Here is a 218880-nt window from a genome sequence, read left to right on the forward strand (position 1 = left end):
GGATCAGGGATAGAAAGAGCTGAACTTCCAGAAAAGGAATCAGACCAGGTGAAGACAAACCTCAAGAGCACTCTCACTTCCTGTTTCTCCTTCCTGAAATTAACCTTACACAAAGAAATGATAAATATTTGAGGTGATAGATACAATGATTTGATCTTTACACATTGTATTCATGTCCTAAAATATCACATCTACCCCATAAATATGTGCAAATATTATGTATCCTTTTTTTTTTTTTTTTTTTTTGAGACAGAGTCTTGCTCTGTCGCCCAGGCTGGAGTGCAGTGGCGCGATCTTGGCTCACTGCAGCCTCCGCCTCCCGGGTCCACGCCATTCTCCTGCCTCAGCCTCCCGAGTAGCTGGGACTACAGGCACCCGCCACTGCGCCCGGCTACTTTTTTTAATTTTTAGTAGAGACGGGGTTTCACCGTGTTTGCCAGGATGGTCTCGATCTCCTGACTTTGTGATCCACCCGCCTCGGCCTCCCAAAGTGCTGGGATTACAGGCGTGAGCCACCGTGCCCAGCCTATATATCCATTTTTAAATTGAAAAAAATAATTTTTAATGACAAAGTAATATATGATATAATATATGACATTAGTTTGGTTGAAAATTGACATTCTGGGCCGGGCGCGGTGGCTCAAGCCTGTAATCCCAGCACTTTGGGAGGCCGAGATGGGCGGATCACGAGGTCAGGAGATTGAGACCATCCTGGCTAACACGGTGAAACCCCGTCTCTACTAAAAAAACACAAAAAATTAGCCGGGCGAGATGGCGGGCGCCTGTAGTCCCAGCTACTCGGGAGGCTGAGGTGAGAGAATGGCGTATACCCGGGAGGCGGAGCTTGCAGTGAGCTGAGATCCGGCCACTGCACTCCAGCCCGGGCAACAGAGCGAGACTCCGTCTCAAAAAAAAAAAAAAAAAAAGAAAATTGACATTCTGATAACATTAATATCTTTTCCTTTTTCCAAAGGAAATGGCTATTAGAAATTGGGGCTAAGGGCCGGGCGCGGTGGCTCAAGTCTGTAATCCCAGCACTTTGGGAGGGCGAGACGGGCGGATCACAAGGTCAGGAGATCGAGACCATCCTGGCTAACACGATGAAACCCCGTCTCTACTAAAAAACATACAAAAAACTAGCCGGGTGAGGTGGTGGGCGCCTGTAGTCCCAGCTACTCAGGAGGCTGAGGCAGGAGAATGGCGTAAACCCAGGAGGCGGAGTTTGCAGTGAGCTGGGATCCGGCCACTGCACTCCAGCCTGGGCGACAGTGCAAGACTCCGTCTCAAAAAAAAAAAAAAGAAATTGGGGCTAAGCATAGTGGCTCATGCCTATAATCCAAGTACTTTGGGAGGCAGAGGCAGGTGAATTGCTTGAGCCCAGGAGTTTGAGACCAGCCTGGGCAATATGACAAAACACCGTATCTACAAAAAATACGAACATTAGCCAGGTGTGATAGTGCACACCTGCAGACCAAGGTGGGAGGGTCACCTGAGCCTGGGAGGTCGAGACTGAAGTGGGCCATGATTAAGCCACTGCACTCGAGCCTGGGTGACAGAGCAAGACCCTGTCTCAAAAAAAAGAAAGAAAAAGAAAGAAATCAGTGCATAACCTTTCAGACCTGTTACACACCTTTACATACATACAAATTCCCATATGAAATATACAAAATTATTTAGTGTGTGTTTTTGATATAAAATATATCCTACTTTACATATTATTCTCTAACTTGCTTTTTTCATGTAACGGTACTTCCGGAAACTCTAACAATGTCAGCATATTAAATTCTGTTGATATCTTTAACTGCTGTATAATAGTTCAATGTACAAATGAAATGCATTATATATTTGACTATTGATGGGCAGTTATCAGTTCCAGTTCTTCTCCATTGCAGTCAAAGATTCAATGACCATTATTCTACATGTTTCATTGTTCACAGTATAATTGCTTTCTTTTTCTTTTCTTTTCTTTTTTTTCTTTTTTTTTTTTGAGACGGAGTCTCACTCTGTCACCCAGGCTGGAGTGCAGTGATGTGATCTCTGCTCATTTCAACCTCTGGCTCCCAGGTTCAAGTGATTCTCCTGTCTCAGCCTCCCGAGTAGCTGGGACTACAGGCGCCTGCCACCATGCCCAGCTAATTTTTTATATTTTTAGTAGAGACAGGGTTTCACTATATTGGCCAGGCTGGTCTCAAACTCCTGACCTCATGATCCATCCGCCTCAGCCTCCCAAAGTGCTGGGATGACAGGCATGAGCCACCAAACCCAGCCCCCAGACTGCACATTTAACCGTTGCTTTGTTCTCTCACTGTAGCTGACATTAGAAAGCTTTTCATCATTTGATGATCTGATGAGTAAAACAGACTTCACTGTAGTTTTAATTTGCTTTTACTAGATTAAAAATGAGATTGAGCATTTTCCCATATGTTTAATAGCCATTTGTATTCACTCTCCTGTAAATTTCTTTTCATATCTTTTGGCCATTCTTCTATTGGATAGTTTTTTTTTTCTTACTAATTTATGGAAGTTCATTGAATATTCAGCATATTATGGCTTTATCTGTTGCATATATTTTTCCTCGGGCTGCCAATTGCCTTTTAACTCTGTTTACAGTATATTCATTATGATACCATAGTTTTAATTTTTATCTAACCAAGTTTATCCATCCTTTCCTTTATAATTTGTGCTTTAAGGCCTCTTCTACTTGGGGAAAACGGATCATGGCTTCTGCAGATGTGTCTGTGTCCTAGTCTGGATCTTACAAACATTACCTTATCTAGAGAAAGGGTCTTTGCAGATGGCATTAAGTGAGTGGTCTTGAGATAAGGAGATGACCCTGGATTATCCAGGTGGCCCTAAATACCATCACAAGTGTCCTTATAAGGGAGGCAGAGGGAAGTCGGACTGACACAGAGGAAAAGGTCATGTGAAGACAGAGGCAGAGACTGGAGTGCTGTGACCTCAAGCCCAGAGACTCCTGAAGCCCTGGGCATTCCAGAAGCTGAAAGAGGCCAGGAACGACTCTCCCTAGAGCCTCCAGAGGGCGCATGGCCTTGCGGACATCAGGATTACACACTTCCTGCCTTCAGACTGAGACAATAAATGGATGTTGCTGCTTTTAAGCCACCAAGTAGCTCTAGTTTATTGTACAATTTGTTGCAGTGGGTGATATAGGACACTAAAGTACTACCCAAGGTTTGGGGCGGAGGGGGGATGCCTGTATTTTCTTCAAGTGGTTTTAAAGTTTTACTGCTGCATTTAAGTCTTTAATCCCCATGAAATTTATTTCTTTGGGAAATTAAATTCAAGTTCTTTTTTTGTTTTTGCTTTTTTTTTTTCCTGCAGATAACCAATGGTTCCCACAGCACTTATTGAATATCTGTGTTAGTCTAGGTCCTCCGAGAAGCAGGAGCCAGGATGGGACAAAATGAGTAGGGGTGGCTGGGCGCGGTGGCTGACACCTGTAATCCCAGCACTTTGGAAGGCCGAGACAGGCGGATCACCTGAGGTCAGGAGTTCGAGACCAGGTGACCATCATGGCAAAACCCCGTCTCTACTAAAAAATACAAAAAAATTAGCCAGGTATGGTGGCACATGCCTATAATCCCAGCTACTCGGGAGGCTGAGACAGGAGAATCACTTGAACCCAGGAGGCAGAGGTTGGGGTGAGTCAAGATCACGCCATTGCACTCCAGCCTAGGTAACAAGAGCAAAACTCCATCTTAAAAAAAAATTAAAAAGAAAAAAAGAAATGAGCAGGGGGACTACTGGGTATTACTGGGTATCTACCCGGAGGAAAAGAAGGCATTATTCAAAAAAGATACTTGCCCACGGATGTTTATAGCAGCACAATTCATAACTGCAAAATCGTAGAACCAACCCAAATGCCCACCAATCAACAAATGGATAAAGAAACTGTGGTATGTATACACATACATATATATCCGATGGAATACTACACAGCCATAAGAAGGAATGAATTAACAGCATTTGCGATGACCTGGATGAGAGTGGAGACTATCATTCTAAGTGAAGTAACTCAGAAATGGAAAACCAAACATCATATGTTCTCACTGATATGTGGGAGCTAAGCTATGGGGGCACAAAAGCATAAGAATGATACAATGGACTTTGGGGACTTGAGGAGAAGAGTGGGAGGGGACCAAGGGATAAAAGACAATAATAGGGTGCAGTGTGTACTGCTTAGGAGATGGGTGCACCAAAATCTCACAAATCACCTCTAAAGAACTTACTCATGTAACCAAATACAACCTGTACCCCAATAACTTATGGAAACATAAAATTTAAAAATAAAATTTTTTTTAAAATGAGCAGGGGTTTATTAGGGGAATCACCATTGAGAGATCGGGGGTAGGAACTGAGAAGGCTGGTGGAGGATGTGGAGGAAGCATTCTAGATGCCCCACAGTCTAAGGGGGAGCCTCTAGTCAAAGGCACCCATCAGAAGAGGCCTGTGTCTCCCAGGAAGAGCTGGTCCTAGCTCCCCTGCTCGCAGGCAGGAGCTGGTGCAATGGACTTCCCAGAGCGGGGCCTTGCTCATTACCCTGTGTGGCTGAAGCTCTGCAAGGTGCACTCCCATGGCCACCAGCCCACTTTTTCCCACTGACTTGAGAGCCACCTCTGTCACCAAATCCGCTCATGCACAGTCAATCACTTCCTCACCCTCACCAGTGTCCCACTGCTTTTGCAGCTGCGGCTTTAGAGTCTGTCCAGGTCCTTGGGAAGAAAAGCACCCTGCCCTTCTCCTTCTCCTGGGACCTGGTAGCCCTGGCTTTTCTTCCGTGTGTACTCTTTCGTATGAAATATAGAATGAATTTGTCAACTTCCTGGAAAAATCTTGTCGAGATTTTGATTGGCAACTCATTGAATTTATAAGCTCGTTTGAGAAAACATGACCTCCTTACCACATGAAGCCTTCCCATTTTTTAACATAATTCATCTCTTCTTTTATTTAGGATTTCCCTATTTACGTCTTACATTTTTTAAAAAAGACTTTTTTTTTTTTTAAGAGCAGTTTTAGGTTCAAATCAAAATTGGGAGGAAGGTACACAGACTTCCCATATCCCCTCTGTCCCCACACTGCACAGCCCCTCCGACACAGCTGGACAGCTGGCATCTCACACCAGAGTGTATGTTTCTTACACTGCATCCACCCACACTGATATGTCAGTATCACCCAAAATCTATGGTTTACATTACGGTTCCTCCTTGGTGCTCTTCATTCTATGTGTTTGAACACGTGTATAATGACATGTATCCACCATTATAATATCACTCAGAGAATTTTCACTGCCCTGAAAATGTTCTGTGTTCCACCCATCCATCCATCCCCCCAACCCTAGGCAACCACTGGTCTTTCTACTGTCCCCATAATGTTGCCTTTTCCAGAACATCATATATTTGGAAGCAGATGTATGTAGCATTTTCAGGTTGGTTTATTTCACTCAGCAATATGCATGTCAGGTTCTTCCATGTCTTTTTACGACTTGGTAGCTCATTTTTTTTTTTTTTTTGAGGCGGAGTCTCGCTCTGTCGCCCAGGCTGGAGTGCAGTGACCGGATCTCAGCTCACTGCAAGCTCCGCCTCCCGGATTTAGGCCATTCTCCTGCCTCAGCCTCCCGAGTAACTGGGACTACAGGTGCCCGCCACGTTGCCCGGCTAGTTTTTGTATTTTTAGTAGAGACGGGGTTTCACCGTGTTAGCCAGGATGGTCTCGATCTCCTGACCTCGTGATCTGCCCGTCTCGGCCTCCCAAAGTGCTGGGCTTACAGGCTTGAGCCACCACGCCCGGCCTGGTAGCTCATTTTTTAACAATGAATAGTATTCCATTGTCTGGATGTACCACAATTTGTTTATCCATTCACCTCCTGCAGGACCTCTTGGTTGCTTCCAGGGTTGAGTAATTATGAATAAAAGCTGCTATAAACATCCATATGCAGGTTTTGTGTGGACAGAAGTTTTCAACTCATTCGAGTGAATACCAAGGAAAGCGATTGCGGGATCCTATGGTAAGAGTATGTTTTCTTTTCTAGGAAACTGCCAAACTGTCCTCCAAATTGGCCACACCATTCTGCATTGCTACCAGCAATGAATGGGAGTTCCTGTTGCTCTACATTCTCACCAGCATTCAGTGTTGTCAGCTTCCCGGATGTGGGCCACTCTAATAGCTATGTAGTGACATCTCATTGTCATTTGGTTTTAACACTTTTTTGTTAGATTTTGCATCTGGGCTGTGTTCACTTGTGAGTTAGGGGAAATCTAAACACCAGTGGCTGTAACCAGTAAGGTCCTCTACCTCTTTGTCTCTCCCTCCCAACCTCACCCTTCACCAAGAAGACCAAGGTAAGGCAGCCCAGGCCAGTGATTTGCTCCAAGAGATCATCAAGTAACTGAGCATCTTCTATCTTTTCCTCCACCATCTTCAGCAGAAAGTGGTCACAATGTGATCCCAAGAAGGCTGCTGTACCTTCTGGTATCTTGTCTGTATTCCAGGCAGGAAGAAGGTGGAAGAACCAACAGCAGCTTCTTACCAAGTGCTGTCTTCTTACCAAGTGCTGTCTTCTTGGAGTCAGATGCGTGACCATTGCGCCACGAGGTCACTTCAAGTGCTGTCTTCTTAACCCCCTCCCACAGGAATTCTGCTTACATATCATTGAGCAGACCTTCATCACACGGCTAATGCCACCTGCAAAGGATGCTGAGAGATCATATATCTCTGGTGAATATATCACCAAGCCAAGAAAAGCTTAAGGGTATTTTTAGAAAAAAAAAAAAAAAAGCTCAAAAAAAAAAAATGGAGAATGGGTAGGCCTTTGGCATGGTTGCCAAAGGTGTAGTCTCCAATACCTAAAAGATTTTGTTAATAGTATGTATTGTCAGTGTTATGTATTTGTTAGTATTAATGGGGTCATTTTTCCTATTGCAATTTCTAATTGGCTTTTGCTGAAGGAAGAAAAATTGCTGATCTTTGTATGTGCAACTCACATTCAGCACACCCACTAAACTAATTAATTGATTTTAATCATTTGTCGGGTTATTCTTTGGATTTTCCAAATTAAGCAATTACGGCTTCTGAAAATCACAATACTTTTGTTTCTTCCTTTCCAATTTTTATTTCTTTTCTTGAATTTTGGCTAAGCTGTGATATACGAGAAGTGATTGGACTTTAATTTTGTGGTACCACTCAGTATGGTGGTTTCTACAGTTTTCTGGTTTACATCTTTTAATAGTTCAGGGGGTTCTCCTTTATTCAGTTTTCTAGGTGTTTATGTCATCAATGAATGTTTATGGGGGCAGGACAGAGGGCAGGATCTACTGTGAAAATTATGGGGATTTTTTCCCCCACTAATTTATTAAAGCATTGACAAATTGACAATTTGTCCATTTTCTGTTGTTGTTGAACCAATCCTAGTGGCTCCAGATATATTATATTATTAATAAATTATAGGATTCAATTTACTAATATTTTCTTTGTGGTTTTTACATGTACAAGTATAATAATCCTTTGTGGTTTTTTCTTCTTATGCTTTCCTTATCTGGTTTTGATAACAGTGTTTCTACTAACTTCACAAAAGGAGTTGGTCAACTGTCCACCTTTTTCTAAACTCTAGAATAGTTTCAGGGAACTTAGGTTATTTGTTCCTTAAATATTTTATAAAAATCATCTTTTAAACTCTATGGATTTGTTGCCTCTTTGGTTATTGATCTTTGTCTATCATTTCCATTTATCTAATAATCATGTCTCTATCTAGGTTTTCTACTTGCCGTTGGGTTAATTTGTTTATATATATCATCTTAGAAAGTTTTCAACATCAGTCATTTTCTTAGTGTATTGGTATAAAAATATTCAATTATTTTATAATTTTTGAAGGTTGATGATATCCACAGTTATAAATCCTTTTTTGTTTACTCATGATATTTATGTCTTCTCCCCTTTTTATTGATTATACCTGTCAAAAATTTGTCTATTGTATTAATTGTGCCAAAGAACTTGCTTTTGGTTATGTTGATGACTGGAATTTCTGGCCTTCTGTTTCATTAATTCCTGCTTGCATATTAGTTTTTTTCTTCATTCTACTTTCTTTAGATTTTTCTTATTCCTTTTTTTATAGTTTCTTAAGTTGAAAGCTTAGCTCATTTATTTTTAATCTTTCTTGTTTTCTAATAAATGCACTTCTGGATCTAAATTCCCCTCTGAGTACCACTCTGGCTTTATCCCATAACTTTTTATGTGTAGAACTTTTACTGTCATTTGGTTTTAAGTACCGTACTCCATTATGATTTCCTCTTTAAAACATGAATTATTTAGAAGGTTTTTTTTTAACCTCCAGATGTTATGTGGGGATATCCTGTATATCTTTATGTTGTTGGTTACTATTTTTACTCCCTTGCCCCCACTGGAATAAGGACTTGATGACTTTAGCCTTTGAAAATTGTGGATTTTTCTTTGTTGCTTAGTACATGGTTAATATTTTATACATTTCCCCATGTACTTAAAAATAATGAGTATATATTTACTTGGATGCATAGTTAATTAAATTCTTCAAATCCTTTATTTTCTTATGAATTATTCTTCTACTTGCTATGGTAGTTTTTGAGAACCCATTTCTTGCGGCTGCTATAACAAATTGTCACAGACTTGGTGGTTTCATACAGCACAAGTTTGTTCTGTCCAAGTTCTGGAGGCCAGAAATCCAAAATCAAGGTGCCATCAGGATGGTGGCCCTTCTAAGGGCTCTGGGGGAGTCTGTCCCTGGTCACCTTGGCTTCTGGTGGCTGCCCACCTTTCTGGACACTCCGTGACTTGTGCCAACTTACTCTAATGTCTGCCTTCCCCTTCCTATGGCCTCCCCATCTGTGTCAACACTCTGCCTCTCTCTTAAAAAGATACTTGCAATGACATTTAGGAACCACCTGGATACTCTAGGGTGATCTCATCTCAAGGTTCTTAAATTCATTACATCTGCAAAGACCCTTTTTACAAGTAAGGTGATATTTACAGATTCCAAGGATTAGGATGGGGACATGTCTTTGGAGCCACCATTCAGCCCACTACAGGAAAGACGTGTCAAAATCTCTCCAGGACTGTCAATTTCTCCTTGTAATTCAAGGGAACAGCTGTATTTCAAATGTATGGTATTAGGTGCATACAATGTCACAACTATTGTATCTCCTTCGTGCATTTTCACTTGTATTAATACGAAATGGCTGTCTCTGTCCTTCTTAATACTTTTCATCTTGAGGTTAATTTATCTGTGTGAATATTGCTACATTCTTTTATTAATTTTAAAAATTTCTGAGTCATTTTGTTTCAGCCTGATTTTTATTTCATTTTTTGTGCTGTCACAACTGATAAGTTTGGGCTTATTTCGCCATTACAACATATTTTTTTCTCTTCCCCCTGATTTCTCTAGGTTTCCTTTCCTCATGCCTTCCCTAAATCTGACTTCTAGTTACTCTACTGCACAGCTGAAGCCACGGCCTGGGGTATTTTCTGGTTCAGTCACAATTTCCAGGGTAGGACTGTATTATAAGAAGAATGCAGTCACTCTCCCCAAGCACACATTATCGCACTTCTTTTAAGCACGAGATCTCAGGACTGTGTGAGTGGCCGGTCACATTTCCATTTTGCCAGAATGACCATTATTCCCACAGCCTCTGGAACAAGCCTCTTGCTTGAGAAGGTGCTTCAAATGAACTCACTATTTGAAAATGCATCTGGTTATGCGCTTTTATTTTTTGTTTGTTTTGGTTTTGGCTATAAATAACTAAGTTTTGAGGGATTACGTAGATGCGCCAAAGAACACATGTCTGGGGTGAAAGCTATGGAAGGTGCCCAGTTCTAACGAGAGTGAAGGAAAGCCAAGTGGACCCTGTCATCTGAAATTGTTTTGTCATCCACTGACTTTTAAAAATAGGCCGGGCGCGGTGGCTCAAGCCTGTAATCCCAGCACTTTGGGAGGCCGAGACGGGTGGATCAACAGGTCAGGAGATCCAGACCATCCTGGCAAACACGGTGAAACCCCGTCTCTACTAAAAAAAATACAAAAAACTAGCCGGGCGAGGTGGCGGGCGCCTGTAGTCCCAGCTACTCGGGAGGCTGAGGCAGGAGAATGGCGTGAACCCGGGAGGCGGAGCTTGCAGTGAGCTGAGATCCGGCCACTGCACTCCAGCCTGGGCCACAGAGCGAGACTCCGTCTCAAAAATAAATAAATAAAAATAAAAATAAAAATAAAACAAGCTGTGGCAGAGTAGGTTCTGAAAGGGACAGAGGGGACAGTGTGCTCTGAGAAAGTTGGGCCCACGAAGGTAAACAGACGGCGCTCCCAGCCTGCGGTGTTGCTTTGCCACCCAGAGCAAGCACTCTTGGCTCATTTCAGCTGCAGCTGCTGAGCTAGTAAAATCTGAGAAAAGAAGGAACACAGTGAATAAAGAAGACAGAAGTGAAAGAAGAGAGTGCAGCCAAGAGAGGCTCCAGATAAGGCCGCGACGCTGGGGAGAAAAGGAATTTATAACGTGGAGAATACACGACGCTGGGGCTTTCTCACATTTCTGCTATCGCCGTTCAAATTATCCGGGTTCAAATAAAGAAATGCTCTGTCCTAGTCATTATTCATGTTTCTTTCCAAGGCACAAATTCCAGCATAGGCAATTTCGGCAGGAACTGAACTATTTATTTACTGGATTCTTGCTTACGACCAGGCAAGCAGAAAGCCCTCCAGCACACACAGAACCGGGGCTGGCTTCCTCTCTCCGATGGCTCCGAGGGGGCACTGCCTGACCCAAATGAGTGCGGGCTATAAAATCTCAGCAAGGCCAAGGGCAGAGGCAGCGCCACTCAGCGAGGGAAGCCATAAACTAGACAGAAAGACCTCCTCTCCACACTCTCCTGGATCACATCCTCAGTTGGAGTTTAAATCACTCTGTGTCCCAGTTTCCACGTCTTGTGGGCAGGTGATCCGGCACCCACCAATTCAGAGCTGCTGGAAGAAAACCCTGTAAGGTGACTAGACACACTGGCCACAGGAGTGTTTGCTACAAACACCGCGTTCCCCGCCCAGGACTCGTCCAACCTCATACTCCGTTTTGCTCTGAACGTGCCACCGCGATCCATCTTCCAGGTCCAATGGGGCCTCTCTCCAGCCCCCGCCCCTGACCTGAACCCTCCTCCTGGTTTTATTTGAAACTGCAAACTCATGACTGTCCCCACTCCCCGCAGGTCCTAGGCTGTGCCCTTCATGATTCAGCACAAGTCCCTGGGCTGCTAGTGAGGAGGGCACCTTGCTTCCCGGCCCTCAGAGATGCCTCTCTCCCAGGATTCAGGCTTTATGACACCTGGTTCTGACCTTTTCTCCAGAGGACCTGCAGATCTTGGCCTGCAACGGGGAGGAGCCCCTTAGGGAGGTGCGGAGGGAACTTCGGTGGAGAGCAGAGGGAGGAAGGAAGGGTCCCTGGGGAGCCAGATCAGCTGATTCTATGCAGGGAATTCCCAGGGGAGTGAGCAGTCACTCAGCTGTCCTAAAAGCCAGCACAGCTCATCTTCTTCCCTCTAGAATTTATAACTCTTCAAAATTCTAGCCTTGGGCCAGAAGGGGTGGGCTCCCACCTGTAATCCCAACATTTTGGGAGGCCAAGGTGGGAGGATGGCTTAAGGTCAGTAGTTGCAGACCAGCCTGGGCAACATCGCGAGACCCCCATCTCTACAATAGACAGATAGATAGATAGATAGATAGATAGATAGATAGATAGATGATAGATAATAGTCTAGCCTTATTTAGGCCCTTCTCTCTCAGAACATTTGCTTTGTTGAAGTGTCAGCACTCCCCAGTAAATGATGAAAGTTGGTTGGCTAAGCTAATTCCTCGAGACAGCTGCTATGGATGGAATGCTTGTGTCCCCTCAAGACTCACGTGTTGAAATTCTTGCCCCCAAGGTGCTGGTATTTGGGGGTGGGCTGTGGGGAGGTGATTAGGTCATGCAGGTGGACTCCTCATGATTGAGATTAGTGTCCTTATAGAAGGGATCCCGGAAAGCTCTCTCAGTCCTTCCACCATGTGAGGACACAGTCAGAAGGCAGCGATCCGCAGCCAGGAAGAGGGCCCCACCCAGACCCCAGCCCTGCTGGCACCCTGATTGCGAACTTTCAGCCTGCAGAGCTGTGAGATAGATGTTTACTGTCTAGGCCCCTCAGTCAGAGACAGCAGCTCAAGCAGACGAAGGCAGTGACCCTGGCACACAGCCTCGCCTGACCCCTGGCCCCACGGGAAGGTTACTCCATCCCTGCACTCTCTGTCCAGTGAGCCCTGAGTCCCTGTCTTCTCTCTGAGGGGCACTTCCAGCCCTAAGCCAATGCAAGACAAAGACAATGGGTGTGTGGTACCCCCAGGGCCTGGCGGCCTCCCCGGTGCACAGCAGCAGGTCTGCCCTGTGTGCCCCGGCCCTGGGGCCCAGTGTTCAGGGCATCTCAGAGGCCCCACCTTCCTGCCCGCCAGACTCCGTGCCCTACACACCAGCAGAGGGAACATGATCTGAAAGGAAAAGATCCATGTGTCCAGTTGTTCCTCAGTAAACATGTATTGAGCACCTGCTCTGAGCCAGGCACAGGCCCAGCCCCCAGGATGATCAGGCATGCGGTGTCCCTGAGCTGGGGAGCCGCTGACTATGAAGGAGACTAGAACAAACAGCCGAAGCACAGGGCAGCACAGATTCCACAGAGCCTCCTGCAGCCTCCTCCTGTGTGTGCAGGGAAGACCTGGAAGGGGGCCAATAGCAGCTGGGCAAGGAGACCCAAGCCTCCCAAATACACCGCCAAGCCCCACCCTTCAGGTTCAAGGAGCCCTAGGCTGGTCAACAGCCAACCATCTGCCCTGCTTTGCGTGGTGGATTCAGGTCAACAACACACTCCCTTGGCGTGCATGACCAGCCTCAGCCAGGCTCCTTGTACAGCGCCTCCACGTCCAGTCCAAACCAGGCCACCTCAAGCCCCCCGGCCAGAAGCACTGCTGAGAACATCCTTCTCACCTCCCGGGCTGCCCAGGGGGCTGGGTCCTGCCAGGCTCCCTGGTTTCTCGTGGCTCCCTGTGGGTAAGCAACACCTTCCTGCAAAGACAGAGAGTGTCCTGTACAGACCAAAGCTGCTCAAACTGCCTGTGGGCAAAGACCAGGTTTTGTTTTCTAATCTACCACAGACTGACACTTGTATAAAATTTAAAATAATTTTTAGAATAGTGAAAGGCAAAAAGACATACAAAATATATGCCTAAATGGAGTAAAGAGACAACTTATTGAATGGAAGAAAATATTCACAAACTATCCAACAAGACACTAATATCCAGAATACACAAGCAATTCAAACAACTCAACAGCAAAACAAAACCCAATAATCCCATTAATAGGTGGGCAAAGGATCTGAATAGATGTTTCTCAGAAAAAAGATAAAAATGGCAACTGTTATATGAAAAAATGCCAAATATTGCTAATCACTAGGAAAATACAAATCAAAACCACAATGAGATATCATCTTACCCCAGTTAGAATGGCTGTTATCAAAAAGAAAAAATATGCAGAGAAAAGGAAACTCTGAAATATGGTTGGTGGGAGTGTCAATTAGTACCACCATTGTGGAAAACAGCATGGAGGTTTCTCGAGAAACTAAGATATCCTGTGATGGATGCAGTGAAGCTCCCTGACTTGCCACAACACAATATATTAATGTAGCAAAACTGCACTTGTACCCCATGAAAATACACACTTTTTAAAAAGAAAATATTTTAAGAACTGAAAATAGAACTACTATACCATTCAGTAATCCCACTACTGGGGATTTATCTAAAGGAAAGGCAATCAGTATATCTAAAGGATAAGATACCTGACTCCCATGTTTATTGCAGCACTATTCACAATAACCAAGATGTTAAATCAACCTACGTGTCCACCAGCAAATGAATGGATAAAGAAAATGTGATGTATACACAATGAAATACTATTCAGCCATTTAAAAAAATGAAATCCTGTCGTTTGTAGCAACATGGATGGAACTGGGGATCATTACATTAAGTGAAATAAGCCAGGCACAGAAAGACAAATATCACATGTTCTCATTTATATGTATGATATGTGCGTGTCCCCAACCAAATATGGTCTTGAATTGTAATTCCCCTAGATGTGAAGGGAGGAACCTTATGGGAAGTGATTGAATTAGGGGACAGTTTCCCCCATGCTCTTCTTATGATAGTGAGTGAATTCTCACAAGATCTGATGGTTTTACAAATAGTAGTTTCTTCTGCATTCTCACACACGTCTCTCCTGCCATCATGTGAAGAAGGTCCTTGCTTCCCCTTCACCTTCCACCATGATTGTAAGTTTCCTGAGGCCTCCCTGGCCATGTGGAACTGTGAGTCAACGAACCTCTTTTTTTTATAAATTACCCACTCTCAGGAAGTTCTTCATAATAGTGTGCGAATGGACTAACACAACGTGGAAGCTTTAAAAAGTGGATCTTAGGGAGGCAGAGAGTTGAATGATAGTTACCAGAGGGTGGGGAAACACAGGGAGGAAGAGAGGTTGGTTAATGGGTACAAACATACAGTGATGGTTAATACTGAGTGTCAGCTTGATTGGATTGATCCTGGATATATCTGTGAGGGTGTTGCCAAAAGAGATTAACATTTGAGTCAGTGGGCTGGGGAAGGGAGATCTATCCTTAATCTGGTGGGCACAATCTAATCAGCAGCCATCAAATATAAAGCAGGCAGAAAAACGTGGAAAGGAGAGACCACCCTAGCCTCCCAGCCTACATTTTTTTCCTGTGCTGGATGCTTCCTGCCCTCAAACATCGAACTCCAAGTTCAGTTTTGAGACTCAGACTGGCTCTCCTATCTCCTTAAGCTTGCAGACAGCCTATTGTGGGACCTCGTGATCATGTAAGTTATTAGATATTAATGAACTCATATATATCTATACATATATCTCCTATTAGATCTGTCCCTCTAGAGAACCCTAATTAATACACATGCAGTTCTAGTGTTTGATAGCACAGTAGGTTGACTATACTCAACAATAATCTATTATATATTTCAAAATAGCTAGAAGATTTGAAATGTTCCCAACACAGAGAAATAATACATGTTCAAGGTGATGTATATTCTAAACACCCCGATTTGATCATTACACATTGTGTGCACGTATCAAAAATATCACATGGGCACCATAATTATGTACAAATATCATAAAGTGTACATATGCACGTAAATGTTTTGTCCTTAGCTCCAACGGATATAAAATTACTCTATCAAGTGTTATTAAAGTTGCTAAACACTCTCCATTTCAGCACTGATCTCACCACAGAAAGTAACAAAGAGTTCTTGGACTGGCACAGCCCGTGAACTACCTGGAATTGTACTGGCCCGGACTGAGGGTCAGCAAACTACTGCCCAAGGGCAGGCCAAATCCATCATCTTGTCATTTAAGTATTGTCTGAGGCTGCCTTTGTGCTTTCATGCTACAAAAGCAGACTCGAGAGAACCACTTACTAAGTGGCCTTTTATTGAAAAATATTTGCCAACTCCTGCCCTAGTCTACTTCAAAAGACACTGCCCACCCATCTCAGTACCTTCAGTCTCCCCAAAGCCACAGCTGCTTACCTCCTCCAGTAACCATGAGAGACTTTCTTCAATAATGACAAGAAGATAGTATTTACCAAGTGGATCAGCTTCGTAGGGCTGCTGTAACAATTACAGCAAAGGGTGGCTTAAAAACAGAAATTTAGTTTCCCACAGTTCTCAAGGCCAGAAGTCCAAAATCAAGGTGTAGGGATGGCTGTACTTCCTCCAAAAGCTCTAAGGGAAACTCCTTCTTTCCCTCTTCCAGTTTCTGGTAGCTCCTGGCATTTCTTGGCTTCTCCCTGCATCAATCACCCCAATCTCTGCCTCCATCTCCACATGGCCATCTTGTCTTTGTCTGTGTCTTCTCTTTTAAGTCCACCTGCCACTGGACTTAGGGCCTATCTGAATAATCCAGGATGATCTCATCTCGAGATCTTTAAATTGATTACATCTATGAAGACCTTTGTCCAAATTAAGTCACATTCGCAGGTTCCAAAAGTTGCAACATTGATACTATGGTTTGAATGTTTGCCCCCTCCAAAACTCGTGTTGAAACTTAATCCCCAATGTAATACTGTTAAAATGAGAGGCTTTAAGAAATAATTGGGTCAGGAGGGCTCTGCTCCAATTCATTAACGGGTTAATGAATTAATGGGTTATCACTGGAGTGGATCTGTTAAAAAGCCAGTTTGGCTCTCAGTGAACCTCTCTTGCCCTGTGATGTCTTCACCGTGTTATGACACAGCCCAAGGCCCTCAACAGAAGCCAACCAGATGCAGCCACCTGATTTGGACTTCCCAGGCTCCACAACTGCAAGAAATAAATTTATTTTCTTTATAAACTACCCAGTCTCCATTACTCAGTTACAGTAACAGAAAATGGACTATGACGGTGGACATACCTTTTGAGGGGGGGCACTGCTCAAGCCATGACACTGTTTACTCTGCACCAGATGGTGTTCTCATTCTCTAATCTCAACCTCACAGCACCTTTATGGGGAAGACATTGTTGTCCTCACTTTACAAATGAGTAAATCAAGTCCCCAAGAAGAATTCACATATAATTTTCCAAGGATTACACAGTGAGGCAGAGTTAGGATTCAGGCCCATACCCATAACCACTGTGCAGCCCACAGTCCTGAGGGTCTCAGGAGCATTCAGTGGGTGCTTTGCGTGAGTCAAGCAGTGGTCTCAGCACTCTGCACATGTCATGCCCCTTAATTCTCATAATAGATGTGGGAGGTTGTCATTATTATTATTTGTACTTTATAGAGGAGAAAATAGAGATTTAGTCTTAAAGACTAAGGTCATCAAGCTAATTAGTGGCAACATTAGGGCTTGAACCCAGGTCTATTAGAAAACAAAGCCAGACTCATATCTACTACACTAAGCAAAACTTTGTATAACAGCAGGGCAATTCCCAAGCTCAAACTCCATCAGCCACAGAGAGTAAGCCCATGAAGTTATCATGAGCCACTGAGATTGTCACCTCCTATCCTTGTTGAGTGAGTCCTGATGGGCCTCAGGGCCCCAGGATCCCTTGGTCCTGTGGCTCAGACTTCACCAGGCCTTTCAGTCTTGTGAATCCAGCCAGCAGATGGGGAAGAGGGGAGGAAAGTGACACACTCACTTCTTAACTTGCCTTCTTGGAGGTGACAATGCACTCCTGTTCACATTCCATTGGCCAGAACTAGACACATGCAAGGGAGGCTGGGGCACTCCACACCATGGAAAGAGGTCGCTAAATTTTAAGTAGACAACTAGTCACCTCCCTATATAAAAAAGCTATTTTATAAAACCTTCAAAATTCTCAGGATTTTTGCACATAGTAGTAATTCAGTAATTTTTGAGTGAATGATTGAAGTGAACTGGGGAAAAAAGTAAAGCTGGCTCCCCAAGCTGGACAGCAGAGCTACTGGAGCGGTAAGTCCACAGTGGTCAGGTGGAATCCAAAGCACTACTGGCCTCTATGGTCGTTTCCTACAAATTACTAAAAGGCACCTCTTCTTTAAGACTTCCATCTATTATAAAGTCATCACACTCTACTGATTTTTGTTAGAACAAGGCAATTTACTGCCATCTGCTGGAAATATAACATATACAAATATCTGCAATGTCCGTGATGTGAGTGGTAGCTGCCAGCAATGGGCACCATTGTGCAATGTACAACCTGCACAACTGTACAGAGCAGCTCTGAGTGCTGATGGTAAGACAAGAGGAGCAGCAGAGGAAAGTGAGGTCCTCACTGTGTGAAGGGGAGTCCTCTGCATGTGGGGAGACCTCAGGATGGACCCAATGGTGCTGATACTGGCTCCTTGTATTTTGCTTGCTGGTGGAGGAAAGATCTGGTGGCCAAGGCAGGGGCCCAGGCCTCCTCTGTCATCAGGAGGGACAAACACGTCTTCCGTACAGGCCTGGGTCTTGAGGCCAATTCAACAGAGTTCATAAGGAAAGCAGAAACTTTATGGTTCTCAGTCTTGCTGACAAGCCACGAATGTGAATTCCCTGGGAGCAGGGGCCACTTCCACGTCATAGGGTGAGTCAGATGCTCCAAGAAGCTCCCAGACTCACACCCCCGGAGTGGGCCTTGTCCTCAGCCAGGAGGGCAGCCTGGCCAGTGGATCACTCCCACCGCGTGGGATACATTGGTTTCAAGGGACTGTGCCATACTGGGCTCCCAGAATGGTGCTGATGTGCTGGCTTGGGGAGGACTGCTCACAGCAGACACAGGACAAGTTTCAGGGCTCTGAGGCCCTGCAGGGCCCCTTTTGACTCTGGGACAAGAGTCGAGTGTGCAGGTCTGTGCATGGCACTCACCCATCTGTTCTAACTACAGGGCCACCTCTGGGCCACAGTGCCTGGGGAGCTCGGGTGGTGGAAAGCATCCTTGACCCTGGCAAGCAAGGAAGTTACCCCAACTCCTTTGCAGGCTCTGTGCTGCACCCTGCTTCCAAGACTTTCCAGACCAGCAGCCATGGGGCTTTGGGATTGATCTCTCTCATTTCCAGTCAATGTGGTGATACCACACTCATCATACCTAGAACAATTTTTTTTACGTTTTTTTCCCCTTTTAAATAAGCTTTATTTTTTATATCAGCTTTAGTTTACAACAAAATTGAGCAGATACTAAAGAGAGTTCCCATATGCCCCTACCCCACACAGGTACAGCCTCTCCTACTATCAACCGTCCTTATTTTAAGTTTTTTATTTTGGGGGGTTTTGTTTTTGTGAGACAGGATCTTGCTTTGTTGCCTAGGCTGGAGGGCAGTGGCATGATCACAGTTCACTGCAGCCTCAACTTCCTGGGCTCAAGAGATCCCACCACCTCGGCCTCTTGACTAGCTGGGACCACAGGACCCAACAGCACCACCACACCTGGCTAACTTTTTTTTTAAGCGATGGGGTCTCCCTGTGTTGCTGTGCTTGAACTCCTGGGCTCAAGTGATCCTCCTGTCTCAGCCTCCCAAAGTTCTGAGATTGCAGGGGTAAGCCACCATGCCCAGCTAAGTTTTTAATTTTTTGTTACATTTTTATAAAAGAAAAATAACATCAAGACACTTCATAAATGGGTACAGAAAATTATAACAACTAAACACTTATATTTAGTCCCATATACACATGTACAGTGGCTGGAACAGACGGAATGCCATTTTTACAAACTATCAGTTTCTTGGACAATCCAGGATTTCTCAAAGTTCCCTGATCTCTGAGAATACCTAGTGGATTGTCTCTGGGATAACTCAGGGAGGCTGTCTGCAAACCTTCAGATGGACTTTTTTTTTTTAACTTTTATTATAAGTTCAAGGGGTATTAGTGCGGGTTTGCTACGTAGGTAAACTTGTGTCATAGGGGTTTGTTGCACAGACTATTTCATCACCCAGGGATTAAGCCGTATTTTTCCTGATCCTCTCTCTCTTCTCGCCCTCCACCCTCCAAAAGCCCCCAGATAAACATGTTTAAAGAAGTAACAGGAAATACAGTGGGAATTCTTGAGTTGTATTTTCTAGGGTCAGTCTTAAGCTCCACAGGATGAGGGCAGGATACCTCTCGCACCCACAGTCCACTCCCACGACACCCCTGGGCCCCTCGTGATTAACACTGAGCAAGATCATATCCTAGGAATGCAGCAATCAGTGTCTAAAAGAAAACATGGCTGGGAGATGGACTGCTCTACCTTTATGCTATAAAATCTGTACATTTAACATGGTCAGAAATGAATTCTCACTCACATTTTACTGCTTTCTCTGAAGAAGACTTGCATTTGTGGTCATCATTGACAAAGCACAGTCATCATCTCGAAGAGTGTCTGGAAGCCAGGGACAGGGTCCCTGGCCAGCACGAGGGATGGGACGGTGTCACGAGTAATGGTGTCACCAGCCGTAAGGAAATGGACTGGGGATATGCAGAGGCAAGACGAGCTGTGCCGTTTCAATGCAAACAGCTTGCAAAGAGCCATGGTGTTATGAGTGACAACGTTAACATAATAACCAGGTGAGATGTGGAATTGTTTTGGAATGTTGTCTTTGGCAGTAAGGACTAGGAAGCTATGGTTTCTAGATCTGAACAGAAAGAGATGGTACCTGGGGAGGAGAAAGGACTTTCGTGTGCCTCGATTGGAAAACATGTAAATACATAAGTATCTCTTTGCTACTTATTATTCTAAATCCTCATTGATAAATCACTTTGCCTCACACAGGCCCATACATTTTGTCACACATTTATTAATCAAATAATTAATATAGACAGGGACCTCACAAAAGAGTATTTTCCTGGGATCCCACGCAACCTAGGGAAAGCCCAGGTGAGTACCGCAATGAATACTGCTTGAAGGAGATGAGGAAAAGAAATGAATGGGCTCAAACAGGAAAGATGGAAGAATTCAAGTATATACATCAGGAGGAAAGATGGGGGGAGGAAAATGAGTTAATAAAACAAATAAGAATTGATCGTGTTTCACATTTAAGAATAGTTATAATTGACCTGGCGTCTCATATTTTGGATAGAAGAGAAGAAATTCAGCTCTATACCTTGTCAGAAAAATATAGCATTGAGATTCAGAAAATATGCACACAGCCGCGGCATTTCCCTTTCCAATAATGTGCCACTAGTAGAGTCGACGTAACCAATAGAAACATTAATATAGGTTTAAACAAGTGTATCTCCTAGGCAGATCCTTAAATTCCTTTAATTTTACATTAGGATATAAAATCGCTCATTCTAATGGGTTAGTAAATGCATAGTCCTTCAGAAGCCTCATTGACGAAAACACAGCACAGGCAGAGGGAAATATACTGTTATTTCTGCTCTGGCTGTATTTCCATTTCCTAATAACAGTAATGAACTTGAAGCATCATATTTGCATACAGATAGGTCTAGATTCCAGTTTGGCTGCAGCTATACAGTTAAGCATGTCGCTGATGTGCACTTCCCAGCCTCAAAATACAATTTAAAGATCACTTTATGAAGAGTCGAATCACAGCAATGTGCTTAAGCATTAGGGCTGTGGTTTATCTAAAAACTGTTGGCAACAGGGCCAAGTTCTATAGCTCATAAAAGTCGATCACAAAGTTCTGAGCTACTGCAGCTCATTGATTGTGATTATTTTTAAAGTTTCTTAATGTCCCCACCCATGGTATACTGACACCCATTCCATTTCTCAAGCTTTGACACTGTTCCTTCCTTCCTTCCCCTCCTCCTTGCTCACATGTTTACAAACGACCATTCTGGGCCAGGCACAGGTAGAGTCGTGCACTGGTCCTACCCTCCAGCAGCTCAGAATGCGCTTAGGCCAACTCTAAAACAAGTAAGTACAATGTGAATATTGACGCGTACCAGTCACCATGAAAACACAGAATGGGGAACACCTGCTGTCGCCCACCTGAACTGAGCCTTCGTGAACAGGAGTTCAATAAGCAAACAACGGGATGGGGGGCAAGAAGTGGCATTTCCAGCAGATGTCAAGGAACACAGGTACATTTAAAAACAAAGCAAATGCACCAATGCTCAATGTCCTCAGGGAATAGGGGCGGGATAAGCAGGTGGTGTGGCCAGTTGGTAAAACAGGGGCGGGGCTGGAAAGTTAAGGCCAGATGCTGAGTGTCCTTTACTACTAAGCTCAAGAGTTCATACTACAGGCAGCTGGGGGCCACCAAGAGGTTTTACTGGTCTGGTTGGTTGTTGTTGCTGCTCTTGTTGTTGCTTTGAGTAAGCAGAAGAGATGACAGCAGTGTGGAGGATGACTGTGATGGGGTAGAAAGGTGGGGAATGGAGGCCGGGAGAGCAGCCGAAAGTCTCTCCCAGCACTTAGGCACAAAACCCGGATTCTGAATGAAGCAACTGCAGGAGAAAAGGTAAGCAGTCGGCTTCAAGGGATCTGTAAGCAGGGCTTTACCCCGGGCTTGGTGTCCAGATGGCTATAAAGAGCAAGAAGAGGGTGAAATAGTGGCACAAAGTTTCACACCGAGGAAATAGGCAGAAGCTGATGCCCATTTTTAAAAACTCAGGAATATAAAAGGAAAAACTGTTTAGGAGATCAGAATTATTTTGACTTTGGACGTCACGTTTGTGTATCCGTAGGGAGAAGCCTAGAGGCCACACCGAGGCAGAAGAGACAGTGGATGTAGAATTTGTGAGGATCTCAGGGAAAGAGAGGAGGGCTCAACACCTGGGTAGTGGTCGTGTCCAAGGAAGCCAAAGCTGAGACCCCGGAAGGGGAAGCCTGAGTTCAAGTCAGCACGGAGCGCCAACAGACTAAGCCAAAAACTGATCACATGCTGTTGGCAAAGGGCTGGCCCAGAAGAAAGTGTCACAGGTTATGGGCCTCAGCGGAACTGGGCCTTCCCAGAAAAGGGTGAAGAGCGAGGTCACAGGTGAAGAGAGGAGGTGCTGGCACCTGTCAGAGTGGAGGCAGAGGACCTGAGATCTGCCTTATCAGATGGGGTGGGATGAGATGAGCTTAACTGAAGATACACTAACCAGATAGGCACCAAGGCTGGGCATGGTGGCTCCCAACACTTTGGGAGGCCAAGGTGGGAGGATCACTTGAGCCCTGGAGTTTGAGGCCAGCCTGGACAACATGGTAAAACCTCGTCTCTACTAAACATTTTTTTTTTTTAATGGCGAGGGGTGGTGGTGTGCACTTGTAGTCCCAGCTGCTCTAGAGGCTGAGATGGGAGGATCACTTGAACCCAGGAGGCTGAGGCTGGAGCAGGCTGTGATTGTAACCTGAATTCCAGCCTGGAAAACAGAGTAAGATTCCATCTCAAAAAAACAAATACATAAAAATAATTAAAATACAATGTTTAAGATGATGGGCACCTAAGGGGCAAATGGAAATATGAGTCTGGAATTCAGGAGAAAAGTCAGAGGAACAGGGACAACTACTCCAGTTCCCAGAGTAGTTTAAAGAAAAGGTGTACTGGATGTATAATCAGGAAGAAAAGTTGCATTTTTCCACAAAATATTGACATCAAGTATTTAATTCTTTCTTCATATATAATAAAGATACCTATGAAATATCTTTATGAATCTATATGATTTCAGTTTTAATTTTAAATAATATTTAGTAATAAAGTACTTAGATGATTATAAAATAATAATTTTTCAAAAAAAAACCATATTCCAATTAATTGTATGTAGATATGGTTTATACTGAATGGGCTATCTTGGAATCACCAGGGAAGGCCAGCACAGACACCAGGAAAGCTATCATAGGTGGCATTTACCTTAGTGAATTCTCCATGGTCTGATGCTGGCCTCTGACTGGGCACCCCAGAAGCTTGATCTGTAGATCTGGGCACCCCAGAAGCTTGATCTGTAGAGTGTGACTCATGCTAACAAAGCAATGATGTCTAAACCTAGACCTGGACTTGCCAATTCACAGCAGAAACACAATCGTCAAATGGCCTAAACACCCTGTTTAGTGTGGCCTGCATTCTTCCTCTATGGGGAAACTGGGGAGGAATATGATGAAAAGCTTACCTGGGGAGCAAGGAGCCAGCTCCCATGAGCAACCTGGCCTCTACATGTGGTAGAAGCAGGTTGGTAGAAATAGGGGTTTTTGGTGGGTTGTTTGTTTGTTTGTTTTTTAGTCAGGGTCTCAGTCTGTAATGCAAAAGTGTGATCATAGCTCACTGCAACCTTGACCTCCTGAGCTTAAGTGATCCTCCTGCCTCAGCCTCCTGAGTAGCTGGGCCTGTGGACGTGTACTACCACGCATGGCTAATTTTCTTTTCTTTCTTTCTTTTTTTTTTTTTCAGAGATAGGGTTTTGCCACGTTGCCCAGGCTGGTCTTGAACTCCTGGCTTCAAGTCATCCCCCCGATTCAGCCTCCCAAAGTGCTGTGATTACAGGCATGAGCCACTGCACCTGGCAGGCTGAGGATCTAATGCACCCAAAACACCCAGGTCACCCACAACCTCCCCTCTGCCCTGGGCATGTTTGTCTTGCTATCTCCTTTCTCTTTGTTCCACCCCTGACTAGATCTCTGTTTTCCTTCCACTGAATCACTCCCTAAATCCTGTACTAGCACATTCATCTTCAAGAGTCTTCAGTGCTCCGTCAAGCCAGCAGAATAAAGCTCAGATGCTTCCATGAGGCTGAGAGCGGGCTACACCCCACCTTCCCAGACTCACCACCTCTCACATCAGTACCCATGCCCCATTCACCAACCACAGGTGGCTGGTGCTTCTCCCACTCTGTAAGCTTTGGGTTCTCATTTCTGTGAACTTGTGTTGATGGTTCACATCAACTATGTACCTTCTCTGTGCAGGTGCTATGCTAGGGTATGAATACCTATTTGTGCATCCAGTCCCCAACCCTGGGAAGTACATACCATCATCACACCCATTTGATAGATGAAAACACAGAGGATTAGGGAATAAAGACACGTGCCATATAGCAGTCGAGGAGAGGTGCAAGCCTGGAGTCTGCATGCTCGAAGATTCCACCACACATAACTGCTTCCCAAGGCACTCATACATGGTCTACACTTCACAGTGTTTGTTTATCCATACACGAAGAGTTTATATTTGTACTGCGAAAAAACGTGGGTCAGAATAAAGAAAGCAACACCTTAAAATAAAATACTTCATTATTTTAAAGAACAAACATTTTTGGCCAGGCGCAGTGACTCACGCCTATAATCCCAGCACTTTGGGAGGCCGCGGCGGGCGGATCATGAGGTCAGGAGATCGAGACCATCCTGGCCAACATGGTGAAACCCCATTTCTACTAAAAATACAAAAATTTAGCTGGGTGTGGTGATGCACGCCTGTAATCCCAGCTACTTGGGAGGCTGAGGCAGGAGAACGGCTTGAACCCAGGAGACGGAGATTGCAGTGAGCCAAGATCGCGCCACCGCACTCCAGCTTAGCGACAGAGTGAGACACCGTCTCAAAAACAAACAAACAGACATTTTTGAACAAGTAGTAAATGAGATCAAGACTCTTGCCTAACTTTAAAACCCTAGTTGAGTTTGTCTTCTTCAGCAGAAATGCCAGCTCTACCACAAAATTACTGGGCGACCTTGGGCAAATTGATTACCCTCTCTGACTCATGTTCTTCATCTATCAAATAGGAGTGATCATCATGGCCCATCCATTCTTCATTGGTGAAATACCCAGATAACCTGGGTACCACAGGCACAAGCACTCAATAAATACCATCTATTATTGTTCTACACTATGTCCTAAAGACATTGTTTATGTTGCTGAATTTTAAAGTGGGAAATCAGGCTCTCTTTGCTCAAGTCTATTTTTAAAACTCTTGGGGAAATTGTAAAATATAAAATTATTAAATTAAATTAAAATCATGAGCTTGCTTTGGTCGGGTGGCCCATCTTTTTGTTTTCTTCTTTGTGTCTCTGCAGGAAGAAGGGTGCCACTGTTTGCCTGGGCTTCCATCAGCAGCATTGACTCATTGCTAAAAGAGGGGAAAGCTTAGGACTCTAAATTCCGAATCCTTCAGACAGTCCCACCATTTTCCAAACATTGCACCAACATCATGAAATACTTTAAAATCAATAGAAATGCATGTGGCAGCAGAAGGCAATTATTCATACATTATCTGAAAACAATAAAGTAAGATATACCTTCCACTCAATTTTCAGGATTATATATATTACAGGTGAGTATTTATTTTTAGTGGACGTTTTCCACTTTCTCTCTTTTTGCTCCAGCTGTTGGTTTCATAGGGTCAGAGAGAGTTCAGTTGTATAGAGAATGTACTAACTGCTGAATGACTCTGTCAGGCTCCTGTATTCAAGGAGACGGAATTGCATATTACAAGAAAATGATTGTTCAGCTACCTTTTCATTAACAATTTGTCTACAAGGAGACAGGCTTAACTGCTTCTATTGAAGTTGGCAAGCAACAAATTGAATGTGTTCCATAAGGATTATGTCATACTTCAAACATCTGGTGAGCTACAAATACCAAGATATCATGTTTGGAAATAGCGGTGGGTTCACTATTGTTTGGTGGCTGTTTAATTGAATAGTCATAAGTAATACTTTTTTTAAAAAACTTGTCATTATTTGCACAGTCTTCAGTGAAATACTGTAATAGTTTTCTTTTATATATGTTTTTGATCCTTGACACATTAAAGAAAAATGACTTTGGGGAAACTATACTGAAGGTTATTAAGGAAACATCAGCTATAAAATGCATCCTAGGTCAGCTTCTGGTAATGGGGTTCCACTCTGGAGCACACAGAAGACATCCAAAGGTGTGGAGGGGAAAAACTCTAGCTGAGCCCAGGGTTGATGTAGGAGAGCTTTCCCTGAATGCACCCCGAGACTGAGGTCCTGGGGTAAATAGGCCAACCAGAATTCCTTCTGCCTCTGCCTACTGAACAGAAAATCTGTTCCTCCACCTCTCACCCACAATGTTCCAAACTGAATGCTCAACCTTTTAACACATCAAGTGACAACACTAACTTCAGACACTTTCAGAAAGCACCATGTTGGTGCTGGGTTGTCATCATGTATATGGTCAGTAAGTCCACAACAGGTCAAAGCCCTGGAACCCCAGCCATGGTTTCAAGGGGTCCAGGTTTATTATGTCATGTCTGTGAAACATGCGTCCATCAGGAAACCCACTCTTGCTCGGTAATGGAATATTATTCATGAATGCTTACTATATATAAAGTTCATATGCTTAATGCCAAAACAATATTCTGTTCTCCTACTTAATAGAAAGAGATCATTAATTACCAGTGCAGAACGAAAAATACCTAGTTCCACACAAAATAAAGGATATCCATGGAGGCCACGCTGGGCAAGGCCGGCTCCAAGTGTCAGCTACAGACATAAATGCATTGATAGAAAGGAAGAAGGGAAGGTTGTTTTCTAACAAATTTTTGTTTTGTTTTGTTTTTTGTCTGTTTTGTTTTTTTGGTTTTTTGTTTTTGAGACTGAGTCTCCCCCTGTCGCCGAGGCTGGAGTGCAGTGGCACTGTGTCAGCTCACTGCAACCTCCGTCTCCTGGGTTCAAGCAATTCTCCTGCCTCAGCCTCCCAAGTAGCTGGGATTACAGGCATCGACCACCACGCCTAGCTAGTTTTTATATTTTTAGTAGAGACAAGGCTTTCACCATGTTGGCCAGGCTGGTCTTGAACTCGTGACCTCAGGTGATCCGCCCACCTCGGCCTCCCAAAGTGCTGGGATTACAAGCATCAGCCACCACGCCCGGCCTTCTAACAAGTTTTTAAAGGTTGACCTGACTGTTGTTAAGATTACGAAGAAGGACACTGAAACAGTCATTCTCAACCCTTTAAACTCAATGCCCTCTTTTTATAACATGATTTTGTACCCACCCCTTTACTGTCTTGAAATGTAATTCATATAAAATATAACCTAAGACAACACTCATTAGGACGGCTACTATTAAAAATACAGGAAATAACAAGTGTTGGTGAGGATGTCGAGAAATTGGAACCCTTGTACACTGTTGGTGGGAATGTAAAATGGTACAAACCTCCCTGGAAAACAGTAAGGTAGTCCTTAAAAAATTAAAAACAGAATTCCCATGTGACACAGCATCCCACTTCTGGGTGTATATCCAAAAGAATTCAAAGCCGGGTCTTGAAGACATATTTGCACACTCACGTCAATAGCAGCACTATCCACAATAGCCAAGAGGTAGAAGCAACCCAAATGCCCATTGATGAATGAATGGATAAATAGAACGTGGTATATACATAGAATGCAATATTATTTAGTCTTTAAAAAATTCCATTACACATTACAATATGAATAAACCTTAAGGATAGTGTGCTAAGTGAAATAACTCAGTCACACAAGAAAAAACTAATTCTATATCATTCCTTTTATAGGCAGTATCTCAAGTAGTCAAATTCATAGAAACAGAAAGTAGAGTGGTGGTTGCCAAAGGTTGGATGGGAGGGGTAACAGGGAGTTGTTTAATGAATATAAAGTTTCAGATATGCAAGGTGGAAAATCCTGGAGGTGTCTTTCACAATAATGTGAATATGATTGACACTACTGAACTGTATGCTTAAAAAGGGTTAAGAAGTTTTAATACAGATAGCTACAGATAGATATACATATTAACCTGTTTTGTGTTGCTATAATGAAATACCACAGGTAATTAGTAAAGAAAAAAATGTATTTCTCACAGTTCTGGTGGCTGGGAAGTCCAACATCAAGGTGCCAACATCTGGTGAGGGCATCACCCCATGGCAGAAGGTGGAAGTGCAAGATAGCATGTGACAGCAGGAGAGGGAGAGGGGGTCAAACTTGCTTTTTTAATGAAGCCACTCTCTCAATAGCCACTCACTCCCAGGATAACAACATGAATCCATTCATAAAGGCAGAGCCCTCGTGACCTAATCACCTCCTATTATGCTCCAACCTCTAAACACGTGTGCATTGGGGATTTCCAACACATCAGCTTTGGGGGACACATTAAAACCATAGCATTCTGCCCCTGGCTTCCAAAATTCATGTCCTTTTCATAATGCAAAATACATGTATTTCATCCCAATAGCCCCAAAAGTCTTAACTTATTCCAGCACCAACTCAAAAGTCCAAAGCTCAGTCTTATCTGAATCAGATATGAGTAAGACTCAAGGCACAATTCATCCCCAGGAAAATTCCTCTGCAATCTGTGGGCCTGTGAAATTAATAAATTATGTGCTTCCAAAATACAGTGGTGAGGCAGGCATAGGACAGACATTCCCATTCCAAAAGGGAGAAATAGGCAAGAAGAAAGACGTGACTGGTCCCAGGTAAATCCAAGACTCAACAGGGAAAACATCAAGTCTTAAAGCTATAGAACAATTCTCCCTGACTCCATGTCCCACATTCTGGGTACATTGGGACAGGGGCTGGACCTGCAAGGCCACAGGCAGCCCTGCCCCAGTGATTTTGCTGGGCTCAGCCCACCCAGCCACTTTCATGGGTTGGAGTCTCATGCCTCCAACTTTCCCAAGCTGGAGTTGCATGTCGGTGGCCCCACAGTTCTGTGATCTCTGAGATGGCCTTACTGCCATAGGTCAACTAGGCAATGTGGCAGCTTGGACCCCATATTTCAGCTCAGCATTGCCCTAGTAGGGGCTGTCTGTGTTGTCTCCATCCCTGTGAAAAGTTTCAGCCGGGGCCCTCAAGCTGTCAAATACATCTTTGAAATGTACAGATCCCACAGTTTTTGCATTCTGTGTATCTGCAGAGTCAACACCACGTAGATGCCATCAAGGCTTACTGCTTGAGCCCTCTGGAGTGGTGGCACAAGCCATACCTGGGCCCATCTGAGCCATGGCTGGGACAGCTGAGGAGTACTGCGCCTGAACGCAGGGAGCAGAGTCCCAGGCATCTCTAAGCAGTGAATATTGAAGTCCCATGGGCACCTCTCTGGGAAACCTTCTCTGGAAGGCCCTGTTCTGGGCCTGTGATGGGAGGGGCAACCTGCTGAGCCCATCAAATGCCTTTGATGTCATTTCCCCATTGTCTTGATGAATGGCACCTGGCTCCCTTCTATCCACACTAATCTCTTTAGTAAACAGTCTCTTGGCCACACTCTTAGTTTACTCTCCTAAACATGCCTTTTCACTCTTTACATGAGCAAGGCTGCTCATTTCCCATATCTTTTGTTTTGCTTCTCCCTTTTAACTATAAACACCATCTTTAAATCATTTCTCTTCATCCACATCTTACTATATGTGGTTAAAAGTAGCCTATGTAGCTCCTCCAGTATTTTGCTTAGAAATTTCTTCCAACAGATGTCCAAGTTCATTGCTCTTAAATTCCACCTCCCATAAAGCCCCCAGTCGTGGACATGATTCAGCCATGAATTTATAACAGTTCTTTGTGAATTTATAACAAAGATGGCCTTTACTCCAGTTTCCATTACTTTGTTTCTCATTTCCATCTGAGATCTCATCAGAATGGCCTTTACCATATCAGAAATGTTCCTATTTCTACCAGTATTTTGATTAGGACCACTTAAGTAATCTCTAAGAAGCTTCAGACTTTCTCTACAGTTCTCTCCAGAATCATGCTTAATCCTCTGTTCACAGCAATATAGGCTTTTGCTTGTCTGCTCCTGCATGTTTTCCCAGCCTCTACTCATTACCCAGTTCCAAAGGGGCTTCCACATTTTCAGGTTTTATTATAGCTACAGATCCACTTCTCAGTGCCAATTTTCTTTCTTGGCTCATTTTTTGTGGCGATAACAGAAAGATACAGACTGGGTAATTTACAATGAACAGAAATTGATTTGGCTCGTGGTTCTGCAGGCCAGGAGTCCAAGAGCACGGCACTGGCATCTGATGAGGACTTTTGTGCAGCATTATCCCAGGGCAGAGGTGAAAGGGAAAGAAATACTGAGAGCAAAAGATCAAGAGGGGGCCAAAGGTTTTGTAGCAAAGTCACTCTTACAGTAACTAACCCACTCCTGGAATAACAACATTAATCCAGTCATGAAAGCAGAGACCTTGTGACCTAATCAACTCTTACCACACCCTGCCTCCCAAAACTGTTGCACTGGGGGTTGACAGCACATAAACTTTGAGGAATACTTTCAAACAATAGCAATATAAATGATAAATCCTAACACAAATATGATTTTAGAAATAACACACTACCCCAACTGAAATAAAAATGTAAAAAGAAATCTATAGTATAATGTGCATAGAAATGTACATTATACACATTTAGCACAGAAATGCTCAGAAAAGCCAGCACTGGAGGTTGTAATGCAGGAGTCAGATGCTTGCTGCTGTCCTTAGAATCTTCGAGAACATGACAGTCACAGAGGCAGATGGACAGGGCTGGGCTCCACTGGTTAAGTTCACCACCACAGGTGACTTTCCAACTCCAGTGAAGTTCCAAGCAAAAGGATTTACACAATGGTTTCTTTCCTGGAAAATTTAGGGTACATCACAACTATTGGAATACAGGTTTTTTACCCACATGAAAGTTCCACGGTACACTTAAAAAATTATTCAATGGGCAATACTGCCGCATGAATACACGATATGGAGTGTTCCCGGGCCATGCCTACTAAATGCAAGCAGGGCCCCCAAGTCTTTGCCACAATCAAAACTGACCCCTCCAAATTCCATAATGTAGCAACCCCAGGGAGAATCGCCCCTAGAGGAAGCAGTGAGAATTGCCTCACTAAACTATGAGATCCAAAAAGAAAATCAAAGAACGAAGCCTTTTATTCAGGGCTCTGTCACCTGCCAATCAAACAGCTCAGGGCCCACCCCAGGCCACTGCCCAGGGGAGATTTCACCAGGTCTCAGAACACAAGCAAAGATTCGTCTTGGCAAATCCATCTCAGAACAGAACATATGGACACAGGGAGGGGAACATCACACACCAGGGCCTGTCGAGGGTTTGGGGGAAGGGAAGGGAAAGCATTAGGACAAATACCTAACGCATGCGGGGCTTAAAACCTAGATGATGGGTTGACAGGTGCAGCAAACCACCATGGCACATGTTTACCTATGTAACAAACCTGCACATTCTGCACATGTATGCCAGAACTTAAAGTAAAATAAAAATAAAAACAAAAAATCCATTTCAGAACAAAAGTTGGATTTTGGTTCTTAATTTTTTTGACATTCATTTATCTCCTCCTACACATGTTTTCTGTCCTAAAGAATTGGAAATTTTAAAGTTAGCTTTCTGGAGTTTTATTTCACTTAAGACTCTTGAAAATTAAAAGTTTCAGGCTCAAAGCAACAAAGCACTAATGGTGAAAACTGATGTCCTGTTAGACCTCTGAGAGAATCATCTCTGGTCTTCCTGATCCCAAATAATCCCATGCCTGGAGCCACCCATTCTGCCAAGATCTTGGCACTGATCCCAGACTTAACACTAACATCCATATATTTTCACTTGGTGATCGGCAGCTCTCTTCTTGCTCTGTTGAATTACGCAGCCGCCTGGAGGCTCAATCGAGCCACCATTGCTACAATGGCACACCCAGCTTCTCTAGGTTCCTCTGGCCCACAGCACTTACTGGCATTTAGTGTTAACAGAGACAAAAGGCCTAAGGAGGAATGATGTTGTCAAAAGTGTTCAAACCAAAGCGACTCCATCTGGAATAGTGGCTGGGTAAGATAAGGCTGAGATCTACTGGACTGCATTCCCAGGAGGTTAAAGCATTCATAGTCACAGGATGACACAGAAGTCAGCACAAGATACAGGTCCTGAAGACCTTGCTGATAAAACAGGCTGCGGTAAAGAAGTCGGCCAAATCCCACCAAAACCAAGATGGTGACAAAAGTGACCTCTAGTCGTCCTCACTGCTCATTACATGCTAATTACAATGCATTAGCATGCTAAAAGACACTCCCACCAGTGCCATGACAGTTTACAGATGCCATGGCAACATCAGGAAGTTACTCCATATAGGTCTAAAAAGGGGAGGAACCCTCAGTTCCAGGAACTACCCACCCCCATCCCTGTAAACTCAAGAATAATCCTCCCCTTCTTTAGCATATTATCAAGAAATAACCATAAAAATGGGCAACCAGCAGCCCTGAGGGCATAGCCTATGGAGTATAGAGTAGCCATTCTTTTATTCCTCTACTTTCTTAAAAAACTTGCTTTCATTTTACTCTATGGACTCCCCACGAATTCCTTCTTGAGCGAGATCCAAGAACCCTCTCTTGGGCTCTGGATTAGGACCCCTTTCCAGTAACAATGTCACAAAGAAAATGATACTTAAAACATCAATCTGACACTCATTAACATATTAACTACATGTCTTGTACATAAGGAGAGGGGCAGAGGGCTCCCTCGCAGGAATAAGACCACGTAAGAAGGAGGCTTTAGAGGTTCTTATGCCAGCCAGTTCTCCCTGTACTCATATATTTAACCCACATTTACTGAGCACATACTGTGTGCTGGTACTTATTACAACAATAAGACCCAGTGCCCATGTCCACACAGTTCCAACTTGGGGTGTCGGCTGCCATAACAGAGCATCTGACTGCCGTAACATCATCTTCAAGAGCACTGAGGGTAGGATAAAGATAGGAGGTAGCTGTCGGCAGTGAAAATGTCCCCAAAAATAAAATGTCTGAGATCCTGAGATAATGAGGGCAAAGGGGTTTTATGTGCCTGCATGACAAAGAACATTAAAAACTGTAAGCAAGTTTTTTGTCTAGACAGAGCCAAGTCGAGTCTAGGAACCATTATTTGATATGCAATTTTCTACTTAGCAGTGCAGGTATGCAGAATTCAATTTGGGAGTGATCTGTATTCTATTCAGTTTCCACAATAGCATTCAAATGTAGTCAGGAACAGGGGAATTTATCTTCCTGCAAATCCCCTCCCTAGGGGTCCTGTAGCTCACCAATGGATTGCAGTGCTAGCGAGGTGGGCAGAGGTGGGCGGCAGAACAGACAACAGTGAGAAATTACAGCCACAAATCGCCCGCAGGAACCTTGCTGCTGTAGCTGCTGGCTTCTGCCCGCTCCTGTAATTGCAGACCCAAAACCACTGCCAGAAAAGGGATAACTAACCTGCAAAAAAAAAAAATCCTCGCCAGCTAACCAAGGAGGTGGCCTTGCTCTAGTCTAGAGCAGAAAATCTTCTTTTCTAACATATTTCCTTGAGCTAAAACATTTTACCATTTCACCACATTTTATCATTTCTAACATTTGTAGTATGTTTTGCAGTCAAGTTGCATATATTAAATGGTAGTATTTCTTTGTTTCCCCCCAAAAAAGAAATATTCTTATTAAATTGATAATGCATTTTACAATCAGTGTACTAGTTTAGAATCAAGGAAATTCAATAATCACCATGATTTAAAATGCCTTTCCATAGAATAACTAGAAACAAAGCTAAGAGGCTAAGCATTGCTTCCCACCCACATCCATGTAACCAAATGTCTTTTGTTCACATCTCATCAGCCACCCAGTGGTTCAACTTTTGGAAACCCCAGGGAGATAAGTCTTCCCATTAGGCCTAATCCACACCAAAGCCTCAGCAAGGCACATCAGCTGGCCACGCTTTCCCTAGGTAGGAGGCAGCCCACCTCTCATTAGTCTTAGGGCACACTCAAAGACTAAGCCAGGTGGAGTCAGAACGCCTGCACTCAGCCCCATATTCCAATTGTCAATTTTAAGAAAAGTGTGGCCCTGGCGCCCTGACTTCTGCCTTTCCACAGCCAGTGGGGACAGTGAGTTAGATGTGCCAGGGCCACTGTTTGTCCCACCATCCCCCCAGTGCTATGAACAGCTCTGCAGCAGCCTCCTCATTCAGCAAACTTCATGAATACCCAGGAAAAATAACATATTTCAACAATGATTCCGTTCTGGGATGTCGCTAGTTCACTGGGAATCACTCACTGCAGGACAAAGTTACCTTTAACCTCTCATGTACTGTTCACTGCTCCTTCGCGGCTTTTCAATTTGAGATCTACCATCTTGGGCCCCAAAGGGGCTCACTAAGAAAGAATCGATGATGATAAACGGTAGACATTTCCTTTCCAAGTCTTGATCCTAGAACGAGGGAGAATGCTTTGCTTTTCCTAACCACTCTAGGATCTTCATGATCAGCAGCTAAATGTGGAACAAGGTTCAGAGAGCTTTAGGAAGCGTAAGAAACATCACTAGCTCTGGCAGACAAGCCCGCAAACGCCAGGGGTGACTTGAGAGCTGAGTCTTGGTAAATCCATTTAAGGAGCTGTTAATAGCTGGAGCAGTAACTCAAAACTGCCAAGAAGCATCCATTCTCCATGGGATCCTGTTTAAGCCAGACATCTGTCACCACACCTACAGTAGCAACTGTCAACATGAGCAGTGAGCAGGGAGGAATGCAAAAAGCAGATCGTGTCAGGAAATGCAGTTTGACTGGGGAAAAAAAAAAAAAAAAAAGGCTAAAGGAAAATAGAAGGACAATATTTGGGAGTCAAAAAAGTGCCACTGGATGCTGCAAGGTACACAATGGAAAAGGAGCCTGAGAACAAAAGCCACCAAGCAATTAGGAGCACCCCAATGGGGTTATCACGTGACAGTAAATGTCTATGTATTAGGTGCTGAAATTTAGAGGTTTACTTGTTACAGCAACTACTGTGGCCCTAAATAAGATTTTGCATCAGCTTGGCACAGTGGCTCACACCTGTAATCCCAGCACTTTGGAAGGCTAAGGTGGGTAGGTCATGAGGTCAGGAGATAGAGACCATCCTGGCCAACATGGTAAAACTCTGTCTCTACTAAAAATATAAAAATTAGCTGGGTGTGGTGGCGCATGCCTGTAATCCCAGCTACTCAGGAGGCTGAGGCAGAAGAATCGCTTGAACCTGGGAGTCAAGAGGTTGCAGTGAGCCGAAATCGCACCACTACACTCCAGCCTGGCAGCAGGCTCAAAAAAAAAAAAGAATGTGCATCAGGCCAGGCACAGTGGCTCATGCCTGTAATCCCAGCACTTTGGAAGGCTGAGATGGAAGGATCACTTGAGCCCAGAAGTTTGAGGCCAGCTTGTACAACATAGCGAGACCCTATCTCTACAAAATAAATTTTAGGCCGGGCGCGGTGGCTCAAGCCTGTAATCCCAGCACTTTGGGAGGCCGAGACGGGCGGATCACGAGGTCAGGAGATCGAGACCATCCTGGCTAACACGGTGAAACCCCGTCTCTACTAAAAAAATACAAAAACTAGCCGGGCGAGATGGCGGGCGCCTGTAGTCCCAGCTACTCGGAGGCTGAGGCAGGAGAATGGCGTAAACCCGGGAGGCGGAGCTTGCAGTGAGCTGAGATCCGGCCACTGCACTCCAGTCCGGGCAACAGAGCGAGACTCCACCTCAAAAAATAAATAAATAAATAAATAAATAAATAAATTTTAAAAACTAGTCAAGCACGGTGGCGTGCACCCGTGGTCCCAGCTACATGAGAGGTGCTCCATCCAATGGAACCGTCTGCATCTAGTCACTCTCCAGCCCAAACTCATGCCTTTCCATTATTCCTGAACCTCATCTTTTTCTACAAATACACTATGCCATAGATGTGCTGCATGTGTGATTTAGATCTTTTTATATTGCCTTGCTACACTATGATGGATGCATAATCATTTTTGTTGTTCTTAAGACAGGTCTCAATCTGTCACCCAGGGTGGAGTGCTGTGGCATAATCACAGCTCACTGCATCTCGACCTCCTGAGCTCAAGCCATCCTCCCATCTCAGCCTCCGATGTAGGTGGGACCACAGGAGCCTACAACCACGCTTGGCTAATTGTTTTCTTTTTTTGTAGAACAAGGTCTTACCATATTGCCCAGGCTGGTCTCAAACTCCTAGGCTCAAGCAGTCTACCCACTTGGCCTCTCAAAGTGCTGGGATTAAAGGTATGGGCCACCTTGCCCAGCCTAACACACAATCTTTTTTTAAAACTTTTTTTTTTAATTCAGGGGTACATGTGCAGGTTTGTTAGGTGGGTAAACTTGTGTCATGGGGATTTGTTGTACAGATTATTTGATCACCCAGGTATTAAGCCTAGTAGCCATTAGTTATTTGTCCTGATCCTCTCCTTCCTCCCACCCTCCACCCTCTGAAAGGCCCCAGTGTGTGTTGTTCCTCTCTATGTGTCCACATGTTCTCATCATTTAGCTCCCACTTATAAGTGAGAACATGTGGTATTTGGTTTTCTGTTCCTGCATTACTTTGCTAAGGATAATGGCCTCCAGCTCTATCCATGTTCCCACAAAAGACATTATCTCATTCTTTATTATGGCTGCATAGTATTCCATGGTGTATATGTATCACATTTTCTTTATCCAGTCTACCACTGATGGGCATTTAGGTTGATGCCATGTCTTTGCTATTGTGAATAGCTGATGCACAATCTTTTTTTTTTTTTTTTTTTTTTTTTTTTGAGACGGAGTCTCGCTCTGTCGCCCAGGCTGGAGTGCAGTGGCGCGATCTCGGCTCACTGCAAGCTCCGCCTCCCGGGTCCATGCCATTCTCCTGCCTCAGCCTCCCGAGTAGCTGGGACTACAGGCGCCACCACCTCGCCCGGCTAGTTTTTTGTATTTTTAGTAGAGACGGGGTTTCACCGTGTTAGCCAGGGTGGTCTCGATCTCCTGACCTCGCGATCCGCCCGTCTCGGCCTCCCAAAGTGCTGGGATTACAGGCTTGAGCCACCGCGCCCGGCCCTGATGCACAATCTTAATGAAGGTCTCTAAGTTCTCTGAGCCTCAATGCCCTCATTCATAAAATGAAGATAATAATAGCTAACAGATAAAAATAAGAATGCTGACTTTACAAGTTTGTTGTGATCATTAATTGGGAAGGGTGGATTTTGGAACATGAACCTGGAACATTATAATTCTTCTTTTGGATTTGTTTTTGCCTTTTTCCAAAGAATAAAGGCTAAGAATCACCAGGAACTTCAAGAAGGTAAATAAAATTTAACATCACTAATAACAAGAAGTAGCTTACTAGAAACAACTATGAGGGAAATAACACTTAAACACAGTTTTGTTCTGTGTAACAGGGGGCATCCCATCTTTGAGTTTTTTTCTTTTTGAAAAGTGCTTAGGGTTGGGTCCAGTGGCATTTGTGAAGAGCAGGATGTGAGGCAGAAAAACTATTGCTTAAAACCAGTTTCTCCTCTGCCTGTTGTTCACATGCTGGTCTTTTCCATTAAACCAGGCGTATCCTCAGAAGACACACAGGAACTTTCTGGAAGGAAGGAATGAGAGCAGAAGGGATGAGTACCACCTCCAGGTTGGGTTCCTGAAAACTTTCACCTGGCTCACCTCCAACATTCTTTCTCCCCTTCCTGCTGACTGGAGTGCCAATATCTAGGGTGACCTCGAAAGCAACAACTGCAGAGCCATTGTCATCCAAAGTCCCTGAGTGACCACATGGAGCAGAGCCACTCACGAACCTGAAGGGCTCTCCTGAGAACCATTACAAACCTCTGATTTATTATTATTCAGCTTCTCTGTTTTGAGCTTTCTTTGTTATAGCAACTGGCGCTACCCCAGCTAAAGCAAACTTACCCACCTTTGTATTCCAAGTGCCTACAATAGGGCGTGGCTCTGTTCTTAAGGTGCTTAATGAATAGCTGTCTCACTAAATAACCCACATACACTATCTATTCCTGGGAGGCAGCTCTATCCAGAATTTCTCCCAATTGTGGGGAGAAAAAAATAAGATAAAACAAAACATATACCTCCCATTATGAAGAAAAAGAAAATCTCATTAAAAAAATAAGAATGATGACGTCTGCAAGTATCTGTTCCAGCCATCTGGAGGGTACATACAATGTAGACAGTATCAATGCCTGAAATAGGTATCTTCATTTCTTCCCCAGACAGTGTCTCCCTTCCTTTAAGGTGCAACATTCCAAAAGAATTTGAGGAAACCTCCCCTCCACCACTCACTGCATCGTTGAGTGAGACTGACTCCACCTACCCTGCCTCATTCAAGGTTTGTGTTGCATCTTCCTTGCCACAGAGATTGATCTGGGGATGGTTTGAGGAGGTTGGCTAGACCACAAAGTCTGGCCGAGGCATTAAAATTGAATAGAATCAAAGGTGTGAACTCAGTTCAAGATTGTTTTCACTTCTATATCCTACTGAGATAGCAAACAGTGCAAAAGATATTCCTAAGATAAAGTTGCATGTACAAGCCAGGGGTTTCCTAGATACTCAAAGAGGCAGATCCAAAATTAGAAGTCAGTGCAGCCTTTGCAGAATGAGCAATGCATCAGGTTAGAGAGTCTTGCAGCCTGGAATTCATCACCCAGAATTCATCATTTTATACTATGAGGTCGGAGGGCTGCATCAACAGACAAGGGTCTGAGTGCTACCACAGAAGGAAACTATAGGTGTAGTTCCCTGCTCCCTGCACCATGTTCTATGAGGCACTGGGCCTACGGTAGGCTTGGCCAGGGCCCACCAGAGTCCACCCATTTGTGGGGCTACAGATGGACAGCTCTCATACCCACCTTGTCTAATCACTCCAAGTGTCACAAACAACTGTTACTAGGATGCGGCATCACACAAAAAGAATAATGATAACCCAAAACTAAATAGTATGTGATACTAATTATAGAGTAAGCCCTTGCTCAGAAAAGGTAATTATACAAATCTACCAGTGAGTATTTCCATCTTGAGCCCGCTGGAGTATGTGAACATCATTTATGAGGCTGCCATCATTGGTCCTTACCTAAGAGCACCTTGAGTTTTCCTTGTGAGGCTTCTCTCAGTAAAACACTCTTTCAAAAAAAAAGTGTGTTCTTGGGACCTTCAGCTGCTCACAGAGGTTGCTGCCCTTCTAAGATGATGATGTGACGGGATCAGCAGTCCTTGCTGGGAACCCTAGGCTCCAGGTCCCTTTGGTGAGCCCAGCCCCTCCATCCCAGCATCCTCTGTCATCTGAGGAAACAACTAGAGGAAATCACTAGCTACACCCATTACAATAACCCCTACCAGGAGAACACTACTTCATGATCCTTGACCTCTCTCTGCCACTCAGTCTGTAGTGGGTTGAGTGGAGCGCTCCCAAAACTTCATGTCTATCCCAAAATTCACAAGGTAACCTTATTTAGAAATAGGATCTTTGCAGATGCAGTTAGTTAAGGAACTTAAGACAAAATCATAATGGATTTTTAGGGTAATCCTTAAGTCCAATGGCTGGTATCCTTACAAGAGGAGACACACAGGGAAGAAGGCCATGTGAAGATGGAGGCGGAGACTGGAGTGATGCAGCCACAAGCCAAGGAATGCCTGGGGCCACCAGATGCTGGGAGGATCCTCCTCTGAAGCCTTCAGAGGAAGCATGGCCCTGCTGACACCTTGAGTCTAGACTCCTAGCTTCCAGAGGCATGAGATAATAAATTCCTGTTATTTTAAGCCACCTAATTTGTGGTACATTATTATGGCAAACCTAGGAAGCTAATATGAAATCTGTCTTAGTCCATTCAGGCTGCTATAATAAAATACCTTAGACTGGGTAGCTTATAAACAACAGACATTTATTTCCCACAGTTGTGGAGGCTGGGAAGTCCAAGATCAATGCACTGGCAGATTTGGTATCTGGTGAGGACCCGCTTTCTGTCATTTCATAGATGATGCCTTCTGGTTGTGTCCTCACGTGTTGGAAGGGACTAGCTAGCTCTCCGAGTTCTTTTATAATCCCAGTCATGAGGGCTCTCCCCTCATGACCAAATCACTTCCCAAAGGCGCTACCTCCTGATACCATCACTTTGGGGTTCGAATTTCAACTTATGAATTGGGGTAGAAGGGATCACAGCATTCAGACCATAATGCAGTCCATATTTACCAAAGGATCTTCTCAAACTGCGTCTGCCTCCCCAGCCAGCAGTGCCTCAGCAGGTACCATACAGCCCCAAACACTGCCTCACTGGCTCAGACCCTTGGGCTTCCACCCCATTTGTTTTTCCCCCAAAGAAAAGTGGCAGGACCAGCCAGGTGGCTTTATCCCCTCTGCCACTCAAAGAATGAGTCCGGCATTCTGTAACCATACAATTTCCTCCTGATGATGGGAATCAACCCACCACCTCAAAGGTGCCAGGTAACTCAAGGGGATGTGCCAGGCCATCCCTAGGAAGGTGAGTGCTATGAGTCCTGTCCAGAGTCCACTCTTCTCTGAGGACCAGGCAGCAAGGTCCCACCTGCAACTTTACAGTGAGGTGGTAGTGCAACCTACAGTCATTTGGGGAAACACATTCTCCCACACGCTCATCAACTGTTCAGCACACTTTGACTTTCTCTGCCCAAACTGGCTGTACCCAGTTTGCCTATGACAGGGCAGGGCATCAGCCGTTTACCCTTGGAGGCTGCCTTGTGAATGGTCCTTTTTATTCTGAGCAGTGAGGGTCACCCCTGCCCCTGCCACAGCAGTCTGCTTTCCCTTTAGGTCGAGTCCTGAGATTTTTAGCCCTCCAGGGAGGAGTGTAGCCACCACTCGTCACCTGGGTTAACAGCAGACAAGTCTGTAGGTTTCACCCAGCACCTTGGGACACTTACTTCTGAAGCTTGCAGCATGAACCTGGGCTGTGCACCCAGCAACCTAGCGTCCTCACGAAGAAAAAGTGAGAGTGTGGACATGAGGACATCCATGCAGTGAGCATACAGCTGCACCAAATCACACCCTGTCAGCCCACAGCCCATGGCTTTGGTGCAGGGCCCTGGAGTGAGGTGCTACCTCCTGCCACCCCTGGGTACCCTCCGGGAAATACCCTCCCTCCAGGGATACTCAGGCAGGGGCCGCTGGTGCAGCCTTATTTCTGATAGACCCAGCTGTAATCCTAGTACAGGAACCGGGTTGGCCACCTCGCCCCTGCTACTGGCACAGCAATTTCCCCTTTCCCTACTTCGACCTGGCTTAGATTTCTAAGTCTATTGTCCTTAGATGATACACCCACTACACCAGGAGAAGGCCCTTTCCAGCTCCCAGGCTATTTATGATTGACCAGACGGACAACTGGAACTCGAGCTGCACTCAGAGGCGACAGCAATAAACCCACAATTAGGCAGGGGCAGCACCTGTGGGTCTGGGCTCCATGCCATGCCCTGGACAGTGCAATTAGAGGAGTGAGAGGCACTGGGATGATCCTGGTCCTCACCAGGTATTACCAGCATCTGAGCAGGGACTAAGCAGCAAATTCCATGTGGTTTTGTGTGGCACGGACGTGTCTGGGAGCAGGATCAGCCTGCTCCGGGCCCCCCTCCTCATGCTCCAGCATGGCTGGCTAGCCCTGTGTTGGCTGACTCACACCAAGAGCCTGGTTTGTGCCCAGGACAGCAGGTCCCATTTGCTAGGCCTTGTCCCCATGACTAGAGGTCAGGTGTCCTCCAAGTTTCACTCCAGAACCTACTCCAAAATAGTTGTTCCTCCCTCCAGTCCTGGCCCAAGGGAAAGTGTGCTGAGTGCCCAAGTGGCTCTTCCATCTCAGCAGACCCCCCCTCCACATGCCCTCATGCCCCCATAGAGGACCCCACAGGGCCCGCAGCTCAGGACCTGCGAATGCCCTGGGCTCCAGTCAGGCCTCCCAGGAGACAGGGCTCTTGCCTGGATTTCCCTCTTTTCCCATTTTCCACTTAAACTTGAGGTTATTCTTATCAATACTGTTAACTATGCCAAAAGCTAGGCCTAACCATGCTGTCTATCCAGGCTTAAATTTTGGCAAGAATAAGGCCAGGGTCTTACGGAAGACTGCTTTCACTTTGGTTTATCATCAAACCAGACAACAAGTAGTGGTGACTACACATGAGATAAGGACCCAAAGGAAGTTGAGACGCTGCCCACGGCCCCCCAGTCTCTCCTGAAGGTGGGCCTAATGTCATAGTCAGCATCTGCATGGAGTGGCATGAGGAGAGCATTGTCCAGGTCACAGACGCTCAGAGCCTTGGGCTCCATGAGGCCAGGAGAGGGGCCACGTCAGCACCAAGGGTTTTCTTGCCACTGTGAAGGGGTCCATCACTGCACTCAAGCTTCCTCTTTCCTGGTCTAGTTGTCCCAGAGCAGGCCTGTCTGACCTACCACACATCATAAAAGTGACAGAGAATACTTGTTAAATGCTATATGCATACAAGTATGAATGCACTTAATCATTATAGCAATTATTATTCCTATTTTCCATGTGAGGAAACTGAGGCACAGAAAAATTCAGTGACTTGCCAAGTCCAGCTCTCCTCAGGCATGGAGAAGAGGGACAAGCAAGTCCTCCAGCTGATAGTCTGGAGCACCACAGCATGTACCCAGCTTTCAGAAATCTCCTGATCCAAAGATGTGCTCTTTCCTAATCTTTTTGAAATGCCCCTAAACTTCAGAAAGTTGCGTCCAACACTCTCTCTCTCATGAAGTAAAAACAGGGCTGCTGAAGTCAGCCGATAAATCTGGCACCTCCCCAGATTTTGCTTTGACATCCCTCCCCTAGTAGAGAGAAGGAATACTTGGTCCTTTCGGTTTCCTCCACAATCTGCATCTTCCCTGGCAAAGTTTCCACTGAGCCCACCCATCGAACATGGGCAGATGATAGCCACAGGTCTGAGCCCACACACTGAACATGGCCAGATGATAGCCACAGGTCTGAGCCCACCTATCGAACATGGCCAGATGATAGCCACAGGTCCAGTTAGCTGTTTGAAGCCTCAGATGACTGCCACAAGTAAAATGATGCCCTGAGGTCCAGCAACAGTAAAGCCTTCTCCAGAGTACCTCTTCCAGAATGTTCTCATAAGATTGAACTTTTCCTGGGTACACTACAAGCTACCCGAGCAATAGAAGTGATCATCAGGAGTGACTGGCAACAGGAGATAGGGAGACAGAAATGTTTGTGTTAAAACGCCTCCCAAGAGATTTTGAAAGCAACCCATCCCTGGGTAAGCTCCAGGAATAAAAATGTGAAATCTCACCTCCCCAATCTGGTCTTCATATTTTTTATTTTTTCTGATGATAGAAAATAATATGTACTCATTATGAATTTTTAAAATTAAATTAAAAGTGAATAAAGTAGAAAGTGAAAAGCCTCTAACATCTAGCCTCCTCAAAAAAAAAAATCCTCAAGTAATAGATGGGTGCATATCTTCTAGAGCTTTCTATACCTATATAAATAGATGTAACATTGACCACTTAGTCAAGCTATCATGTGTCTTAATGTTCCAGCAGTAACATGGGCTTATAACACATTGAAAATGTAAATCAATCATTATACATACTTAAAGGCAAGTAGATTTTTTTTTTTTTTTTTTTTTTTTTTTGAGACAGAGTCTCGCTCTGTCGCCCGGACTGGAGTGCAGTGGCCAGATCTCAGCTCACTGCAAGCTCTGCCTCCTGGGTTTACGCCATTCTCCTGCCTCAGCCTCCCGAGTAGCTGGGACTACAGGCGCCTGCCACCTCGCCCGGCTAGTTTTTGTATTTTTAGTAGAGACGGGGTTTCAGCGTATTAGCCAGGATGGTCTCGATCTCCTGACCTCGTGATCCGCCCGTCTCGGCCTCCCAAAGTGCTGGGATTACAGGCTTGAGCCACCGCGCCCGGCCGGCAAGTAGATTTTTATAATAATGTCTGGCTTCTGTATTTTTCCCTATAGTTTTGTTCTGCTACCTCCAGCACAACTCTTCCTGTTCCTACGTCTCCAAGCATAAGGAAACAGTTCTGGATGAGTTGGTCAGATGACACAGATTAAACTGGCCCAACCATGTCCCAGATGACAGGAATTTGTTCTGAATACTGGGATGTCACCCACCTGGGCGCTTGCTTTAGTGAGATGACAGCATGATACCCTCAGGTTGATGACAGGTGATGGTGCTTACTGTTTGAGAGAACAGATCTAGGTGTCTCAGGTGAGGGAAGGAGGTCCTAGAATCCAGAAATTCCAGGAAGTCTCTTCTTCCCCTATTAAAAGCCAAGTGCACAAGGTTTAACAGGATTCTTGTGATGGCCATGGACTCAGCTTGGTAAAAGCCTGCCCTGGAGAATCTAATGGATCAGCTTTGGGAGATACCACAGTGCAGTCTATGAACCAGGAAGCAGGCCCTCGCCAGACACTGAATTTACTGGTGCCTTGATCTTGGACTTCCCAGCCTCCAGAACTGTGAGAACTAAAAGTCTGTTCCTTATGAATCACGCAGTCCATGGCATTTTGTTATAGCATCCAAATAAACTAAGATACCTCCTCTCTTATGTACAAAACCCACCTATGGACCTCTAGGACCTCCATGGATTCCAGGCTAAGAACCCCTGCCTTTAATTAAAGGAAAAAAGATTCAGCAGTTCTCTGCCATCCTACACAGTTGCCCAACTTTCCCCAGGTTAAAGTGTACTAATATAAAAAAAAAAAAATCTGAAAGATGAAGAACTAAAATGAAGAAACAGCTCTCACTAGGAGAACACCCCATCTAACATGCATAAGTAAGACATGTTTTATCTGTATGGTTGCCATTTATTTTTCTAACTTAGGTAATTTATCTGAACATATTTTTCTTTTCATTTCCAGTCAGTATATGAAAGAAGTCTTAGCTTCATAATTTTAGTTCTTGGGGAATTTGGTAAAACGTACTGGCCATCAAATTCTTGGGTAGAATCTTCTCCATAGCAATAAATCTCAGAAAAAAAATGAAAGAAAGATGATGTACTACATCATTTCTGATTCCAGTACTATTTCTGGTTTAACATATGACTTTTATGTCTTTGTTAACATTTTTATCTAGCTTTGTGCAAATAGATGGGAAAATATCTAATGTGGTATAAAAATATAACTGTAAAATAAAAGCTCTAGGTGAAGCCATAAGCAGGAATAATCAGCTACAAAAATATCTCTCAAGTTGAATAATATAGAGTTTTAGCTGAACTATCAATTTTGAATACAATTACAGCCCAGTAGTTAGTAGATCATTCAGAAATGGATATTTTACTGTTCTACTTTTCAAATTACAATGTGGAACTTTTAGCAATAAAGGGCAGTTTGAAGAAGTGAAAAGTCATAAAATGGGAAATGGAACATATCTAGCAGGAGCAAGGGGAAAAAGGAAGTGTGAGGAGCATTTAATGGGGCCGGCATCACTATGGTTTTAGGAAGAGAATGACTTCTGATCTGAATGTCCCAAGAGATTGGGTAATAAAGGAACACTGGATGAGTTCAATTTAAAAAAAAATGAGTAAATGCTCTGAAATGAATATTGAGGAGAAAAATTCACACTATGTCTGCTACAATTAAAATTAGTATTTGTAAATTGGAATCATCAATAGAAAAATGCTATGCCAACTGCAATTTAAGGATATTACCACCTGGAAGCAACTACATACTCAAGACAAGTTCATTAAAGTGATTATTTCTCTAAATTGGTAAAATTCCTATCCAGAAGATATTCCCTATGCTCCAAGTCAAAACAGACAAAGTTGGGCTCAAAAACATCTCCTACCTCACACATGAAAGAAGGTTTAAAATTTCAGTTCATTGAGGAGAGCTGAAGTCCCTGAGGGAGACACTAGATCTGACTTCCAATGCTCTGAGCAAACCTACCATTTGCTCCAGAAGAAGACAGCATCTCTATCTTGCCATTTAAACAGCCTTGAAAAGTTAGTCCAGAGCAAAGGCTGTCAGTGCTGCTTTCGCAAGACATTCAGAAACGCAAATGATGATTGCACTGACATGGGGTTCTCTTCAACAGCGATAGATGTCAGAAGACAATGGAATAATATCAACGTAATAAAAAAAAGCTTAGAATTTTATCCCCTCAAAAGTGAGGGCAACATAAAACTATTGTCAGATACATGTAACCATTATAATGAGCTATCAAAATTTGGGGATATATGGCTGGGCGCAGTGGCTCACACCTGTAATCCCAGCACTTTGGGAGGATGAGGCAGGCAGATCGCCTGAGGTCAAGAGTTCGAGACCAGCCTGGCCAACATGGAGAAACCCCATCTCTACTAAAAATACAAACATGCACACCAGTAATCCCAGCTACCCAGGAGGCTGAGGCAGGACAATTGCTTGAACCCGGGAGGCAGAGGTTGCAGTGGGTTGAGATCACACCACTGCACTCAAGCCTGGGTAACAAAGTAAGGCTCCATCTCAAAAAAAAAAAAAAAAAGTGGGGATATAATCATAAAGCAACTGAAAATTACTAATTTCTGCCTCTCATTTTCCCTTTAAAACTACTGGTCGACAAGTCCTTCTACTCGTGGATAAAAAATCAATCCTGTGAATTTTCTGGTCACCATGAGAATAAAAAACTTTTAAAGACCTAAATCACAAAACAAAAGATCAATTTCACACTTTAAATATCCAACAAGCATCAAAATTCAAAGTTTGATTCCCAGTTGAGGTTTTTCTCCCTCCCCCAGGTCAGGGTGTTGCAGGTGAAAAACTTGTAGTTAAGGAAGAGGGTAGCATAGGCTCTTCTCCTTTCTCCAGCTGTACTTCTATGTCTCCTCCCTAAATATGGCTTCTGATCCCTCCAGGTCAAGCAGGAAAAAAGAAGAGGCAAGGAGAGCAGGAAGGCTCCCACTGACTAGTATGGGGAAGTGAGCTAGCATCCGTGCTCTTGGGGTTCTGCAAGTGTTTATATCTGACTCTTTTTGTCATGGTGCTTTCAGGGGTCTTCTGAGACTCCCCTCTCCCATCCATAAAAACTATTCATGAAGTTCCCTTGATGAGCATGAGTCTTTTCCAGCAGGTAAAGACCCTTTCATGCTCATCAAGAGAACTGCATGAGACTTTCCTGCTCGTTAAGGGAACTCCTGGAGACCCCTTCTCTGATCTCTAGGAATATGGTGAGACCTCCATTTTCTCTCTTCTTGGAGACAATTTTCCCCTCCATGTGGCCTGCTGGGCAAGACTTAAAAAGCCACACACTGGCTTTCTTAGGTATATAGTCCATATCTTGTCCACAAAATGCATTCAAACATCCTTTGCCTCCACAAACTCTGGGAAAGTAATGATCTTCCAAAGACGCCCTCTCCCTTGTGGCCAAAAGCCACATCAGCCTATCTTAGCATTGCAATATCACCAACCTGACTCAGTCACCATCTTTTCTGTCTCCCAAAATGCAAGACATTCATATTATTCTTTTTGGCAGTCCTCTCAAAATGCTTCTTCTTAATTTGCAGTTAGGAAGTTATTTAATAATGTACAGCACTTTCCAAAAGTAAATTATAATCTTCAAAACGCTTCATTCAATTTCTATTCATCTATTTCTTGGTCTCTCCAACTTCTTTCCAAAAGTAAATTATGATCTTCAAAACTCTTCATTCAATTTCTATTCTTCCATTTCTTGGTCTCTCCAACTTCTTTATAAGGCATTGATTAGTAGTTAAATCTGAATAGAGTCAAATCTGAATGACGGGAAAAGCTGGTTTTCTGCCATTTTGTTTTACAGTCCTTTGGAATATAGCTTCTGTCATCTTCATGGCTGGGAAATGTTCCATTTTACCACCTTGTTACACATCAGGTAACTCTTCCTGAAGAGCTATGTATTCAAGCAGGAAAAAAAATGAACCCACAGAGAAAGCATTGTATACAAGGAACAGAAATTGATAATGTCAATACATTTAATCATTAATTACCTCAAAGTTACTAATATTGCCATTTTTAAAAAGGATGGGAGTTCCCAGTTAAATATGTGAATTAAACAGATTTATTTATCTTGATTTCCTATTAAAACTCCACTATAGGGACAATAAAGATATTTTTAAGGTCATAAATACATAAGGACAGTGGGGAAGGCAATGACAGCTGAATAGAGATATTAACAAAATATTTGAAGCTAGAAAGCAGGTGTACGTGTATAACTAATTTAAAAGAGCAACGGAAGCTGAAATTGACGTGCTTATGAGTGAGAACATGAAAAAGAAGCAAGCTGATTCAATACACACTTCCAAAGACAGGAATTGGGGGCACCTTTGCTGACAGGGCTTGGGGACAAGGCTGAAAACAGAAAACTTGGTTGGAAGTCTTTAAAAAGGCAAGTAGACATAAAGATTCTCTTTCATCCCAGATAACCAGGCAACTCTACCTCCCTTGCGTTGGCAGTATGCTACAGCTTTGCAGCTCTGACCTCAGTGGTACTGCTGAAAACAGAGGTGAGACCCCTACCGAATTAGGGGATTCAGTCCAAGTGTCAAGTCCTGAGTTGAGACCAGCCTCCTTCTCCATTTATCTATCAGATTGCTGGAAGTAAGGTTTCTAAACTCCAATAAGTGACAAGGGTAACCCAGGAAGAGCAACAGCACAGTAGCAAGATCTGCAGACACTGACATTTGAAGGCTCCCAATGAAATGACCATGTCACTGCATATTCACCATGAAGTCAACAAGCCCTGTCAATGCACAGAGTCCCAAACACCCCATCCTAGAAAATGAGCCACCAGTTTTTCCTAAGAAAACTAAGGAGGCTTTCCTTATCTATTTAGAGATCCTTGTCTAGTGGTTTCTGTTTATTGCTACAGTAATCCTGCATGGCAAATAACCACCAAACCTTACTAGACAATGATCTGCTTTTCTTTTCCACAGATCCACAGGTCAGCCACAGTTGAGCTAGGCTCACCTGGGCTCAGACGGACATAAGGCAGTAGAAATCTCTGCCATGTGCTCTTTCTCAAAGGCTGCAGTTGATACAGTATAAATCCAGAAAGGGCAAAACATAAAATCTAGCAGAGAAAAAGGAAATTCCTAGGATGCTAACAGTTGGAAGTACAAGCCCAATAGCTGTAATGCAATAGGAATAGAGAGGGGCTATAGTCAATAATAACTTAACTGTACATTTAAAAATAACTCAGAGAGCGTAACTGGATTGATTGCACCTCAATGAATAAATGCTTGAAGATATCAATACATGTGATTATTATGTCTTGCATGCCTTTATCAAAACATCTCATGTACCCTGTAAATATATATACCTACTATGTATCCACAAAAATTAAAAATATAAATAAATCACAGCAATAGAAAGCAAACAGACCTATTAGAACAGGAAGATAGGGCTTATTTTACAAGTTTGACCTAACGGAAACTTGGAATAAAAGGCCTTGCTATAAAAGAGCTGGTTGAGAGTGTGGAAAACGAGGAATGAGAAAAGATGCAAGGGAAGAAGAAAAAAACCAATTCCTAATAGAAGGAACTAAAAAATGCACAGGAAAGGAAATGGAATCACTAAAAAATTATTTGGCTCATCTGTGAACAAGATTTACACAGCTAAAATAAAACACTGAATATGCGAACCCCTCTATCCCTAAATGTGGAAGGTGGAGGGGAAATTATATATAAACCTGTACATGTAATATCTGTAACCTCATGTATGCATAATCAACATTTTACAGAGAGAAGATGTGATGAGGGGAAATGCAGGCAAGTGAGGGTTGTATAATAGTATGGCAAAGCTAAATCCTGATCTTTCATAGTATAAAGTCAACAGTAATAAAACTGTAACCTAAAACTGAAAAGCCAAGAAATGGCATTATCCGCATCATATTTAGAATTATAGAGGGAAAGACACGAGAAAACAGCAAAAAGAATAGAAAGTGTTTGCTAATGGGAGTGGGAAAAGATAGAGAAAAGGAACACCTTCTTTCATTATACAAATTATGTAAAATGCTAATTGCCTAATGTAAAAATTAAATTTTAAAAAAGCAAAATTAAAACTCCAGACAAAAGTAATAAGCTCGGAGGGTATCAATGAGTAAGCAATTGTTTTGGTTGCTCTTTAACTAGGGAGGAGGAAGAAAATACATAATACCTTTAATCTCTGTTAGAAAAACGTATAGTCGGAGGTGGCTGGCAAGATGGCCGAATAGGAACAGCTCCAGTCTGTAGCTCCGAGTGAGATCAACACAGAAGGCAGGTGATTTCTGCATTTCCAACTGAGATACTCGGCTCATCTCACGGGAACTGGTTAGACAGTGGGTGCAGCCCATGGAGGGCAAGCAGAAGCAGGGTGGAGCATGACAAGGGGTCAGGGAACTCCCTCCCCTAGCCAAAGGAAGCCATTAGGGACTGTACTATTTACTCTGGCCCAGATACTATTAGCCAGACTAATAAAGAAGAAAAGAGAGAAGAATCAAATAGACACAACGAAAAATGATAAAGGGGATATCACCACTGATCCCACAGAAATACAAACTACCGTAAGAGAATACTATAAACACCTCTGTGCAAATAAACTAGAAAATCTAGAAGAAATGGATAAATTCCTGGACACATACACCCTCCCAAGTCTAACCCAGGAAGAAGGCAAATTCCTGAATAGACTAATAACAAGTTCTGAAAGTGAGGCAGTAATTAATTGCCTATCAACCAAAAAATGTCCAGGACCAGACAGATTCACAGCCGAATTCTACCAGAGGTACAAAGATGAACTGGTACCATTCCTTCTGAAACTATTCCAAACAATAGAAAAAGAGGGAATCCTCCCTAACTCATTTTATGAGCCAGCATCGTCCTAATACCAAAACCTGGCAGAGACACAACAAAAAAAGAGAATTTCAGGCCAATATATCTGATGAACATCAATGCGAAAATCCTCAGTAAAATCCAGCAGCACATTAAAAATCTTATCCACCACAATCAAGTCGGCTTCATCCCTGGGATGCAAGGCTGGTTCAACATACACAGATCGATAAATGTAATCCATCACATAAACAGAACCATTGACAAAACCACATGATTATCTCAATAGATGCAGAAAAATCCTCTGATAAAATTCAACACCTCTTCATGCTAAAAACTCTCAATAAGCTAGGTATTGATGGAACGTATCTCAAAATAATAAGAGCTATTTATGACAAACCCACAGCCAATATCATACTGAATGGGCAAAAACTGGAAGCATTCCCTTTGAAAACCGGCACAAAACAAGGATGCCCTCTTTCACCACTCTTATTCAACATAATATTGCAAGTTCTGGCCAGGGCAATCAGGCAGGAGAAAGAAGAACGTGTATTCAAATAGGAAGAGAGGAAGTCAAATTATCTCTGTCTGCAGATGACATGATTGTATATTTGGAAAATCCCATCATCTCAGCCCAAAATCTCCTTAAGCTGATAAGCAAGTTCAGCAACGTCTCAGAATACAAAATCAATGTGCAAAAATCACAAGCATCCCTATACATCAATAATAGAGAGCCAAATCATGAGTGAACTCCCATTCACAAATGCTATAAAGAAAATAAAATACATAGGAACACAACTTACAAGGGATGTGAAGGACCTCTTCAAGGAAAACTACAAACCACTGCACAAGGAAATAAGAGAAGGCACAAACAAATGGAAAAACATTACATGCTCCTGGATAGGAAGAATCAATATTGTGAAAATGGCCATACTGCCCAAAGGAATTTAAAGGTTAATGCTATCCCTATCAAGCCACCATTGACTTTCTTCACAGAATTAGAAAAGCTACTTTAAATTTCATATGAAACCAAAAGAGAGCCTGCATAGCCAAGACAGGCCTAAGCAAAAAGAACAAAGCTGGAGGCATCACGCTACCTGACTTCAAACTATACTACAAGGCTACAGTAACCAAAACAGCATGGTACTGGTACCAAACCAGATATATAGACCAAAGGAACAGAACAGAGGCCTCAGAAATAACACCACACATCTACAACCATCTGATACTTGATGAACCTGACAAAAACAAGCAATGGGGAAATAACTCCCTATTTAATAAATGGTGTTGGGCAAACTGGTTAGCCATATGCAGAAAACTGAAACTGGACCCCTTCCTTACACCTTGTACAAAAACTAACTCAAGATGGATTAAAGACTTAAACCTAAGACCTAAAACCATAAAAATCCTAGAAGAAAACCTAGGCAATACCATTCAGGACATAGGCATGGGCAAAGAGTTCATGTCTAAAACACCAAAAGCAGTGGCAACAAAACCAAAATTGACAAACGGGATCTAATTAAACTAAAGAGCTTCTCCACAGCAAAAGAAGCTACCATCAGAGTGAACAGGCAACCTAAAGAAAGGGAGAAAATTTTTGCAATCTATCCATCTGACAAAGGGCTAATATCCAGAATCTACAAAGAACTTAAACAAATTTACAAGAAAAAAAAAAAAAACCCCATCAAAAAGTGGGTGAAGAATATGAACAGACACTTCTCAAAAGAAGACATCTATACAGCCAACAAACATATGAAAAAAATCTCATCATCACTGGTCATTAGAGAAATGCAAATCAAAACCACAATGAGACACCATCTCATGCCAGTTAGAATGGCAATCATTAAAAAGTCAGGAAACAACAGGTGCTGGAGAGGATGTGGAGAAATAGGAACACTTTTACACTGTTTGTGGGACTGTAAATTAGTTCAACCATTGTGGAAGATAATGTGGCAATTCCTCAAGGATCAAGAACCAGAAATACCACTTAACTAGCAATCCCATTACTGGGTATATACCCAAAGGATTATAAATCATGCTACTATAAAGATACATGCACACATTTGTTTATTGTGGCATTATTCACAATAGCAGACTTGGAACCAACCCAAATGCCCATCAATGATAGACTGGATAAAGAAAATGTGGCACATATACACCATGGAATACTATGTAGCCATAAAAAAAGAATGAGTTCATGTCCTTTGCAGGGACATGGATGAAGCTGGAAACCATTATTTTCAGCAAACTAACACAAGAACAGAAAACCAAACACTGCATGTTCTCACTCATAAGTGGGAGTTGAACAAGGAGAACACATGGACACAGGGAAGGGAACATCACACACTGGGGCCTGTCGGTGGGTGGGAGGCTAGGGGAAGGATAGCATTAGGAGAAATACCTAATGTAGATGATGGGTTGATGGGTGCAGTAAACCACCGTGGCACATGTATACATATGTAACAAACCTGCACGTTCTGCATATGTACCCCAGAAATTAAAGTATAAGAAAACAAAAACAATGTATAGTCAATTATAGTTTTTAAAATAACCACTAAAAAAATGGAAATATAATCCACGGATTTCAAAATAACAGAAAGGTTCAAGGAAAACTATAGAAAACTTTATCGATTCAATAGAAAAAGGAAAGTAGCAAGAAAATGGGAAAATGAACAGAAAACAGAAGACAATATGGTAGTAATAAGTCCAAACATGTCAGTAATAACAAATAATGTAAATAATGTGCAGTCACTTCTCAAGAAAAAGACTCATAGTTTAGATTTTTAAAAATTTAACTTAACCTACCTAAAGGTAGGATTGACAGCAAATTAGAGTGTTTAGCAGTGGTTTCTGTGATGCCTGCCTGAAGCTACATCCATTCTTCTTCTTAAATTACCTAGAATGGCAAAGACCAACAAGTGGCATGTGGCCCTTCCTCAATACATAGTAAGAGCAGAGATGCTGATACCCCAAGAAACAAGAGTTTAAAGGCCAAAAAAGTCATTTATTTATTTATTTATTTACGATGGAGTTTCACTCTTGTCGCCCAGGCTGCAGTGCAATGGCATGGTCTCAGCTCACAGAAATATCTACCTCCCAGGTTCAAGCAATTCTCCTGCCTCAGCCTCCCAAGTAGCTGGGATTACAGGCACCCGCCACCATGCCCAGCTAATTTTTGTATTTTTAGTAGAGATGGGGTTTCACCAGGTTGGACAGGCTGGTCTACTCCTGACCCCAGGTGATCCTCCCACCTCGGCCTCCCAAAGTGTTAAGATTACAGGCATGAGCCACTGAGCCCGGCCCCCTTTTCTATTTATTTATTTTTTTTTTTTTTTAAGACTGAGTCTCACTCTATTGCCGAGGCTGGAGTGCAGTGGCGCAATCTCGACTCACTGCAACCTCCACCTTTGAGGTTCAAGCAATTCTCATGCCTCAGCCTCCCAAATAGCTAGGATTACAGGCACCCACCACCACGTCCCGCTGATTTTTGTATTTTTAGTAGAAATGGGGTTTCACCGCGTTGGCAAGGCTAGTCTCAAACTCCTAAGCTGAAGTGATCCACTCATCTCAGCTTCCCAAAGTGCAGGGATTACAGTCATGAGCCATTGCTTATTTTTTAAAAGAAAACAGACTCGAAAACATACATTATCTGAAGTAGAAGGATTATTTAAAAAGATACAAAAACTTAAAATAGACGTAAGTCAATAAAAGTAAGCAATGGGGAAAAGACTTCCTATTCAACAAATGGTGAATGGTGCTGGGATAACTGGCTATCTATATGCAGAAGAATGAAACTGGACCCCTACCTATCACCATACACAAAAGTTAACTCACAGGCCCGGCGCAGGGCTCACAACTGTAATCCCAGCACTTTGGGAGGCCGAGGCAGGTGGATCATCTGAGGTCAGGAGTTCGAGACCAGCCTGGGCAACGTGGTTAAACCCTGTCTTTACTAAAAATACAAAATTAGCCAGGTGTGGTGGCACATGCCTGTGATCCCAGCTATTTGGGAGGCTGAGGCAGGAGAATCACTTGAACCTGGGAGGCAGAAGTTGCAGTGAGCTGAGACTGTGCCACTGCACTCCAGCTTGGGCAATGGAGTGAGACTCTGTCTCAAAAAAGAAAAGAAAAAAAAAATTAACTCAAGACAGATTAAAGGCTGGGTGCAGTGGCTCATGCTTATAATCCCAACACTTTGGGAGACCAAGATGGGTGGATCACTTGAGTCCGGAAGTTCAAGACTGGCCAGGCAACATGGCAAGACCCCATCTCTACAAAAAATATAAAAATTAGCCAGGCATGGTGGCATGTGCCTGTAGTCCCAGCTACTCATGAGGCTAAGGTGGGAGGATCCCTTAAGCCAGGGATGCAAAGGTTGCAGTAAGCCAAGATCGTGCTACTGCACTTCAGCCTGGGTGACAGAGTGAGACTCTGTCTCAAAAACAAAAAAAAGATAAATTAAAGTCTTAAATGTAAGGCCTCAAACTATAAAAATCTAGAAGAAACTCTAATATCATAATACTCTTCTCAATATTGGCCTTGGCAAAGAATTTATGGCTAAGTCCTCAAAAGCAATTGCAACAAAAACAAAAATTGACAAATGAGACCTAATTATACTAAAGAACGTCTGAACAGCAAGAGAAACTATCAAAAGAGTAAACAGCCTGCAGAATGGGAGAAAATATTCCCAAACTATGCCTCCAACAAGTTCTAATATCCAGAATCTATAAGAAACTTCAATCAACAGCAAAAAATAAATAACCCCATTAAAAAGTGGACAAAGGATATGAACATAACAGACACTTCTCAAGGGAAGACATACGAAGGTCAACAAACATGAAAAAAAATGTTCACCAACACTAATCATCAGAGACATTCAAATCAAAACCACAGTGAAATATCATGTCACACCAGTCAGAATGGCTTTTGTTAAAAAGTCAAAAAATAGCAGGTGTTCACGAGGCTACAGAGAAAAGGGAATGCTTATACACTATTGGTGGGAATATAAATTAGTTCAGCACTGTGGAGAGCAGTTTGGAGCTTTCTCAAAGAACTGAAAGTTAAACTACCATTTGACCCAGCAATCTCACTACTGATTCTTTACCCAAAAGAAAATAAATTGTTCCACCAAAAAGACACATATACTCATATGTTCACAGCAGCACTATTCACAGTAGCAAAGACGTAGAATCAACCCAGGTGCCCATCAACAGTAGGCTGCATAAAGAAAAGATGGTACACATGTACCATGGAATACTACACAGTCATAAAAAAGAATGAGATCATGTCCTTTGCAGTAACATGAATGCAGCTGGAAACCATTATCTTAAGTAAACTAACACAGAAACAGAAAATCAAATACTATATGCTCTCACTTCTAAGTGGGAGCTAAACACTGGCCATTCATGAAATTAAAGATGCCAATAGACACTGGAGACTACTTGAACAGGGAGAGAGGGAGAAGGCAAGGGTTGAAAAACTACTGGGTACAAACCTACAAAGAACTCAAACAAATTTACAAGGAAAAAAAACAAACAAAAAAACAAACAACCCCATCAAAAAGTGGGCAAAGGATATGAACAAACACTTCTCAAAAGAAAACATTTATACAGCCAACAGACACATGAAAAAATGCTCATCATCACTCGCCATCAGAGAAATGCAAATCAAAACCACAATGAGATACCACCTCACATCAGTTAGAATGGCAATCATTAAAAAGTCAGGAAACAACAGGTGCTGGAGAGGATGTGGAGAAATAGGAACACTTTTACACTGTTGGTGAGACTGTAAACTAGTTCAACCATTGTGGAAAACAGTATGGCGATTCCTCAAGGATCTAGAACTAGAAATACCATTTGACCCAGCCATCCCATTACTGGGTATATACCCAAAGGATTATAAATCATGCTGCTATAAAGACACATGCACACGTATGTTTATTGCGGCACTATTCACAATAGCAAAGACTTGGAATCAACCCAAATGTCCATCAGTGACAGACTGGATTAAGAAAGTGTGGCATATAGGCCGGGCGCGGTGGCTCAAGCCTGTAATCCCAGCACTTGGGGAGGCCGAGACGGGCGGATCATGAGGTCAGGAGATCGAGACCATCCTGGCTAACACGGTGAAACCCCGTCTCTACTAAAATATACAAAAAATTAGCCGGGCGAGATGGCAGGCGCCTGTAGTCCCAGCTACTCGGGAAGGCTGAGGCGAGAGAATGGCGTAAACCCGGGAGGCGGAGCTTGCAGTGAGCTGAGATCCGGCCACTGCACTCCAGCCTGGGCGACAGAGCGAGACTCCGTCTCAAAAAAAAAAAAAAAAAAAAAAAAAAAGTGTGGCATATATACACCACCATGGAATACTATGTAGCCATAAAAAGGATGAGTTCATGTCCTTTGTAGGGTCATGGATGAAGCTGGAAACCATCATTCTCAGCAAACTATCACAAGAACAGAAAACCAAACACCACATGTTCTCACTCATAGGTGGGAATTGAACAATGAGAACACATGGACACAGGAAGGGGAACAGCACACACCGGGGCCTATTGTGGGGTGGGGTGAGGGGGGAGGGATAGCATTAGGAGATATACCTAATGTAAATGACGAGTTAATGGGTGCAGCATACCAACATGGCACATGTATACATATGTAACAAACCTGCACATTGTGCACATGTACCCTAGAACTTAAAGTACAATAAATAAAAAAAAAAAGAAAGAAAGAAAGAAAAACTACTGGGTACTATGCTCACTACCTGGGTGAAGGGATCAATCATACCTCAAACCCCAGCATCAAGCAATATACCCATGTACCAAACCTGCTCATGTACCCCCAAATCTAAAATAAAAGCTGAAATTACTTTTTTAAAAAAAGAAAGAAGATTTGGGGAAAAAAAGAATAAAGTTTTCCATATGGAAAAATATATAGAAGTCAATTTTCTTCCTCATGCTGTACACAATAATAAATTTTGGGTGGATTAAATATCTAGCTGCAAAAGGCAGGAAGTGTTTCCCCCAGGGAAAATTTCTAAAGTCTATGTAGGCAGTTGCCTGCTCACACTAGAGTGTATGTCAACAATTCAGAATTACTTTTTTGAAGATCCCAATCTCTAGGTACATTTTTAACTGTAATCAAACAACTCATATACAAATATAAATCTTTGCATTTGCTTATAACCAATAGCAGAGGAAAGCTTGCATTGGTTTTGAATCACAAAGCTCATGAATCAGAGATAGGAGGGTTAGGCTGTGTAAGGATGAAAAAGTGGTATCTGCTCCTCACCCATTACAAGCATCATAGCTGACACTCCCATAGCAAAAGGTTAACAAGAGAAAAGCATAGCAAATGTATTTAATAAAAGGTCTACATGACATGGAAAACTTTAGAAATAAAGACCCCAAGACCCAGATGAGAGGTGAAGCCAGCTGGACTTCTGGGTTGGGTGGGGACTTGGAGAAATGTTCGGTCTTACAAGAGGACTGTAAAATGCACCAATCAGTGCTCTATAGCTAGGATTGTAAAATGCACCATTCAGCTCTCTGTTGCTAGCTAGAGGTTTGTAATATGGACCAATCACTGCTCTGCAAAATGGGCCAATCAGCATACTGTAAAATGGACCAATCAGTGCTCTGTAAAGTGGACCAATCAGCACTCTATAAAATGGACCAATCAGCAGGACATGGGTGGGGACAAATAAGGGAATAAAAGGCCACCCCAGTCAGCAGCATCAATCCGCTCAGGTCCCCTTCTATGCTGTGGAAGGTTTGTTCTTTTGGTCTTCACAATAAATCTTGCTGATGCTTACTCTTTGGGTCCACACTACCTTTAAGAGCTGTAACACTCACCACGAAAGTCTGCGGCTGCTTTCTTGACCAGGAACCCACTGGGAGGAACCATCTCTGGACACACAGGAAAAACCATGTGTTTCTATGCTAAGTCTGATAAAAGGAGTGGATAGCTGTGGAGAAACACAATTGGATGAAAGGGTATGACCTAATGCCAATACACTAGGTGGACGGGATGAGAACTCAGCAAGGCTTGTCGAATTGTTCTTGGCCTCTCCGTGTGTTGCATTCCTTCCCCTAGATATGGGACAGGACTCCTCTGTAACGAAAGTCTTGTAATCTATCTTCAGGGGAGTGACCTCTCCAGGTTTTATGACTTGCTTTGCAGGAGAGAAGTTGTAGTCTCTATGACTTACCTAGGAAAAGAGGAATTCTTAGGGAAGAGAAGGGAGAGGAAGAAAGGAGAGTGAGGGGTCAGAAGGATCTTGCTTCTGGGGCCCTCCCAATCTTTTTAAGTTCAAAGTTCTCAGCATGTCAAGATTCCATAGTTTGAGGTACCATGTTTTAAGTTCCACCAGCCATTAAGAACTCTGGTTCTGGGCCAGGCACAGTGGCTCATGCCTGCAATCCCAGCACTTTGGGAGACAGAGGCTGGCTGATCTCTTGAGGTCAGGAATTCGAAACCTGCCTGGCCAACATGGTGAATCCTCATCTCCACTAAAACTACAAAAATTATCCAGGCATGGCAGTGCATGCCTGTAATCCCAGCTACTTGGGAGACTGAGGCATGAGAATTGCCTGAACCCAAGAGGCAGAGGCTGCAGTGAGCCAAGATCACTCCACGGCACTCCAGCCTGGGTGACAAGAGTGAGAATCTGTCCAAAAAAAACCCTCTGGTTCTGGAACCAGACAGACATGTTTCAAGCCCAGTTCTGCCACTTTCAATTCATGTGATCTTGAATGAGTTGTCCAATTTCTTTAAGTCTCAGTTTCTTAATCTATAATATGGGGATAATAGTGGCTGACAGACTAAATGAGAAAATACCCACAAAATTCACCCACAGCCCAGCGCATCCTGAACTCCTCAACAAATGTTAGCGCTCATCATGGAGCCATGGAAGCCAATGAAGACATGTGGTCTCAGATGCTGTCTGGGGTCCGTTGAGGAGCAGAAGCTGAACACAAGGTCTCCAGGACCCCTGGGGATGCACCTTTCTCACTCTGGGAATGCAGGTGCCAAGAGTCCTGATTTGAAACTTGTCCCTAATTCATACAGAGGCTCCTGCACTTCAGCTGGCCACCCGGCCCTGAAGAACATCCAGCAGATGCTTGGAGCTCAGGTGTGGAGTGTGGCAGTCACCTCCTCCTGGGTCCCGGCTACTCTGTCATCTGTCCGCATCCCCCAGTCTACTCCCAGGTCAGACTTCCCAAATCACAGCTTTCATCAATGATTGCAATTATCTACTCAAAAACCTGTTCCAGGCTGGGCGCCGTGGCCTATAATCCGAATGCCTTGGGAGGCTGAGGTGGGAGGATCACATGAGGCCAGGAGTTCAGATCAACCTGGGAAAGACAGCAAAACCCCATCTCTAGAAAAGTTGTTCTTAAAAATTAGCCAGGCACAGTGGCACATGCCTGTATTCCTAGCTACTCTGGAAGCCGAGGTGGGAGGATCACTTAAGCCCAAGAGTTTGAGGTTACAGTGAGCTATGATCACACCACTGCACTCCAAACTAAGTGAGACTCTTAAAAAAAAAAAAAAACCTGTTCCATCTTGTCTTGTGCCTGATATTGAGGGGCTTCTATAGTATGACTCCATTTACTGAATCAATCTTATTTATTCCCCTACTCCACATCATCAAACTTCTCCTGAGACCAATTACTCTTACTCCCTGCTCTGTGAATATGCCACCCTCACTTCTGCCTCTCAGCATTTCCCCAACCTGAAGTCCCTCCCAATCCTCTGTCTCCTCAACCTGATCTAGTAGCCATAGGTACTGCTGGAACCTATAGGCAGAATGTCTGGAATCTGTAACCTCCCGAAAGCATTAAAAAGAATAAAATCTAATGTAGAACCCTCTACTTTTCTTTAGTTCATTTGTAAAATATTAGGGTGTATATCCACCATACTCATCATACCAAAGCAAATCACAAATGGATCAAAAATTTAAATTTTTCAATGCACAAAAATAGTTGAAAAGAAACATGAGCAATTTCTCTTATACTTTCAAAGTAAGAAAATCCTTTCTAAGCATGACACAAAACTCATCGCTGTACATTCCTTGTCTGTTGTCAATTCTTTTTCACCACCCCTCCCTCCTAAAGACTCTTCATTCAATAGAGAAGCAAGGAGGACCTTGCCCAGAACCCTCTCCCCACAGCACCCAGTGTGGTTCTAAGTTATTGTCCTCCAGGGAGAGGCACTGTGGGGGATGAGAGACAGAAGAGAGGAGACAACATTATTTTCCAGAGAGAACTAGGACCAGACACACTGGGAGATGTGAGACTGGCGCTCCTGGCCAAGTCCTGAGAAGCACCTGCATTGCACTGCATGCAGAGATACATGGTGAAAGCTTTCTAGAGTTTCCCGGCAATGAGCATGTGGGAACCTTCCACTGCAGGGCTTCTGGTTGAGATTTTTGGTGCCACCTTCCCTGACCTTTCAGGGTTTTGAGTAGAGAATTGCAATCATTGATGAAAGCTATGATTTGGGAAGTTTGACCTGAGAGTAGACTGGCCAATGGGGACAGATGACAGATGAAGGCCTGACTTCCCCAGGTCTTTCAAGGATATGTAAGCCCTCACTCCTTTTATTAAAACATTTAACACCATTCTATGTATAGAGTAGCTTCTATTTTCCTGACCAACCCCTGTCTGATACATTTATCTTTTGGGAATTTATCCTATAGTACACTCACACACATATGAAATCATGTATATTTAAAAAAAAAAAAAAAAAAAACTTGGCTGGACGCGGTGGCTCATGCCTGTAATCCCAGCACTTTGGGAGTCCAAGGCAGGCGGATCATCTGAGGTCAGGAGTTCATGACCAGTCTGGCCAACATGGTGAAACCTCGTCTCTACTAAAAATACAAAAACTAGCCAGGCGTGGTGGTGCATGCCTGTAATCCCAGCTACTTGGGAGGCTGAGGCATGAAAATTGCGTGAACCCGGAGAGGCAGAGGTTGCAGTGAACCGAGATGGTGCCACTGCACGCTAGCCTGGGCAAAAGTGAGACTCCGACTCAAAAAAAAAAAAAAAAAAAAAAAAAACCTCATTATTTATAATAGCAAAAGATTGGAAACAGTCTTAAAGTATATCAATGGTGGGCCATTTAAAATATCATGATGCATCCATAGGATAGTATGCTATTTACCATTAGAAAGGTACAGCACTTCATGCAGCCATGTGGACTGATCTTCAAGGTAGGGGGAAACCCACAAAATTCAAATTAGCTTATATTATATGCCACTATTTGTACAATATGTACAGTAAACAAATGCACAGAATGTCTCCCGGAATATACATAAGAAACCAGTGACCCTGAGTGCCTTATGGGGAAAGTTATGGATTTGATGCCCAAGAGTGGGAGGTAGAGCTACGTTACTCCATACACCCTTTTTCACTCCTGAATATTCTATCATATGGATATGTTTGCCAAAAATAAAACAACTAATTAGCTATAAGATTATCTAATCTTTATGAAATGCCAGCAAGGCATCTATAGACAGAACAACATATTTTCTTCCCTTTTTCTGTTTCTCAGATTTTAAATTTCTTCCTGAAACTTAAAACAAATTAGATATAGGGAACTTGACCTTCTTGTTAGAGTATCTGGGAATAATGCCTATTTGCCTTTTGGAAGATTAATTTCCTACATCCATTTACACTGCCTAAAGCATATGCCCCAATGGATGAGGGAGAAGCTGGATTGAGATTTAAATGCTTCCTTGTCTTGTTCCAATACAGGATTACTTAAATTTCAAATCCATGCACTTTAACTCATTGAGTGGAAGTGCCTACTGCCTTCTGGGCAATAAATTCTAGAGATTGATTTGGTTCTTCTCATATCTTCTTTCTAATTAAAAAAGAATAAACTACAGCAGGGATAACCTTGATTACCTGGGAACAAAATCCAATTTTTTAAAATTTGCCACTACTCTCCTCCTTGCCTAAAAATTGGAAGTCTGAAGTGGATACCGTCCAATGAACAGTGACCATTTCCATTCCAATAACACTACTAAGGCTGGAGCTGAATACCATGAGTCCTAAAAATTCCAGATTCTCTATTCATGATCCCAGAGCTGTAATAAAATATCTCACATGATTCATCATACAAATATCGCTATTTTAACTCTTCTATAAGACCTTTTCTAACTATTCCAGCAAAAGCCTCTTCTTTAAGCCCCTGTAATATTATATATAATTACAATAATTATTATTATTTTGATTTTATATCACTTAAAAAGTTGGCCATTCACCAGTATACTCAAATATATTTAGATGGCCATTTTTTAGTATTATTACTATTAATAGTTTCCAGGCTGTGATAAAGAGAAATTTTCTGGCTACTTCTGAGATTTCCAAATAAAGACAATAGGTATGTTTTCTTCTGCTCTGTATACAATATCTCCTGTCTTTCCAGTTACACGTGTCAATAACTCCACCTGCCTTTTTTCACGTAAGTAGTTTTGAGCTGGGTTTCTCTTGAAAAGGCAGGATCCTTGACAGGTCCCACTCCCACCCTTCTTCTGTGGAACCAACGGTACGTGCAGCCACACACAGCTCTCCTTGGCGCCATTCTCCTCACTCAAATCCTAATAAAATAGTCCCCCCAACACTGATGATAACTTCTACACCTCACTTCGGTTGTTCTTCCTTCAAATTCTGCCTCAGGTGCCTTCCTGGCTTATCGAAGTGAAATTTCAAAGGGCCTAAACCACTTTCAAGCACCTGAAGGAAAAGGGTATATTGCAAGAGATTAGGGTTGAATTGTGTCACCCAAAAAGATATCCCCATGACCTAACCCCAATACCTGTGAATGTGACCTTATTTAGAATTATGGTCCTGCTGGGCCCAGTGGCTCATGCCTGTAATCCCAGCACTTTGGGAGGCCGAGGCGGGCGAATCACTTCAGGTCAGGAGTTCAAGACCAGCCTGGCAAACCCCCCATCTCCACTAAACATACAAAAGTTAGCCAGGTGTAGTGGTGCGTGCCTGTGGTCCCAGCTACTTAGGAGGCTAAGTGGGAGAATCGCTTGATCCAGGAAGCCAGAGGTTGCAGTGAGCCAAGATCACACCACTGCACTCCAGCCTGGGTGACAGAGCAAGACCCCATTTAAAAAAAAAAAAAAGAAGAAGAAGAAGAAACAGGGTCTTTACAAATGTAATCAAATTAAGATGAGGTCATTAGGGTGTGTCCTAAATCCAACATGATTTGTGTCTATATAAAAAGATAAGAGACACAGATACCCACACATGTAGAGGAAAGAAACTGCGAAGAGATGCCAGGAGAATGCCACATTGCAACAGAGGCAGAGATTGGAGTGCTGCATCAACAAGTCAAGGAATGCCAGTGATTGCCAGCCCTCACCAGAAGCAAGGAGAGGCATGGATGGGACAGACTGTCTACCTCAGAGCCCTCAGAAGAAATTGGTCCTGCTGACACCTTGATCTTGGGCTTCCAGCATTCAGCGATGTGAAAGAATGCATTTCTGCTGTCTTAAGGCACCCAATGTGTGGTACTTTGTGACAGCTGCCCTGAGAGACTCATACACAAGGGTGCTGGGCTGCCTTGTCATGCTCAGAGGCAGTATGAACTTGTCCTTGACTATAACAAGACCGGATGGCCACACGCAGCCAGGCCCTTGAGCACTGCAGGCTGTCTTCTTTTCCTCTAGGCTCTATTCTCCCTTCCACATCTGCTTCATTCCTCCCTCTCTCAACACAGCCTTCCAGAGGGGCAAGGCCATGCTGTCAACAACTCCATGCTTTGTCTCTTAGAACTTCTGCTACTACATAGAGACTGATTCAACTCTGTAAACACTGGGTAAAAAAATCTAGGGAAGGGCCCAGTTTGGGTCAAGAGTCCCCTTGAGCCAACCAGTTGTGGCAGGGGAGACATGATCACACTGCACAAAATAGTTTCTTGAGCAAATATGACAGACGACATCGTCCAGAAGCTTCTAGAGGAAAGGGACAATGCTTTTAGACTTCAGTGCTATCTTCTTCCTCATATGCAATCCTTCCCAAGAGTTCCCTCTTCAACCTGTCCTCACTACCCCCCCACACACACACACATCCTTGAGGTCCTTTGCTTTCTGAAGTATTGTTAGAGAGAGCAAACATTCAACCATACAATGAACAGAAATGTGTATTCCATTCTATAGAGTCTTTTAAGCTAATCTTAACTTTTTATTATAGGAGTATACCAGACTATATTCTTAGAATTTTGTCAATAAGTTAGTGGAATTGCATGTGGTAAAAGTTGTTTATAAATCTTATTATTTAAAAATGTATGCAGCAGGTATTTCTCCAGTCACTATACCTCGATTTTACAACTGTTGATGGCTGCCCTTGTTTCTGGTTTGTGGTTCATGTTTGTTCAAGCTAAACACGCTCTGAAGATCCACTGGAGGACTCTGTCTTCTTAGTATCAATTCTTCCTGCTATCTGTTGCAGCCCAAAACGAATGGGACTGACATTGTGGATCTGAGGCTCAGGCTTGGCTCTGATGAATATATAACCCTTAACCTTACTAGAGGCGGCCGAGTGGAGAGCTGTGAACGGTTTTAAGAGAATCCATCACCACTACTGACAAATTAACTTAAAGCATGTTCTTCTGACAGAGATTCAATAGCATCACCTTTTAATACAAAGCACAGCTCAGTGATGGGTGGGCATCCTCGGATGTCGGCTCTACTTCTTTATTTACTGAAGGACCAAACCCAATACATTGAATTAATTGATCACACCACACAACTGAATTCTATGAGGATTTTGGAAATTTTCCCTACCGTTATTATTGATTAGATCAGTCAAAATAGACTAGAGTATGCCACAGTAATAAACAATTCCAAGAATTCATTAGCTTTAAACGTTATTTCTCACCCATGCCCACAACTATTGCAGATTGGCTGGAACTCTGCTCCAGGTCATCTGCATTGAGGAACACAGGCTGGCTCACGCTCTGCCATCTGGAATGTCACAGATTGCAGTGACAGGAGGAAGGGAACATGGCAAATTGTGCTTTAGCTCTTAAGGGACTGACTCTGCCTAGAAGAAACACCTGTCACTTCTGCTCACATTTAATTGGCCAAGTGAGCCACATGACCATTCCTAGATCCAAGGGGGCACGGAAGTACAATCCTGCCATGCTGGAATATTGGTGAACGTCTGGAGTCCTCGTGTAGCTACAATCCACCTCTCCAGTCACCAAATGATCAGTTCAGTGTTTCTCTCTTGAGCAAAATTCATTTATTCTCTCCCCAGAAGACACAGCTCAAAAGTCTCATTCAGTCATGGATCAAGTATCTCTGGGTAATGCATGGTACTATCTTCATCAGGAGCATGTTAGTTTGCTAGGGCCCCCATAACAAAATACCACAGACCAAGAAGCTTAATAAAACTTTATTTCTCAAAATTTTGGAGGGTGGAAGTCCGAGATCAAGGTATCTTCGGGTTTGGTTTCTCCTGGGGCCACTCTTCTTAGCTTGCAGGTGGTCGTCTTCTCACCGTGTCCTCACATGGCCTGTTTTTCTGTGTGTATGCATTACTGGTATATCTTCTTCTTCTTATAAAGACACCAGTCCTATTGGATCAGAGCCCCGCCTTATGACCTCACTTCATCTTAATGACCTCTAAAGGCCCTGTCTCCAAATGCACTGGAGGTTTGGGCTCCAACATATGAATTTGGGGGACATAATTCAGCCTGTTCAGGTGATAGGCAGTCAATAAACTGGGCCTGGGTGTGGCTCCTCTTATTCTGGAGAGTTATGCAGTAAAAAGACAAGTTATCTACCCTGCACACACCTAACTTACAAAGATAAAACAGGGAACAGACGACTCCAACAAACATTCCTGCTTGGAAAGAGGAAAAATGGGAGATATACAGCAGACACTGGCCTTTAGCAACTCTGGAATAGCTTGAACCAATATTGGCAGGTCTACCCTAGGTCTGAGGATATCAGCTGAGTCCTTAAATATGTTCTGTGCAAGAAGCCTTGTTCTCCATAATCCTCCATGGGCCCAGCTTTCTTTCCCATGATACTCTTCGACACATCTGAAGCAGGCACCGGGGAATATATTTTGCTTGAGATCCATACAGCTTTCTCAGGCCACTTCCCACCCTAAATGTTTGGTGGACCAGGGGTTCTTTTAAGTCTTTAATACTTGGAATCTCTTTTAATTCAGTCTGGTGATTCCTTTGGAGGTACACCTCTTACAACAACTTAATCTACTTCTTAGCATTGAATTTCAGAAAATTCCAGGTGCCAACAGCCACATTCATGGTTCCCTTCAAGACATATTGTAATGGATAATGTTAGGCATCAACTTGATTGAATTGAAGGATGCCTAGGTGGCTGGAAGAGTATTGTTTCTGGGTGTGTCTGTGCAGGTGTTGCCAGAGGAGACACATTTGAATCAGTGGACTGGGAGAGGAAGACCCTCCTGCAATGTGGGTGGGCACCATCCAATTGGCTGCCAGTGCATCTGGAACAAAGCTGGCAGAAGAAGGGGGATGGGCAGCTCGCTGAGCCTCCTCACCCTCTCTTCTGCTCCTTGAGGCTTTACTTCCTCTCCTCCTGCCCTTGGATATCAGACTCCATTTCAGCCTTTGGGTTCTGGGACGTGCACCAGCAACCCCTGGGGTGCGGCAGGGGTCTTGAGCCTTCGGCCTCAGACTGAGGGCTATGCTGGCAACTTGCCTGGTTTTGAGGCTTTCCGTCTTGGACTGAGCCACTACTAACTTCTCTCCTTCCCCAGCTCATAGACAGCCTATCATGGGACCTCACCTCGTGTTCATGTAAGTCAGTTCTCCCTAATAAACTCCATTTTATATGTACATATATCCTAATGGTTCTGTCCCTCTGGAGAACCCTAAGAGAGATTTTGGTACTAGGAGTGGTTCTAGAGCAACAGGATTTTAAGGATGGGTTTCCTTAGTTGGTTTTGGGATTTCGGGAGTTGACTCCCTAATTTGATTAGACCTAAAATGCTAAGGACTCTACTTCTAATAGTATGGAGAGCACTGATTATCCTTGGCATGAACTCTTTAGAGACTTATGCAAGATAAATGCATTTGATTCTTCTGGTTCCCAGCTCTGAAAGGCAAGAAGTTTGCTGACTCCATACATGATGCCTTTGAACATTTGCAAAGAACCAACGGATATAATGAAGTAGGTTGGTTGCTCCTAAGTTCACTGGATGAAGTGATGAAAGAAAAAGGTGAGCTCAGGGATTCTAACTCCCAGCTCCAGAAGCACACACATAGCCTAAAAGTTCCTAAGGGTGCCCTGGGTGAGAATCTTCTCTGCTGTAGACAAAGAATTGAAGTTGCTGAAAATCAAACACAAGCTCTTATCGTGTGAGTGGCTAACCTACAACAAAGGTGATCTCAGCCTCGCCGCTGTCTACCATCAAAGTGAGGGCATTTATTGGGAAAGAATGGGGTACTGTAAGTTGGGATAGGAATGTGTGGGAGGACCCTGATGAAGCTGGGGACACAGAGCTCCTAAATTCTGACAAGTCTTTTTTTCCAGAGGAAGTGGCCTCCCCACCCCCAGTGGTGCAACCTCCTCTCCCCACCCACAGTGGTACCAGCCTTTCCAACGTTTCTGAGGTTAACCTTGCATTGCCTGAGGAAACAGCGATGGCCTCCCTGAGACAGTTGCCAGGCAACACAACACTGATTCTCCTAAGGACCCACCCCTAACACCCCTCTTTGCTTCCAGACTCAAGTCCCAACAGACCTTAGAGGTGAGGTTCAGAGTGTAACCCACGATGAGGTGCACTTCACGCCAAAAGAAATACTTGAGCTTTCTAATTTATATAAATCTAGGGAACAAGTAGGGGAGTGGATATTAAGGGTGTGGGATAATGGTAGAAGAAACATAAAGTTGGATCAGGCTGAATTTATTGATATAGGCCCACTAAGCAGAGATTCTGCATTTAATATTGCAGCTTGGGGAGTTTAAAAAGGTTCTAATCGTTTACTTGCTTGGCTAGCTGAAACATGGATCAAAAGATGGCCTGTGAGTGAGATGGAAATACCTAATCTCCCTTGGTTTAATATAGAGGAAGGGGTCCAAAGGTTTAGGGAGACTGAAATGCTAGAGTAGATTTGTCACTTTAGACTTACTTACACCAACTGGGAGGATCTGGAAGACATACCCTTCACCAGTACCTTGCAAAATAGATTTGTGAGGGAAGCACCTGCATCCTTGGAGAGCTCTGTGATTGTTCTTCTCTGTATGCCAGATCTTACAGTGGGAACTGCAGTCACTCAGGCTGAAAATCTAAATGCAATTGGGATAACTGGATCCTGGGATGGCAGGGGCCAAGTGGTGGCACTCAACCATCACAGGCAAGGCCAGCATAGTTACCATTACAGAGAGCAGAAGCAAAGTAACAGTCAGAATAGTCTGACTTGTGTAGCGCTCTGGCAGTGGCTAATGAATCATGGTGTTCCTAGAGGTGAAATCGACAGGAAGCCTACTACGTTCTTACTTGATCTGTATAGGCAGAAAACTTCCAGATTAAGTGAATAAAAGACTAATTTGAATTATAAAAACAAAGAATCATGGCCCTTCAGTGAATTTCCAGACTCGAGCCAGTTTACAGACCCAGCACCCCTTGAATGAAGGGAAGGCTGGGTCCCCTTGAAGAAGAACTCCACTACACTACCAAACATTTATACTGTTACTCTTCCTCCCATCCTACACCGAGGGACCTCCAGCCTTTTCCAGAGTAACTGTGCATTGGGAAAAGGAAAATAACAGAACTTTTGGGGACTACTAGACACTGGCTCTGAGCTGGCATTGATTCCAGGAAACCCAAAACATCACTGTGGTCCTCCAGTCAGAGTAGGGGCTTATGGAAGACAGGTAATTAATAGAGTTTTAGCTTAGGTCTGACTTAATCATGGGTCCAGTGGGTCCCCGGGCCCATCCTGTGGTCATTCCTCCAGTTCCAAATGCATAATTGGAATAGACATACTTAGTGGCTGGTAGAATCTCCACACTGGCTCCCTGACCTGTGGGGTGAAATCTATTATGGTGGGAAAGGCCAAATGGAAGACATTAGAGCTGCCTCTACCTCAGAAAACAGTACATTGAAAACAATATTGTATCCCCAGAGAGACTGCAGAAATTAGTGCCACCATCGAGGACCTGGAGGATGCAGGGGTGGTGATTCCCACCACATCCCCATTCAACTCTCCTATGTGGCCTGTGAAAAAGACAGATCGATCTTGGAGAATGACAGCGGATTATCTTAAGTTTACCCAACTGGTGACTCCAATTGCAGCTGCTGTATACCAGATGTGGTATCCTTGCTTTAAGCAAATTAACACGTCTCCTGGTACCTGGTATGCAGCTAATGCTCTGGAAAATGCCTTTTGTTCCATCTTTGTCCCTAAGACCCACCGGAAGCAGTTTGTCTTCAGCTGGTAAGGCCAGCAGTACCCCTTCACTCTCCTATATCAGGAGTACATTCACTCTCCAGCTCTGTATTAGAATCTTGTTTGCAGAGATCTTGATCACTTTTCCTTTCCACAAGACAGCACACTGGCCCATTACATTGATGGCATTATACTGATTAAACCAAGTGAGCAAGGAGTAGCAACCACTCTGGACTCTGCTGAGATATTTGCATGTTAGAGGTTGGGAGATAAATCCAACTAAAACTCAGGGACTTTCTAGTGCAGTAATATTTCTAGGGATCTAGTGGTGTGGGGCCTCTTGAGATACTTCTTTTAAGGTGAAAGGTAAGTTGTTGCATCTGGCCTTATATGCCTGGGATGTTTGTCCCCTCCAAATCTCATGTTAAAATGTGAGCTTCAATGGTGGGGCCTGGTGGGAGGTGTGTGGATCACTGGGGCGGATCCCTCATGAATGGCTTGGTGCCCTTCCCTTGGTGATAAGTGTAAAATCACTCTGCTAGTTCACATGAGAGCTGATTGTTTAAAAGCCACCTCCTCCTCTCTCTCTTGCTCCCTCTCTCACTATGAAATGCTGGCTCCCTTTCACCTTCTGCCATGAATGGAGGCTTCCTGAGGCCCTTACCAGAAGCAGATGCTGGCACTATGCTTCCTGTACAGCCTGCAGAACTGTGAGCCAAATAAACCTCTATCCTGTATAAATTAACCAGTCTTGGGTATTCCTTGATAGCATTGCAGATGAACTAATGCATGGCCCCTCCCACAACCAAGGCAGTGGGGCATGACACCTACTCAGCCTAAGTGGATTTTGAAGACAACACATTTCTCATTTGGGTGTGTTACTCTAGCCCATTTATTGAGTGATCTGAAAGGCTGCTACGTTTTTCTTTTTTTTTTTTTTTCTGAGATGGAGTTTCACTCTTTTACCCAGGCTGGAGTGAAGTGGTGCAATCTCAGCTCACTGCAACCTCCACCCCCGGGGTTTAACTGATTCTCCTACCTCAGCCTCCTGAGTAGCTGGAATTATAGGCGCCTGCCACCACGCCCAGCTAATTCTTGTATTTTTAGTAGAAGTGAGGTTTTGCCATGTTGGCCAGGCTGGTCTCGAACTCCTGACCTCCGGTGATCCACCCATCTTGGACTCCCAAAGGGCTGGGATTACAGGTGTGAACCACCGTGCCCAGCCAAAGACCATCACTTTTGCTTGGGGCCAGGACAGAAGAAGGTTCTGCAACAGGTCCAGGCTGCTGTGCAAGTTATTCTACCACTTAGGCCATATGACCCAGCAGATCAACAGTGCTTGAGGTGTCAGGGGCAAATAGAGATGCTGTTGGGAGCCTCTGGCACGCCCCCATAGGTGAGTCAGAGCGCAGACCTGTAGGATTTTGGAGCAAGGCGCTGCCATCTTTTGTAGATAACTACTCTCCTTGTGAGAGACAGCTCTTGGCTACTGGGACTTGGTGGAAACCAAACATCTGAGGCCAGGCACGGTGGCTCCAGCACTTTGAGAAGCTGAGGCAGGAGGATTACTTGAACCTAGGAGTTCAAGACAAGCCTGAGCAAAATAGCAAGACTTCATCTCTACCAAAAAAAAAAAAAAATTTAATTTAGCGGGCAAACTCAGGAGGCAGAGGCAGAAGGACAGCTTGAGCTGAGGAGCTGAGGCTGCAGTGAGCCACGGTCATGCCACTACTCTCCAGCCTGGGTGACAAAGCAAGACCCTGTCTCCAAAAAAAAAAAAAAAAGGAAGCATTTGACTGTGGGCCACCAAGCTACCATGCAACCCGAGCTGCCTATCATGAACTGGGTGCTTTCTGACGCTTCTAGTGTAAATGCACTCCATTACTAAATGGAAGTGGTATACACGTGATCAGGCTCAAGCAGGTGCTGAAGACACAAGTAAGTTACAGGAGGAAGTAGCCCAAATGCCATGGTTCCCACTCCTGCCACCCTGCCTTCTCTCTCCCAGCCTGTACCTATGGCCCCATGGGGGAGTTCCTTATGATCAGTTGACAGAGGAAGCGAAGACGAGGGCCTGGTTTACAGATAGTTCTGCACAATTTGTAGGCACCACCCAAGAGTGGACAGCCGCAGCACGACAGCCCCTTTCTAGGACATCCCCAATGGACAGTGGGGAAGGAAAATCTTCCCGGTGGGCAGAACTTCAAGCAGTGCACCCGGTTGTGCACTTTGCTTGGAAGAAGTGGCTAGATGTTTAATTACATACTGATTCCTGGGCTGCAGCCAATAGTTTGGCTGGATGGTCAGGGACTTGGAAGGAACATGATTGCAACATTGGTAACAAAGAAAATTGGGGAAGAGGTATGTGGATGAACTTCTGAGTGGTCAAAAAAATGTGAATATATTTGTGTCCCATGTGAGTGCTCACCAAAGGGTGACCTCAGCAGAGAAGAATTTTAATAATCAAGTGGATAGGATGACCTGTTCTGTGAACACCACTCAGCCTCTTTCCCCAGCCAACTCTGTCATTGCTCAATGGGCTCATGAACAAAGTGGCCATGGTGGCAGGAATGGAGGTTCCTGGGCTCAGCAGCATGGACTTCCATTCACCAAGGCTGACCTGGCTATGGCCACTGCTGAGCCAAATCTGCTGTAGCAGAGACCAACACTGAGCCCTCGATATGGCACCATTCCTCAGAGTGATCAGCCAGCTATATGGTGGCAGGTAAATTACATTGGACAACTTCCATCATGAAAGGGGCAGCAGTTTGTCCTTACTGGAATACTCTGGATATGGATTTGCCTTTCCTGCATGCCGTTCTTCTGCCCACACTACCATCTGTGGACTCACAGAATGCCTTATCCACTGCCATGGTATTCAACACAGCATTGCTTCTGACCCAGGGACTCACTTCACAGCCAAAGCACTGTGGCAGTGGGCTCATGCTCATGGCAGTCACTGGTCTTCTCATGTTCCTCATCATCCTGAAGCAGCTGGCTTCAGAGAATAGTGGAATGGCCTTTTGAAGTCCAGTTACTCTGTGAACTAAGTGACAATACTTTGCAGGGCTGGGACAAAGTTCTCCAGAAGGCTGAACATGCTCTGAATCTGCATCCACATATGGTACTCTTTTTCCCATAGCCCGGATTCATGGGACCAAGAATCAAAGAGTGGAAGTGGAAGTGGCACCACTCACCATTACCCCTAGTGACCCACTAATGAAACTGTTGCTTCCCACTCCTGCAACATTATGTTCTCCTGGCCTAGACGTTTTCATTGTAGAGGGAGGAATGCTACCACCAGGAGACACAATAAGGATTCCATTAAATTGCAAATTAAGACTGCCACCTGGCCACTTTGGCCTCGTCCTGCCTCTAAATCAACAGCTAAAGAAGGGAGTTACAGTGTTTCCTGGGGTTGTTGAGCTTCACTACCAAGATGAAATCAAACTACTAGTCCACAATGGAGGTAAGAAAGAGAATGTCTGGAATACAGGAGATCCCTTAGGGCATCTCTTACTGTCCTGCCTTGTAATTAAGGTCAATGGAAAACTACAACAGCCTAATCCAAGCAGGACCACAAATAGGTCTGGGTCACTCCACCAGGTAAAAAACCACAACCAGCTGAGGTGCTTGCTGAAGGCAAAGAGAATATGGAATGGGTAGTAGAACAAGGTAATTATCAATACCAGGTACGACCACGTGACCAGTTACAGAAACAAGGACTGTAATTGTCATGAGTATTTCTTCCTTATTTTGTTAAGAATTCACTTGTGCATATATACACCTGCATGAAGTATCTTTGTTTTGTTTTATTTCCTTTTTTATTCCTTTATCATGTAACATAAGATTTATTGGCTTCATATCAGCATTTACGTATTGTTAATTTATGTAACAGTATTTAAGTTAAGGTTAGTGCATTTTCAGTTGTACAAAAAATAGTTGTATGTAATAGAATTATATATCCTATTGTTTCTGTCTCTCTGGAGAACCGTGACTAATACACATGTCTTATGTGGATCTTTACTCTGGTACACTTTAGTCTTTTCAGAGGTTTTAATAATGGTGTGATGGCCATGGAAATATATTCAGTTGAATGGTTTTTAATAGCAGATATATAGATCATGTCCTTTTCTGCAAAACTCAGTTTTAATATTTTATTGCCAAATGGTCCTCTCAATGTTATCCTATACTGTTTGAACTCTAAAATCAGATTGGGCACAGTGGCTCATGCCTGTAATCCCGGCACTTTGAGAGGGTGAGGTGGGCAGATCATCTGAGGTCAGGAGTTCGAGATCAGCCTGGCCAACATGGTGAAATCCTGTCTCTACTAAAACTACAAAATCAGCTGGGCGTGGTGGTGTGTGCCTGATGTCCCAGCTACTCAGGAGGCTGAGGCAGGAGAATCGCTTGAACCCGAGGGGCAGAGGCTGCAGTGAGCTGAGATCGCACCACTGCACTCCAGCCTGGTCAACAGAGCAAGACGCCGCCTCAAAAAAAAAAAAAAATCAGTCAACCTTTCCAACATTGCAATTCTGAAATGCCCAATTAATTCCTGCTTGGAATCCAGTTGATTCTTTCCTGAACATGTCTTTTGTAATACCTTGTCAAATGCAGCCAATAGAAACCAATACACATTACTAACATTGTGTTTTCCTGCCTCTTTCCCTAGAGCTATAAATTTATTAGCATATAATCTGCCTTCCAAGTCACTGTGGGCAATCTTGTTACCAAGGTTTTTGTCTTTCAGACTTTGTAACAATTTCTTCACTGCCTACCACTTGTCCTGCAAGCCAATGACAAATTACAATTTTTTGTTATGTGGGTACCCCACTCCTGGTAGCAATTTTTGTATTAGAATAAGCTAAATTATACAAGTAAGAAACAACCTCAAAATGTCCATGGCTAGAAATAATAAATAATTCTTTCTGTCTCAAGTTACATGTTCATTATACATCAGCTGGTGGGTAGCACAGAGCAGACTCAGCTCCATGTCATCTTCACTAATTGACGGAGTTAACCAAAGGCTTCACAACCTGGAATTATTATGGCAGGAAGAAGTGAATTTAGTTGCTGCACTGGATCTCAAAGACTTCTACCCACATTTTACTGACCAAATCAAGTCACATTGCCATACCTACTTTCAAAAGTTTGGGAAAGTCTAATGTTGAATGTGCCTGGAAAATACAGTATCAAAACAGTAAACAGTCCTTATGTTTATCACCGGTTTTTGTTTTTGCTTTTTGTTTGTTTGTTTGTTTGTTTTGTTTTGTTTAGATTGAGATTCTTAAGAATAAGCTCCAAATGAACTTTCCACAAGACTACACCTAAAAAGGGAACATCAGTTTTAATCTGTGTTTCTACATGTGTAAGGATACTTAGGATCACTTCCCAGACTTATCTTAAAAATGCATGTTCCACTGGTTTTGAGATGCTATGTAAAACCAGAATTGTGTTTCCTAATTTTATTTTTAAGATGGGTAAAAATTTCAACAGACTTCTTCACTGCAGAACTAGTCAGGAGCATCTCATGGAGTTAGAATACCTTGAAATACACTTTAGAAAAAAACGGCTTTCATTTCTAAAAATATAATTCAATAAGTGAATTTATTCTGTGTTATATATAAGTTTTGTTTCTCAGGTGAATTTACCCTGAGATTGGTTCTTTTGGAAGATACGATCCATGATGTCCAAAGAATTACCTATAAATGGAGAAGATCTCTCTCTGTGTTGGGGAGCCAGCTTTAGCATGTCAGAGTTACATACACTGCACTTCTGTGACTTCGGGAGGCATCTGCCGGCTAGCGTAAAAAGACGTGATGCTTCCATATAGATAATTATCCCATGACAGATTCTCTATGCTGTCTGCTTCTGGCCACAGATCAGGCAACTGTGTGGGATTCAGCCTCTTCTCTTCTACACGATGCTGAGGTTGCCCTTTTAGAAGTTCTTTTCCCATAAAGATTATCTTACCATTTGTATTAATGTGATTTTATTCACTTAACAATAGAAGAAAGGTACATCTATATTCCATAACCTCCATGAGCCTGACCCAAACTCACGTGTGCAGCCTCATTGATTCTAACCTACTCCACACATCTTATCTATTGCTGGAGGCTTTCTTGGCTTTTGGCCACAATGTAACTACCATGCGCTGGATTTCTCTATGCAGCACAAGGAGGTTATCTACTCACTTAAAGCTAGTTACCATTGTGTTTATGACTTTAGAAATGCAAGACTGATTTAGCTCCTGATACTAAACGGCATTATGAACAACTTAATGTTTGACATATTTTCCAGAAAGAATTTCCTCTCTTTCTGTTCTCTCGTTTTATTTACTTCAAGAAGAACATCGAGAGCTTCCTCAAGAAGGATAATGCTCCATGGTTATGTCTTCTCTGGGAGTTGCAAACAAGACTCAGTCAGCCTGCCAAGCACATGCATATGAGTATTCCAATGTGAAACAGAACCTTCACTGATCAGTGAACAGAATGAACCACAGCTGCTAGTTTAGATCTGGCTCGAATCAAAAGTTGTGACTTTTGCCATCTCCAAGGGCTGGTTAAAGCTCTGATTCATGCATGAACCACCCAGTCCATATGGGGTAGGCAACAGAGCTCGAGCTGGAACTTTCTATTCAAATTGTATTGAGTCCAGGAAAATAGTGCATCTCAAACCAATTCATCCTCATTTTTTGATGATTACATGAATAGATGAATAGCATAATTTAAAGCTACATGCTTTTAATCTCTGAAGATACAATCAGATTTGCTTTAGGTAAAATTTGCAGACAGCTGCGAAAAATCACCCTTCCAACCAAATGGCCCATCTTTATCTCTTTTAAATGAAGGCATTAGTCTCTGGCAGTCCCCTACCTTGCATTAATATGCCCTCAGGAATAAGTCATCAAGCCTATGCTTCTCAAACTTTCCCACTAAGGCACCCCTGACAGAGAGTAAGATGTATTAGTAAGAAGAGAGTAAGGGTGTATTAGTCCATACCTGCAACTGAGTAATTTATAAAGGAAGAGGTTTAATTGACGCACAGTTCTGCATGGCTGGGGAGGCCTCAGGAAACTTATAATCATGGCAGAAGGCGAAGGGGAAGCAAGGGCACATCTTACATGGTGGCAGGAGGTGGTGGGGGGAAGTATCACACTTTAAAACCATCAGCTTCAGCTCTCCTGAGAACTCACTCACTATCACAAGAACAGCAAGGGAGAAATCCACCCCCATAATCCAGTCATCTCCCGCTAGGCCCTCCTCTGACATATGGGGATTATAATTCGAGATGAGATTTGGGTGGGGACATAGAGCCAAACCATATCAAAGGGTAGCCAAAAGGGAACCCAGAGGACATTTCTGAAGAGGGCAGAATTCCTCTGAAGAAGTTCCTCTTTTATCTTCTTTTTTTTTTTTTTGAGACAATCTCGCTCTGTCGCCCAGGCTGGAGTACAGTGGCACCATCTTGGCTCACTGCAACCTCTGTCTCCTGGGTTCAAGCAATTCTCTGCCTCAGTCTCCCGAGTAGCTGGGATTACAGGCACCTGCCCCACTAATTCTTGTATTTTTAGTAGACACAGGGTTTCACCATCTTGGCCAGGCTGGTCTTGAACTCCTGACCTCGTGATCCACCAGCCTCAGCCACCCAAAGTGCTGGGATTACAGGCATGAGCCACCACATCCGGCCCCCGTTTTATCTTATAAATGTAAATAAATTTTGTGTTCTACTCTGTAAATATTTATGATTATTTTAGTACAATATTAAGTACTGACTGAAGTACATATATCACTCAGAGGCAGGTCAAGAAACAGAAACCATGCCCATTATTTTAACATAAAATTTAATAGAAAAAGTGGATAACCAAGTATTGGTGACCTAAAAACAATGTAGAAAGAGGGCACTGAGGTAGCAATGCAGAAAACAAAACAACTAACAACTAGGGCTGGGGAACAAAGGGAAGATTTGAGGATTATTAAACCCTGGGAGCAGAAGGAGTGGCCCCTGAGGGCAGGGACAGGTCTCTGAGGAGGGGGCATGAATGAACTGGTGTGGGTGTTTCTGTGGGGAGCAATGAGGCTGGTTCTGAGCATGTGGGAAAAACCACAATGTGAAAGCAACCACTGCTACTGAAACATCTGTCTTTTACAGCGAGGTAAACAATTGTCACTGGGCTTTGGGGTCAGTCAGTAACAGGAAATAGATCAGAAGAAAGAAGTCCCTTCCTCCTTTTCCCTCCATCTTACTGGCACTATCTAGCGCTCCCTCTTGGCAGAACCGAAAAGGGAGCAGCTGGTAAAGCAGAAGTGCATTTCCAGAGGGTCAGCCCCAACCTCACAAAGCTGAAACACAATAAAGCAAGGGTGGAGCTGAGAGGCAATAACTTAATCATCAGCCCAGTACTTAATTGTTTTCCAATAATAGTTCTAGTTGAGTTGATGCACCATTTTTATTCAGCCTATGCCTTCATGTGCCTCTGCCAAACATTTTACAGACTTGACAATGCACTGGCTTTTGTCTATTACCAGCCTAGCATGAATTAGCTTAGGAGGCGTTTCTCAAGGGCTAAGGACACCAGCATTCCCATTCCAGTTCAGGCACTTTTCTGTGACCAGGGACACACTACTTTCTCAGTTACCTCTTACTGAACATGAGGGAGTTGCATCAAATTCTCTTCAAGTCTGTTCCAACTTTGTAATTCCTGGAGATTATTATGGGAAAGCTCACCTTTTATAAGCATGGCTTTTGTGCAAAGGGGAGTCCAAAACACTGAGATTTCTAAGACTTTGTTGGTCATCCAGACATAGCTAAAGGGTAGGGACTGGGAGGAAAAGAGCCTTAGAAAGGAGATGTGGGAGAAGGAAACAAAAGCGGGATTAGAAAGGTGCTGAAGAGAAACCCATAGCGGGGTTAAGGGGAGAGCAGGTATGCTGAGCAGCGGGGAGCACCTGGCATTTTTGGGATTTGGATTACCTGAATTTTGCTTGATAGTTCATCTTATGATTTCTGGTGGCTGTGAAAAGTAAGCTTTATGTGATCTGTAATCCTATGCAGCAACAAGATAGAATGGCACAGGTCTACTCAGGTGACAGGCAACCTTTCTTCTGTAGTAAGGAATTAGAGTTCCAGTGTTGAACACCTAATCCTCTCTTCCCTTCAGGGCTGTAAAAATGGAGAGTGAGAGGCCTGCACATCTTGCCATCCGCCACAAAGCATTTCTTAATCCAACTCCCTTCATCTAGATGAAATACTTTGTACTTGGAAGAATGGTGTTATTTCAATGTAATGTGTAACTTACTCCCTTGCCAAGCAAAGATTGCTTCTAACTAGATCACAGAAAAGACAGGTGTGAACCAAATGATAGACAATGTTTGGCCAGACTTTGTGTGTTTGGTGTTAATGCCTGAATGCTAACGATTCCCCCTAGAACTCTCCCTTGAACTTGGTTACAAAACACTCTGCAATTAAATATCCCCTTTAAGATATCATGATTAATTTAATGAGGGCCAACCCCACTGTAACAGATTGTTAATCTGAGCTGGTAGAGTTTTTTTCTCTTTGTTGCATTTTCAAGAATTTTTATTACTGTAAGATAGTTGGTAATATTCTTTGTTAGGCTGATACGTTTTGAATTGCTTTTCATTTTATTATCACATTAGTTCCTTCTTAATGGTTTTACTAGAACTCAGAAGTCTCTGGAGTTTTAATAACCTCTCTTTTTTCTGTACTTATAGTCATGGAATTAATTTGATAAAATCACGATCCTTCACTGAATATGTCATTGGGCCAAAAGAATAAAATTCAATAAGAAGAATTAGACCTTGAAGAGTGATTGACAATTCATCTTGCTACTGATTTTTCCACTTTGAGACTTTCATTTGCTTTGCAGCAGCACAATTTCTGTTCTTTCCACTTCCAAGAATATACTTTAGGCTGAGGAATACTTTAGAATTATTTGAACTGAGGATTATTAAACCATTTTTATATAAGCTGACTTTTTTAAATATAGGAAAGTACATATTCTTACTCACCTAAGAATACAACTCTTTTGTAGCTGACTTTGTTTAAAGAACAGACAACGATAAGGTGAATTTTTAAAATCATCAAATTATCAATCAACCAATTTTCTTAGGATCTTATTTTCATGTTTATCTTCCCTGATCCATAGTGGTAGCAATTCTCTCAAAAAATAAATATCTACTAATTAAAGTCCTGAGATCAAAATTCCTTTATTTAATATAATTTAATTGATGTGAATTAATATTTAAAGAACAAAATATCACCTATAACATAGTCTGAAAGAACAAAAATTTTTAATCACCCTTTATCTTACACATTGTCAAACAACGAGACTATCAAGTGGAAATCAGTAGTCAAATTTTCAAAGAGGAACAAATAATTAAGTGCCTGATAACAATATTAAGAATTGGGTGAATTAAAAATCATAGTTACAAAAAATTCATTATCAAATGAAGGATTATTTCAGATGATAAGAAACTTCTGCTTTTACAGGTATATAACTGAATACATACATTGCTGCTACAGTCTCTTCGGCAACAGCACATTAGAATATTATTACCCTCATGTCACAATTTCTCCTCTAAATCTAACACATAATGGATGTGCAATAAATGTCTACTGAATGAATGGTTTTGTTCAGTTAATGGGTTTAATCTGTTAAAAGAGCACTGAGCTCTTCAAACATAACTCCTTGGTTGGACAAAGCTGCAAATTTTGCAACTTGTCAATTATTGATGGATTTGATCTTTTAACAATTCATTTGGGAAGCTGAATTATCTCTGGATATTTAAATAAGTAAACTATTAAGGTGATAACCAAACTAAGACACCAACTATTAATATGTTCGTTCTTGACACATATAAACTAAACACAGATTTTAATTTCTTCAAAAGCATCAGGTACCCAAAGAGCTTCATTGGCAAAAACTACCAAATGTTTAAAGAAGAATTAACATCAATCCTTCACAAACTCTAAAATAAACTTCAAAACATTGGAAAGGAGGGAACACTTCTGAACTCATAAGCCCAGTATTACTGTGATTCCAAAAACAGGTTAAAAAAAAAAAAAAAAGTCACAGGAAAAGAAAACTACAGATGAATATCCTTTATGAGTCTAGGCATAAAAATCCTCAACAAAATACAAGAAAACTGAGTCCAGCAACATATAAAAAATTATTTACCACAACCAAATGGGCTTTATCTGACGAGTATGAGTTGCTTCAATATATAAAAAACAATCAATGTATTAAAAATACACCGTACTACTTAATAGAAGAAAAAAACACAGTATGATCTTCTAATAGAAACAGAAAAAGTATTTGACAAAATCTAACACCCTTTTACAATAACGATGTCCCATAAATCAGGAATAGAAGATAACTTCCTCATCCTCTCACCACTTCTATTCAACATTGTATAGGAAGTTCTAGCCAAGGCAATTAGATAAGAAAAAGAAAAGAAGACTCCAGATTAGATGATATAATCTTATGTATAAGAAATCCTAAGATATCTACAAATAAACTATTAGATCTAATAGATGCATTTATAAAGGTTACAGGATGGGGCATGGTAGCCTAAGCCTATAATCCCAGCACTTTGAGAGGTTGAGGTGGGAGGATCGCCTGAGCCCAGGAGTTTGAGACCAGCCTGAGCAACATGGTGAGACCCTATCTCTATAAAATATAAAAATAATTAGTCACGCATAGTGGCACACGCCTATGGTACCAGCTACTCAAGAGGCTGACGCAGAATTGCTTGAGCCAGGAGCTCAAGGTTCCAATGAGCTATGACTATGCCACTGCACCCAAGCTAGGGTGACAGAGCAAGACCCTATCTCAAAAAGAAAAAAGAAAGGTTACAGGATGCAAGATCAATATGCAAATTGCATTTCTATACACCAGCAATGAACAATCTGGAAAAGTAATTAGGAAAATAATTTATAACAGTACATATTTAGGAATAAACTGAACAAAAGAAGTGGAAGATTTATATGTGGAAAACTATAAAACATTGTTGAAAGAAATTAAAGACCTAAGTAAAGGGAACAACCTCCCATTTTTATGAAGCATAAGACTTAATATTGTGAAGATCTGGTAATGAAGGTTATAGCAGTCAAGCAAAGATGAAAATGAAAACTCTAAAAATCATACTTTGATTAAAGTCACATCTATTTTACTTAGGGAAATAATTTTTATCATCACTTTTCTATATCATACAGTGTTAACATAAAAATGTATCACATCAAAGCTACATTTCTGTAGGGTAATGGCTAATAAAATGACCCCAAATATCACTCTATCTTACTCTTTTGTTAGGATAATTATAATAAAATATTCTGCAATTATTTGTTTCATTAGTAGGTAAATCACAAGCATTCTTTTGTTATTATTATTATCATTATTATAATATTATATACAGACACGGTCTCACTCTGTCACCCAGGCTGGAGGACAGTGGTATAATCACAGGTCACTGCAACCTCAAACTCCTGAGCTCAAGTAATCCTCCCACTTGAGCCTCTCAAGTAGCTGGGACTACAGGCACACACCAACATGCCCAGGGAGATTTTTTTTTTTAGAAATAGGATCTCACTAAGCCCTCCAGATTGATCTTGAACTCCTGGCCTCAAGCGATCCTCGTGCCTCACCCTCCCAAGTAGGTATTTATTCATTAATTTTGTCCCACTGACTCCCTTTTCTCAGCAAGCTTTACCATCTTACAAAATATTAATATTTGATCAGTGATGTTTAAATAATGTACCAGCCATAGTTATGACAGTATCTTCAGAGACGGAGGGTCTTTTCTTCAGTTTCTGCACCTCACGTCTATTCACTGACTCACTGAAAATCTTACACACGTTACAAAGTTTACCATTTACACATACTGTGTGTGTATGTATGTGCTTAATTTTGGAAAACCAATTACAATCAAGTCAAGGAAATAACTGTAATCTAATGTTCATTAAAGTGAAGATCAATCTCAAAAGATACTAATAAAAATACAGCTTAATTCTCTCATAACCTCAGATGTACAAATTGATCTACAAATCTAAAGACCAATCTGGTATTCTTCCCCAAATGGCAGCGAAAAAGACTAAAGAGGCTCCTGAAGATTTAAAACACTAGAGGATAAAATTTCCATTATGTTTAATATCATTCTGGAAGTGATACTCTGGGTCTCTGACAGATTTTAGAGGGCACTGAACATATTGGATTTGAATTATAATGATCAAATCTATCCATCATTATCATAATAGATTCTTAATTAAAATACATTATAACTATAATGGTTATAATACCTTCTTATAAGAAGCGTGCTTTTCAGACTTCCTCACTAATCCATGTAAAAGGAGGGAGGCAACAGATACTATTAATAATATCTCCATTTCATATTTTAAATAGACAGAAATGAAATGCTTAGCACAATGTCACCTGACATTACAAACATTTTTAACACTAGGCCAAAGGAGAGAGAAAATAAGCTTAACAAACTAAGCATTTGGCACCTGTCATTTAGGGACTAAAAATTTATACTCTAGGTCAAAGATTTTACAGGTTCAATGTGAACATAACAGTATTAAAGTTCATACAAGTATCTCTGAATTGGAATGACATTTAGATGTTACTAATACAAATGGGATAAAAACACTGAAAACATCCTCTTTGAAACAACAGCAATGAAAAATATAGCAGTTCCTACAAAGTTTGAGAAAGTTGTTCATAAGGGCCAGGCACAGTGGCTCAAGCCTGTAATCCCAGCACTTTGGGAGGCCGAGGGAATTCAAGACCAGCCTGACCAATGTGGAGAAACCCCATTTCTACTAAAAATACAAAATTAGCCGGACATGGTGGCGCATGCTTGTAATCCCAGCTACTCGGGAGGCTGAGGCAGGAGAATTGCTTGAACCCATGAGGCGGAGGTTGCGGTGAGCAGAGGTGGCACCATTGCACTCCAGCCTGGGCAGCAAGAGCAAAACTCCGTCTCAAAAAAAAAGAAAGTTGTTCATAGAGATTTTAAGTTGTCAACAGGAGAATTTTTTGAAAATAAAGGAGATAAAGAAAAAAATATTTAGAGCTAGCACATCCCTACTTATTTTCTCACCATCCCACTATCTAGCATACAGAGAGCTTTTTTCTGCAAATGGAAAATTTCACATAAATATAGGCAAATTGGAAACCTAATTCAGTGATGACACTATTTTCGCACTTTTTAAATTTCTTATGGTATTGATAAAAGATATATTTGTTCTAGTAGTTGTCTTTATATATTAATAGTGCCTTTACACACCTTTCTTCTTACCACTTTACTATCTGCTTTTCAGTCTTCACTGGAATGCTTTGACTGCCACATATTAGCTATATAACAAGAAATGGTGTTTTACCATTTTCCCTTTTCTCTCCTATATCTTAATAACATTTTTTCAACTTTGTCAGAACCTATGACTTTTGCATGTTTTTTCTACTCACATTTCCACTCTAGTTTTAGTCTTAATTCTACAATAAAATATATTAAATTGCCATCATTAGTCCTTTTGCTAAAATGTCCCTAGTTGTTTGTAAGTTTGATGAAGCTCCTCTTCTGGTAGACACCTCAGAAAAGATTCCTGAGTACACTATTATTCCCTGAGTTCCTGTACATGTAGAATTGTTTTTATATAGCTTTGATTCTTAATGACTAGCTCAACCGAATGTAAAATTCTTGGCTTGCACTTTCTTTCCTTGAGTTTCTTAAAAATGTTGCTTCACTGTTACTTTGCTTTGTACATTGCTATTGAGAAAGCTAATGCCAGCCTAATTTCCTTACCCTTCTAAGTAATACTGTCTTTTTGCATGGAGGCCCTGGGGAAATTTTTCTTTGTCTTTAAAATCTAAAAATTTTACTATACTATTATAGCCTAGAGTTGATTACTCCATTCCATTGTTCCAGGCATATCATAGGCCATTTCAATATTTAGATTAAGGTTTTCTCTTATTTCCAAAAAGTTTTCTTGAAATACAGTTTTAACTATTAGATCTGTTTCATTGTTTTATTTTTCTTCTTCTTCAAATATGCTTTCATTTATTCTTCTTTCTTGAAACATAGTTTTAATATTAGTTCTGGTCCATGGGCGGTAGTAAATCTTCTCTTTCTCCTCCTTTGCCTTCTCCTCCTCCTTCTTCCTCATTATCATCTTCTTCATCTTCATTGTCTTCTTCGCCTTCCCTCTCTCTTCCTCTTCTTCAGTTTTACAAATGTTAGATCTGCTTTGCCTCTCTTCCAATTCAATCACTTTCTATCTGACCCTTTTACTCCTGTCTTTCTCTCCTTGTTATATTCTTGGTTGTTTGCCTACCTTTATTTAATAGTTTTATTAAAATTTCCAGGTACAAATGGCTTCACTAATAAATTTTACCACTGCTTAAAGAAGCGATAATAGCATTTATGTGTCTAATTCTACATAAACTCTATCAGAAAAGAGAAAATAAGGAAACACTCCTGAACTCAAATGGCCAGCACTGCCCTGATACTAAAACCCAAAAAAGACCTTTGCAAGAAAAGAAAACTAAAGATCACTATTCTTTATGAATATAAGATACAAAATTTATCACCAAAATATTAGCAAATGAAATCAAGTAATCATAAGAAAGATTATTCATTATAACCAAGTGCAATTTATCTGTGCGGTACATAGCTAGTTCAACATTCAAAAGTCTATTAATGTCATTCATCATGTCAGCAGACTAAAAAAGAAAACATGCGATCATCTTGACAGAAACAGAAAAAGCATTTTGAGGAATGCTTTTAATCAAATGATTGACATCAATTCATTATTTGTAAAACCTCAGCAAACTAAGAATATAATAGAACTTTCTCAAGCTGATAAAGATCATGCTCAAAAAAGCTACAGCTAAAGCTAACATAAAGCTTCATGGTGAAAGATTGAATACTTTCTTCCTAACACACAATAAAAGGCATGAATGTCTTCTTTCCCCACTCTTATACAACATCAAAGTGAAGATCTTCACCATGGCAATAAGGAAAAAAAAAAAGGCATACAGATTAGAGAGGAAGAAATAAAACTGTCCCAATTTGTAAACAAAATTGTGTACATTAAAAATCACAAAGACAGCTTCGCCAATGTGGCAAAACTCCATCTCTACCAAAAAATACAAAAAATTAGCTGGGCATGGTGGCATGTGCCTGTAGTCCCAGCTACTTGGGAGGCTGAGGTGGGAGAATCACTTGAACCCAGGGACCGAGGTTCCGGTGAACTGAGATCACACCACTGTACTCCAGCCTGGGTGACAGAGTGAGACCTTGTCTCAAAAAAGAAAGAAAATCATAAAGAATCTACAAAGGAACTACCAGGAAGCTTAGCAAAGTCATGGTCAATATATAAATATATAAGTATGTAAAAATCAGTTGTAATTCTATGTACAAGGAATAAAACAATTCTAATCATAAGTTGAAGTTTTTTAAATACCATTCACAACAGTGCCCAAAATATAAAATACTTGGGTACAAATCCAAAAAAAAATGTGCAAGATTTATATACTGAAAACTATAAAACACTGATGAAAAATTTTAAAGACCTAAATAAATGTGAGATAGACCACGTTCATAGATTAGAAGACTCAATATTGTTCAGATATTAATTCTCCCAATTTAATAGATTTAATGTAAAAACCCTTTCAAAGTCCCAAAGACTTTCTGGTAGAAATTGATAAGAAATGCCAATGAGGCCGGGCGCGGTGGCTCAAGCCTGTAATCCCAGCACTTTGGGAGGCCGAGATGGGCGGATCACGAGGTCAGGAGATCGAGACCATCCTGGCTAACACGGTGAAACCCCGTCTCTACTAAAAATACAAAAAAAACTAGCCGGGCGAGGTGGCGGGCGCCTGTAGTCCCAGCTACTCGGGAGGCTGAGGCAGGAGAATGGCGTAAACCCAGGAGGCGGAGCTTGCAGTGAGCTGAGATCCGGCCACTGCACTCCAGTCCGGGCGACAGAGCGAGACTCCGCCTCAAAAAAAAAAAAAAAAAAAAAAGAAATGCCAATGAAAAGACAAAGCAATTTCAATATCCAAAACAATGTTTAAAAGGAACAAAGTGGAGATGCACCATCCAATTTCAAAATGTACTATAAAGTTGCAATACTTAAGACTGCATCGTACTGAATAAAGGATGGACACATAAATCAGTGGTACAAAATATACAGTTCAGAAATAGACTCACATTTACTTTGGCCAATTAATTTTCAACACAGATGTAATGGCAATTCAATGGAGAAAGAATAGTCTTTTGAACAAATAGTACTGTACTAATTGGGTAGCCACATGCAAAGAAATAGACCTTAATTCATACCTTACCCCATAAAAACTAACCCAAAACAAATCATAGACCTAAACTATAAAACCTAAAACTATAAAACTTCTAAAATTACACATAGAAGAAAATCTTTGTGACTGTAGCAAAGATTTCTTAGATATGACACCAAAACACAATTCACAAAAGAAAAGATTGATTAAATTGGACTTCATCAAAATTAAGGACTTCTGCTTTGCAAAAGACACTATGAAGTGAACGAAAAGACAAACTAGGCTGAGCACCATGGCTCATACCTGTGATCCCAACACTTTGGGAGGCCGAGGCAGGAAGGTTGCTTCAAGCTCGGAGTTCAAGACCAGCCTGGGCAACAAAGCATGACCCCAGTCTCTATTTTGAAAAGAGAAAGGAAGACGGGGGGAAAAAAAAAAGAAAGAAAAGCCCACAAACTAGGAGAAAATATCGGCAAAACACACTGGACCAGGCGTGGTGGCTCACACCTGTAATCCCAGCACTTTGGGAGGCTGACGCGGGCGGATCACCTGAGGTCAGAAATTTGAGACTAGCCTGGGCCAACATGGTGAAACTCCATCTCTAGTAAAAAAAAAAAATTCATATATACAAAAATTATCAGGGCGTGGTGGCACACACCTGTAGTCCCAGCTACTCAGGACGCTGAGGCAGGAGAATTGCTTAAACCTGGGGGGTGGAGGTTGCAGTGAGGCAAGATCGGGCCACTGCACTCCAGCCTGGGTGACAGAGTGAGATTCCATCTCCAAAAAAAAAAAAAAAAAGACATGTCTGATAAAGGATTTGTGTCCTAAATATATAAGGAATTATCAAAACTCAATAGTAAGTAAACAAACAACCCAATTTTTAAAATAGTCAAAACATTTGAACAGACACTTCACCAAGGAAGATGCACAGGCAGCAAGCAAGCATATGAAAAGATGCTCCACAGAGTACATCCTTAGGAAAATGAAAAATGAGACCCTAATAAGAAACCAGTACAGCAGGACAGAAGGGAGAAAACTAAGAAAACCAAGAGGTGATGAGGAAGCAGAGCAACTAGAGCTGTCACACGCTGCAGGTGAGAATGTCAAATGGAACAGCACACTCAGGCAGCTTGGTGGGCCAGGCCCAGGGGCCCCCTGCTCTGTGCAGCCTTGGGTGGAATTATATGGTTTGGCTGTGTCTTCATCCAAAATCTCATCTTGAATGGTAATCCTCATAATCCCCACATGTCAAGGGTGGGACCAGGCAGAGGTAATTGGATCATGGAGGCAGTTTCCCCTATACTGTTCTAGTGATCATGAGTCTCATGAGATCTGATGATCTTGTAAGCGTCTGGTATTTCCCTTGCTTGTACTCTGTCTCTCCCGCCCTGTGAAGAAGGTGCCACTTCTTTTTTGCTTCCTACATGATTGTAAGTTTCCTGAGGCCGCCCCATCAATGTGAAACTGTGAGTCAATTAAATCTCTTTACTTTATAAGTTACCCAGTCTCTGGTATTCTTCATAGCAGTGAGAGTGCAGACTAATACAGGTAGCAAGCAAGCATATGAAAAGATGGTCCACATAGTATGTCATGAGGAAAACACAAAATGGAAGCCTAATAAGAAACCAGCACATTAGGATAGAAGGAAGAAAACTAAGAAAACCAAGTGCTGATGAGAATGTAGAGCAACTAGACTGTCACACACTGTGGGTGAGAATGCCAAAGGGTACAGCACACTCAGGCAGCTTCTCATAACGTTCAAATACAACCCCACTTACTTACCCAACGTCAACAAAAACTCATGTTCACAACAGAAAACCCGTATGCAAATGTTTATAGTGACCTTATCCATAATCATCAAAACTGGGGAAAATCCAAATGTTTTTGGATTTTCCAAAACATCCAAACTGGTGAATGCATGAACAGACAGGTACATCCATACAACGGACTGCTACTCATTGATGAAAAGTACTAAACATGCAACAACGTGGATGAAACTGAAATGCATTATACTAAGGGAAAGAAGCTGGACTCAAAGGGCAATTACATTCTGTGTGAGTCCACCTATACAGCATTATAGAAGAGGCTAAAGTAATTGCACTCGAGCCTGGGCAACAGAGTGAGACTCCATCAGAAAGAGAAAGGAAAGAAAGAAAGAGAGAGAGAGAGAGAGAGACAGAGAGAAAGAAAGAGAAAGAAAGAAGAAAGAAAGAAGAAAGAAAGAAGAAAGAAAGAAAGAAAGAAAGAAAGAAAGAAAAGGCTAAACTGTAGGAACAGAAAACAGATCAGTGGTTACCAGGAAGTAGGAGCTAGAGAGGAGTGACTTAGAGGACACAATGGAATTTTGTGGATAATGGAATTTTTCCACCTCTTGATTGTGGTGACAGCTATGTGACTGCATGAATTGTCAGAACTCACAGCACTGTAAACCAAAAAGGGTGAATTTGTCTCTATGTAAATCATACCTCAATTTCTTTAAGTGTATGACTTTCATATTCTTCCATTAACACCTGGAAACATTAAACTAAAACATTCCCACATAGCACTTACATAACTTATCATTATCAACCTACATGCAGAAGATATTTCTATTTTCTCAGGACAGAATATTGGTTTTTCTGAACGAAGGATTGAAAACTGAAAGAAAATACTATCAAGCCCACTTTGAAACTTTCTCCTGCTGTGGGGAAAAATTGCCTATAAATTGCAAATCACTGTCCATCATTTTCCTTCACACACAAATTGAGCAGTAAAATCCTCTTTCTTGTTTTAATTTCAGCAATAGTTCATTTGCTTCTGGGAAAGGATTCATCATAATCAATCTGATTATTTTCATGTTTGCTAGCAGGTTGTATGATTTGACCAATGGTCATATGGATAATTTGAAATATTTGTTTGTTCATATCAGTCTAAACATTATCCATTGTGTTCTGTAGCAAAGTAATTCTTTATGCCTGAAAAAAAAAAAAATCAGAATCATCTGTTTCCATGAAAACTCCCCTGATACAGGATAAAATTCCTGTCTTAAATGGCATTGAGTAAAACCAACCTGAAGAAATAATCACCAAACAACTGAAGACGCAAAACACCTACACGTGAGCCAAACTGTGAAGCGCAATAAAATATAAATCTATCACGCACTTATCTCATCTCAGAGAACTGCTGAGCACTCAAGCTCTTCTTCTTCCTTTTGCCTAAGTGGGTGGAAATGTTTTCCTTTCATTTACTGGAAACAAAAGTGATGTAGCATCAGCAGATAGACTACGAAATGAAACATTAAAAAAAAAAAAAAAAAGATGATGCCTAGTGAAATGTAAACAAGGCACACGACCGGAGACTCCATTAGGGCACGAATTTTGCAATCAAAAACTGTATTGGGGGCCGGGCTCAGTGGCTCACACCTGTAATCCCAGCACTTGGGGAGGCCGAGCCGGGCGGATCACCTGGGATCAGGAGTTCAAGACCAACCTGGCCAACATGGTGAAACCCCATCTCTACTAAAAATACAAAAATTCGCCAGGCATGGTGGCACGTGCTTGTAGTCCCAGCCACTAGGGAGACTGAGGTAGGAGGATCACTTGAACCTAAGAAGTGGAGGTTGCAGTGAGCCAAGATCACACCACTGCACTCCAGCTTGAGTGACAGAGTGAGACCCTGTCTAAAAATTAAAAATAAAAAATTGTATTGGGGAAAATGTAAATGTGGAAGGAAAAGGCCAATGATCCTATCAAGGACAGAAAGAGCACACAGCACATGCCAGGACCCACAGGGCCCAAGAGGCAAGACAGATAGGACAGCCAAAAATACAACAAGTTAGCGGTGGAGCGAGGACGAGAGAAGTCAGCTCAGTCAACCAGTGAACAGGAAAAAACCAGTAAGTGGAAAAGAATTCATTAAATTGTAAATAAAATCAGAAATATGATCAATGTGAAATAAATAATTGTATTTTTGGAACATCCCCTCCCCAAAAGACATGTTTTGACATATCATAAATGAAAAATGTTAGTACAGTGAAATGTTCTCTCAATTAGTCATTATGCTAAGAGAAAATTTGTTATTAAAAATTCCAATTTGGACTAATTGGACTTTAGGAAGGTCCTTAGAGTCAAAACAGAGAAACAGAAGCTAGAAAAGAGCATCACTGAGTAGATTATTAGCTAAATAAACAATCAGCCAGGTGCAGTGGTCCCAGCCCTTTGGGTGCCCAAGACAGGTGGATCGCTTGAGCCCACGAGTTTGAGACCACCCATGGGCAATATGTAAAAACCCTGTCTCTACAAAAAAAAAAAAAAATGCAAAACTTAGCCAGGTGGTGTGGTGGTATATGCCTATAAGTCCCACCTACCCAGGAGGCTGAGTTGAGAGTATCAATTGAACCCAGGAGGTAGAGGCTGCAGTGAGCCATGATCACTCCACTGCACTTCAGCCTCAGCAAGAGAGGGAGAGCTGTCTCAAAAAAATAAGTAAGTATATAAATGAACAATCTCCTAAGAGCACTTAACAACAGCACAAATTAGATACAATTTGTCTGCTAGAGAGGTCTCAGATGTCTGATCACAGCCCTGTCTCAAAGTTTGTGTCTGCTCCTCCCAGACAACATAGACAAGAACACTGATCGCATGGTTATTAAAGTTGCATGTGGCATAAAGTACACAGAGATAACCAAATGATTGATTAAATTTATACCCAAAAAGCCCTAAATAACCCATAGCAATGGGGCAAATCTAACATGATGAAATTTAAAAAGGAATATATTTCAGGTTCCTCACTTGCTTCAAAAACATAAAACCCACTTGGGTCAAAAATAACTCCACTTACGTGGTTCATATAAGATATATTATGTGGCATATGTGGCTTATCAGAAGCATAAGCAAAAATTCCACAGACGTTGAGAGTGTGATGTCCCAGCCTCATTTAAGAGCAAGGAAAGGGGTGGTCTGTTCTCTTCTGCACTAGGTGGGCCACACCAGCGGCTGTGTCTAGCTCTAGGAGCCACATTCCAGAAAGATGATTTACAACCTAGCTTCTGTTAAGGAGAGTTACCAGCCTAGGGGACCACCGGGTTACATAAAGAACTGTAAGAACAGAAGATTGACTGGGGACACGAGAGACCTTCCGGTATTCCAAGGTTTAGCCCATAGTGAAAGTGTTAGATTTGCTCAGCGTGGTCCCCAGAGGGTGAAATTAAGGCCAGTGGGTGGCAAATGCTAGAGAGCTAAGTTTTAGCCAGGTACAGGAAGACATTTCCAAGGTAGGTGTGGTCCCTATAATCCCAGCACTTTGGGAGGCCAAGGTGGAAGGATCACGTGAGCCCAAGAGTTCCAGACAAGCTTAGGCAACATAGTGAAACCCCTTCTCTATAAAAACATTGTTTTTTTAATTAGCCAAGTGTGGTGGTGCATTCCTGTAGTCCCAGCTACTCAAGAGGCTGAGGCAGGAGGATCTCTTGAGCCCAGGAGGTCAAGGCTGCAGTGATTGCACCACTTCTCTCCAGCCTGGGTGACAGAGCAAGACCCTTTCTCCAAAAAAATAAAAAAGAAAAGAAAAGAAAAATGAGAAAGACATTTCTGACAGGGGTGCCTCAAGGTAAAACAGGCCGCCTTAAGAATTGGGAGCAAATTGCCGGTTTCTGGACACATTTCTGTAGGGACTCCAAAACCACAGAAGAAATATTTCAGATGAGGGCTGATGGTCATTTGGGGTTAGGAACCCAAAGGTTCCTCTCCATGCTGTTTGTGTGCATCATTTGCTCTTCACCCAATATGTCCTCTTTTAGACAATACAAAAAGCAAAAGAGAACTTGTGTTGGCTTTTATCCTGCTGTCAAAATCTGGTGCGGGGCATAACCAATTCTAAAAGGTAGCATTAAACTTTCAGAGAGGTCAAGAAAGGACAATGGGGGCCAAGGGCAGAGGGAGAGCCGCTGGAGACCAGACATCACCCACCGCAGCCAGGGGATGGGAAGGACCCACTGAGAAGGGGGGTTCTGCCCAAGGCTGCTCCCTTGCTCCTCCACGCTGAGTCCGACAGCCTTTCGCTGCCCACCCTCTGTCTTCCTCTTGCTAACTTTTTTGGTTCTTTAGGCTGTTGGCCTAAATCTCACAAATAGTGTGTTTCTGTCTTTTTCTGTTATTATAAAAACGTAACAGAAAAAAAGGGGGGAAAGACGTAGAAGCAAAAAAAAAAAAATCACATCATGAACTAACACTATTTACCTAATGCAAGTCATCTGAAATCCCCTTCTCCATCTTCAGGAAAGCTTCACTCTTTCCCGAATGTTAATGGCTTTGCCCTGAGGTACCCTGGCTCTGATTTCCGGAGCATTATTTACTACTGTACATGGTCACGACAGTTCAGTCTATTTCAGTCCCACAGCGTCGCTGAGTATTTCTCTCTTCCATAACTGCTTTAAAAAGTTGCATCTCGGCCGGGCGTGGTGGCTCATGCCTGTAATCCCAGCACTTTGGGAGGCCGAGGCTGGTAGATCACAAGGTCAGTAGATCGAGCCCATCCTGGCTAACACGGTGAAACCCCGTCTCTACTAAAAAATACAAAAAATTAGCCGGGCGAGGTGGCGGGCGCCTGCAGTCCCAGCTACTCGGGAGGCTGAGGCAGGAGAATGGCGTGAACCCGGGAGGCGGAGCTTGCAGTGAGCCGAGATCGTGCCACTGCACTCCAGCCTGGGCGACAGAGCGAGACTCCATCTCAAAAAAAAAAAAAAGTTACATCTCATACGTGAATCAAAGCTAATCTTCTATTCAAATGTGCAAGTCTTCAAAAATTTTTATTTGAAAAGTCATAGTTAAACACAGTAAAAAATGCAAAAATTATTTAAAAATATATAATGAAGAAGTCTGCCTCTCAGGTCCCAATCCCCACCCCCACAGGCACAAGTGATGACCAATTTCCTGTATTAATCTAAGTATAGATTATTTCTTTATTTTTGTTCATTTTGAGATGAAGTTTTGCTCTTTTACCCAGGCTGGAGTGCAGTGGCACAATCTCGGCTCACTGCAACCTCCGCCCCTCAGGTTCAAGCTATTCTCCTGCCTCAGCCACCTAAGTAGCTGGGATTATAGGCGCCCATCACCACACCTGGCTAATTTTTGCATTTTTAGTAGACATGGGGTTTCACCATGTTGGCCAGGATGGTCTCGAACTCCTGACCTCAGGTGATCCGACCGCCTCGGCCTCCCAAAGTGCTAGGATTACAGGTGTGAGCCACCACATCCAGCCTGCACAGATTATTTCTGACATGATATGCAAGTGCATGTGTATGCTCACACATGCACACATATACGTATGCATGCATCAACATGTGAACACTCTTTTTCGCATAAATGGAAGCAACTCTTACACTGTTCTGCTCATTTTTGCACTCAAGGTCTGCTGTGCTACACCTGTCACTATAACACCAATTAACTCACACACCACTGGCACGCAGAGGAATGATGTCAGAGTAACCTGAAAGTTGTGTTGGTTCACAGGCAATTTTTCCTAGGCAAGGAGAGCTTAGCTTTGAATTATGAGAGTAGAATTAGAACCTTCAGCAAGAAAGGAAATGGCTCTCCACACGAAGATCTTTCAGTAGTGTCTTAAGAAAATGTAAAAGGAGTGCCTGCATGGCCCCAGAGAGGGGCACCCCACCTTGCCAGTCCTCACCTTGTCGGTCCTGGGCTTGCAACGAGGTGTAAATCCTTCTGTGCTCATGTGCCTGTCATCCCCAAAGCAGCATCCCTACGCCATTTATCATTAGTAGTACTATCATCCCCTCAAGCAGTTTCAGCTCCCCTGAGCTACCTGCCTGGACTGCCCAAGTTACCTCCCTATGTACCAGGATCGCTTCTGTCAATGCTCAGGTTTGGAAGTTGCACATGTCTTGAGAGGGGTCCCAATAACACTGCCTTGTCTGTAAAGCTAGTTACGTTTAACCTGTGCCGGGCAGAGTGCAGGTGATAGCAGAGAAGGCTGCATCTGGGGAATCCCCCATGAACTGGTGCAGGTCCCTGGTGCAGGTCACTGGAAAGTCTTCCTCACAGCTGCTCCATAAACTAGCAATGTACTTCAATAGTCTCCAACCAATACCCGTCTAGGCTGCATGCAGTGACTTACTAATTAAATGATGCTATAATTAACCTAGGAAGGTGTGGTTATGAACTGAATTATGTTCCCCTCCAGAATTCATATGCTGAAGTTTTAACTCCCAGTACCTCAGATCGTGACTGTATTTGGAGACAAGGCCTTTAAAGACATAACGACGGGGCTGGGTGCCGTGGCTCACGCCTGTAATTCCAGCACTTTGGGAGGCCGAAGCTGGTGGATCACCTGAGGTCAGGAGTTCGAGACCAGCCTGGCCAACGTGGTGAAAACCCTGTGTCTACTAAAAATACAAAAAACTTAGCCAGGCATGGTGGCGGGCACCTGTAATCCCAGCTACTTGAGAGGCTGAGGCACAAGAATTGCTTGAACCTCGGAAGTGGAGGTTACAGTAAGCTGACATTGTGCCACTGTACTCCAGCCTGGGCGATACAGTGAGACTCTGTCCCACAAAAAAATAAAATAAAATAATAAAGATACAATTAATATAATATATAAAAGATAATAAATATAATAAAATAAAAATAGCAATATGTAATCTAACACTTAAATCAAAGATCAGTGGGCATGTGAAAAAAAAAACAAGCCATGTGATAAAATCACGAAGGGTAAGCGCCTGAGATGAGGCGTAGGAAAGCAGAAAGGGAAAATCCCCTGCAAGGTGGAAGCTTTACCTGCCTCACAATCCTGCTAACTGCTAGCTGTGCTTTACCTAGATTCAGCCTAATGCATCATGTCACCCTGTCCCTCCTTTAACTCTCACAGTCCACACAAGAAACACTACAAAGCCATTTCACAGCAAACCCTATCAGACCGTGCCACTTTCATGTACCACCAAGTGTGGGATACATGTGCATTTTGTGAAATTATTCTGACATTTAGATTCTTTTTAAAAGAATTGTGTGGCCCACTTTTTCATCCCACAATATTACAGAAAAGAAAACTAACTTGATTTCTCCCTTCCAGCTTCAAATTAAACCTAGTGATCAATGAACTATTGTTTTATCAATCCTTCCTGGATAATGTTCACACCATAATATTAAATTAGAAAAAGAAGACATCTAATTTCCCTCACCTATAAAAGTTATATGATCTTTCTGCTCATGTTCAATTTGCATCAGTCCATTGAGTCACAAGTGTTCCAACTCCAATATAATCGTAATGTGTCATTATTACAGGAGCACCTCATTCTGAAGGAATAAGGTGTTCTGCCTAAGAGGAGTCCCAGATAACTCAAGTTTGCTATTTGAGCACAGGAACTTTATTGTGTTATTTAAATGCAGCTATTCTTACATGTATATAAATGTACATTTTTCTATTTAAATATATAACCCGCATGTTCTTTGGGGGATAATAAGTTCTTTGTGTTTAATAATTGCCGTGGCAAGTGGTATTTCCATTCATCATAAAATCACTTATTTCATAAGTGGAGTTCTTCCAGGAACATGACACTCAATGTAATCAGATGAGGAGACAGGCGGAGACATTCTGAGAGAACTCAGGGCCTAAGGCCCCACTGGCCAGTGGATGGAGTGAGCCCCTGGCATGGTCTTACCCGTCAGGACAGTGGCCTGCTCCCTGGACTCAGAGAAAAGCCTGACTATTCTTCTCCCATCTCTCTCACAGCCATCGCCATTCCTCTGGCCTCAGTCTCATGACCTTAATTCTATGTGCCCAATCTTTCTGTTCCCTAAATTCTCAACAAGGAAGCTGACATCTCATCTCTTCCTGCCGGCCACTTGGCTGGCCAGCCTACGGCCTGGCTTGCTTTGGCTCACAGGCCCAGCACTGATCCCACCTGTTGGGAAAGGGCTGGGAAGGGGCAAGTGTTGGTCCTCGTAAGGCTGCTCCCTTGGCAATGAAGCAGTGTCACTTAAAAGAGGATGAGACACCACTAGTGACATATTCCCACCAGGGGCTTCGAGAATAGTCCCCCAGTTCTAATTGGCATGGAGTAACCATCATTGTGTTAGCACCAGCTAAATCCTCTGGGATCTGACAGACGCCAACTTTCTCTTCTGAGCATCCACATTTCCTGGCTGGATTCTGATACCGTTTATCTTCATCCATCACCTTTGCCAATATTTTGGCTACTTTGTTAGGCAATACGCGGTCTGCCGAAAGGATTCGGGTGGCCCTGCTCAGACTGGAAAACTCCTCGTGGTTCAGGGTCATTTTAGGACTCCGTGCCTGCCTGTGGATGGATCCCTTCTACAACATCCCCACCAAGTGGTTGGCCAGCCTCCACTCCGCATCTCCAGGAAGAAGGAACTATGCCCACAGGCAACACATTGTAACTTTTAAGGACTTTGTTAAGACGGTACTTTGTATTGAGCTTAAACTGAGCTCAAACTTCATGTCCCTTCAACATCCACCCAATGACCCTACTTTGCTCCCCAAAGCCAAGCAGAACAGGTTTACTTCCAGGGGAGCAACTGAGTATAAGAAAGATCCAGTGCTCCCGTGTCTGGCTGTGACTCTGAGCAAGTTAACTATCCTTGGTTTAAAAAGAAAAAAAAAAAAAAAGGCCAGGCACACTGGCTCACGCCTGTAATCCCAGCACTTTGGGAGGCCGAGGCGGGTGGATAACAAGGTCAGGAGATCAAGACCATCCTGGCTAACATGGTGAAACACCATCTCTACTAAAGATACAAAAAAAAAAAAAAATTAGCCGGGCGTGGTGGCGGGCGCCTGTAGTCTCAGCTACTTAGGAGGCTGAGGCAGGAGAATGGTGTGAAACCAGGACTGGAGGTTGCAGTGAGCCGAGCTCGAGCCACTGCACTCCAGCCTGGGAGACAGAGCGAGACTCCGTAAAAGGAAGACAGGGCTACATCCCTGCGGAGAAGAGTATACAGTGCATGGAAACCTCTGGTACACAGTTGTGTCCACTACCTTCCTTTCTTCTGTATGGCAACCTTGCAAATATGTGAAAACATCTGTCATGCTACCTCCAAACATCCTCTCATCCAGAGTAAACATTCATGGCCTCTTTAATTGTGCCACCTAGGATATGTTTTCAAGGCACTGACCATCCAGAATGTATTTCTGTTGATCAGTGTGACTTCTGTTCCTTTTTTCTATTTCTAGTTTTTTATCTCATCCATTCTAAACCATTGTTAGTTTAGGGACAGGCCACACCAAAGGCATCCCCCATTGTGAACCAGGAAGGGGAGGCTCAGAGGAGACCCTGCCCAAGAAGACCTCCCCATGGAGGGATGGTGCCAACTGTACCCCCAGTATAGGGGGTACAGGGACAGTGGAGTTTCTAGAGCCTGTTTAGTCAACCAGCTGGACTGTCATGCTAGAGGTATGGTTGGCCTCTTCCCGGCCATCCCACTGGAGAATCCTTTGGAAGTACAGCTCCCTCCACATCGTTCCTAATGAGGACTAAGGAGATGATGGCTAGAGCTGGGAGCAGCGTGGACAGTGACAGGGCTTTGGACTGGGGGTGGCTCTTCTAAGTTACCAGCTCCTATACTTGGCAACCCTATCTGCCAAGAACAGCAGTCGGAAAGTGACCTTGGTTTCCCTAATTCCTTTCTAATCCTGAGAAGTAGTCTCTTCCCCTATAAAGCTCCTTGTGGTGTGAGGACACGGCTGAGGCTATGCTGTGGCTCGCCCATACCCCTAAGAACAGGACGCCCTCCGGCGGGGACTGGTATTCCTCAGGAGCTGTCTGATCACCTGGCAAGTCTGGTCCAAACGCACAGCCTCTTGACTAGGTAGAGTTCCCCCCCACACCACTCCTAGGAGCTACTCTGTGAGTGGGGCTCCCTGCCCCTGGGAAGTCTCCATCCCTCACATGCTCCGGACACACCTTCCAGTCCTCTAGTCCTCTCCAGGTGGAGAGAGTAGCCTCACCAAGCCTGCACTGCACACTGTCGGTTCCCCTTGCCCCAGATCAGCCTTATAAGCCTCCTTCCTCCTTCAGGATGATGTAGGGTGCAAATAACACAACATCCATGTAAAAGCAACTTATAACAACATGGGCTTATTACTTCACATAACAAGACATCTCGCAGTAGGAGGCTCAGGGTCAGTGCAGCAGCTCAGCAGCATACTCAAGACTCAGGATCGTTCCATCTGTCTGCTCCACCAGCCTTGGCATCTTGGCTTCCATCTTCCTTTTTCCCCACATGGTTACAGAGTGGCTGCTAAAGCTCCAGGCATTACTGTCTTACCTAGCATGTTCAAAAATGGGAAGGATGCTTGCTCCTCATGTAACTCCTTCTATTAGCAACAAAAGCCTTTCCCATAGCTCCTAGCAGACGTCCCCTAAAATCTCATTGGTAGGAACCAGGTCACATGCCCACAGCCCACCCCAACACCCATGACAAAGGAGAATGGAATTGGGTAATTGATAGGGCCTCTCTTCCCTGAACACATCGATCCTGACTCCTGAGAAACGGAGGGTTCTGCTAGCAAGACAGAGAGGCAGGCAGGGTCTGCACACCATCTTCCTGGTCCCCTAGCGTCCATACTCCAGGACAGGCGAGCTGGGTCAGAGGCCTGCATGTTACCGCACAGCCAGGTGAGAACAGCTCCATGGTCCAGGTGACTTCAGGTGCCTTAATGAAAGGCTGGTCACACTAAGGCACATAGGGCCCCAAGGGTACTTCTTGTTCTTCTGTTTGTTGACTTACGTAGACTCCTGAATTATGCACTGCAATGACTATGAAGTTTTTCCCAGAATGTGCTCAGCCAGGAATAAGCTAAGAAATAAATGCAACGGCACAAGCTTGGAAGCTCCTGGACTTCAGAACACTTATTTCTTCACAGTCAGGTCTCCAACACCTTTGGCCACCGGGAAAAGTACTTTGGCAGGTAATGGAATCCAGCAGCATGGCTTAAATGTCAAAAACCTTGCATTTCTTCTATTCTGTTGAGCTGCAATATATGTTGTGCACACTATCTCCCAGCAATGGTGAACACAATGTATCTGGAAGAAAGTCTCATTTCTTAACTCTTTTGAACTTGATCTCATGTGCACTTAATGGAGCTAAGCATCTGACAGAGTCTGAACACCAGAACTAACCAAGGGTCTGAGGAGTCTGCCTGAGACACCTGGGAAACACAGGGTTGCGTTCCTGGGGGTCATGCTTTTGGAGGAAGATGCATTCAGATGGGAGTTTGCTTAAGTCATCAGCCCAAGTGTTCATGGAAATCCCCATTTCTGCTTATCACAGGTCCTGTTAGGCTATATCACTCCTAAACTATACTTCTTTTGTTTTCAATTTTATCGAGTTAGCATTGGCCCCTGATTTCAATCTGTACCTGCATTTATAAAACCTACTTTTGACAGCCAACATAGTAGCTCTCATTCTCTAATTCGTGTCATGTACAAATTTGATCGATGTCCTTAATCTAATAACTGATAAAAAATTGAAATCAGCCAGTTAGAGAAGCCACACTAACCACTGCAGGAAAATCCTTACTGTACAGTTTACTTAACAAGCCACAATTTCAAAAAGCAATTAAAGATCCTGCAGACTCCAAATCACAACGCTTCCATAAAACAGCCCGTTTGAGGTTGAGAGACAAGCATCATCTAATTCTTGTGAAACTAAGGGAGATACTCCAAATACGCTAAGTTATTAATAACTCTGCACAGAGCCTAATGCCTGTATTAGTCTGTTTTCATGCTGCTGATAAAGATATACCTGAGACTGGGTAATTTACAAAATAAAGGGGTTGAATTGGACTTACAGTTCCACATGGCAGGGGAAGACTCACAATCAAGGCAAGGAGGGACAAGTGACATCTTACGTGGATAGTGGCAGCCAAAAGAGCTTGTGCAGGAAACTCCCCCTTACAATAACCATCAGATCTCGTCAGACTGACTGTCATAAGAACAGCATGGGAAAGACCTGCCCCCATGATTCAATTACCTCCCACCAGGTCCCTCCCACAACACATGGGAATTCAAGACGAGATTTGGGTGGGGACACAGTCAAACCATATCATTCCATCCCTGGCCCCTCCCAAATCTCATATCCTCACATTTCAAAACCAATCATACCTTCCCAACAGTCCTCCACAGTCTTATCTCATTTCAGCATTAGCTCAAAAGTCCACAATCCAAAGTCTCATGCCAGACAAGGCAATCCCTTCCACCTGTGAGCCTGTAAAATCAAAAGCAAGTCTCATGCGAGACAAGGCAATCCCTTCCACCTGTGAGCCTATAAAATCAAAAGCAAGTCTCATGCGAGACAAGGCAATCCCTTCCACCTGTGAGCCTGTAAAATCAAAAGCAAGTTAGAAACTTTCTAGATATAATGGGGGTACAGGCATTGGATAAATAAAGCCATTCCAAATGTGAGACATGGGCCAAAACAAACGCGCTACAGGCCCCATGCAAGTCCAAAATCCAGCAGAGCGGCAAATCTTAAAGCTCCAAAATGATCTCCTCTGACTCCATGTCTCACATCCTGGTCACACTGATGCAGAGGGTGCGTTCCCATGGTCTTGGGCAGCTCCACCCCTGTGGCTTTGCAGAGTATAGTCTCCCTCCTGGCTGCTTTCATGGCCTGGTGTTGAGTGTCTGTAGCTTTTCCAGGTGCATAGTGCAAGCTCTTAGTGGATCTACCACTCTGGGGTAGGCCCTCTTCTCACAGCTCCACTAGGCGGTGCCCCAGTAAGGACTGTGTGTGGGGGCTCTGACCCGACATTTCCCTTCCGCACTATCCTAGCAGTCCTCACTGCCCATGAGCACCCCGTCCCTGAAGTAAACTTTTGCCTGGGCATCCAGGGATTTCCATACATCTTCTGAAATCTAGGCGGAGGTTCCCAAACCTCAGTTCTTGACTTCTGTGCACCCACAGGCTCAACACCACACAGAAGCTGCCAAGACTTAGGGCTTCCACCCTCTGAAGCAACAGCCCAAGCTTTACCTTGGCCCCTTTTAGTCATGACTGGAGTGGCTGGGACACAGGGCACCAAGTCCCTAGACTGCACATAGCACAGTGACCCTGGGCATGGACCACAAAACCATTTTCTCATAGGCCTCCATGCCTGTGACGGGAGGGGCTGCCATGAAGACCTCTGACATGCCCTGGAGACATTTTCCCCATCGTCTTGGGGATTGACATTCAGCTCTTTGTTATTTATGCAAATTTCTGCATTCAGCTTCAGTTTCCCCTCAGAAAATGTGTTTTTCTTTTCTATTACATTGTCATGCTGCAAACTTTCCAAACTTTTATGCTCTGCTTCCCTTATAAAACTGAATGCCTCTAACAGCATCCAAGTCACCTCTTCAATGCTTTGCTGCTTAGAAATTTCTTCTGCCAGATACCCTCAATCATCTCTCTCAAGTTCAAAGTTCCACAAGTCTCTAGGGCAGAGGCAAAGTGTCACCAGTCTCTTTGCTAAAACATAACAAGAGTCACCTTTGCTCCAGTTCCCAACAAGTTCCTCATCTCCATCTGAGACCACCTCAGCCTGGACCTTATTGTCCGTATTGCTATCAGGCTTTTGGTCAAAGCCATTCAACAAGTCTCAAGGAAGTTCCAAACTTTCCCATATTTTCCTGTCTTCTTCTGAGCCCTTCAAACTGTTCGAACCTCTGTCTGTTATCCAGTTCCAAAGTTGCTTCCACATTTTCGGGTATCTTTTCAGTAACATACCACTCCTGGCACCAATTTACTATATTAGTCTGTTTTCATGCTGCTGATAAAGACATACCTGAGACTGGGCAATTTACAAAAGAAAGAGGTTTAATTGGACTTAAGTTCCACGGGGCTAGAATATCTTATGTGAATGGTAGCAGGCAAAAAGAGCTTGTGCAGGAAAATGCCCCCTTACAATAACCATCAGATCTCATGAGACTTACTCACTTTCACGAGAACAGCAAGGGAAAGACTTGCCCCCATAATTCAATTACCTCTCACCGGGTCCTTCCCACAACATGTGGGAATTCAAGATGACATTTGGGTAGGGACACAGCCAAACCATATCAATGCCTCTATAAGTCCACCAGGAACACTTCTAGAAAATGTTGAACACCTCCAAGGCCCCACAAAACCCTCCTCTACCCACATCTTCATGGCAAGGAGCTACCATGGATCCCCCTCCGAGTGTGCCCAGACCAGTTACAGGACTGGCTACAACAGAAGGCAACTGAGAGACACAGAGCAAGAGCTGCCCTCCCACCAAAGCCACACGCTACAGAAAGAACTCATTCTTCATAAGGAAACTGGAGCTAGTGGAAAAGGGACAGATGGTAGCTGCCAAAAACCTGGCTGATGTCCACAACATCCCATCCCATCTCATCTCAGACTCACACAGGTGCTCTCTACACCATCACACTGTTTATTTTTCAGAGAACTCCACACACACTAAGATTCACTCGTTTATTTGTTTGTCTCTCCTTTCCAGAATAGGAATTCCATGAGGCCAGGGGCTTTGCGTGTCTGTCTATTCACTGCAGAATCTCAGAGCTTCTTCTACAGTAGACACTGAATACATATTTGTTGAATGAATGAATGAATGAATGTGTCCCCAGATGTTTCTCATTTAAATGAAAATTATCAAACTGACCATATTTTTATAAGTTTAGTTAAAGATGTGACCATCTTACTTCATTACATCTCCATTAAAACAGTTTGGTATTTCAGTTACAGGTGTATGACTGGGAGTTCAATTCTTCTCTGTGATAAGCACAAATGACTCAAGCTACCATTCAATATTCATTTTACAGATATATGAAGCTTGTCTACTCACATTCAAAGGTTTTCGTTAATTCATCTTTTATCTAAATCAATCAAGTCTTTTCTCATAAATGAGAAATATTAAATAAGTGGCAGCTCTCAAGAAATAAAAAAGTGACCAGCAGAAATAATCTGCAACTTCTGTGAATAAGCTTTTTCTCAGTGTCTAAAATAACAAACACCATTTATGGACCAAAGACTAGGTGTCATGAGTTTTAGAAATTGGTACCCAGTCCGCTGTTACATATACCATTATCCCAATGGCAAAGATACACAGAAAGCCAAGGCTCAGAGGCAGTAAGTCATAGGTTCAAGGCCTCTTGCTGATGACAAAATCGGAATGTGAACCCATGTCGGGCATACATTTACACATACATGTATACACATGTACATATATACAGCTTAGATTCAATGAAATACAGTAATCTAGTGGTGGAACAAATTATTTCTAATAAATGTTATAAAATATAAACGCCTCTCTGAATCCTTTAGAAAATTAATTTTGCCATGAAGTACAAAAAGGAAAGAGATAAAACTTAAGTATGAACAAAGTTATAGGAGACTGCAAACATTTGGTAATATGCACTTTTTTTCGGGGGGAGGGTACCAAATTTCTTTATTTGAAGGAATGGTACAAATCAAATAATTTAAGTGGATGTTTTGGTACAACTTATAGAAAAGGTAAAGGAAACCCCAACAGGCATGCACTGCCTTGGTGACCAGGGAAGTGACCCCATGGCTACAGGGAAATTAGCCTGAGGCTTAGCTTTCATCATCACTGTCTCCCAGGGTGTGCTTGTCAAAGAGATACTCTGCCAAGTCGGATTCGGGTGCTCCCATCTTGCGCAAGTTGGTCACACGGTCACCCAATTCTTTGATGGCTTTCACCTGCTCATTCAGGTAATGTGTCTCAATGAAGTCACACAAATGGGGGTCATTTTTGTCAGTGGCCAGTTTGTGTACTTCCAGTAGTGGCTGATTCACATTTTTTTCCAAATGTAAAGCCCACTCCATCGCATTCAGCCCGCCCTCCCGGTCGTCATAGTCTGGTTTCTTGATATCCTGAAGGAAGATTCGGCCACCTCGTTGGTTCTGCAGCTTCATCAGTTTCTCGGCATGTTCCCTTTCCTCATGAGATGGGTGAAGAAAGTATTTGGCAAAGTTCTTCAAAGCCACATCATCGCGGTCAAAGTAGTAAGACATGGACAGGTAAACGTAGGAAGCGTAGAGCTCCAGGTTGATGTGGCGGTTGATGGCGGCCTCTGAGTCCTGGTGGTAGTTCTGGCGCACCTGCGAGGTGGACGCGGTCGTCACAGCGGAGGCTAAGGACAGGCGGTGGCGCTGGAGCGGCAGGGGGGGCCTTGGGGTGGTCGGAGGGCACGGTGAAGAGGTGATGGAGGGCTGACTATAGGCGGCCGGCAGGGATAGGGGACAAGCGCCGGGTTCCATCCAAGCACTGTTAAAGCAGGAAACCCTGACCACACTCGGTGAAGAACGTCTGCACTGTCTTTAAAACTCATTTCTCCCTATTGAGGCATTAGGCCGTATTGTTTATGATGTGAAGAGCTGTTGGTATCTTTCCTGCCCATAACCACAACCAGCACTTAGTCATCTTTTTATGCATCCAGGTGCATGAAAAGGCAGTAAGTACATTTTTTAAGAAAATAGCATCAAAAGCAGATTTTTTTTTATTTATTTATTTTTTTTTTTTGAGGCGGAGTCTCGCTCTGTCGCCGGGACTGGAGTGCAGTGGCCAGATCTCAGCTCACTACAAGCTCCGCCTCCCGGGTTTACGCCATTCTCCTGCCTCAGCCTCCCGAGTAGCTGGGACTACAGGCGCCCGCCACCTCGCCCGGCTAGTTTTTGTATTTTTAGTAGAGACGGGGTTTCACAGTGTTAGCCAGGATGGTCTCGATCTCCTGACCTCGTGATCCGCCCGTCTCGGCCTCCCAAAGTGCTGGGATTACAGGCTTGAGCCACCGTGCCCGGCCAAAAGCAGATTTTAAATCTACCTATTTTTCTTCTGTTTGTTTTCTCCAACAGTTAAGGAAAGTAATAGTAATTTCTCATTCCAAACTAGACAATTACGCTTCTGTCTAAGGACACAGCTGTAACTCTCTACAAGATCGGGGAAGACTACAACATTTCAGAAAAGCACTCTCAGTAAAGTTTATGCTTGAATGGGCGGCTGGAAATGCATCGATGTTCAGTGCCTCTTTTCATGGCCTCTAAACGTGCTCGCGTCATATGCCCATACTGTGTCTATCCCCTCCCCAGTGACATGGTCTGGAGTCCAGTGTGGGAAAGGAAACCGGCAAGCAATGACTCGTGCATCATCGTCAAGTTCAAGTTCAAGTTTCTTCTCCAACTGCAGCATCTGTAGGGAGTAACAGCTATTATTTTAGTGAGCAGTGAGTCAGAGGAAATAATTTCAAAATTTCTTCTGTACTTAAGAGTCCTGAAAATACCTGAGCAAAAATTACTACTTGTTAAAAAGAGCACTCTGGGACACAAACACATGAACAAACAATCCACTAAAATACAGAAGACACACTGACAGCAGTTGTAAGAACATCTTCTAGTATTAATTATAAAATGTGCCATTTTTAGCAGATGTCTATCATAGATTTATAGTTTTCTCAATAAAATCAAGATGTGGCAGCAATTATAAGAAGCAGTAGTTTTATTTTTTTTTATTTATTTTTTTTTTTTGAGACCGAGTCTCGCTCTGTCGCCCAGGCTGGAGTGCAGTGGCCGGATCTCAGCTCACTGCAAGCTCCGCCTCCCGGGTTTACGCCATTCTCTTGCCTCAGCCTCCCGAGTAGCTGGGACTACAGGCGCCCGCCATCTCGCCCGGCTAATTTTTTGTATATTTTAGTAGAGACGGGGTTTCACCGTGTTAGCCAGGAGCTATTTTTCCTTTTACAATGAGTAGTTTGTGAGGAGATGCTTTGGGTTGATGTGAATCCTGTTACTCATCAGACAGTCCCCACACTTGAAGAGCACTCACAGACAATTCTGGCCTGCATCAATCTGCTAATTCTGTCCTTTCTTCTCGATGTACAGTTGGCACTCTACCATAAGGAAGGGCTTTCCCCTCACCTGCTCTGCCTCTCTCTCTCCTTATCTACCAATCTGCTGCTGTAAGGACAAACACCTATATTCTTATTTCACTTGATAGGGTTATAATCCATTACTGTCCTTGTGTATCCGAATGCTTGAATTGTCCTAATTTGGCTACTGGGAGGCTCTTGCCACTGGCTTCTCTGTCCTTTGGACATGCTGTTATCAAATACTGTGAGCACTTCCTTACATTCTGGCTCAATAAAATGTTCCTGGCTTTTGTATCTTCCTTCCACAGCCCTGATTCAGCCTTTTTCTCAAAGATTCCTGATTCCTCTTAGTGAGAAGTGATATTTAGAAAACAAGATCTAGGCAAAAATTACTCCTCTAAAAATAAACAGATTAAATCAGATGAAATTGATAGGGCTTCTATGATGGTTTTAGTCCTGACCTAAATCTTATACAAGTGCTTAGAAAAACTCTTCTACACGACCTATGGCTGGAATGAGCCAGATTCTAATTCTTCATCAGAATCAATGCCAAGATAATACAGAATAAATTCCATTAAGGATGGAGGAATTTCTATTCTTTCAACAGCCAGTATAGGATTAAAAAAAAAAGTTTTGTTCCTTGAGGGAAAAATTAAATAAGCAAAGAATGAAACAATCTGTTTTTCCAAAATATCAGAGATTTCTTATGGTAATTTTGTTCATAAAAAAGATAATTGTAAACTTATTCATGATGCTATTATTCTTTCCTCTTTTATAGTTTCTTTTATTTCCAAATGATTGTCATATGCTAAGTCAAGATAAACCTAAAAATGAAAGGAGCTATTTCCATCATAAGAAATTAACTGACTAAATTACACATAAATATGCAACGAATCTGGTGCTTGATATCATACACAAAGAGAAGCCGTGATGTGTCATGTCTGCCTAATGGAATTCAAAATTATTCCTACAATTATAGGCTTCAAAGTGACATGAACTCATCCCAATTACATCTACAAAACTTTAAACATAATTCTCAAAGGTATAAGATAACCTAGCCCTGCCATACACACACACCCCGCCTCCTAGGAACCCCGGTTTCACTGGACCACCAGGGTAACTCACTCCTGGCACTTCCTCCTCCCCAAGCTCCCCTCTCCGAGTCCTACTGGTTGCCCCTCATTTCCCAGACCTCTAATGCCAGGGTCCAGAGCTCAGGTCTTCAACAGCTCATCCTCGTGCTCCCCAGGGAATCTCAGCTACTCCCAGGCTTCATCTGTGCTGATACCCAACAAACGTACATCTCCAGCCCGTTCTCTGGCCCGAACCCCAGACTCCTTCTCACCCACCACTGCCAGCCTGATGTCATGCACACCCAAACATCACATGCACATGCTGACTTTCCCAGCCAGCTCCGCTTGCACCTTCCCCAGCATAGTTCAAGGCAACCCCAAGCGTGTGGCAGGATGGCCCAGTGGTCTAAGGTGCTAGACACAAGCTTCCACTTCCCAAGGCAACTCCAAACTTCCAGTAACTTGGGCCAACACCCTGGGGCTACCTGTGACCCCACCTTTGTCTCTCTCCCCATGTTAGATCTGCCAGCTAGTACTGTGGATTCTATCCTCACAATGCACAGAATTTGAGGCTTCTCACCAGTTACTCCATGGCCTGGACATCTGCAAGAGTTTCTAACCTGTCTCCCAGCTTGTACCCACCCCTGCCTCCACATGGCAGCCTGTGACCCTTCTCCAGCCCAGTCAGCCCTGCACGTATTCCTCTCTGCTCCCTCAAGGCTTCTGTCCTTCCAAGGGCTGGTGTCCTTCCCATCCTGCTTCCTCTCTGACCTCTCCACACACACTCATGCCACACCTGCCTGCTCGCCATACTGCCCCCCACCCTGTCCGAGGCGCTTTTCCCTGCAAGGCCCCTCCCTAACCTCAAAGGTCACCTTTGCAGGGATCCTGTCCCTGCCCCATCCCGCCCTTGCTTTGCTTTGCTCCACAGCACTTTTGCTTCTGCTGTATGATGCATCTTCTATAGGCGTCTCATGTAGTATCTGCTCTCCCCACTAGCATATGAGCACCTGGGGCAGGCGTGTTTTCTCTCATACTCACTGAAATATTCCAAGTGATTAGAACAGGGCTTGCTATAGTGGCCACGCTTGTCAAATGAACGAAGGAAGGAAGGAAGAAAAAGTTATTCAGCTATGAGTTATTTTTCTTTATTAGAACATAATAATATTTTTGTTCATCAATTCATAAAAGCCAAGCAAGGTGGTTCATGCCTGTAATCCCAACACTTTGGGAGTCTGTAGCAGGAGGAATGCTTGAGCCCAGGAGTTCGAGACCAGCCTGGGCAACATAGCGAGACTCCGTCCCTACAAAAACTAAAACAAATAGCCGGACATGGTGGCACACGCCTGTATTCCCAGTGACTTGGCAGGCTGAGACAGGTGATCGCTTGAGTCCAGGAGGCTGGGGCTGCAGTAAGCCAAGATCACACATGATAGCACTACAGCCTGGGCAACAGAGCGAGACTCTGTCTCAAAAAAAAAAGAAAAAAAATTCATAACAGAATTTGTAACTAAAATTAAATTAGTCATTCTTTGAAGTTATGAAAGTAGATAGCTTTCTGGGAAAAGTATAAATACTGGTTACACTCAGACCACATTCATTCATTCAACAACCGTTTACCAAGCAATGCCTGTGCCAGTGCTGCAGTGCTGGAGGCCTGGGCCAGCTAGAAGAGGACAGGCCTGCTCCCTACCCCTGAGCTGATGGTGCAGTGCACACAGCAAGCACTGTCAAAGCCTTCAGACAAAGAAATGCGCAATAAACCGTCTAAGGACAGGGCAACAAGATACTATGTGAGTGCAAAGCAGGCCACTGGAGCTCGCCTCACTGGCATCAAGGACTGCCTTGCAGAGGCCAGGCGCGGTGGCTCACGCCTGTAATCCCAGTACTTTGGGAGGCTGAGGTGGGTGGATCATGAGGTCAGGAGATGGAGACCATCCTGGCTAACATGGAGAAACCCCGTCTCTACTAAAAAAATACAAAACATTAGTTGGGCGTGGTGGCACGCGCCTGTAGTCCCAGTTACTCAGGAGGCGAAGGCAGGAGAATGGCGTGAACCTGGGAGGTGGAGCTTGCAGTGAGCTGAGATGCGCCACTGCACTCAAGCCTAGGCGACAGAGCGAGACTCTGCTGTCTCAAAACAAAACAAAACAAAACTGCCTTGCAGAGGAAAAGACAGCTGGCCCATAAGTGGTCAGTGCTATTCACCAACAAAGTCCAGAGCCAGCGGGACCACAGTCAGAGGGAAGGGCACAGCCCCAGGCTCTGGGAAGAGCAGCAATGGTGAGGTCCAGGGGGCCAAGAGGATGGAGGACTGGTACAGACAGCTGAGGGCAGCATGGCCCAAGGGAAGCTGGAAGGGAGCGAGGGCCACTGCACGCCAGCCTCAGGGCCACAGTATTTGGGCCTTATCCCTAAAAACAGCAAGAAGTCACAGACGGGTTTTCACGAGAACAAGATTGATCTGCTCTGCCCTTTGAAAAGATGCTCTTGGTGCATAAGCTCATGTTAAACGTGGATGTTTACAACCCCAGGACTGGCTTGACCAGATCCAAATGGGATTCCTGCTCCTTTTCAGTTAGATACATACTTGTGTGGAACTGCTACAGCACCTCTGATTTTGAGCTACAACTACACAGAGCTGTTAGGGATCATCAGTCTGGTATCAGAAACAGGGGTGAGGGTTTATGGCCCCAGGGATTCCTGGCTCTGGATCTCCCCAAGGCTCCCCTGGCTCTCTGAGTATCTACCTGGGCATCAGCTGCCATGGGAACATCTCATGGCACGCTGGCTTTGTGGAGTCACCCAGCCGCAGCTGGCCATGGTTCCCTGGCACAGCACACGCCCCACCCCCTCACGGCCTCTGCTGAGACACAGCTTAATGAAGGTTGAAAGTGGGGCCCTCCACACACAAAACTCCCCCTTCCAAACCAACAGAAGTCATCCCGGCCTCCGCACCCCTGACCGACCCACCAGCATGGAGCCGGCGAGCTGGCCAAATCTCTGTGATGACAGGGAACGTGGACACTTTGTGTCTTTCAGCTGCTCCCCTTTTTCCTTGGGAATAGTGAAATGCTACATGTTCCTTATTTCAGATTCCGCTACATACAGAAGAATGGACATTAATCACAAAAGTATTCATAAATAATAAGACTCTTATTTCCCCTGACTGAACAGCTGCAAAAAGTGAGTCAGTCTACTTCAAACATGGTAAGAAGCACTCGGAGTCGGCTCCACAGGTCCTGGAGTGACCGTGACTACCAAAGGCCACTGCTGCCCCCCGCTGGGACAAGTAACCCTGGTTTCATCCTCCTGCCTCTCCACACAGCACGGAATTTCCAGTAAATGCTAACATTCTATCTTTATAAAGCACGGATTCAAATTAAAGTTACTTGTCTCCAAAAAGCGAACACATTCTATTTTGGAAGTAAAGTCCAAACACCACAGGTCATAAATCACCATCAAAAATTACATATCAATCTATGATCCCAATCAGTTTTCTTAAAAATGACCAGGGAGTGTGCCCTTCTACCTCATTTCACTTCTATAAGAAAAGGCTGGATACCAAAGTTTGCTCTTAATTTTAGGCATAATGAGAATTATAAATGTACAGGATACTGTCAATTTCAAGAATATTTTACAAGACTGGGCACAACGGCTCACACCTGTAATCCTAGTACTTTGGGAGGCCGAGGCAGGCAGATCACTTGAGGTCAGGAATTCAAGACCAGCCTGGCCAACATGGCAAAACCCCACCTCTACTAAAAATAAAAAAATTAGCTCGGCATGGTGGCAAGTGCCTGTAGTCCCAGCTACTCAGCAGGCTGATGTAGGAGAATTGCTTGAACCAGGGAGGTAGAGGTTGCAGTGAACCGAGATCATGCCACTGCACTCCAGCCTGGGCAACAGAGCAAGACCCTGGCTCAAAAAAAAAAGAGTATTTTACAAAAGCATTTCTAAATTATATTTTAAAATTAAAGAATATGGCATTATACTGAAGGTCTCAGTAGTAGAAATACATTTCTCAAGCACTGAAATGTCTTATACAAAAATGCAGGTATTAATAAAAAAACAAAAAAAAGTAAATTGTCTTTTTAAAAAATTAAAACCCTATCAGCTATATTGCGGCATTTTAGCAAACATCCAATTCTGCCAATTTTATTATGGCTACAATGATAGACTTTGAAAAGTGAAAAGGGATTTCCTTCCATGGTCTGTGCATCAGCAATGCAGTAAAAGCTTCCCACCATGACCATCTTTCCAAAGGCTAAGGAGGGCCATTTTCAGTGCAATATTGTGGCATTTTCACTTTTGAAAGTATATAATCAAAGTTCAATATGCCATTCTTTAGCAAATCAGTAAACTGAGGTAAACTGAAACTACTCAAGGCTCATCCACCCAGAAAATTATCTTCCTGCCAAATGGGAGGAATGATCAATTCAGCGGGAACATCCCATTAACTTTCCAGAGTGACTTCAGCCAAGTGGAAGTGAGTGGCTGTGAAAACTGCAAACTACATTAGGCACGGGGACCTCACAAAGCAGCTTCCAAACTGGAATGCTTAAGGCTTAGGTAAATCATTGAGAATTTCATCTGAAGCCAAAGTTTAAAAGTATGACTGAGTCTTTAATGATTAAACTTCTAAGACTCTGAATTATTTTATTAAATCAATGAACTGAAATCCAGTGTTCCCTAAAATCTCTGGGAGGCCATCACCATCACACGGGTGAGTGGTGGTGTTGCGGCTGGAAGGGCCTTCAACATCATCTAACCCCAAAGAGAGAGCAGAAGAGTGCGTACTCACCATCTGAGGCACACCGAAAATAACAACGTTCGAGTACTGCGAAAAAGTAACCTGAACAAGGTGGGAAAACAATCGGTAGATTAAATGCAAAAAGCCAAATGTTAAGCTTAACTTGTTTCACAGAAATGGGTAGCAGTTTTCCGTTTTACCAAATGGTGGGTTTTGACCAACTCCTAAAAAGAGCGGCCCTCCTTAAGATTTCACAAGGAAAAGAATAATACGTTCATGCTCTCATTCATTTTAATTCAATCCATTACATTTTTCCAAACGCTTCCCTGTAAGTCATCCCATCTCATCCTCAGGGCGACTCCATGCATGGCGTGCCCCAGTGGTCATGTGTCAGACAGCTAGTGACCACACTGTGACCCCACTGTGACCAGCTGGTGGCACCGGGGCCACATGTTCCTGCACCAGTCCACTCTACACCAAACCAACCACACCAGAACACGAGAGACTTCAGAACCATCTGGGGTTTTTTTGTTGTTGTTGAACCATCCTTAAAATTTGAGTCCCCCTCCTCTTCTCTAAAATACTATGTAAAAAAAGTGCAAAAAATGGTCTTTAGTTGAAAAACTGGGGGGAAATGTGCTTTGCCAGTTAAAATTCCTATTGCCCAATAAAAGTCTTATTTACTCTATAGAGAGATCGTTTATGCACATATGGCATAAAAAAACAATGCAAGCAAAACTCAAGCGAATTTTTGTAAACTACTGATGACAATATTACAATGGAAAATTCTTATTTAAGAAAAAGCATTTTATGGAACATTCCTAAAGCAAAATTACAGGGCATTTTTAGAGTCTTTAGAGTACAAATAAAGTTGGAAGTATCTTATACTTTATGAGGATAAGAAATAACCATGACAGCATGACTCTCTAGCACCCATCTCTGTGTCTCTCTAAATATATGAATATGCATACACACACACACACAGGCACACAAATGGAAATGTCTAATATTTATCAATAATAATTTATAGAATTTCCAAATGAGATGAAAAATCTCATTATTTTGTAAGAAACAGAAATTAGAACATACTAATTTAGTAAATAAATTCTTGGAATTCACAAGACCTATACATAAAAACTTTAAGCTTCTCTCTAAAGGAGACTATTTGTAAAATGTATCAATTTTACACATTTCATTATGCCAGAATATTCACTTGGATTTTAATTATTTTTCTTTTAATATGTTTTTCAGTTCTCAGTCATACTAATTTTGAATAATAAAATTTCCCTTGGATTTCTCTAGGGCCATTCCCTGCCTTACATACCTTCCACAAATCCGAAATATAAAATTTGGCAGAACCATGCACACCTTCTCGCCAAGCACGGTATCTGGAGTACCAAACTAGCCATGGGTTTAATTCATAACCAACTGCTGTGAACCCTTCCTTCGCAGCCGCTATGACCTGTGGAGAGAGGCAGGATTTATTCAAAATATGAAGAAAAAATGAACATATATGGTCAAACAATATGAATATTTCCTATCGATGGTTTAAACATCCAATCAAAAAGTGCCTCCTGTGACTAAGACATCATTTAAAAATCTGTCCCTAAAGTGATACAGCTTTGTGGACAAGGTAATAGTCAACCTATGTACCTTAGTTTTCTTGATTGGTTAAAGATTTCACCTCAAGTATCAGAATAGACATTCAGGTTCACTCTGAACACCTCCATAATTGATTCTAGGTCAGCCAGTCCCCGGGGAGGTCAAACAAAACATTGCCGAAAATCCACTACATCTCTCCATCAGTGGGCTAGCACAGCAGCAGTGAAATCAATGTGTCGGGGAGGATGATTTTGTGAACAATTAATAATAATATGCAATAAAAATAACCTGTCAATGAAAAATCTGCAATTAGTTACATATTTCCTTTGTAGTTAATGACTATTCACTCAAAACTGAAAACAGGTAAAAAATGAAATTAATCTGAATAAAGTCAATTGTGGAATCCCACCAGCCTCTGGAGAGTGGGAGGGACGTGGGGCAGTCCTGGGCTCTCTCTGCCGGCCCTGTCCTGCCCCATTCTTTAAGGGAGTATCCCTTGACTCAGCTGTTCCACCTAAGAGAGTTCCCAAGTAACTACAGTGCTACAAGAAAACATTTTCTCAGAAACCACAAAGATACCATTCAAATACATAAAGCATTCAAATACGGATTTTAAAATTTTCTCTTTGATTTCTTGATATGGTTTGCCTCTGTGTCCCCACCCAAATCTCATGTTGAATTCCCATGTGTTGTGGGAGGGACCTGGCAGGAGGTAACTGAATAATGGGGGCAGATCTTTCCCGTGCTATTCTCATGATAGTGAGTAAGTCTCACAAGATCTGGTTTTATAACGGGGAGTTTCCCTGCACAAGCTCTCTCCTTGCTTGTCACCATCCATGTAAGACATGACTTGCTCTCCTTGCCTTTCACCTTCCACCATGATTGTGAGGTCTCCCCAGCCATGTTAAACTGTAAGTCCAACCAACCTCTTTCTTTTGTAAACTGCCCGGTCTCGGGTATGTCTTTATCAGTAGCATGAAAACAGACCAATACTTTCTTTTTTTTTTTTTTTTGAGACGGAGTCTCACTCGGTTGCCCAGGCTGGAGTGCAGTGGCCGGATCTCAGCTCACTGCAAGCTCCACCTCCCGGGTTAAAGTGATTCTACTGCCTCAGCCTCCTTAACAGCTGGGGTTACAGGCGTGCGCCACCACACCTGGCTAATTTTTGTATTTTTAGTAGAGTAGGGGTTTCACCATGTTGGTCAGGCTGCTCTTGAACTCCTGACCTCGTGATCCGCCCACCTCAGCCTCCCAAAGTGCTGGGATTACAGGCATGAGCCACTGCACCTGGCCACTAACACATTTGTTAGAAACAAATAGTGGCTCCCAGAGGGTGAGGGGAGGGGGGGAATAGAAAGTTATTATTTAATTGGGGCAGAGTTTCAGTTTTGCAAGATGAAGAGTTCTGGAGATGGGTGGTGGTGACGGTGGCACGGTAACGTGAATGTGCTTCCCACCCTGAACCATACACCTGCACATGGTTAAGATGGTAAACACTACGGTATGTGTATCTTCACACGATTTTAAAAGTTAAAAAAAAAATTAAATTAAAAATATCTTAACTTTCTAACCTCCTCCTGAATATTCTAGCTCAGAATCACAAAATCAGTCTCTATGTCTGTAGGAGCTGGTGAAAGGTGAGTCCTGCTGGCCTTCACACTAAATGCTTCCATAGCACCAGCCTTTCCCACTGCTGCTGGAACTTTTCAGCTCATCACTGGGATAAGGCTAAGGATGGTGCCACCCTGCCCACAGAGGAACCTGCTCTGAGACACCCACTTGCCCGTCAGTGGCCTTTTGTCTTTATTTATAGGTGCCCAACTGGGGTCAAGTGAGAGAAGTTTGCGAAAGAAGTCTGATCTTCGGCTTAGTGAGGGTTAATCACTGGCTCTTTCTTATTTTAACTCTATATTACCCCACAGGAATTATCACTTATACATGGATAAATACAGACAAATGTAGAAGCAAACAACTATGGGGTTGTTTGCATGATTTAACATGTTTCTTCTCATTATGCCACCTCTGTCGGCCCAAGTATTTAACAGACAATTTAATAAATACCAGTTAACTGTTCTTTTTCCCCTGGCATGTCAACAGCGCACTTCCCCCTTTAAGAACAAATTAAATCTGGGAAAAATGAATTCCAAACATGCTGGTAGTTTAATAGTTTGGTCAAACAAACACAAAATGAAATGAGTACTCTTTCAAGCTGTCAGATTTAGTAAGTCTTTGTGTAAGCCTTACTAAATGTAAAGAAGAAATTTTAAGTTCTCGTTCCAAACCTTAAAATGTTTTAGCAGAACTCACAATGCGTCCGTCGCCACTACCGATGTCTACAAGAGATCCTCTTCTGCATTGCAACATTTTCACAACATTCTCAATCTGCTTCGTAGTTGCAGGTACAAATGGCAAACAGACTTTTCGAAGGGCTGGCGTTATAAACGGTGTGGCTACAGCATACACAGCCACCAGGGTCCCACTCACAAGCCCAGTAAGTAAGAACCCCCAGTTGCTTTTCTGCAAACTGTTGGCTTCAAAACTTGCAGGTAAAACATGTCTTGACTGACTTTCTTCTGTAAGTGTTTCTAGGGGTATACCTAGAATGAAAGCAAGCAGAAAAGACACATGTAGCACCCAATCTGAAATCCAAGACAGTATTTTTTTTCTACAATTCTCATGACAAATAAACTCATGCTTTTTTTTTTTTTTTTTTGAGATGGAGTCTCGCTCTGTCGCCCAGGCTGGAGTGCAGTGGCTGGATTTCAGCTCACTGCAAGCTCCGCAGCTCCGCCTCCCGGGTTTACGCCATTCTCCTGCCTCAGCCTCCCCAGTAGCTGGGACTACAGGCGCCCGCCACCTCGCCCGGCTCATTTTTTGTATTTTTAGTAGAGACGGGGTTTCACCGTGTTAGCCAGGATGGTCTCGATCTCCTGACCTCGTGATCCGCCCGTCTCGGCCTCCCAAAGTGCTGGGATTACAGGATTGAGCCACCGCGCCCGGCAAACTCATGCTTTTTAAAGGATAATTCAGCTGAATACAAGCTAAATGCCAAGTGTAGGATCCCAAAATAAATCCTATTAAGATCTTTTGGAGAACATTATTCAATACCACAAGAAGACTAAAATCTTTTCTTTCCAATATATTGATTTTTTGTGTGTCTAGGAGTCATCCTTAGAAAACAATGTACTCAAACTTATCAAGTAATTTATTAATTTAATATCCATTAGTACAAGTTTTAATCATGTACTACATATTTTTATGTTCTGAACTAACAAAGCCTCATAAACAAAGAAGCATAAAGTTGTCTAATTATTACCCAATTTCAAGTAGAATTAAAGGATTCCACATCAAATTTGGTCTGGCATCTACAATCCAGTTTCACTGATACAATTTTAAAGTAATAGAAGAGACAAAAATCAGGTTTTGCCAAATATCTCAAATAAGTATGGTAATAAAGAGACTTTTATAGCAGATCCAAAAAGAAAAATAAGATCATTTTAGTACTATCACAAACATAAAATAACGCAGACCCCAATCACTGATTACAAAGAAATGAATGGTACCTTAAATATCCTCTTGAGATTTGTCCTTCAAAATGCATTTAAATGGGATCTCAGGGTTTTGAAATTAATATTGACTTGAAATTGATTGTAAAATTGATTAACGAGGAGCACAGTACAGGAGGTAAAAGCAGGACTCCTCCAGAGCCAGCCGAAGTTAGGATCCCAGCTCTGCCACCTCACTAATGAGGGGACCCTGAATCCCTTGTCCTTGCTGAACCTGTTTTCTCGTCTGTAAAGTGGGGGTCACAGGGATATTGTGAGGATGAAATGAGTGGATGGAGGTAAAGCACTTAGAACAGAGTCGAATGCAATTACAGGTTGCCTATAACTGCCGTAAGAAGGTGCCACAAAATTAATGGCTTAAAATAACACCATTTATGGCCAGGCGCAGTGGCTCACGCCTGTAATCCCAGCACTTTGGGAGGCCAAGATGGGCCTCCCAACATACAAAATTAGCCAGGCGTGGTGGTGCATGCCTGTAATCCCAGCTACTTGGGAGGCTGAGGCAGGAGAATCGCTTGAGCGAGGAAGCAGAGGTTGCAATGAGCCAAGATTGCACCATTGCACTCCGGCCTGGGCAACAAGAGTGAAACTCCATCTTAAAAAAAAAAAAAGAAAAGAAAACCACCATTTATTATCATACAGTTCTGGAGGTCAGTCTGAAATGAATTGGCAGGCCTGCGTTCCTTCTGGGGGCCCTCGGGCAGGTTTTCCTGTCTCTTCCTGCTTCCAGAGGCTGCCCACATTCCGAGGCTCTTGACCCCACATCACTCCAATCTCTGCTTCCGTCCTGACATCACCTTCTCTCACATGCCAGGCTCCCTCTTAATTTATAGGAACCCTCGTGATAACACTGGGCCCACATAAATAATCCAAAATAATCTCCCATCTCAAGCCCATTGATTACATCTGTACAGGTGCAAGAATCAGAATGTGGACATTCCTGGAGAGGACATTTTTCTTCCCACCACATCCATGAACTATGGCAATCTATTCCGGTGCAGTACAAATTTGAACCCAAGACACACAGAAAGCTGGCACACAGCAGCGGGTCACCCTCAGGGCAGCCAGCCAATTGCCAGCATCCCCCACTCAGCATAGCTTTGTTCTTGATTTCTGAAGCCCCTTAAAATGAGTTGTAAAACTGATTTCATAGTGGAAAACCAACTGGGTCGGGGGAGAGGGCAGTGGGAGGAAGAATGCTACTAGTGCTAGTGTTAGTGCAAATGCTACTGACGGTGGTAAAGAAAATTAACTTTAAGAAGGTGATGGCATCTGATAGAAAGCAAAAGCTTTAAATAATTTCAGTTATAATTTTGGCATTTTACGAAGGAACTTACAGGCATACGTTGGAGATATTTAGTTCCAGACCACTGCAATAAAGTAGATATTGCAATAAAGCAAGTTACACAAATATTTTTGGTTTCCCACTGTATATAAAAGTTATGTTTACACTATACTGGAGTCTATTAAGTGTGTAACAGCACTGTTCAAAAAACAATGTATGTAACTTAATTTTAAAATCCTTTATTGCTTGACATTTTGGTCTGATTTATCTTCAAAAAATTGTTTAATTTTTAAAAAACAGTTTATTGCTAAGAAATTCTAATGATCATCTGAGCCTTCAGTGAGTCAAAATCTTTTCATCTGGCCTTGACGTTAATGGTTGCTCACTGATGAGGGTGGTGGTTGCCGAAGGTTGGGGTGGTTGCAGCAATTTTTTTTTTAATTTTTTTTTTATTATACTTTAAGTTCTAGGGTACATGTGCATAACGTGCAGGTTTGTTACATATGTATACTTGTGCCATGTTGGTGTGCTGCACCCATCAACTCGTCAGCACCCATCAATTCATCATTTACATCAGGTATAACTCCCAATGCAATCCCTCCCCCCTTCCCCCTCCCCATGATAGGCCCCAATGTGTGATGTTCCCCTTCCCGAGTCCAGGTGATCTCATTGTTCAGTTCCCACCTATGAGTGAGAACATGCAGTGTTTGGTTTTCTGTTCTTGTGACAGTTTGCTAAGAATGATGGTTTCCAGCTGCATCCATGTCCCTACAAAGTATTGCGGCAATTTTTAAAAATAAGACAACAACGAAGTTTGCTGCATTGATAGACACTTTCCTTCACGAAAGATGGCTCTGTGGCATGTGATGCTGTTTGATAGCATTTTACCCACAGCAGAACTTCCTTCAAATTTGGAGTCAATTTTCTCAAACTCTGCCACTACTTTACCAACTAAGTTCATAAAATATTCTAAATTCTTTGTCATCGTTTCAACAATGTTTACAGCATCCTCACCAGTAGTAGATTCCATCTCAAGAAATAACTTCCCTTGCTCATCTATCAAAAGTAACTCCTCATCACCGCTATTTTATCATGGGGTTGCAGCAATTCAGTCTCATCTTCAGGCTCCACTTCTAATTCTCTTGCTATTTCGACCACATCTGCAGTTACTTCCTCCAGTTAAGTCTAAAAGTCATCCATAAGGACTGAAATCAACTTCTTCCAACCTCTTATTAATGTTGATACTTTGACCTCCTCCCATGGATCATGAATGTTATTAATGGCATCTAGAATGGTGAATCCTTTCCTGAAGGTTCTGAATTGACTTTGCCCAGATCCATCAGTGTGATCAGTATCTATGGCACCTCTAGCCTTATGAAATGCATTTCTTAAATACAAGACTTAAAAGTCAAAATTACCCCCTTGATCCTCGGGCTACAAAATGAATGCTGTGTTGACAGGCACAAAAACAACATTCGTGTCCTTGTACATGGCCACCAGAGCTCTTGAGTAGTAATTAGGTGCAGTATCAATGAGCAGTAATATTTTGAAAGGAATCCTTTTTCTGATCAGTAGGTTTCAACAGCGGGCTTAAAATATTCAAAAATCATGCTGTAAAGAAAGGTGCTGTCATCCAGGCTTTGTTGTTCCATTTATAGAGCAAGGCAGAGTAGATTTGGCATCATTCCTAAGGGCTCTATGATTTTCAGAATGGCCAGTGAGCATTGGCTTCAACTTAAAGTCACCAGCTGCATTCACCCCTAACAAGAGAGTCAGCTTATTCTTTGAAGCTTTGAAACCAGGCATTGATTTCTCTCTAGCTTCCAACAGAAAGTTGTTTCATCCATATTGAAAATCTGTTGGCCAGGTGCAGTGGCTGAAGCCAGTAATCTCAACACTTTGGGAGGCTGAGGCGGGCGGATCACAAGGTCAGGAGCTCAAGACCAGCCTGACCAACACGGTGAAACCCCGTCTCTGCTAAAAATACAAAAATTAGCCGGGCATGGTGGCGCACGCCTGTAATCTCAGCTACTCGGGAGGCTGAGGCAGGAGAATCATTTGAACCCGGGAGGCAGAGGTTGCAGTGAGCCAAGATCAGGCCACTGCACTCCATCCTGGGTGACAGAGCGAGACCCTGTCTCAAAAGAAAAAAAAAGAAAAGAAAAAAAAGAAAATCTGTTTAGTGCAGCAACCGTCATTAACAATCTTAGCTAGATCTTCTGGATAACTCGCTGCGGCTTCTCCATCAGCACTTGCTGCTTCACCTCGCATTTTTATGCTCAGGAGATGGCTGCTCTTTCCTTAAACCTAATGAACCTACCACTGCTAGCTTCAAACTTTTCTTCTGCACCTTCCGCACTTCTCTCAGCCTTCAGAGAACTGAAGAGAGTTAGGGCCTTGCTCTAGATTAGGCTTTAGCTTAAGGATATGCTGTGGCTGGTTTGATTTTTCTATCCAGACCACTCAAACTTTCTCCATATCAGCAATAAAGCTTTTTCACTTTCTTATCATTTGCGTGTTCACTGCAGTAGCACTTTTAATCTCCTTCAAGAACTTTTTCTTTGCATTCACAACTTGGCTGTTTGATGCCAGAGGTTTAATTTTCAGTCTATTTCAGTTTTCTTCACTATTTCATGCCTTCTTCACTAAGCTTAATAATTTCTAGCTTTTGATTTAAAGTGGGAGAAGTGTGACTCATTCACTTGAACACGTGGAGCCCACTGTAGGGTTATTAATCAGCCTAATTCAATGTTGCTGTGTCTCAGGAAATAGGAGGGCCCAAGGAGACGGAGAGAGATGGAGGAATGGCCAGTGCAGCAGTAGGAACACACACACATTTATCGATTAAGTTCACTCTTATTTGGGCATGGTTTGTGGAGCCCCAAAATATTTACAATAGAAACATCAAAAATCCCTGATCATAGATCACCATAATAGATAAAAAATAGCAGAAAATTTGAAATATTGCAAGAATTACTAAAATATGAGAGACAAAAAGTGAGCACGATGCTGTTGAAAAAATGGTGCCAACAGACTTGCTCCGTGTAGAGCTGCATAAACCTTCCATTTGTAAGAAGCACACTACTGAATGGGGCATGTTGGTTCACACCTGTAATCTCAGCTACTCAGGACGCTGAGGCCAGAAGATCGCTTCAGCCCGGGAGTTTGAGACCAGCCTGGGCAATCATAGCAAAATCCTATCTCAAACAACAACAAAAAAGTGCATTATCTGCAAAGTGCAATAAAACAAGGTATGCCTCTACTTGCTAAAATAGTAGTCATGCATTTAATTATTTAAGTTGGCCAGGCACAGTGGTTCATACATATAATCCCAGCACTTTGGAAGGCCGAGGTAGGAGGACTGCTTGAGGCCAGGAGTTCAAGACCAGCCAGGGCAACACAGCAAGACCTCATCTCTACAAAAAATAAATCACCCATATGTGGTGGCATGCACTTGCAGTCCCAGCTTTTTGGGAGGCTGAAACAGGAGGATCACTTAGGCCCAGGAGGCTGAGGCTGCAGTGAGCCATGATCACACCACTACATTCCAGCCTGGACGACTGAGCAATACCCTGGTATTAAAAAAAAAAAAGAAAGAAAGAAAAGAAAAGAAAGAAAAGTCAAGGCACATTTGTCATGCCCTCTATAAAGAAATTATCCTGTGGACATTCCAATTGTACAGTACAGCAGTTAAGAGGATTTGGGTCACACAGTTCTGGAGTCTCAGAACTTAATTAGTTGTTTAACACAAGGTAAGCTGTTATTAAGGCATGGTTTTCTCCTCAGTAAAATTTAGAAATAATTTGTTTAAACACAATTCAAAACTGGCCAGACACAGCGGCTCATGCATGTAATCCCAGCACTTTGGGAGGCTGAGGTGGGTGGATCACCTGAGCTCAGGAGTTCAAGACCAGCCTGCGCAACATGCCAATACTTCATCTCTACCAAAAATACAAAAAATTAGCCAGGTCTTGTGATGCACGCCTGTGGTCCCTGCTACTTGGGAGGCTGAGGTTGCAGGATTTCTTGAGCCTGGGAGGTAGAGGTTGCACTGAGCCGAGATCGCACTACCGTACTCCAACCTGGATGACAGAGTGAGACCTCATCTCAAAAAAAAAAAAAAAAAGATTTTGCAATAATACTATCCTCATAGGATTCTTGGAACAGGTAAATAATGTATACAAAGCATTTAGCATAAGCCTAAGAGGCTAAGTAATGACTATTAATTGCTATTATTATTATCAACACTATCATTTGCAGGGAGGGGCTCAATTTTTAACAGCTTTGAGATATAATTCACATATATACAATTTGCCCACTTAAAGTAGACAATGTAGTGTTTCTTCTTATATTCAGATATATGCAACCAACACTACGGTCAATTTTTGAACGTTTTCATTACCTCAAGATGAAACCCTTATCCTTTAGCTATCAGCCTCGCATCCACCCTCTATCCCCCAGCCCTAAGAAACCACTCATCTACTTTTTGTCTCAAGAATCCCCTATTCTGGGGCCCAGTAAAGTGGCCCCCGCCTGTAATCCCAGCACTTTGGGAGGCCGAGGTGGGCAGATCACTTGAGGTCAGGAGTTCAGGACCAGCCTGGCGAATATCATGAAACAACATCTCTACTAAAAATACAAAAAAAAAAAAAAAAAATTAGCCAGGCATGGTGGCGCACACCTGTAATCCTGACTACTTGGGAGGCTGGGGCAAGAGAACTGCTTGAACCAGGGAGGCAGAGGTTACAGTGAACCAAGGAGCCAAGATCACACCATTGCACTCCAGCCTGGGAGACAGAGCAAGGCTGCCTCAAAAAAAAAAAAGGGAATCTCCTATTCTGGACTTAAAGGAATGGAATTGTACAGTGTGTGGATTTCTGCAACTGACTTTTTGCACTTAGCATGTCTTCAAGATTCATCCATGTTGCGACTTGTATCAGTTCTTTATTTCTTTTTATGGCTTAATAATATTCCATTGTATGGATATGCCATATTTTTGTTTATGCATTTGTTCACCAAGTTTATTAAACAAACACAAGTCAGATGACCCAAATTTAATTTCACCTGTGTAGATATGTACCTTTCAATTCAACCAGCAAAAGACACAATAAAAAGTTCCTGTTTTTCACAGCCTCCCATCTAGGCAAATGACAGGTAGGGTCCAGGACAGGCAGACACATGTCAGGTTGTGAGAAATGCTATAGCACAAACAAAACGATACAGGCATACAAGAGAGGTGGAGAAAAAGACTGATTCCAACAATAGGACCAGTAAGGTGTTGGCGAGAGAATATTTGAGCTGGAGCCAAAAGCAGCAAGCCTTGGGACAAAGGTGTAGAAGGCAGGGAAAGCCTTCCTGGAGCACAGGATGAGAGATAAACAGGAAGGCAGGCCTCTGAACGCCAGGCTCAATGTGCATTTTATTCTATGCGCACTGTGATGAAACTTTTTGAGCAAAGTCACTATAATATTTGTGTTTTTAAGAAAGGCAACACAAGGGCAATGAGTCTTTTGATGAAATCGTTCTATTTTCTGTCCCAAGTTTTCATGCCTGCAAGTCTTGCAACGTCACAAACATTTGCATGGGGAAATCAAGATCCATACCCACTGCTGGAGCTCTGGAAGAAGTTACTAGGTACATCCAATATAGGACTACATTGTTAGCTCCATTCAACAAAAACAATTCATTCCTTTCTGTCGTCCATGCCGGAGTGCAGTAGGACAATCACAGCTCACCACGGCCTTGACCTCTCAGGGTCAAGCAATCCTCCCACTTCAGCCTCCCAAGTAGCTGGGACTACAGGCACATGCCACCACACCCAACTAATTTTTCAATTTTTTTTTTAAAGACAAGGTCTCCCTATGTTGCCCAAACTGGTCTCAAACTTCTGGGCTCAAGCAATTCTCTCGCCTCAGCCTCCCAAAGTGCCTCCATGCCAGGCCCTGTATTGATTCTTACCAGTGGAAATCAGGCCCCGAATATTCAAAACTAAAATCAAGACTGTTTCAACAAATCCTGCTAATGGAACGTGTTCAGACTCCCAGACTATCCAATACACATAAATGGCAAGAACTTTCTGTCAGGTGTTCTTTGGAACAAGGAGCCATTCTATTAAATAACGGCGGCAGTGGCCACTGGCTACTTTCTTTGAGCACTTAGTAGGAGTCCATCCTTGAAAATCAAACACAGGATGAGGTTAACTTCTACTGTGTCCAGACCCTGCTTGCTTACTGACTTCTAATATTGGTTGAAAACTTCAATTTTCAGTGGCAGATTTGGATCAGCTGAAGCTAGAGGCAGTGACAGATGTACAATAAGGTACCCAAGGTTCTTATCCAAGTTCAAGCCAAAAGAAAAAGGTCAGGAAGAGAGGAGCCTGTTTGGAATAGTAACCAGCCACATGTCTAAAGCGGGCTTATATCGGAATGTCACAACTTGTAAGGACTGTTCATTGTGCACTTGTATATGCATACCTGTTGAATAACTACAACATATGTTATGTCCCTTTAGCGTATATTCTTATGTCCTTAGAAAGTCTTTCTTATACTAGTCTAATGTCATTTGTATCCTTTTGACATTACATGAGCTACTGATATTAGGAAAAATCCCCTCTCGCTCCCCAGTGTTTTGACAGGAAATAAACTACATAGAGGATGCCATAAGACATTCTATTTTTCACAACAATCGAATGAGCCAAATGAATTGCAGAAGCCACCATTTTTAATGAGGAAACACTGAATTGGCAAAGCTAACGTGAAATAAGACCTGTCCTTGAAGACGTCTAGCTCATAAGTATGCCAAGCATTAAGAGTTAACTGATCACCAACCATCCCATGACAAAGTCAGTCCTCCCTGTTTTGTTTTAGAGACAGAATCTCGCTCTGTCGCCCACGATGGAGTGCAGTGGTGGATTAGAGCTCACTGTAAACTGAACTCCTGGGCTCCACCCATCCTCCTGCCTCAGCCCCCGGAGTAGGTGGGAACACAGGCGCCAAGTCAGTTCTTGACTTTCAGGCCAGGGTCAAATGTTATAGTGCATGTATTCATTTCAACATTTACTGAGTACCTAATAAAGTCTGGGAATAATACAACTTTATTAGCTAAGTCCCTGCTTATGGTAGTAGCGGAGAAGTAAGGCTGGAACCCCTCAACAAATAAATCTAAACCTATCAAATATTAAGTCATGATCTTGGAGGGCGCAGGGGAAGGCAGCATAAGAGATTTAGAGGACAGCTGCGGTTACCTAGATCTTTCTGAGGCAGCATAATACAGGGCTTAAGAGTGGGACCCACCGGGCACTGCGGTGGCTCATGCCCAGCACTTCGGAAGACCTAGACGGGCACATCACCTGAGGTCAGGAGTTCGACACCAGCCTGGCCACTATGGCAAAACACCGTCTCTACTAAAAATAGAAAAGTTAGCGAGCTTGGTGACCTGTGCCTATAGTCCCAGCTGCCTAAGAGGCTGAGGCACGAGAATCGCTTGAACCCGGGAAGCGGAGGCTGCAGTGAGCCGAGACCGCGCCACTGCACTCCAGCCTGGGCTACAGTCTTGTCTCCAAAAAAACAGAGTGTGGCACCCACTGCATCAGGCTGTGCAACTCTGTTTCTTACTAGCTGTATAACCGTGGCAAGTTACTGGGCCATTTGTGCAAAATGTTAATTTATTTACCAACACTTAAACACAGCTCGCTAAGGGCCAGGCACCGTTCTCCTTGAATCTCACAGCAGCCCTGTAAGGTAGGCACTACTGTTACCACCGTCACTTTGTAGACAGGGAAACCGAGGGACAAAGAAGTTCAGGGATTTCCCCAAAGCCACAGCTAGAAGAGCGGCAGAACTGCGATTCCAATCCATCAGCGTGCCTCCACTATCCCTATTCCTTAACATCGTGCTAAAGGCTGAGTCACCTGCCCTAAGGAGTCACAACAGTCTCTAGCAGAGAGGAACCAGCACCGGGAAACGCGCCCGCCGCCAACGATCCCCAGAACCGGAGCGGGCATGGCGCGGCGGCCACGAGCTCTGGGCACCGAACGCCAGGCTGGAGGCCAGGGAGGCCGCTCGCTCGGCCACCGGCTCGACAGTGGAGACCTCAGCTGACCGCGAGCCCCCAGCCCGCCCGCACCCCTTCTGACGCCCGCAGGAGCCCGCCACGCCTTTCCCGCCTCACCTCCTCCTCCCTCCATCGCGAGATTTCCAAGTGGTTTTGGGGGGGGGGGGGAAGGAAATGGATCCTACCATCTTCTCGGAGCCGGAGTTGGAAGAAATGAAGAAATAATGCTTTAAGTCAATGAATTCCTCCTTGGTACCCACAATCAGAAACTCTCAATGGTAAAATTTTAAAAACTGACAAACTCAATCTGCTCTTGACTTGTGTGTCCTAAGATTTCCACTAAGTGTCTTCAAACCTCCCCCCACGGCTTCCTGGATAATAGAAGTTCCCGAAGGCCGCCGATTCCAGAAGATACTGTCTGGCGTGAAATTAGTCTCAGTTAAAATATAAGTCCCCCGCGTCTTCTGCTACGCGTGCGCAAGCTTTTGGGTCCTCCCGCGAGAGAAAAGTGCGTTCTCGCTTCCGTAAGGGTCTCCGCCGGTTGGGGTAAAGTAACACCGGCTGCTCCACCATGGCGTCTATGGGGACCCTCGCCTTCGATGAATATGGGCGCCCTTTTCTCATCATCAAGGATCAGGACCGCAAGTCCCGTCTTATGGGACTTGAGGCCCTTAAGGTAATGGCACAGGGACCTGCTCGTGGTGGGCTGAGGGGAGGCGGCCGAGGCCGTGACTCTGCGCCTGCGCGAGCTTAGGAGTCGCTGTGCCATGTGCTCCCCGGAAAGGTCGAGAATTTCCGTCTCCCGGCGGTCTCCGGCCGCGCACCCGGCTCACTGAGCTCGGGAGAGGCTAGCGCGTAATCCTGGGCTCGGAATGTGGGGGCCGCTAGGCTGGGCCGCCAGCGCCCTTCGGAGCTGGGCGGGGCCGCTCAGTCCGGTCGCCCGCGGGAGCGAAGCGGGACCGCCTCCCCGCCCGGCCCCTCCAGCCTGACGGCCGCGTGGGGCTGCGCTCCCGGCGGGGAGATGCTCCATCACTTGTTGGTTAAGGCGCTGCTGCTTAACCCTCCACTGGTCCTCCCGCAACGGCCCTTCCGTTTTCTTTGTCACTCGTAAAGGTGTGGTCACTTACAGGGTATTTCATTTCTGAGTGCTTTTTTGCCCACCCTTGAGGAAAAATAGCGAAGAGTGAAAAACGGACGCACAAAATCGTAATGCAAGGCGGTGTGCGGTGAGAAGGACAGCTATGGAGAGAGTTCTGATAAGCGTGGTGCTGGAGGACAGCGTTAGATCAGGGGTAAGAGCATTCTAGGGAGAGGAAACGTAGAAGTAAAGGCTTGGGCAAGAATGCGCATGGCACGTAGAGTGGAAGAGCCATCCAGTTTTAATGGAGCACTGAAGCTATTGAATGCCCAGAATGGAAAATACGACGTTATCCTTGGGGAAGGAGGGGAGCCACTGAGGGGGTTTTGAGCAGAATTTAAGTAGAGCTGCGCTTCAGGCAGCAACGCTTGAGATGGACCGAAGGGAATAAGGAAGACCAAAGGGGTTAAAGAAGCCAGGGCAGGGGTGCAGGTAAGAAAGGGTCATCTGAGCACCAGACGTTGACAGAAAATGCAGAGGAAGGGACACTCCGAGAGGGCATTCAGGGTTTGTTATAAAGTGAATTCCTAATAGGCCATTCGGCCAGGTCTCAGGTGTCCCTGTTCACTTAATGTCTTGGAGGTTTACTTACACAAAGTTAGAAACAATACAGTTCCCCCATGGACTCTTTGTTTGACTTAGTGCAAGTTACACAACCTCTCGGAACCTCCTTTTCCAGTGGAGGTGATACACCTCCATAAAGCTGAAGACTTGACAGTGGTATTCAATGGAGTGACTTAGAGAGGCTGCACAGTGGGTGATCCATGGCAGGCACTCAGTATTTGTTTCCTTTCTAGAAAGAAAAAAGTTTCAAGCTACTTGTATTATGTATCCTATTTTATTTTTCACTTACGGGGACCTGCAGGGAAAGTAACATCCAGTACACACACGCAGTATAACAACATAACTAAAGCTATAGGTGGTTTTGCATCAGCCATTTTGTTCTAACTGCATGACTCTCGGAGTCAAAGCCAGTGGTCTAGAGCAGCATTCTCAAGCTTGACATTATTGACATTCGAGGTCAGGTCATTCTTTGCTGTGGGAGCTCATTTGGCCAGTAACGTGGGTGTTTAAATCTCTTTGGGTGCTGGCATCCTTTTGAGTGTTGAGGCTCAGCAGCTTAGGCATATACACTTGCTCCCTGACCTCATAAAACGTCCAGCTAACTTGAGGAACCAAAATATATGGAAATTGAAGGCAACAGTGAAAGAAATGTATGGACCATGACTTGAACGTTTTGATGGTAATGGTCATGGTTCTTTTTCTCTGGTCATTTAGAGCCTTAAAAGTAATATGTATTTTGTTGAGATTCTTTAGTAGTTTAACACTTAACTGTATAATATTTCACCTTAAAAATGCAGGCATTGACCAGGCGCGGTGGCTCAGGCCTGTAATCCCAGCACTTTGGGAGGCTGAGGCGGGTGGATCACAGGATCAGGAGTTCGAGACCGGCCTGACTAACATGGTGAAACCCCGTCTCTACTAAAAATACAAAAATTAGCCGGGTGTGGTGGCATGCACCTATAATCCCAGCTGCTTAGGAGGCTGAGGCAGAAGAATCGCTGGAACCTGGGAGGCGGAGGTTGCAGTGAGCCAAGATCGTGCCACTGCACTCCAGCCTGGGTGACAGAGCAGGACTCTGTCTCAAATCAAGAAAAAAGTGCAGGCATTAGTTGGCTTAGGAAGGAATCATATTCTAAAACCATATAACCTAAAACAGAGCAGGCTAAGTTTCCAGGCCAGCCAGCATAATTCTGTTTTGTCCGTAATATGTATTATGGCTTGATGTTTAGACTCTTCCCTCTGGAAACACACAGAACTAGCAGAAGGAAGAAAAAGGTTTTTTCCACTTTACCGTGCAGTAGAGCAAGATATATCTCGGGATTTCGGGATCTCTCCTATTTGCCAAATTATTTACATCCTTTTCTTTCTGCCTCTTGCTTTCTCCTAAAAAAAAAAATAATAATAATAATTTCACTCAATTTGGTAGCTAAATGTGAAAAAAAAAAAAAACAGGTAACTTTTTTATTATCACTTTGACAGCTACTTCACCTTCCTTAAGAGGGCCAGTCGCGGGCCGGGCGCGGTGGCTCACGCCTGTAATCCCAGCACTTTGGGCGGCTAAGGTGGGTGGATCACCTGAGGTCACGAGTTCAAGACCAGCCTGGCCAACATGGCAAAATCCTGTCTCTACTAAAAATATTTAAAAAAAAAAAAAATGAGCCAGGTGTGATGGCACATGCCTGTAATCCCAGCTACTGGGGGGCTGAGGCAGGAGCATTGCTTAAGCCTGGGAGGTGGAGGTTGCAGTGAGCCAAGATTATGCCATTGCACTACAGCTTGGGCAACAGAGCAAGACTCCGTCTCAAAAAAAAAAAAGCCACTCACTAACTTTGATCTATAAATATAATTATTGGGATTTCAGATGGGTGGAGGAAGATTTTTAAAGCAAGAACATTTTTTCTTTTTATTTTGTAAGGGGGTCTCATCATGTTTCCCAGGCTGATCTCAAACTCCTGGCCTCAAGCAATCCTGCCTCAGCCTCCCAAGTAGGTGGGGTTACAGGTTCTAGCCACCGCACCCAGCTCAAAAGATTATAATTCTGCAGTAAATCCAGTAAATCATAGTGTGACAGTAAGGTGTTGTATGTTTACAGTTGGACTGTTTCTCATGAGTACAGGCCCCTTCTTATCTGCAGATGTGGAACCCACAGATATAGAAGCCTGGATGCAAGGGACTTGAGCATCTGTAAATTTTGGTATCCTCGGGGGCTCCTGGAACCAGTTCCCCATGGATGCTCAGGGAGGACTGTGTTGCACAGTGATCTTGCAAGGCCTGTAAGATCATGGTCATACTGTCCCTGTTCTCAGCTGTAAGTGAGCTGGTAAAAGGATCTGTCTCATTAATGTGTTGAAAATTCAGTGAGATAACACAAAGCACTTATTTCTTTTTCTTTTATGTAAGAATTGCTTATTAAAACTGGAGTTGTCAATGTTATAATACTTAGACCTGTCTGTTGCCCCTTAAATGTAGAAGCTTCTAGAAAACAGAAACTAAATCGTAAGTGATTTTTAATCATCAGATGTGTGCTTTTAACCATTGAAATTCTGTGTAACAGTGTTTGCTTTTTCTGTTTGTTTCATTAGTCTCATATAATGGCAGCAAAGGCTGTAGCAAATACAATGAGAACATCACTTGGACCAAATGGTAAGAGTCCACCATTCCATGTTTTTAGCAAAAGATTTAAATCATAAAACTGTCAATACAAACCTCTCTACAGAAAGGTGGAGTATTGAGGGCAGCATCTTACTTCCTTAACACGGCCAAAATTTTGTAGTGTATCTCAGATTTCTCAAACGTGGTTATAATCGCGTGTAGTTTTAGGTCAGACATTTTTTTTTTAAACACGTTTAATATCATTTCTTTTTTTTTTTTTTTTTTTTTTTTTTTTTTTTTTTTTTTGAGACGGAGTCTCGCTCTGTCGCCCAGGCTGGAGTGCAGTGGCGGATCTCAGCTCACTGCAAGCTCCGCCTCCTGGGTTTACGCCATTCTCCTGCCTCAGCCTCCCAAGTAGCTGGGACTACAGGCACCCGCCATCTTGCCCGGCTAGTTTTTTTTGTATTTTTTAGTAGAGACGGGGTTTCACCGTGTTCGCCAGGATGGTCTCGATCTCCTGACCTCGTGATCCGCCCGTCTCGGCCTCCCAAAGTGCTGGGATTACAGGCTTGAGCCACCGCGCCCGGCCAAACACGTTTAATATCATTTCATTAGCATTTTCCAAATCATAGTTGTCTTGAGATTAATACTATATTTAATGATGCTCCATAATATTTTGCCATTTGTGTTAGCCAATCTCAAAATGCCTTCATGCAGCTATTTGTGTATGTTGAAATATTTGCATATAATAAATTGCATAGATAAGAGCTGGGTCCGGAGGTCTTTTTTTATAGTTTGTGATATTGGTTGCCAGTTGTTTGCCCAAAGCCTACTAAATATTGTCTTTTTAGGGCTTGATAAGATGATGGTGGATAAGGATGGCGATGTGACTGTAACTAATGACGGGGCCACCATCTTAAGCATGATGGATGTTGATCATCAGATTGCCAAGCTGATGGTGGAACTGTCCAAGTCTCAGGATGATGAAATTGGAGATGGAACCACAGGAGTGGTTGGTAAGAAAAGACAAAACATCCTTCCTTTCTCTTTTAAGAGATGTCATTTAAGACCACAGGGCTAATATGCCTGCCGAGATTGTTGTCTCTGAATCAGAGCCTGGGGAGACAGACAAATCCAAGTTGAAGAACACGCTACAAAACAAATGCCTGGGACCTTCAAAACTGACAGTGTTAAAAAAGAACAGAAAGAGGGCTGGGGATTGTTAGGCAAGGAGAAATCTGTAATGATTGCTTGGACGCTGATTTTGTTTGTCTTTTAAGCTGTAAAGGAGGTTTGGGAAAAGTGGAGGAATTTGATTATGGATCATATACTACAATGCTGAGTTTCCTGAGCGTGACCGCTGTATTGCATATGTGTAGGAGAATACCCTTATTCTTAGCTGTATGCCTCAATACTTAGGGGTGACATGTCATGGTTTCTGCAACTAATTCTCAGATAGGTGAACAGAAACAGCATGTACATGTAGAGAAAATGTGGCAAAATGTTAATAAGTAAACTGGTACTCATTTTAATATTGTACCTTGTTTCCTGTAGATTTGAAATCTTTAAAAAGTTGGGGAAATTGAAGACAAAATATCAGTGAAGTTCTTTTCTGCAGATAAAATTTGAGTTCATTCATTCAGCAAATATTTATTGGATACCATTGTATGCCAGGCACTGTTCTCGGTGCGCTTGGAGAGCGGTAGATTTAAACAGAATTCATCTTTGTGACCCTAAAATGAGGAGAAGGGAGGATGGGGGTGGGGGGAATAAATAATAAACAGATGTTTTAGTCTTATCACCAGGATGAATTTCACTGAATAGACCTTGGCCCATGAAACATAATAGCTTTTTATCTCTTAGAAAAATGTTCTTCTTATATTATATTCTTTAGTTACGTTTTTTATATCACTGAGGGTTGAATGTTCGTCTATAAGGGGACACGTGTCCTATTAGACCTTTGCTAGAACCAAAACAAGAGGCTTTCGTATAAAAATAGATAGCTTCTGCCTCTAAGATGACTTCCAGCTTAATTGTGGAAGCTTTTTCTTTCCATGACAGCATCTAACTTGTGCTGATTATACTAAAAGTGAAGTTTTGTGGTTTTCCTAAACTGATTGTCTGCTGATTTGTTTGCAGTCCTGGCTGGTGCCTTGTTAGAAGAAGCGGAGCAATTGCTAGACCGCGGCATTCACCCAATCAGAATAGCTGATGGCTATGAGCAGGCTGCCCGCGCTGCTATTGAACACCTGGACAAGATCAGTGACAGCGTCCTTGTTGACATAAAGGACACCGAACCCCTGATTCAGACAGCAAAAACCACGCTGGGCTCCAAAGTGTATGTTTCAGTAGACGATACGATACGATGACACATTTGTAGACGCAGCTTGTTTGCCATTTCTTAAAGGCAGCACAAAATGACCACTGGTGGATTTGTGTTGATTTGATGATTTATTTCAATTACTTGGTTTTGCTTTGTTTTTAATGTAGATGTAGATACATGCATTTTGTATTGTAGTTGAGAACTGAATTTCTAAGTTCATCCATAAATCCCCTTGACAGTATTTGCAAAACATAGTTATTTTAATTTAGCAGAATAGATTGTGTTAAAATTAGTCAGGGCTAGGTGTAGTGGCTCATACTTGTAATCTCAGAACTTTAGGAGGCCAAAGCAGTAGCCTGCTTGAGCTCAGGAATTCAAGACCAGCCAGGGCAATATAGTGGGACCCCATTGCTACAAAACATAAAAAACCAGCCAGGCATGATAGTGCATGCTCCGGCAACTCCAGAGGCTGAGGTGAGAGGTTGAGGCTCAGCAAGCCATAATCATGCCACTGCACTTCAGTTTGAGCAACAGAGCGAGACCCTGTCTCAAAAAAAAAAAAAAAACCTAGAAAGGGTCCTACCTGGAGGATATGTGAATTTTCATAACACTTTCTATAATTTCTTTGTTGGGGAGCCACTGGGGTGGGTTCCCCTTTTTATTCAGCAAATTACCGTTCCAAAATTATAATTTAGTAAAGAGAGTCTTGAAAGTGACTTGTCTCTGGTGTTTTCAGCGTTTGCGTACTACCCATTTGCCAGGCTTACTGCCAGGTCTTTTGGGTACTGAGACACAGCTCTTCCCCGAGGACACTCTAGGCAACCTCAACCAAGGAGTGCACTGATGATGAACCATGACAAAGATTTGAGGTCTGTTGCCATAATATAACAGAAATCCAGTGTAAACTGCTTTATTGCATTATATTAAGTCAGTGAGGTTTTCAATTGTGTGCTTATGGTGGTTTTAGCAAAAAGGAAGGAGGGGTCTTCTCAACTCAGAGTAGTCAGAGAAAATGCAGGAAAAGTGTCTGCTTCTGTTGCCTTTTCACCTGAGCAAATACTGTGTTAAGGCAGAAGCCTTCAGCAGTGCCTGCTGTCCTCCTCTAACCACAGATCTCAGCAGAGACGAGCTCCCTAGGCAAGAGTGAGTACTCTATGGGTAGCCTCTGTCATAAGTGTGACACAATTTTCTTATGAAAGGAGGACAACATCATTACTTGAAGTGTACAAATCTATTTTCTTGTTGCTTTATAAGTTTTCCCTGTTCTGTTTGCAAGTATTAAGTCGTCTACTTAAGATAAAACGTTTACTTTCATGGTTCTCTTTTATAGATAACCTACAATTTCAGATATTATTTCAAGTGCTAGGTTTCCCTAGTTGTTTTTCTTGACTCTAAAATGAATTTATTGAGCAGTCTATTCACATGTTTGAAAGCTTTCAAAAAGGTAACATCCTCCATCTGTAACGGATGTTGTGGTGAATTCTTAGAAAGTGAGCAGCCCTGTCCAGTCCTTTCACCTCCCAATTAGTGCTACGCTTCATTGATATAAGACTGACTTCCTGAGTAATTACTTACCTTTCTCATTCTGTTCTGAACTTGTGAAATAATAACAGTATTCGGTAGAAGTCGTGCATTCTAAGACCTTAGTTCATGCTAGACTACAGTGGTTTCTTGAGTACATTCATAATGGAAGGCAATAGTAAATTTCAGAGTTAGCGAAAATAAAGATGATTTTTTTCCCATGTAAGTATATGGTCCCCTTCGGGGCTAATGGATCACAGGTTAAGAATCTCTGCCCCAGACTGTTGAAAATGGAGTTTGAGATGGCATTCCCTTCTAGAAGACTCAACACGTCATTTGATTTATGTCTTTGAGTAACATTGTATCATGTGGCCTGCTTTGGTTGTAGTAGTTGTGAAACCAGTGAAGTTTGTTTTGTGGTGTTTTCATCAGGGTCAACAGTTGTCACCGACAGATGGCTGAGATTGCTGTGAATGCCGTCCTCACTGTAGCAGATATGGAGCGGAGAGATGTTGACTTTGAGCTTATCAAAGTAGAAGGCAAAGTGGGCGGCAGGCTGGAGGACACTAAATTGATTAAGGGCGTGATTGTGGACAAGGATTTCAGTCACCCACAGATGCCGAAAGTAAGCCATTGCATTTCACAGCTTCGCACTATTGGTTAACTCTTAATTCCACCAATTAAAATGTCTGTCTGTTTCCCCATAGAAAGTGGAAGATGCTAAGATTGCAATTCTCACATGTCCATTTGAACCACCCAAACCAAAAACAAAGCATAAGCTGGATGTGACGTCTGTTGAAGATTATAAAGCCCTTCAGAAATACGAAAAGGAGAAATTTGAAGAGATGATTCAACAAGTAAGACTTACCAGAGTCCTCAGTGGAATTTAAACTCCCAAAGGGTACAGTTAGTTAGGTTTGGTTAGTAAATATGTATAGTCTTTCTTCAGTTCTAAAACATACACAGGAAAAAAAATCACATAGGCATAAACAGGGAAGAATTCTGATTTTGTCTTAAAATGGTAGCGTGTTCAGGCTGGGTGTGGTGGCTTATGCCTCTAATCCCAGCACTTTGGGAGGCCAAGGCAGGCTGATCGTGAGGTCATGGAGACCATCCTGGCTAACACAGTGAAACTGCATCTCTACTAAAAATGCAAAAAATTAGCCAGATGTGGTGGCGGGCACCTATAGTCCCAGCTACTCAGGAGGCTGAGAAAGGTGAATTGCTTGAACCCAAGAGGCAGAAGTTGCAGCAAGCTGAGATCACACCATTACACTCCAGCCTGGGTGACAGAGCGAGACTCTGTCTCGAAAGGTGGTATGTTCAGGGTCCTGAAAGAAGTGACCCTGTTACCTAAAGCCATGTTTTCAATTGTACATACTATATTTGCTCTCCTGGACAATTTTAATGTAACTTACCTTAAGATTTCTGACTATACCTTTTAGACTAGAGTTAATGAGTGACTGGAGTTAAACCAGAATGCACTTACAGTAATCCCAATTCTTCACCCAGTTAAGCCTAGTTTGGGTTCATGAATACCTTAGCATAGGTGTGCTTTCTCTCTGACCTACCAACTCCTCTCTGGGGGCTGTGTCCCTAGGAGTTGAAAACCCTGGTACTCAAGAAGACAGGAACGTGGTTGGCTAGAGCATTATTTATCATAGCAAACCAACTAGAGACGATTTTCATGTCTGTTCTTGGGAAAGTCATTGTACTTACTCATTGATGATACAGTTCTTTGTGCCTACGACATACCAAGCTCTGTTGTAAGCACTAAAGGTACAGCAGGGAATGAAGCCAAGCTCGTGCTCTTGAGGCACAAATAGGGGAAAGATGGGTACAGCTCCCTTACAGACACTGGTCAGAGACGTGACCTGTAAGGAGAAGCCAACTTTGAGTGAGAGCAGCGCCCCTACGGGAGGAGCATTCCAGGCTGAGGACAGATGGGGATGCTGTTGAGCTAGGAATGTGTTGGCTTCTACAGGGAACAGCCACCCTCAGGGATTGGAGCATGCTGGCAGGAGCTTATGCATAAAAGGCCATCAGTGGTCATGAGAGTGGTGGCTCAGCTGCACTGGCAGGTCAGAGAGAAACTGAGAGGCCAGGGATGTTACTGGATCATGCTGGTGAGGCGCAGGTTGCTGAGAATGAGAAAGGGAGGGGGATGGGGCTAGATGCTAAAAATGTTAAAGAATGAGAGGCAGGGACCCAAAGAGGACCGTTGTAGGTGACTGAGGAGCAAGAAGGACCCCTCTCCTGTTTTGAGCACGTGAGAGGGAAAGCAGCTGCCATCTGAGGAGGGTTGCAGGTGCAGGCTGGTTTTCAGGGGTTGTGACGGAGAGGTTGTATAAGGAGGCTGCTGTTCTGGACTGAGTTCAGAGGGTCAGGGAAGGGAGAGAGGGAGAGCCAGGCAGTAGCAGGTGGTCTGGGAGGCCTGATGGAGACAGGTAGGTGAGAGTTGTGGGGCACGGCCTGGCAGTCCCAGGTGAGCACCAGAGGTGGGGTGGGCAGCTGGATCGTTGCCCTCCTGTTTGGGAAAAGTCATTTTGCCCTTTGCAGGTCGGGGTGAGGGTGCTTCTTATGGGAAGCAGGGTCATCTCTGTGGGCACCTGATTCAGTTTATATCTGTGGATCCACTGAGGATTGTCCATCCAGGTGAGATGGGCAAGTTGCAAGTGGTTCATAACATTGTTTGTTCAAAACATACTCAGATGAAACTACTCCGTAGGTATTTGTGGCAGGACAGAGATGTTAGCCATTTCCCCCGTGGTTGGGAAGGGTATTAGCTTTGTTTGTTGACATTTCTGTTGACTTCGCATCGTTTTAACAATGGGGTTCAGCATGAATTACTGCTTGTGGTTTTTAAAGCATCTTTAAACAATGAGGTGATCCCCATTGATAAAATACTCACTATTTAGAATTTGGAACTGACAGAAAAGTGGACACTTGTCTATTTCCTTCCTTCTCTTTCCTTTGGTTTTGTGTTCAAGTGCACATGCCTTACACCCAACTGTGCCTCTCCTTTTTTCAAACATAACGAAGAATAAATACCCACTTTCTCTTAATACGATTGCGGTGTTTCTCTTCCCAGATTAAAGAGACTGGTTCTAACCTAGCAATTTGTCAGTGGGGTTTTGATGATGAAGCAAATCACTTACTTCTTCAGAACAACTTGCCTGCGGTTCGCTGGGTAGGAGGACCTGAAATTGAGGTAGGTTGCTCCACATGAAGAGACTTTGAGATGTAGGGGTTCAGCTTATGTGTTGAGGGGTGTTTTGATAGCCCTGCCTTAAATAACTGCATCATACCAAGGCTGGGAGATGAGGGGAGGGTGAGCTGGGAGAGAGGAAAGCACTGGAATCTTTGTTACTGTTTGGATAACAGTGCTGTGTGTTTCTGGTGTTCCCTGGCATTTTGAAATTCTCTCCCTGTGTTGTCTCACTTGGCCCTATCGTTGACTTACTAAGGCTGGAAGACCTGGTCTCATCCAGATACTAACGGCAGTCCCAGGCAATGCTGCCTCAGTGGTTCTCACTGCAGCGCAGCGCAGGGAACATGCAGGCTGGGTTCCCAGAGAGAGGGAGGGCTGCGCAGAGGGGAGATGAGGGCATGAGCTTAGGGGACGGGCACAGGGTGATAGATCTGGGCAGCACCAAAGCCCCAGATCAAGACGCCCAGCTCCTCAAGAGCCTTGTTACCTAACAAGGTGCTTTGGGTTGAACTGAAGATGTTTTGGTCAAAGTGGGGCAGCAATCCTAGTGAACAAGGTGGTCTTAGATCAAGTTTTGCTGATTTGTGCCCAGTTTTGAAAGTTAACTTCACCAGTACTGTCTTTGTCCTTCTCCCTGACCACCCCAATTAGCTGATTGCCATCGCTACAGGAGGTCGGATCGTCCCCAGGTTCTCAGAGCTCACAGCCGAGAAGCTGGGCTTTGCTGGTCTTGTACAGGAGATCTCATTTGGGACAACTAAGGATAAAATGCTGGTCATCGAGCAGTGTAAGAACTCCAGAGCTGTAACCATTTTTATTAGAGGAGGAAATAAGATGGTGAGAATTCAACTATTTGTCCTATACTATTGCTTATTTTGCTTCATGGTCTGGTTTTTTTGCCTGTATATATTTAACAGAGACACAGTCACCCTAAGAGAAATAATCATGTTTCTCAAACAATGATGTATCATGGTTAATTTCACGAGACACCTTTGCCTTTCTGCTGTCACTTATAGTATACAATATATGCTGTGAGATTTTTATATCTTTTTAAATACTTAAACACAGTTTAAATATTCAAGTCTTGGATTTTAGAATGTTGGGTACAATTACCTTAGGGGTTGGTTAAACTGCTAGTCCTAGCAACATAAGACTCATTTTAATGACAAATTACAATATGGTATTCCCAAGGATGACTTACATCTGTCCCTTAGGTAGAAAAAGGGAACCCAAGTGAATAACCATCGATGCTGTCTGTTCTTTGAGAATGAGTTGTAGCACATTGTGATAAATCTTTGTGAGGTTTGTCGGTTTTTGACTCTTGCTTAACCGTGTATCCTAGAATGAGTCACTGGCCACCTCTGCCTCTTGAATTTTATTAACTACGTTACAGGAAGGAAAGCTAGAAAGATACAGATCATCTGATAGTGGAGGCCATCTAAATGTTAGAGCACAGCCTCTCTGTCTTTAAAAAGGTGCCAGATACTTGCCTCTAAATTGAATAGATCTTGATCACATTAATTTAGGCAAAGCTGTTTTCCTTAGATCATTGAGGAGGCGAAACGATCCCTTCACGATGCATTGTGTGTCATCCGGAACCTCATCCGCGATAATCGTGTGGTGTACGGAGGAGGGGCTGCTGAGATATCCTGTGCCCTGGCAGTTAGCCAAGAGGCGGATAAGGTAAGGGATATGTGCAGACTTAGTGAAAGACTCGGGCCTCGCTGATAGTGGAGGCTGTGAGGCTGCAGAAGAGCGAGGTGCTGGACGCAAAAGAACGAAAGCATCGTGAGCTATGTTTAGGTGACAGGTGTTTTAATCTAAGTTAATTCGCATGTTCATGTATTCAGATTCTGGTTACCATAAACTAGCATTTCTCATCTGTTTTCAGCCAGTTCATCCTTGAAATAATAAATCTCTGGTCTTTTAATGTTATGTGAAATTCAAAATTAGTATTATAACTTAAAGATAAGTCGTAAAAGCTGTTGTATTTTGAGGTATCTCTTATGTATGTATACCCTCTGCCTGTATTCTGTAGTGACATTATAATATTCTGATAGATACAAAAATAGAGACAGCCTATTCTTAAAATTCTTTGTGAGCTGACTTTCCCAAGTATGTGATACAGTGTGTTTTCAAGTTGCTGCTGGGTTGTTTTGTTTTGCCAAGTGCACTTAGCATACCTCTGCACCTTTCCAGTGCCCCACCTTGGAACAGTACGCCATGAGAGCGTTTGCCGACGCGCTGGAGGTCATCCCCATGGCCCTCTCTGAAAACAGTGGCATGAATCCCATCCAGACTATGACCGAAGTCCGAGCCAGACAGGTGAAGGAGATGAACCCTGCTCTTGGCATCGACTGTTTGCACAAGGGGACAAATGGTGAGGAGCTATCACACCTCTGCGTGGGGTGTCTGATTTAAACTGCATAATCATCCACTGTATGTACGAGATATGTAAACCCACTTCAGGTGTTTAAATCCTGAATTGTAGAATGTTTGATTGATTGCCATAGGAATTGGTTAAACTACTAGACTTAGCAACATAAGACTCATTTTAATAACAGTAAACTACGTATGGTACTATCACCAAAGATGACTTAGGTTTTAATCTCTGGTTTTTGGGAAGTAATGCCATATTGCTGTTTTTACGCAAATGTCTGTCAGTGGACAGCATATAAAACAGCTCTGAAGTGGGCTTTAGTTCACAGTTCACTGTGTGGTTAATCCAGCACACTGTGGAGTGTTTTCTAAATGTAATACTATAACCTCTGAGCCCAGCTCCCAAAAAGATTTGGTGGCTGTAGCTTGTTGAAACAGTGGTCCCAGGCATTTCTGTACTAAATCAGGCCATGTCTGTAATCCATCCACAGAATGTGACAGTTTGTTTTTGCTTAAAAGTATAGGTGGTACATTCTGCTTTCCATGCTCATATCCCAAGAGTTTCAATAATAGCAACACTTTGTGAGGCAAATATTTAATGTTTCTAACTTGAATGCTTGGTTGTGCTCAAATTTAGCATTTCTAGGGCCGGGCTCAGTGACTCATGCCTGTAATCCCAGCACTTTAGGAGGCCAAGCCAGGTGGATCACCTGAGGTCAGGAGTTTGACACCAGCCTGACCAACATGGTGAAACACCATCTCTACTAAAAATATAAAAATTAGCTGGGCCTGGTGGCGGATACCTGTAATCCCAGCTACTCAGGAAGCTGAGGCAGGAGAATCGCTTGAGCCCGGGAGGCAGAGGTTGCAGTGAGCCAAGATCACACTGTTGTACTCCAACCTGGGTGATACCTGTCTCCAAAAAAAAAAAATTAGCATTTCTAGATCTTTCTTGGAAATATCTTACATTTCAGCTATGGTTGGATTCACTGACTTTAGATTTCCTAAGTTAGGGTGTGGTTACTTTGTGGGATAAGATGTTACTGAAAAATTTCACCCTGTAGCTAGTCATTGAAGAAAGCCCCCTCAACAGCTCTCTACCAGGTTCGAGTTCCAGAGTGTCCTTGGAAATAATGAAATTACAGTCATCTGAAAATGAAATAGAACTGAAATTAGTGGCCTCCTGCTTGGCTTCCAGGAGTTTGTATTTCTTAAGTCTTACTGTGATTCCATAAATCAGAAAGTCAGAGCTGGTTATTGATAGTTTATTGTATGCTATTTTAGGATAATCAGTTTCCTTGTATTTTTCAGATATGAAGCAACAGCATGTCATAGAAACCTTGATTGGCAAAAAGCAACAGATATCTCTTGCAACACAAATGGTTAGAATGATTTTGAAGATTGATGACATTCGTAAGCCTGGAGAATCTGAAGAATGAAGACATTGGGAATACTATGTAGTAAGATCCACTTCTGTGATTAAGTAAATGGATATGTTGTGATGTGTCTACAGTTATTTATTGTTACATCCTTTTCCAGACACTGTAGATGCTATAATAAAAATAGCTGTTGGTAACCATAGTTTCACTTGTTCAAAGCCGTGTAATTGGGTTACTATCTCAACATGCTTTTGTATTCATTGTATTAAAAGAATCTGTTTAAACAACCTTTATCTTCTCTTCAGGTTTAAGAAACATTTATTGTAACAGTAATTAAATGCTGCCTTAATTGAAGGGGTTTGGGTGGATTTTTTCCCCCTCAAAATAAGCTGTAGGGACTATTTTAACAGCTTAAACATGAGATCTCAAGATGTACTTTCATATTGAGAGGAATATGGGCTTGATCCTCTTCCTCTCTAAATGGGTGGGCCCTTTGTAGAGGGTCCACCACAGAATTATGGGATGTGTTAAGTGCTGTTACTAGGTTGCTCACAGCCTAACCGAGGATATTGTTTAGAGCTGATGGAGACCCATGTGAGCCTTTGCTTTCCTCTGGCCCTGGCCCCACCCTGAACACAGCTCATGTGCAGAATCAGAAGCAGCATGTGCAGAGCTGACCACCAGCACAGGCTTAGGGCAGTTCAGAACCCACATATTTTCCTATCAGAGGGACACAGTGAGTGGAGGTTAAAGTAAATTACAGGAATAAGGGAGAAATCTTGCAGTTACCATGTTCAGATAGAGTGACTGAAATTAATTGTGCTTACTAAAGTAGTACTAGCTAACAGTGATGGGCCAAGACATGCTCTGAGAACTCTCCCGGGATTGTCTGTTCTCACAACCCGGGGAGGCAGATACCCTTTCCTACTGCTCACGTCTTACAGGTGAGTACTAATAATTTGCCAGCATCTCACCACCAGCAAGTAGTAGGGCCAGGTCAATCCCAGGCAGTCTGACCCCAGAGTTGCCCAGCTCATCCCCTACCCTATTCTGCTATTTGCTTGTGATTCTCTAGATTTTCTAAAATAGTGTTTCTTAAAGAGCATCATGATGATAAAGCTCAACATGATGAACTTTATCACTAGTTATGCCACCTTAACTAGTCAGATTCCCTAGAATTAGGAAATGGTGATTCTTGTCTAAATTTGTTTTAAGTGATTAATTTGGGTTACCTTCTCACATGAACCTGGAGATTTCCCAGTCTTAACTATTGGGTCATTGTGTTTTCTCTGTACATTCATGCATTGGATGTTTTGCTAAATAACTCCTGTGGATTTAGGAATGTGTGCTAATAATTGCATTCTTCCTAATTTTCACATTTATATGGAACTATGCAGTTAAGTATTGAAAGCTTTAAACTGAGTTTATTTACAAGGACTGATTCTAGCCTACAGAGAACATACGGCAGCCTTCTTTGGACCAGAGTCTTATCCGAGGGGTCTGTGATTGTATCAGAAGAGCCCCTAAACCAATCCCCCTTTCCAAAATTGAACCTCACAGACATTCCTGGTGTTTTTTTGTGGTTGAGAAACTGGTCAATGAGCAGAGAAACTTAGAGATGTTTTACAAGCCTTTCATGTTTAATGAGTTTCATTTGCTGATTTGTAATAAACCTCTTCCAGGTGATGTATTTTATCTTGCACGTTCCAAATCACTCGTTAGATTTTGCTGGTACTTTGGCCACACCCTCTCCTTCCTGTGGAGCAAAAGCAACTTAGGGTGCTTGACCCAAAGGCTAGATTCTCATGTTTAAGTCCCCATGTTTTGCTCCTGGTTCCCAATTTCTACACGTGCTGGATTCATTGGAGGTTTGTTAAATGTCGTGTTTTTAATTTCAGCCTACTCAATTTCCATGTGGGGGTGGTTCCAGGATGTCCTGCAGGTACCAAATTTCATGGATGCTCAAGTCCCTGATAAAAATAGTGTGGTGGCTGGGTGCAGTGGCTCAAGCCTGTACTCCCAGCACTTTGGGAGGCCGAGATGGGCAGATCACGAGGTCAGGAGATCAAGACCATCCTGGCTAACACGTTGAAACCCAGTCTCTACTAAAAAAAAAAAAAAAAAAACTAGCCGGGCGAGGTGGCGGGCGCCTGTAGTCCCAGCTACTCGGGAGGCTGAGGCAGGAGAATGGCGTGAACCCGGGAGGCGGAGCTTGCAGTGAGCTGAGATCCGGCCACTGCACTCCAGCCTGGGCAGCAGAGTGAGACTCCGTCTCAAAAAAAAAAAAAAAAAATAGTGTGGTATTTGCATATAACATACATCCTCCTGTATACTTTAAATCATCTCATTATTCATAATACCTAATGCAAATGATATGCAAATATCATACTGTATTTAGGGAGTAATGACAAGAAAAATCTACATGTTCAGTACAGATGCAATTTTTTTCCCTGAGTGTTCTCAACCTGAGGTTGGTTGAATTCAGATGAGGGTCAACTCTGTAAGCAGCTGCCGTGAAGCACAAATGCCAGTGGGAGAGCTGAGAGGCCCGTCTTTCTTTTACATGGGACTGAATTTCTTGAATCTCATTTTCATTCTGTAGGTGAAACAGCTGCAACAGATGGGGGGTTGGGGAGCCAGAGGAAGGTGACATGGTCGTCATTGACTAATCAGTAATTGGTAAGCATGGAGAAGTTTCTCCAACCTAGGTGTTTCTTGCACACAGCCTTGGCAGGACAGGGTCTTCTAAAAGCACCAGAAAAGTGGGGACCAAAGGCAAATGCCCGAGAAAGTGTTGCAGGGCAGGAGAAGTGGAGAGAACAGGACAAAGTAGTAAAGATGTAAATGTGTGTGCCCTATCACTGCTCTAAACGCTTTATGTACATTAAAACTGCTTTTCAAAGTCTGCTCCGTGGATGCCTCGGGGTCCAGGGCCCTTTCAAGGGGCCCACGAGGTCAGATGTATTTTCCTACACTAAACTTAGTGCCTTTTTCACTGTGTTGACATTTGTACTGATGGTGCAAAAGCAATGACCATTAAAACCACAGCTTTGTGTGAGTCAGGCAGCGGCACCATACACTTTCAAAAAGAAAATCATTTTTTTGGCCAGGCACAGTGGCTCACGCCTGTAATCCCAGCACTTTGGGAGGCTGAGGTAAGAGGATCACTCTACCCCAGGAGTTAGAGACCAGCCTGGGCAACATAGACCCTGTCTCTACCAAAAATAAGTTAGCTGGGCCTGGTGGCATGCTCGTGTGGTCCCAGCTACTTGGAAGACTAAAGTGGGAGGATCCTGGGTTGAGGGTGCAGTGAGCCATGATCACACCACTGTAATCCAGCCTGAATGACAGCAAGACCCTTTCTCAATAATAAAGGATGAATCTTTGACATTGCATAATGAAATGTGTCAACAACGGGAAGATCTGCTCACTAGACCAATATTTGCCAAATATGCATATGATGTTACAGTGTCATGCACAGGTATAAGACCTTTTCAGAATGCAAGATGGACCAGTGTGACAGAAGAAAGTGTATTTAGTCTATCACTTGCTGGGTTTTGGTGTAATATTGAAGACTATCCAGTTTTGTGGAAGGCAGTTGAAGTACTCTTCCAACTACCTATCTGTGTGGCCAGATCTTCATATTCCAGAACATGCTGTGGCTAGGCACAGTGGGTCATGACTGTAACCCCAGCACTTTGGGAGGCTGAGGCAGGAGTATCGCTTGAGCCTAGGAGTTCGAGACCAGTCTGGGCAACAAAGTGAGACTCTCTACAAAAAAATTTAATTAGCAGGGCGTGGGGATGTGTGCCTATAGTCTTACCTACTTGGGAAGCTGAGACAGGAGGATCCCTTGAGCCCAGGGGTTTGAGGCTGCAGTGAGCCATGACCATGCTGTTACTTGCGTTGAATCTGTACGGGTCCGCAACAGCCTCAGTTCTCGCCGCCTCAGAAGAAAGAATTCGACTGAGGAGCATAATGCAGAAGGAGAGACCAAGGCAAGTTTTAAAGCAGGAGTGAGGGTTGGTTAAAAAGCTTTAGGCCAGGCGCAGTGGCTCACACCTTTAATACCAGCACTTTGGGAGGCCAAGGTGGGCGGATCACTTGAGATTAGGAGTTTGAAACCAGCCTGGCCAACATGGTGAAACCCTGTCTCTACTAAAAACGCAAAAAAATTAGCTGGGCGTAGTGGCAGGAGCCTGTAATCCCAGCTACTGGGAGGCTGAGGCAAGAGAACCGCTTGAACCAAGGAGGCAGAGGTTGCAGTGAACCGAGATCACGTCGCTACACCCCAGCCTGGGTGACAGAGCAAGACTTCGTCTCAAAAACTAAAACTAAAAATAAGCTTTAGAGCAGGAATGAAAGAAAAGTGCACTTGGAGGAGGACCAAGCAGGCGACGAGAGAGCCAGTGAGGGCTGGGCCTTTAAATGTGCGGGTTTATATGTTGGCGTACTTCCAGGGTCTTGTGTTACTTCTCCCCTGATTATGCCCCTGGCGAGGGCTGTCACATGCGCAGTGGCCTGCCTGCACTTGGGAGAGGAGCAGGGCAGTGTGTTTACTAGAGTTCTACACATGTTCACTTGAGGCATTCTTCCCTTACCAGTCTAGCATTCCAGTTAGATGACGCCATATTGCCTCTTAATGCGCATGCTTGAGCCCACCTGCCCCACTCCTGAGATCCAGTAGGGAAGCTGCTCATCACCAGTTTCAGGTGTTTTCTATCTATTGGGAGCCTGCCCTTGCCTGGCACCAGCTGTGACCAACTATTGTTTTAGGGTAACAGTTAACAACTGCGTGACCATCACCTGAAGGTCAGCTGGCATCACCTGAGGTGGCAAAGGGTTAGGGGCCGCTGTTTCTGCCCTGCTTATGCCTGACTAGCTACCTACTGTTAACACTGCCACTGCATTCCAGCCTAGTCAACAGAGTGAGACCCTGACTCAAAAAAAAAAAAAAAAAAAAGTGTAAAAGAATCCTGAAACCAAAACATTTGATCCTCCTCATAATCCTAGTCATTGACAAGTCCAAGAGACACTGCATAATTTGAATGGACCACTCCCTTATGGAAATAAACTTTTTAACTTTATATAGTTTTCAGTATAAGCAGCTGAAAATGTCCACTTAGCAGGATGTCTATTTGTCACATGATCTTGACGCCTACTGTAAAAACACAACTGAAGCCGGCAGTGTGGACTTTCAGCTCGTCAGCCCCCACCTCGCTGGCAGCAGCTCATCCTTCCTCACCTCCTGTGAGAGGCAGAATTCTAAAGCTGTGCTCCCAAGAGCCCATCTGGTTATTCCTTCAGGCACTGATCTAGATACTGTGAGAAGGGAGTTTGCAGATTTCATTAAGGTTGCCAATCAGCTGACCTTAAAAGAGGGCAGTGATCCGGGAGGGCCCAGTGTAGTCACACAAGCCCAGAGGGGCTCACGGATAAAGGTGAAAGACTCAGCAGGAGACTCGAGATGGCAGCCTTGGCCAGGCGTAGGGGCCCGCACCTGTAATCCCAGCACTTTGGAAGGCCGAGGCAGGTTGATCACTTGAGGACGGGAGTTCAAAACCAGCCTGGCCAACATGGCAAAACCCCATCTCCACTCAAAATATAAAAATTTTCCAGGCATGGTGGCACATGCCTGTAATCCCAGTTACTCAGAGGCTGAGGCAGAAGCATCACTTGAACCCAGGAGGTGGAGGTTGCAGTGAGCTGAGATCACACCACTGCACTGGGTGACAGAGGGAGACTCTGTCAAAAAAAAAAAAAAGGATTCCACATGCCATTGCATGGTTTAAGTTGCTATGTTTGTGAAAATTTGTCACAGCAGTGATCGGAAACCCATACACTTCTGTCTTGCCTCAGTGGGGGTGGGGAGAGGGAAGGGTACCCTCCTTCTGCCCAAGACAATTCCAGTGTCCCATTGATTCCATCTCTCAGAGCTTGTTTCCTCATTTCTGCATCTGCGAGTGTCTTTAGTGCTCCTCAGGACACATTCTGGACTTATAGTAGGATTGCACTGCCCAGATTCCTTGTGGTTGGATGAGGTTCTGTGACTAGTGAGGGTCTCAGAATACAACACCCCAAAATGAAGGCTTCAGAAGCAGCTCTCTCTGACCTCCTTCCCTCCTGTTTCTGGCCCTTCATTCTGCCCTGAAACTGAAAACTAGAATCCCTCTTCCCCTAGGTGGTCATAGAAACCAGAACCTCTTTCCCCCAAAGCCAACCACAAAACCTGAGAGTATTACTCTAAAACCACCCCGTTGCCTCTTGCCCGTAAAAACTGGCCATAAAGAAATTATCTGACCTATCTTGTTTGCCTGTAATTCATAAGACCCCCATTGCAGAGAGGGTCCTGTCTGATAACCAGAAAGAAGAAATGCTGCCCTGAGAGGCCAAGAAGAGTCTCACCAGGCCTTGCTGGGGCTCCTACTCAGTCCCCTGGCATTAGATTAGACCCTTTTTCTCCAATTGTTTTTCCACATGCTGCCCACACTTTATTGAACCTAAGCATAAAAATGGACAGTTTCGTGGCTCATGACTGTAATTCCAGCACTTTGAGAGGCTGAGGTGGGAGGATCACTGGAGCCCAGGAAATCCAGACCAATCTGGGTAACACAATGAGACCTCATCTCTACAAAAAACGTAAGCCAGTGTGGTGGCGTACACTTGCAGTCCCAGCAACTTGAAAGGCTGAGGCTGCAGGATTGCTTGAGCCCAGGAGTTGGAGGCTGCAGTGAGCCATGATCACACCACTTCACTGCAGCCTGGCTCTAAAACAATTGACCAATGAATAAAGTACAATTTCTCCTGTATCTTTCGGTCATCGTTCTGATGGCTCCCATGTCACCTAAAACTATGATCAAATAAATTTGTATGCCTTTTTTCCTTTTAATCTGCCTCTTGTCAGTGACTTTCAGAGGGTGATACGGAAGTTTTCACTTAACCCCTATACTACTGCAGACCAGTGCCCTGTGGCAGCAGCATGATTTCCAGGTTAGAGCATGTACATGCCAAGTCAAGACCCTCCACGTCTCTTTCTTCTGAGCACACAGCACAGTGCACTATTCAAAACAGTGGCTGCCCCATCCGTGGAGGCTCCCTGGAGGTGATGATGATGTAAGTCCTCTGCCAACACGCAAGGGACATGGAACATGGTAAGAATCCAGCTCTTTGCTGGTTTAGACCCTGAGAATAGGCTCCTCCTGTCTGTAAATCTCTTATCTGCACACACAGCCTCCCCTCCTCTGTTAGCACTTTCCAGCATGAATCTCACCTTATAAAGCAAAAACCAGCTGGGTGCAGTGGCTCACACCTGTAATCCTAGCACTTTGAGAGGCTGAGGCAGGAGGATCACTTGAGTTCAGGAGTTCGAGACCAGCCTAGGCAACACAGCGAGACTCTGTCTCTTAAAAAAAAAAAAAAAATTGCCAGGTGTGGTGGGAGTTACCTGTCGTCCCTGCTACTCAGGAGGCTGAGGAGGGAGGTTTGCTTGGGCCTGGGAGACAGAGGTTGCAGTGAGCAGTGACTGGACTACTACACTCCAGCCTGGGCAACACAGTCAGATCCTGTCTCAACAAAAAAAAAAAAAAAAGAAAAACCTAAAGCATAGGAAAACAAAACCCTTCACCTGTGTCTCCTGGAGCCACTCCTTCCTGTTCACTCCGTTTCTCTGCGCCACTGTTGTCAGCCCCCCTTCCTCTCCTGCCTTCCACCTTCTGGCCCCTCCACCCACAGTGATGGTCTGTGGACCCCGCCCTTCATAGAAACCACCCATGCTGCAATCACTGTGTCCTGCTGCTGCAAATCCCTGGGGTGCTCTCTGAGTTGGAGTCCTCTTTCTCACACACACAACCTTTTCCTTTCTTTTTTTTAAACAAATTTTCTCTTCCTTTTTGAAGCTCCTCTGATGGCTTTCCTGGAGCTCTGCCCTCTAGTTGCTCCTATATCCCTGGCTGCTCCCCACCTCTGGCCGTCCCCCTCTGTGGTTGCCACTTAATATGCATTCAGGGAGAACCACCCTGGGTCCACCAGCATTTATTCAAGGGTGAGGCGTGCTGATAACACTTCACCTGCTGTTACCAGTGTGAATCTGAAGGGTCTACACTAAATCAAATCCTTGCCTCCTCGAAGAAAACAATTCAGCTGAGGGGCATAAGGCAGAGGGATAGACTGAGGCAAGTTTTAAAGGAGGAGTGAGAGTTTATCAAAAAGTTTTAGAGCAGGAATGAAAGAAAGCAAAGTACACTTGGAAGAGGGCCAAGTGCCCTGCTCAGTCCGTGACGTGGGGTTTTATACATTGGCATGGTTCCGAAGTTTGCATTTCTTTTCCCTTCCAAGGGAAGACTCAAACTCTTCCCTTGGAACAGGCTGTCCACCATCTTGCCTCTTAGGGTGCATGCTTGGGCCTGCCTGCCCAAATCCTGAGATCTTATCAGGAAGGTGCTGATCACCAGCTTCAGGTGTTTCTATCTGTAGAGAGACTGCCTTTCCCTGGTGCTGGCTGTGACCAAGTATTATTTTAGAGAGCCAGTTTGACAACCACCTGACCGTCACCTGATGGCCACCTGACATTCCTGGGGAGGTAGACCTCTGCTGCCCTGCTCACATCTTCCTGACTACCTACTCTAACAACGCGCCTCTGCAGAGTTATGTTATTTTACTCAGTTTATAGCTTTTACTGAGTCAGAGGGTCAGTGAAGTAAGTTGCCCAAATCCACAACAAGGTAAACATGGAATATGGACACATCCAGCTCTTCCCTCCTGAACCTCCTCTTCCCACCCTCTTCTTCCTCACACTCTCCCCTTCAGCTGATGCCCAGGTCCTCGGCCTCTCCCACGGCAGAGGGGGCACACAGCTGGGGGATTTCCCTCCCTCGCTAAAACAGAGCTGCAGGAAAGAGCTCCTTCCTTCCCCTGCTGTGGCTGGGATTTGTAAGGCCCTGGGGCCCAGAGAATGCAGGCACCAACCCCGGGTCCTGACACCAGGAAACCCCCAAACCACCTTGGATCCCTGGAAGACTGTGGGAAAGATACATGTTACTCTCTTAGCCATTGTCAGTCGGGTTTTCTGTTGTTTACAGCCCAAGAAAACTCAACTGATATTCCAGGCTGAACCAAAATTAAATTCTCTTTCCTCACAGCCCGCTTCTCTTCAGGATTCCGTGCTGGATAATCATCCCTGAGCCAACCTCAGGGTCTTGCTTCTTGGTGTCCTCTCAGTCTCTGCAGTAAAAGCAGTTGCATCTCTCAGCAACTCTCCACTCTGCTGCCTCGGTCAATGTAGTATTCTGTTCTCACGCTGCTACTAAAGACATATCCAATACTGGGTATGTTTTACAAAGAAAAGAAGTTTAATTGACTCACAGTTCAGCATGGCTGAGGAGGCCTCAGGAAACTTACAGTCATGGTGGAAAGGGAAGCAGGCACGTCCTTCTTCACGTGGCGGCAGCAAAGAGAAGTGCAGAATGAAGTCGGGGGGAAAGCCCCTTATAAAACCATCAGATCTCGTGAGAACTCACTCACTTTCACGAGAACAGAAGGGAGGTAACTGCCCCCATGATACAATTACCTCCCACCAGGTCCCTCCTATGACACGTGGGGACTATGGGAACTACAATTCAAGACGAGATTTGAGTGGGGACAAAGCCAAACCATATCAGTCAGGCTCACATCTCTGCTTCCTGCTGCTGTGCTCCTTCCCTCTCCAGAGGGGCCCAACTTTAATCTTTCTAAAATGCAAATACCATTGATAACTTCTGCTGCTCTCACCTAAAGGCCTGAAAAGCCACCCCCCTCCCCCGGGACTCAGAGGGGCCAGCCCCGCGGGGACTGGCTGCCTTTTTACAGAAGAAGGGGTGTGTGTGATCCTGAGGCCGCAGGCATCCTTCTTGCTTGGTCTTCCAGAATAGGAATGCACTGAGTTTGCAGGTTGCTGGCGCCCCAGGACTGACAAGACTTTGCCCACGCTGGCCAGACACTGGGATGAAAACAGCCCCAATGTGGAACCCAAGGAGAACTAAGGTCTCACCTGATAGAGGGAGCTGCCTGCAGGGCCCAGGCCTGAATGGGAGGGAAAATAAATGGCCTTTTTGGTGTCTGTGGACATGGAGAGGGGCTAAGTGGAGGCACAGATCTAGGCTTGAGCAGTTTGCCAAGTAAATTATCTGGCTGTAATTGAGAAAGACCATGTTAACCAAAAAGTGACCAAGGCAGCTGTCAATCCATAGAGGTTTATTTTGCCAAGGTTGAGAACACACCCACGAAAACAACCACAAGCCACAGAAACATCCGTGAGCTGTGCTTTTTCCAAAGGGGGTTGGGGGAACGGCAATATTTAAAAAGGCAAGGGCAAGCAGGAGGGAAAAGACGGGGGAGGGAGACAGTGAGGCAGACGCTCCCACTCTTGTGAGGCTCCGAGTCTCAGTAAATCTACACTTTACACGTCAGAAAGGAAGCAGAGGAAAAGTCAATTATGCATTTGTCTCAGGGATGATTTCTGGTCTTTGTCCTCTCTGGGAGGATCAGCTGGTAATTGACATTGTCAGGGTGAGATCCAAAAAACTCGTTTCAGGGCTAGTTTAGAGCGGGTGGATATAGCCTGAAAGCTCTAGCTGCTCACAAGGAATTTCCAGGTGAGCGCTTTGGGAGGGAGGCCATCTGGGGAGATGTGTGGCCTTCCGTGGCTGTGGGATCCTGGCTTATGGATGAGGCTCTAACACAGGGTTGTGACATTGCAGCTGTCTGTCTGGGAAGGAAAGGAAGGCAGCGTTGCACAGTTCCCAGGCCGAACCTTCCCTCTGGCATAGTGACTTTCGGTCCTGAGAGTCTATTTTCTTTCACAACCAGCTGCAGGGCTGTCACAAGGCGGACAAACAGGATTAATGGAAAGTCAACAGGGTGCCGTTGGGATGTGATGCGAATCTCCCTCGCCCAGTGTAGACTGGCATGTGCAGCCAGTGACGACCCTGCTACAGGGTTAGTGCACCTGGGGAGGCCAACTTTTCATTTCATTTTAATTCATTTAAATTAAAAAACTGGGCCGGGTGCGGTGGCTCAAGCCTGTAATCCCAGCACTTTGGGAGGCCGAGACGGGCGGATCACGAGGTCAGGAGATCGAGACCATCCTGGCTAACACGGTGAAACCCCATCTCTACTAACAATACAAAAAACTAGCCGGGCGAGGTGGCGGGCGCCTGTAGTCCCAGCTACTCAGGAGGCTGAGGCAGGAGAATGGCGGGAACCCAAGAGGTGGAGCTTGCAGTGAGCCGAGATCCGGCCATTGCACTCCAGCCTGGGCAACAGAGCAAGACTCCGTCTCAAAAAAAAAAAAAAAGAAAGAAAAAAAAAAGAAAAAGAAAGAAAACTGAAGCAGTGTAAAATACTCCTCCTGGACCGGATGCCATGGCTCATGCCTGTAATCCCAGCACTTTAGGAGGCCGAGGTGGGCGGATCACTTGAGGTCACTTGAGACCAGCCTGGCTAACATAGTGAAACCCCGTCTCTACTAAAAATACAAAAATTAGCCAGGTGTGGTGGTGGGCACCTGTAATCCCAGCTACTCGGGAGGCTGAGGCAGAAGAATCACTTGAACCTGGGAGGCGGAGGTTGTAGTGAGCCAAGATCGCACCACTCCGCTCCAACCTGAGCGACAGAGCAAGACCCTGTCTCAAAACAAACAAACAAACAAACAAAAATCTTCTTCTGAAAAACACAACAAGAAAAAAATATTGTGGAAAGCTCTGTTGATCCCACCACACTTGGAGCTCTCTGTTCAGTGTGTGCTAGACCCTCTGACCTCAGTGCTGTCAGCACCAGAATGACAGTGACACAAAAGTGACACAAAAGTGAACGTGTTATATTAATCACAAGTTCACTTAATTTAGATTGACATCGTTTTGAAATGGATACGCTTTTGCTTCAAAGTCAAATCAATTCTTCTAAAACAAATGAACCAGTTTTGTCAATGTGGGAGGTGAACTGTAAAGGAAATGACTTGTGATGCTAGACTCAGTTATCAGAAAACTTAAATATGTAAACCTACTTTCTCAACTATAAATTTTGTGAAATCTAAACACAAATCAAGTACTTTTTTTTTTTTTTTTTTTGAGACAGGGTCTTGTTCTGTGGCCCAGGCTGGAGTGCAATGGCACCATCTCAGCTCACTGCAACCTCCACCTCTGGGTTTAAGCGATTCTCCTGCCTCAGCCTCCCAAATAGGATTACAGGTTTACCTGGGATTACAGGTGCCCACCACCACGCCTCGCTAATTTTTGCATTTTTATTGGAGACAGGGTTTCACCATGTTGGCCAGGCTGATCTTGAACTCCTGACCTCAAGTGATCCACCCGCCTCAGACTCCCAAAGTGCTGGAATTACAGGCATGAGCCACTGTGCCTGGCCAAATCAAGCACTTCTGATGCAGTTAGTATCCAAATTGAGATATGTGTAAGCAGAAAATACACACCAGATGTCAAAGATAGAGGACAAAAAAACAAACACAAAATATCTCACTCATGATTCGTTATATTAATTACAAGCTGATGGAACATTTGTGATAAACTGGGCTAACGTGTATTATTAAAATTAACTTCACTTACGTCTCTTTCTTTTTTTTCATGGGGCTATGAGAAAATTTAAAATTATATACATGGGGAAAAAAGCTAAAGTTGCCATTTTTTCCCTTTACCTTCATTTATCTGCTTGTCTAATAGACACTGAAGAACAAATCTTTTTAAAGAAGTACGTGTGTGACTTACATTACACTTCCATCTGCAGTGCTGGTTCAGACCACCATGACATTTGACCAAAGGACTCAGCAGAAAGAAGGCTGCCCAGGCCCCAAGCTCACCATCAAGGATACAGCCACACCCTTGGTTCATTCTCGCACGAATTTTAGACCCTCCCATTTATGTTGAAGACTCTGGCGACTGGCTACATGCTCACCGATATCAATCCAGGGCAAAAAGCCCAGTACATCTCAGGGGTTTCCTGGGAGGCCGGATGAATGCGTGAGGCCTCCTGGGAGCAGCCCTCAGCAGGCAAGGGCTTTGGCCTGTGGGGGTCCACAACTAAGTGTCCACAGTAGACCAGCCCTGTTCAGGCTTGGATTCTCTCAACATTAGGCAAAAGGTCTCCTCATACCCATTTGACAGATGCAAAAACTGAGGCTCAGGAAGGTCAAGTTTGGGGAATTCTTTTAATTTTATGTTTCCTGAGCATCCATTTGATTGTAAGTTGGACTTTCTCATACTAGAAGCAGAGATTAGTAACACAGTTTCTAGTTATCCAACCTCTCCCAGTTCCTCGAGGTGGTGGATCCAGACATCTGCCTCATAAAACCGCCTCCTGGGACCACCTCCTCATGGACAGCTGGATATCACCTGCTTGACTTGTCCCACTGACCCCCACACCCACATGAGCCGTGCTGATATCCCACCCACACCGACTCCTCTCAGTCATAGCATGAGTCCGCGGGCTCATGCCTGCTTGCTCTAAACCCCCCAGTTAGAACCTCCATGGGAAACCTGCTTAGATAGCACCCTGGGCTCCAATAAAAGCTTTGGCTCACAGCTCCCTCTCTCTCTCTCGTTCTCCACCTTCTGGTTGAGCCCACGTGTTCTCGATGGCTCCTCCTTTTTGCTGGCCCTGCAAAGCATGCTGCCCTCTGTTCTCTGGATCTCTAAGCAATAAACTGCTTCTGTCATTTCATGGGTTCTGATGAGCTGCCTCCTCTACCCCATACTAACTTCTTTCCTGGTCAGGGGTCTCCGGGACAGTGGCTGTCCCAGTAGGAATAAACTGGACACAGGTCAGACGAGAGCCACAAGGGCATATGCCAGGATCAACAAGCTTCCCTTGAGAGGGACACCTGGCCACAGGTTGGACACTTAGGTATCAGGTCGTCTGCCAGGACAAAGAAAGATCCTATGAAAGGCACATGGGAAACGCCCACGACCACATCCCCAGAATCCCCATCAGGGCGGGGCTAGACTTTACAGCCACTCTCACCTGAGAAGGACGTCAATACAAAATTAGGGAAAAAATTACAACATCAAGTCACTTGCCCGAAGTCACACGCACGCACCTCGCAGGTGCAGGTGTAGACTCTCTCACCGGCTGTCCCCTTTACGCTACCACCAGAAACACAGGAGAGATTTCTGAGGTAGCCTCAGGCCCTGGGACCGAAAAATGCCAGTGCTTGGAAATCCACTGCCTAGGAGACAGCGGCTGGGTGACAACTCTAGCCCCCCGTTTTCTGCTATCTTTTTAAAAACGCTACAAATACAAAAATTCAAAAAATTAGTTTTCTAGGTTAATATAATTAGGTCAATGCAATCCTGTTTTGATCTCAATACATCCCATATTGCAATATAGAAATGTGTCAAATTCAGATGTTTTGTGGCATAGATAATTGGCTAAGCTGGGTGGTGGTCTACCCCAGTTTATAGTTCATGTTCTTCATGGCTTTGCAGCATTTGTCACTTTCTATGATGTATTCAAAGACCAGAAAACGCCACACTTGACCTGTCAGCTAGTCCTTGAACAGCTGTAGGTTTGTTTTTTTTTGAGATTTCTGAGACAGAGTCTCACTCTGTCGCCCAGGCTGGAGTGCAGTGGCGCAATCTTGACTCATTGCAACCTCTGCCTCCGGGTTCAAGTGATTCTCCTGCCTCAGCCTCCTGAGTAGCTGGGATTACAGGCACACACCACCACGCCCAGCTAATTTTTGTATTTTTAGTAGATATGGGATTTTACCATGTTGACCAGGCTGGTCTTGAACTCCTGACCTCAAGTGATCCACCTGCCTCAGCCTCCCAAAGTGCTGGGATTACAGGCATGAGCCACTGCACCCAGCCTGTAGGTTTTAACTAATAATTAGGGTATTACTCTATCATTCAAATTCTCCAGGTACTGACCTGGGTTTTATTTATTTATTTAGTTAGTTATTTATTTACTTATTTATTTTTGAGACAGGGTCTCACTCTGTTGCCCAGGCTGGAGTACAGTGGTGGCATGATCTTGAGTCACTGCAGTCTCCACCTCCTGGGTTCTACTGATTCTTGTGCCTCAGCCTGCCAAGTAGCTGGGACTACAGGCATGCATCACCACACCAAGCTAATTTTTGTATTTTTTGTAGAGATGGGGGTCTCACTATGTTGCCCAGGCTGGTCTCAAACTCCTAACCTCAGATGATCCACCCACTTCGGCCTCCCAAAGTGCTGGAATTACAGGCATGAGGCACCGCACCCAGTCAGACCTTGTTTTTAAATTATGATTTGATGTACATGTTAAAAATTAAATCATTTCATGCATTATTTCCTACTGAATTTGTGTTTCAAATGAAATAATGAATTTTAGGATTCCTACATTTATTTTATAAAAGTGAAAATTAAATCAAATGATCTAAGTATTTCCAAGCAAATTTTGGGATGAAAGCTATTCTAGGAAGGCTTGCCCTTGATTCTTGCTACATGTACTTGTTCAGCCACTCGATTAAATTCCTTCTCGCCTCATCAATGTAGGGCTTGTCTGCAGGTGAGCAATCTTCTCTCTTCCGATGCACGAACCCATGAGTCTGCCCAGAAAATGTTTTAATTTGATATTCAACTTTGCAGTGTTCCTTCAACTTCTGGGTCAGCAAAGATACCTGGTGTGCAAAAGATTTCATGATTTTAACCCTTTAGTACTTTCCATTCTCCAAATCTTCAGTGACTGCTCATAACAGAAATTTAACATCAATGCTTTAAATTAGAAACAAGTTCTACAGTTACATTGAATTCTTTCCTGCTAATTTTTTTCTTTTTAGACAGGGTCTCACTCTGTTGCCCAGGTTGGAGTTCAGAGGCACCATCTCGGCTCACTGCAACCTCTGCCTCCCAGGTTCAAGTGATTCTCCTGCCTCAGCCTCCAAAGAAGCTGGGATGACAGGCACACGCCACCACGCCCAGCTAATTTTTGTATTTTTAGTAGAAACAGGGTTTCACCATGTTGACCAGCCTAGTCTCAAACTCCTGACCTCAGGTGATCTGCCTGCCTCAGCCTCCCAACGTGTTGGGATTACAGGCATGAGCCACTGCACCTGGACTTTACTGCTAATTTTATAACTAACACAGTTCTTATATCTGGCAAAGGAGAGATTTCAGAGCAATGTAAAAATGATACATCTATTATGTGAAATCATTTGCATTAATGCCATTAGTTACTAATATTATAAAATAATTTCTAAATGACTACTTCTTTTTCTTAGAGTCAGGGTCTCACTCTGTTGCTCAGGCTGGAGTGCAGTGGCACAATCGTGGCTCACTGCAACCTTCAACTCCTGTGCTCGAGCAATCTCCCTGCCTCAGGCTCCCAAATAGCTGGGACTACAGATGTGTGCCACCATCGCAGCTGATTTGCTTACATTTTTGTAGAGAAGGGATCTAGCTAGACTGCCTAGCCTAGCCTCAAACTCTCAGCCTCAATCAGTCCTCCCACCTCAGCCTCCTGAGTCGCTGGGATTACAGGCATGAGCCACCACGCCCAGCTAAATGACTGCTTTTGAACCATACTTTTCTTCTGCTTTTTCCTTATCAACTGACTGTGTTTAATAAATCCTTGTCTTTAAGGTCATAGACTTTATGGCAATTTGTGGGTTAGCATGGAGCAGGGCAAGAGGTCCTGTTTCTCCACCAGGTAATCAGGACATGCTGAGAATACCTTCCTCAGACATTTCCTTAAGCATGTTTTGGGAAGGTTACGCTTCCACAGTGGAATGATATAAGTGGAATTGAATAAAACCCATCTTTAAAATGGTAATGTTGGAAATATTTGGAGCAACAAATGCATCCTTCAAGACTTCCCACTCCCCACAGAATGTCAAATCATGCTACTAAATATACAAATGATGCCGGGCGCGGTGGCCCACGCCTATAATCCCAGCACTTTGGGAGGCCAAGGCGGGCAGATCACCTGAAGTCAGGAGTTCCAGATCAGCCTGGTCAACATGCTGAAACCCCGTCTCTACTGAAAATACAAAAATCAGCCGGGCGTGGTGGCAGGCGCCTGTAGTCCCAGCTACTCGGGAAGCTGAGGCACGAGAATGGCTTGAACCTGGAAGGCGGAGGCTGCAGTGAGTCAAGATCGCGCCGCTGCACTCCAGCCTGGGCAACAGAGCAAGACCCTGTCTCAAAACAAACACGAAGAGAAAAGACGCCAACTTACGTTCTCGAGTGGAATCACAATATCATTTTCAGCAAAAATGAACAAGGTGGGGTTCTTTAAATTGTAAACGCCTTCAGAATCCTTGACGATGCCTGAAAAATGAGCACAGAGGCATGATGTATGACCCCCACACTCATGCCACAGAAAACTACAGCATTTGGGTTTGATTTTTCAAAGTAAAATCTCTGCTTTGGGGCTTTATTTCCTTTTCTAGTCATTCCACAGAAGTGGCCCAACTTACAAGACTAGCGTAAAAGAAGGCCGGGCACAGTGGCTCATGCCTGTAATCCCAGCACTTTGGGAGGCTGAGGCAGGTGGATGGCTTGGGTTCAGGAGTTTGACAGCAGCCCGGGTAACATCGCAAAACCCTGTCTCTACAAAAAACACAAAAATAAGCCGGGTGTGGTGGTGTATGCCAGTAGTCTCAGCTACTTGGGGGGACTAATGTGGGCGGATCACTTGAGCCTGGAAAGTTGAGGCTGCACTGAGCCGTGTTTGTGCCACTGCACTCCAGCTTGGGCAACAAAGTGAGACCCTGTCTTAAAAAATAATAATAAAATAAAAAATAAATAAATAAACAAATACAAAAAAACCCAAAGGTTGGGCGTGGTGGCTCAAGCCGGTAATCCCAGCACTCTGGGAGGTCAAAGAGGGTGGATCATGAGGTCAGGAGTCCGAGACCAGCATGGTCAACATGGTGAAACCCTGTCTCTACTAAAAATACAAAAACTAGCCAGGTGTGGTGGCAGGCGCCTGCAATCCCAGCTACTTGGGAGGCTGAGGTAGGAGAATTGCTTGAACCCGGGAGGTGGAGGTTGCAGTGAGCCGAGATCATGCCATTGCACTCCAGCTCTGGGCGACCAGAGCAAGACTCCGTCTCGGAGAAAAAAAAAAAAAAGGATTATAAGAGTACAAGAGAAACTTATTTAGTCAGATCTTCCTACTCTCTACCTGCCCACTTTATGGACTAGGAATCAGGCCATTAAATAATTGAACGAGACCTCGTCTGCATCTGCTGCTTTAGTATGGAAAGACGCCAGAGTAGCCTGAGGAATGCTCCCGCTGGGATCTACCTTCATTTACAAACAGGACCATTTTCAAAGCTTTGCTTGAGAAGTTTCTCAGGTCTACACAAGCCCCACAGGTTCTGGCTTGAATGCACTGAGTAGTTTTGTTTGTAAGAGGAGCTGTCATTTGAATGGGTATTTAGATTCGCACCAGACCACGAGTGTGGAAGTGTGAAACTGCCTGGACCTAGCAGGTCGGTCTATAAAAATCAGGTTTTGGCTGGGCGAGGTGGATCACACCTGTAATCCCAGCAGTTTGGGAGGCCAAGGCAGGTAGATCACTTGAGGTCAGGAGTTTGAGACCAGCCTGGCCACCAATGCAAAACCTTGTCTCTACTAAAAACACAAAATTAGCTGGATATGGTAGCCCCAGCTACTCAGGAGGCTGAGGCAGAAGCATTGCTTGGACCCAGGAGGTGAAGGTTCAGTGAGCCAAGATCGTGCCACTGCACTCCAGGCTGGGTGACAGCAAGACGCTGTCTCAAAAAACAACAATAACGGTTTTCATCTTTCATCTCAGCATTTGAGATTAATTCTGAAATTAGAAGCATGCTCTGCCTGACCCAGGCTGTCTGAAAACAACCTGTGGGTGTGTCCAATTCTATGGGAAAATAAGTAAGTAAAAGATTTGCAGCAAGTTACCATTTTAAGATAAGAAGAGGTAAATAACATAACTTTTTTCCCACTTCCTGCTGGCAGCACAGAAGAGCTAAGTAACAGAGAGAGGCTCCTTCACCTGTAACTCCTCTTTAGGAGGCAGGGAGCCATGGGAAAGGTGGCGACGCTCCCTTCCCCACTCTGGCAAAGCTACTTCTGTGGATGCGCCTCTTTTGATATCCTGAGCCTGAGCCCGGCTACGCTCGGCAGCTCACACACTGCACAACAGCGGCCAGAAGGTGGCGCCGGGGAGGCATCCGCTCCTGACCGCCTTTTGCTAAATGCACAAAAGCATGGTCTAGACAAAGCATCTCTCAGCTCCTTTGTTCAAAGAGGCAGCTGGCCACTGACTTGAGTTTATGTCCTTTTGTGTTGCCCTAAGTCAATATTTAAAGGGTTTTTTAATGCTAAAAGTAGTTGAAAATACCACAGTGAGGAACCATTAAGCCAAGAAAGAATCATTAGTATAACTTTATGATCCACTTCAGATGTTCCCAGGCCTAACGATGGTTCCACTTGCCATTTTTTGACTTTACAATGGTGCACAAGCGACACCCATTCAGTAGAAACTGTACTCCAAGTACCCAGACAACCATTCTGTTTTTCACTTTCAGTACAGAATTCAATAAACTGCATGTGATATTCAAGACTTTACTATAAAATAGGCCCTGTGTTAGATGACTTTGCCCAACTGTAGTCAGATGCAGGTGTTTTGGGCAGGCCAGGTGAGGCTATGATGTTTGGTAGGTGAGGTGGATTAATGCATTTTCGACTTGGGATATTTTCAATTTACGATGGGTTTATCAGGACTTAGCCCCACTGTAAGTAGAGGAGCATCTGCATTATTTTTAAAGACTATATTTCCTATGTGTCTTTTTTGTTTCTGTTTATCTATTGGTCTGAATGCTTCTATATCATGAGTTTAGGAAGCAGCTTCTATATACAGATATGTTATTTCATTGCTGTAATAACTTTGGTTTTGGCAAAAAATGTATAAATTGCTATTTACATTTTAGAGTGTGTTTTCCTTTGCTTTCTTTACTTTTTTTTTTTTTTTTTTAAGAGACAAGGTCTCACTCCCTGTCACCCAGGTTGGAGTACAGTGGTGCATTCATAGCTCACTGCAGCCTCAAACCTCTGGGCTCAAGTGATCCTCCTGCTTCAGCCTCCTGAGAGGCTGGGAGCACAGGCACATGCCAGTACACACAAGTAATTTTAATTTTTTTTTTTTTTTGAGAGTCTCACTCTGTTGCCCAGGTTGGAATGCAGTGGCACAGTCTTGGTTCACTGCAACCTCCACCTCTTGGGTTCAAGCGATTCTCCTGCCTCAGCCTCCTGAGTATCTGGGACTACAGGTGCCTGCCACCATGCCCAGCTAATTTTTGTATTTTTAGTAGAGACGGGGTTTCACCATATTGGCCAGGCTGGTCTCGAACTCTTGACCTTGTGATCCACCCACCTTGGCCTCCCAAAGTGCTGGGATTACAGGTATGAGCCACCACACCAGGCCTTAAATTTTTTTTATAGAGACAAAGTCTCTCTATTTTGCCCAGGCTTGTCTCAAACTCCTGGGCTCAAGCCATCTGCCCATCTTGGACTCCCAAAGTGCTAGGATTACAGGCATGAGCCACCGCGCCTGGCTGCTTTTGCTTTCTTTCTGTCTTTAGTGTGTGTGCATGTTTGTGTACAGTTAGAGCAATTTGTATTTTGGAAAAATCAATCTTTCTTCCTCTTTCTCTTTTTTTTTTTTTTTGAGACAGGGTCTTGCTCTGTCGCCCAGGCTGGAGGGCAGTGGTGTGATCATGGCTCACTGCAGCCTTAACCTTCTTGGGCTCAAGCAATTTTCCCACCTCAGCCTCCTGAGTAGCTAGGACTACAGGTGTATGTGACCACGCCCAGCTAATTTTTGTATTTTTTGTAAAGACAGGGTTTTGCCATGTTGCCCAGGCTGGTCTTGAACTCCCGAGCTCAAGTGATCTGCCCGCCTAAGGCTCCCAAAACTGTTGGGATTACAGGCATTAGCCACCACCAGAAAAATATTTTCATAGATGCTGCTCATAAAAATCTTGGGTGATACTGATCATGATTACATTTTTAAAAAAAATGCTATCCCCTTCATCCTAGGTGAAGAAATGGAGAGCTCAGGTTAGGTGGCTTTTCCAAAGTCGTAACATTGGGACCAAGGCCTCTTGACTCCCAGTGACATCCTCTGGTTAACTGCATGACAAACCTCCACCTCTATTTTCAGATTCTTAAAGCCCATTTCCATAAGCTGGGCAGTCTTCACATTATTGGGGGTTGTGTTACACTGGATGGGGAGGCTTCTGATTGCTGTCACTCTTCCACCCCTCCCTTTTGCATGGAGTAAAAATACACAAGGCAGATTTACCATAGACAGATACCCCTGCCCTGAATTCTGAGTATTTCACCATCAAATGATGGACAGCAGCTCCACCCCAGCAGAATCCCACGAGGCCAATTTTCTGGGCATGACACTGTTGTTTCAGATACTTCAAGACAGCACTGATCTCCCTAGAACAGAAAGAAAAGAAAAAATATTCAAGAATCAGGGTTATTTTGTGAACCCCTCAAAGGGCTGTGCTGATGATAACAGGACTGTATCAGCAACTGTTCTTGAAGTTGCCAAGGATTCTTCTTTTGGGAGCTCTATCCTCACTACCTCTGCCCCAACTGATGCATCATCCCAGCACGTCTTCCTGCCAAGCCCAGCCCTCCTCCAACTGCCTGACAGCTGCAGGCAAGCTGGGCTCTTCCCAAAAGACAGATCCAACCAGCTCACTCCTAGCTGAGAGCTGAGCAGTCTTCCACAGCCTCGGGATGAAGGCCACAGCCCACAGCATGGTTCGTAAGACCCGAGTCCACGACCTGCTCCCTGCAGAGTGCCCCAGTCTTCTCTGTCCCGAGTCTCCCAGGAGAAGAATCTCCTCTCTCCTCTCTCCCATGACTAGCCATAACTATGGACAGACGCCCAGACACTCTCTGACTTCACACATTCACTCTCTCCCCAAAACTCCCCACCCTGCATTGCCAAATTTGGAAAGCCATCAGGACTATTTCAGCCATGAGGGGACCAAGAATAGTGACCCTTGCCCGGCAAATGATTCATCTGCAAACTGATTGGAACTTAGAACACATTTTCAACTAGAAACAATGTACCAAAGTGGAAGTGGGCTGCACATGTATGTTTATTGCAGCACAATTGCAAAGATACGCAACCTAAGCGCCCATTGACCAATGAGTCAAGAAAATGTGGCATATATACACCATGGACTATTACTCAGCCATAAGAAAGAACAAAATAATATCTTTTGCAGGCCGGGCGCGGTGGCTCAAGCCTGTAATCCCAGCACTTTGGGAGGCCGAGACGGGCGGATCACGAGGTCAGCAGATCGAGACCATCCTGGCTAACACTGTGAAACCCCGTCTACTAAAAAAAATACAAAAAACTAGCCGGGCGACGTGGCGGGCGCCTATAGTCCCAGCTACTCGGGAGGCTGAGGCAGGAGAACGGCGAGAACCCGGAAGGCGGAGCTTGCAGTGAGCTGAGATCCGGCCACTGCACTCCAGCCCGGGCGACAGAGCGAGACTCCGCCTCAAAAAAAAAAAAAAAAAATCTTTTGCAGCAACTTGGATGGAGCTGGAGGCCATTTTTCTAAGGGAAGTAACTCAGGAATGGAAAACCAAATACTGTACGTTCTCACTTATAAGTAGGAGCTAAGCTGTGGGTAGGTTCGCAAAGGCACACAGAGTGATATAATGGACTATGGAGACTCAGAAGGGGGAGGGCTAAAAACTATATATTAGGTAAAATGTACACTACTCAAGTGACAGATGCACTAAAACCTCTATTTTCATAGATGGCGCTCATAAAAATATTGTTTGATATTGACCATCATCACATAAAGAATGCTATCCCGGCTGGATGCGGCAGCTCATGCCCATAGTGAGACCCCATCTCTATTTTATTTTAAAATTTTTAATTAATTAATTTTTTTTTTTGACGGGATCTTGCTCTGTCCCCCAGGCTGGAGTGCAGTGGCGTGATCTCGGCTCACTGCAACCTCCGTCTCCCAGGTTCAAGTGATTCTCATGTCTCAGCCTCCTGAGTAGCTGGGGTTACAGGCGTGCGTCACGATGCCCAGCTAAGTTTTTTGTTTATTTGTTTGTTTTTTCTATTTTTAGTAGAGATAGGGTTTCACCATGTTGGCCAGGCTGGTCTCAAACTCCTGATCTCAAGTGATCAGCGAGCCTCAGCCTGCCAAAATGCTGGGATTACGGGTTTAAGCCACCATGCCCTGCCTAAAAATTTTAATTAAAAAAAATCCCAACCCGGCCAACATGGTGAAACCCCGTCTCCACTAAAAATACAAAAATTAGCCGAGCATGATGGTGGGAGCCTGTAATCCCAGCTACTTGGGAGGCTGGGGAAGGAGAATGCCTGAACCTGGGAGGCAGAGGTTGCAGTGAGCTGAGATCATGCCACTGCTCTCCAGCCTGGACAACAGAGCAAGACTCCATCTCAAAACACACAAAAAAAATTTTTCTCCTTTGTGCCGTGGGAAGGATTCCACTGGCCGTGGAGAAGTCCCACCCTGAGGTAAGGAGTACTGTCTGAAAGGTGAAGCCCACCCAGCTCTCACCTCCCTGGGCCGTACCGTGTACATGGCCATGTCTGCGGATAACTCACCTATCGATCTGCTGGGCATTTCTTGTTTTCACCCACTCAGGGAAGGTGGACCAGTCGCTAGAGGGGTCCCAAGGCTCTTGCCCTACAAAGAAGTCTGGAACAATGGTTCTGCAAAATACGGATATGAATTGATCTTAGTTTCAGAGTTGCTTGACTCAGTATTTTGCTTGCATTATTTAAAAACTTGCTACGTTGGTGATTCTGGCTCGGAGAAAAGGAAAAGCAGTGGGTGTGAAGGCCAACTTTGAGCGCGGTAAAGCAGCCACCTGGCACCGGGCCAAGCCATCTTAGGTTTCACAACCGCAGGTGCACAGCGTCTGGCAGCCTGCTGGTAACCCAGCCCTGCAAATGATGAGGCTATCCACAGGGCACACTCCCATGGGATAGGCTGGCATGGGATGTGGGGGGCACCTGGGGGAGTGGGCCTGAGGCGGGTGGTTTTGAGGGCCCCTCCAGCCCCTCTCAGCCAGCCTGGGGGACTCCTGGCCTTTCACATGAGCCTCAGGCCAGAGGGCACCCCTGGCTAACATGCCCAGTCACTATGACCAGGCAATGTTCCCAGCCTCCACCCAAGACGCTGGCGAAGCACCGTTTCCTATCCAGAGGGTATGTTCTAAGACAGGCAGCAGGGAGCAAACAAGCCTGGCCCCAGTCCAGGTCGCTCTTCCATGCAAATCAACCCAGAGGGATGAAGCCAACTGCTCCAGTCCAGTCTTGTTTCCCAACTGTTTCCCCAAATAGAATTGCCACCTGGTTGGAGGAACAGGGCTCCCCCTGTAGGGGTAAAAAGAACACTGAAACTGGAGTGAGAAAATCCAAGTTCAAGTCTCAGTACACCCCACGCTGCTGTGTGGCCTTAACAAGTCATGTCACCACTTCTAGCCTCATTTTCTCATCTGACAAATAAACAGCACGCTTGCACTGCACAACCTCAGAGGATTCTCTCAAGGGCAAAAAAAAATGGTGTACATGTGAAAGGGCTTTGTACAATAGGGGTCTTTCCTTATCTTTTATGTCCCGACCCTTGTTAAAGGACCCACCGTGAAACAACAGAAACAGCAATGCCATTTGATGGGCTGCTTGAGCCGGTGATCTGGGGCAGCCGCAAAGCGCTCTTTATGGCCTGGTTTCCTGATCTGCAAAATGAGAGCAGTAACAGCTCCTCCCTCAAGGGGCTGCCAGGAGGATTAAGGGCGATGAGCCCAGTCATGCCCTTAGCACCGGCTCTGGCTGAGCAACCGAAGCTAGCTATTTTATTTTTTTATTTTTATTTTTTTTACTGGGCTTGCCCCTAGAAAGTAAAGTCCCCTCATCTGGGGACATGAAAAAGGAAAACTTCAAGGAAGGTCTTTTCATTCAGCACTGACTCAGCATCCCGCCAGGGTGGACATGATTCCTTTAAGCCAGTTTCTCTTCCTAGAAAAACGAGGTAGGCTCACCCTTGGGTTTCCTTTCACAGAAAGCTTCTCTTTCTGTGAAAACAAAGGAAATCTAGCCGCGCACCAAGCTCAGGGCTTGCTGGGTTGATGCTTTCCGACGCTGGAGAGGAAGGAAGGTTCTGGCTCTCCTCTGCGCTTTTCACTGGGGCAAAGAAGAAGCAATCGGGTATCAGCCTTGGTCAAAGGCGACCACGGCCACTTGGCCAGACAAAGAGGTAAACTTGGGGAGGGGAGCAAGGTCTCACTGTGCCACTTCTGAACCCCAGTCTAATTCAGATGGGGCCACGACCGTACGTGTATGGACCAGGAGGAGCCTTGGACACCCTGCCATCCAAAGAGGCCTGTGAAATCTGACACGAGGCTGAGCTGCTTGAAGAGCCAAGTCACAGGTCCATCTGGGAGCTGGTGAGGTCGGCCCAAGATACCTAGTGCCTACGTCTGGCCGAGGCCCCACAGGCGAAAAGAATTCTCAGTGTCCACCAAGTCTAGAGGCCCGGTACTCCCAGGAGGACACAGGCGGGTGTTTAATTTCCCATGACATTTCCCAACTATCTTCAGCGCAGGCAGATAAGGAAGTTTCTGACGTACATTAGGTACTGTAGAGTCAGACTGGTGTGCTTTTATTTTTTAAAGGGAACAAAATAAACCACCGAAATTTATAGGAATGTAAACAAAGAAACACAACTTTATACATACGTGTATCCATTTCCTGAGATCATGTCAGCCATATATCTGGTATTGGGCAACTGCCAGCCAAATATGTCTTGAATGACAATCACAGCTTTGCCTGCATCAACGGGGGATTTGGTGACATAAGCCTTGATGTGCTCGATTTGAACCTCGTGGCCTAGCCCTCCATACTCAAGTCTGTGGCCAATGTCACACGGACAAGGATAAGCCTCGTTGGCCATTGCAGAGATTGAAGTCGGGCTATGGAGAGAGAAACAAGCATTATATTCTGAATGCTGCAAATTTAAAGGCTATAAATGGTAAGTAAAGCTCAAATCAAGATTATAGAAAAAAATGCGTTTTAACGACATCTATGGTATTATGTAAGAAATCAGTGGTAACTTCTGGTTCTGGCCACACTGCAGAGCAAAGCTATAAACACTAGAAATCCCAGCCTGAATAACAACAACAAAAAAATAGAGATGAAAGAACTCATAGGGAAAAGTGAGTCTTCAGGGGCCAGGACTGGAGAGGAAACAGAATGCCAGAGTGAGGATGACACCCACAGATGCTGATGGGGTGCAGTGATGTTGGGGGAAAGGACCCAACCCAGGAGCACACCCTAACAGTCGGGTGCTTAGGATTTTGTGTTGACGTGTAGAATGAGCCTTGGAAGCACATGAGATGGGAATTTGTAAGAGACCCACGCCTGCAATGTGGAGCCCCCAAAGGTTCATGTCTCAGGTAAGAGGGCCAAAGTCAAACGAGGACAGCTCCATCCGCCAGGCTCAGGCATGTGCAGAGAAGCCCATCTCAGTCTAGATTCTGAGTGGAAGGGAAAAAAGAAAGCAATCCTCAAATGTATACCATGCTTGCAAAGTAGGAATACCTCGCTGAGAAATTAATACAATGGACCCAGGGCCAGTGAAACGCCTGGAACACGAGGCAGAGGCAAATGCAAATCCACTTAACCACAAGACTTCCACAATCCAGGCCAAAAATACCATCCGCTGAAGGGCAGCTCATCAGCAAAAACTATACACAAGGAGGCGATCCAAATAAAGATTCAGCAGACACAATACCTGGGAGGATTTCCGGTGGGAATGGGGTTTGAAATTCGCCTGGAAACACTTGGTGAATCAAAATAGAAAACAGGAAGGAATTAGGAAATTAAAAACCTGTTCATTAAAAAGCATGAAATGATGCGGCGAAAGTGGGAAAAGAGTAGAACAAGGAATATGATTTGTAAATGACTGAGATAACTCGCTGCCATCAGGCCTGCCTACATTTAAATAAATGGAAACAGATTAAACTCACTAGCTGAGACAGATTCTCAACTTGGATTTGTTTTGTTTTTTGAGACAGGATCTCGCTGTGTCACCCAGGCTGGAGTGCAGGGTCACATACATGGCTCACTGCAGCCTTGACCTCCTCCCTGGGCTCAAGTAATCCTCCCACCTTAGCCTCCCAAGTAGCTGGGACTATAGCACACGCCACAACAATCAGCTTCTTTTTTAAAAATAAAAATGTTATATAGACGAGGTCTCACTATATTGCCCAGGTTGGTCTCAAACTCCTGGGCTCAAGCAAACATCCCGCCTCATACTCCCAAAGTTCGAGGATTAGAGGTGTGACCCACCGTGCCTGGTTCAAATTAGACTTTTTAAAATTTAAGATTCCAGACCAGGCATGATGGCTCATGCCTGTAATTCCAGCACTTTGGGAGGCCGAGGCAGGCAGATCACAAGGTCAGGAGTTCGAGACCAGCCTGGCCAACATGGTGAAACCCCCATCTCTACTGAAAATACAAAAATTAGCTGGGTGTGGTGGCAGGCGCCTGTAGTCCCAGCTACTTGGGAGGCTGAGGCAGGAGAATCGCTTGAACTCGGATGGTGGAGGTTGCAGTGAGCTGAGATCATGCCATTGCACACTCCAGCCTGGGCAACAAGAGTGAGATTCTGTCTCAAAAGAAAGAAAAAAAAAAAAATTCGGGTTCCATCAAAAAAGAGGAACTAGGAGCACTAAACCCAAAGACATATGTACTTCCCTTCATTAACAACTGGAGAACACAGAGTCTTTACAAGCAGAGGTGAACTGCCTGCATATTAAACCACAATCAAAGATTCAGCAAAGATTTTATATAACAAATGTTCTACAAATGCAATGAAGAAATTACAATAAAACCCAAAAGATTTCGAACTGGATTACCATGAAAACACTATATAGCAAAACTTGATACAATCAATACAGCAGTAGAGACATCTTTACAGCCTAGACTGCATATACTTGAACAAGAGGAAAGAATGAAAGTAAGCTAAATATCAAGAAGTTAGAGGAAAAAAATAGAATTAAGCCTTTCTTAATCCATTCAGGCTGTTATAACAAAATACAATAAACTGGGTAGCTCATAATAAATGCAGAGGTTTATTTCTTACAGTACCGGTGGCTGCGAAGTCCTAGTTCAAAGCACTGACAGATGCAATGTTGAGTAGGGTCCACTTTCTGGTTCGTAGATGGCGCCCTCTCCTTATATCCTCACGGGGTAGAAGGGACTAGCTGGCTCCCTGGGGTCTCCTTTATAAGGACACTAATCCCTATAGCAAGAGCTGCCCTCAGACCTAATCACTTCCCAAAGACCTGACCTCCTAAGGGGTGATACAATTAACTTTGAGGGTTAGGATTGCAACACAGGAAATCTGGGGGGACACAAACATTCAGAACACAGGAAACCCTACAAAGAGGAAATAATGAGATGAAAATAAATAAATAGGCTGGGCGCGGTGACTCATACCTGTAATCCCAGCACTTTGGGAGGCTGAGGTGGGCAGATCAGGAGCTCAGGAGTTCGAGACCAGCCTGGCCAACATGGTAAAACCCCATCTCTACTAAAAATACAAAAATCAGCTGGGCATGGTGGCGTGCATCTGTAATCCCAGCTACTCAGGAGGCCGAGACAGGAGAATCGTTTGAACCTGGGAGGCGGAGGTTGCACTGAACCAAGATGGCACCACTGCACTCCAGCCTGGGCGACAGAGCGAGACACTGTCTCAAAAAAAAAAAAAAAAAGAAAAGAAAAGAAAAAGAAAGAAATAATAGAAGGAAACCAAAGAGATTAAAATATGGTTCCTTAAAAAGTTATAAAATAGGCACATCTCCAACAAAACTGATCAATAAAAGGGAAAGAATGATGAACACACACACACACAACAATAAAACAGTATCTGGAATGAAAAGGTGACATAAAGATTTTGTCAGGCCTCTGAGCCCAAGCCAAGCCATCACATCCCCTGTGACTTGCACGTATACGCCCAGATGGCCTGAAGTAACTGAAGAATCACAAAAGAAGTGCAAATACCCTGCCTCGCCTTAACTGATGACATTCCACCACAAAAGAAGTGAAAATGGCCGGTCCTTGCCTTAAGCGATATTATCTTGTGAAATTCCTTTTCCTGGCTCATCCTGGCTCAAAAAGCTCCCCCACTGAGCACCTTGTGACCCCCACTCCTGCCCGCTAGAGAACAACCCCCCTCTGTAATTTTCCTTTACCCACCCAAATCCTATAAAACGGCCCCACCCTTATCTCCCTTTGCTGACTCTCTTTTTGGACTCAGCCGGCCTGTCCCCAGGTGATTAAAAAGCTTTATTGCTCACACAAAGCCTGCTTGGTGGTCTCTTCACACGGTCAAGCATGACAAATTTTATCTTTAGAAATCATAAAAAATTAATACAAACAACTTTATGTTAATACATTTGAAAACAGAAAAAAGGCCGGGCGCGGTGGCTCAAGCCTGTAATCCCAGCACTTTGGGAGGCCGAGACGGGCGGATCACGAGGTCAGGAGATCGAGACCATCCTGGCTAACACGGTGAAACCCCGTCTCTACTAAAAATACAAAAAAACTAGCCGGGCGTGGTGGCGGGCGCCTGTAGTCCCAGCTACTCGGGAGGCTGAGGCGGGAGAATGGCGTAAACCCGGGAGGCGGAGCTTGCAGTGAGCTGAGATCCGGCCACTGCACTCCAGCCCGGGCGACAGAGCGAGACTCCGTCTCAAAAAAAAAAAAAAAAAAAAAAAAAAAAGAAAACAGAAAAAAAAAAATGAACAAATTGGTAAAAGAGAAAAGAGAGGAAATGTTTCCCAACTATTTTATATGTCTGCCTTTGAAACTTGGCCAGGTGTGAGGCCTCACACCTGGAATACTAGCACTTTGAAAGGCCAAGGTGGGAGGACGGTTTGAGCTCAGAAGTTTGAGAAAAGCCTGGAAATCATAGGGAGACCCTGTCTTTACAAAAAAAAAAAAAATTGGCCTGGCGTGGTGGTGCACACCTGCGGTCTCAGCTCCTTGATAGGCTGAGGTGGGAGGATCCCTTGAGCCTGAGAGTTCGAGGCTACGGTGAGCTATAATTGATTTGATTGCCCACCACACTCCAGCCTGGGCAACACAGCAAGACCCTGTCTCAAAAAAAAAAAAAAAAAAAGCTAAAAAAAAATTTCAAAGTAACAGGAAAAAAGGTGGTGAGACAACTCCAGATTAAAAGAAACAAAAGAGAAATAAACCTAATTGCACCATGTGAACCTTAACTAGATCCTGGTTCACAGTTAAGAATAGCTGCAAGAGACATCTGGGGGACAACAGAAGGAGGGAATATGGATGGGGGTTGGTATTATGAATGACCATTACTTTTTTAAGGTGTGAGAACAGCAGTTATACGGAATGTTCCTAGTTGGATGATATATACAAAGTACTGAACAACAAAGTGTCATAACCTCTGCAATTTATCCCCAAATGGCTCATAAAATACACGTGTACACGACACACACACACACGTGTAAAGCAATATGGCAAATTGCCAAGAATTATTGAATCCACTTGATCCATATATAAATGTTTGCTGTACCATTTATTCCATTTTTCTGGATTTGAAAATGTTTTATAACTGAAAGTTGGGGTGAGGGACCTGACCAAAAATATTCACCCATCAAAAAAAAAAATCAGAAGTAAATGTCTACTTGGAGCAAATAATTTCTTGGATACAAAAAGTGAACAAACTGAAAATGAAAAATTGAATGACCCTCTTACTTACAAATGTAGGTACAAAAATCCTACATGAAATATTTGCACGTGAATTCTGACAATATATTTTTAAATGCATATATAATGACTACATCATGAATGCAAAGATGGTTTGCCATTGCACATTCTATGATGTAATCCATGATATCAACAAATTAGAGTGAATTCACATAGTCATCGCAAGAGGAACAGAAAAAAAACACTCAGATAAACTTCAACATGCCATGGGCCAAATGTTTGTGTCCCCTCAAAATTCATGTTGAAACCCTACCCCTCAGTGTTACTGTGTTTGGAGAAAGGATCTTTAGGAGGTAATTAAGGATAGATGAGCTCATTATGTAGCAGGACCAGCCACAGACAAAACTCCTCAGACACCAAGTTAAAGAAGGAAGGGGTTTATTCGGCCCAGGGCATTAGCAAGACTTCTGTCTCAAGAGCCAAGCTCCTCGAATGAGCAATTCCTGTCCCTTTTAAGGGCTCACAACTCTAAGGGGGTGCATGTGAGAGGGTTGCGATTGATTGAGCAAGCAGTACATGACTGGGGGCTGCATGCACCGGTAGATCGGAACAAAAGAAGATCGGGATGTTCACAGGGCATTTCTATACAATGTCTGTAATCTATAGATAACAGAACCAATTAGATCTGGGTAGATCTTTAACCACCAGGCCCAGGGTGTGGCGCTGGGCTGTCTGCCTGTGGATTTCATTTCTGCCTTTTAGTTTTTACTTCTTTCTTTGGAGGCAGACACTGGGCAATGGCCTATCTCGGCTCACTGCAACCTCCACCTCCTGGGTTCAAGCGATTCTCCTGCCTCAGTCTCCCAAGTAGCTGGGATTACAGGCGCGCGCCACCACGCCCGGCTAATTATTTGTATCTTGAGTAGAGATGGGTTTTCATGTCAGCCAGGCTGGTCCCAAACTCTGACCTCGTGATCCACCTGCCTCAGCCTCCCAAAGTGCTGGGATTACAGGCGTGGGCCACTGTGCCCGGCCTAATTTTTGTATTTTTAGCAGAGATGGGGTTTCACCATGTTGGCCAAGCTGGTCTCCAACTCCTGACCTCAGGCTATCCGCCCGCCTTGGCCTCCCAAAATGCTGGGATTACAGGCATGAGCCACCACGTCTGGCCAAAACATATAATTTTTATATGATACCACTCATAATACCAACATTTGTTAACTAGGAACAATGCTAACAATAGATGTGCAAGATATTTAAAGAAAATTTACCTTTTAATATTAAGGACAAAAAAGACCTAAATAAATGAAGACATGTATCTTGCAAATTGATGAGTCATTAGCAATGTGCAAAATAAGTAATATTGTAAAGATGGCAGTTTTCTTCAAACTAACCTATAAATTCAATGCAATTACAGTAAAAATGCCAAATGAATTTTCATGTTAAAACTAATAAAAAGAGGTAAGAAACAAGAATAGCCACGATAACGGAAAGAAAATGGAGAAGGAGAAATTAATTTACCAAACAACAAAACCTATTAAAACAGTATGGTATTGCTGGATAGGCAAATACATCAATAGAACAGACCAAAGACTCTAGAAGCAGACTCATGTATATTCATCCAGTCATCCACACAATGTTTATTGAGGCACCACTCTGTGACAAACACTGCCGAAAGTTCTGGGGAAACAGCAAAGCACGAAACAAATAAAAATCCCTGCCCTCAGGAATCATACAGTCTAGTGGGATGAAATACACAGAAACAATGTGCTTTTCAGATGGTCATCAATGCTAAGAAGAAAAACAGGAGAGGAGGAAAGAAGACAATCTTGGATTGAGGGTGTGGGTTGCAATTTACAACGGTGTATTGGGGAACAGCTTGTTGGAAAGGCACCACTGGGCAAAGGAGGTGAGGGGTGGTGCCCTGCACATATCTGGAGGAAGAGCGGTCGAGGCAGAACAAACAGCAAGTGCCAAAGACCCTGAGGTAGAAGCACATCTGACATGTCTGATGAACAGCAAGACCAGTGTGGCTGAAACAGAAAGAGCCAGGGGAGAGAGCAGCAGGGAACAGTGTGAGTTCCCAGAGCTTTACTGGAAGAATTCAGTTTTTCCTCAGTGTGAGACAAAAGCCACTGGAGAATTTTGGGGAAGTGAGTGGCTTTATTTGAGTAGATTAAAAGTATCATTGGCCTGACACGGTGGCTGAAGCCTGTAATCTCAATACTTTTGGAGGTTGAGGTGGGAGGATTGTTTGAGACCAGCCTGGACAACATAGCAAGACCCCATGTCTGCCAAAAAAAATCAAAAATTAACTGGGCATGGCGGCACATGCCTGTATACCCAGCTACACGGGAGGCTGAGGTAGGGGGATCCCTTGAGCCTGGGAGGTCAAGGCTGCAGTGAGTCACGATTATGTCATGGCACTCCAGCCTAGATGACACAGAGAGATCCTGTTTCAAAAAAAAAAAAAAGTATCATTTAGGACGCTGTTTTAAGAAGAGATCATCAAGTAGCACAGGAAGAAAAGAAAGTCCAGTTGGGTAGCTCCAGCAACAATCCAGCCAAGAGATGAAGCAGCTCACACCAGGATGGTGATGGTAAGAGGGAGGGAATGGTCAAGTGTGGGCAGATTTTACAGGCAGAGCCACTCAGTTCTGCAGACAGATTGTATGTGTGGGGACATCAGACAAAAGGAGGAGTCAGTGATGATTACAAGGGTTTCTGCCTAAGCAACCGGAGGGTGGAGTGTGTTTAAATTAGAAGGGATGCGGGAAGAGCTGGTTTGAGGAGATAAGGACTTCAGTTTGGGGCATATTAAGGCTCAGGTGTCTATTACACATCCCAGAGAAAAGCTGGGTGACACGATAGAGGTTCAAGAGCCAGGGGCCCAAGCTAAAACGACAACTTTGAGAGTGATGTGAGTATACGGCTGACCCTCATTGTTTGCAGATTCTGTATTCATGAACTCATCTACTTGCTGATTTTTTTTTTTTTTTTTTTTTTTTTTTGAGACAGAGTCTCACTCTGGTTGCCCAGGCTGGAGTGTAGTGGCGTGATCTCGGCTCACTGCAACCTCCACCTTCTGGGTTCAAGTGATTCTCCTGTGTCAAGTGATTCTCCTCCCTAGTTGCTGGGAAAACAGGTGCCCGCCACCATGCCTGGCTAATTTTTGTTTGTTTGTTTGTTTGTTTGTTTGTTTTTGAGACAGAATCCAGCTCTGTCGCCCAGGCTGGAGTGCAGTGGCATGATCTCGGCTCACTGCAACCTCCAGGTTCAAGTGATTCTCCTGCGTCGGCCTCCCTAGTTGCTGGGAAAACAGGCGCCCACCACCACACCCGGCTAATTTTTTGTATTTTTAGTAGAGATGGGGTTTCACCATGTTAGCCAGGATGGTCTCGATCTCCTGACCTCATGATCCGCCCACCTCAGCCTCCCAAAGTGCTGAGATTACAGGCGTGAGCCACCGCACCCGGCCAATTTTTGTATCTTTAATAGAGACGGGGTTTCACTATGTTGGCCAGGCTGCTCTCGAACTCCTGACCTCGGATGATCCTGCCCACCTCGGCCTCCCAAAGTGCTGGGATTACAGATGTGAGCCACTGTGCCTGGCCATACCTGCTGAGTGTATTTTGTAACCCCTCCATCATTCATGGACATTCAAAAAATGTGAACTGTCGATGTCCACATTCCCAGCTGAGGACACACAGGGTGCAACAGACTGAATGTGTCCCCAAAAAGTCAGATGTTGAAACCCTGATTCCAGTGGAATATTTGGAGGTGGGGTCTTTGAGAGGCAGGTAGTGCACAAGTGCAGAGTCCTCAAGAATGGGTTGAGGACCTCAGAGGAGCCCAGAGAGCTGGCTTGCCTTCTTTCTGCTGGGTGAGAATACAGCCAGAAGATGACCATCTGCAAACCAGAAACAGGCACTCAGCAGACACTGGATCTGCCAGCAACTCTATCTTGGACTTCCCAGCCTCCAGAACTGTGAGAAATGTTTGTTGTTGAAGCCACGTTTGTTAGAGCAGCCCAAGTGCCCACAACACTTTGCTTCTCATTTCAGCTCTCAGTGTAAACAAGTGTCCTTTGCACGGTCTTAGTGCACAGTTTTGTGCTTTTTAAGGGGTTGATTTTGCCATTTAAAAGGGCCCCACACTTAGGGCTCATATGCTGTCTAGTGTGGCTAAGCACGGGAAGGCTGTGATGTGCCTTATGGGGAAAATGTGTGTATTGGAGAAGCTTTTTTCAGGCACAAGTTACAGACCTGTTGGCCATGAGCTCCCTGTTAATGAGTCAACAATATATATTAGAATGGTGTCTTCCACAAAAACACACATAAAACCAGGCTGATGTATGGGTCAACTGAGGAAACTGCTGTGACCAGGCCAGAGCTTTACAGGAAGCTAACCTGTATTTTCCCCCAGGAGCAATAGTTGAGGATTTGCTAACTCAGTGTCTGTAGTAACTTTACTACTACAGATACCAAGAATGACTGTATGTAGGTTTGGTTGGTTTGTTTGAGACACAGGCTCACTCTGTCCCCTAAGCTGGAGTGCGGTGGCACAATCTCGGCTCACAACAACCTCCACCTACCGGGTTCAAGCAATTCTCCTGCCTCAGCCTCCCGAGTAGCTGGTACTACAGGCGAGCACCACCATACCCGGCTAATTTTTGTCTTTTTGGTAGAGACGGGTTTCACCATGTTGGCCAGGCTGCTCTCAAACTCCTGCCCTCAGGTGATCCACTGCGCTGGGCCTGTAGATATTTAAACTTTAAGAATGAATGACACCCTTCAGGGAATAATGGTGGATGAATAAAAGAGAAATCTAGAAGACTGAGCCCTGGGGTCCTTCAACACAAACATTCAGGGAGATCAGAAGGAACCAGCAAGTGAGGACTGAGCCTGAGAAGGAACAGCCAGTGATGGGGGAGGAAGACCCCAAGTGTGGTGTCCTGGACCCAAGTGAAGAACGGGTATCGAGGGGAGAGCAACGAATGGTGAGAGTTGCCCTCAGGGCTTGGCGAAGTGAAGGTCATTGGTGACCTCCACAAGGACAGGCTTGGACGAGGGCATGGGTGACAGCATAATCACAGTGGGCTTAAAAGAGACTGAGAGGAGACTGGGCACGGTGGCTCATGCCTGTAATCCCAGCACTTTAAGAGGCCAAGGTGAGCGGGCTGCTTGAGGCCTGGAGTTGGAAACCAGCCTGGCCAACACAGTAAAACCCCGTTTCTACTAAAAATACAAAAATTAGCCAGGCGTGGTGGCACATGCCTATAATCCCAGCTACTTGGGAGGCTGAGGCAGGAGAACTGCTTGAACCTGGGAGGCAGAAGTTGCAGTGAGCTGAGATCACGCCATTGCACTCCAGCCTGGGCAACAGAGCAAGACTCCATCTCAAACAAAAAAAAAAAAAAGAGAGAGAGAGAGAGAATGAGAGGAAAGAACTAAATACAGTGAACACAGAAAACTCTTAGAAGACTTCTGACAGAAACAGGAACAAAGAGGCCAGCCGCGGTGGCTCACGCCTATAATCCCAGCACTTTGGGAGACAGAGGCAAGTGGATCACTTGAAGTCAGGAGTTCGAGACCAGCCTGACCAACATGGGGAAAACCCGTCTCTACTAAAAATACAAATATTAGCCAGGTGCGATGGCGGATGCCTGTAATCCCAGCTACTTGGGAGGCTGAGGCAGAAGAATCGTTTGAACCCGGAAGGCAGAGGTTGCAGTGAGCTGAGATCGCACCATTGCACTCCAGCCTGGACAACAAGATCTAAACTCCATCTCAAAAAAAAAAAAAAAAAAAAGAGCAGAGACTGTGCAAAAGACGGAGGGAAGATACAGTGATGAGCCTTTTTTTTTTAAGTGGAAGAAATCTCAGCCTATTTGTATGTGGATGAGAATGATACCACAGAGAGGAAAATAAACAAATCACAGTCAGTGACCCAGGGAGAGAGGAAACTGGAGAGTAGGAGGGGAGGTTCTGGTGCATAGTGGAGGCCCTGCCTTCTTTGGCAGTGTGGACAGTCCTCACGCGCCCAAGCCAGGCTGAGGACGTGGACACAGACACAGGTGGTGGTGGGTATGGGGCAGGAGAGTGTGGATGCTCCCTGTTGGCATCTGTTTGCTCACAGAACTGAGAAGCAGAGTCAGCAGCTCAGGGTGAGAGGCAGGAGGAGGGCTGGGGAGAGGACAAGCAGGAAAACGGGGACCAGGGGAGAAGTACTGTGGTCGGGGAAATGTATGGCTGTTTCCTCCAGCCAGGTCCAGCAGCGGGAACATGCGCAGAGCAGGCGCAGAGCAGGCAGAGAGAGGGGGTCAGATACAATGGGGCTATGTAGTCATGAGAGGGGGCAGGAGGGACCTGTGGTGGGAGGAGGGACTGGCCATCAATGGGGCAAGGCTGCAGCACTGAGCTACCCAGGTGAGAAAACAAACCACCATGGATCCTCACCTACCCCAGTGTGCGAGCATATCAGATGGCTAGAAATCTAAGTATGAAAGGCAAAGTTCAGTGATCAGAGGGAAATACGGAATACTTTTTTCTTGTACTTTGGAGTAATGAAGAATTTCTTAAATTTGGCCCCCCCCCAAAAAAACCCATAAAGGATTAGAAATCCCATTTCACGGCTGGGCATGGTGGCTCACGCCTGTAATCCCAGCACTTGGGGAGGCTGAGGCGGGTGGATCACGAGGTCAGGAGATCAAGACCATCCTGGCTAACACGGTGAAATCCCGTCTCTACTAAAAATAGAAAAATTAGCCGGGCGTGGTGGCGGGCACCTGTAGTCCCAGCTTCTCGGGAGGCTGAGGCAGGAGAATGGCGTGAACTCAGGAGACGGAGGTTGCAGTGAGCCGAGATGGCACCACTGCACTCCAGCCTGGGCGACAGAGCGAGACTCTGTCTCAAAAAAAAAAAAAAGAAATCCCATTTCATTGTAACCAATTGTTTTTGTTTGTTTGTTTGTTTTTTGTTTTGTTTTGTTTTGTTTTGTTTTGTTTGAGACGGAGTCTCGCTCTGTCGCCCAGGCTGGAGTGCAGTGGCCGGATCTCAGCTCACTGCAAGCTCCGCCTCCCGGGTTTACGCCATTCTCCTGCCTCAGCCTCCCGAGTAGCTGGGACCACAGGTGCCCGCCACCTCGCCCGGCTAGTTTTTTGTATTTTTTAGTAGAGACGGGGTTTCACCGGGTTAGCCAGGATGGTCTCGATCTCCTGACCTTGTGATCCGCCCGTCTCGGCCTCCCAAAGTGCTGGAATTACAGGCTTGAGACACCGCGCCCGGCCTTGTTTGTTTTTTTTTTTAAAAAAAGGAAAGACAACTGAAGAAAACTGAATACTAATTGGATATTTGATGATACTGCAAATTATTGTGAATTTTGGCAGGGAAAGATGATGGCATTGCAACCATGTGTTTCTGAGTCCTTCTCTTTCACAGATGCATCACCATATCACGATGTACACACAGATGACATGACCAGAGGTCTGGGATTTACTTCAGAATAGCCCCCATTTGGGCTGAACACGGTAGCTTACACCTGTAATCCCAGCACTTTGGGAAGCCAAGGCTGGTGGATCACCTGAGGTCAGGAGTTCGAGACCAGCCTGGCCAACATGGTGAAATCCCGTTTCTACTAAAAATACAAAAATTAGCCAGGTATGGTGGTGAGCGCCTATAATCCCAGCTCCTCAGGAGGCTGAGGCATGAGAATCGCTTGAATCCAGGAGGCAAAGGTTGCAGTGAGACGAAATCTCGCCACTGCACTCCAGCCTGGGCGAAAGAGCAAGACTCCATCTCGAAAAACAAACAAATAAAAACCCAAAATAGCTCCGTGTGGGGTGGGGGGACAAGGTGTCCACGTGCTGATGGTGGTGCAGCTGGAGTGTCTTCTGTACTAATCTCTCTACTTTTATATATGCCTGAGATTTTCCATGACTAAAAGCTTTTAAAATTGCATTAATAAGATAGTAAGTAAGATGAAAGATTAATAAGATAATGATTAACATTAAGATAAAAGTCTCCATAAACAAAGTGAGAAAACAAGATAGACTAGGAGAAGGTATTATTGTAGGAACAGAGGACTTCGTGTCTAGATAAAATATATAAAGAATTCTTATAAGTCACCAAGAAAAAGACAACACAATAGAAAAATTCATACGAATGGGCAATTTACAAAAAAGTACACCTGAGTGGCCCATAGACACATGAAGAGATATTCAACCTCACTGTACTTACGGAAATTACAATAAAAACAAGAATGAAGTACTGTTTTCCATCTTGCAGACTGCGAAAGTCTGTTAACACACAGAGATGATGGTACACTTGTAGGAAAATGGGAGGGCACGTGAAATGATTCAAACCCTGGAAGCTGTCTGGCAAAGTCTAGCAAAGTTAAAGAAGCAGATACCCCACACACCAGATATCCCACCACTAGATGTTTCCCTAGAGAAATTCATATCACACGTGGTGGGACACGGTGGCTCATGCCTGTAATCCCAGCACTTTGGGAGGCCAAGGCAGGGGGATCACTCGAGCTCAAGAGTTCGAGAGCATCCTGGGCAATATGGTAAAATCCCATCTCTACAAAAAAAAAAAAAAAAGGAAAAATTAGCCAGGCATGGTGGTGTGCACCTGTGGTCCCAGCTACTCAGGAGGCTGAGGTGGGAGGATTGCTTGAGTCCAGGAGGTCAAGATTGCACCACTGCACTCCAGCCTTGGCGTTAAGAGTGAGACCCTATCTCAAAAAAAAAAAAAAAAGAGAGAGAGAGAAAAAATTCGCATGTGCCCACACAGGCACATGCAGTGATTATGGAAAAATGTTCTTGGCACCACTAATATGATGACAACACCTGGAACTAATCTAATTGACCACCAACAGGAGAATGAATAAACTGCAATTTATTGATTGATGTGGGTTGAATTGTGTTCCCCCAAAATACATGTTTAAGTCCTATCCTCCACTCCCTTTGCATGTGACCTTAACTAGACACAGGGTCCTTGCAGATGTCCTGTAGTTAAGATGAGGTCATGCTGGAGTACAGTAGACCATAAATCCAATGACTGGTGTCCATCTAAGAAGGTGATAATGTGGACAAAGACACAATGGACACACAGAAGAGAAAGCCGTATGAAGATGGAGGTGGAGACAGGAAGGATGCACCTGCAAGCCAAGGATTGCTGGCCCCCACCAGATGTTGGAATAGGCAAGGAAAGGTTCTCCTCTACAGGTTTCAGAAAGAGCAGAGCCCTGCTGACACTTTCAATTTGGACTCCTGGCCTCTAGAACTATGAGGCACTTTGTTGCTTTAAGTCACCCAGTATCTGGTAATGTTATGGCAGCCCTAGAAAACAAATACATTCATAAAAAGAATATTACACAACAGTTTGATGAACAGGCTGCACCTGAATTTATCAATACAATAAATCTCCAGGCCCACACAGTGGCTCATGTCTGTGATCCCAGCACTTTGGGAGGTCGAGGCATGGTCATAGCTTGAGGCCAGGAGTATGAGACCAGCCTGAGCAACACAGGGAGACCCCATCTCTACAAAAAAATTTTTTTAATTAGCCGGGCGTGGTGGCGTGCACCCGTAGTCCCAGCTACTCAGAAGATTGAGAGGAGGATCACTTGAACCCAGGAATTCAAGGCTGCAGTAAGCTATGATCATGCCACTACACTCCAGTCTGGGCAACACAGACAGACCCTGTCTCTAAAAATGAAAATACAAAACTTAAAAAATCTCAAAAACATAATATGTAAAAAGACATAGCATTTTGATACTAAACAACAGCCAAAAAACATACACTTTGATGCTAAATTAAAAACAACCAAAAAATATACATTTTACTAATGAACATACTGTAGGAAAAGTATCAAGCACGGGAATGAATTATCACCATTAGGACGATGGTTACTGGGATGAGAGGGGAGAAAAAACGGAGATTGTGGGCTTTATTATATTTTATTTCCTTAAAAAGTTTTGATTTGAAGTATATAGGGCAAAATGGTACTATCTTTTAAATATGGGTGATGTGAAAGGATGGCTGTTATATAATGTCCTTCACATTACTGCATATTCTTAGTGTTTCATAATTAGAAATAAAGTAATTAGATTTTGAGAAGAAAGAAATTAATAACTAGTTATCCAGTCAAGGACAACTGGACTCTAGTTTTATTGGTTTGGTTTTCATAAGCTACATTATAGAACTATAATTAGTGGCCGGGCGCGGTGGCTCAAGCCTGTAATCCCAGCACTTTGGGAGGCCGAGACGGGTGGATCATGAAGTCAGGAGATCGAGACCATCCTGGCTAACAGGGTGAAACCCCGTCTCTACTAAAAAATACAAAAAACTAGCCGGGCGAGGTGGCGGGCGCCTGTAGTCCCAGCTACTCGGGAGGCTGAGGCAGGAGAATGGCGTGAACCCGGGAGGCGGAGCTTGCAGTGAGCTGAGATCCGGCCACTGCACTCCAGCCTGGGCGACAGAGCGAGACTCCGTCTCAAAAAAAAAAAAAAAAAAAAGAACTATAATTAGTAAGACAAATAATTCAACATTGTTATTTGACACCGTTTCAGAAAAACTCTCAAGCCATGTTTCCCTCTGCTCTCACAATACAACGATCATCAACACGATGACCAAATGTAAGGGGGTGGGGCAGGGGGTGGTGAGGGCTCAGTTTCCAAGACTGCCCCACCCCTCAGACACAAGCAGCAAGTCCAAGCCTGTAGAGTTTTCTTTTTCCTTTTTCTTTTTGCTGGAGTGCAGTGCACGATCTCCGCTCACTGCAAACTCCGCCTCCCGGGTTCAAGCGATTCCCCTGCCTCAGCCTCCCAAGTAGCTGCGACTACAGGTGCCTGCCACCACGCCCGGCTAATTTTTATACTTTTAGTAGAGACAGGGTTTCACCATGTTGGCCAGGCTGGTCTGGGCTGACTTCTTATCCGAGCTGTTTGTTCTATGAGGATCCAGGGATCACAGAAAATCCTGGCCATTCCAGGAAGCCTCTAATCTGAATGTTTTTACTTTATTTTCAGTTGACATCCATTTTGCAAAAGGAATGCTTACAGGCAGGTGAGCAGCTCTCCACACTGATCCTGCAAGGTTATTCTCCCGCAGGAGAGGCCCGTGTGTGGTGCATGTCGAAGGCTGGACTCCTGCCCAGACCCTCCACAAGGGCACAGCAGCCAGGCCACGCCTTGTGCCAAAGGCCAAGTTTACAATGGGCAGGGCGAACAGTTTCTACCCTGGCAAGTCTCAGGGAACATAGCCTTGACCCTCAACTAACTGTACTATATTTTCTGTATACATCTTTCAGGATTTTAGCTTCCTCCTGCAGATGCACTGTAAACCAAAAATCAAATGCCAAGCCTCCCAACTAACTGAATGGACCTCTCCTCTGGGCCAAGGGGATGCTAAAGAAACCTGTAAAACTAATTCAGGCCATGACAGGAAGGAGGGGCTGGGCTCAGTGGCTCATGCCTACAATTCCAGCACACTGGAAGGCCAATCTCTTCAAAACCCCATCTCTACAAAAAAAAAAATTAGAAAATTAGCCAGCCTTGGTGGCACACATCTGTGGTCCCAGCCTTTTAGGAGGCTGAGCTAGGAGGATCACTTGGGCCCAGGAGGTCAAGACAGCAGTGAGTCAATGATCGTGCCACTGCATTCCAGCCTGGGGACACAATGAAACCCTGTTTCAAAAATATTAACTAATAAATTATTTTAAAAATTTATAGCCCCCCTATAGCTTATTGAATCTGTGTATTTGGCCACACTGTTCAGCACAGATCCCTGTACTATTCTTCCCACACTGGAAAGGTCTGTTTTCAGCTTCTGGACAGAGACTACCCTTCCCAGCCTGTCAGAATGGCTGCCTTGCAGGCTGCAACACTTTATGAGAAATAAAGCTCTCTTTTTCCAAATTTATGAAACTCACCATTCTTTAGTTGACAAAAGAAACGCTGAGATGAATTGCAAACGAAGACAAGTGCAGTGGCTCACACCTGTAATCCCAGTACTTTAGGAGGCTGAGGCAAGAAGATTGCTTGAGACTGAGAGTTAGAGACCAGCCTAGGCAACATGTCTTTTTTTTTTTTTTTTTTTTTAACTTTTCTCCACAGGAGGGGAAAGAGTCCATTAATTCTGCATGGAGACATGACAGAATTTACAAATCTATCAGATCTGCCACTTATCCCTAAAAATGGCTCAAGTACAATGAACGAAGGTGGAATCAGCCAGCTTCGTGCAGAGAGTGTGCTATAGACATGGGTACTTTTCCACTGTGGCACAAAATTTATTTTACATATGATGAGGTGCTTTATTGTGAGTAAGAAGGTTTCCTTTTCCTCCTGTGCTGGGGCAGGACTGTGTGTCTGAGATGCATGACAGAGTCCTCGTTACACATGTGTCAATAAAGGCTTTTCTGCATCATGGCAGATGTGTTTGGGGCCATCTTCTGGTCATCCCCAGGTCGCAGGTCAGTTCTGTGGTCTCCACTGGTGAGGTCTCTGGAAATCAGGACGCTCTTCCTAGCTCTGGGGAGTGCCCTGCAGGACACTCTGGGGGCCATGCTCTTCGGCAATATCCACCCCGGCCACCAGCACGAATGCATGATTCCCCATAGACATTGCTGCAAGGTGCTGCATATGTGTGAATGACTTCTGTGCGATGGTACACACAGGAGAGGAGCATATGAAATTGGAATTTGCAGATCAAATACTCAACAGTGATCCCCATGGGTTTTCATGAGTAATTTTCCAGAAGGACTTGCTTGTGTGAGGCCAAGCTGGAAGGGCCACAAGAGTCACTCTGCAGGGGTGAAGGAGACTCACTCTGCCTCACACAAGCACGTGCCTCTGGAAAATTACACATTAAAACCCAAGGGGATCACTGGTGTTTTTTTTGTTTTGTTTTGTTTTGTTTTGTTTGAGACGGAGTCTCGCTCTGTTGCCCAGGCTGGAGTGCAATGGTGCAATCTCTGCTCACTGCAACCTCTGCCCCACTGATTCAAGCAATTTTCCTGCCACAGCCTCCTGAGTAGCTGGGATTATAGGCACATGCCACCACGCCTGGCTAATTTTTGCATTTTAGTAGAGATGGGGTTTCACCATGTTGGCCAGGATGGTCTCAGACTCCTGAGCTCAGGATTCATCTGCCTCAGCCTCCCATAGCGCTAGGACTACAGGCATGAGCCACCACACCAGGCCTTAGAGTTGAGTATTTGATCTGCAGATTCCAAGGGTGTGCTCTCCTGCGCCGTACCTTCATGAGGCATTATTCCTTTACTCCATATACATTTCCACTTCTTGACTTCTTTTTTGAACCAGTTACAATATCTGCCTATTTCTCTCTTTAATGAATAAAATAAAATATTTACCACTTTTATATCTGTATAAAAGTCATGATTTCACCTTTGGCTGAAAATTTTCTTTTAACAATGTAATCAAACATTCCCTAACACTGGCAGTCAGAGAGATAAGAGACAGGTGGTAAAGTATGGTGCGGGTGTAGTTTTCCTGATTTCATGTCCTAAGGATTCAAATAACTCACAAGTCAGACTTCCAGGCACAACACAGTTCTTCAACAGAAATAGAGAAAACAGATTTTGACAAGCAAAGGGGACTGGTGCAGTTGGGATTATAACAAGCAGGGAAGTCTAGGAATACATGTCCAGCCTCCTGGGAGAGCCGGAGCCTGGAGGGGGCGGAGAGGAGGAGGAGGGAGGCCTGGGGGAAGAGAGGTAGGTCTGCAAAGTCGGGAAAGGGAAGGCCAGGAGGGAGCGAGCTGCAGTGGGGAGGAGAGGAGAGAAGGGAGGAATACATTTCTGGAAGCTTTAGAAATTGAGAAATAGAAACCACGTGGAAGTGAATCCAGGGCTCAGGGTTACAGAGACCCCAAGACAACACAGGAAGGTGGGGTCTAATGTGAAAGGCAGGAGGTTCCTCCTTTACTGGTTAAAGGCTGTAGGAACATGGCAAGTGATTTTCAATCTTGCAGCAGGGAAGGCAGGGCCAGTACTTCTCCTTAGATGATTATGTAAACATCAAACTTCTCCAAATATTTATTTTTCAGCAGTCATCCTTGTATTTTCCAAGTGTCTATGGTTGAGAGAGCATGGATTAGGAAGCTACCTGGAGGAGCACACATCCGCCCTCTTAGACATGCCAACGACGCCCCTGCAGTCTGCTTTTTCTCTGGTGTTCCAGGCCTGGATAGGATTCCCCGGATACCGACGAGGCTCATTACTAACCACTTTATTTTAAATGGGCTTTGAAAACAACAGGTGGCATCTTCCATCAGCAAGTGGACATAAATCTCAGTGCCCAGTGTTTCCAAAGCCTGCCCGACCCACATGGCTGTGGGGTGTAAACTGTCCAGTCGTTCTTGGCAACACCTACCCAGCATTTAGGATGTCCCACTCTTAGATCCATAGACCCAGCACCTCTCTTCTTAATACTCACCCTAAGGAAAAGCTGTCGAATGTGGATACTGATTTCGATGCAAATATGCTCAGTTGTTTTTTTCACAGTTTTATATTAGTAAAAACGCTAGAACCAGAATGTCTCACTGCAGGAAGAGAGTTACAAGGAGTATTTAACGGCATGGAGGAAAGGCTCCTCCGTGCTAAACGGCCAAAACGAACGCAAGTTTGCATACGGTGTGATTTCCACTATGTCCTTAAAATGTATGGCGAAACACCTACGGGAAAATACCAAAATGTAAACAGCGGCTGCTTCGGATGCGTGGGATCGTGGGGGTTGCTGTCCTGCAAGGACAACGTATCACTTTTATGAAAGTCAGCTTCTGCAAACGGATTATGGGAAGTTCCTTACCCGTGCACGCGGCAAAGACTTTCTTTGCCATAGTTAGAACACACGCGCGAGTTCAAAGGAGCGGGGCCCGGGCTTCTGTGCCCCGGGGACGCGCACGTACCTTGTCCCGCGGCCTGAGACTGCGCTGCACCGCGCGGAGGCCGAACTCAGAGGAGCGGGCGCGGCGCCGGGCGGGGACGCGAGAGGGCCGTGGACGCGGCGACCGAGGACGCGGGGATCCCTGCGGGACCAGTGGCTCCACCCGGAGTCGTAGCCTCTTGGGAGAGCCGGAGCCCGGAGGGGGCGGAGAGGAGGAGGAGGGAGGCCTGGGGGAAGAGAGGTCTGCGAAGTCGGAGAAGGGAAGGAAGGCCAGGAGGGAGGGAGGCGCAGTGGGGAGGAGAGGAGAGAAGGGAGGGAGGAAAGTAAGGGGAGGGGAAGAAGTGGGGTGATAGGAGGCTGGGGGAGGGAGGAAGAGGGAGGGAGAGATGGGAGAGGCTCCAAGGTAAAGAAATGTGCAGGGAGAGGGCGTGGGGGCGGGGAACCGCAGAGCGGAAGGGAGAAGAGAATCAGGAAGCCTTGAGGGAGGAGGCAGGGAGACCAGAAGGAAGACAGCCAGCCTTCTGTGAGATTTCCGTGCGTGCCTGGCTTCCAAGACAAGTAACTTCTGTTGTAAATAAAAATTAAGCTATTTTTTGTTTATTTTATTATTTTATTTTAGAGATAGGGTCTTATTCTGTCACCCAGGCGGAAGTGCAGTGACACAATCATAGATCACTGGAGCTTCAAACTCCTAGCTTCAAGTGATCCTCCCCTCTCAGCCTCCTAAAGTGCTGGGATTACAGGTGTGAGCCACCATGCCCAGCCACATTTCTTTTTTTTTTTTTTTTTTTTTTTTTTGAGGTGGAGCCTAACTCTGTTGCTGAGGCTGTAGTCACTCAGGCTGGAGTGCAGTGGCACGATCTCAACCTCAACCTCACTGCAACCTCCACCTCCTGGATTCAAGTGATTCTCCTGCTTCAGCCTCCCCAGTAGCTGGGATTATAGGCATGTGCCACCAGGCCCAGCTAATTTTGTGTTTTCAGTGGAGACGGAGTTTTACCATGTTGGCCAGGCTGGTCTCAAACTCCTGACCTCAAGTGTTCCACCTGCCTCGGCCTCCCAGAGTGCTGAGATTACAGGCGTGAGCCACTGTGCCCGGCCCCAGCCCCAAATGGAGCCTTTTTTTTCTAAATAAATAAATAAATAAATACACATTTCATACTTGCCTCCTCCTTCGTATATTCTGTGGTCATCTGACCAAGGTTATGATGACAGCTTCAACTTGGCTGCAGAAGCACACCCCTGTGGCTCACCCAAACTGGAAACATACAGGAAAAGGGAATTCTAGGAATATAGCTCAGAATTGAGACACGATTCTGCACAAACAGGCACATTACCAAACCATTGCACCATGGTGGCCGCACTGCCTGCCCTCCCCACTGCAAAGGTGTTGTTATGGACAGTGTTTGTGTCCCCTCCCAAATGTGTATGTTGAAATCCTAACCCCCAGTATGGTGGTATTTGAAGGCGGGGCCTTTGGGAGACGCTTAGGTCATGAGGGTGGAGCCCCCAAGAATGAGATTTGTGCCATTACAAAAAGAGGCAGGGGAGCTTGCTTCCTCATCTGTATGTCAGGAAGAGGACACTCACCAAGAACCCAATCCTTTTGACCCATCCCAGACTTCCAACTTCCAGAACTGTAAGAAATAAATGTTGTTTCAGCTACCCAAGTCTATCTATGGTGTTTTTGTTGTTGTTGCTGTTGTTTCTGAGACAGGGTCTCACTCTGCCACCCAGGCTGGAGTGCAGTGGTGCCATCTCAGTTCACTGCAACCTCTGCCTCTTGGGTTCAAACAATTCTCCTGCCTCAGCCTCCCAAGTAGCTGGGATTACAGGTGTGCACCACCATGCCCAGCTACTTTTTGTATTTTTAGTAGAGACAGGGTTTCACCATGTTGGTCAGGCTGGTCTCAAATTCCTGACCTCAGGTGATCCACTGGCCTTGGCCTCCCAAAGTGCTGGGATTACAGATGTGAGCCACCTTGCCCAGCCTGGTGTTTTTGTTATAGCAGCCCAAACGGACTAAAACGGTGTTTTCCTGCTAGAGATACATTAATTTTCTTTCAGCCAGGATCTTTCAAAACCCGATCTGAAGCATCTGCAGTTGAATTATTTTACGGGCTTGGAATTTCTCTAAAATAATGGGTAGGGATTTTTTAAACACCAGAATAATTTAAAAAGTTACCAAAGTGTTATTACCTAGAACAAATTCAGGATCAACCCCAAAGAAAAAAATGTATTTACTTTTTTTGAGACAGGGTCTCACTCTGTCACCCAGACTGGAGGGCAGTGGGACGATCACGGCTCACTACAGCCTCTACTTCCCTGGGTTCAGGTGATCCTCCCACCTCAGCCTCCTAAGTAGGTGGGACTACAGGCATGTCACCCAGCTAAGTTTTTTTGTGTGTATGGAGACAGGCTTTCACCATGTTGCCCAGGCTGAAGAAAAATTCTTGTTTCCACCCTACAGTGTGCAAATTGCTTGTGACACTCAAAAGGAAAATATTTCAACTTCACCGATTTTAGTGCCAAACTCTACGGAAAAATAATCACACAAGTGATTATTTAACCTGGGCTCTTAAAAAAATTAAGTTTCCTTCTTATAGAAACTCTTAGCGGAAATGAACACTAAGATTTCATAGAGTTCCCTATAAATTAAAGAGGTATGACTCAGCGTTTGCTGCTCGTTACCTCTCCAAAGTTATTTTTATTTTTCATTCTTAAATAGGTAACTAAATTCCAGGGACAGAATGAGTCCAAGCTGAGTTAACAAACAGGGCAAGGTCAAAGTTAAAAAAAATTGCTGACTCTGCTCAAACGCCTGTGATTTCACTGACTTTGAAGGCAAGGTCAGTAAAAGTATTCCTTGGAATTGCTCCTCTAAAGACACATGGAACAAAATCAGAAAAAGTGCTGCTGTGTTTCAGAACATTTCAAAATAATACCTGAGGGCAAACATATTCTATGTCATCTGTTACCATTTCCTGGCTGTGTTGCTGACTCAGCCTCCAGCTCTCCTCAGTGGAGCTGCAGGGAGTCCGCTGGGAAAGCGCTGAATCCTGTGCACAGGGCAGGCACTGCTGGTGAAGACAGGTGAGAGGCTGGGTAGCTGATTTCTAGAAGGTTCTTGAGCACCAGTCGGCCATCTTGTCATCCCCAGATAGAAAGCTTCAATTTGCTTTTTTTTTTACTTTTTATTAATGAAAATGTATAAACATATAGAAAGGTAGAAAGAAGAATACAATTAACTCCCATATACCCCAGGCCTAAATATAATTATCTTTAGTATTTTAGTAAACTTGCTTCATCAATTTTTTTTCAAAAGCGTGGAAATTATAGACAACCTGACCTTTCACCCCTTAATAATTTTGTAGTAGTCAGCCTCCAAGATGACTCATAACGTGCCCTGCCTCTGAGAAATCACAACCCTATGGAGTCTCCAACACTTACCATGGTTGGTCTGTATGACCGATAGAATACACACATAGTGATGGTGTATTAGTTTGTTTTCATGCTGCCAATAAAGATATACCAGAGACTGGGCAATTTACAAAAGAAAGAGGTTTAATGGGCTTACAGTTCCACGCAGCTGGGGAGGCCTCACAATCATGGTGGAAGGCGAGGAGGAGCAAGTGACATCTTACGTGGATGGTGGCAGGAAAAGAGAGCTTGTGCAGGGAGCTCCTATAATACGATCAGATCTTGTGAGAGTTATTCACTATCACGCCTGTAATCCCAGCACTTTGGGAGGCCAACGCGGCCAGATCACCTGAGGTCAGGAGTTTGAGACCAACCTGGCCAACATGGTGAAACCCCGTGTCTACTAAAAATACAAAAAATTAGCCAGGCATGTTGGTGAGCACCTGTAATCCCAGCTACTCAGGAGGCTGAGGCAGAAGAATCGCTTGAACCTGGGAAAGGGAAGTTGCAGTGAGCTGAGATTGCAGCACTGCACTCCAGCCTGAGTAACAAGAGCGAAACTCCATCTAAAAAAATAAAAATAAAAATGAAAGACCTGCCCCCATGATTCATTACCTCCCACTGGGTCCTTCCCACCACACATGGGAATTCAAGATGAGATTTGAGTGTGGACACAGCCAAACCATACCAGATGGTATGTCTCTTCCAACATTAGATGAGAGAAGACTCTGGGACTTCCACCTCTCTTCTCTCTCTCTCTCTCTTTCTGTGTGTGTGTCTTGTGTGTCTATGTCTGTGTATGTGTGTGTCTAGCTTTCTCTCTCAGATCACATGCTCTAGGGGAAGTCAGCTCCCAGCCATGTCTTGAGTAGCCTCTGGAGCAAAGAAATCTGTGACCCACAGTCATGTTCCTGGGCCATCCTGGACAAGAATCCTCCAGCCTCAGCCAAGTGTCAGATGTTATAACCCCATGGTAACCTCCTGAGAGACCCTGCGCCAGAACCTCCACCTAAGCCACTCCCAGACTCCTGAACCTCAAACTGTGCAAGATAATAATGTTTATTGTTGTGAGCTGCTAAGTTTTGAGCTAAATTGTTTTTTTTTTTTTTTTTTTTTTTTTTTTTTTTTGAGATGGTGTCTTGCTCTGTCGCCCAGGCTGGAGTGCAGTGGCTGGATCTCAGCTCACTGCAAGCTCCGCCTCCCGGGTTTACGCCATTCTCCTGCCTCAGCCTCCCAGTAGCTGGGACTACAGGCGCCCGCCACCTCGCCCGGCTAGTTTTTTGTGTTTTTTTTTAGTAGAGACGGGGTTTCACCGTGTTAGCCAGGATGGTCTCGATCTCCTGACCTTGTGATCCGCCCGTCTCGGCCTCCCAAAGTGCTGGGATTACAGGCTTGAGCCACCGCACCCGGCCTTTTGAGCTAAATTGTTACACAGCAATTGTTAGTTCACACAGATGTTGATACTTGGAAGTGGGGTGCTGCTTTGATAGCATCTCATGTGTGATAGTGACTTTGGAACTGTGGCTTTGGATCATTGAGAGTGTTAGTGAAAACCTTGATTTACCTGAAAAAAGCTGCTGGTAAAAGATTCAGGTCTTCACTGGGTGCAGTGGCTCACGCCTGTAATCCCAGCACTTTGGGAGGCCGAGGCGGATGGATCACAAGGTCTGGAGATCGAGACCATCCTGGCTAACACGGTGAAACCCCGTCTGTACTAAAAAATACAAAAAATTAGCCGGGCATGGAAGCGGGTGCCTGTAGTCCCAGCTACTTGGGAGGCTGAGGCAGAAGAATGGCGTGAACCCGGGAGGTGGAGCTTGCAGTGCGCCGAGATAGTACCACTGCACTCCAGCCTGGGCGACAGAGCAAGACACCATCTCAAAAAAAAAAAAATTCAGGGCCAGGCGCGGTGGCTCAAGCCTGTAATCCCAGCACTTTGGGAGGCCGAGACGGGCGGATCACGAGGTCAGGAGATCGAGATCATCCTGGTGAACACGGTGAAACCTCGTCTCTACTAAAAAATACAAAAAACTAGCCGGGCGAGGTGGCGGGTGCCTGTAGTCCCAGCTATTCGGGAGGCTGAGGCAGGAGAATGGCGTAAACCCGGGAGGCGGAGCTTGCAGTGAGCTGAGATCCAGCCACTGCACTCCAGCCTGGGTGACAGAGCGAGACCCCGTCTCAAAAAAAAAAAAAAAAAAAAAACAGATTCAGGTCTTTTGTTTTTGTTTTTGTTTTTGTTTTTGTTTTTGTTTTTTAGAGACAGGGCCTCATGCTGTTGCTCAGGCTGCAGTGGCACGGTTATAGCTCTTTGCAGCTTCAAACTCCTGAGCTCAGCCCCGCAAAGTGCTGGATTACAGGCACATGCCACCACATTGGGCCTAAGACTTGGTTCTTCAAAGGTTGCAAAGTGAGCACTTGTAGGAAAGTGAGGTCAATGAACTAGAAGCTGGAGGAAGGGGGTCCTTGTTATGCAGTGGCAGAAAGTTTGGCAACGCTGTTGACTGCAGTTATGTAGACAGAAGCAAATTAGCTTAGTAATCTGGCTAAGGAGATCTTCAATTGGTGTTGAAAGTACTACCTACTGTTTTCTAGTTCCTTCTAGTAAGATGCTAGAGGAGAGGTCAACAAAAGGAAAGACAGTTAAATATAAGTGAGTTAGAACTGGATAGTTCTGGAAATTCTCAGTCTGCCTAGACAGCAAATGTATTAGGCCGTTCTTGCACTGCTATAGAGAAATACCTGGGCCAGGTGTGGTAGCTCACACCTGTAATTTCAACACTTTGAGAGGATCACAAACAAAGCAGGAGGATCACTTGAGCCCGGGAGTTGAAGGCCAGCCTGGGCAAGGTAGTGAGACTCCATCTCTACCAAAAAGTGAAAAAATTAACTGGATGTGGTGGTGCATGCCTGTAGTCCCAGCTACTTGAGAGACTGAGGCGGTAGGATTGCTTGAACAGAGCAGTTCAAGGCTGCAGTAAGCCAAGATCACACCACTGTACTGCAGCAACAGTCAGGCTCTCTTGCTCAAGATGGAGTGCAGTGGCATAATCTTGGCTCACTGCAGCCTCAACCTCCCAGCCTCAAGTAATCCTCCCACTTTAACCTCCTGAGTAGCTGGAAATACAGGCATGAGCCACCACACCCAGCTATTTTTAAAATTTTCTTGTAGAGAGAGGGTTTCACCATGTTGCCGAGCCTGGTCTCAAACTCCTGGGCTCAAGCTATCTGTCCGCCTTGGCCTCTCAAAGTGTTGGGACCACAGCACCTGGCTGCCAGACACTTTTACACAAGCAGATCTCATGGGAACTTAAAGCAAGATCTCACTTATCACCAAGAGGATGACTCAAGCCATCCATGAGCTTCAGTGTTTGACTCACCCCCATGATCCAAACTCTTCCCTCCCACCAGGCCCCACCTCAAACATTGAGGATTATTCAACATGAGATTTGGGTGAAGACAAATATCCAAACTATGTTAGCAAATTATGCAACAATTAAGAAATAACTTCTAAGCAAAGATCAAATGCAGGGTCCTGCCAGAAAAACTGTGGTCCAAGATGAATCCTTAGGTGACTGTAAGATTCCAAAGAGATATAAGGTGGCATCTCAGAGTACCACTGAGTCAGACAAAGGGCCTGCTCTATAGAGTAAAGGTGCACCCCACGGGCTCTCTCAATCAAAGGAGAGTGCTTCTAGGAAGCTTAAGGGCTTTGGCCCTCAGCTGTCTGCAGAAGCCAAAGGTAGAGAACAGATTTGTGGGTGTTGCATTTGTCTATGGAGTGAACCCAAATAAAATTCACAGAAAATCCATAGTTTAAGAGAATTGTATATACAGAAACTTCACCAGCTTGGACTGAAAGGAACAGAGATAATACAACCTAAAAAGAAGGCCTTATTTGTTATTTATTTTTCAGGGAGAGGACAGGGTCTTGCTCTGTCCATCAGGCTGGAGTGCAGTGGCACGATCTTGGCTCACTGCAGCCTGGACCTCCTGGGCTAAAACAATCCTCCAGTAGCTGGGACTACTGGCACATGTCATCATGCCTAATTAGCCATGTCATCATGGCTAATTTTGTTTTTATTTTTTGTAGCAATGAGAGTTTCACTATGTTGCCCAGGCTGGTCTCGAACTCTGGGGCTCAAGCAATGCTTCCACCCCAGCCTCCCAAAGTGCTGGGATTACAGGAATGAGCTACCATGACTGGCCAAAAAGAAGACCTTCAAAATTCTACTGTCAAGAAGTGAGCTGAGGCTGCTACCCAGCCACACGACACCTTTTTTTCTCCCTTTGTGAACGGGGCGTCTGGAGTAGTTATTCTGTGTTCTTTTATATGTTCATTTAGGGAGGGACAGGCAGAGGTAGACAGACAACTTATTGAGAAGAATTATAATGTAGAAACTGTATTGAAGGAAATAAAGTCCCACCTGAACCTGATTTACATGATCTGGAGACAGAACTGATGCTACAATAGGATGAGCCTTTGGGGAACTTTGGAAGGAGTTGACGGTATCTTGCATATGGGAAGGATATGAACCTTTGGAGACCAGAAGGTGGACTATGGCTGTCTGCTGGCTGGCCCATGCTGATTCTCACCTTCTAGCAGTCATACCCTTCAGTAGTCCCCAACCCCGCTATGCCTCAAAGCACCATAGTTGGTCTGCGAGACGAATGACATGCAACAGAAGTAATGTGCTACGGTTTGAATGTTTGTCCCCGCCAAAGCTCACATTGAAATTTAATCCCCAATGTGGCAAGGTGGGGCCTTTCAGAGGCGATTGGGTCATGAAGGCAAAATGGATCAATCCATTCATGGATTCGTGGATTCATGGGTTATCTTGGGAGTGGAACTGGTGGCTTTATAAGAAGAGGAAGAGCTACCTGAGCTAGCACACTCAGTCTCCTTGCCACCTGATGCCCTGCGCTCCTTGAGACTCTGCAGACTCCTCCAGGAAGAAGCCCCTCACCAGATGCAGCCCCTCGACTCTGGATTGCTTGGCTGCCATAACTGTAAGAAACAAGTTCTTTTGCTTTGCAAATTACTCAGTTTCAAGTGTTCTGTTACAAGCAACAGAAAAATGGATAAAACATAATAGGCTGTCACTTCTGATGTTAACTTATTTTTATAAGTGGTTTCATCTTGGCCTCTCTTTTCCTCACTCGCTCCCTCTATCACTTGCTCTGAGAGGTGCCAGCAGCCCTATGAGGAAGCCCATGTGGTGAAGAACTGACGCTGCTGGCCGGAGCCAGCCATGAATGGAGGCTTCTTTCTAGCAGCCATGTGGCTGGGTCGTCTTGGACACAAACCCTCCAGCCCCAGTAAAGTTTCAGATGACTGCAGCTCTGGCCAACATCTTGATGGTCACTTCCTGAGAGACCCTGTGCCAGAACCATGGACTAAGCCACCCCCAGATTCCTGACCCTCAAAAACTGTATGAAATACTACATGTGTGTGTTTTACATCACTAAGTGTATAAAGCATGTGTTTCTTTTTCTTTTTTGAGATGAAGTCTCGCTCTTTCACCCAGGCTGGCGTGCAACAGCACGATCTCGGCTCATTTTGCAACCTCTGTCCCCCGGGTTCAGCAACTCTCCCACATCAGCCTCCCAAGTGGGACTACAGGCACGCACCACCACACACTTTTTTGTATTTTTAGTAGAGACGGGGTTTCACCATGTTGGCCAGACTGGTTTTGAACTCCTGACCTCAAGTGATCTGCCCGCCTCGGCCTCCCAAAGTGCTGGGATTACAGACCTAAGCCACCACGACCGGCCCAGCATGTGTTTCTGATTTTTTCACAGATGGGGCCTTGCTGACCCTGGGAAGGCTGCCCTTCCGGTGGGGCTGGCCAGTTCCTCCTGGAGAGAGTGCCTGCCTTTCAAATGCAAACCAACCAATCCAGAGTGCCTGCTGTTCCACCTCCTTTACTGAGCTCTCAGTGTTGCAGGACTTTCCCTTAGTTCAGCTAAAGATGGAGTCCTTATCACACAGCCACGAAAATTTAGGCTCGCAGACAATTGAAGAGTGAGAAAAATGGGATTTATTGGGCAAAGAGAAAAAAATGGGAAAGAGAGACTTAGCAAAGCAAGAGAGCGTGCTTGCTGCCTTGCAGATTAAATTCCAGGTTCCACACAGGAAGAGGAGGGGCCAGGCTCCTCCCCGCTGCAAACTGCGTGTACTGTGGCTCCACTCCAGTGCGGAGGTAGGTCCGAGGCTCTGCCAGGGAGCCCTTCCCACCTGGCTGTCTCAACAGGGTTCTCGGGCCCACTGTGCACCTGTACTGACTCCAGGGTCAAGTACCAGACAACTAGAGTTGGCCCTTATGCCCCAGAGCCTGCCGAAAGTATTCACACTCACCAATCCTACGCCTGCTTATCCTGCCTTGCCCATTCCTTCCTTCAAAAACCACAGTCAAGCCTCTTGTTAACATTTGCCCTGCTCCTTCTGCCTCTTGACCCACCACGGTGCTTCCCAACGTAGCCACCTGTGGCATGGTGTGCTCCCTTCCCTGCGGTCTGTGAGTGTAGTACACTATGTTTTCTCTTTCTTTCCTTCCTTCCTTTCTTTCTCTCTCTCTCTCTCTCTTTCTTTCTTTCTTTCTCTCTCTTTCTTTCTTTCTTTTCTTTCTGTCTTTCTTTCTTTCGTCTTTCTTTCTTTCTTTCTTTCTTTTTTTTGAGACGGAGTCTTGCTCTATGGCCCAAGCTGCCAGGCTGGAGTGCAGTGGCCTGATCTAGGCTCACTGCAAGCTCCGCCTCCCGGATTCAAGCGATTCTCTTGCCTCAGCCTCCCCAGTAGCTGGGATTACAGGTGCCCACCACCATGCCCAGCTAATTTTTGTATTTTTAGTAGAGAAGGGGTTTCACCATGTTAGCCAGGCTGGTCTCGAACTCCTGACCTCAAGTAATCCACCTGCCTCGGCCACCCAAAGTGCTGGGATTATAGGCGTGAGCCACCTCGCCCGGCCGCTTTTGGTTCTTTCATCTCTAGTCTTTTTTTTAATGTAAATAACCCCAGAGGTGATTTTAATTTTAAAATATGTCCACAATGCTTTTTCCTTTTCTTTCTTTCTTTCTTTCTCTCTCTCTCTCTCTCTCTCTCTCTCTCACACACACACACACAGATCAGCTTACGGCAACCTGTTCCTCCCGGATTCAAACAATTCTCCTGCCTCAGCCTCCTAAGTAGCTGGGATTACAGGCACGCACCACCACACCTCACTACCTGGCTAATTTTTGTAATTTTAGTAGAGAGGGGTTTCACGATGTTGGCCAGGCTGGTCTGAAACTCCTGGCCTCAAGTGATCCGCTTCAGCCTCCCAAAGTGCTGGGATTACAGGTGTGAGCCACTGCACCAGACTCCACAAATGCTTTGATTCTCCGCAATTCAAAAGACATAGCTTCCACTTGAGTGTGGGCTGTACTTAGTGAGTCACTTCTAATAACTAGAATCTGGCAAAAGTAAAAGCCTGTGCCTTCCGGGACTAGGTCATAAAAAGCATGTGGCTTTCCCCATTTCTCTTGGGCCACCTTGTGAGCTGTTGTTTATTGGTGTTTTAAGTGTTGGAGTAACTTATTACTCAGCAATAGATAACTGAGACAGTGTCCATTTAACTCACTCCTTTACTATATTTCCCATGAATCAGAAATTAAATTTAGAGGCTAGATTAGTTTCAGGTTAAACATTTTGACAAGAGTATTTATTTATTTATTTATTTATTTTATTTTATTTTTTTTTTGAGACGGAGTCTCGCTCTGTTGCCCAGGCTGGAGTGCAGTGGCCGGATCTCAGCTCACTGCAAGCTCCGCCTTCCGGGTTTACGCCATTCTCCTGCCTCAGCCTCCCGAGTAGCTGGGACTACAGGCGCCCACCACCTCGCCCGGCTAGTTTTTTGTATTTTTTTAGTAGAGACGGGGTTTCACCGTGTTCGCCAGGATGATCTCGATCTCCTGACCTCGTGATCCACCCGTCTCGGCCTCCCAAAGTGCTGGGATTACAGGCTTGAGCCACCGCGCCCGGCCGACAAGAGTATTTATAGACTGTCTTAAGAACTTCGTGTCACAATAAATCAGGAGGTACATGCTAGATACTCTACTATTAGTGGTGTTACGTTTGATTACTTGGTTCCATTACTAAACGTCTGATACCACGTGGTAGAGTAGATTATTGCCCAGAAATCCTCCCTGGCCCATCCAGTTCTCGTCAGAGGGGTGTTATTCCCATCCCACTGATACTTGGCTCAGCCATGGGACTTGCTTTGGCCCATAGGATGATAGTATACATGATGCAAGTTGAGGCTTGAAGCGTGCTAGCATGCTTGGCTTGTCTTCCTGTGCTTCTGCCATTACCACGAGAAGGGCTTCTCCCAGACAGCTGTCCTCCCCTGAACCTGAGCCCCAGCCAGAGTCATCCCCTGAAGCAGCACTGTCCAGCCAAGCCCAGTCTACATCAGCTGGCCTCCAGATCTGTGAAAATAAATAATGTTGTTTTCAGGCACTTCATTTTGGGTTGGTGTTTTTAGGCAGCATTTTGGGAGGCCCTAGCTAATTGATATACACACAGCCAAACAAGATTGCTGCTACATTCACCAGCCTGCTTTTCTCAGAGAATCAGCCTGCTGGTGCATACGTGTGTGCATGCAGATGCCGTGTTTAGACAGCAAGATCCTGCCCCCGGGACCATGGTGGATCAGACTAGGGTAGGCACCTGATCTAAGTTAGGCGTTTGGTTTGGGGTGACAGTAAACTAGCTAGCATACGGGAATAGTAACATGTAAATGCAGGAACCGCGGGGTGACCATATTCTGCTAGGGAAGGTCTAATGTGAGAAGAAACAGTGAAGCAGATGAAGATTAGGGAGGGTCCTGCCAGTGTTTTAGGTTCTGGCTCCCATCCCTTTCAGAGGCCCAGATCCACCCCTGACCTTCAGTTCTAGCAAACTCCATCCTTAAAATTGTCCTTTTACATTTCAGGTAATGTCACTTGTCAACTGAGAAGTCACAAGATTCATAAACCTGGAAAGAAGAGCTTTCTTCTCATAAAGGGCTGCAGCCTGCAGGGCAGCCATTTTGACAGGCTGAGAAGCAGAGCCTCCAGCCAGAAGCCGGAAACAGACCCTTCCAGGGGCAGAAGAACAAGACAGGAATTTATGCTGAATGAGGCTGCCCAATACACAGTTTCGATGAGCTATGGGAGGAGCATTGAATATTGATGAGAAGAGAAATATGCACGTGTGCAATCGAGCTCCGTGCCTCTCCCTGGGACCTGTGTTCAAGATATGGCAGGGTTAGCATGATCCGAGGGTGGAGTTTTCAGGCCTCTGACATCAAAAGATGAGACAGAGGACATGAAAATCCTCACTGTGCATCCTTTGGAGACCTGCCAGAACGACTTCGTGGCCAGCAGTCTCTTATCTAACCACTCTGCAGCCAGTAGTCCTCTTACCAAGGATGCCGGTCAGTTATTTTGTCCAGACCACATAAGGGCAGGGCAGCATCAGGTGGTTGGTTGATATCAGGAGTGAAGCCTCTTTCCCAAGGGTTGGTTTCTGTTTAGCCCCCTGTGAAGGAAAGCCTCATGGTGGTTATCCAGGACGTGGGGGTACAATGAGGCATGTCCGACCTTCCATACCGTCATGGCCAGGAACTCAGTTTTCAAGGTTTCTCTGGGGTCTCCTTGGCCAGGAGGGAGTCTGGAGACCATCAGTTGCTTGGGAGGCTTAGGATTTCATTTTTATTTCTCATACTGGATTTCTAGCAACTTTTAAACATTTTTTTGAGGCAGGTTCTCACTGTGTTACCCAGGCTGGAGTGTAGTGACTCGATCTCCATTGATGCAAGCTCCCTGCAACCTCTGCCTCCCAGGTTCAAGCGATTCTTATGTCTCAGCCTCTCCCCAGTAGCTGGAATTACAGGCGTGTGTCACTATACCTGACTAATTTTTGTGTTTTTTAGTAGAGACAGGGTTTCATCATGTTGGCCAGGCTGGTCTCGAACTCCTGATCTCAAGTGATCCATCCACCTTGGCCTCCCAAAGTGCTGGGATTACAGGCATGAGCCCCGTGCCCAGCCTATCCTCGCAATTTAAGATTTGTAATATGCATTGCCTGAACCAACTTCACACAGGTACGCCCCTGACCAGACCTATATTAATTTCTTGTGGCTGTCATAACAAATGACCAGAAACTTGTTGGATTAAAACAACAGAAACATATTCTTTCACAATTCTGAAGACCAAAAGTCTGGCAGGGTGTGCCCCCTCTGAAGACTCTAGGGGAGTGTATTAGTCCGAATTCACATTGCTATAAACAACTGCCTGTGGCTGGGTGCGGTGGCTCACGCCTGTAATCCCAGCACTTTGGGAGGCCTAGGTGGGTGGATCACTTGAGGTCAGAAGTTAGTTTGAGACCAGCCTGGCCAACATGGTGAAACCCTGTCTCTATTAAAAATCCAAAAAAAAAAAAAAAAAATTAGCTGGGTGCAGTGGTGCATGCCTGTAATCCCGGCTACTCGGGAGGCTGAGGCAGGAGAATCTCTTGAACCTAGGAGGCAGAGGTTACAGAGAGCTGAGATCATGCCATTGCACTTCAGTCTGGACAGTAAGAACGAAACTCTGTCTCAAAAAAAAAAAAAAAAAGACCTGAGACTAGGTAATTTACGAAGAAAAGAGGTTTAATTGACTCACAATTCCACAGGCTATAGAGGAAGCATGGCTGGGAGGCCTCAGAAGACCACAATCATGGTGGAAGGGGAAAGGGAAGGGGAAGCTGGCACATCTTCACCTGGCTGGAGCAGGAGGAAGAGAGAGGGAAGGGGGAGGTTCCACACACTTGTAACAACCAGGTCTCATGAGAACTCATAATGAGGAGAACAGCAAAGGGGAAGTCCAGGCCCCCATGATCCAGTCACCTCCTACCAGGCCCCTCCTCCAACACTGAGGGTGACAATTCGACGGGAGATTTGGGTGGGGCACAGAACCAAACCATATCAGGGAAAATCCCTTCTTGCCTCTTCTGGCTTCTGGAGGATCCACGTATTGCTTGTGGCTGCGTCATTCCAATCTCTGTCCCCCTCTTCATAGTGTCATTCTCCTCCGTGGGCTGCGTCGTCTTCGTCTTTTACAAGGACACTTCTTGAATTTAGGGCCCACCCAGATCATCCAGGAAGACCCCATCTCCAGATGCTTGACTTAATGACATCTGCAAAGACCCTTTTTCCTAATAAGCTCACATTAATGAATTCTGGGTATCAAGGCAACCACCTCATGCCTCAGGCAGAATTCTTGCCAGGCCTTAGTCAGAATGCCCTCAAAACTTGGTGCATCTGCTGGGAGCAGGGGCTCACGCCTGTAATCCCAACACTTTCAGAGGCCTAGGCAGGCAGATCACTAGAGATTGGGAGTTCAAGACCAGCCTGGCCAACATAGTGAAACCCCGTCTCTACAAAAACTACAAAAATTAGCTGGGCGTTGTGGTGCACACCTGTCATCCCAGCTACTTAGGCGTTTGAGGCATGAGAATGTCTTGAACCTGGGAGGCAGAGATTGCAGTGAGCCGAGATGTTGCCACTGCACTCCAGCCTGGGTGACAGAGCAAGACTCCGTCTCAAAAAAATAAATAAATAAGTTGGTGTGTGTGTTATATCCAGATCCCATACATATAGCATTTTAAATATCCACGAAAGTTGTGTGTGGTCTGAAAAATAAGAAAAAGCAAGATTCAAACAAGTTTTAAATTCGTTCATATTGAAAGGAACAAGGATTTACATATTTCTGGATCCCTATTAAGGTCAAAGGTGTTTGAATTAAGCAAAGTTGTATGACTGGAGTGTAGCAATGTAGGCCACACTAACACTTCTTCAGGTTATGGGGGTGGGTCATTGACAAAGCAACTGTAGAAAGGGCTCTGCATGACGAATGGCAGTGGGAAGAGTCATTCTGGATCCCTGCTGCATTGGGACTCATGTTTGCCTACAGTCCCTGACCTTAGTGACCTCAGTTAACCAGCATGGTAACCTTTTTTTTTTTCTTCCAAACTGAGTCTCGCTCTGTCGCCCAGGCTGGAATGCAGTGGTGCGATCTCGGCTCAATGCAGCCTCCACCTCCCAGGTTCAAGTGATTTTCCTGCCTCAGCCACTGGAGTGGCTGGGGTTATAGGTGCACACCACCACACCAGGCTAATTTTTGTATTTTTAGTAGAGACAGGGTTTCGCCATGTTGGTCAGGCTGGTCTCAAACTCCTGACCTCAGGTGATCCACCCGTCTTGGCCTCCCAAAATGCTGGGATCACCAGTATCATGAAATGCAGGTGAGCCACTGCACCCAGCCATCTCTCTTTTTACTACTCAGCAACCTTGGCACAAGCCACTATGCCTGAAGGATTTTTTTTTTTTGAGAAGGAGTCTCGCTCTGTTGCCCAGGCTGGAGTGCAGTGGTGTGATCTCAGCTCACTGTAAGCTCCGCCTCCTGGGTTCAGGCCATTCTCCTGCCTCAGCCTCCCAAGTAGCTGGGACTACAGGTGCCCATCACCATGCCCAGCTAATATTTTGTATTTTTAGTAAAGACGGAGTTTCACCGTGTTAGCCAGGATGGTCTCAATCTCCTGACCTCGTGATCCGCCCACCTCAGCCTCCCAAAGTGCTGGGATTACAGGCGTGAGCCACTGCGCCCAGCCAGTAATTTTTTAAGTCATTTTTTGTAGAGATGGGTTGGGTCTAGCTATGTTTCCCAGGCTGGTTTCCAAGTCTTGGCCTCCAGTGATCCTGCCCCCTCAGCCTCCCAAAGTGCTGGGATTACAGGCATGAACCACCATAACCAGTCAGGTAGGTATCTTTTGGCTGGAGAAGATTTACAATTAAGTACTAAAAACTTGTGAGACTCAAAACCGTACCATAGTATTAATATGAAATTTGTTTAAATAGGGATATGTGCATATTTGATATTTTATTCTTAGTATAGTTAAGTGAATTTGGCCTGTTAAAAAGGTCAGACATGTAACGCAAAGTTAAAAGGTATAAGTAAATAGTTAATTTAGACTTGTGATTTAAGGATGAAGTCTTAATTAGTTTATTTACCATATTGAAATGCTTAGGAGAGAATTTGTTTTTCTTCCTTTGCAAATTTAATTTATTAGGTTTCCTATAATTACTTAGTATTCAGGAATTTTTGTTGTTGTTAATTCAGACAGCAAAAGTACTCTAAAAGGAAATCAGTTACACTGAATTTATAAATGTGGTTGAAAAGGTTTGAAGATGGTTAATTAACTAAGTTAGGCTGGGCGCAGTGGCTCACACCTATAATCCTAGCACTTTGGGAGGCTAAGGCAGGCAGATCGCTTGAGTTCAGGAGTTGGAGACAAGTCTGGGCAACATGGTGAAACCCCATCTCTACAGAAAATAAAAAAATTAACCAGACATGGTGATGAGTGCCTGTAGTCCCAGCTACTTAGGGGGCTGAGGTGAAAGGATCACTTAAACCCAGGAGGTTGAGGCTGCAGTGAGCCAAGATCACACCACTGACTCCAGCCTGGGTGACACAGTGAGACCCTGTCTCAAAAAAAAAAAAAAAAAATCATTAAAAAAAAAATTGACTAAGTTAGTAAATAGCACCAAGTATTATCCAAAGACATCTTAAAATGGATTCCTGAGTATCCTAGATGTATAAGAAAAATGAGATCTATAACCTAAACTTTAATAACTAATGAAAGAATACACATTTAGGATTTGTACATTTGAAAAATTGAAAATTAAAATATAAAGCCAAAATGAACATCTGCATAGTTCCTCTGTACCTACGAACTACCCTGAAGAATATCAAAAACCTCCTTTCAACAAATCCATGCCATCCCTTGTCCATTTCTGGCTGCCAATGAATGAATGTATTGAATCCTTTTTAAGGTCCAACTAAAATGCACCAAGTTAAAAATTTTTTTTTTTTTTTTGGAGTCTCGCTGTCACCCAGGCTGGAGTGCCGTGGCCGGACCTCAGCTCATTGCAAGCTCCGCCTCCCGGGTTCACGCCATTCTCCTGCCTCAGCCTCCCAAGTAGCTGGGACTACAGGCGCCCGCCACGGCCCACGTCGCCCGGCTAGTTTTTTGTATTTTTTTTTTTAGTAGAGACGGGGTTTCACCGTGTTAGCCAGGATGGTCTCGATCTCCTGACCTTGTGATCCGCCCGTCTCGGCCTCCCAAAGTGCTGGGATTACAGGCTTGAGCCACCGCGTCCGGCCTAAAAATTTTTTTTAATTCCTACCTTTCTGTAATTCAGATCACATGTTAAACTGCCCTGCTGTAAACCACCATTTTACTTGATTTAAAACTATGATGTGAACTTTAAGTGCTTTGCCTTGAGTTGTCATAGTTTGTGAAATGTGTTAAGTCATGGTACTTAAGCGGCGGAGCTCTGAGCTCTGGAGCAGGCTGCTTGCGTGCAAATCACAGCTCTGCTGCTGTGCTTAACTCTTGATGCCTCTTTGCACATCTGTGAAAGGGGGTAGAAATTGTGTCTACTGCACACAAGCTATTTTGAGGATTAAACTATACGATTAACAGATTAAATTCTCTGTTAAGTGCTTAGAACAATGCTTGGTACTTGGTGAACATTCAATCAGTAAATAAGATACTACCATGTTTGTGAACTTCAGTGTTCCTAAACTGTGTCATGACATTGCAAGCTTGTTGTGCAAAGAGATCAGTCTTACTGAGTTGATTATAAAGGCAGGATTTCTCAATCTGCAGCAACATGACTGGATTCAAAGATCCAATGCTTGTTCAAACAGCAGGCTTGGTGGACTGACTAGAAAAACAATCCCCTTAGTCATCAATTAATTTTTCTATCTACAAAGCAAGATGATAAAGGGCAGCAATGTTCCAAATGAGAGTTTTCCTCAAATTTGATGGACAGTGTGATGGTTAATACTATGTATCACTTTGGCTAGGCTATGGTGCCCAATAGCTTGGTCAAACATTAGTCTGGTTGTTGCTGTGAAGATAATTTGTAGACGTGATTAACATTTAAATCAGTTGACTTTAAATAAAGGAGATTTTTACCCTTGATAACATAGGTGACCCTGATCCAATCAGTTGGCCTTAAGAGCAAAGCCTGAGACTTCACAGAGAATAAGGAATTCTGCTTCAGACTGTAATATAGAAATCCTGCCTGAGTTTTCAGCCTGCCAACCTGCCCTACAGATTTCAGACTTGCCAAGTTCCACAGTTGCATAAGCCAGTTCCTTAAAATAAATCTCTGTCTATGTTAGTCTGCTAGGGCTGCCATACAAAGCACCACAAACTGGGTGGCTTAAACAACAGAATTTTATTCTTTCACAGTTCTGGAGGCTAGAAGTCCAAGATCAAGGTGCTGGCAGGGTTGGTGTCTGGTGAGGCCTTTCTTCTTGGCTTGTAGATACCTGCTTTTTGCTGCGTCCTCACATGGCCTTTCTTCTGTGTACCTGCAGAGCAAGAGATCTCTTGGTGCCTCTTCCTCTTCTTACAAGGACCGCAGTCCTATTGGTTTAATGCCCCACCCTTATGATTTCATTTACTCTTAATCACGCCCCTCAGGGCCCTATCTCCAAATCCAAACACACTGGAGTTAGGGCTTCAACCTATGAATTTGGGGAGGACACAGTCCAGGGCAGAACTCTATCCATCTGTCTATCTGTCTGTGTCTGTGCCTGTATATCTGTCTGTCTCTATCTATCTATCTATCTATCTCTGTCATCTATTTATCTATCTTCTATCTGTCTTTTTATCCATCTGTCTATCCATCCATCCTATCTGTTCTGTTTCTCTGGAAAGCCCCTAATTGACACAGCAGAATGAAATATGAAACTTCATCATATACAGTCATTCAGCTGACTCCAGTGCTGGCCTTTATAATCCATCCAACCTACTCATTGTTTAATGTAAGCGGTAACCCCTAGATTTTCTACAAATAAAAGTAGTAACGCAAAAAAAAAAAAAAGTACTCAAGTAGTTTCGGGGGAGGAATTAAGCTTTTTTTTTTTTTTTTTTTTTGAGACAGAGTCTTGCTCTGTCACCCAGGCTAGAGTACAGTGGCACAGTCTCGGCTCACTGCATCCTCTGCCTTCCAGGTTCAAGTGATCCTTCCACCTCAGCCTCCTGAGTAGCTGGGTCTACAGGCACACACCACCATGCCCAGCTACTTTTTGTATTTTTAGTCGAGATGGGCTTTTTTTTTTTTTTGAGACAGAGTCTCGCTCTGTCCCCCAGGCTGGAGTGCAGTGGCCGGATCTCAGCTCACTGCAAGCTCCGCCTTCCGGGTTCACGCCATTCTCCTGCCTCAGCCTCCCGGAGTAGCTAGGACTACAGGCGCCCGCTACCTCGCCCAGCTAGTTTTTGTATTTTTTAGTAGAGACGGGGTTTCACCGTGTTAGCCAGGATGGTCTTGATCTCCTGACCTCGTGATCTGCCCGTCTCGGCCTCCCAAAGTGCTGGGATTACAGGCTTGAGCCACCGCGCCCGGCCGAGATGGGGTTTTGCCATGTTGGTCAGGCTGGTCTCAAACTGCTGAACTCAGGTGATCCACCCGCCTCAGCCTCCCAAAATGCTGGGATTATAGGTATGAACCACCATGCCCAGCTCTTGAGTTAACTCTTGAAATAAAAAGTAAAGTATCATAAACTATTGCATAATATTTCTGCTGACAAAGTAGCTTTGAAATCAACAGCGTTACAGGTTTTTATTTGTTGGTTTTGAGACAGGGTCTTGCTCTGTTGTGCAGGCTGGAGTGCAGTGGTGTGATCATGGCTCACTGCATCCTTGAGCTCCTGGCCTCAATGCATCTGGCCTTGCGTTACTGTTGTTGTTTTTATTTGTCCTAATTTCCAGATCTATGAATATTGCATTACAGTTTTATGAACTCAAATGAAGAGGCCAGGCACAGTGGCTCAGGCCTATAATCCTAGCACTTTGGGAGGCTGAGGCGGGCGGATTGCCTGAGCTCAGGAGTTCAAAACCAGCCTGGGCCCTTGCCGCCTACCTGACTCCATTGATATGTCACTCTGAAAGGTGACCCTGCAGGAAGGGAAGCCTGGTGATTGTGAGTGGCTGAGGTCGGGGGAGGGTTTGACAGCAAAAAGGTATTTGAGGGGGTTTTCTGGGGGAAGGAAATTGCTCTATATCCTGATTTTGGTGGTGGATACATATATCTGTACTATCTATACACCTGTTAAATTCACAGAACACATACACCAAACTCAAAAGTCAATTTTGGCTGGGCACAGTGGCTCACGCCTCTAATTCCAAAACTTTGGAGGCCAAAGCAGGAGGATTGCTTGAGCCTTGGAGTTTGAGACCAGCCTGGGCAACATAGTGAGACCATTTTGTAGTATGCAAATTAAAATAATATAAAATATAGAACAAGACAAATATCATACAACATAAACAATAATTTTTCTTTTCTTTCCTTTTTCTAAATTTTTTGAGACAGGGTCTTGCTCTGCTGCCCAGGCTGGAGTGCAGTGGCACGACCACTGATCACTTGCAGCCTCCACCTCCCAGGCCTAAGCTCTCCTCCTACCTCAGCCTCCTGAGTAGATGGGACTACAGGCATGCACCACTATGCCTGGCTGATTTTTGAATTTTTTTGGAGAGACAGGGTCTCCCTATGTTGCCCAGGCTGAGCTGGGGCTCCTGGGCTCAAGCGATCCTTCTGTTTTGGTTTCCCAAAGTATTAGGATTATAGGTGTGAATCCACCACATCTGACAATAATTTCTTAACTTGTTCTTTTTCTCCAGGTATTTGCTGCTCAGGATTTTGGCAAATAGAGGAATAAATTCTGTTATCAAATTCCTTAATTTCAAGAGAACCCATGAAAGGAGTATCATCCAATCGGGTGGGTTTTTTCCACTAAAACAACAAAGAAGTTCTTGAAATGATAACCTGGGGGCATAAGTTTTCATTTAAATTCTTGCAAGTGATGTCATGATGTCAGGGTGAGACCACAGAGTACAGGGAAACCGCATGCTTTTGGTAACAGCAATGTCTACTAGTGCAGAGAGAGCTGCTCTGAAGAAAGGGAGCAGACAGGGAGAGCACAATTTCACTAATGCAAACAGCAGTGAAGTATAAAGGAAGGCAGCCTCCAACTCCTTCCAGTTGGGAGTGAGCAAAGCACTGGAAAGGGCAAAAAGAAGCACAATCATCAAACTACTTTATCAAGTTCTTTTTTTAAAATTTTTTTTTAAGGCAAGGTCTCACTCTTGTCACCTAGGCTGGAGTACAATGGCGCGATCTCAGCTCACGGCAATCTCCACCTCCCGGGTTCAAGCGATTCTCCTGACTCAGCCTCCCAAGTAGCAGGGATCACAGGTATGTGCCACCATGCTCAGCTAATTTTGTATTTTGGGTAGAGATGGGTTTTCACCATGTTGGTCAGGCTGGCCTCAAACTCCTGACCTCTGGTGATCCGCCTGCCTCGGCCTCCCAAAGTGTTGGGATTACAGGTGTGAGCCACCGCACCCAGCATCAAGTTCTTTTTCTTTTCTCCCCAACTAGCTCTTAATCTCAATGATCAAACTCCTCAGGCGTGTTAAGTGAGTAAAGAGTATTATATTTTGGCATTTGAATCTAAAATCATAGGCTTTCTTAACAACCTTGCTTTCTTATTTCAAAGGTGAAACCCTACTCTACTGTTCCGGAAAGTTGGGAAGTGTCTCATTTCTTTTTAGAGATGAGGTCTATTTTTATAGGAAAATGAATCCATTCTGTCACCATTTAGGATACTATTTGCATTAATTTTCTACTGCTGCAGAACAAATATCCCTTAAGCTTAGTGGCTTAAAACAACAATGTATTGTTCCTCACGATTCTGCTGGTCTCCTCTGGGCTCACTGAGGCTGGAGGGTCTGGATGGCTTCATTCCTATGTCTGGGGCCTTGGTATGGTTGCCGGCTGGGCTTTTCATCCGTGGAACCTGGGTGTTCCAAGTGATTAAAAATGGAATGTACAATACTTCTTAAGGCCTAGTCTCAGAGGCTTCACAATGTCACCTCTGCTGCATTTTATTGGTTACAAGAAGTCTCAAGACCAGCCCAGAGTCAAGGGGTAGAGAAATAGGTCCCACCTCTTGATTTAGGGAGAAGCAGCAAAGTCACATTGCAAAGGAGTGAGGACACAGGGACACTGTTCACTGGGGGCCGTGGCTGTAAGTCTACCACACAATTGTTAGTGATGTTTAAAGTGGATATAAACATTGGTTAAATTGCTCTTGGCTCTGAACCATTAGTAAACTGGATGAAATTAGGCTAAAGATGAATTTTGGATTGGAAGCCCACATTCAGCTCAGCTTTAATGTAGTTAACCCTTATTTCAAAACTATGAGAAATTACTTATAGATGAGTCAGAGAACCTGGACCCCCTATTTTTTAATGGGGATTTTAACTATCAACTTAGAGAAAAGTAATGCAGAATCCATGAGCTATTTTAAATGCACTATTATTCTCTAATTGTAGGTCAACTCTCTTTGGTTTCCTAATGTCTAAATATTTCACAATTTGTGGAATTATGAAAGGATCCAGCTCCCCAGAGGATGTGAGCACATCTGAACACAATTATACACTACAGGCAGACCACTATTAGCTTTCTGGGGCAAAAGACACAGAGACAGACCAGGATAATCTTGTGCATGCAGCTCAGACTTGGCCCCTGTCACCCCAGGCTGCCAAGCCTGTCACAGTTTGGCAATAAGGAGCAATGCTTGGATGGGGATCAGGGCCATGCTGACATCTGACCACCTCTGCAGTCTGGGTGAATTCCAAGAAATCCCTCAGAAGAAAGTGCCATGCAGAAATATCCTGGCAGGGGAACTGCCCACATACCTGTGCCAGTTATTTACCCTCACCAGATTCTTCATGCTCTTTCCCACTTCAAGGCCCTTGCATTAGCCGTTCTCCCTGACCATGCACTTGACTCTCAAGAAGATTCAGGTAAGTCATGTCCTTACCTAAGCTTAGGGGCTTAAGCTAGGGACTTGGCATCCTGGAAGTTCTCCCTGGCTCACCACTCTATGTAGCACCCAGTCCAGATCTTCAGCCTCCATCCATCCTCTGGGAATGTTTTATCCTCCGATCCCTTGAGACATGGGTCTTTCTGTGATCCACCAGCCTGTGCCGGAGCCCAAGGCCTTAATTCTGAAGGAGACATGATGCTACCCTGGGAACAGGTCCTTCTGGGACACGAGGCAACTGGAGAGCTCTGGGTGTGACAAAGGAATAGGGAAACAGGGAGAAGAAACACAGAAACAGAGAAATGAGGAAATGAGGAAGGAAAAGGGTGGCTCCTGGAGACAAATGTTTCCTTCTCCACACTTCTGCTGATGCTGAGGTGGCCTTTAGAGTGCCAGCAAGGAGGAGCTGGGAGGGGTTTGCACATGTGTTGCTGGGCATGGGTGGGGTGGTGTGTGTCCCCATTCAGCCACTACTGAATGGGCGCCCCAGTCAAGACATCAAGACAGAGAGCTAAGGCTTTCTCTCAAACCAAAAGAACTTGCAAACTTCCCTCCAAGTTCTGAGTTTTCTTCTGTAGCTAACTTCTTAGAACTCAGTGGAGTGAAACCGTCATGCAGTGAAAGCATTTAAGGGCTGTATGTGCCCTGGGGGCTGTCAATGTCATAGACAACGTCATTTCTCTCTCCCTGCACAAAAATAACTAAAATCTTGATGAATCCAGCTGGCTCTTCCCCTCTCCCTCGCTATCCTCCACCTTTTATGCAGTCCTGTGGACATTCCGATCTGTTTCCTCCTCCCCATCCTCCCCTTCCCTTCCAAGTATACTCTCAGCTCTTCGTGGTCTCTCTCTCTCCCAACTGCAGCCTCCCCCAAGACTCCATCTTCAGGCCTTCTTCCCTCACCACCTCCAAGGCCGCGGCTCCAGGACACAAGTAGACCACCCTGCCCAACCCCAAGTCCTTGACTGATGCTCAGTGCTTATGGGTTCAAGTCCAAGCTCCCTAGCATAGCACTGAAGTCATGGCTCAGTTTACCCTTCCAAGCCTGTCTCCCCCAAGTCCTGCCCTCCTCTTGTCATCACTGCCAAATACATCAAGCACTCCCACGTGGCTGGGCTTTAACCCAAGCTGCTCCCTCTTCCCAGAAGGCTCTTCTCTGACTTGCTGCCAAAACACAAAGTCGCTTGGAGGTGAAGGCAAATATTAGTTCAGCTGGCAAGTTCCTCTCCACATCCTCATCAAAGCCCCAAGCTCCATGAGCTTCTGGGCTGTTCCTGTGGATTTCTGCACTCTCTGTGTTGAAACATCTGTAACGGGTTATAGCTGGGAGTTGGAATGTCTGCCTCCCTCTTCGCTGAGAAGAAGGGGGTCCTTACAGGATTGAGCCCTCCCTGGGCTCTGTCTCCTTCCTTTCAGTATAGTAAGCAGTTCCTCCTGCCTAGTGGGTTCTCCTTAGATGTCTGGGAGGTCATCTCTCCAGTGCTGTTACAGATCTGTGCTGTTGCTTTTTGAACAGGACCCACATCCGTCTTCCAAAATATCTAAAATTAGGTCTTTGACAGTTCCTGAAAATGTTAGTTATTATATAACCCAGCAACTCCACTCCAAGGTATATAGCCAAAAAAATTGAAATCATATGCCACACAAAAAATGTATACCTGAATGCTCACAGCAGCGTTATTCCCAATAGCCAAAAAATGGAAACCACCCAAATGTCCATCAACCCACAAAGGCATAAGTAAAATGTGATATATCCATACGACGGAATACAGTTTGGCAATAAAAGGAATAAGGGACCGATTCGTGCTACAACGTGGATGGGCCTTGAAAACATGCTAAGTGCAAGACGTCAGTTACAAAAGATCACGTATTATATGATTTCATTCATGTGAAATGTCCAGAAGTAGTCAAATTTATGGAGAAAGAAAGCAGATTAGTGGTCGCCAGGGGCTGGGGCAAAGGAGGGCATGAGAGTGTGAATAGGTATGGCTTTCTTTTTAGAGAGGAAAAGGGGGTTGTGGTCATGGTTGCACAGCATGTGACCCATGGAGTTTGTGCCCTTGAGAGGAGGGACTGCTATGGCATGTGAGTTATATACAATTAGGCCTTCAGTGCTGTCAGCATTCGCATCCTTGGAGGGTCAGGTATCTTTTTTGTTCTTTTTTGGTTTTTGAGATGGAGTCTCACTCTGTCACCCAGGCTGGAGTGCAATGGTGAGATCTCCGCTCACTGCAACCTCCGTCTCCCGGGTTCATGCGATTCTCCTGCCTTAGCCTCCCAAGTAGCTGGGACAACAGGCACCTGCCACCACGCCCAGCTAAATTTCCCCTTTTTTTTTTTTTTTTGTATTTTTAGTACAGACGAGGTTTCACCATGTTGGCCAGGATGGTCTCGATCTCCTGACCTCGTGCTCCGCCCACCTCAGCCTCACAAAGTGCTGGGATTACAGGCGTGAGCCACCGCACCCCTCCGTATCTTTTCTGTTCTAAGCACAAGAAAACTGTCTTGGGAACAGCTCCCGGCTCTTGGCTTCAGCATCTTTTCTTCAGCCCCAATTTCCCCTTTGCTGTCTCCCTGCGTGTGATGGGGGCTGCCTGGGTGGGGCTGTCACAGCGGCAGGTCCGGTGAGGAGCCCCTAGGCGCGTCCAGAGGAAGGCTCACCCGGAGGCCGCCTGCTGGCACCCAAGAGCCAGCCACTGCGGGCCTCTGGGGCTGAAGCCGGCAGAGGGGGAGACGCTGGGTCGTCTGCAACCCTGCCCCAGACCCCGAGGGCGCAGGTCTAGAAAAAAGCTGACTCGTGACACTAAAGGAGCTCTTTCAAGCTTCCTCCACGCTCTTAGGGTCAGCGCACCCCAGCCGTCCATATTCGAACTCCGAATCCGCTTGATCGCTGGGGACCTGCCATCTGGGTTCGGTTCCCCCTGGTCGCTGCCGACCTTAGGCCGCGGCGGTGTGGGGGGGGGGGCCGGGGAAGGAGACAGAAGAAGAACAGGCGCCGCCCAGGGCCGCGAGGACAGGTGGGGCTGCGTCCTGGGTGGGCGCGATGCTCCCCCAGAACAACCGGAGATGGAGAGGTTCGGGGAGGGAAACGGGGCGCACGAAATCAGGGCGCTGAGTCGGCTGAATGCGCCCTGACTTCCCCTGACCGAGAGCGGGCTCAGAATAAAAGAGACGGCGCGGGGTGGGAGGTCTGGGAAAAGGCAATATTTGTATTAGGGAGAGAAGGAAACAGGAGTGTGAGCCTCAGGGCTTGGGACACGCGGGAGACCGCGGATCGCGGGGATAGCGCAGCGCGGCTGCGCGGGGCTGCGGTGAGGGGCCGGGCGGCGCCTGGGCGAGCAGGGTAACTGCGGCCGGACGGCGGCGGTCACCGGCTGCACCAAGGTGGTTCCACCACCGCGCGGGGCGCTTGCGGTTCGTCCACTCCAGAGAAAGCCGCGTCCCACGCTCCCCGCCGCCGCGTGTTTTTCCCTCTGAAACGCGCGCAGCACGGCAGAGTGCGTCCCCCCACCCCCCGGGCCACCCACTCACCCCCGCTTTTGCTTCCCGCCGAGGGACAGCGGCGCCCCAGGGGCTGGCGGTGGATGTCAGGAGTGCATTGTCCTTCTGGGCCTTCTCCCTCATGACTCTGGTTTTGTTTTTTGATTACAAAAATAATTTATGTTATTTATTTAAAAATACATAAAATGTATTGTGATAGTGCAGAATAATGGCCCTCCAAAAATGTCCATGTCCTAATGTCTGGAAACTGTTACATGGCAAAATAAATACATAAATAAGGTGGAAGGCCTTTGCAGATGTGATCAAGCTAAGGATTTTTATTTTTTTACTGTTTGTTTGTTTATTTATTGGGACAGTCTTCCTCTGTCGCCCAGGCTGGAGTGCAGTGGCCTGATCCTGGCTCACTGTAACCTCCACCTCCTGGGTTCAAGTGATTCTCCTGCCTCAGCCTCCAGAGTAGCTGGGATTATAGGCTCCTGCCACCATGCCTGGCTAATTTTTGTATTTTAGTAGAGACAGGGGTTTCACCGTGTTGGCAAGACTGGTCTCGAACTCCTGACCTCAAGTGATCCATCTGCCTTGGCTTCCCAAAGTGCTGGGATGACACGCGTGAGCCACCGTGCCCGGCAAGCTAAGGTTTTTTAGACCCGGGACTACCCGGGATTATCCGGGTGGACACAATATCCAGTGTTCACAGGGGCCCTAGAAGAGGGAGGCAGGGGAGGCAGAGGAGAAGTGAAAGCAGAAGGAGAAGTCAGAGGGGTGTGTTTGCTTCGAGGATAGAAGAAGGGGAGCACTGGCCAAGGGGTGCAGGCAGCTTCTAGAAGGTGGGAAAGGCAAGAACGCAGATTCTCCCTGAGCCTCCAGAAGGAACCCAGTCCTGCAGACACTTTGATGTTAGCCCAGTGCAACCCACTACATACTTCTGACCTCCAGAACTGTGTGAGAATAATCTGTGTTGTTTTAGGCAATTTGTTATAGGAGTTATAGGAAATACATAAACACATACATTGAAAACATAAAGAAGTCACTTGTACTCCACTTCCCAGAATGAACTCATTCAGCAGCCTGAGGAGCACGGCGGACTGATGAAAGCACTTGAAAGGAGGAAGTGCTGTCTTGCTGGTGTGTTCAGATGAGGACACCGCAAATGATTCTCCTGGCTAATGGTCCACTAACAGGAACCAGGGCTCCGTGGAGAAATGGCGACTTCTGGAATTAAGGCTAGAGAGGAACAAGATGAATCCAGAATATATTATTCTGGCAGACAGTGAGGAAGTGCCAAGAGAATGGTAGGAACTCATCCAAAGGACAAAAGCTTGACGGGGCTCTCATTGGCCAAATCTGGAATCTTTTGAGTAACAATCATGTTAGTATTGAATTGTAATTTTTTTTTGTTTTTTGTTTTGTAGTAGCTGGGATTACAGGTGCCTGCCATTATGCCTGACTGATTTTTGTATTTTTAGTAGAGATGGGGTTTTGCCATGTTGGTCAGGCTGGTCTTGAACTCCTGGCCTCAAGTGATTGGCCCACCTCGGCTTCCCAAAGTGCTGAGATTACCGGTGGGAGCTACCACATCCGGCCTCGAACTCTTCTTACTTTATTATAAGCACAGTCCAAGAATCCACAAGTACCTACAGGTACAGTAATACAAAATGAAAAAATAAAGAAGGAGAAGAAAACTCTTTCTTATCAACTAATAACTGCAGAAAGATAATGGAATAAAATACCGCTTGGAACCACCATAGTAATGATTACGTCAGGGAGAATCATCAGTGAATTCTAAATTGTGAGAAAAGTTTGAGAAGTAGGATTTGTATATGGTCTCAAACTATCTCCCCACAAGGGAGATTCCCAGTAATGACCGAGGGGAAAACAGTCACTTTACCACGGGAAAACCTGACAAACCTTATTCAAGCGATCAAAGTTAACATCACCAGCAACAGGACAAATAGGCAACACGTGCCTCTAGTGTGATGCAGCAGCCCTCTGTAGTACAATAGCCCTTCATGGCGCTCGTGCTGGCCGTGCAGAACCTGCATTCAACTGTGAGGAAATACCAACGCATCAGAAGGAGGGACATTTTCCAGAATAACTGGCTTCTGCCCTACAAAAAATTCAATGTCATTTTTGACAAAGACTAAGGAACTGTTTCTTACTGAAGAGGACTAAAGAGGCCTGACAACTAAGTGCAGTGTGGATTCTGGATAGTGGGCCGGACAAATTTGTTTGTTTGTTTTCATTATAAAGGAAATGAATCGTACTAAGGCATAGATGAACCTTGAGGACACTGTGTGCGGTGAAATAATCCAGACACACCAGGTGCGGTGGCTCGTGCCTGTAATCACAGCACTTTTGGAGGCTGAGGCAGGCAGACTGCTTGAGCTCAGGCATTCCAGACCAGTTTGGGAAACATGGTGAAATCCCATCTATGCAAAATTAGCCGGGTGTGGTGTCTCAAGCTTGCAGTCCCAGTACTTAGGGGAGGTGGAGGCTGCAGTGAGCTGTGATCATGCCTCTGCACTCCAGCCTGGACAACAAAGAGAGATGCTTTCTCAAAAAAAAAAAAAAAAGTCCGGGCACGGTGGCTCATGCTTGTCATCCCAGCACTTTGATAGGCCGAGGCAGGTGGATCGCCTGAGGTCAGGAGTTCTAGACCAGCGTGGCCAACATAGAGAAACCACATCTCTACTAAAAATGTAAAAATCAGCGAGGCTTGTTGGTGGGCACCTGTAATCTCAGCTACTTGGGAGGCTGAGGCACGAGAATCGCTTGAACCCAGGAGGTAGAGGTTGCAGTGAGCCAAGATCACACCACTGCACTCCAGCCTGAGCGACAAAGTGAGACTCTGTCTCAAAAAAACAAACAAAATATAGTAGAAAAAAAGAGAAATAATCCAGTCACAAAATGACAAATTATCATGTGATTCCACTTATATGAGGTACCAAGAATAGTCAAATTTATACAGACAAAAAGTAGAAGGAGGGTTACCAGGAGCTTGGAGGAGGGGAAATGGGGATGTAGTGTTTAATGTGTTCAGAGTTTCTGTTTGGGGTAATGGAAGATGGATAATTATGATGGCTGTACAGCACTGTGAATGTAATCAATACCATAAGTTATACTCTTAATGGTTAAAATGGTAAATCTTACACATATTTTACTATAATAAAAATAATTTCTAAAAATAAGTCTTCAACTTTCAAATAAATGGGTAGACAATTGACACAATTTACGTAAGGTCTGTAGATTATATAATAATGGTATGTCAAGATTAATTTCCTCATCCTGATAAATGTACTGTGGTTATGTAAGAAAATGCCAGCTGTCCAAAGGTAGTGAGTTATCTCA

General features: G+C 44.4%; 3 protein-coding genes and 1 pseudogene across 8 annotated transcripts; 1 reads left to right on the top strand and 3 right to left on the bottom strand.

Moving 5' to 3' along the window:
- Window positions 1-37584: 37584 nt before the first annotated feature.
- On the bottom strand, window positions 37585-128241 carry ATPSCKMT (ATP synthase c subunit lysine N-methyltransferase). 5 transcript variants are annotated; one of them, XM_033178788.1, is made up of 5 exons: window positions 127984-128227; window positions 117271-117560; window positions 114686-114823; window positions 113413-113463; window positions 37585-37771 (listed from the first exon to the last, which is right to left on the bottom strand). In XM_033178788.1, exons 1-5 carry the CDS (start codon window positions 127997-127999, stop codon window positions 37733-37735), a joined length of 534 nt encoding a protein of 177 aa, XP_033034679.1. In that variant the 5' UTR covers window positions 128000-128227; the 3' UTR covers window positions 37585-37732. The 5 variants fall into 5 exon arrangements, with proteins under 5 accessions (XP_033034679.1, XP_033034680.1, XP_033034677.1 ...); XM_033178789.1 differs by lacking the exon at window positions 37585-37771 and adding an exon at window positions 101724-101899; XM_033178790.1 differs by lacking the exon at window positions 37585-37771 and adding an exon at window positions 106691-106859 and having other exon boundaries at window positions 114730-114823; window positions 127984-128241.
- Window positions 104306-106161, bottom strand: LOC117064745 (annotated as a pseudogene). Its single transcript, XR_004429647.1, has one exon. The product of XR_004429647.1 is annotated as a ferritin heavy chain-like (transcript).
- Window positions 128242-128266: 25 nt separating the features above from the next.
- On the top strand, window positions 128267-143327 carry CCT5 (chaperonin containing TCP1 subunit 5). Its single transcript, XM_033178785.1, has 11 exons — window positions 128267-128542; window positions 132151-132211; window positions 133012-133176; window positions 134300-134498; window positions 136437-136629; window positions 136712-136861; window positions 139096-139215; window positions 139867-140052; window positions 140761-140898; window positions 141415-141595; window positions 142906-143327. Exons 1-11 carry the CDS (start codon window positions 128438-128440, stop codon window positions 143031-143033), a joined length of 1626 nt encoding a protein of 541 aa, XP_033034676.1. The 5' UTR covers window positions 128267-128437; the 3' UTR covers window positions 143034-143327.
- A 12240-nt stretch (window positions 143328-155567) lies between these two features.
- On the bottom strand, window positions 155568-189106 carry CMBL (carboxymethylenebutenolidase homolog). Its single transcript, XM_033178791.1, has 6 exons — window positions 188675-189106; window positions 168740-168973; window positions 166605-166712; window positions 164286-164428; window positions 160173-160264; window positions 155568-158616 (listed from the first exon to the last, which is right to left on the bottom strand). Exons 2-6 carry the CDS (start codon window positions 168952-168954, stop codon window positions 158437-158439), a joined length of 738 nt encoding a protein of 245 aa, XP_033034682.1. The 5' UTR covers window positions 168955-168973; window positions 188675-189106; the 3' UTR covers window positions 155568-158436.
- Between the last annotated feature and the right edge of the window lie 29774 nt (window positions 189107-218880).

Source organism: Trachypithecus francoisi, unplaced genomic scaffold (genome assembly GCF_009764315.1).
Source record: "Trachypithecus francoisi isolate TF-2019V2 unplaced genomic scaffold, Tfra_2.0 Lachesis_group2, whole genome shotgun sequence".
In the NCBI taxonomy this organism is placed as follows: domain Eukaryota; kingdom Metazoa; phylum Chordata; class Mammalia; order Primates; family Cercopithecidae; genus Trachypithecus; species Trachypithecus francoisi.

Coding starts and splice junctions, on each gene's coding strand:
- ATPSCKMT (XM_033178786.1), bottom strand. Junction 114,824..117,270: donor GTAGTGGCGACGGACGCATT/GTGAGTTCTGCT, acceptor CTCTCTCCACAG/GTCATAGCGGCTGCGAAGGA. Junction 106,860..114,685: donor ATATTTCGGATTTGTGGAAG/GTATGTAAGGCA, acceptor TACTCCCTACAG/ATGCTGCAGTTGGAGAAGAA.
- CCT5 (XM_033178785.1), top strand. CDS start 128,438: ATGGCGTCTATGGGGACCCTCGCCTTCGATGAATATGGGCGCCCTTTT. Junction 133,177..134,299: donor TGGAACCACAGGAGTGGTTG/GTAAGAAAAGAC, acceptor ATTTGTTTGCAG/TCCTGGCTGGTGCCTTGTTA. Junction 139,216..139,866: donor TAGGAGGACCTGAAATTGAG/GTAGGTTGCTCC, acceptor CACCCCAATTAG/CTGATTGCCATCGCTACAGG.
- CMBL (XM_033178791.1), bottom strand. CDS start 168,954: ATGGCCAACGAGGCTTATCCTTGTCCGTGTGACATTGGCCACAGACTT. Junction 166,713..168,739: donor ATCTCAGGAAATGGATACAC/GTATGTATAAAG, acceptor CGTATTTTGCAG/AACCATTGTTCCAGACTTCT. Junction 158,617..160,172: donor TTGTGATTCCACTCGAGAAC/GTAAGTTGGCGT, acceptor TTTGCACACCAG/GTATCTTTGCTGACCCAGAA.